The 205,299-nt window shown below is 52.8% G+C and overlaps 10 protein-coding genes and 1 pseudogene across 32 annotated transcripts in view; 5 read left to right on the top strand and 6 right to left on the bottom strand.

The window, feature by feature from the left end:
- The window catches only part of TWF2 (twinfilin actin binding protein 2), a 9,748-nt gene extending 9,055 nt beyond the window's left edge, over nt 1-693 (bottom strand). Inside the window, exon 1 of the mRNA XM_046669868.1 lies at nt 543-693. Within this exon, the coding sequence (XP_046525824.1) occupies nt 543-567 (25 nt within the window). The 5' untranslated portion in view covers nt 568-693. The remainder of the gene's footprint in view (nt 1-542) is intronic.
- Nucleotides 694-851: 158 nt separating this feature from the next.
- On the top strand, nt 852-11,590 carry PPM1M (protein phosphatase, Mg2+/Mn2+ dependent 1M). Of its 8 annotated transcripts, XM_046669820.1 has the most exons (12): nt 852-995; nt 1,104-2,780; nt 4,656-4,799; nt 7,742-7,865; nt 7,998-8,252; nt 8,718-8,830; nt 9,201-9,285; nt 9,382-9,500; nt 9,670-9,784; nt 9,972-10,079; nt 10,178-10,326; nt 10,535-11,590. In XM_046669820.1, the coding sequence occupies exons 3-12, from the start codon at nt 4,729-4,731 to the stop codon at nt 11,034-11,036; spliced, it is 1,641 nt and encodes a 546-aa protein (XP_046525776.1). In that variant the 5' UTR covers nt 852-995; nt 1,104-2,780; nt 4,656-4,728; the 3' UTR covers nt 11,037-11,590. The 8 variants fall into 8 exon arrangements, with proteins under 8 accessions (XP_046525776.1, XP_046525760.1, XP_046525813.1 ...); XM_046669804.1 differs by lacking the exons at nt 852-995; nt 1,104-2,780; nt 4,656-4,799 and adding an exon at nt 6,783-7,087; XM_046669849.1 differs by lacking the exons at nt 852-995; nt 1,104-2,780; nt 4,656-4,799 and adding an exon at nt 6,787-7,087 and having other exon boundaries at nt 10,794-10,956.
- Nucleotides 11,591-13,502: 1,912 nt separating this feature from the next.
- WDR82 (WD repeat domain 82) lies at nt 13,503-33,798 on the bottom strand. Its single transcript, XM_046668033.1, has 9 exons — nt 33,334-33,798; nt 28,243-28,340; nt 25,601-25,667; nt 19,824-19,923; nt 19,213-19,329; nt 18,817-18,972; nt 18,318-18,387; nt 17,584-17,726; nt 13,503-16,352 (listed from the first exon to the last, which is right to left on the bottom strand). The coding sequence occupies exons 1-9, from the start codon at nt 33,492-33,494 to the stop codon at nt 16,323-16,325; spliced, it is 942 nt and encodes a 313-aa protein (XP_046523989.1). The 5' UTR covers nt 33,495-33,798; the 3' UTR covers nt 13,503-16,322.
- Nucleotides 33,799-45,867: 12,069 nt separating this feature from the next.
- GLYCTK (glycerate kinase) lies at nt 45,868-51,144 on the top strand. 3 transcript variants are annotated; one of them, XM_046646566.1, is made up of 6 exons: nt 45,868-46,098; nt 46,802-46,940; nt 47,989-48,400; nt 48,636-48,787; nt 49,400-49,575; nt 49,904-51,144. In XM_046646566.1, the coding sequence occupies exons 3-6, from the start codon at nt 48,024-48,026 to the stop codon at nt 50,768-50,770; spliced, it is 1,572 nt and encodes a 523-aa protein (XP_046502522.1). In that variant the 5' UTR covers nt 45,868-46,098; nt 46,802-46,940; nt 47,989-48,023; the 3' UTR covers nt 50,771-51,144. The 3 variants fall into 3 exon arrangements, with proteins under 3 accessions (XP_046502522.1, XP_046502512.1, XP_046502530.1); XM_046646556.1 differs by having other exon boundaries at nt 47,985-48,400; XM_046646574.1 differs by lacking the exon at nt 45,868-46,098 and adding an exon at nt 46,142-46,431 and having other exon boundaries at nt 47,985-48,400.
- Nucleotides 51,145-72,942: 21,798 nt separating this feature from the next.
- DNAH1 (dynein axonemal heavy chain 1) lies at nt 72,943-151,360 on the top strand. 8 transcript variants are annotated; one of them, XM_046668217.1, is made up of 79 exons: nt 72,943-73,065; nt 77,070-77,258; nt 77,421-77,445; nt 78,474-78,546; nt 80,819-80,993; nt 81,437-81,593; nt 82,497-82,629; nt 85,258-85,419; nt 86,007-86,259; nt 98,579-98,736; nt 99,554-99,765; nt 100,499-100,797; nt 102,236-102,386; nt 103,168-103,361; nt 103,437-103,662; nt 104,205-104,324; nt 104,792-104,874; nt 106,018-106,159; nt 106,642-106,797; nt 107,214-107,412; nt 107,492-107,745; nt 108,332-108,544; nt 110,097-110,261; nt 110,757-110,878; nt 111,037-111,142; nt 111,723-111,902; nt 112,570-112,710; nt 113,328-113,491; nt 113,732-113,845; nt 114,610-114,798; nt 115,084-115,189; nt 115,909-116,022; nt 116,465-116,614; nt 118,236-118,322; nt 118,436-118,622; nt 121,468-121,559; nt 121,757-121,911; nt 123,045-123,222; nt 124,104-124,298; nt 124,388-124,507; nt 124,764-124,922; nt 125,080-125,187; nt 126,298-126,438; nt 126,585-126,745; nt 127,212-127,369; nt 127,679-127,852; nt 128,639-128,677; nt 131,285-131,463; nt 132,582-132,812; nt 133,523-133,719; nt 134,201-134,336; nt 135,309-135,517; nt 135,748-135,919; nt 136,699-136,890; nt 137,267-137,377; nt 138,180-138,365; nt 138,800-138,991; nt 140,301-140,468; nt 140,561-140,752; nt 140,936-141,067; nt 141,578-141,703; nt 142,363-142,482; nt 142,602-142,751; nt 142,871-143,031; nt 143,922-144,147; nt 144,291-144,486; nt 144,771-144,922; nt 145,552-145,748; nt 145,996-146,140; nt 146,384-146,542; nt 146,634-146,765; nt 147,195-147,365; nt 147,450-147,629; nt 147,699-147,875; nt 148,522-148,692; nt 148,851-148,981; nt 149,291-149,696; nt 150,009-150,243; nt 150,777-151,360. In XM_046668217.1, exons 1-79 carry the CDS (start codon nt 72,986-72,988, stop codon nt 150,896-150,898), a joined length of 12,813 nt encoding a protein of 4,270 aa, XP_046524173.1. In that variant the 5' UTR covers nt 72,943-72,985; the 3' UTR covers nt 150,899-151,360. The 8 variants fall into 8 exon arrangements, with proteins under 8 accessions (XP_046524173.1, XP_046524154.1, XP_046524146.1 ...); XM_046668198.1 differs by having other exon boundaries at nt 77,070-77,445; nt 149,345-149,696; XM_046668190.1 differs by having other exon boundaries at nt 77,070-77,445.
- Nucleotides 88,475-88,970, bottom strand: LOC124242877 (peptidyl-prolyl cis-trans isomerase A-like; annotated as a pseudogene).
- Nucleotides 151,361-151,464: 104 nt separating the features above from the next.
- On the bottom strand, nt 151,465-160,820 carry BAP1 (BRCA1 associated protein 1). Of its 2 annotated transcripts, XM_046668261.1 has the most exons (17): nt 160,658-160,819; nt 160,529-160,558; nt 160,365-160,419; nt 158,997-159,129; nt 158,519-158,638; nt 158,004-158,065; nt 157,778-157,920; nt 157,432-157,510; nt 156,858-156,981; nt 156,427-156,574; nt 155,762-155,946; nt 155,131-155,264; nt 154,094-154,572; nt 153,824-153,975; nt 153,281-153,373; nt 153,080-153,152; nt 151,465-152,859 (listed from the first exon to the last, which is right to left on the bottom strand). In XM_046668261.1, exons 1-17 carry the CDS (start codon nt 160,692-160,694, stop codon nt 152,726-152,728), a joined length of 2,181 nt encoding a protein of 726 aa, XP_046524217.1. In that variant the 5' UTR covers nt 160,695-160,819; the 3' UTR covers nt 151,465-152,725. The 2 variants fall into 2 exon arrangements, with proteins under 2 accessions (XP_046524217.1, XP_046524224.1); XM_046668268.1 differs by lacking the exon at nt 153,281-153,373 and having other exon boundaries at nt 153,080-153,229; nt 160,658-160,820.
- Nucleotides 160,821-161,033: 213 nt separating this feature from the next.
- Nucleotides 161,034-176,360, top strand: PHF7 (PHD finger protein 7). Of its 3 annotated transcripts, none has more exons than XM_046646352.1 (10): nt 161,034-161,848; nt 163,830-163,882; nt 164,286-164,377; nt 169,121-169,222; nt 169,597-169,721; nt 170,184-170,343; nt 170,919-171,025; nt 171,500-171,616; nt 172,286-172,410; nt 175,516-176,360. In XM_046646352.1, exons 1-10 carry the CDS (start codon nt 161,748-161,750, stop codon nt 175,578-175,580), a joined length of 1,047 nt encoding a protein of 348 aa, XP_046502308.1. In that variant the 5' UTR covers nt 161,034-161,747; the 3' UTR covers nt 175,581-176,360. The 3 variants fall into 3 exon arrangements, 2 of the variants coding, with proteins under 2 accessions (XP_046502308.1, XP_046502317.1); XM_046646361.1 differs by lacking the exon at nt 175,516-176,360 and adding an exon at nt 172,616-173,179; XR_006886148.1 differs by lacking the exon at nt 170,184-170,343 and having other exon boundaries at nt 161,034-164,377.
- Nucleotides 176,361-181,307: 4,947 nt separating this feature from the next.
- On the bottom strand, nt 181,308-193,122 carry SEMA3G (semaphorin 3G). 3 transcript variants are annotated; one of them, XM_046640337.1, is made up of 17 exons: nt 192,962-193,122; nt 190,966-191,126; nt 190,789-190,851; nt 190,412-190,531; nt 190,052-190,142; nt 189,820-189,936; nt 189,436-189,581; nt 189,119-189,233; nt 188,954-189,023; nt 188,505-188,649; nt 187,975-188,206; nt 187,789-187,880; nt 187,061-187,102; nt 186,114-186,342; nt 185,670-185,809; nt 184,185-184,322; nt 181,308-183,139 (listed from the first exon to the last, which is right to left on the bottom strand). In XM_046640337.1, the coding sequence occupies exons 1-17, from the start codon at nt 193,068-193,070 to the stop codon at nt 183,092-183,094; spliced, it is 2,058 nt and encodes a 685-aa protein (XP_046496293.1). In that variant the 5' UTR covers nt 193,071-193,122; the 3' UTR covers nt 181,308-183,091. The 3 variants fall into 3 exon arrangements, with proteins under 3 accessions (XP_046496293.1, XP_046496275.1, XP_046496283.1); XM_046640319.1 differs by having other exon boundaries at nt 181,308-184,322; XM_046640327.1 differs by lacking the exon at nt 187,061-187,102 and having other exon boundaries at nt 181,308-184,322.
- Nucleotides 193,123-199,555: 6,433 nt separating this feature from the next.
- Nucleotides 199,556-202,579, bottom strand: TNNC1 (troponin C1, slow skeletal and cardiac type). The gene is made up of 6 exons (XM_046680064.1): nt 202,452-202,579; nt 200,987-201,017; nt 200,624-200,770; nt 200,239-200,353; nt 199,854-199,990; nt 199,556-199,768 (listed from the first exon to the last, which is right to left on the bottom strand). Exons 1-6 carry the CDS (start codon nt 202,473-202,475, stop codon nt 199,737-199,739), a joined length of 486 nt encoding a protein of 161 aa, XP_046536020.1. The 5' UTR covers nt 202,476-202,579; the 3' UTR covers nt 199,556-199,736.
- A 1,268-nt stretch (nt 202,580-203,847) lies between these two features.
- The window catches only part of NISCH (nischarin), a 35,217-nt gene continuing 33,765 nt past the window's right edge, over nt 203,848-205,299 (top strand). For both annotated transcript variants that reach the window (XM_046657870.1, XM_046657859.1), the window contains exon 1: nt 203,848-204,062. In XM_046657870.1, coding sequence (XP_046513826.1) covers nt 203,964-204,062 — 99 coding nt within the window. In that variant the 5' untranslated portion in view covers nt 203,848-203,963. The remainder of the gene's footprint in view (nt 204,063-205,299) is intronic.

Raw genomic sequence — 205,299 nt, 5'->3', positions numbered from 1 at the left:
ACACACACACACACACACACACACACACACACACACACACACACACAGAGACACCCACAGACTTATGCACACAGTCACGAAACAGTGATGTCTAAAGAAGGCTCCATGAGACACAGTCCATTCAATCAGCCATTAGTGCATGTGCATGAATGACCCTAGACATACACAAGCAGTCACATCCAGATGTGCACACACAAGACAAGTGCACATGCGTGCACACTCCTCCAGATGTGCACATCCGGGTACAACCACCCCCAGAAAGGAAAAACATATAGATGGGCATACACAGGCACATCCACCCCGAGATGGGCACACAGTTACTTCCACCCCAGCTGTGTACGTACGTGTACACCCACTCCCAACTATGTACAGGAAGTCCGCATCCCCCCAGATGTGCCCACCCCAGGCGACCCGCGGCTGCAAAAGAGAACAGGAAGCTTCCCCCGGCCAGTGCCGGGGAGGAGACGGGCTGAGAGCCGGGGAGGGGGCGCAGCCGCGAGCGGAGACCCTCCGCCCCCTGCCCGCCCGCCATCTGCCCTCACCGTGGATGCCCGTCTGGTGCGCCATGGCTCTGTGCCTCGCTCCGCCCGCACCCTCGGAGCCCTCGGCTCGGCCCTGGCCCTGGCCCCACTCGGCTGGCTTGGACCGGGAGGAGGAGGAAGGGGAGGATGTGGCGGCGGCCGCCCAGCCGCGCGCAGCTTCCCGGGCGGTGCCGCAGGACCCGCCCCCAGTGCGCCCCGCCCCCGACGGGCTAGGCCGGGAGGGGGCCGGGACCCGGGGCCGCGCGTGCGTGCAGTGTGCGCCTTGTTTCGGGTAGGCGTCCGGCTGGGGGTTGTCTGCGCGCCTGCGTGTACCTCTGTTTGTAGCGGAGGACGGATCCTGCGTGTGGCGGAGCGTGCGTGGGCGCATGCGCCCATGTCTGTGAGCCCTGTTCCGAATGGTCTGCGGCTGGGGTGTGTCTGTGCGTGCGCGCGAGTATGTGCGCCTGGGGCCAGGTGAGTTTGCAAGTGTGGGGGGATCCTCGCGTATCCCCATGTGTGGCCTGGAAGAGGGTCTGCGTGTGGATGGGCGCGCGTGTATGTGTGGCATCCCTTTCCCTGCAGATGGTTCCTGAGCGCCTCATGCTGGGCACTGGGCACCTCGAGGCGGCCTTCGTCAGCGGTGGGAGCCCAGACTGACCTACCAGGAAGCCAGCAAATGAAAGGTGTCTGTGGCGGCGAGGGCCTTACGCAGAGACTGAGGGGCCACTAGGAAGAGGAGAAATTTGAGTGGAGACTTGGAGGTCGGCCTGGCAGAGTGCAAGGAATAGTTTTCTAAGAAGAGGGAACTGCATGTGCAAAGGCCCAGAGGTTGAAGGAGGGCCAGAGCTTGGTGTGTCTGAGGAAGTTCCCTACTCCTAATGAACCGGCTCCATACCCAGCAACCTTGCCTTTTCTGGAATCAGACCCTGCTGCTATTACCAGCCAGTCCACATAATGTATCTTCCAGACCACTCCAGTGAGTCCAATCAGAGCCTCTCCTAGGACTTTGGGTGGGAAGATTGGAAAGGAAGCCACCTTTTGGGTTAGGGGTTGTTGAGAGTTGATGGTGGAGTGTGGGCCTGCCTGGTAACTGGCCTCGGCTCAAGCTCTCTGCTCACTGTCCCACTCCCCTACCCTGATTAGGCAGCATTGAGCCCCACTCTGTGGGCCCCAGGCCCTGGGTTTCTCTCCTGAGAGTCCAGCACACACAAAATGGAAGGATTTTCTCGTTTATCTTCCTGTGCGCACCCTGAGTACTGAGCCTGTGCACTGCGCTCACCATGACCGCCCCAGCCTTCACAATGGAACATAAAAACCCTGTGTGGCCCTGCAGCCTGACTTTGGGAGAACAGCTCATAAGCAAAGCCCCCCCCCACTCAGAACCCTGCCGCAGCCCAGATGGGGCCAGCAACACAGAGCCATTGGTTATATCCACTCTCACACCCAGCCACCTCCACGGGCAAGTGGCAATTCCACAGAACCGTGAGGGCCTCAACTTCTTAGAAACAGGAATTAGCCAAGAAAACAGATTAAAGAAAAATAATAAGGTTATAGTCCCATAAAAATGACCATCAGTGCATGAACTGTGACTAGCATAACTGCAAGGTCTCCCTGCCCCCGGACCCTTCCCTGCCTCATTCTCCTTGTTTTTATTGCTCTCTGATACATATATTTACCTGCGTATTTGTTTAGTGTCTTCCCTTCCCTCAAGTTTTTGCCCCTGCTGTATCCCGACACCTAGAGCACTGCCCAGCATTGGTAGGTGTTCAGTAATATAGGCCACATAAACAAACATATGAATGAACCATTAGAGTCTTTCTGTTGCGAAGTGTTACTGCATGCTGGGCACATTGATTTAATCCTCATGACACCCCTACGAGGTAGGTGTTATTGTCTCCTTCTTACGGATGAAGAATCTGACGTTCAGAGGGGTGAAGTGATTTGATCTGGGTCACATGGTAGTGAGTGTCCCCAAGAACCTTAGTTCCCTTTACTCAAGACCTTGACACAGTCAAAAGATGAGAAGTCCTATAGGGCAGTAGCCCTCGTCCCCTCCAGCAGCCTCCCACACCTCAGTGATGAGGGTTTAACCACGAAAGAGAGCCTCCTGGGTGACGGGGATCGGAGCCCAGTCCTGCTCAGCTTCAGAGCCTGGGATGCGGGTGAAGAGCCCAAGGGCCAGCAGAGTACGCAGGCCGACTCAATCTGCCACTGAGATCTTTCACCAGAAGGAGGAGAAAGCTGCACGCAGCCCCTCAGGTGAGTCCAGGGGTGAATGGAGTCTTCAGAAGTAAGTTGATTGTTCCTTTCTGATGTTTCTCAACACAAAGAATCAGCCACTGAAATTATTAGAGCATACCTTTTTTTTCCAGGTTGCTCGAACATTTAAATGTTAAAAAAAAAGCGAACTATAAAAATACTGAAGAGGGGCCGGCCCCATGGCCGAGTGGTTAAGTTCACACACTGCTGCGGCAGCCCAGGGTTTCACTGGTTTGGATACTGGGTGCCGACATGGCACCATTCATCAGGCCACGCTGAGGCGGCATCCCACATGCCACAACCAGAAGGACCCACAACTAAAAATACACAACTATGTACCAGGGGGATTTGGGAGAAAAAGGAAAAAAAAAAATCTAAAAAAAAAAAATACTGGAGAAACAAAAGGAGAAGTTTATAGAATCTCGAAGTGGAGGAGGCCTTCTGAGTATATCACCAAATCCAGAAACCGTAAAAGAAAAAATCGGTAAGTTCATTTACATTAAAATAAAAAGTCTATAAGGAAAAACCCAGCATTAAAGCCAAAACACAAACAACAAACTGTAACTGGCTACAAACAACATACTTGTAACTCATTTCCAAATAAAGAGCTCTCATAAATCAATAAGAAAAAGACCAACAGCCCAGTAGAAAACCAGGCAAAGGATACAAACAGACCATCCACAGAAAAGGAAATACAGGGGCCGGCCCCGTGTCTGAGCAGTTAAGTTCGCATGCTCCACTTCACCATGGAAAACTTGAGAAATAGTTGAACATGGTTAGACTCATAAACTGAAAGTTAGAAATTTCTCCCTAAACAAATTCATTAAATAAGCAATTAAATTTTCACTTATTTTCGTTTTCTCCCCAAAGCCCCAGTACATAGCTGTATATCCCAGTTGTAGGTCATTCTAGTTCTCTGTGTGATGCTGCCGCAGCATGGCTTGATGAGCAGCGTGCGGGTCCATACCTGGCATCCAAACTGGCAAACCCCGGGCCGCTGAAGCTGAGCACACGAACTTAACCACTTGGCCAGGGGACCAGCCCCCACATGTTACCCATTCATCTGTCAGTGGACACTTAGGTTGCTTCTGTGTCTTGGCTGTTGTAAATAATGCTTGAACTTAGGGGTGCAGATATCTTTTCAAGATAATGATTTCATTTTCTTCAGATAATACCCAGAAGTGGAATTGCTGAACCATATGGTAGATCTATGTTTAATTTTTTGAGGAACCTCCGTACTGTTTTCCATAGTGACACCACCAGTTTACATTCCCACCAACAGTACACAAGCGTTCCCTTTTTTCCACATCCTCACCAGCACTTATTTCTTGTCTTATATGTCATTTTTTTGCTTGATTTGCACAGAATACCCCTGACATCTCTGGAAGGATCCACAAGAAAGTAGTGATACTGGATGTCTCCAGGGAAGGGGACTGGGTGGCCCGGGGATGGGGTTGCCGGGGAGACTTGTTGCTAAATACACTTTTACACCTTTTGAACTTTGAGTCCTGTGAAAGTATTACATTTAAAAAATTAAATCTAAAATAAATCTTATTAAGAACAGGTATAGGAGTAAACAAAAGCTATTTTCTTTGTGAGTGAAAAAAATGTAGCATAAAGATCTTTTTCCTTTTTCTAAGTTTACTCCTCCCCCACCCTCCGACCCTCATACGCTGGTGGAGTTAGTTGAGGAGAGGCCTCTGGCCAGGAGGGGGCAGGCTTGGGTTCACTCGAGCAGTTGGGAGAAGGGTGTCACTGGGGGCTGGGTGGGGAGTGAGGGGGGGAGGGGAGGGGAGGATTTACATGTCCTTCAGGGAGGGTTCGGCCCAGGAATGAAGACAGACTCCCTCCAAGGAACCTCACCTACAATTTCAGACACCAGAGACAGAAGAACCTGGAAGCTTCTGGAGAGAAAAAAGAGGTGAACAAGCCAGTCCAAAGATCTGGAATGAGAGGGGCTCTGGATTGTAGCAGCGGCAACAACCAAAAGACAATGAACAGAGCAGTCAGGATTCTGAGGTAAAATATCAATCAAAAGCAGAGGCAGAATACAACCCTTTCAAATTTGTAAGGACCCAAGAAATTATCTTCCAGTCATCCTATCTTGGAAAGCTGTTAGAGGATGTGCTTCAGCAAAATGAGGGAGGAAACCAAGAGAGTCAGACTTGTGATCCAGGCAAGCCAGAGGAGCCTGGGTGGCACTGAAGAAACACAGGCCACCTTGGAACAGGGAGGATGGGATTGCCATAGGACTCCACATGGCTCTGAAAACTCAAAAATAGCTAAGCTGGGCAGTTGTGATATCTGGCTGCCAGGAGCTTCTCTGAATACACCTTAGAGGACAGGACCTTCATCCTACCCCGGGGAGTCCAAGACAGTGGGTTGGGGGAATAGACTGTGTTTGCATCATTTCCTCTAATTTTAGACTTTAAAAGCCTCTGAGCCTTTGGCTGGTGAGGATAAGGAGGTGACCCCACATACTGAATTGAATCTGTCCCACCTTGGGTCTCTGGTCCATTTCTGTCCCAATGACAGATCATAGCTCATCTGTCCTTTGGGAGGCTTTCTCTGACTTTGCTCCCACCCCCTTGCCAGCTGGATCAAGCACCATCCACCAGAACTTCCACCTTCACTGCAGGGGAGCTCATCTCAGTGCTCCTGCACCCAGGTGGGGTCTGGCACACACAGTGGGTTCAGTAAATTAGCCCCGAGGCTGCTCTGGAACTGAGTCATGGGAGGGAGGAGGCATTGGGCACCGCTCCCTGCTCCAAGACCCTTCCTCCTTGAGCCGGGGTTAGTAGTGGGAATGGAACTCCCAATGGGGCAGGGCTGGCCACCAGGAGGAAGTAGGGCCTAGTGAGCATTTGCTGGGCTTGAGAGTGGAGACACAAGAAGGGGGCTCCTCCTGTAGCCCTCCCTGGGGACCCTGGGCTGTGGGCCTCAGGGGCTTTGAGTTGACAAGCCTGCCTTCCCGGAGGAGGAAAGGGGAAGAGAAATCCCCTATGAGGTGTTTTGAGTCAGCTGCACTGTCATAATGGAAACAACACAGCTCTGGACATCAGGACACTTCCCTTCTGTGGGCCACAGAGTCCTAGTTATGAGATTGAAATAAGTCCTGCAAAGGGAGCCGGGCTTAAGTGATGGAAGGGTGACAAAGCCCTGTGTTAACATGCAGATGTGAAGGGGGACACTGCCACTGACCCACAGTGACTGCTAGCCAGGGGTTAAGAGACTCCGACGTCTTGCCTCCAGCCCAGATGAAAGTCTTTCACTTGCCTTAGTCCCAGGTCTGAACTCTGACCAGTTGGAGCCTTTTGGGGACCATGGGTTCCTCTTGTCCATCAGACACTACATTCTAGGTGAGAATCCTGCTGTCTTTCCAGAGAGGACATCTTGATTGGAGGGGCAGTCATTTGGGAGACTGGCCCCAAGGGTGAGAGTGGTGTCTCAGGATGAGGAAGGCCAGGGTGACCACCAAGCCGCATCTGGGCGTGGAGGGTGCCAGGCTGGGTGGGCAAGGAATGGAGGCCACCTGAGGGAACGCTGTGCTCCGAGACTCTTACTCAGTGTGTCAGTCTGACACCTCCAAGAACATCCTGTTCCTATCTTCCCCTTGCGTAAGATCTGGGCCCAGCAGCAGAAGGGGTGGGCTCTGTCATGGACACTGACCCAGTCTGGAGGCCCAGGGGGTGCTCTGAACCGACTCCTACAGCCGCGCTGGGTGAGGAGGAGGGGCTTTTCTCTCTCAAAGACTACTGCCCCACCCGTGTGGTGAGCATTCGGTCGGCTTAGGTTACTGTGTGACGTGGGGCAAGCGACTTCGCCTCTCTAGGCCTCAATTTTCTTGCCTGTAAAGTGGGGTTGATAACATCGTTTGCTTCTTAGGGTTGTTATGAGGACTGACAAGCCCAATGGCACTCAAGCCGCGCCCATACTCCCCGGACAGAGGTGGGGGTTTGGGGGCGTCGCCGCCCCGCCCCGCCCGCTTCTTCCTCCCAGGGACGGGCTGGCGGGTGATGTCCCGCCCACCCACCGCCGCACCCGCCTCCCGGCGTCCGGCGGGCAGCCCCCTGCCGCCGCGCCATGTCCGCCGGCTGGTTCCGGCGCCGCTTCCTGCCTGGGGGTCTGCTCTCCGCGCCCGGGCCGTCCAGGCCGCGCGCTAGCCCCGTGCCCTACCGGCGGCCTCGCTTCCTGCGCGGCTCCGGCTCAGGCCCCGGCCCTGCCGACGCCTCCCGCCGCCCGGACGCCCGGCCCGTGCGCAGCCCAGCACGGGGCCGCGCGCTGCCTTGGAACGCAGGCTACGCCGAGTGAGTGCCCCCACCCCGGAGCGACCCCCATCCGGGATACTCCCCACTCCAGGCGACCCTTACCCCGGGACCTCGAACCCCGGACCTTTGCTGATCCAGCCTGGGGTCCTGTGCTAACCTAGGAAACAGGCTGAGTGGGTGACCCCCCCCAACCTTGTGAATAACTCCTTCTAGTCCTCACCTCGGGACTCTTGACACCCTCCCCCTATCTCACCTCGGCCTTTTCCTTGGGCCTCCACCCTCGCCCAGAGAGGGTTGACGTCAGGAAGGATCTGCGTCCCAGGGGCTTCCAAGATGGAAGCAGGGAGACTGGGTAGAAAGAGAACGCCTCCCTCGCCTGCCCCCTTCCCCGCATCTCACCTGGGTTGTGGCCTGTGCCATAAAGGACAGAGATTCTGGCTGAGGTGGGGCAGGGGATAGGCAAGGAAGACCCAGATGTCCAGGGGCAGCACAGGTCAGGAGGTAGGCTCCAGAGGAGCTGGGCCCTGAGTTTTACTTTAGCCGTGATGTCACTGAACAGTTAGGAAACTTCCACTGTGTTTGTCCATGTGGGTCATAGGGAGGGCCTCTCCTTCTGTGTACCAGCTTTAGTCTCTGTGCCCATGGGGACATGTGTGTGTCCCTGAAGGATCACTGATCACTTCCTGGCTTCAGGATCATCAATGCAGAGAAATCTGAGTTCAATGAGGATCAGGCCTCCTGTGGGAAGCTGTGCATCCGGCGATGTGAGTTTGGGGCTGAAGAGGACCAAGAGTGGCTGACCTTGTGCCCAGAGGAGGTGAGCACAACTGGGCTTGAGCCTGTCTTGCAGGCAGGGGCCAAGACTGCAAGTTCTTGTCCTGCTGCCCCATGCTGGGCCCAGGGACACGGGAGGCCAGGCAGAGCCTGACGCCAAGCTCCTCCTGTACAGTTCCTGACGGGTCATTACTGGGCATTGTTTGATGGGCACGGCGGTCCAGCTGCAGCCATCTTGGCTGCCAACACCCTGCACTCCTGCCTACGCCGGCAGCTGGAGGCCGTGGTAGAGGGAATGGTGGCTGCTCAGCCCCCCATGCACCTCAGCGGCCACTGCATCTGCCCCAGTGACCCCCAGTTTGTGGAGGAAAAAGGCATTAGGGCAGAAGACTTGGTGATCGGGGCTCTGGAGAGCGCCTTCCAGGAGTGTGTGAGTGTGGCCTTTGGCTGGGGAAGGAGGGAGGGTTTTGCCCCCAGGGACCTGAGGGAGCTCTGGGTTGGGAGGCATCCCTACACATGATGGTGGTCACCCTACATCTTTAGATTGGGAGGACAAGATTGGTTGGTTTGTTCATTACTAATGGCCATCATTGTTGTCATAACCCCTTCCATTTATCCAGCGCCTACTATGTGCTATCTGCATCATCTCATTGCACACCCTCTTGGTCCTTAGTGCAAGGACTGGTTTCCCTTCCTCACTGTTTTGAGTAGGACTTCCCTTCCTCCCAACGCTACGTCTAGATCTCCTGACCAAAGGGATCCTGAAGTCATAGCTAGATTTTGGGCTGCAACTGCTGGGCTTGCTGGTGGGGAAATGAACTGTAGGGAGGAGATCGGGGGACAGTGGTAAGGTGGCAGTACAAGCAGCAGCTAAAGTGGCCTTGGTTTACCCCAGGATGAGGTGATCGGGCGGGAGCTGGAGGCCTCAGGCCAGGTGGGCGGCTGCACAGCCCTGGTGGCTGTGTCCCTGCAGGGAAAGCTGTACGTGGCCAATGCCGGGGATAGCAGGTGAGTGAGCCCTGAAGGGTGGGTAGGAGTGGGGCGAACAGGCAGGCACCAGAGGCAGTGGAGACAGTGAAAGTGGGGCTGGAAGTAGAGGGATGGAACTGGGTAGGACTGACCAGCGGAGTTGTGTACCTGGCATGTGTTAAGTGTGAGGGTGGACAGCAGATGCCAGGGAGGGCAGGGACCTCAAATGCCAGCCAAAGGGCTGAGCCTCTACCTTGCAGACCCCAGGCAGTCATGATGGGCTTTGAGCAAAGGATTAGCATGGGCAGAGCTGGCCCCTGGTGGTTGGAGGAGAGGCCAGCAGGAGGGAGGCCATGGGCAAGGGTGGTGGCTGCCCCACAGACCTCTCCTCCTCCCCAACCCCATCCAGGGCCATCTTGGTGCGAAGAGATGAGGTACGACCCCTGAGCTCTGAGTTCACCCCGGAGACAGAGCGGCAGCGGATCCAGCAGCTGGTAGGTGCCCTTGGCCGAGGGAGGCTGTGGAACCCCAACTCCTGGCTCCAGGGCCACCAGGGGGAGCGTAATCTGAGCATGGCTTTCCTACTCTAGGCCTTTGTCTACCCTGAGCTTCTGGCTGGTGAGTTTACCCGACTGGAGTTCCCTCGGCGGCTAAAGGGAGATGACTTGGGACAGAAGGTTTTGTTCAGGGATCACCACATGAGCGGCTGGTGAGTGAGGTGGGGTGGGGGACACAGTGGAGAGAGAGAGCCCTGGGGTCCAGGCCCAGCTGTGTGGACTGGGGCAGTCCCCTTCCACCTGGGCAGGGTGGGCCCTGTGTTGGGAGGAAGATGAGGTGGGGAGTAGGGCCTGAGTTGATGCTGGGTCTGCTCCTGGTAGGGGCTACAAGTGCGTGGAGAAGTCGGATCTCAAGTACCCGCTGATCCACGGACAGGGTAGGCAGGTCAGTGAATGGCCCCTACCAAGAATCCCTCTTAAATTGCCTCCTACAGAGGTGAGAGCTCCTTTGTCCCTTCTTGGGGGCTATGGCAGGGCCCTGGGGGGCAGGGCCCTTGCTCCCAGGTCACAGGATGTTTCTCCCTCAGTCCAAGGCTCCCAGGGGCCGCAGTCTACCTCTGTGTGCTTTACTTGTGCATTTGCCGGGACTGTCTGCTGTCAGCTCACACCTCCCTTGTCCCCAGGCTCGGTTACTGGGAACACTGGCCGTCTCCCGGGGCCTGGGAGACCATCAACTCAGAGTCCTGGACACAGACATTCAGCTCAAGCCCTTCTTGCTCTCTGTCCCACAGGTGAGGGGGCAATAGCTCACTGCAGCTTCCATCTGCCCAGAAAGGCAATGAGTCTGGTGGGAAGGGAGCACTGAAGGATCCTCAGGCTTAACTTGCAGGTGACTGTACTGGATGTGGACCAGCTGGAGCTGCAGGAGGAGGATGTGGTTGTTATGGCAACTGATGGGCTCTGGGATGTCCTGTCCAATGAGCAGGTGGCACGGCTGGTGCGGAGCTTCCTCCCTGGCAACCGAGAGGACCCACACAGGTAGTGTAGCTGCTGGGGACCTGCCTGGGCCTGGGTCGGTGCCAGCAGCAACACTAAGTAGTTATGGCTAAGAAGACAGCACTGATGATGAGCTTGGCTCAGGGCAGGTGGCCAGGACTGGGGCTGTCTCAAGCTTCTGGGGGGTGACTGTGGGTCCCAAAAAATCTCTGGGTTCAGATTCCCGTGATTCAACTTGTTGCCTTCCCAGGCTTCTGGCTTGCCTGGCCTCACAGTTGGACTGCATTGCTTGGGTCCCCAAGTGTCCAACCCTGTGCAGTGAGTTCTCCCTGAGGGCTGGCCTTGCTTCTGTGTTCGGCCACCGAAGTGCATCTGCAGGATGGTCCCCACAGGTTCTCGGAGCTGGCCAAAATGTTGATACACAGCACACAGGGGAAGGACGGCAGTCCCACAGGGGAAGGGCAGGTGTCCTACGACGACGTCTCTGTGTTCGTGATTCCCTTGCACAGCCACGGCCAAGGGAGCAGTGGCCACTGAGGATTCAGACACCACATCCTAGAACCACTCCGGGGCAGTCTGGGCATCCTTCCACCATGATCAACAGCAGGCTTGCCTGCCCTGTCCCCGGACACAGCCCCGGGCTCTCACTCCCCCATCCAACCCATTTCAAGGGGAGCATTTATACCAGCCAGAGAGCCCAACTCTCCAGGTCTCCACATTGGCAGGCAGGGAAAGAGCGCTGTCAATGTTAACATTCCTCCTGGCAGAGGCCCTTTACAACTTAGGAAATCCACAGGAGGCTCCTCAAACAGGATCCTTAACAGCCCAATATAGTATTCCCAGATGGGGACAGCTGGACCAAGGGCATTGGCCAAGGATGCCAGGAAGGGTAGACAGCCTGTGTTTGGGTCCAGGTCTCCAATCCATGAATGTCAGGTATCACTCAACAACCCCCAAAGTACGTGCAGGGTGCCTTATGAGAAGCTGCGGGCAGCCTCCTATCTGCTGAACAGCCATCTTGAAGCAGCGCCTGGGGAGACCAGCTCCAGTCCTGCCCTGCTCTCCTCTGCCAATGGAGGCGAGGCACAGGCCCTAGGGCTAAAGTTGGGGGGAGAACAGAAAGGGACAAGAGGAGCCCCAGAGTTGGCTGAGTGGGGAATGCCTTCCAATTGCTGCTCCTGCCTGTAGCCTGGCCTCCTGATCGCTCCTCCCTGGCCCCAGCCCCACCCTGGGTTGATGCCCAACAATGCCTTTGTTTTGTTGCTCCCCATCACCTCCCTATTATTAAATGTTTTTGTGCACAAGAGCCCTTGTGAATTGTGAATTGCTGTACAGCTTGATATTACAGTATACCTTTTGTGCTTTGTTGTTACCTTCCAAAGAATCAGTCTTAGCTCCATCTTGCAAGTTTGCCTAGAGTCAAGACTGTTTTCTCTGCAGCCTCCCTAGTTCCTAGCTTGAGGTGAGTCCCAGTGAGAGAATTGTTGCCAAGGAACAGAAAGAAGACCTTTTACCACCATCTGTGAGCTCTAGGCTTGAGGTACCAGAAGGGACGCCTTTAACTTGTTTTTGAATGCAAATTTTTATAAACTAGACTTAGCTGGAGACAAAGTCAGTTGGGGTTCCAGGGCTTGCTGTTTGATGAGCAGCTTAGTTCTTGCTCTTCCCAACGACTGCTTTATCATCTAGCACTTGCCAAGGCTCAGATGCTTGGGAAGTACCTCCTGAATTACAAGGCAGCTGCCTTCGTGACCTCAGCCTCAACTGACTCTTCCCCTGACCCACTCCTACTTTAAGTTTACAATTGAGATGAATTCTTACCAGGCAACTCACAGCCCTAGACTGCAGCCAGGAAGGCTAAGGACCAAAAGGCCCTAGAATTGATGGTAAAACGTGTGTATTTAACTCACTGGGGAGACTCTCAGACTCCCCTTTCCTGCCCATTAACTCATTTTAGACTCCATTTCCTCTAAGTTCTCCAAGGAAAAGAGAGGAAAAACTACAAAATTTCTCATTTTTCAGTCACATTCCACAGCCCAGCACTTCTGGGCCTACATCTGCCCACAGCTGGGTCCTGACAAACCGTGGTTGGCTCCAGCAGCCCTGGGCAGCCTCTTAGTTAGACTGGCAAATACAGGAGTGTGCCCTCCCAGCCTGCAGTTTTACTTCCTCTTTCCTCAGCACTCTCCACCCCACCCCCCAGCAACGTGTGGGCAACATCCTGTGCCTGCCTCTCACCCACATCAACTGCTGAGCTAGCTCACCCCCACAGCTTGCTTGCTTTGCTTCCGACCCAGCCCACTGCCTGCTCTTGCTCCTCACACAAGGCTGAAGCCTGCCCAGGGAGTGGGCGCAATGGGTCTCTCAGCTGCAAGCAAGCCAAGCTGATAGGAGTGACTTCTGCAGGGCAGCCATGCCGACCTACTTCATGTCTCTCAGCAGAGCCAAACGCTGCAGCAGCCCTCCCACCAGGCCATGAGGGTTTCTTCTTCCTTGAGCAGTCTGTCAGGAGAGCCTATGCAAGGTCTACCACTTACAAGCTGGGATGTTTCTTCAGAGCCCTTGGCCCAACCTCCAATGACCATGGGCAAAGTGGCAGGCCCAAGACTGTCTTCTCCATTTCAGAGAGGGCCAGGCAAGAGGCAGGCAGCAGATCCTGCAGCTCTGAGATGCTGAGCTAGAGCACAGGCTCTAGGAGTTACCAACTCACCAGCCAAGCAATGCTTTCTGCCACAACTGGTGCAGGAGCTTCAAAGAGGCCCCACTATCCTTGCCCCCCAGAAGCTAGGGTCTAAGAGGATGAAGCTTATTCCAACTAGAGGCTGCCAATCTGATCAAGGGTTGAGGTAACTGTGGGGGATGAAAGGCAGCCTAAGACATGCCAGACACAATCTTTGAAGATCAAGGTTGGCTCAGGATAGTCCTTCTCAGTCACTCATTTCTGGCCCTATGGCTGCTTATTAGAGCCTAGGGTTGAGGAGACCCAGGTTGCTATGCGTTGAGGGCTGGGTCGAGGGGTTCCTCCCATCAGCCCAAAGGCCTTAGGCACCAGGGACAGTCAGAGGCAATCCCAGAGCCCAACAATCCATCCACACAGCGTTACAGTGAGTCCCAGTGTGAGCCAGGACTAACAGGAGACAACCCGCCCCTCCCTCCAACTCTAGGAACCAGGCAAACAATGCTATGGAAACTCAATGGAAGAGGCTACAGCCATAAAATTCTGTTTAAGACAGGTAACATGGAAAAAATGTTTATATGTTAAGTACAAAAGGGACATAAAATTGTATATACAGTAGAATAACAACTATGTAAACACACCAAAAATCTATGCACAGAAATGTGTAGAGGAACATTTAACACCAGAAGATTAACAGTGGTAGCATTTGGGCAGCAAACTGATTCTTCTTAAAATTCCCAAATTTCCCTTAAGCTTTAATTATGATTGCAACAGGGAAGTTTTTTCTAAAAAAACACCCCACTGGCTGGTGGTTGAGCAGTGCGGTGTCAATGTCACATATAAATTGGTGGCTTTGGCCTTGACTCTTGAGTGTAGTGAACAGCCCCTCCCCGCGAGGAGAGCTTGAGTACCTCTGGCTCCCAGTCAGAGTATCCTTGCAGCCCAGCCCTCAGCTCTCTGGCCCACAGCCTCTTTTCCCCCTTTATTCTGCCTTATTCCCACCACCACATCATCTCCAGTCACTTCTAGCTGCATCTTTTCCCTTTCCTTCCCAACTCAGGAGCCAGTTCTGCAGCCACATGTTCCCATAAATAGAGGCCATGCAGTGCGTATTTTCAAAGGACATAGTGCCTCAGCTTTGGAAACGCAGGAACTCAATACAAATCATCTTCCTGCTGACAGGCAAGTCATGTTTGGTGGCTGCTCTGGTTGCAGACCTGTTAAGTAGGCAGCCTTTCTTGTTAATCCACAGTTCCAAGCACTCTCTCTGAACAGTTACTCCTACCATGAATTTTCTATCGTGGAAAGCCAGAAGTGGGCAGTAACAGCTCAGATCGTTTGGTTTCTAAAAGTCCCTCCACTCTGAGAAGGCAGGCTATACAGTGTGTGGCACCACAGAAGCTGCAGATTCCAGTCTACGTTTGGGAAAGATGTATACCCCTTGCCCTTTAAGTTTGAGAAACAAGTCAAAATGTAATTGCTGAAAAAACAAAACAGTTAATTGCTAGCGATTCACAACTATTCCCGCTGTTGAGCAGAGGCAGTAATGGCTTGCTTTCTCCCCTAGCAGCTATGTTCTCTTGGGCAAGGCCTCACCTTGTTGAGCCTGTTTCTGGATCGGCAGGGAATGTGTTGCTTAAATGTTTGGGAACATAATGTGAAATAACATGCCACTTGTCCTTCTCTAAGAAGGCCATGCAGGGGAAGAAAAGGCCATGAGCCAGCTGTAGCTCATTTCAACCCTGATCAGACCCCTCCCTCTCCCAAGAGAAGGCAAGGAAAAGAAGCAAGAAAGCAGACATACCAGGTAAACAGAAGTGACCTGTAATTGGCAAAGAAGCGTCAGACAAACTGAAAATGTTCTAGTTCCAGCATCCTATTCCCAAATGCTGGAAGCCAGACACAAAAGGCATGCAAGTGACTGTCATACATGTACAGGCGCAGACAGAGCATCACTGGGCAAAAAGGGGGCTAATACTGGAGAGAGGGCCCCAAAGTGCGGCTTGAGGAAAACAAGGGAGTCATCCCAAGACCCTCACTTAGCTGCCATGGGAACAGCAAACACTTGAAGCTTTGCTTCGTTTAGTCTCCCGAAGGGAAAAAGGTAATAGGGAAGACTCACTAACACTTGTGGCAAACACTATTAGCAAGGATGCAGTTTTTCTCCTGGGCTGTAGGACTCCATCTCCTTCGGCTGAACTCTGAGAAATGACAGATATTTTGTATATATATATATATGCATACATACATATACATATATATGTATGCACACACACAGATATATTTAAATGAAGGTATACACACTGTGCTAAAATACAAACAACAGAAATCCCAGGTCATATATAAAAAGGCTAAATATAACATATAACACAGGCCTAGAGCCAGCTCTTGGTTGGGAGCTGGGTAAGGGGTGGTATCATCTGGAGACTATGTACACAATTTGTGGTGGGCAGGGAAGGCATCAGTGTAAACAACTCAGACTCATTCCACAATACTGGCCCACAGGAAAGTGTGATGTATCTCACGTACAAAAATAGACTCCCACCTTGCTTTTGTACGCAACCAAGCACGGCAGGCACCCAGAAGGACCGTGGGTTTATCTTGATGACGGGGAACCACACCAGGCTGCTGCTAAACCTCCCAACCCTAGGAACTTATCTGCTACCCAGCCTCCCTTTCAAGCTCTTGGGCCTTTTCCCACCCAACACCCAGAGCCTGAGGCATGCCCAGATCACCCATCCTCACACAACTAACTTGCCAGGCTTTCTGGCAAGCAAGGTCCTTCTATATCTGTCCCTTTCTGACTCCAAGATATATGAAGACTTATCTCTGTAAATGTTTGGCACCTAAGCAACATGATGGTTGTGGAATAATGCCACAATGACACAGGGAGACCCAGTAACAAAACATGCAGGATGAGGGCAAGGGACACTGAGCTGCCCAAGCATCTCAAAACCAAAACTGTGGCTTCCCATGCATTTCTTGGGATGGGAGAACAGATGTGCAGAATTAACAACTTCACCGGCTCCTCAGAAGCAAATACATTCAAAACTGAAGACGTCTTGAGGGCCCCACTATACCCTAATCCTGAATCTGGTCATTCCTCTGGAGGAGCTTGGTGCAGTGACAGCTGGAAAATTTGAGTCCCGATTGAATCTGCCACACCAAAAGTCCTTTTGAAGAAGCTCGGCAAAGTAATTTTTTTTTCTTTTGAGCAGATGTACAGCACATCCATGGGAAGGCCATGTGGAAGGATGCTCTCCAGCCCAGTCAAATGATCCAATCTCACCATTATCTCAGTCTCTTCTGAGTTTTTTCCTGCTGGCCACCCTCGCTGTACAGAAACAGCTGAGCATCAGGGTCAGTCATCAATGGTGGGCAACCAGAAGGCCTGGAAGGAGAACGTAAGTCAACTTTAAAAAGCCAAGCCTCTCTCTTCACTGCTGAGGGTTCTTCTTACCCCTCCCCATAGTATCAGGTGCCCAACCCCAACGTTGGAGTTATGGCTGGTGGCCCTCCCTCCTGACCAACTCTGGCAATCTATGGAGGAAAAAAACACTCCTCCCTTTACATGAAAGTAAGCTGGTTCTGTTTCCCTCCAATACTGTCTACCTTCTACCACAGTGGTCCAGTGGTAAGGCAAAAAAGGAATGCTGTCCGGGAGGTGGGGGTCTGCATAACCTAGCCTCACTGCTAATCCACCAGGTGACCTCAGACAGGCCCTCTCCTTCCTAAGCTGTAAAAAAAAAAGAGAGAGGGATTGGATTGGATGGTTTTGTGCATTTTTTTCTGACATTGTTTTCTTGGTTAAAAAAAAAGAAAGAGGGGGGAACGTGTTCTTGGTAGGCTAGTAGTGAATGCCTCATCCCCAAATAACCAGGTAGGTTTTAGGAGATGCTAAGAGGAAACTGGTGGCTGAGACTCTGACCCTTTGTTCTGCTCGTGTTGTCCAGGAAGAGACAGGAGCCTGGAGGAAATTCTAAGTGATGAGTTATGATCGGCTGTAAGAATTTCTGATGAATTCAGCATAAACTGAAAGGAATGGAAAACTGAAAGGTTGTTGCCACAACAGGTTGGTTCAAAGTATTTTAAGAAGCCAAAAAGCTGGGAGCCAGCCAGGCGGTGCAGCGGTTGAGTTCACCGGTTCAGATCCCAGTGCAGCCCTATGCACTGCTTATCAGGCCATGCTGTGGCAGGCATCCCACATATAAAATAGAGGAAGATGGGCACAGATGTTAGCTCAGGGTCAATCTTCCTCAGCAAAAAGAGGAGGACTGGTGGTGGATGTTAGCTCAGGGCTAATTTTCCTAAAAAAAAAAAGCCAAAAGGCTGTCAAGCACAGCCCCAGGTAGTTTGGGCATAAAACCAGGGGCCAGAGCAGAAACTGGCCTAAGATCTCCCAGGAACTGAGAGGTGATCCCAGATCATGGAGAGTAAAGTAAAAGTGAAAGATCAGCCAGAGATCAGATAATAAGAGGTGAAACAGGGAAGCCATCAGTTGAGAAACATGAACTTGGGTGCTTGCAATGTACCTATTTAGAACATGCTGTGCTCCTTAAAGCACCCACCACACTAACTGGCATGGGCCCCTAGGTTGAGGACATCTCCAGTTGTTCACATACCATGTTGGAACATGCGCTGGCAAAGGTCATGAACTTGGGGTTGAACTGCAAACAGGTAATGGGGCCTGTGTGTTTGCCATCCAACACAGCTACTTTTATACCACTCTCTCCATTCCAGACATGGATCTTGCCGTCCTCTGAACCTAAAGAAAATGATCAAGGAAAATACAATAGCTCAAGGCACAAAACAAAGACAAGTGAGAAAGGGACATGGATTGATATCTGGAGAGAGGCCAAGCTTCAGGACCCAGCCCTCAGGAGAAATTGAGAGGGAGGAGAGGCAGTGAAGAAAGGACATTTTGAGAATTGATCTTGACCCTAGTTATTTGTTCCTGGACAAGTCACTTCCCCTCTGACTTCGGGTTTCTCATTTGACAAGGGGGCTGAATACCACTACACTACCAACATCTAGCCACTAAGACAAGTGAACGCAGGATTATACTAGGAAGTCAGCATTACTAGTAATTACTAGTAAGATAGTGCTTATAGAGTTTAATTCTAATGCTGGTCCAGGGAAGACCAACGTTAATGCCAGTTCGCAGTGAACGACTGCAAAATCAGGATAGTTTAAAGACACTATAACTTTGGCATAATGTGCTACACAGAAATCTGAGAACATCTATCAAAAGGAAAATAAATAATATCTTAACTACTTAAAACTAATACAAATAATATAAATAAGCAAATGCAGAGTACTAGAGAAATAACCCCTAAGGACGATAAAGGAAGCTTACCAATCATAATAAACTGAGAGTCTGGAGTAAATGAGGCCTCCAGTGTGACAGCTTTGCTGTTGGCATAACCCTAAGAAAAGCAGAACAGTTCTCTTGTTACAGTGCCATTAATAAAAAATAATTGCCTAGAAACAGCGATCCAGCACACAAATAACTTTCCTTTCCATGAAACCCTCTCCTCCTCATGTACACTGCCACCAAGGTTCCAAACTCAGCCTTTACAATTCACCCTCTATCCCCAACTCCATATTCAAGGGTGCAAGAAAATGTTTATGGTCAGGGATTATTTTATATCTGAACACCAAACCTGGGTCACTAGGTGAGAAGTGAACGTCTTAGAATCCAAAAGAAATAAGTTCATTTGCAGGAAGAAAACGCAAGTCTATGCCTTGATCAGTGAGTCAAGGATAGCTGCTGGTTTCCGCCAACCAGCTAACACAATTCTCAGCCCAGGAGGTATGAGCATGGAAACAGACATGCTCAAAAGTTGTTAGCTCACCCCAAATGTGTGCATCACCACTCCCTTGAATGCATCGATGAGACGGATGAAGCTGCCATTGGTGGAGATGAGGATGAGTTTGCCATCATTGCTGAACTTAAGTCCTGTCCACTCACAAGTCCGATCATACTGCATCTTAAAGGTCGCAAATGGCCCCTGCAAAAGATACAAATAGCAGCCCCAGGCCCAAGGCACATCAATAATTCCTTCTAACAGAGCCAACTCTCATTCTATTCCTTTAGATTCCTTTTGACTAGGGAAAAGAGAGGATGAACTACTGCTATGACACTGATATCTACCACATACCTCCTCTACCATAAAAAAGGCTCTTAAATGTCCATCTTACCCTTCAAAGCTTCCATAATATCAAGATAGCTCAAAGATCCAAAGATTTACCTTATCAAAAGAGCGAAGGTCATAAAGTTTGACCATTTCAGAATTGACACCTGCAGCAAAAATTAACCCTTCTGGATCAAAAGAACAAACTGGCTTGCCCTGTAGATGCATGAGGCCCTAAGAGAAAGGAAATAAAAAAGTTAATGTACCCAGGATCCTACCCCTATATAATATACTTCTCCCAATGAAAACTAAGAAAGGGACACAAAAAGACACAAGCCTATCTACAGAACAGAAAAAGCAAACATAAACTAAAATGAGCTTTTTAAAAACAAGTCTCCATACAACTGATTTCAGATCAACCCTAACTGTACAATTTTATAGACAGTGAATTCAAATAAAAACAAATTCCTTGAGGCTAAAAGCTATAGCTCCAAGGCTCCAGGAAAGAAGTTTTTAAAGCAATAAGCCACAGAGCATAACGCAAAATGCAATGGATAGGGTATTTACTTAATTACCAGCTACCTACCAAGAAAACAGATTTTCTCCAAAGTTTAAAAAGACACTGGGATCCCAGAATGGAACCACTGCTTTCCCTTCCTTAAGAGGGAGAGTTGATGATAGCGCCTACCACAGAAAATACTCAGAGTGTAATTGTGAGGTACCATTACCTGGCAGTTAGGAGACCGGAGATCCCAGAGTCGAATGGTCTTATCAAGAGACCCAGAAATGAAAGTGTCATCCACAGGTGACATGGACAAGGCTACCACCCTGCAATGCATTAAGATAAATAGGAGTTGAAGCAAAATATTTGCAAAAATCAGATGTGAACTCCAAACCACTCTACCTGCCTTCCTATATATACCTATTCTCCCAAAACTTCCACTTTAAGAAACACACATACACAAGCCATCTGAAATAATCAAAGGCAACAATATAATGAAAAAAGCAACTTAAAACTACAGCATAAAAATGTATGATTCCAATGCAAATCAAACCACAATGAGATACCACTTCACACCCACTAGCATGGCTATAATCAGAAAGAAATAACAAGTATTGGTGAGGACGTGGAAAAACTAGAACCCTCATACACTGCTGGTGGGAATGTAAAATGGCACAGTGCTTTGGAAAAGTTTTACAGTTTCTCAAAAAATTAAGGATAGAGTTACTTCATAACCCAGAAATTCCACTCATAGGTATATATGCAAGAAAAATGAAAACATATGTCTACACCAAAACATACATGTATGTTCACAGCAAAATTATTCACAATAGCCAAACACTGGCAACAACCCAAATGTCCATCAACTAATGAATGGATAAACAAAATGTGATGTATCCATAAAATGGGATTATTTGGCATTAAAAAGGAATGAAGTACTGATTCACGTTACAACATGTATGAACCTTGGAAACATGACAAGTGAAAGAAGTCAAACACAAAATGCCACATATCATCTGATTCCATTTATACAAAATGTTCAGAATAAACAAACTATAGAGACAGAAAGTAGATTAGTGGTTGCTAGGAACTGGGAAGAAGGGGAGTAGGGAGTGACTGTTAATGGATACAGGGTTTTTCTCTGGGGTGATGAAAACGTTCTGGAATCAGATAGTGGCAATGGCTGCCCAATTCTGTGAATATACTAAAAACCAATGAACTGTATACTTTAAAAGGGTGAATTTATGGTACTGAACTATATCTCAATTAAAAAAAAAAAGGCATGATTCCTTAACTAGAGTTTTGTGGACTCTACCAATGTTCTCAAACCTAAGAGGCATCAACAACACCTAGAGGGTGGGTTATAACAGATTGCTGGGATTCACTCCCAGAACTTCCAATCCAGTAGGTCTAGGGTAAGGCCTGAGATTCTGCACTTCAAACAAGCTGCTGGTGATGATGAGACGGCTGGTTTGGTACCACACTTGAGAGCCTCAGGCCTGTCTAACAGCAACCATATTTCTGATTTGAGTTCCTTTTATGGTTAAACCATTAAGAGTCACTCACTGAAAAACATTTCTTCTAAGGGCTCATCCTGAGCTCTCCTGTCCCCTCTGTTCATGTTATCGCTCTGAAGAGACACCCGCCCTCCTCTGATGAGACATCTGCCACCCCACCAGCATTTGAGCCTGGCCTGTGGAGAAGGATGGCACGTGGCTCCACTTTATCTGCCTCTTGGAGCATGTGACAGCCCCGACCAGAGGGTCCTTGAAGGTCACATGCTATGACCTGTAGAGTACCTAGGATTCTAGAGTACATATGGAGAAAACTCTCATGAAAACAGACATTAAGATGGCTCTTCCTTCTGGGTGTTACAGAAGAGTAGTTCCACATTCTGGCTTGGATGCAAAACTCTTCATAGGGGGCCGGCCCCGTAGCCAAGTGGTTAAGTTTGCACGTTCCACTTCGGCAACCCAGGGTTTCGCCAGTTCAGATCCTGGGCGTGGACATGGCACCACTCATCAAGCCATGCTGAGGTGGCATCCCACATGCCACAAATGGAAGGACCAACAACTAAAAATATACAGCTATGTACTGGGGGGCTTTGGGGAGAAAAAGGAAAAATAAAACCTTAAAAAAAAAAAAACAAACTCTTCATAGATACAGGATCTGGCGTCATAGATAAAGATTATAGAGGAAATGTTGATGCCGTATTGTTTCATTTTGACAAAGAAAAATTTGAAGTCAAAAAGGTGATCGGGGCCAGCCCTGTGGCCGAGTGGTTAAGTTCATGTGCTCCGCTTCGGCGGCCCAGGGTTTCGCAGGTTTGGATCCTGGGCGTGGACATGGTATCACTCATCAGGCCATGCTGAGGCAGCGTCCCACATGCCACAACTAGAAGGACCCACCACTAAAAGTATACAACTATGTCCCGGGGTGCTTTGAGGAGAAAAAGGAAAAAATAAAATCTTTAAAAAGAAAAAAAAAGTGATCAAACAGCACAGCTCATTTGTGAATGGATTTTTAATCTAGAAATAGATGAAATTCAAATTCTGGATGACAAGGAAAGGGGTTCAGGAGGTTTTGGTTCTACTACAAAGAATTAAAATTTATGTTATAAATAGAAACTGAGAAAATGTACTTTTTTCCTTAAAGTTTTTACCTACGAAAAAAAATTTTTCCAATATACCTCAATTAACATCTGCACTAGCTCCTCAACTTAAAAATTTAAAGGATACTGTAAGCTTGGGGCCGGCCCGGTGGCACAGCAGTTAAGTGCACACGTTCCACTTTGGTGGCCCGGGGTTCGCTGTTTTGGATCCCGGGTGCAGACATGGCACCACTTGAGAAGCCATGCTGTGGGAGGCATCCCACATATAAAGTAGAGGAAGATGGGCACAGATGTTAGCTCAGGGCCAGTCTTCCTCAGCAAAAAGAGGAGGATTGGTGGCAGTTAGCTCACAGCTAATCTTCCTCAAAGAAAAAAAGATACTGTAAGCCAAAATTTCCTAGGAATACTGAGGTGGTAATAAAATAGAGTGAGCAGAATGCATATGGACATATAATTTTATGTCATGGTATTCAGGTCAAAAGCTCAGAGGAAGTCTATCTTAGCACAAAGCTCTATGCTAAGAGCTACAGGGAATACAAGGAGGAGCAAGACCTCAACTCTAAAGAAGCTTAACTGTCTAGTCCAGACAATTCCAAGAAAGGGTCGGAGAAGGCTTTCTGGAAGAAGTAGCACCTGTGGTGAACAGGGTTTCAATAGGAGATGCCTTTGTGGAAGGTGCTAGATAGGAAGGCATGAGGCCTATATTCAGGAAGCAGCCCAGAGTTCACTTCAACTGGCGTGGTGGGAGCTAACACTGGGAAAATGGATCAGAGCCACAGGGAGGAGAACCTGATTCTAAGGGGAAGGAGCAGGGAGATGCAGAGAACCATTAAGGCTTCCTGAGGGAGGCTGTGAAGTGGTCAGAATTGTATAGGGTGCTGAAGCAGGATGAGGAGGGATGGGGAGATGGGGACATAATGCCTTGACGGGGCATGAGCTAGGACAGAAGCAAAGGAGACGGTATGGGGGAGAGTTACACATGGGGTTAAACCTATATAGAATCAATAGGACTTAACAACTCACTGGATATGAAGGCAGGGGAAAGGTAGTGAACAGACAACAGAAGCTTTGAGTCAGGAGAATTAGAAGGGTCGAAGGCAGACAGAAGGAAGCTGACCCAAGGAATATAACAATGATGGATGGACTGTCAGACCTGTCAGGTGGGGACGTGGAAGAGACATCTGCATAGATGTATATAAAACATGTAAGTGGAAGTTGAGTCTGGAAATCATAACAGATGTAGGCTAAAAATACTGATTTGGGAAGTCATCTGAGTAGAAGTGAATGAAATCAGTGATAAAGATACTTGAGTAACTACCAAGAGGGGAAAATAGTTGGGTAGAACCTTGTTTATTTTAGCGTCAAAGGAGAACGAGAGGCCAAGAATAGCAAGATTAGAACCAAGATGGGAAAAGTCGGCTGCCACAGGAAAAAAGAAGTTGAACAGCAAAAAAAAAAAAGCCCAAGGCAGTGGATTTTAACTGGAGGTAGCAGGAAAAGGGAAAGCTTGGACAAAGGCTCACAGATGATTCTGAGACTGGACCAAGAGTGATTTAAATGGTGAATGAGCGTGAGGTGGAGATGGGAGTATACAGATTATTCTTTCTCATTTTTTTTCAGATTGGCACCTGGGCTAACAACTGTTGCCAATCTTCCTTTTTTTTTTTTTTTTTAAGGATTGGCACCTGGGCTAACAACTGTTGCCAATCGTTGTTTTTTTTTTTCTGCTTTATTTCCCAACCCCCCCGTACATAGTTGTATATCTTAGTTGCAGGTCCTTCTAGTTGTGGGATGTGGGACGCCGCCTCAATGTGGCCTGACAAGCTGTGCCATGTCCGCGCCCAGGACCCGAACCCTGGGCCACTGCAGCAAAGCGTGCGAACTTAACCACTCGGCCACGGAGCCAGCCCCCTATTCTTTCTCATTTGACAGTGAAAAAGAGTGGGTGATAAGCTCAAGAAATAGATTTAACATAAGGAAGACCAAGTAAGTTTGTAGGCAGGAAGGAAAAGTCTTGTGAAAGAGATGGAAGCAAGCAGACAGAGGGAGATTGGTTTTGTCAAGGAAGAAGGTTTTTTCTCAAGGAAAGGGTTCTAAGGAACAGAGGAATTTTAGTGGAAGGGATAAATATTAAAAAGAACTCCTTTTGGATGGCCTTAATTTTCTCAAAAAGGGAGGGACAAACTCACCTAATAAGAGTCAGGAGGTCAAGAGGTCAGATAATTGGGAAGATTGGAAAGAATTTCAAAGAACTGCAATCTACTCAATTATAGACAGTACATCTGTGAACATTAATTCGACTACAAACAAGCAAAAACCTCTACTTGTTGCAAGCCATTCTTTGTCTGGAATGACACACAACCAACAGCTGCCACCTTTTATTTTCAGAAACACAGAAATGCCCTGCCTGATCAGAAGTGTAGCCAAAAACAGGGTGCTCTAGGCCCGTCTCCTGTCAGGGTTCTGTACAACTCCAAGCAGTACTAGGTTACTGCACATTTGCAAATGAAAGCAGGAGGAAATACCTCCAGTGATTAAAATATCATCCAAGAGAAAATGTGTTTAAAACTCAACCAAAACTTGAAAAATTGGAGGAAAAATCCTGGGGGAATTGGCATATGAGACAGAAGCAGTCTGCAATACAAACTAGAATAAGGAAACAAGCTTCTTGACTTCCGAAAGTAACAAAGGACAATTTCATTAATTTTTTTGCATCCTCATTAAGATTTTCACATGGAACATGTTTACGCAGAGCAGCGGCCTGCTAAAATGGGGTCCACCGGGGCCAGCCCCATGGCCAAGTGGTTAAGTTCGCGTGCTCTACTTCGGTGGCCCAGGCTTTTGCCGTTTCGGATCCTGGGCACAGACATGGCACTGCTCATCAAGCCATGCTGAGGCAGCATCCCACATGCCACAACTAGAGGACCCATAACTAAAAATATACAACTATGTACCAGGGAGCTTTGGGGAGAAAAAGGAAAAATAAAATCTTAAAAAGATAAAATAAAATAACACTAAATGTGGGCCACCTATACTAGAAGACTTCATACACGTAAATGGTCCTTTCATCAAAGGACATCTGATATTTGGGGTTCCTAAATGCCAAATGTAATTTTCACTCCGTAGGTTTTCACTCATTGTCTTTAATCCACATTTTTCCTAATTACATTTTAACTGAGATTTTGGTTTATCTATGAAGTCCTACTCCTGCCTCCACAACCTCAGTTAATCAAGCATTGACTCTTTAGGGAGGTTAACAAGAGAAGACTAAGAGGAATGTTCAACAGCAATGAGGAACTAGCTTCAGTTCACTAATAAAATTTCTCCACTTGTCTATTCTCTGGATAACCTCAGGGATAAAAGAACTGTCTACTTCTCTATCTACTTCTTACCTTTTGCTATGTCCAGGAAAGTATCTGATGTATTTGTTGTCATGCAAGGACAGGTAACGAATAGTATCTGTAAGAAGACAAATAAGGCATTATGATATCCTACTGTATTTGAAGGAATTTACTTTGCATTTTCATCTTGAAAAGACAAGGTTAAAGAATTCATTGTTTTCCATAACCCAAGCAAGGTGTGAATAAATAATGCTGAATAATTCCTCTCCACAGCCGAAGAGTAGGCACTACAGATTTCACATAATTCAAAAGCAGAGTTCTTAAGTTGACAGCATATAGACCAATGTTAAAATCACGATTACTACTAATTTTTGGCTTCTGCATAGTTACAATGCAGCTTGTCCTGCAAATATACCCTGGTCACTACCCCCTACAAAAAAATCCCACAATACTTTCAGTGCCCTCAGAATGGCAAGCCTTAAAGAAAAACATCTGGCTGCTGAGGAAATCAGGCTGGACTCTGATGTAATGTTTGTCTAGGGTTCTCCAACAGCTTGTCAGCCCAACCCAGAACTCATATGAATGTTAACTGGATATACAACTTACATTAAAACTAAACAAAATGTGAAGAGAAGTAATGTCCTACTACTTCTTTTCTAATTAACCAATTATCCATTGGTTCCTTGTGCACCAGAGAAGGGAGTTAAAAACAATAGTAATAAAATGGCCAAAAGAAGTAGTGAGGAAATTTGGGTTAAAAAGATCTCCAGACATTTAAAAATCAAACTCATGAACTATACCAACAAGTGATAGCAGCAAGATTTTGACAATATCCAGGAAACGAATAACCATAGAGACTTGTGCTTGGGGAAAATAAGACACTCTTAAAAACCAAATGATTCTATCCAAAAAAGTGAACAAACAAACAAGATGGTGATGGGAAGGGAATCAAGTGCCATAAAGAACAGAACTGGAAAGTACTCTGTCCCTAAAAAGACCAGGAACAAGGAACAATTGTTGAGAAAGAGCTAACAGGAAATGGCGCCAAAAAGTAGAAAGGAAAGCAGAGAAAGAACATTCTGGAGGCAAATAGAACAGAGGAACAAAAAGGCTGAAAGCATCAAGTCATCCCAGTGGTTCACAGGGGTACTTTCTAATAAGAGGGCATTTAACCTCGGAGAGGGAAAAGGACACTCTTTCTATGTTCCAAAATTGAACTCTACATGGTTTTCCTTGAAAACATCTTCAAAGCTTTCGAATGACAACCACAAAGTCTTCCTGGTTGTTGTATTGCTAGGAACTACTCACCTGCCCTAAGCAGAAAAAGACTTCCTCCCCATTACCTGGTTTCCCAGAGATGAGCAGGGCGTCGGCATCCTCTCTGCCCCACTCAGTAGCTGGCGCGCTGTTCCTGGCAAGGCAGTGGCCTGTACAGTTATCTCCTGTACCGGGTGGTATCATAGACCCTCAAACTGTACAAACTACTACCTCAGCCTGGAATCAGGCAAAAGGAAACGGAGCGTTGGAGGAACTCTTCAGGATGCACTCGAGACAGGAAAGGCAACATTCTCATAGCAGAGGCCTGGCAGCAAAGCTGCGAGTGCCCAACATTTGCCCCATCTTGCACCATATTTGGAGAATTCTCATTTAATTACCCAGAAAAATACTCCAACAGAAGAAATATATCAGTCATTCAGATGATCACATAGATATGTTTCCTCAGGATCCTAATGTTTTATATTCTTGTTCAAAAGCATCAATTGCACTGCTTACTTAGAAAACCACTTCTGAAATAGAGGCATGAAAAGTAGAAATGATATACTTACTAAAAAACAAGTACAGGCAGAAAAGTCTCATTAAAAAAAAAAAAATACTTCTGCCCATCTGCTCTTGGATAGGCATAGCCAAAATAGCATAAGCAATCTTTGTTGAATGACATTAGAAAAATCTTACTGCAAAAGTGAAACAATTAATAAATCAGTAAGATAAGCTAAAAAAAAAAGGAATCCTGATATGAAAGTAAGTGTTACAGCTCAATCACCAAGACTACCTTCAACTGAGAATGACTTATCCCAGGAGAAATTCAGATAAAAACAGAGACCATTTATTACAGAAAGAAATTCACAATTTTAATTTCTAAAAATAACTTTACTCTTCAAAGACATTAGCTTTTAAATTCAGATTAAAAGAATGTCTCTGGAATCAAAGATAACTACAGTCACTAGGTTGTCCTTTATGACAGAGACGATAAAACATTGGGCATACACCAAAAACTATTCTAAGGTCCTCTAAACTACCATAGCTCAAGCATTTGTGAAAACTTTTCTCAACCTATATATCTTGAATGGGAAGGTACTGTTGTCTACTACTTGCTGTGTGTCAAGTATTCTTTCTGTTTATTTGCTCTAAAAGTACTCTTTCAAGTTTCAAGAAGTACAACCATAAATACAATTCCTATTGCCATTCTCCACCCTAAACTGGAGACCTTTCATACTCAGTTTCAAGTCCTCAAAAATACTAGTGGCTTGCTTCCAGCATCACTTCAGTCATAACAATGTTACCATTGCTAACATCATTGGAAAATATTTAAATTAAGGTAACTATAACCAAAGCAGAAGTAGTCACAAAGATTCTGTGAACTATTTAACAAAAGAAACCATGACCATAACTTCTTAAAAAGAAAGCTTGCTTACCGTCTATTTTGTTAGAGCTGTAAACGACTGTGTTTGCTGCATGAGTGTATCTGATGAGGTCCACGCCATATTTCTTACTGTACAGGGTTCTCTTTGGTCTGACGAGGAAATGGACAGAGAAAGAAAACCATCAAAATCATCCACCACCAAAATCTGGGATCTTCATATAAAGAGATGCATTTGAATGATGTGGTAAGGATGAGGATTCTTGGTAGGCTCTAACACTGGAAAGAAACAGAATTTCTTCCAAAAGGGAGGAAACAAAACCAATCAATCAAGTGCAACAGCCTTTTACCTCTAAACAGCAAATGCCACCATTAGGACATAGAAGTAAATCTGAGGGCTCAATTCAGTTTTTACTATGATGTCCAAAAGCTTTGAGAAAAAGTACATCTATTGGGGAAGAAAAGCATACAAAATAACACAAGTCATAACTTATAACAAAGGGGGATGTGGAACTACATCAAACCAATGAGACCAGAACTTTTCATAAGCCATTCACTTAGAAAGAAGCTTTCTTCAAGAAGAAATGATTTATCAAAATTGAAACCAGATGCAAAACTGCTTGTCTTTCCTAATATAACCCACTGCTGCAGAAGCTATCCATCCTCCCTATCCTATGGGTCCAAAGCACGTACTGAGCCTTATAGAAGGCAAGCCTAATTCTCTCTAGCAAAACTAGTCATTGGTCCTTTTCTTTTCACTTTAACATAAAATCATATATTTCCAAGGTAGAGGTTACCAATCCATTTGTTCAAGTTCCTTAAATGTTTTCCTCTATAGAACCTTGAAGATGAAGCTGAAACTGATTTCAGCAAAATCTTTAACCAAAAACTTCATAATGTTCTAGAATTAGGTGTAGGAAGATTTCATAAATCCTGTATCAATGTTTACCAAGAGTTTCAATTTATGAAAAAGATGGAGACTGGCCCCATGGCCTAGTAGTTAAGTTCAGCATGCTCCACTTCGGCGGCCCAGGTTCACTGGTTTGCATACCAGGAGCAGACTTACACTACTTGTCAGCCATGCTGTGGCAGGGACCCACATACAAAATAGAGGAAGACTGGCACAGGTTAGCTCAGGGCAAATCTTCCTCAGCAAAAAAAGAAAGAAAGAAAAAGTTGTTTACCCTCTCAATGTAAAATCCTCTTGGAATCTATATGCTAAACAATCAGATAACTCAGGCAGCTTCAGGAAGTCAACAATTTGCACTTTCAACTTGTGTTAATGTCAATGAGGTCAAGGGTTTCCCTACATAAATCCTATCCAAACAAGACTTCTCACTCCAAATGCACTGAATTTTCTACATTCTTACCTTTACTGAAAAATGAGCTAAAGTGATCAGTTCAAAGGCTACCTTGTTGAGTCTACAATCCTGGGTTCTGCCATGAAGCTACTACATGGTAACCAGCGAGTGAGTGAGTGTGAGAGCATGCACGTGTGCTCACTTTCAAAAGATTGTTGACTTTGCCCCTACTAGTGGAAAGAGAAGCTTACTTATCCTAGTATTTCAGTCTACGATAGTGAAGACAGAGCCAGAAGAGGCAACGTTAAAAGGTGTTGTGTAGGGGCCAGCCTGGTGGTGGAGTGGTTAAGTTTGCACATTCTGCTTCAGTGGCCCAGGGTTCACCAGTTCAGATTGCAGGTACAGACCTATGCATAGCTTGTCAAGCCATGCTGTGGCAGACATCCTACGTATAAAGTAGAGGAAGATGGGCATGGATATTAGCTCAGGGCCAGTCTACCTCAGCAAAAAGAGGAGGACTGGTGGCAGATGTTAGTTCAGAGCTAATCTTCCTCAAAAAAAAAAAAGGGGTGGTGTAAGGAAAATTTTTAGTTCCACTTATATATGACCTATTTGTCTCAAATTTATCAATAACACTAACCTGAGAATTATTCCTAATAACGGAAACTTTTTATCTCATATCATTTCGTAGTTTGAAAGCCAGATCCTAATATACTGTATTCATTTCAGAGGATCTTTACAAAGCTCATGAACATTTTTTTACAAATATTTTGGTAAGCTTCTTTTCACAAATCATGATTCTGGTGATCAGGTATGAATAAATAATGTTAAAGCCTTCTCTTTGAATAATTTGCATCACCTAACCACAGATAATATCCTTTATATTCTTTCAAGTTGAAAAATCACTCAATGGATGAACTCTGTTATAAAGAAAGTTAACTGAACAGTTAACTGGTAAATATTAAGCATAAAGAATCTTTTATTTTTATTTTTTAAATTTTTTTCCCCTTTTTCTCCCCAAAGTCCCCTGGTGCATAGCTGTATATTCTTAGTTGTGGGTCCTTCTAGTTGTGGCATGTGGGACACTGCCTCAGCATGGTTTGATGAGCAGTGCCATGTCCACGCCCAGGACTCAAACTGACAAAACACTGGGCCGCCTGCAGCGGAGCGCGCGAACTTAACCACTCGGCCACGGGGCCAGCCCCAGCATAAAGAATCTTGTTTTAGCCATTTTCAAACTCCCAAATTCTAACATTAGTACCATCTAATAAAGATACTACTGGCCAAGTGGCTGGGGTTCCGTGTGCTCGCCTTTGGTGGCCTGGGTTCCCAGGTTCAGATCCCAGGTGCGGACCTACTCCACTCATCAGCCACGCTGGGGAGGCATCCCACATACAAAGTAGAGGAAGACTGGTGCAGATGTTATGTCAGGGCTAACCTTCCTCAAGTTAAAAAAAAAAAAAAAAAAGAGGAGGACTGGCAACAGATGTTAGCTCAGGGTGAATCTTCCTCACACACACACACACACAAAAGATACTATGACTTCCAGGGAACATTACTTTTCTTCTAATGTTGGTTTTACCTACACTGATGGCAAATTTTATCTTTGCATTGCCACTTAGACTCATGGACTCCTAGAGGCTACAGAGGACATCTAATATCCAGAGAAATGATCTGATCAATGTTACATACCTGGTCACAAGGCCAAACTAGAACCTAGGTCTCCTAATTACCAGGTCACCCTTGCCACAGATCACAATGACAAAAGGTCACAATTGCTAACAGAAAATTTAAAAGAGCATGCCCTATACTATTGTATCAATATTAAATTTCCTAATTTGGATAACTTTGCTCCAGTTATGTAAGGGAATGTCCTGTGCTTAGGAAATCCATGTTGAAGGGTTTAGGAATAAAAGGGCTTGATACCTTCAACTTACTCTCTAATGATTCAGAAAAAAATATGCACACATATAAATATTTACATAGAGAATGATAAAGCAAAGGAAGCAAAATGTAACCAATTACTGGATCATATGGGAGTTCTTTGAAACATTGTTATAACTTTTCTGTAAGTTTCTAATTATGTAAAAAAACTGCATTTTTTCCATAAAATGAACGTGTTACTTTTAACAAGACAGGACTTCAAGTCACTGTCATGCCTCCCAACAAGTCAACATTAGCCACATTTGGAGACAAACTATGAAGGAATGCTATTACAACCCTCATTTCCTTTGAATAACGATATGCATCTCCACCCTCAGGTTCCAGGGAGAGGTTCTAATCTGTGCACAAGCACTATTTGAAGCAAACCAGCTTCAAACCACTTCTAACTCCAGGACCCCACAACTCCAACCCCACTCAGCTTTACATGTTACTCTCTCTTCCAAGCTGATTCAAGTAGCTAGACCTGGACAGAAATCCATTTACTAAATGAGTGACATCAATTCAAATAACTCAGCATGGGTCCAGCTAACACCCCTCTTCCCCCAGGACCACAACCACAGGCCAGCTACCCTTCCACATACTGCAGGCAGATACAGAGCCAGTTACATAACACTTCTTCATAGCCCCAGCGGGAAAAAATCGTGGAGAATATTACAGCTCAGACCAAAACAGCATTACTTTAGATAACCAAATTCACAAATGAAGAGGCAAGTTCCAAAACAAAGTTTACAGAAGACATTGGTTTTAAAAAAAAAGGAGAGAAAGAGAGAAAAGGACCAGCTGGAGTAGAGAAAAACCCAAGGATTCAAAAGCAAGATCTGGAACGAAGTAACAAAATGAAGTCTGACAAAACCAGCAGCCACCAAATTAAACCAAACATCAGGCAAGCCTGCTTGGGGAAGGTGGCTGTGGGGAAATTGAATTTAGCCTAACCCTAACGCAGTTTCTGCTCCAAAGGAGCTCACAGTTCAGCAAGGACTTGGAGAAAGCAAGTCTGCAAGGGTGAGGGGAAGCTGACAAGGTGCCCAGGGAAAAAGGCCAAAGGCTGTGCTTACAAGATTTTGCAGAGATGCAGGTGTAGCGGGTCCCCAGAGGACTTGGAGGAACACAAATTTCATGATCAGAACTGGAATTTTAATTCTGAGTGGGCCATAAAGTGCAGTTTTTATCAAAAAGTATAAGAGGAAACAAGAAATTGTTATACGACGCTTTCTTTGTTCTAATGGGAGGTCCACATTCAGGTCCGAACGGGGCGGCCAAGTTCGTTTGTGTCTGGCAAAAGCGGAAAGTTTCAGATGTTGTCAAAAAGTTAACTATAAACGCGTGCCTCGGGTCTGAGGGAGTCAGTGTGATTCGCAACAGAAAGGGAAAGACCTGGGGCCCAAAAAGGCACAACAAATAGATCGTGACAGCTAAGAAGCGCAACCCGCGCGGCTCGCGGGCGGAAAGGCCGCGAGAAGCGGAGGGCAGGGCCGGGCGGAGCCCGAGGCGGAATCGAGGTCACGGAGGAGACGGCAGCGGGAGCGAGCCCACGCCGGGGCCGAGGCGGGAGCGCAGCCCGGGGCCCGCGGCGCGGCCCGCGCCGAGCCCAGCCCAGCCGAGCCGAGCCTGGGCCACAGTCGAGAGCTACCTGCCGGCCGCGGTGGGCGGGCCCGGCGTCTAAAGGTCAAGGTCAAGGTGGGGTTTGGCAAGAGATGCAGACGCGTTCTGTGTGGAGACCGAAGACATACAAAATAGAGATAGTACTATTGCTATCATGATCTGCACCAGAACAGGCCTCCCGGACGGCCTCGGAGTGGAAGCGGCCCCAGCGGGAGCGAGTGCAAAGCAGGCCGGGGCTGGGGCGAGCGCGGGGCCCCGAGAGGGAGGGGGACACGGACCCGGGCCGCCGCCGCACTCACTTGCCCTCCTGGCAGTCATAGAGCACGATGGAGTCATCGTCGCTGCTCGAGATGACCGTCTCGCCGTTGGGGCTGAAGTCGAAGCAGTTAATCTTGTCCGAGTTCTCGCGGAACACCTTGGCGACGCGGAAGCTCCGCAGCACGCTGTCGGTCAGCTTCATGGCGGCGGCTGCTGGAGGCGGCAGCGGCGGCACAGGGCCGGGGCGGGGCCCGGCGGCGAGCTAGCTAGCGAGCGGGCGGGCTGCCGAGGGGCCGACCCGGGCGGGGCGGGCGCCGCGCCGGCGGCGAGCGGGAGGGCGGCCGACAGTGGGGCCACCCCCTCGTCTTCCTGCTCCTGCTCGTGCAACGCTCTTCTGCCCGGACTACGGGCCTCGCCGACCGTTCCTCCTCACAGTCGCCTCAGGGCCAACCGGCGCGGCGCCGGCTCATTGTGTCCGCCATCTTGGGGCGACAGGCAGAAGCCGAGGGCGAGGAGCCTCACCGCCGCGCACGCCGGGAAAGGGGGCGGGGCGGGAACGGCGGCGCGAGGCGGGGAAGCGGGCCGATGACGTCAGCGCGCCCGATGAGGAATGGAGTGGCGGGGGCGACCAGGCGGCGATTCTGGACCCGCTGCGGGGAGGGTGGGCTGGGGAGGCCCACCACCCTCCCAGTTGGGCCCGAGGGCTACTGGTTCCCCGGAACCGTGGACCTGTGTGCGGGATCGCAATTCCTTGAGAGGCTAGGGTGCCCCCTGCAGGCTCCCCGACCGAAAGCCTTGCGGGAGCAGGTACTGCGGGGGTGATCTACGCTCCTGGAGGCCTGTTCTGAGGAGGAATCAGTGAACCTATCGCTGGCGGGCTTTGACCGCTCGTCCACCACTGCGCCAGCATAGAGTTTTAATTTCTGTGTTTTTTTATTGAGGTATAATATACGGTAGACTGCCCAAATTTTAAGTGGATGATTTTTTTTATTTGGATATACTTTTCTTTAAGCCTTCTTTAAAAACTTTTAAATTGATATATACGGTAAAGTGAATGTCAACTAATTTCAAGTGTTCAGCTCCACACGTTTTTATAAATACTTATCTTTAAGTTTTAAAATGTATTTACAGCTCCAAAACTCATAGCATCAATTACAAAGAAATTTTTTTTAAAGATTGGCACCTGAGCTAACAACTGTTGCCAATCTCCTTTTTCTTCTTCTTCACAAAGCCCTCCAGTACATAGTTGTATATTCTAGTTGTGAGTGCCTCTGGTTGTGGTATGTGGGATGCTGCCTTAGCATGGCCTGATGAGTGGTGCCATGTCCGTGCCCAGGATCTGAATTTGCGAAGCTCTGGGTCACCAAAGCTGAGTGTGCAAACCTAATCACTCGGCCAAGGGGCCGGCCGCTACAAAGAAATTTTTAAAAGGGACAATTATATCCTTTTTCAACAAAATACAGTTTTAAATTCTCCTGATTTCCTCCTCATTCATGTATCTACATGAACTTTATAGATGCAACCATTTTTTTTCCTGCATCGGTATTGTATCTTACACATTTTTCCACGTTACTAAATGGGATTATTGGTGTTCTTAATCGAGATATAATTTATGTACAGTAAAAATTAGCCTTTTTAATGAATGGTTTCATTAATTTGACACCCATATACAGTCATGCAAAGACTACTACATTCAAGATATAGAACAGTTGCATTGTCCTCTTATAGTCAACGAGATCATTTCAAAGTTTCATATGAGAGATTCTTATCCTTAAAAGGAAGGAAAGTTGATCCCTAACAAAGGAAAGCAATATCTGATCACAAAATAGGTACCACACTGCATGGCTTTAATTTTCTGTGCAAGGGGTTAAACTCCATGTAACCTATGAGAGTTCATAGATCTCTGACTTGTGCGCAGCTCCCCAAAAGGTTGATTGCCTGGGGTCTCCAACAACAGAGACAGAGGCCTATTTATTTTGCTTTGCTAAACTGCAGTGGCTAAAGAGGAAGAAAAACGAAGACGAAAGACTGTAAAATATTTCAACCACTGATACTAGGAAGACGTGAAATCCAGACATAACCTGGACAATGGTAAAAACAAAACAAACTCAGAGACAGTTGGGGTCCTTTCTGGAAAGTAGTAGGAATTGTGTCCCATCACCTGGGTAAAAGAAGAGCCAAGATCCCTACACATAAAGAGAAGTTGTTCTCTGAGGGAAGAGGGCAAGATCCTGGCTAAGTCTGGGCTGCAATTGCCCCCTGATAAAGAGCAGAGCTTCTGGCTACAATTTGTTCTGGGATCTGGAAAAAGCCTGCTTGAGTGAAATGCGAATGGATGGCAACTTTCCAAACTTTGCAAAGTGATGAAAGAAAAGCCCTCCGTGCCCCACAGCACTCACTTCGCTGCAATTCCTGCTCTTTATTTCACAGGCTGGAGAGGCTGATGTAGAGTCTGCTTTGAATGGTTAGGTGGCATGTCAAGAAGCTGTTGGGAAGTGAATCCATTCAGCGACATACCGTTTTAGGGTCCTTCTTAACCTGCAAAAATAACCACAGAAACAGCCATAATCTACTGAATGTTCTCAGCCAACAGAAATCTTTGCAGGGTATCTTTCAAGTTTTGTACTTCCTGTGCCTTTCCCAGATTTCACTGTTAAGACTAACCGAAGCCTCCCCAAGACTTGACTTCCTGAATTATTTTTGGAATGGAAAAAGTCATTTTTTCATATTTTAAGACCATCCTGAAATGGCTCAGTCTGTTTCGCATTCTCACTGTTTCACATTTCTAGCCTGGCTCCCTGCCCTGTTATAGTGGGGCTCTCCTGGCTTCTGGTCCAAGAGTGCCTTAAAGGCTGGACTTTAAAAAATCCAGAAAGACTGGCTCCTGTGGGAGGTGAATGGAGGGGTAAGCTGCAGTCAGAAGTGAATCAGATTGCCTTAAAGAGCATCAGACTTAATTTTTTATTTTTCCTTTTCTTCTAAATCGTGATTTCATTTATTTACTTAGTTTTCACACAAGTAAATACACATCCATTAAAGAAAAACTAAAAACAAATAAGTAATTAAAAAAATATATATAGCATCCAGTAGTAGCTACTGTTACTTTGTTTTTATTATGGTAAAATATACATAACATAAATTTTACCATTTTGATGTAGAAATTTCAATTTTTTTCTCCTGAAATATATTTTTTATGGGTTCATAATATAATATTATTTATAGTCTACCCTTTTCATATACTATGAACATCTTCCAGGTTAATAAATACAGAACTACACAATCATTTTGAGTAGCTATATACTGTTCCACCATGTGTTTGTAAAGTAATTTTGCTTCCCATTTTATCCAGAGCCCAGCCAGGGTCTGGCTCAATATATATGGTTAATTGAATAAATGAATTTAGCCAAAGGATTCCAGATATTTGATTGGCTCATTTTTTTTTCCACATTTTTTCTCTCTCATTTTAAAGACAATATTTTTTAGAGCAGTTGTAGGTTCACAGCAAAATTAAGAGGAAGGTACAGAGATTTCCCATATACCCCCTGTCCCCAAATGCATAGCCTCCTCCATTATCAACATCCTCTGCCAGAGTGGTACATTTGTTACAATGGATGAACCTACATTGACACATCATAATCACCCTAAGTCCATAGTTTGCATTAGGGTTCATTCTTGGTGGTGTACATTCTGTGAGTTTGGACAAATGTATAATGGCGTGTATCCATCATTATACTATCATACAAAGTATTTCCACAGCCCTGAAAGTCCTCTGTGCTCTACTATTCATCCTTCCCCAGTTCCCAACTCCTGGCAACTGCTGATCTTTTTACAGTCTCCATAGTTTTGCCTTTTTCCAGAATGTCATATAGTTGGAACAATACAGTATAAATATACTTTAAATACTGTACTTGGGCCAGCCCCAGTGGCCTAGTGGTTAAGTTCAGTGTGCTCCACTTCAGCAGCCTGGGTTCAGTTCCCAGGCATGGACCTACACCACTTGTCTGTCAGTAACCATGCTGTTGTGGTGGCTCACATACAAAAAAGAGGAAGATTGGCAGCAGATGTTAGCTCAGAGTGAATCTTCCTCAGCAAAAAAATAAAACAAAATAAATAATAAATCCCTGAACTCATCTGACGCTTGAAAATCAATCACTAGCTGGTGATGTTACATGCGGAGAAAGTAAAGGATGTGTAGCCATAATAACGATTATCACACACAAAACATAATACACATAACATACACATAACATAATAACAATTATATACACGTTTTTATTTACACACATCATCTCACTTAATCCTCACAATGACTATAAGAGGTGCAATTATTATCTCTATTTCACAAATGTGCAAACGGAGGCTACGAGAGGTATTCCAGTAGCAAGTGGCAGAACCTGGACTTATCTGTAGGTAGTTATGTATGTGAAGCTAGACAATAAATATGCATAAATAGAGAGGAATGGGTGGGAATTGATGGGTAAGTAGACATATCTGCACATATGTGGAGACAGATGTGTGGACTGGAAAACAGATGAGGATGTGCCAACCTTTCCCCCATAATCGTGACCTCTTGTTTATAATTTAGGATTTAGGATGTGGCTGTGTTTGAACTTGAGCTCAGAACACTGAATTATGTCTCAGTAAATTTATTTCACTGTTCAGCAGTCAATCAAAACCCATCACCTCCTCTTATCACTTGTCTATTTACCTGCATTCTAGGAAAACCACTCTCAACTCTAGGAATTAGTTCTAGCACTTGGCATCAGTAGTGGATAATGATACGCAAATAACTTTGTATTTTGTATAACTCTCCCCATGTGTCATCTTCAAAATAAAACTGCTCTTGCTGGGGGCTGGCCTGGTGCATAGTGATTAAGTTCACGCACTCCACTTTGGAGGCCTGGGGTTCATGGGTTTGGATCTGGGGCACGGACCTATACACTGCTCATCAAACCATGCTGTGGAGGCATCCCACATGCAAAATAGAGGAAGATTGGCACAGATGTTGGCTCAGGGCCACTCTTCCTCAAGCAAAAAAGAGGAAGATTGGTAACAGGTGTTAGCTTAGGGCCAATCTGCCTCACCGAGAAAAAACAAACAACAAAAAATAAACCCTGCTCCTACTATGATAAACAAACATCTTGTAGTTGCCCAATCCAGTGGTCACTTTTCAGTGCTTACCTTCCTGGCCCTATCTGTGACATTAACAGCATTGACCACTCTCTCCCTGAATCTCTTCTCCATGGCTCCCTTGACATCATTCCATTTTGGCTTTCTTGTCTCCTGTCTGGATACACTCCTTCTAGTCTCTTCCCAACTCTCTAGCTGACACTACTGGTTTCCTACCCGACAGTTTTCTCCTCTGGCTCCTTTCTGATGGAATCCTGATTTTGTTCAGATATCTTTTCTCCTCTGAGTGGCAATGCATTTGCCGAGAGTTGAGCCCAGTCCTCTGAGATTAATCCTGATTAGTCTAAACCACTGGTTCTCATAGTGTGGTCGTAGGACCAGCAGCAGCAGCCTCACCCAGGAACTCATCAAAAATTCAGATTCTCAGACCTCACACCAGACTTACTGAACCCAAAGCTCTGGAGGTGGAGCCCAGCAATCTGTATTTTAACAAGCCCTCCAGGTGATCCTGATGCACATCCAAATTTGAGAACCATTGGTCCAAGCCAATCATCATGAGGGGTCTTGTTCCCCTTCCCCGGTGATGGGATTAGTCACACATATGTGATGAAATTTTTGCTAAGGAAATGAGAGGAAGTCTGCTGGGGGAGGGCATCTTGGAAAAGTTTCTTTGCTTCTGAAAGAGATACAAGGAAGAAACTATCTCTCTTCATCTGATGAACACTGTTGTGCTAGATGTTATGCCTGGGACTGCTGTAGGCAGGTTTGACCATAAGGAGAGCATCTCAAAGGCAAGCCAGCAGGTTGAGAATGGCAGAGCAGAAAGATGGAGAGGGTCTGTTCTGGCTTGAATTGTGTCCCTCCAAAAGATATGTTGAAATCCTCGCCCCCAGAACCCCAGAATGTGACCTTATTTGGAAATAGGGTTGTTGCAGATGTAGGTAGTTAAGATAAGGTCATACTGACGTAGGGCAGGCCCTAAATCCAATATGACCTTCTAAGAGGAGAGAGACACAAAAAAAGAAGACGGCCATGTGGCAACAGAGGCAGAGATTGGAGTCTCTCCCACAGGTTTCAGAGGGAAAGTGGCCCTGCTGACAAGTTGATTTTGGACTACTAGCCTCCAGAACCATAAACAATAAAATTCTATTGTTTTAAGCCACTCGGTTTGTGTGACTTTGTTATGGCAGCCCTAGGAAACTAACACAAGGTCCTGTGATCTATACAGCAACCCTACCACCATCCTATCCTGAGATCACTTGCTACGTGAAATAACAATTTTACCTTACTGTTTAAGCTAGTGGGATAGGGTTTTTTCTCCAGCTTTATTGAGATACAACTGACATATTGTAATTGACGTGGTGTAAGTTTAAGGTAGACAGCATGATGATTTGATAGACTTACATATTGTGAAATGACTACGCAATAGGGTTAGGATTGGTCCATTTATCAAATTTTTACATTTCATGCTGCACAGTTTAACGTGGAACCTGTCCTAAGCAATGTGTCTTCTTTCCAAAACCGATGGCTTGTTACAAATTCCAATTCTTTGAGATAAATTTCTGAATTAGAGTACCCAGTGGGGCTTCCCTAGAGCTTGATTAAGTTTGTTTGGGAGGGAAAATTTTCCTTTCCTCCCTTCCAGGTTTGTTGGCTGATCTAATAATTAAACCAACATAAGACAGATTAACAGGAGAAAAATTTAATTACATACCTACTGGAGACCCACAAAAACAGACTCAAAGGCAGTCAGGCAACTGAGGTTTATATGCCATCCTGAGCCAAGGGCAGGGGTCTGGGGCTTCAAAGAGGAGGAAGACAATTCACAAGATGAGAAGAGCTAACGTTTGGTCAACAAATATTTGCCATGCCATGCAGATAAGTCTTTCTGGTATAAAAAGTTATTGCTGGAAATAGCTGTCTTCCTGGTACATACCCCCATCTAAATTCTTTTAGGCAGTTAAGGGAGAGGCAAAAAGCTTTTCCTTAGTCTGCTGGATCTTATTTGTCTTCACCTTAGAACAGTCTACATGCCACAGTAGCACATTTTGGGGTGTGTATTCTGCTCCCCCTCAACCCTCAACTTCTTACACAAGCCCTCATAATAACTAGAGTCAGGTGACTCTTTTCTTTGGGAAAGCTCTGTGTGCATGTGTGTGTGTGTGTGTGTGAGCTTAATGGCCAAAGAGGAAAAGCAGAATGTTGGAACACAATTGCAACTCCTGGTAATTTTGTATAGCATGTTTCAATTGTCACACACAGTTCACACATAATCACTTCTTACCTGACAAATTGCTTGATTTGCTAAATGGATGCTTCATTTCACTTACCACCAAGAGGAAATAAATGTTCTATGATGGCCATGACCAGAGGTAACATTTTATATCAAATGGAAATTACAAACCTCTTCTGTGGAGTTAAAGACAACGTCAGCAATGGTTTTACTCATTAAAACATATTTTCTATTGGTTTCCTGTTCATTTTTTTCCTTTTGATGATCAAATTAATATATGCTTAAAAGCATTTTAAAAGATTAGAACATGTGATTTTTATTTTTGTTTTGCCAGGACCCTGTGGCTGATTTCCTATAATTCATCCAGTTTGTACCACTCCTAAATTACATGCTGTGCTGTTTCCCCAAGAGATCAGCCTGTGGGAAATCCAAAGAGTGGCCTTCAGCTACTGAGTGAATAGAGCCTAGGGTTTCTTGGCCTCTTGCATAAGGAGCCCTCCTGGACCAAGTGGCCAGGACACGCCTGTCATAGTAGGAAGCTCAGACTTTCTCATTACAGCCTCAGTATTGCCCGGGAACCACAATGTCACCTCTGCCTCCCTCAGTGTGTAACACTGGCACTCCTAATGTGTGGCCACTTACTGGAATTCCTGAGAGAGGTCCTGAGACTCCAGGACCAGTGGGCTTGGGAGAAAGAAGGGCATTTTCCCCTGGTAACAGGAGTGACTACATAATTTGCAGGATCCAGGACAAAATAAAAATATGGGCCCCTCCTCAAAAAATTGCGAAGAATTGCAAGGCGGCAACAGCAGGAATAGTCAGCCAAGTTTGAGACCTTTCTGACCGCGGTTCCCTGTGTGACTGCACAGGTCACAGACCCAAGAAGCTGGCCCAGCCCAGGAACAGTACAGTCACAGCTTTGAGCATTTCTACATGCACTTTAAACACATTGTTTATTAAGTGCTCTTAACCCCAGTTTAATGATGAAGACTCTGAGGTTCTGAGAGGCTAAGTAACTTTCCTAAGGTCACACAGCCAGTAAGCCCTGCAGTCTGGATTCACACTCTGCTTGGGGACTGGAAAGCTCCAGCTCTGTTTCTAGGGCAAAGGGTAGGTAAATAAGTGTTCACATTTAACAAAGTCCATTGTTGGTAAACAATGCCTTCTTGTTCTGGAAGGAAGGGATGGGATCTTCCCTGATAAGCCTAGACTGCCCAGAGCCAGGAAGCACTGCCTAGAGCCCCAGGGCCTCTGTCTCTAAAAGTGCAGAACTATTTCAAAAGGCTTAAAAGCCCTTTCCGGTGATCCAACCTTCAACTGCTTTAGCAGTCCCTCCTCCTCAGCCACAGGTGAGCTGCTTCCTGCTGAGTTGTTTGTATTCTCCCCTCCTTCCAAGAAAAATAGCTTTAAGGTGTTTTACAGCCTTTGCTTAAGACAACTCCTCTCTACCCTGTCTCCAGACTGCCTGAGCGGCTCCCTCCCACCGAGCAACGCTTCACAAAACCGCCCTCGCACTGGAACTCTGGGTCTCCCACACCGTCCCGCCTTGGGCCTGCCCTGGAGCAGTGCCCAGCACCAGCGGAGACAAAGCAGGGTGGTGGGGGGAGTAAGGGAGGTGGCGGGTGGAGAGGGGGCTCCTGAAAGCTCACTGCAGAGCTGACCCTGGAAGCCTCCTAAGGGAGCTCTTCCACCCCTCGGGGCAAACTCTATGAGACATTAGAGGCTGTGAATGCTAAGGAAGAGGCTGAGCCCCAAGATCCATGGTGCCGAGGCCAAGTGGAGGGAGGCCACAGACACCGAGTGTCTCCCTGAGAAGGCAGCTGCCTCCAGATTGGAGCTGGTGACTGACACCCTCTGACCTATCTCAGGTTTTGCATGAATTAAAAAAATCACTGCTTTGTTTTCACGTTGTTGGTTTTTTTAAGGAAGATTGTTCCTGAGCTAACATCAGTGCCAATCTTCCTCTTTTATATGTGGGATGCCACCACAGCATGGCTTGATGAGCAGTGTGTAGGTCCATGCCTGGGATCCGAACCTGTGAACCCCAGGCCACCAAAACAGATCATGTGAACTTAACTACTATGCCACCAGGCTGGCCCCTAGAATTAATATTATTTTTTGCTTCTACCTTTTTTTTTTTTTGAGGAAGATTGGCCCTGAGGTAACATCAGTGCTCATCTTCTTCTATTTTATATATGGGATAGCTACCACAGCACGGCTTGATAAGTGGTGTGTAGGTCCAGGCCCAAGATCCGCACTGGTGAACTCCGGGCCACTGAAGCAGAGTGTACAAACTTAACTGCTATGCCACCAGGCTGGCCCCAGAATTAACATTATTTTTAATGTCTGTTTAGAAGTACTATAACTTATTTGTATAAATTCTTTTATCAGTGGAGATTTAGATTGCTTTACACTCATAAAATCTCTGGGCCGACTATCTCCTCATGTCCATTGAAGGGGATCAGAATATGCCACCTCAAAATATGCTACTTTGGCATCAGGATTATCTTGAGCTGAAGGCATTTGAGAAACAGCAGATGCAGGAAGGGCTCCCTGCCCTCCTCTTTTCTATCTAAAAGCAAGACATAAATTTCCCATGAGAAAGGTGCCCTCCCCATACCAGGAGATAGGGAGCCAACGCTGAGATGAATCTGTACAAACAAATCGTACTACAGCAATCCTTATCTTCCATTAGTTTCCCCCATATATTTACTTTCCCACAATTTACTGCCACTAGAAGCTCAAACTTCTTTTGTCTTGTCACATCTCCAAAATTTATCACTCTTTGTTAAAAATGGTAATATAAGCTCTTAGGTCTAATGGCTTCTTTGGGATTTTCACTTCATTTCTGTGAGGCCCTCCATATGCATGTGAAATAAACCTTTTTCGCTTGTTCATCTGTCTTTGTCAGTTTAATTTGTAGGGCCTCAGCCACTGAACATAAGAGAATAGAGGAAAAAGTTTTTTTCTCCCCTACACCATCTTTGTCCCCATATCCAATCATTTCCTTGGACTGAAATTGCCTGTCACTTTTTTTTTTTTTTGAGGAAGATTAGCCCTGAGCTAACATTTGCTGCCAATCCTCCTCTTTTTGCTGAGGAAGACTGGTCCTGAGCTGACATCTGTGCCCATCTTCCTCTACTTTATATGTGGGATGCCTGCCACAGCATGGCTTGCCAAGCAGTGCCATGTCCGCACCAAGGATCCAAACAGGCGAACCCCAGGCCGCCAAAGCAGAACATGCAAACTTAACTGCTGTGCCACCGGGTCAGCCCCTCCTGTTACACTTTTGACAATAATACTTATTGCCAAAGTGCACTTAAAAAGACTGTAGACCTATTCATGCCTACTATCAAGGTATGTGTAAGCATTCTGATGAGCCTAATAGTTTTCTTAGACCTAAATCCCACTGCTTTAGGAAGACTTCTACTTCCACACACATTCACCTCTTTTCCTTTTGTGGAATCCTTTCCACCTAGGGTCTGCAGCACTGTGCAGCCGAGCACATCACTGTTCTTTTGTTAGAGAAGGAGAGAAGGGTGCGGGGAAGAGAGAGAGAGAGAGGGAGACAGACAGACAGACAGAGGGAAAGAAATTCCAGCTTCTATTTGTGCCTCGTCCTACACAAGACAGTAGAAACACAAATATGAATTAGACCAAGTCACCACCTTCCAAGTGGACATCTAAACCTTGCTGTTGTTACATGCATCTTGTAAGTAGCTGTGGGGTGGCATGGGGGATTAAAAAAATGGGTATAATTAGTCTCCTGCTTACAGTCTGACATAACAGCACTGGCACAGTAAATGGTGTCTGTTTATGAGTCTCTGGCACTAAATAATGAGAGGGGTGCTCAAAGTTACACTCCTCTCAGCAGTTTGGGAATATAATTATAAAAGCAGAGTAAGTTTCCCAACTAAAAGTACCTCTTTTTTTTTTTTTGTGAGGAAGATTGGCTCTGAGCTAACATCTGTTGCCAATCTTTCTCTTTTTTGCTTGAGGAAGATTAGCCCTGAGCTGACTTCTGTGCCAACCTTCCTCTATTTTGTATGTGGGATGCTGCCACAGCATGGCTTGATGAGTGGTGTGTAGGTCTGTGCCTGGGATCTGGGCCCATGAACCCAAGGCCACTGAAGCAGAGCACTTGAGCTTAATCACTACACCACGGGGCCAGCCCCTAAAAGTACCACTTCTTACTCATCCCAGCAGCTACAGTATTTGGCCCACATAGAAGACACTAAGGAAAAGTCTGTTGAGTGATAGAGGAATGAATAAATGCATGAAGACAACTTACTACAAGCAAGGAAAAAATGAAATTTTAAATATTTACAATCTCCCCATATCTAAAGAGGGCAGATCCTCTTGAAGGTGCCTTTGTTTTGATGATGGGGTAGGGAAGTGTTTGGGAGAGGTTGATAGGCAATAAAAGGTCCTCTATTATAAAGAGAAAGAACAATCCAGGGAGACAGCTAGGAATATGCGGGGAGGAGTTCATGACAAGAGCAGAGCATGGTTTGGAGACCTATGGAGAGATGAGGCAGCTGTGTGTGGGCACTCTTCTGTGTCTTCGCAGTTTGGTCAGCCCTCGTCTTTTGAATGTGGGAAGGCATCAAGCCAGACTCGGGGTGGGCACAGGGTAGGCGGGGGGACAGTGAGGGAGACCCAGGGTCATTTGTCTTTGCTCGCAGATTGTGTGTTAGCGGATCACGGAACAGAACCCTCTTGCTGAGTCAGAGCTGTTACTCGGTTGCCCATGGGGGAGAGGGGTGAACACTGATGAGTTGTGGGATTATAGCGGTGGGAAGGGGCAGAGATGACTTAATCTGGCTCCAGAAAGGGTGAGTTGTGGGGAAGTAGTTATTCTCAGCCCGTTTGCTCAGCCCACCGCCTGGCACCTAATAGGAGCTCGGAATGTATTTGCTGACTGATTGGATCGTACAGGATAAAGGAGGGAATGGATTATACCAATTAGTGAGTTGGGGGTTATTTCTCCCACTGTAGGGATAAAGAAACCGAGGCGTGAAGGAGCCTCAATCGTGGTTTCTTGGCGGTCAGGGCAGAGCCGACGCTCCCCTCCGCACTCCGACTACCCCAGATCCCTCCCACAGCGGTTCGCACCTGGCACCCCAACCCCACCCCACCCACTCCACACTTCCGGATTGCGCTCCGCCCATCCGCGGGTACTTCCGGTTCCCTGCGCCGGAAGCCGCAGCACATAGCCGTGGGGCGATAAGTCTTCGCCGCGAGGGCCTGCAGAAGCAATCCTTGGGCCGAGCGACTGCGGGTCCAGGCGATAGCGGGCCCTTATTTCTCGGGTCATTACCGGACATTACACGGCAGCTATTTCCCTCGCAACGGCCTGAGGATGACGTCACTTCCGGGGCTTGTGCGGCCAGCGAAAGCCGGAAATGGCTCTAGTCCCACTTGGTGGCGGGGAGGAGTCGAGGTGGGTCTTCTCCGTGTTTCCGGGTTTGGCGCCGGAGTGTGGGGGAGTTTAAGAGAGATCGTGTCCTGAGTAGAGTTGCTGGATTTAGCAAATAAAAATAAAGGACGTTCAGTTAAATTGGAATTTCAGATAGACAATTTTTTAGTCTATGTCCAAAATGTTTTACGGTACATCCTTATATTAAGAAAACTCCTCTTTTATCTGAAATTCCAATTAAACTGGACGTCCTGTATTTTATCTGGCAACCTTAGCCTTGAGCGCCCCCCTGTCCTGGGCTCTGGTATCCAGTAGCAAGACTGGGATCCTCTAGGTCTGTGTCCGTTTGGGAAACAGGTACAAAGTTCGTCCAGGCTGTCAGAATCAGCCATTGCTAGATCCTGAGCCGTTTTTAGCTCCAAGTCTAGTGGGTCAGCCTCATGGGCCACCTGGCAAAAGCTGGGCCCATTTTAAGAGTTCTCATGGCGGCGCCCTCTGCATTTCCTTTCACGGCTGGAGTTGGGCAACGTTGGTCTTCTGTTAGGGGAAAGCTGAGGATGATACAGGCTAAGTGGCCAAGGGCTAGAAGTTGCCAGGTTATTTGAGTGTGGGATAAAGTGGTGCTTGGGGCCCAGGTTTTTGTGTTAACAGTGGGCAGCTTCAGAGAGTCCCAGGATGTGAAGGGGAGAGCATTAGTCTTAATCTCATCCCACCTCTTGTTTTGCAGTGAGAGAAATGGAGCTGTCCCTGTGGTACAACTGGAGCCTAATTCCCAGTCTCCTTCCCCTGCTCTGTCCACACTCGCTGCTGCAGTCAGCTGGCAGCATTTATGGTGGGCATTTATTAAAGTAGATGCCTTTTCAGAGGTGAGCTTTTTGGTGTTGTCTCTAAAACACCTCTACAGCCTCCTGACCTTCACTCCAAGGCTTCTGTAGCCTTTATGCTGCCCAGTGGGGAAAATGACCGTTTGGCCTCAGCTGTGGGAGCCTGGCCTTTGCCTGCTCCAGCCTTTTGGCTCTCACCCCTCTGGGTGGTGTGACCCAAGATGTATTTTTTTATGTCACAGTCAAAAGTCCTGTTCTTGGCAGGGGTGGGTCTGGCCAGCCATGTAGGTAGAAGGGCATCCTTTTCTGTCCTGCAGATTCAGCCCCATGGTACATGGCCTCATGTGTTGTCTAGGGACTTCTCTAAGGCTCCACTATGAGCCAGACTTTGCTGCCACTTCTGATTTGAACCTGAACCTCTTGCTGGATTGGCCCTGAGTGCTAGGATTCCTCAGGCTGTGTGCCTTGAGGATGTGCTCTGGGCCTGCCTTTCAGTGGCCTGCAAGTCTACAGCCTCTCCACACAGACCTAGCCTCCCCAGGCTCCCCAGCCCAGACCCATGAGCTAATGAAATAGAGCAGGCTGGAGGTCACTGGGCTCAGGGTCAATTGGTGGGACAGCCAGCAGCCTTCTGGCAACAGAAGTGGTAAAGAGGCAAAGAAGGAGTGCCAGAAAGGGGCATTGCTCCTGGGTAGAGCTCAGAAGTGCAGGGGGTGGAAAAGGGTACAGGCGAGAGCCCAGTGATAGGACCCGTTCCCTCTGTGAATGATTAACTCTCAACCAAAGGGAGTGACCTAGGAGGAGGGCTTAGCTAACAGGACCTGTGGACTCAGGGCAGAGTATTCAGAGGGCTGGCGTATGACCTGCAGAAGAGGACGACATGACTGGGTGGCAGTCCTGGGCTCTGAGGACTGGAATGAGATCAGGCTGCTGTGGGCTTCAGGAAGTCTCCTTGGACTGGCAGATGGCCCATTCTTGCAGTAGCAGCTGTGGGGTCCACTGGCTCTGAGCCCTCAGAGGGGTGGCTGTGGGGGGCCTCTTCTCTGTGGCCTTGCAACAGCCTCACTAGTGGTTTCTTCCCCCTAGGCAGCCATGAGTGCCAGGTGGTGCTGAGAGCAGTGGGGCATGGCTGCAGCTCTGCAGATCCTGCCTCGTTTGGCCCGAGCTCCCTTGCGCCCACTGTTCTTGGGGGGCCCAGTGGCCCGGTTGGCCAGTGGCATGGCCCTGGCCGAGCAGGCGCGGCAGCTGTTTGAGAGCACTGTGGGTGCTGTGCTGCCAGGCCCCATGCTGCACCGGGCACTGTCCTTGGACCTTGACAGTGGGCAGCTGAAGGTGCGGGACCGGAGCTTTCAGCTGCGGCAAAACCTCTACCTGGTGGGCTTTGGCAAGGCTGTACTGGGCATGGCAGCTGCAGCCGAGGAGCTACTGGGCCAGCATCTCGTGCAGGGAGTGATCAGCGTTCCCAAGGGGATCCGTGCTGCCATGGAGCATGCTGGCAAGCAGTAAGGAGCCTTGAGGGGCTGCTCCCCCCGTCCATCTAGAGGGCAGTGTGGGCCCATACTTAGGCTAGATTGAGGCCTCCCTCCCTTACCAGCCTCCCTTTTCTTCTGGGTCTGCCCTGGCTCATGGATGGGTGTCAGTGGGTGTCCTTGTGGGCCCCCTTCACCTGTATAGCTGGGAAATCAGGTAGGAGAGGAGCCCACCCCATCTCTTGCTCTCTGTTCTGTCTCTTTTCAGGGAAATGCTGCTGAAGCCACACAGCCGTATTCAAGTATTTGAGGGTGCAGAGGACAACCTGCCTGACCGTGATGCACTGCGGGCTGCACTGGCCATCCGGCAGCTGGCTGAAGGTCTCACAGCTGATGACCTGCTGCTTGTGCTCATCTCAGGTGTGGATGCCAGTCTGGCTCAGGCAGTTTAGGGTGGGGTTTCACATAGCAGGCCTGCAAGAGACTGTTGGTCTGAGCCTCCAGGGTCACAGAGCAAAGGAAGCAGTAAAGAGCCTGGATGGTTAACTCCTTGGTGGCCCTAGGTCGCTTGTCTGCTCTCCCCTGAGCCGTGGGGTCCTCCCCTCGCCTGACCTTGTTGGGTGACCATGAGAGGGCAAATAGGGAGCACCTAACGCAAGACCTCGTGAGGAAAATATCACTGCTGTTGCTGCTGTCTGCACCAGTGTCACCTGGGGCTAGAACCCAGGTCTCCATGGAGCCCCTTCCTTGGTCCTCCATTGTCTCCTCCTGGTCTACCCCTAATCGAAGCTGTTAAGGAATAGTTCTTCCAGTGCCTGCCAGGATCTGGGCTACCTTACGGCTGGGTACAGCTTTAGGTGCCGAGGGTGTGGTGACTGCACACGTTCACTGCATGTCCACACGGGGGCACTCTAACCCCACCTTTCCAGCACCCCCTTCCTTCCCTCTGGGCACTGCCTGCTTGCTTCCCTGGGTGGGAAAGTTCCTTGGCTGCCTCATCCTGTCTGCTCTATGTCTTCACTGTCTCTGTAGGAGGGGGCTCAGCCCTGCTGCCTGCCCCTATCCCACCTGTCACACTGGAGGAGAAGCAGACGCTCACTAAGCTGCTGGCGGCCCGAGGAGCCAACATCCAGGAGCTGAACACCATCCGGAAGGCCTTATCCCAGCTCAAGGGTGGGGGGCTGGCTCAGGCTGCCTACCCTGCCCAGGTACGTGGGTCGCTTTTTTCCCAGGCAGCCCTGGGCTGGGGGAGCTAGGCCCACGTATGCCAGGGAAAGGAAAGCCTAGAAGAGCACATAAAGGTTGGCAGGGACCTGGTATAGGAGTCCACAGGGTCGGCTGGGAGGGACCTCAGAGAGGGTGAAGAGGGGTCCACATGGCCAGGTGTTCTGTGAACCTGCTTAAGAGTGGTTAGAAATGGCTGAGAAAGTGCATTGGGTGGTGTGAGGGTGTGGATGCACGGGGGCAGTTTGTCCTCATGGGCTCTGGGGCGAGGACCAGGTGAAACTGAGCCTTGCCTCTGTGACCCCTCTTCAGGTGGTGAGCCTCATTCTGTCAGATGTGGTGGGGGACCCTATGGAGGTGATTGCCAGCGGTCCCACTGTGGCCAGCGTCCATAGTGTGCAAGATTGCCTGCACATCCTCAATCGCTATGGCCTTCGTGCTGCCCTGCCACGTTCTGTGAAAACTGTGCTAGCTCGGGCTGACTCTGACCCCCATGGGCCACATAGCTGTGGTCACGTCCTCAATGTGATCATTGGCTCCAATGCACTGGCACTGGCTGAGGCCCAGCGGCAGGCTGAGGCACTGGGATACCGGGCCATGGTGCTGAGCACAGCCATGCAGGGTGATGTAAAAAGTGTGGCTCAGTTCTATGCGCTGCTGGTCCGAGTGGTTGGAGCCCACCTCACTCCACCTGGGCCTGGAACCTCTGTGGAGGAGGATGAACAACTCTATGAGCTGGCAGCCAAGCTCCAGCTCCCAGACCTGCAGCTGAAGGAGGCTCTGGAGGCTGTGGCAGGGGCTGGGAGCCCCGTCTGCCTGCTGGCTGGTGGTGAGCCCACAGTGCAATTGCAGGGCTCAGGCAAGGGTGGCCGAAACCAGGAACTGGCCCTGCGTGTTGGAGCAGAGCTTGGACAGTGGCCACTGGGGCCCATTGACGTGCTGTTTTTGAGTGGTGGCACGGATGGACAAGATGGGCCCACAGAGGCAGCTGGGGCCTGGGTCACGCCTGAGCTTGCCAGCCAGGCCACCACTGAGGGCCTGGATGTGGCTACTTTCCTAGCCCACAATGACTCACATACCTTCTTCAGCCGCTTCCAGGGCGGGGCACACCTGCTGCACACAGGGCTGACCGGCACCAATGTCATGGATGCCCACATCCTATTCCTGCGGCCATGGTGACAGCATAGGTCATGTTTTGGGAGTCCAGAGGAGGCCTACAGGGCAGTATCCTGGGGCAGAGCAGGGTTGGTCCCCAGGGCCTCACCAGGCCTTAGGGCTCCTCCTCTGCTTGGCCCTGGCTGCTTTGTTGGCCCTCACACTTCCCACCCAGGGCCTCTTCTCTGTGTCCCTTTCCCCAACCAGACTGGCAGGTGGGGCCTCTCTTCTACCCCTACTTTTCACCATGGCAGCAGGTACCCCTGAGCACCGGGATGAACCTCTTGTTCACTATTGTGGATTGTTTCCCCCAGGCAGCACCTCTGCCGAGCTCCTGAACTTGTTTTTTCTGTTGTGTGAAGCAAGAAGGACTGAAAATAAAAAGGACCACACTGTGGGTTCTCAGTGCACTTTCCCTCAAAGCAAAGCCTCCCGGGAGCTTCTGGGAAGGGGAGAGAGGTTGGGCTATGGCCCCAGCACCAGGACCCTACAGGAGTTCCCCACACCCCTCTCTGCAGGGCACCCTCAGCACTTGTTTCACTTAAACAGGAGCCTGGGAGGGTTGAGCCTGGCTCCCAACATGCTTGATGTGGGCACACGGAGACCCCAGGGAGGACAGGCCTAAAGACTGGTCTGTGGGGTTTGGAGGGACTGGCTCGCCATCCCCCTGTGATTCTTGCCTGTGACATCCCTGCTGTGATCTCTCCAGCCTCAACTGTATGCCTCACTGGGCGCATGCTGACTACCTGCCACCGAGGATGTCCCTCCTTTCTGTCCAAAGAAGACAGCCCTTAGCCTCAGACTGCACATTCTATGGTTGAGCTGCCCTCTGTTTATCCAGGGGCTACCCCCAGCCACACAGGATGCTGGACCTTATTTCCTTGTGGCAGGCCCATTTTCCCAAAATGAACACCCCCCCAGTTCCTACAGCAGCTCCTCTGGGGACCCAGTCCGGTTCCTGGTGCCAGCCTTGCAGTGGGAGTCTCCAGTGCTGTGATGGTGTGTCAGCACAGTGTTGGGGTCCAGGAGCCCCCTGCCTCTCCCCCTGTTAAAGCTGGCCAGGGAAGACGCCAATGGAGAGGAAGGGCTCTTTGTCTAGGCTAGTAGCCTGCTCTGAGAGAGGGAGGGGCTACTGTTCTGGCTCTCCTTGGGCCCCCTTGCTCAGTATCCGAGCCCTCCGCTGGCCACCCCCGCCGTGCGCCACGGCTCCAATCCCTATATGAGTGAGCAGTAGAATCACATAGGAATAAAAAGCCATAGAGAACAGCGAGGCCTGGGGCTGCTCCTGCTGGCCCCTCTTCCACCCCAGCTGCCCCCTCCTCTCCGAGGGTATGAGGGGCTCTGGGCCAGGGCTGGCATGCCCTCCCCCTGGGAAGAGCCTCCCTTCCCCACTTGGGCTCTGGACAGCCCAGCTTGCAGACAGTTCATGCCCTGGGGATATGGCTCACACTCCTTGGGCTGGGGATTGGGAGGGAGGTAAACAAGGTGAGCAGGGCCGGGGAGATTTAGGGAAGAGGGGAGTTTGCACCCCTCTGTGATGCAGGGGCACTACTTCCTTTCCTCTGTCCTGGCATGGAGTTTTCACTGACCAGACGTCATAGTAGGGGATATTGTCCCCACATGGCAGTGCCTGGGTCCTGGTTCTCCTCTGACAACCTTTAGATATTCCTTGAGCCTGCTTCAGGGCTTCCCTTGGGAGCATGAGTATTAACACTAGATGTCAAGTTCCAGGCAAAGCAGGATAGGGCTGTGGCTGTAGTAGAGGACCTGTCTGCCATGTCCCCAGTGTGTGCGTGCGTGTGTGTGGTGGCATGTAAGCACACAGGTGTTGGTGTTGGCATATGAGGAGGAGGAATGCATGTGTGTGTACCTGTAGATGTGCTGCTGCTTGTGTACATGGCTGCTTACAGGCTGTGAGGGGTTTGGGCGTGGATGGGGTCTTGCCAGATGCTCCATGTGCCACCTTGGCCCTGCCCTGTGCCTGTGTCTGTGGGCGCTGGGAGACCAGGGGCTGGATTGGGCCTAACCCATTAGATTTGCTCACTTGGTACCCCGAGATGAGAAAGGATATATTTGGCTGTAATCTAGATGAAAATATGAGATAAACCCTACATGGCGAGTGTTCAATGAGACTTATGATTTGCTCCATAAATGTCAACCATGGGTCATTAAAGCACTGCTCTCCTGTGGCTCTTGGCTCTGTCTTTCCTGGCTCGAGTTCCTGCTGCCCTTGTGCCCACCTCGTCTCCACTCCCTGAAGCTTTCCCTGGCTCGGCTGGAGGCTTTCCCCATGTAGGGTGCCTGGTCCTCCCTAACTGCTGCCACCCTCACGGGCCTCTCTGTTCTTTGCACTTGGCATGAACTGAGAGCAGCTGGGCAGTGGGCCTGGACAGCCCCTAGGTGTCAGCTACTCCAAGCCCCTTTGTTTTATAGCTAGAGAAACAGGGAAGGGTCGCTTGCCTGGGGCTGCAGAGCAAGTCAGCCACAGAATCAGGATGAGGACCTGGTTGGGACATACATGACCACCCTCTGCCCGCCCTTTGGGGCTCAGAGACCCTGGGGCCCAGCGAGGGCTCAGCCAGAGCTGGGGGATCCACTCCTGCCTCCCTGCTCCCTCTGGAAAGCTTGGGGATGGTGACATGACCACACTTGGCCTCTCCGGGGATCTATAAAACAGATTTGTCAGTCCCTTCTTGGCTCAGATTTCACAGCTCCATTGTGTGTGTGATTTGGTAGAAAACCATGTGCAGTTGGGTGGTGGGCTTCTATAGAAAGGTGTGTGCCTGCATCTGTATGCATGTCTGTGTGTGTGCATGGGACGTGTGTGTATGTGTGTGTCCATTCAACCCACAACCAGTCACTGAGTTGGCCTCTGAGCTGTGCTCTGCTCCACCCCAAGGTGCGGAAACACAGTTTGGTGTGGTTATAATGTTGGGGACATGGTGAAGCAAATTGTGCAAAGAGGCCATAATTGCTGGCAGAGACCTGCTGGCAAAGGGCCTTGTGTGCCTGGCCGAGGAGGTCAGACCTCACATGGACCTCAGTGGCAAGCCTCATGAGAATTTTTGACAGGGAGTGATGCCAGGAGGCTGTTTTGAGACTTTGATGCTGAGGCCGTTTTTACTGTAGGGGCAGGGGTTGGGGGAGGCAAGGATGTGGAGCGGGTGTTGCAGATGTGAGAGGTACATCACTGGGCTTGGGAACCCCCTCTCACCTCCTGCTGCCTGCTCCTCAGCAGCCTCATCCCCATAGCCTTCAGCCAGCCCAGGCAACCCTTTAGATGCCCACTTTGGAACCATGGCTGGAAGCCCTGGCTGAAATGCCCCTGGGAGTAACCTAGCTCCTCTCTCCCTGGGAATGCCATCAAGGCCTTGAGGATATGGGGACAGAGAGGCTGGGCAGCTGGAGGGTGCTTTGGTGAGCATAGGCACCCTATGTGGGCTGTCACCAGGGTGGCAGTTAAGAGACCTGAAAGGAGCACTGGAGAGGGAGTTGGGTCCCAGGCCTTTATCCTGGCCTTGCCACCTTCCTTTCTCCAGGCCTCAGTTTTCTCCCCTGTCTAATGGGGACAACATCCTTGTCCTGCTCACTTTCCTGGGGAGGTGTCAGCTGCAGATGGATCTGGGCAGGAAAGCTCTATGGAAGTGGGGGCTCAGGGAGGGAGGGAGAGAAAGGAGAACTGCTGGCCTCTTCCAAGGTGAAGCTTAGGGAGCTCTTGGCTCAGGGAGGCCCTCTTCTTCCAGCCAGGGCCAGGGTTGGAGCCAGCGAGCCCTTGGTGCTCGCTGAGGCCGAGCGAGTGACTGCTGCCCTTTGGCACTGGATTGGTACTAGAAGGGAGTGGTATTTGAGTCTTTAATGGCAGGCAGGGTGCATGGTGCCCTGGGGGGTCACAGAGCCAATGGGGGGTCAGCTGGAGCTAGAGTAAGCTGTCCCAGCCTTGGAGAGAGCCCCCTCATGTTTCAGAAAAATGGGTAGAGTAGCCTGTTCCCTCTGGATCTGGATAATGTGTGAGGGACATGATGAGGCCCAGACTGGGGTTGAGGAGAACCAGCTTGACCCTAGGCCAGGAATCCCTAGCTGGGTGAGAGGATTCAGCGTGTGCTAGGGGAAGACAGGGTTGTGTAGGGGTAGGGGGACACTGACACACTGAATGGTGGGGGCCTTAGGCAGCTGCTGCATGGAAGATAGGGCCACAATACTGTAGGGAGCTGTGCCTATACTGGAAAGCATGGCCTTTCTCCCTGAGACAGGGATGTCTGAGGGTCAGCTCCTCCTGGGGTAACCATTGGGGCCAGTCCTAAGGCTTTTCTCTCCCACTTCCCCTGACTCAGGCTGCCCTTATACCCGTAAAGATTGAATGGGGTGCATTTGGGGTGGACCACCTCAGCCCTTGACACTCAGAGCCTGCAGTTCTGATTCTACCTCTGTACACCTTGCTCCATCTGGGAGGGGTTGCTGCCTGCTCACATGCCAGGGAAGAGGGTAAGGGAGAGTTGGCCCCCAGAAACAAGTGTTCCACCTACCCAGTCCTAGGGGGATAAATGCCCTTATCAGCTCTGCCTCCTGGGATCACTACCCACCATGATCTTATCCTGGCTCCCTGGGGGTTCAGGGAGCTGGAGGCCCTGGCCCTGCCCTGGCCGGATAGCCAGGGGCTGGCCCCCCAAGATACACTACATTGGGAAGTTCCCTCTTGGTCTCCCCATACTTCCAGCCTTTCCTTCCCCTCCTCTGGCAGCCAGCAGAGCCATCCTGCTTGCCTCTCTGGGGGTGTGAGCAGCACACTGTCTCCATCCAGCCCTGCCTCTCCATCGCCAGCTCCAGCTGAGAAGGGGGTGGGGCCCTGGCACTGGCTTCACCTCCCTGCCCAGCTTCAGGGTCTCAGGATCTCCCTGTAGCCTGTAGCCCTGGGTCATCTCCAGTAATCCCACTTGTAGCCTCACTCAAGTGCCAGGGCTCTGTCTTCACCTGTTCTCCCCACTTCTCCCCCCAAATTCCTCCTTGTCCAGCTCAATTCACCCAGGAAGCTGACTGCAGTAACATCTGGGCTCTGGCTTGAATCTGTACTGTTTGCAACTCCGGGTAAAGCTGTCCTGGAGATTCTATCTGGGGGGAGCTGGACAGAGATCCCTAGGGGAGGGAGAAGTGCCCCTCCCCCCATGTGGCTCTGTGGGTCTGGCAGTCAGTAGCTTGGGGTGAAAGCAGCCAGCCAGAGGGCAGGTCTCACCTCCTTTGCCCACACCCCCTGACTGGACAGTGGGCAGCCCAGCACATCTCTGACCAGCAACAAAAACCCCACCAGGGACAGGCACTTGTAGGGGTCACAGCCTCATGGACAGCGCTGCTGCCGCCACCTGGCAACCTCGCAGCCGCAGCCCAGCCAGAGGCAGGGTTCAGAGCCCTGGACTTCAGGAATGGTCATACACTCAAACCTTCAAGGGTGGCTGTTCCGGGCAGCCCAGCCTCCGCCCACCCAGTCGGGTTCCCTGAGGGTCTCCCTCAGCCCAGGGCCACCCACAGAAGCCAGGCACCAGGGCAGGGACAGAACCTGCCAGCGCCCAACCAGCTTTGCCCTCCGCAGCCAACTGCCCTCCCATCCTGCTGACCACTGGGACATCTGAAGCTGGCACTCTGACTGCTGCTCCCACCGCCCCGGGCAGAGAAGAGGTCACAGCCAGACTGCCCACTCTCCCCACCTGCCCGCCCCCCAGAGCTCCGGCTGCCCGTGCCTGGTGTCCCAGCTCTCCCAGCTCACCTCGGTGGCGCTGTCTCCTCACCAGAGGCACTGCAGTGTGAGAACTGTCCCAAGGAGCCGGTTCTCAGCTGAAACAAAGAGGTGGGGGAGAAAGAGGGGGGCAGCGGGAGAGGGAGAGGGTGAGTGAGCGGGCGAAGGAGTGGAGGCTGGAGGGGGAAGAGAGAGGGAGAGGATGAGAGAGAAGAGGGAGGGGAGGAGAACGTGCCCAGAGATAAAGCCTGACTCTCAGCGACTGAAGGGCCAAGAAAGGAGGGGAGAGGAAATGGGGAGGGGGTGGAGGAGGTGAGGGACCAGACCAGGAGAGGAGAGATTGTTAGGGGGCGGACACGGGGCAAGTGAGGGGCGTGGACAGAAGAGGGAGCTGTGTGGGGGGCAGGGCTGCGGGGGGTGGGGGGCAGACAGCCCAGCTTGGCTGGGGGGCGGGGCTGGGGGTGGGCAGAGAGGTTGCACCTCTGCCCCACGCCAGGCTCTGGTGCTTGAGTGGGCAAAGGCCACGAAGGGGAATGGGAGGGAGAGGCGAGCAGCCAGGCAAGGGGTAAGGCGCTGGGCTGGTGGGCTGGCTGGGAGGACAGGGCCCAGGGACAAAGGCAGAGAAGAACAAAGGTGTCCCAATGGAGGAATCAGCCCCTGCTGACCTCTGGGGGCTGCAATCTGGAGTGTCCTGAACAGCGTCTCCTGAATGGAAGGCAGGTCCTCTCTGGGGCGATTCTGGCTCTGAAGTCGCAGCCTGAGGTCAAAGGGAGAGGGGATGGGCTGTGAGAGTGGGTAGGGGTCCCATTCATCCCGCGAGAGTTCAGAACACACCGTAGTTGACCACACATCAGGATGCTGGTGTCCCTGTCTCTTTGTGGGAGGGGATGGTGACAGAGTCCAAAGCCTGGACTGAGAACTGGGTAGGGGAAGTCCCCTTTTAGAGAAGAGCATTTGGGGCCCCCAGGGAGAAGGGGAGGATGGTGGGTGCAGTGAGGAGGGGGAGGAGTGAGGATAAAGGGAGCAGGGAAGCAGGGAATAGGGAGGGTATGAGGTGGGAAGGAGGCTCCAAGGAGGGTCCAGAGCCACAGCCCCTTAGCAGCCCCATCTAAAGCAGAGACCTCCCTCTCCACACCCCACACTTCCTTGGGCTGCCTAACACAGACCTAACGAAGGATGGAATAATGAACCGCTGCCCTGCTGCTGCCCTCCTGCTGCCAGGCGCTGCTGTGATAGAGAAGGGCACCAGGGAAGGCAGCCGGGGTTGCTGGGGCACAGGTCTGTGTTAGTGCTGCCAGGGGGGGCAGGGGTGGTAGGTGGCCTTGACCAAGCTGTCCCATCCCTCTTGGCCCAGCACAGTGCCCTGGGCTGGTCCAGTCTCCTCTCATGCTCAGAGGCACAGGAGGCCCTCCTAAGCCTTCTGACCAAGGGAAGTTCCTCTTCTTGTCCCGCTGGAGACTCCTCATAGAAATTCCAGAGCACGACGATTCTCTGGGGAGCAAGAGAAGTGGAGGAAGCCATGGGCTTGCCTAAAGCTGTGACAGGGAGAGGGGAGAGTCAGCCCCAGTCCCACCCTGTGTGGAAGGCTAAGAGCTAGATGCCCCTTAGATTCTGCCCAGCCCAACTCTTTGCCACCTCCTCAGGGAAGCCCTCCTGGCCCCACCAAGCAGGGCCACATCAACCCAGCTGCCACTGGTCCGGCAGCCTCCTCTAGTAGCCTGGAACCCCACAAAAGAAAAGGACCTTTCTTCCTTCCTTCCTTCTACAGTTTATTTAGAAATAATTTCAAAGTTACAGAAAATTTGTCAGAATAAGAATATAAGATACCCATATACCCTTTAGCCATATTCTACTATTGTTAATATTTTGCCTCATTTGCCTTCTCTCTCTCTCTCTAGATATATATATATTTGCTGTATATGTATGTGTCTGTGTGTGTGGTCATACATAATTTTTTTTCCTGAGCCATTTGAGAGTAAGTTGCAGCCGTCATGGCTGAAAGGACTATTTCTTATCAGTTTCTATTTCCTGGAGCCAGCGTAGGAGAGCCCAGACCATGTTGTGTAACCTAGGACAGGCAGCGAATTAGTGGATGTCACCTATTGGGAGCCTGAGTCCTGGGGACTGGAGGGACTTGGCTAAGGCCACCTTGGGAGCTGGGCTGGTTCAGGGTAGGCGCCATGTCCCTCTTGTTTTCTGTCTCCTCCAGGCTGGGAGGCAGGGAGCTACTGCCCACCAAAGTGAGCATGTGGTGTTTGCCAGGTGTGGCAGCACAGCATATGTCTATGGAAATGGCAGCAGGCGGGTGGGGTGAAGCTGGCGCCCACACCACAGCACCTGAGCACACTCGGGAGACTGGGCACTGCCTGGCCCTGAGTGGGCTTGAGAACACCCAGCTGCTGGCGGCCCCGGCCCCAGTGCCAAGGCCTCGAACTCTTGCCTTTGGGACCCTCCCCACAGCCCCATGAGGGACAGGGCAGGAATGGGGGCCCTGCTTGATGACTGGTCCATATTGATAGGCTTAGAGGGGGCAGGATTGGGGCTCTGGTCATACTGGGGCTTACACGATGGTCCCTGACACAGGGCTGGCATTCCTTCTGAGTCCCCCAGGGTCCCCAAGTGGTTTGGAGTCCCATCTGGAAGCTATCCTTCAGATGGCTGCTCTCTTATCCCTTTCAACCCCCACTCGAAGGTTATGGTTAAGAAGTTTGGCATTTAAAAATCATACTTTGAAAGATGATCTGAGCTCTGAAGCCCTGATTTCCTCTTTCCCTTGTAGATGAAGTCCTCCTCCTCCAGGAAGCCCTCATTACTTCCTCAGATCATCCCACCTAACATGGCTTCTGGAGAATGCCAGCCCCATTTTTTCCTTGCCTGGTTCACACTGGTGCTTTCCCCAGGGCCTAGGGCTTTGCTCGGTCATCAGCCTTTCTCCCTCCTGCTGCCCCTGGCCGGGCATGTAACTGATATCCCATAGATGGATAACAGTGGCTTGGTTAGTAGTCCTGCCTGGACATTGAGTCCCTCTGATGCTCCTCTGCTCAGTATGTCTGAGAGTCCTCAGGCTCTGGGCTGGCAGAGGTTGGGGATGGGCCGAGGGACCCACTGTGGAGAGAGAAAAGGCTTGTTCAAGACCATCAGCCTGTCAGGGTGAACTTGGGTCTCTGACTAGCTGTTCAGCACCTTTTGGGTTCTCCCCTGGAACATGGGCAAGCCTGTCCAGGGCAATGGCCAAGGATCCTCCCTGAACCCTACTTGGGTGATGGTAGGACCTGCTGAACTGAAGGAGGAATGCCCGCCCCCCATCTGTTTACCCCCCCCCATCCATGTGAAAGCCTAGGAGACTCCAGCCTCCTCTCCTCCTGCCCATCCCCCTGAAGAGATTTCAGTCAATTAGCACATACAGTATTTACTTAATTAGAGTAATGACATAATTAGTGTAAGTTGGGCTTCATTGCATGGCTTCAACATGCAATTAGGAGCCGTCAGCGGGAGGCGGGCGACATTGTGAAAATGCTCATTCAATTTTGGTTCCAGCATGGAGGCCTGTAGCAGCTGTCTCTGCTGGGGAGGGAGGCGGGCAGTGGCTGCTGTGTGTGTGTGGGGGGATGGGAGTGGGGCAGGCCAACAGACAGCCTAGGACAGGAGAGTCAGTGGGGACAGAAAGGCAGTTTCCAGGACTGATGGAGTCCCTGACCAAGCCTCTTCCACCACATATGGGCATCACCACCCCCCAACAACCCCAGGGCAGGGCAGGGCCCCTGGCTTGGCTGGGGTCTCTGAGATTGGGGGCCTGAGCGCTCTAGGCCCCTCTGCCCCCAAGTTCTCTGCTGAAATACCACCAATAGCAGGCTGTCTCTTCTCTCTTCAGGGCTTTGCTGCTCAGAAGAGCCACTGGCCTCTTGGCCCCTCATGGTGGCCCTAGGAGGCCACAGACTGGAAAGACTGGGATGACTACTATTTTCCTCATTGGACTAGTGGGGAAACTGAGGCTCAGGGCAAGGAAGGTGGTAGAGCCAATCCAGGTAGTACGGACCCTTAGAGGTAGCTTGCCATGGCCAGAGACTCCTCAAGCCCAGGCACATGGCCCTCAGCTTCAGGGAGGTCTCCTGCCCCATGAGCTCCTTTTTTTTTAGGAGGGGGCAGGGCTGCCTTTGGAATCCCTGGAGGGGGGTCTCCAGACTCCTGCTCCCTAGCCCTCTCTACCCTCCCTCTCCTCGCCTTCCACGAGGCCAGCCAGGAGGCAGGGTCCTCCCTAGACCATCCACGGCCTTCCCCTCAGTGAATCTCACAGCTTTCCTGGGGGGCGAGGGATGCAAGGTGAGGGAAGATGGGAGTCAGTGCCACCATTGTGCAGATGGGGAAACTGAGGCTCCAGGGCCTCCAAGAGGTGCTGTTAGAACTGAAATCAGGCCCAGCAACTTACTCGCTGCCTGGCTGGGTCACCAGGGCTGATCCCTTCCCTCAGGCCTCAGTTTCCTTTTGTGAAAGGAGAGAATCTATGATCCATAGTCTCAGACATCCTGGGATAGTCTGGAGCCCCAGGGAGGTGGGACACAAGGAAGCTGGTATCCATCTCCCCTCCCCCCATAGCTGTCCTTCCCCTTTGTCTCCTACCTATGTCCTGTGTAGGGGTCAGGGCCCCTGGGGAGACAGCTCTGATTGACAATTCCATCGGCCCCAGGGTGGGCCCCTTGCCCTTCTGAACTGGGGAACCCCTGTCTCCTGTCTGGGAGGCTTGGGCTCTGGGGGCCATCCCAGACCTTCCCACTCAGTGGTGTCCCATCCTTATACTTAGCAAAATGCCCAGCTGCCTGGACCCTGCCCTCATCCGAACCCCTCCCTAGGTCTAGGGCCATGTGGTCAGGGTGGGGCTGACCCCTTTGCTAATCACTGACTATGGGCCAGCCACCTTGGGCCTGACTACTAGGGCAGGGATGGGGAGCAATGGGCAGGCAGAGACGAGGTTTACTACCTCCAGGGACTCATGACCTCAGGGTCCAGACAGACCCAGGCCCAAGGAGTCACCACAAGGGTAGGCAGAGATAAGTGCCAGGAAGAGCAAGGCCAAGGGTGAAACCAAGTGCACAAGTTCAAACAGGTAGAGGTCCCAACCCTCTCCCTCTTCAGGGGAAGCAGCACTGCAGGGCCTAGGTCTGGGTGGGCAACGGTTTCAGTCCACTGAGGATGGGGATAGGGGCACTTAAGGTGGTAGGACCAGTGTGAACAGTGGCTGGGAGGCCAGAGCAAGATGTGGGGATGCCATGCTCAGGTGAGGAGGGCTCTGGGGAGCTTGAAGAAGGGGCTTGGAACTCTGGTTGTTTGTGGGAAGGTCAAGGCATTTACTCAACATCCATCCAACAAAAAGTCCCTACTGTGTGCCAGGCATATGGTATTCTAGGCTAGGGATTCAGTAGAGACCCTGAATCAGCTGAAATCCCTGCCCTGGTGGAGCCTATACTCTAGTCGTGGGAGATAGGAAAACAAGAGCAGTGTCATGCAGGTGCCATGCAGGAGATCGTAACAGGGCCATATGCTAGGAGGCTTTAGGCATGTGGGGATTTAAGCCAAGATGTGAGCGATCTAGAGGTCTGGAGGAAGAGCATTCTAGGCAGAAGGAACAGCAAATGCCAAGGCCTTGAGGTCTCTGATACCCTACATGGCAGCCCACACGAGTGGGACAAGGCAGAGAAACGGGGTGGATGAGACCAGAGAGGCAGGCAGGCACCTATTGGTCAGGCGAGGCCCATGGACTTTATCCTGTGTGTGACAGAAAGTCATTGGAGCATTTTGAACTGGGAGTGATTTTTAAGAATCACTGTGGCAGCTGTGTGGAGACTGGATTGTGGAAGCTGGAAGACCAGGAAAGGGCTGTCCAGATGGGATATGATGGTGGCCAGGACTGCGTGCTTACTGGGAGGTAGTGGGAATTTGGCATCTGGAGTGTTGTTTGGAAGCAGGACCAACAGGACTCTTGACAGTTGGCTATAGGGTGTAAGGGAGGGTTGTGTAGGGCAGCTCTTTGGTTCTTGGCTTGAGCACATGAGCAAATGGTGAAGTCATTTTCAGCAAATAGGAATGCTGGGAAGAGCTGGCCGGTAAGATGGAACTCAAGGGCTGGATAAGGCTGGAAGTACCAAGGAAACAGGTGTCAGATTTAAGTCTGGAGTTCCAGAGGGAGTACTGCTCCAAAGAGAAAGTTGACCCATCGTTAGCATAGACACAAGAGCCAAAGTCCCCCTCCAGCCTCAGGAACCTAGAGATTCAAATGAACCAATCATCTTGAGGCACTCAAGGGGGCCAAGGCAGAGGCCACCTGGGAAGGACCCTGCTCTGGATGCCTCCCACATATCTGCCCAGTGGGACAAGGCCACCTCACCCCACCCCAAACCTAGAGAAGTAAGTTATTAGACAAACTTGGCTTTTCTGAGCCAAGCCCAGCTCCGAGTGGAAGGTGTTGTCATGGAAACCCTGGAGGCCAGGTGATCCTCTGCCCATCCTAACCCAGCCTGGTGTGGGAGGGGTTAGACCCTACGCTAACAAGACTGTATCACTGCTTAAAAGTCTTCTTCAGAAGGTCTGGGGGTTGCCTACCTTCATCACCACGAGTTAGCTTGTGTCTTCAGGCAAGCCCTTCACCCCTCTGAGCCTTGGCCTCCCCATTGGAGGCAGTTGCAGGGTAACTCTCTGAGCTCCTGTCCTCCCCTGTCAGAGGTCTGCAAATGCAAAAGCCAGCTAGGTCATGCATGTCTGCCACGCCCACAGCAGAGCCCAGGGTGGCTTCAGCCCCAGCCGAGGCAGGGCAGCCAGAATGACGGGGCTGGAGGGGGATGCTGTTCCCACAGGTATGGCCCGTGGCCCCTGCCTCACCCCCAACTCCCAGACTCTCAGCTCTTTGGGGACGACTCCTGGCAGACAGGCATCACTCCTGGGCGTTCTTTCTGCAGGAGAGGCGGTGGCAATGGCAGCCATACTCCTCCATGCCAAGCACATTAGGGGATAATTAAGTAAAAATAGGCCTTCCGACCAGTGTAGCTTATTAAGGCCTAATTAAGTTAATTAGTTCCAGGTGTGAATGGTGAGGCTCAAGTGAGGCGGCGGCTGTTTGCTGTAATTGCATTTTCGCAGCAGCAGTGGTGGCGACAGTAATGTGGTGGCAAAGGCAGTGGCTTCCTCTGAGGCCTGGCAGCCTGCCAGGGAGTTCAGGAGGCTGCCACTGAGCTGGGAGGGGTATGAAGCAGCCACACAGGCCAGGGACCACCCATAGAGAGAGAGAGCAGTAGCTGGAGGTTCAAGGTCAGCCAGACCCAGAGAAACCTGCTTTCTCAAACTTGCTTCTCTCTGCATGGCTGTTGGGGATGGGGGTGGGTGTATAAAGCCACCAACAGGTATCCTCCCCGCTGGCTGAGGAGGATGGGTGCACCGTGGCTGGTCCTTTGGATTTCCCCACACTACATGGCCGTCCTGTGGAAGACTGTAAAATGGCTTTGCTGAAAGGGAATATGTGACTCAGAGGCAGTGAGTGAGACGTCTAGGAATCCACCTCAATCACCTTCTCCATTTGGCTTGAGTTCCCAATTCCTGTCCCTTTCTGGCAGGTGTGTGGCTCTTAGAGATGCCCCCGCTTTGTGGTTCAGGGCAGGAGTGAGACCACACAAGTCTGGGGCCTCTGCAGAGGACCTGCTGGCCCAGTAAGTCTCCTGCCCCAGACATCTCCCTGAACCAACTTCCTGCCACAGCTTCTACACCCGGCTGACCCGGAGGACTTGCCTGTATAGGACAGCCCTCACAACCTTGGTCACACTTCCGTTCATTCATCCATTCAGCTGTCACTCAATGAGCATCTCCTGTGTGCTAGGCAGCAGGGCAGGGGCTGGGAACACAAGGCTGGAGAGACAGGTTGACCCTGCCCCATGGTGCCTTTGGTCTCTCTGAGGAGGCAGACACACTAATGGCCCCAGCCTCACAGTTTTATGGTGGCTATAGCAGCACAGGGGTGCTTAACCCAGACCTGGGAGGAAAGATGTCTGATTTGCTGTGAATATGATCCAGGTGAGGAGCGGTGTGGGTACCTGGTATGTGCTAGGGACTAAAAGGGCCTCCCCCTGGCCAGAGGGCAGCACAAAGTACCAAGTTGGGAGAATGAGGGGCCAGATCAGGGAGGCCCAAGGGGAGCTTCTGGGGGATCTAAGCAGAGCTGCTGGGTAGAAAAGGAACTGGTGACTGGTGCCTGGTAGCTGGGAGGATTGGGAGGCGGCAGCCAGGGCCACGGCTTGGAAGCAGAGAGGATGGGTGGATTTGTTTAGGGGTGGAACTAATGTGGTGTGGTACTCTGGTTGGCTGTAAGGGATGGGGAAAGAGGAGCTGCCAGGCCCCTAGGGAGAGGCCCTGGGAGTGGGGTTGGGTTCTGAGATGTCCAGCGCTGGGGTGAGGCAAGTGAAGTGCCTGGGATGTAAAACTTAGGATACTTACTCCCAGCCTGTGTTCCCACCTGTGCTCTGTCCGTGGTCCTCTGAAATTTCTCACTAAGAAAGACACATCTCGGAAAGTGGAAGCCATCCCCGGAGACAAGGCAACAGGGGGATAGTTCTGGGCAGGGTGTCCCCTCTCCATCCTTCAACCCCTACCTGGGAGGTGGTGCCTTCTCTGCACCCTCCAGGGCTGGGGTGGGGTCGGGATTGATACCTTGGTGTCTTACACGCTCTGGACTCCATTTCCATTCTGATGCCCGAGTGACAGGTACCCCATCCAGCTTCTTCCTGCATGCATCCCATGACAGGGCGTTCCCTGCCACCAGGGCAGCCCAGTCCCTTGGCTCAGACCATTATAAAACATGGTTTACCCTGAGCCCGAATCTGCCTTGGACTGTCTTCTACCTAACAGTGGCCTTGGCTCTTCCTCCTACCCTTCCCTCACCTCAGGTGTGCCTGCTGATCCCCTTTCCTGAGACAGTCTAACCTCTCTGAGCTTCAGTGTCCCTGCCTGTAAATGGGGAAACAATAGCCGCCATCCTCTAGGCTGGTGCTAGGATTAAATGACGTGATGAACCTTATGAGGCATAAACCTCATGATACATGCTAATTCCTCAATAACGGGTTACTAACCCATACCAACAATGAATAACTACAGAGGTGGACACCGTCCTCCGCCTGGGGTGGGCTGCCCAGTGATGCCGCCTCAACCTGGGCTCTCGCACTGACCTGTGGGCCTCAGGTTGCAGGTCCTGCTGCGCCCCCTCTGGCTTCCAGTGCAGATGCAGAGCTAATCCCCGAGGAAGCTGTTCATGGGGAAGAGGAAGGAACATTTTCTGGAGATGGCCGACCTGTGTTGAGATATGGGGCCTGCCTGCTGGTGTGAATTTGTTCTCTGCTCAGTATTCAGTCCACCTGCAGGGGCAGCCCCAGCCCCTCCCCTCTGGCACCCTGCTGAAGGCTTTCATTCAGGGGGACCAGTGGTGGCTGAGAAGGGGGATGCAGACCCACCCTGACTGAGGTGTGTGCCTCAAGGTATACCTGGGGCATGTCACTAGACCCAGTCATGTCTGTGGGGCTGCCCTGGTGGTGGGGGTCTGTCCTGAGCCTGAGGTGCCTGCAGAGCCCCAGATCCCGTGGAGAGTGGCAGACACACAGAAGCTCACTCCAAACACTTGTGGTTTTGCTGGTCATTGTTGGGGTGCCCAGACTCCTCCCACGAGACTGCAGGGGGTTGAGCCTGGGGCAGGGGGCTCGTAGGAACCCCTGGGTCCCCTCAAAGATCTGAAGAGCCAGCCCAGGAAGGAGGGACAAGGGGCACTGCCACCAGTCTCTGAAGCCATCCTGCTACCCTTCTCTGTGCTGTCCCGGGAGCCATGTCCACCGCTGCAAAGCTGGCTCCTTCCCCAGCACTCTGCTGCTGCTCAGGGCTTCCCTGTTGAAAATCGGAGCTTGTCTCAATGGGACTCCTTTACATTTAAGACAGCAACAATCGTGCTCGCCACCTCCTGGTGACCTGGGACCTCTGGATTCCTGTCTCAGGGAAGAGAATACCACAGAGGAGGGAACCACAGGTGCAAAGGCCCGGAGTGGTGAAGCAGGGTGGCCATGCAGGGATGCCAAGTCCCTGGGTAGGCCAGGGGTGATGCTAGGGGAGAGCAGGGGATGTGAGGTGTTTGTGGGAGTCGACAGGGAGCCAGCTGTGTGTGGAGTAGACCGCACTCCATTCCCACCCCAGCTGTGGGAGGGAGGGTCCAGTGTTACTACAGACCTCCTTGTTTTTACAGACTGGGGTTCCAAGAGGAGAAGGGACTTGCCCAAAGTCACACAACTTGTGGGGCCTGGGCCACCACAGTCTGACCCTACTCCACTAAGAACTAGAGCGAGGCTCCTCCCTATGGGGGTGTGTCAGGAGGAGGGACTACCATGGGGCTCAATTTACAATTTATTGGGGGCCTGATGCCTTGAGGTGCTGGGGCCCCAGTAGCCCTGGCTCTGCCTCTTGCTTACTGTGGCGTGATCCCTGCCAATGCCCAGCTTTGCTCTGTGCCTCAGTTTCCCCAGTTCTACAGGGGAGTTAACAAACTCTGGTTTGGCCCATGCTCTTTTGCCTCCCAGAGCCACAGTGTACCAGGGGAGGGGGTGCTCCACAGCTCCATGCACAGATGGGAAAATGAGGTCCAGAGAGGGGACAGGAGGACCTGGGGCCCAGATCACTCCCAGGCCCACAGACCCAGCTCTGAGGCTGTGGTCAGCAGCCAGGAGAGGAGGCTGTAGGGGTCAATGACCAGCAAAGCCCAGCCTTTTGGTCTCCAGTTTTCTTTAATCTGCCTTCCAGCTCCCTCTGCCTTGCTTTCATGACTCCACCCCAGCTGAGTGCATCCTGAGGCAAGGCCCCCTTCTCCCCACCCCCCAATTATGGCTGGTCACAAAAGCTGGACCTGACCAGACAAAGGGACAAGGATGAAAGTGCTGGTTGTCATGGTAACCTGGAGGGCTGCTGGGACCCAGGGGAGGGGCTTGGCTGTGTGCCTGAGCCCAGGCATCCGGACAACCTCTGAGCACGAGCCAGGGTGGCCCAGGGGCTCACAGGGATGCCCCTCCTGTTCCTAGCCCACCAAAGCTGGGTGTACAATGACAACTTCACTGCCTCCATGGCAACACCTGCTCCCTGGACCTCCCCTGGTGGCCCCATTATCCTGCACCTGCTGCCCCCCAACCACACCTGCTCCCCAGCCCATGTGCCTTCCCTAGGGCACTCCCTGCCCATCCCTAGGCCCAGCTGTCTGCTCTGAGGGCCAGCCAAGAGGGACTAGCAGGGAGGGCCCTGGGCAAGAGCAGAGGGTTCATCTGCCAAGCTAGTTTTGCCTGACCAGCAGTGTGTGTGCCCATGTCAAGGCCTCTACTTCAGGGCCTCAGTCTCTTTACCTGTAAAATGGGAGCAGCCATTCAGCCTCAGGGCCTCCAAGAGTAAGCTTCCTTCTGCTTAGAAGGAGATCTGAGGCCAGGATGTCCCCAGAGCTGGGTCACGATGGACAGCTAGGTTGGGAAGAGAAGAGGGAAAGTCTGTCTTGGGTCATACTCCCAAGACCACCTCTGTTAGACCACGTGGAGAACTGAATGCTCTCCTGCACACTCAAGAGTCACAGCTCGGAGGTGGAAATGACATTTTCCAGAAGCCCGTCAAGGGTACAGAGGAACTGGGCAGGGGGCCCATCAATGCCAGGTTCTTTTTTTTTTTCTTTGAGGAAGATTAGCCCTGAGCTAACATCTACCACCAATCCTCCTCTTTTTGCTGAGGAAGACTGGCCCTGAGCTAACATCCATGCCCATCTTCCTCTACTTTATATGTGGGACACCTGCCACAGCATGGCTTGACAAGCAGTGCATAGGTCCACACCCGGGATCCGAACTGGCAAATCCAAGGCTGCCGAAGTGCAACATGAGAACTTCACTGCTGCGCCACTGGGCCAGCCCAGTGCCAGGTTCTCGAGTGGCCTGTCAGGAGTATTGGTGAAAGAGGAGGACACTGGGGCAGGGACTCCCCAACAGGGAGAGTGAATGCTGCCAGAGGATGGCCTGAGAGGGGCCCTGGTGATCCGACAGTCTACTTCAGGTGGGGAAACTGAGATCCTAGGAATTATCAGTGTCTGACTCTCTGATACCGCACTACCAGGTCGTGGAATGGAGGAGGGACAAGGGAGTGGGAGGAGAGGGAGGCCCCGGAAGATGACCCCCACCTCCTGGGAAGGGGAAGGGATTCCCACGGCAACTGGTCTTTGTCTTTGTGGCCCACATCCTAAGGGCTCCCTACACCCTGCAGGACAGCCCCAGGTTCCCATCCTGCTCTGCTGTGACCTTGGGTGAGGCCCTTCCCTTCTTGCCACCTCAGTTTTCCCACCTGGAGTGTGGGAGCAGATTGCCAAGGAGACTGTCAGCTCTAGCTTCTGCCCTAGCTGTTTGAAATGCCCCCAGGCCATCGCAGGCAGGCCCCTGAGGCTCCCCCACCTCTCTGATAAGGAGGAATTGCCTCCCCTGAACAAACCATCCTTCCTGAGCTGTCTGGAGTTTCTTAAATACTCCCTTCCAGAGGTCCAGCAAGGGCAAAGGTTTTGCCAGGAGCGGAGGTATTTGGAGCAGGGTAACAGTCTTGGCATCCCTCAGACTACTATGTACAGGTGGCCCTGGTGCAGGGCTGGGCAAGGTTTGTGTTTCCCACTGTGCAGATGGAAAAACTGAGGCCTAGCAAGGGAAGAGACTCGCCCAGTGAGTCGGTGGCAGAACCCAAGCCACATAGACCTTTCTAGGGATGGACAAAAGGTCAGAATAGCAGTCTGGTCCCCAGACTCAGTAAACTCAGGCTCCCTGGAGGGCTGTGCGGGCGGGGCAGTTGGTGGTCGCAGCCGAGATGATGAGGCCTCCTGTTCTACCAAGAGATCACTCAGCTGATGCTCACCGGGTTCCTAGCGACAAGGGGAAATCAGAGGCACTCAGAGCCTGATTATGATAAACAGATCTCTGCGCAGCTCTTCAAGGAAATGTCCTGTGGAAGATATCACTGTCTTGGGGCCTGTCACCTGGAGCTTCAGCCCAGGCAAGTAGAGGCCAGTACGGACCCCCTTATGGCTGCTACTCTGGAGAGCAGAGCCTCAGTATCCTGGACCCTATTCCAGGGCCTGCTCTGGAACTGCAGGTCAGAGGGAGGTAGGCTGGGGAAGAGGGTGTGAAGGTCGGGTCATGTGCAGCTGGGCTGCTGTCAGTGGCCACCATCTTCAGGGTGGTGGCCCCAATGTGGGTTGCTCTATCTCCTAGTCATTTCCTAAGGGTCCTTCCAGGACTGATGAACTGGCAGGGTTGCTAGGAAAAGCAGCACCCCTTGGTCCCTGCCATTTAAGCCCTCCCTTCAGTTGGGGGACACAGCAATGGCCATTGTATGGTTGCCTACCAAGTGGTACTGGCCATGGTCCTCTGGGGCCCCTGAGGAGAGTGTAAGTGTGTTCTGTGAGCTGAGGCAATCAGGGAGGGCTTCCCGAGGAGGTGTAGCCTGAGATAGGATGGAAAGTTATAGGAAAACTGAAAGAGGGAGGAAATTCTAGCTGGGACTCTCCATGTGAGTACAGGTGGGAATGGGCTTGGGCTGGGGGCTGGGATGAGGACTGAGCATTCATGGGCCAGTGGTTCTCAATCCGCCAGCCCTCCCAGGATCTCCTTTCCACTCCTCCCTGAGCTCTGGGCTTTCAAGGTCTTGTCTGTCAAGCTGATCATGTGGATCAAAGAAGAATTAATTTGTCTCCATTTTTATTCGTCAAAGAAAATGCTGGTCAGAGCTGCTGAGGCTAGCTGGCCAATGGCAGAGAAGGGGAGGGTCAAGGGAGGCCTGGGGAGAGGGTGAGCCCTTTCTTTGACACCCCCCATGCCTGTGGCTTCGTTTCTCTTGGCAGCAGCTCAGAGCCCTGGACTTAGCCTAGCAGAGGGAGCTCCTGGGGGCCCAAGAGGCCGGCTGGGGGCAGCTGGGGAGTGGGTGGCTCCAGCCACCCCATCTGGGTGCTTGTTGCCCTCCGTTCCAGCTGGCCAGCCACATGAAGGGCCCATTCTGCTGCCCATTCACACAAGGCTTTCATTTCTGCAGCCAGTGAAGCATTGCTCCTGGCCTCAGGGCTGCCAGCAGGAAGGCTTAGGGGAGGGCATAGCCCAGGCCTGCCATGCCTTCAGACCCCTTGCCCAAAAGGCATGGGCCTGGGCCAGGGCACCCTAAGCAGCTTGTTTGCCCAAGCCCTGAGGTCTTGGTCACCAGAGTCATCCTCAGCAGGGGCGGCTCCAGGTGAGAGATGGGTAGAGGCCTCTCCAACTCTTGTGGGAACCCAGTCTCCCCTCATTTCAACAAGAGCAAGGCTGGCCTCCCTTCCAATCCATACATAGCAAAAGACTGCCCTCCTACCACAGGAGGAGCAGGAGCCCAGGGAGGGGTCATGGCTTGGCCCCTTGTTCCTCTCCTAGTGAACAGGTAGGTATGGTGGGCTTCAGGGCAGAGCAGGAAGATCAGAGCCTGAACCCTTGCCCAAGCATTGGAGAAGATGGGGGCATTAGACAGTGGACACCTGAGACCCAGGAGAGCAGGGACTGACCCACAGTCCCCTGCCAGGGAGAGATGGGGGCAGTCACATCTACTGTCCACACTTGTAGAGGGGCAAGGGCAAGGTGGAGCTGGCAAGGCTACTGGGAAAAGCAGCACCTCTGGCCCCCACCCCTGAAGCCCACCCTCCAGTTGAGGGACACAGCAGTGATCATCTCATGATAAGGGGTGGGTGGCCTTGTGGGCTGGACCTCCTGAGAGAGGACCCTTTCTGCAGTGGCCTGTCCATCTGTCCGGCAGCCATGGCCCCTGTGATGTCATCAACCCACTGTGTTGCTTGGCAACTTTCCAGGATTACTGTTCTGCCCCTGTCGTCCCTGACGTCCCATCATGGGCTGATGTTGCCCTGGCAACCGGGATGGGTACTGCAGCTTTTTGGACAGTGGGAAGTGCCAGGCAAAAGCAGGGAAGTGGTCCCTCTCTACAAGCCATGTGGGATACACAGCCCATCCCCAGACCCACAGAGGAGCCAGGCTGCCCTAAATAGGGTTTTGGGGGTCTCTGTCCCCTCAAAGAGCTGTGGCCACACTTATCTCCAATCCCCCTCACACTCCTTCCTTCCTTCCACAGTGGTCTAACTACTGTGTGAATGCCAACAAGACAAGCAAATGAAACCATGGTTTGGGCTCAGGAAAGGTTGCACTAGCATCACATCTTGAAGGATGACTAGGAGTTGGCCAGGAGTAGGAGTGGAGAGAGATGTTCTGGACACAGGGAGCAGAAGCCTGTGCAAAGCTGAACCACTGTCTCCAGTGACAGCTTATACACTGCCTTTGGGCTCTTTGTGGCCTGGTCTCTCTGGCTCTCCCATTCAACAGACATTTCATGGTAGGGACAGGGTCCCATTCAAATCTGGAAACTCAGTGCCCAGCACAGACTTGGCACCAAGCCAGCATTGCTAAAATGTCAAATAGAATTGGATATTTCCATAATGAGCATCAGGTCCTACTACCTCCAACACGAACCTGTCTTCCTGAGCCTCAGTTTTCCCACCTATGAAATGGGACCACTTCTGAGAAGTCTCTGGCCGGGGGTTCTCAGGTTGCCGTGCGGTGATTTTTAAATTTTCTTTTGGTTTGCAACCTACCTCTTTTCCTTAAAGAAAAATGGAAAGACCGGTACATTAGATATCTGTAAACTTTCAGATTCTCTAATTGTTAGTATTGGACCATGTTTGCTTTATCTCCTATCTATACTTATCTATATATAAATTTTGCTGAACCATTTGAAAGGAAGTCGCAGCAACAGACATCCTGACATTTGTCCTGAAATTCTTAGCCCACATCAGCTAAGACAAGGACAGTCTCCTATATAACCACAATACCATCATCACATCTAAGAAAATTAACAATAATTCAATATCAGGGACAGGCAGGAGGATCAAAGCCTGAACCCATGCCAGGGCATTGGAAGAGATGGGCGCCTGAGACCAGCGAAGGGGGCAGGAGCAGCCACTGCCCGCCCTGAGAAGGATGAGGAGCCCGTGGCCGGTAGGTGGGTGTGGCTACGCCGAGCCTCCGGAGGACCAGAAGGGACCATCGGTCTTGCAGCTGTGGCTTGAATATGAATTTCCCATTCATAAATTTCCCCAATTATTCTCCCCCAAACTATTACTATTTTTTTCTTAAACCAGATTTCAATCAAAGTTCTCGCACTATATCTGGCCATTTTGTCTCTTACTCCAGAAGAGTCTGGTAGGGAAGATGGGCAGTGGAGCCTGGATTTTAGAGTCTAGAGGGCGACACTTCCCGTGGCCGGCCTCCATCCCCCGCTCCGGACGCGGCCCAGGCAGGGACGGGAGGGGGAGCCGCAAATCCTGGGTGGGAGAAACCAAGTCCCAGAGAATGTGGGGGAGGCCGGTGCCGACCTGGGGAGGTTCTCGGACGGAAGCTTCGACCCCGCTGTACCGGATGGTCCCGCCCCTTAGCAACGGGCCCAGCGTCCCTCCCTGGAGACGGGCCGCCAGACCCCGCGCTGCGCTGTGGAGCCGGTAGGTTGGTGGAGCCGGTGGGGCCGAGGGATGACGGGGCGAGCATGGGCAGGCGGACCTCGATAAGGCGCAGAGGGCGAGAGGACAGGAAGGAGAACGCCCTCCCGGTCCACATCCCTGCCCACGAGTCTGCGGTCCCAGTTTCCCGAGCCTTGGCCAATGGGAAAGGAGTGGGGTACACTTTTAAACAACGTTGCAGATAAGTCCTGTAGTTACCAGACCGGTTTTTTGGGCCCCACCCCCCATGCTGAGAATGCAGCCCCCTCCCGCTCCCGTGGAAGGCCGTGCAGGGAAGGAGACTAGGTCCTCATCATCCAGCCAGTCCCTCTCCTGATCCAGCTCACTGCCTCCAGTCTCTTAGTCCTCTTAGTCCTCAGCGTCCCCATGTGTAAATTGGCAGAGCGCTGCTGCAGCTAACTCACAAAGTTGTTGCAGAGATCAACTTCTTTTCTTTCCTCACTCCATCCATCCGTTCATTCATTCACACAACCACTTGGGAAACACTGTCTAGGCACCTACTGAGTGCCAAGCCGGTGCCAGTCCTGTGCCAAGTGCCAAGGAGGTTCCAGAGATCAATGATACTCAAAAATTCCTGCATTTGCAGCCCTCATGTGCACATATAACACAGGTAGATGTTCCCTGGAGGGAGGGGCGTCAGACAACTGTGGGAACTCAGAGGCGGTCACATCAGGTGAGTGCTCCAAAAAGGTGGCAAGAACCCCAAGCCTGTGGGGTTATTACCACCCACATGGTTGTTTGCCAGGTAGCCCCATAAAGGACAGAGACTTCCAAAATCTCTTAAGCCGCAGATCCATTTGTCCAATGAGATCTTAGACAGAACCCTGGTGTTTGAAGATAGATGAAGGTGCAGAGTCCTTGTTGAATGGGGGTTGGGTGATCTAGAAGCCCTCCTCTTAGATCCCCGTCCCTACAGGCGCTCACTCTGCAGTGCCTCAGGGCTCCTGGGTGCAGAGTTTGAGAACCACCGTTGTGGTGCTAGGGACATGGACCTTTGGGTCAGCCAGAGGTGAAGACCTCAGTTTCCGTTCTGGTCTGCCGGTTCTTGGCTGTGTGTCCTTTGCAAGTTTCCTGACTTCTCTAGACCTTAGTTTCCTTGTTTGTGGATTGGTGATAGTGGTAGTACCTGTTGTGAGGGTCAGATCCCCTTGTTCATCTGTGTCCATTCAGCCCAGTGCCTGGCAGGTGGTTGGGTCACATGGGGTTGAATGGCAGTGAATCCCTCTGAAGCTTCCTCTAGCTCAAGCTAATAGGGCTCCCGGGTGATCTGATGGGAGAAAGAATAACTTGGGTTCAAACTCCAATTGTGCCTCTTACTGGCTGTGTGACCTTGCTCAGGTCACAACCTTTCTGAGCCCTGTTTTCCCCACCTCTGAGAAATGAGGATAGTCTCAGTTCCCACCTCAGAGATTTAAATGAGATGATGTGTGAACTACATCTAAGCTCCTAATAACATTCACCATTCCCAACAGTGTGCTTACCAGGGCCATCCCTGCCATCTTACTGGTCAGTTCCCTTACACAAATGAAGGAGAGTGCCAGAGTGACCGGCAGAGGGCTTGTTGGGAACCATGTCCTCTTCCCCCTTGCCAGCCATGCTCATTCCCATGCAGAGGCTGCCATCACCCATGGGGCTGCGACAGGAGGCAGAGATCTTTCTGTCAGTCTGTCACAGGTCCTGTGCACACTGGCAATGTACAGGTGCCCAGAGCTGAGGTGGCACCAGAGGGGAGCCATCGATCCTTGTGAAGGACTGTGGGATGGAGGGGAGACAGGGTGCTGGGTTTGCAGCTCACTCTCACTCCTTCCTTCTCGGGACATGCCTGCATTCATTCCTTCACTGCCTACCTGCCCAGAGGGAAAGGGCTCACAGGGGGAGCAAATCCCCCCATCACACACGCCTTTTACCCCCAGCGACACTGGACATTTCTGCATCTGTTATCTCTGCTGAGCCTTATAATACACCAGGAAGCAGCCAAGCATATTCAAACCCATTTGAGAGCTGGAGAAACCAGGGAACGGAATGCCTTTCTGTGGAGCGGGGACCTGCCTCGCCAAGGCCTGCTCTGTTTAGTGATTTTGTTCAAAGACGAGGCAGACGTCTGTGGGTTTGCAGCCATGATGAGGCTGAGCCAAGTGGGTCCGCTGTCCTTTAGGGTGCTCTGGGAACGGCTGGTGACTGTCAGACAGGTGGGCCAGACTCAGCATTGTTTTCAGCACTTGCCCTGGGGGGTGGCTGGCCACCAGAGTGTAGATTCAAGGAGCAGAGTTCTGGAGAGACACACCTGACTGGCTCGAAGCTGGTCAGCCTTCGGTCTCAGAGTCTGAGGCTTTCTGCCAGAGCCCCATCTGCCCTTTATGGTCCCTCAAGTGGTCTTGCCAACTCACCACCCCCTTCTTAGAAATGGACTCAGCAGCTGCAGGCTGAGCTTTGCTCCAGACAGCCCCGGCTGCCCGCCCCGCCTTTCAGATCAGTCCAGGCAAGATTCCCCCGGCGTGATGCAATAGGGGGCCTACACTGGCCAGTCCCACTGGGTGTCTAAAATGGAGATGACAGAGCACAAACCCAGCCAAAAGAGTGGGTTGTACTGCAAGCTCCTGGCTGCTTTGTCCCAGTGTGCTGGGGTGGGAAGCGGGATAGGCCAGGCCCCTATTTCCTTTTGTTAAGATCCCCCCGCCACTGGCCCCACAGGGCCGGCTGGCCGAGTGGTTAAGTTTGCATGCTCTGCTTCAGGGGCCCAGAGTTTCGCTTGTTCGGATCCTGGGTGTGGACATGGCACCACGCCATGCTGAGGCGGCATCCCACATGCCACAACTAGAAGGACCCACAACTAAAATATACAACTATGTACTTGGGGGATTTGGGGAGAAAAAGCAGAAAAAAAAAAGATTTGCAACAGTTGTTAGCTCAGGTGCCAGTCTTTAAAAAAAAAATAAGGTTTCCGGGCACAAGACTGACATAGAAAAAACCCCATAGCATTTTAAAAAAAAAGATGCTCCTCGCTTCTTTTAATTGACATTTTTATTGTGATAATTGGAGACTCACTCCCTTTTTATTTTTCCACTGACATTACATGAGAACCTCTTCTTCCCCATACCCTTGTCCAATTTCTTGTAACTCTCCCCTGACCGAGGAGTTCCCCCGGTGATGCATTTTGAGGTAGCCAAAACCAACAGTGGCTTTGCAAGGGCTTGCTCATTCCACACTGAAAACTCTGCAAACTCTTGTCCTTGGGATGGTAGATGTGCATGCAACCCAGTGGCGCATCTGCTGCTCCCTTTGGGGAGGCAGGAGGGTGTATATTTCCTGAGCTGGGCTGACCCTGAGAACCAGGGTGGGTAAACATCGTTCTGTCACTGACAGTGGGATCTGTGGGCCAATGGAGGGTCAGGGTCCCTCTGGGGAGGTAGTCCTCTGGCTTCTGGACTATGGCGGGAGGGCAGGCATGGGTGGGGACGCAGGCTCCACGCTGGGGAGAGGCAGGGCAGTCCATTAGGACTGGCCTGGGGGGGGCGGGGGCACCAGGGCTGCCTCCAGCTGAAAGTCATTTTGGGGAAAATCAAACAGGGCTCTTCATTGAATGAGTGAGCTCTGGGCTGCCCTCCTTGTCTCCCCTTGTGAGAAGCCAGGGCTTGTTCTCTAACATGGGGGAGAACGGGGTGGGCAAGTGCAGAAGGATGCACTGGGGTGGGGGCATCTGCAGAGCGTCCCAGACTGCTCTCGCTCAGCCCCTGACTCTGGGGGCTCATTTCTCACCTGCAACATCCTAGGAAGGTCCCACTGTCTCCTGGTGGGGACCCTTCTGGCACTGTGCATCTGTCCAGATTAGAAGGAGACGACTTGCTCCCTCCCCACCCCCTCTTCTGATTTCATGCATGGGGCTGGGGCTTGTTGCAAGGTGGCAGACTAGGCATTGCTGTATCCTGGTGCCCCTGGGGCTGAGCAGAGGCTGGCAAGGGCCCAGTGACACCAGTACCTTCTCCTAGGAGCTCTCCCTGGGGCATTGCCCTAAGAAGCAGCATGGAGCCGCCTAACAGAGAAGGCTGCAGCCCAGGAAGGACGCCTGGAGGCCCAGAGTGCAGCGGTACTCGTGCAGGCCCCGAGTGCAGTCTGGGGAGGACTCGTGCAGGCCTAGAGCACAACCCGGGGACGATTCTGCCGGGACCATATTCTGGGTCAGAGAAGCCTCCTCCAAGCCCTCTCCCCAAGCCCCCACCTTTACCCCTGGCCCCACCTATGCTCTCAGACTTGGGGCAGCCCCGGAAGTTGCCCCTGACAGGCACTGATAAGAGGTACCCCCTGATGAAGCAGCGTGGGTTCTACTCTGACATCCTCAGCCCTGGAACATTGGCTCAACTTGGGGTGAGTGTGGCAGCTGTCCCCTACCAAGCCTAAGCCCTCTTTGTGGGTTCCATTCACTCATCCATCCATCCATCAATCCATTTGTTTACTTATCCATCCATCTATCTCTATCCATCTGTCTCTCTAGCAATTTGTCCATCCATTCATTTGCTCCCCCCCTCCATCCATCCTTCTGACCATCCACCCATCTGTCCATTCACTCAATGATCCATTACTGAGCACCTGCTGTGTGACAGACCCTGGACTGAGCACTGGTGACAGCGAGGATGAGACATCCATGTCTCTATTGTCAAGGGGCAATGGCTTTGGTGGGGGAGTCTCCCCCTTCCAGCTCTGGTTGGGAAGGGGGTCCTTGGACAAGGTGGCATCCTGCTGAGATCTAAGAGATAGGTGTGAGTTTGCTGGGTAAGATGGGGGCAAGGGGAGTGTTCCGGGCAGGGGGAACAGTAGGTACAATGGCTTGGGGTCCCTGACAGAGGCTGTGGCCCATGTGGAGGAGGAAGGTAGAATGTGAGAGGAGAGATGGAGGCTGGGGGCAGGGGGAGGCTGGAGAGGGGATCACTAGGGGAGAGTTCATAGAGCCCTGTGGGTCCTGGGCAGCTTTAGCAAGGTTTTAGGCAGGGGAGGGGGCTAAGAGAGAGGATGAGGACTCACTGATACCCACTACGCCAGGGGTGCCAGAGTGGCCCTTGGGAGGGGAGGTACGTGCAGAGACACCTGCTGTCCTCTCAGTACCTCTGTGGCTCAGCCCTTGGACACACATCAGGAGTATTCTCAGAGTGAGGAGGGGAGCTATGCAGGACAAGAATGGGGAGGGGCTGGGGGTGTCCCAGGTAGCCACAGCTTATAGCCCACTGTGGCCTCTGAATGAGGAATTGTGTGAACTCACTGGTTCTTCCCCACCCCCGTGGCCCTGGGGGGCTTCCTGGTGGGCTTGGGAGAGACACCTGGCCTTGGGGGTCCCTCCAAGGTCCTGCCTGGTCCCCTGGATGTTTATGCTCCCTCAGAGCTCTGGGATTTGGTTTTAGGAAGTATGCCGTGGCCCCAGCATGAACCAGGACCTCCTGAGGCAGGCCGACCTTGACAAGTTCACCCCAAAAGGTCAGTGCCCAGGAGGGCTGGGTGAGTGGGTGCATTTGGAAGCAGGGCCTCTGGCCTCAGGGAGATTGTCTCTTCTCAGCTGAGGGTCTTAGTTTCCTCAACTGTAAAATGGGGACAACAAGAGATAAGGTGCTTTGCAAGCTCACAATGAGTGCTCGCTCAGTGAGCCACAGCTGCTTTATCATAGCAGAGCTGTGACAAGGGCACCACGCTGGGTTGGGGCTGCTGAGGGCCAGGGCCCCGGTTCTCTCTGCGCAGTTGGGGACAGTTGGGCATTTACATGTGTGTTTTCTGCCTCCCCTGGAATGTGGACTTGAAGGAGGTGAGGCTGTGTCTGAGTTGTTCCCTGCTGGGGCCCCAGCACCTAGTCAGGTGGGTACCCAGGAGATCTTTGCTGAAAGTGGGAAGGATGACTCTCTTCTCAGGCTCTGGGATGAGTCTTGTAAGGACTGGGGCAGGTCTGCAGGTGTGGGGCCATCTCCAGTGGCAGAGGGAAGAATACAGTGGCTCTAGGAGAGGCAGCAAGCAGGGTGGGGCCCTGAGTGGCGGTGGGGAAATGGGGGAGGGGCCCTCCCACATGGCCAGCAGACAGGACGCCCCCTTTGATTGGGCTCAGATGTCCCATGGTCCCAGCTGTCTGCCTCTCCTCTCTAACCCCAGAAGAGGCCTGGTTCCTTGCTGGCATTGCCCAGATTAGTCCTTTCAGGCCCTATGGGTCTCACGGAGTCTGTGAATCCCCAAAAGTGGCACAGGAACCATCACATGTATGTGCATTTGTACAGTGATCTGAGGATCCAGCCACTTGTGTTCAACAGTCTCTCAAGTATCTGTGGCCTAGAAAATGGTTACCAGCCACAGATCTAAGGGCTGTAGGGGTGCTGGGAATGGTGCTCCTACCATCCATGGCGGGGGTTGGGGTGGGGATGGTCAGCAGCTCTGCAGCCCCACCCACATGAGAAAAAGCAGCCCCAGAACACCACAGAGTGGTGGCAGTTAGGTTCTTGGCAGCCAGCAACAGAAGTACACTCTGCTGCCAGAAGGTGAAGTGAAGAGCCTGAGAAGCCTGCCTAGGGCTCATGAACGCAGCAGGGGCCAGAGGCCAGGCTTTGCTGTTCTCACTCTGGCTCCTTCTACCCCCTGAGATGCAGGGCCAGGCCCAGAAGCCCATGGTCCTGGAAGTGGAGTGGTGCCAGGGACCCACAGGCTCCAGAGCAGATGATTATGGGTCTAAAAACTGCCTTCTTGGCCAGGCATTTTTGGTGCCTTGGGGTTCCCCGAGCACCTGACAGCTCTGGTGAGAGAGTGGACTTCAGCTGAAAGTGGATGGCCTCTGCTGAGCCTCTAGAGGCTTCTGTGGAGCCCCAGAAGGTACCTCCAAGGTGGACTTTCCTGCAGTGTGATTACCTCTTGATCCCAGAGAGGTGGTGAGGCCCTAGGAGGCTCAGGGCCTCCCAGGAGAGTGAACGGGGGCCATCACTGAGCTGTCCTGAGCCTACCCAGCCCCTGGAAAGGTGGTTCATCTCCAGAAGCATATTCCCACACACCCTTTCGCCAGTTCTTTGGTCTTGTTTTGCCTTGGACTTTCCTTTCCACTTAACATCGTGAGTCCTTCAGCCCTGGGCAAACTGGAATGGTCACCCTATCAATGAGTTTCTCTCCACCAACTCCCCTGCCCTCAGACCTAAATGGAAGCTTCTGTCTGCCCTGGTTTTCTAAGTAGAAGTGGCCATTTTGTGACTTGAGGGTCCCACGGGACCAGGGTGATGGTGCCACCCACTCCCTCAGTATCCAGGATGCCTCGAGTCTGAAAATGGTCCCAGGGAGTGAATGGCATTCAGACTTTGATATGCTTAGGAGGACCTCTGGGGTAGGGGTGGCAGGAACCCACACCAGACGTGTAGGGAGCTGCCATTTCGTCTTCCTGTCCAGTTGTAATCCTCGCTGGTAGTTTGATTCACCATCTGGCTTGAGCAAAGGCGGCTGGTTCTGGGCTCGTGGGGGGCGTCGAGGGGAATGGTCCAGCATGCTGGCTCTGAGCAGGGAGAGCAGAACCAAAACAGACCTTCCAGAGGCCCTCGGCCCTCTAGGCTTGCACTCCTTCCAGTACTTGGTGCCATATCTGGCTTCTCCCTGCCACTACCTGGCCACAGGCAAGCTCTGAGCTTCCCATGCCCTAAAGCTGCACACCTGGTTCCTGCCTAGCACTTTGTGTTGGGGGATGTTGGGCCCCTGCCTGAGTCCCTGCAGCTCCTGCCCCTGCCTCCACCTGTAGTCAGAACCTTTGAGATTCCTGAGGACTTCGAGAAGCGCCTGGAGCAGCAGCGCATTGGGTCCACTACACAGTTGCTCACCCAGACTGACTTCCCGCTGCAGGCCTATGAGCCCAAGGTGCAGGTGCCCTTCCTGGTGCTGCCAGGCCAGTGCCCCCGCAAGACTGAGATTGAGAGGTACGGCTCGGGGGCTGTGGGAGGGCCTGTCCTCTGGGAGGCAGCGTCTGCCCACCTCGAGGGGTGAGGGACGGCAAGCCACTAGGTGACCATCCTCAGGACAGAGGTTACTAAAATGGGTCTGTGTGCAAGTGTTCAAATCAAATCTTCTAGCTCTTTGTTTTCTTAATAGGAACAAATTACCCCCCTTGCTGTGGAATTGGGGAGGGTGGCATTTATGTCAATGTAGTGGAATGCCAGGCAGGACTGAAGGACGGTTGGGGCCTGGAACACCAGCCCCAGCCACCACATCACTTCCTGATGAGCCCCAGGGGGTGGAGGGCCCTGGAGAGGTCCTTGGACCACACCCCTACCCCCGTGACCCCCTGGGCCTTTGCTGACACCCGTGGAGCCACCTCATGTGAGCCGAGCTGTTGTGAGATCCCCTCGTCTCCGTTGGCCAGGAGGAAGCGGCTGTACCTGAGCCTGGACATCGAGCAGTTGCTGGCCAATGAGGGCATTGACTCCAACAAGCTCCTGCCCAGGCACCCAGACCCCCACCACCCCCAGACCATTGAGCAGGGCCACGACCCTCTCTTTCCCGTCTATCTCCCACTGAAGGTGAGACCAGCTTCCATGGAGGGCTGATGGTCAGAGATGGCTGTGCAGGACCCCAGCTGAGGGATCAGACCTGAAAGAAGATCCCATGGCAGTCACAAACGCTCACTTGTCAAACAGGGCAACTGCATCATCAGAGCCCTCCTAGGGGTTTTGAGCATCCTAGGCTAGGGCAGGAGGGATCCCAGGCCCCCTGGGATACTGATCCTCTGCTTCTTCCCTGCAAGCCAGGGCCACCTGTATGCATGACCTCTGCCCCCGCCCCACCCACAGGCACCAAGAAGCAGCGCAGTTGGACTGTGAAGTAGTGTACAGGCCTCCTTGACCACCACTTCTGGGCTCACTGAGATGGGGAGATGTAGGGTGGAGGAGGGCATCATTGTAGCCCCTCTGGGGTACTGATATGGGGAAACTGAGTCCAGGGAGGAGTAAGAGGGAGCATAGCCTGCTCTGGCTTTCACCTGTCTGCCTGCCCTTCCTCTCCATGATCCTGCGTGTCTCTTGCCTGGAGGTCCCTCTGGGGAGGCAGAGTGGAATCCAAATGCATATCATCCTACTAAGGTTGGCCTCCTCACACCCTGAATCTCCAGTCTGGGTGGGGTGCTCAGCAAAATCCAAGGGTCACCTCTTCCCTCAGGCCTGAGCTGGATGATCCTGGACAGTGGGAGAGAGAGCCTATAGTCTGCTTTGAGTCCCCAGATACCCTTCTGTCTGAACCTCACAGGGCCAGACCCCACAGACCCCTGTGAGCAGCAGAGGAGGCACTCAGCCCCCTGGTCCCCAATTGGCAGCTCCTGCATCTGGAGAGGAGCCTCCTTAGGCACCCCCATCCTCTGGGATGCCCAGCCCACTCAGGCCCAGCAAGGGGTGAGCCACCTCCTCCCAAAGTCTGCTACTTTCTTCTAGGTGTTTGACAATGAAGAGTTTGACTGCCGGACTCCCACTGAGTGGATCAACATGGGCTTGGAGCCAGGGTCTCAGGACAGGAAACCTGTCCCTGGAAAAGCCCTCCTGCCCACTGATGACTTCCTGGGGCATGGTGAGCAGGGCCAGCATGGGCAGGGGGCAGGACCCTGGTCTGCACCATCCCGTCCTGGCAGCAGCCCAGCCCTGAACTCCTGGGCTGCCCTGGGGACTGGCAGCCATGGGAAGTGAGGGTTCTCACCTTTTGAGGCCTCCCCGCTGGTATACAGGCCAAGGGGCTGGCCACACAGGGGCAAGAGATGCAGGGACCAGGGATTACATTGGTGGGAGGGCTAGAGAAGGGACAACTGGATGGTGTTTAGTGTTAAAAAAAAGTCTTTGATTTATTAGTAATAAAAAATGCAAGCTTATTGAAAATGTTCAAATGTGCATAAGGGGCACAATTCAAGCCCTTCCATTCCACTACCCAGAAATCACCATTGCTCCAGCTGTAACTGTGACCTCTCAGCTTTTACCTCTACATGGACAACACACCTGCTATCATACACACTCACATTCACACACTTGCTTGCAAACACACTCATAAGCACACTCACTGTCACATTCACACACCATCCAGCAAGCTCACACACACATAAGTTGCACTCATATGCACATTTTCATCACACAAACATGAACTCACATGCCTACTGTCTCCCATTCACAACTACTATCACACCCACACTGATGCTGCACAGATTTGCTGCATCTCGGCCTTGGCTGTGTCTGCTCTCCTTTGGCCCCATGTCTGCCCTGGGGCCCGTGGAGGCTCTCTCCAGTTTGCCGCTGTCGGGTACAGTGCCAGGGTGAGCTTCCAGGGCTGCCACCCTGGCCTGCATGGCTGGTCTCTGTGCAGGCATCCCGGGAAGGTCTGGGTCACAAGCTTGGTGGTTGGAGGTGGCCGTCCCCCAGTGCAGGGCTGAGGGCCACTCTGCTCCCTGCCCAGTGGGTGGACACACTGCTGTGGAGCTGGGAGGGGGCCTGGTGGGCCAGCGCCCAGGTGGGAAGGAAGATCGTGAGAACCATGCTGATTTTAAGACTGCTCAACCTCCAGGGGGCCTGCAGTGAGTCTGTTGAGCAGGCTATAAGTTTAAGTTTCGATTTAAAAACATGTTAATGCTGGAATCAATTTCTTTGAACTAGACAAGAAGCCCAGAATGTTCCCTTTACTTTGGACTTAATTACAAAAATAATTTAACTCAATTGTTCCCAGATCTCCAATTCCTGGTGATAACACCAGAAGGTTTGGGGCTGCATTAACCTTAAATGCACCAAATGCCAGCCTCCCTGCAGAGCTTCTGCTTGCAGCCCTTCACAAGGGCCCTGGCCTTGGGCCGTAGCACCAGTGGGAGGAGGGTTGGCAGGGAGCATTTCTGCCTGAGACCCCTGGTTTTCTCCTGGGGGCTTCTTGTGACATCTTTTCCTCTAAGTTGAACCAAGACAAGGTCAGCATTTTTACAAAGGAAACTTACTAGGAAGGGAAGGGAAGAGGAAAACGGAAAAAGGAAAACAGAGAACCAAGCTGGAGAGGTACACCGCGGCAACATCCTGTACACGTCTGTTGGCATCAGCCAGCAGGGAGCATTTCCCCGGAATTGCAGCCCCTCTTTCTTGCCCAGCCTATAGAGCCCATCAGTTTGTTTTAAGCCACTACATGTTGAGGCCTCCTCTTCCGGGCACCATGCCATGTGCATCTTCCTTCTACAAAAGTTTACTGAGCACCTACTATGTACCAGTCTCCGTTCTAGATACAGGGACACAGCTGTGACCAAGACCAGACAAAGTCGCTCCTGCCCTTGGGGAGCTGATGCTAGCATGAGGAAGCCAGCCAGAACCAGGGCAGGGTGCTTACATAGCATGACTTTGGGCTCTGGGGGGGGGGACACAAGCAGGTAACAGGTCAGAGAGTGCTTAGGGCAAAGGTGCTATTTTAGGCAGAGATGCTTCTCCAAAGAGAAGCCACTTGAGCAGGGAACAAACCTGCAACGAGGTGACCTGAGCAAAGGGCACAGGCAATGCAAAGGCCCTGAGGCAGGAGCAAGCTCCAAAGTCATAGGAATAGCTAGACGTCCAGTGTGGCTGGAGAGAAATGAGTCGGGGAGGCAGTGGCAGGAGGCGAGCTGGGGAAGTGGGCGAAGGCTTTCAGCCCAGGCAATGGGTGGGAGGCCCATCCTGACCAAATAGGCCCTGAGGCCACTCTGAACCCATTGCAAGGCAGCAGTCTTCTACCCCGACCTCCCCCCGCCAGCCCTGTCCTGAAATGATGGGCCCAGGGGCTCCACTGCTGCATGTGGCCTATGGGGAGGGCTTCGCCCTGGCCTTGGCCACCTTGAAGGGGTCCAGCTCAGCCATGATGACCTTTACAATTGGATGCTCACCAGGTCTCTGTTTGCTTGGGGCTTTCCTGCCTCCCATCCCAGGCCTGCTGGCCTGTGTCTCTCTCTGCCCCGATGGGGTCATGCAGAGCACAAGGGCAGAGAGGCCTGGTCCTTCGGGCACCTCCTACCACCAGGGGTTCCCCAGAGGCCAGCTTAGCAGGGAGGAAGCAGGGCCCCTACTCTGCTGGAGCCAGAGGGGATCATCCAGGTGGGAAAGAGACCAGCCTAATGATCTCTGTGACCTGTTCGCAGCACCTGCTGCCCACACTCAGAGGCCCCTACCTGCCCCGTGGCAGGGAGCACTGGTGGGTTCCCTTCTGTTTCAGAGGACCCCAAGAGCCGGAAGCTGAAGTACGAATGGTGCAAGGTCGGCGTCCTGGATTATGACAAGGAGAAGCAGCTGTACCTGGTGCACAAGACTGACGAGAATGGCTTGGTGCGAGATGAGATGGGGAAGCCCATCCTGAATGGAGGGGTTACCGCTGAAGGTACAAGCTCTCTGCCCCTGCCCCAGGCAGACCCCCAGCCCAGGCCAGGCCTGGCCTGTGACTGAGGCCAATCCCCACCCAGGGCACAGCCAGCTGAGATCTGAATTCTCCCTTGCTCTGTTTGTCCTGTGGCTGTCTGTCCCCTGACCAGTGAAAACCAGAGGACCCATGACTCAGAGACCCCAGGAAAGGCAAATGGCCATTGTTTGATATGCCAACTCTGAGCAGCTGACAGTGCCGCTCTCCACATGATGTTGAGAAGGAGCCTAAGGCCCTTCAGTTAGTGATGTCTGTCCCAGTTGTGGCAACAAGGAATGGGCACTTGAACAGCCACCTCTGTGTAACTCCTTGTCTGTGCACAGCTCTCGACAGTTTACAAAGCACTTTCACATCCATCCATGGCAACCTGTGATGTGGGCAGGGCAAGGAGTGTCATCATACCCATTTCACAGATGTGACAGGGGTCAGAGAAGGGAAACCACTTACTCAGGGCCACCATGCATCAGCAGCAGAGCCAGGCTAGAACCCGGTGCTCCAGCCCGGAGAGCCAGACAGCATGTTCCCTTCTCCCTCCCACCCAACCCCAGGAAGGCTGCCCCTCCTAGTCTGCCAGTACTGGGTGCCACGGATCCAGCTTCTCTTCTGTGCTGAGGACCCACGCATGTTCACTCAGCGTGTGGTCCAGGCCAATGCCCTGCGCAAGAACACGGAGGCACTGCTGCTGTACAACCTGTACGTGGACTGCATGCCCTCCGAGGGCCAGCGGCTCCTCAATGAGCAGAGCCTGAACAAGATCAAGCAGTGGACCATGAGCACGCCCCGGATGCGCAAAGGGCCCTTGTGAGTCCCCCCAAACCCTTCCCTGTGCCCAAACAACACCTCCTCCAGGGAGCCGCCCTGTGGGGGAAGTAGTGCTCCCTTCATGCTCGTCTGTTGGGGGCTGTCTTACCCACTGCACTATGGACTTCTTGGGCCCCAAACAATTTCTCGTTCTTCTCCAGATCTCTCATTGGCAATATGGACTCATGGATTTTTATTTTATTCAAAGAGTTATAATCTGTTACTACCATTTTTTAATTTTGATGCTCAAATTGTCCCAGCTTTGGCCAGTGGGAGCCTCTTCAAGCTGATACCTGTGTCCTGATATATATCTATTGTTCTTTGAGCATATGCTTACTTTTTGGCGTAGCAAGAAGTTCTGGGCTCATCTTGTACTTTCCCAGCCCCAGTCCTGAAATCAGCTATTTCTCCCAGGAGTCCTGATTCCTTTTGGTGGGAAATGGTATGTAGAAGCCAAGATCTGGGCATTAGATGTGCTCATTGCTGCTGGGAAATCATTGTTTTGAGGCTCTTAGACCAAACAAATCTGAGAAATATCTACACTATTACATTATATTACATTATTATTATATTACATCACATTGCCTTATATTTCATATAACTTCCACACACATCCGTGTCTGTTTCTATATCTTTCTGTTGATCTATCTGTTAAAAACCATGAATTCATGCTGATACCTTCAAATTGACTCTAACACTGCAGTACTCATTCTCACGTATACGTATTTGTTACTTCTCTCTCCAGAAGAAAACTGGCTCCCATTGTTCATAGTATGTTTACTTATTTGCTCAGTCCTAGAATACACAGAAAGTAGTTTCAAATTGCTAATTTATACCCTTTAGAAGAAAAACCCTGCTAAGTAGACTTTATTTGTTTAGTGTTCTTTTTCTCTTTAGCCAAATACCATTTTCAAAAGTTACTTGGTTTAGTTCCTCCCACCCACTTCAGTTGGATATGTTCATTTGGTGAAATACAGCTTGGTCCGTTTATTTTATGTATGTTGAATGTCTATACATATTTTATCTAATATGTATTATTATATACATTGTATATATAATGTATATATATGCTCAGTATGTTTAATATAGATACATATTATATATTTCTCTCTATATAGATAATATATATGTATAAAATATATTACTCAAAAAGGTATACTCAGACATCTGTCTTCTCCACTCCTATTCATTCTGTCCTATTCACATCTCCCACCTTTTCTTGTCTGTTCCCACTGCATGCCCATAGGTAACCAGTATCACTAGCTTCTGATTTATCCTTTCTGTATTTTTTGTGCACAAATGAGCAGACACATGTATATTTTCTTATACCTCTTTCTTTCTTACATGAAGAGTACCACACTATAGATATTCTTTTGCACTTTGCTTTTTTTACTTACAATACATTCTGGAAATCAATCCACATTTTTAAAAGTTGTGGTAAAATATACATAACATAAAATTTATCATTTTAACCACTTTTAAGTGTACAGCTCGCTTAAAATGGCATTAAGTACATTCGCATTGTTGTGCAACCATCACCACCATCCATCCACAGAACTTTGTTAATCTTGCAGAATTGAAACTCTGTGCCCATTAAACACTAACTCACCATTCCCTCTTCCCCAGCCCCTGGAAACCACCTGTCTACTTTCTGTCTCTATGAATTTGACTAATCTGGGTACCTCATATGTGTAGAATCATATACTATTTGTCCTTTTGCAACTGGCCTATTTTACTTAGCATAATATCCTCACGGTTCATCCATGTTGTGGTATGTGTCAAAATCTCCTTCCTTTTTAGGGCTGAATAATTTCCCATTATATGAGTATACCACATTTTGTCTATCCATTCATCCATCAGTGGGCACTTGGCTTGTTTCTATCTTTTGATTATTGTGAATAATGTTGCTGTGACAATGGGTATACAAATCTCCCTTAATGTCCCTCCTTTCTATTCGTTTGGGTATATACCAGAGGTAGAATTGCTAGATAATATGGGAATTCTATTTTTGTTGTATAGTTTTTGTTTCTTAATCACAAACTAAACTCTGCAAGTCAGCTAGACTTGCAGAGGGATAAGGAAAATGTGGAACTCAAAGAACTGCAGTGAGAGCACCAAGTTCATAGGTGATTGAGGGCAGATGGGAGTGAGGGATACTCTCCTGAGCTACAGAAGGAAAGGTCTGCTGGTTACGTTACAGGACAAGTCAAGTTTATTATAGTTGTCCACAGTCAGCAACGGTGAGCTTCTTGCTGGTCTTGTCATTCCTGGACCCAAAGTGCTCCATGGCTTCCCCGGTATTCACACCCTCTTTCCCATTGCCAAAGAACACATGCTTGCCACCCCACCACTTAATCTTGGCCGTGCAGATGAAAAACCGGGAACCATTTGTGTTGGGTCCAGCATTTGCCATGGACAAGATGCCAGGACCCATATGCTTCAGGATGAAATTCTCATCATGAAATTTCTCCCTGTAGATGACTTGCTGCCAGTGCCATTGTGGCATATGAAGTCACCACCCAGGCCCATAAACCCTGGGATAATTCTGTGAAAGCAGAAACCTTTATAACCAAATCCTTTCTCCCCAGTGCTTAGAACATGAAAGTTTTCTGCTGTCTTTGGAATTTTGTCTGCAAACAGCTTGAAGATATACAGCCCAAGGGCTCACAGTCGATGGCAAATGTTGGAAGAACAAGGGTGAGGTTGACCATGGCGGGGTGGTGCCTGGTGCCCGGGGCATCTCCAGGTGGTGCGGGCAACGTATACAAAGCCCTATTTTTAATTTTTTGAGGAACTATCATCCTGTTTTCTATAGTAGCTGCACCATTTTACATTCCCACCAGGAGGGCACCAGTGTTCTAATTTCCCCACATCCTTACCAACACTTGTTATTTTCTGTTTGTTTTTTTTCCTTTATAATAGCCATCCTTATGAATGTGAAGTGGTATCTCATTGTGGTTTTTATGTGCACTTCCCTAATGATTAGTGATTTTGAACATCTTTTCATGTGCTTATTGGCCATTTGTATATCCTTCCTTGGAGAAATGTCTATTCAAGTCCTTTGCCTACATTTGAATCCAGTTGTTTGTTTTTTGTTGTTGAGTTTTAGGAATTCTCTGTATATTTGGATGTTAATCCCTTATCGAATAGGCGATTTGCAAATATTTTCTCCCATTCCGTGGGTTGCCTTTTTATTCTGTCGGATAGTGTCCTTTGTGTCACTAGGACATCAAATTTTTCATTTTGATGAATTTCAATTTGTCTATTTTTCCTTTTGTCGGCCTGTGCCTTTGGTGTTATATACAAGAAATCATTACCAAATGCAATGTCATGAAGCCTCTTCCTATGTGTTCTTCTTAGAGTTTTATAGTTTTAGCTCTTACATTTTGATCTTTGATCCATTTTGAGATAATTTTGTATATGGTATGGTCCCATTTCAGTTTTTGCACGTGGATATCCAGCTTTCCCAGCACAATGTGTTGAAAAGACTGTCTTTTCACCCATTAAGTGGTCTTGGCACCCTTGTTGAAAATCATTTGACCATGTATTTGAGGATTTATTTCTGAACTCTCTATTCCTCTCCATTGGTCCATATGTCTCTCTTTATACCAGTACCACACTGTTTTGATAACTGCAGCTTTGTAGTAAGTTTTGAAATCAGGAAGTGTAAGTCCTTTCAGTTTGTTCTTCAATTTCAAGATTGTTTTGGCTGCTTGGAGTCCCTTGAAATTCCATACGAATTTTAGGATGGATTTTTTTCTATTTCTGTAAAAATGTTGTTGGAATTTTGATAGGGATTTGCATACTTATTTTCCCATGTGAGCTTTAGTATCAACTTGTCTAGCTCTATTTTAAAAATACTTCCTATTTTTATTAGGATTTCATTATATTTTAAAATTATCTTAGGTACAGCCAACGTCGTTAAGATCTTGAATTGTCCTATCCAAGAATAAAAAACATTCATCCATTTGTTCAAGTCTACTTTTGTGTCTTTCAGGAGTGCTTCCAAGCTATTCTCATATAGATTTTGCATATTTCTTAAGTATTTTATCTTCTTTGTTTCTATTATAAATAGGATTTTCTCTCCTATTGTCTATTGGTTTCTTTATCCCAATTTAATATCCTGTTACCTTATTGAAATCATCTAATGTTTGAGTTTGTTTTATCATTGATTCTCTAGGGCTTTTTAAGTACATATTATCTGTGAGTAGAGATAGTTTCCCTTATTCTTTTTCAGTTCTTATTCCCCTAATTACTTTCTCTTGTCTAGTTGCATTTTCTAATCCTTCCAGTGCAATATTAAGTAGTAGTGGAGATGGTAGTCATCCTTACTTTATTCCTAATGTTGGTGGAAATACCTTTAGTGTTTCCCTTCTTAAGAAAATACTAGCTTTAGGATTTTATTTATTTAATAACCTGTCCATTGATTTCTATTTTCTTAAGTGTTTTTTTTTTTTTGTCACAGACTTTTTAAGTACCTATGGAGATAACCATATGATTTGTTTCCTTAGATGTATTAACATAATGTCTTATATTAACTGATTTCCTAATATTGAAACAACCTTGTATTCCTTTAATAAATCCCTCTTGGCCATGGTGTATCATTTTTTTAATGTGGTACTGCATTCTGTTGGTTAATGTGGTCTTTAGAAATTTCACATTGATGTAAGTGATGTTGGTCTGTAGTTTTTTGGCACTGTCTTTATCAAGTTTGAAGCAAAGTTATAGTTGCTTCATAAAAAGAGTTTTGGTATTTTCCTTCATTTTCATTACCCTGGAACAATTTATGTTGCGTTGGGTCTGTCTGGTTATTTCCCAGTGAAACCATTTGGACATGGTGCTTTTTGTGGCATAGTTCCTCTGTAACTTTATCTATTTTTCTACAGAAATTGGTCTATTTAAGCTTTCTTATTTCTAATGGGATCAATTTTGGTATAGCTTGTTTCTCTAGAAAATTATCCATGTTATCTTGATTTTAAAGAATATTTGCAAAGAATTATGCCACGTAGTCTCTTATGATTTTAAAATTTCCTTCTCTTTCAATGTTGACTTCCCCATGTGACTTCTTATTTTGTAGAGTTGTGCTCTCTTCCTTTTTTTGCTTTATTAAATTACTTAATGATTTGTTTGGTTCGTTAATTTAAAAAAAGTAGAATTTAGATTTATTAATTTAACAAACTGTTTTATATCTACCTCATTAATTTCTACTTTTATTTTCATTATTTCCTTCCCCATGCCTTCTTCTGGCTTATGTTATGTTTATAGTTTGTCTGTGGATGTGTGTGTGTGTGTGCATCCATTAGGAATTTAATTCACTTATTTTTATTCTTATTGATAAATGGGTTTAAGCCTATGACCGTTCTTCTAATAACCACTTTAAAAGTAGTCTGCAGATTCTGATATGTAGTATTTCTTCTCCTTCCCTCCTTTTTTTTGGTAAGGAAGATTAGCCCTGAGCTAACATCTGTGCCCATCTTCCTCCACTTTGTTTGTGGGATGCTGCCACAGCATAGCTTGATGAGCAGTGTGTAGGTCTGCAACCAGGATCTGAACCCACAAACCCCAGGCTGCTGAAGCAGAGTGCATGAACTTAACCACTATGCCACTGGGCTGGCCCCAGTATTTCATTTTTTTTCAATTCCAAAAATTGGGTTTGTATTTCCCATTTCGTTAAAGAGTTGTTTAATATAAGATTTAAAAATTTTCCATGTGGAAAGGCCTTGTTAAAATTGTTTCTTAAGAATTTCTGCTTTTATTGCATTGAGATCAGAGTGTTATTTATAATACTTCTACTATATAGAACTTGCTGATGTTTTCTTTGTGACCTAACATGTAACACTTTTTGTGAATGTCCCATTTGCACTTAAGAAGTGGTGTATCCCTATTATTAGGGTATAAATGTTTTATGTACACACATATTCCATAGAATCTACCTTTCTGACTATGTGCTTGAGGTCTTCTCTAACCTCACTTACTTTTGTCCACCCAGAGGAGTGTGTTATATTATCATCATGAATTGCAGCTTTAGCAGTAAAGTGTCCTTGACCAGGTCTAATGCTTTTTGCCCTGAATTTTACTCAGTTTGCTGTCAGAATCATAACCTGGCTTTTTTGTTATTTCCATTTTCCTCATGTATGTTTGCCCGTCCCTCTGTTTTTAGCCTTTTTGCATTAATTTGTGTAGATAGGTCTCTTGTTACCAGCATACAGTGGGATCTTACTTTGTGAGTCAAATTAAAAATCTTTCTCTTGTATTAAATGAGGTAAGCCCATTCATAATTATTGACATAGCTGATGTGTTTGATCTATAACTATTATGAGTATTATAATACAGTGCTGTGTTACTTTCTCTACGTGATGTATTTTCTTTGTTCTTTTACTTTTTTTTTTTTTAAAGATTTTATTTTTTTCCTTTTTCTCCCCAAAGCCCCCCGGTACATAGTTGTATATTCTTCCTTGTGGGTCCTTCTAGTTGTGGCATGTGGGACGCTGCCTCAGCGTGGTCTGATGAGCAGTGCCATGTCCGCGCCCAGGATTTGAACTAACGAAACACTGGGCCGCCTGCAGCGGAGCGCGCGAACTTAACCACTCGGCCACGGGGCCAGCCGCTTGTTCTTTTACTTTTTAAGTTTCTTTTGGTGTTTAGGAAGGTTCATACCTTTGTTTTAGTGGCTGCTTTTGTGCTTCTCCCTCTTACAGTACCTATCATCTGCTGCTCCCCTGTTTAATCTTTTATTATCCCCGTCACCAGTGTTCAGTGGTGTCCTCCAACTGTCTTCTAGTTCCTGTGTAACAATCCTTAATTTGATTCTGCTTTCCTCATTCCTTCCTCCTCCCATTTTCAGTTGCTTTTTTCTACTTAATATTTTAACATAATATTCTTCCATTCTCATCTCTATCTTTGTTTTAGTCTTAAATCTACAGTTAAATATTATTAATCTTTTTTCTGAAGTTTCCCCTATCATCTTGTAGAGGAGGGAAAAAAATCCTTTTTTCTTATATCCTTCTTGGTTCTTGCTGGGGCTCTATAACAAAAGACAGATTAACAAGAGAAAAGCTACAAATTTATCTAATATGTTTTACTTGACATGGAAGCATTCAGAAGGAAATAAAAACCTAAGAGGTTAAACTTGAATGTTTTTGTGCTAGGTTTGATGAAGAGTGGAAGTCATGGAAAAATGTGATAGGACAAAAGAATATGAGCTGAGGGTAGTAACGTGGGGAAAACTTAGCAAGGCCTGTTCGTTCCGATTCCTCTTAGTGTCCCTCTGTCTCGGAGCTAAGGATGTCCCTTTCCTCCAGGTATAGGGAGAGTGCCTCTCTGTGAGGATCTTACGACCTGCTTCAGGGGAAGGGCAAACAGTCGTTCCTGCACCTGCCGTTTCTTGAATTCCTTCAGCTTAAAATGTTACATATGCTGAGGTGCCGTGTTTGGGGGGTAGTGTGTCCTGAACCCCATCAATCTCTTAGTTGGATGAAACTCATCTTCTAGTAGATTCCTCATAAAGGGCTCAAGGCTATAGCGTTCCTAGAGTTCTGGTGTGTTTAAAACTTGGAGGACAACTTGACTAGATATAAAATTGTTGATTCACATTTTTATCCCTTGAGTTTTATTTTTATTTATTTATTTTTTTTGTGGTGTGGGAAATTCACCCTGAGCTCACATCAATGCCAATCTTCCTCTATTTTGTGTGTGAGTCACAGCCACAGCATGGCTGACAAGTGGTGTAGGTCTGCACCCAGGATCTGGGCTGATGCACCCGGGCTGTGGAAGCGGAGTTTGTCAAACTTAACCACTATGCCACCACGGGACCGGCCCCCTCAGTGTCCTTTTAAATGATTTTCTTTTGTTGCTTTGCTTTGCGTGTTGCTTTTGAGAAGTCTGATGCCAGTTAACTTCCCTTCCCTTGTAAGTTGTTTGATTTTTTGCTTGGAGGCCTTGGGGATTTTTTTGTTTTTTAATCTTTAAAGTCTAATCATTTTACTAGGGTGTGTCTCAGAGCCGATCATTCTGGGTCAATAGATTCAGATATTCTTTTATTTCTGAAAATTTCTCTTGAATTATAGTTTTAAATATTAGTTCTGTTCCATTGTTTTGTTTTTCTTCATCAGAGATTCCATTGTATATCTCTATTTCTATCTCTATCAATCAACCTATCTATCTTGCTGCTTCTTTGCCCAGTTCTAATTCAACCACTTTCTGACCCTTTTTATTTCTTTCTTTTTCTCATTTTCATTCTCTTGGTCATTCTGCCTTTCTTCAAAGTACTTTCGTACATTTTTTATTTGACTCTCTTCTTCCCTGGGCACCTTGTAATTTAGCCTTCCTTCCTGAGATAATTTTGTTTCTTCTTTTTCTTCCCTGAGCTCAATAGAATGGCTTTCCTTTTCTTCCTGCTGTTTGCCCATTTCTGTTTTATTCCCCAATTTCTGATTCAAGGTGTTTTTTCCTTTGTTTGAAGTGTTGTGTTACTTTGTTTCTGCTTTGTTTTTGTTTCTTTTTTGAGGGGAAGATGAGAATTTCCATCAGTTAAGGTGTTCTCTCTCTCTTCCTTATAGTAGCCTTATAGAAATGTAGTCTACTTTCACCTATTCATTTCCTGGATTCGGGATGATTTACACGATTCCTTGTTTCAGGGCGCCCTCTTCTGTTAATGTAGCAAACTATTTTTTTTTTTTAACAGATGCTCTCTGTGTGTGTGTGTGTGTGTGCACGCGTGCGTGTTGGGGACAGGGGTTGTGTGTCCTCAAAGTTTTTTGTTCTCTCTTCCCTTGCAGTTTGCACATTTGCTTCTTTCCCCAGCATCCTCCAATCCCCAAAAGACTCCTCTTTCTTCCTTTTCCCTCCCCCTCATAAGCCGTTCCTTTCAAAGAATGCCTCCTTGAATGCGTGCGTGTGAACCCCTTCCTCATAGTACGTGCTCTGATTCACCAGGACTCTTGTGCAGGATTTTTGCATTCGGGTGGACTTTCTCTTTCTGGCAGGATTTTAGATCAGTCTCAGGGCTGCCACCCCTCCCTTCTGCAGTTCTGCTCAGACTGCCCTTGTTCTCCGTGAAGGTTTGCAGCAGGACGGGGAGCGATAGCTCTCTGAGAGTTGGTGTTTATTTTCCAACTTAAAGATATTTTTATTTTTAATAATCTTTATAAAGATAAAGATTATTACTTAAGATAATGTGAAGTTGGGCATTCTCTTTATTCTAGTTATGACAAAGGTGTGGGTTTTGATAGTGTTACTTGTTCTTGCTTTTCTTTTTTTTCTTTTTTTTTTGAGGATGTGCCAGGAGATTTGAATTGACATAGCCACCATCTCCTTGGTTGTGCAGAATTCCATTTCTTGGGGTTTATATCATTTAGATGTTTTTGGCTATGTGCGACAAATATGCTGGACTCAGAGAGGCTTAGACAGCAGGGGAGTGCACTACTTGACCTGTAACAAGAAGTCTGATGCACGACGTCCCCGGCTCGGCTCGTCAGGGCTCTTTCTCCATGGCGTGCTGGCTTCATCTTCAGGCAGGCTGGCAGCAACAGTTTCAGAACCGCAAGGTCCAGACCACTGAGTCCTGTGTAGATTGAATTTTCTAGAAGCAGAGCCTGTTTTGGGGATTCTTGTACAAGTGATTCATTGATGAAGTCCTTTCAGGAGAAATCTATAAAGGAGTGAAGGAAGCAGGATGTGATGGAGGAAGTAGCTAGGCAAAGATGTAGTTTTAGGAGAAGTCTAGCCTCTGATCCTGTGGGAACTCTGGAGCATGAATGACACCATTGAATTTATCCTGAGGGGGACAGGACAAGGGGGCTTGATTTTATATCTCTGCAACAGTCATTGATCGTAACTGGATCACGTTCCCGCTCCTAAGTCAGTTGACAGTCAAGGCAAGGTCCACCATGGTCAGCTTAGACTAGTTGAGACTATACCCCTGGAGCTGGGGGTGTGTCATCTTCCCCTAAGTCAAGTGAGAAAGGAGTGACTTCTGGAACAAAAGTGAGGTACAATTAGGGGGAAATGGATGTCAGGTGGGCAACCAGCCAGGTGCATGGGAAATATCCACGTTGTGCCAGGCAGAGGGGCACAGCAGCAAACTCAACAAAGGGCTTACTTTCCTGTGGCTCTCAGTCTAGCCAGGAAGACAGTGTAGCCAGGAAGACAGTGAAAAAGCTCAGTGATTTGGGGTGCTGAGAGGTACTGTGAAGACAAAGCAGAATAAGGGAATAGAGATGTCTCATGTCTTGGAGGGGCTACTTTACCTAGGTGGTCAGAGAAGGCCTCACTGGGGTGATAACATTTGAGCTGAGGCCTAAAAAGTAAGAGGAGAAGAAGATTCTGGTTGAGGGAACAACAGTAAATGAATGGAGGCAATGCCTTCAAGGGGTCTGCCTCTGTGAGGAGAGTGGAGATGGTGTGCAGGCTCGCCCTGGGCTAGTGGTTCCAGATCTCAGAGCCCAGTCACCTGGGGCCACCCACCCTTGGGCTCAGTCATGATGTCACATCCACCTTGCTCCCCTTGAGTTCTCAGCACCTTCCAGGTGTGGACACGTTATTGGCACCCAGTAAACATTTGCTAAGTGAAAGTGAAGGAGCTCAGTGACAGGTGTCCTCTGTGGGGCCATGAGCTACAGGGCAGTACAGGGGTGCAGGCAGTGAGTGGGCAGGCCCCAGTGCTTCCAGGCCCAGGGCTCCCTGCCCCCTACCTCTGCTGCTCTGGAGCCTGCCCTGGGCTCCCAGGGACGGCATGAACAACGGAAAATGGGTACATTCCCAATCAGGAACAAAGCACTGGTGCAGAGCAGGGGCTGGTGGCCAGGCTCTGGAGAGGCTGAGCTAGATGCTGGACGAAGTGTCTGAATGGCCAGTTTGGAGGACAGAGGCTTCTCTGAGTACTCCACAACTGACTTCTAGTATCTTCACTACCTCACTGTGTTTATCCAGCAGCCCCTCAGTAGGAGTCAACTGGGCACCGGGCCCTGGGCTCAGGGCCTCCCAGGGGCAGCCCCACCACTCTTTCCAGGCAGGTGCTGTCACCTCGCCATTTCCCAAGGAGGAGCCTGAGGTGCGGCGGACTGAGCCACTTGCCCCCACTCACTCTGTTCGTGAATGGCCAGACCACCAAGCGCTGCCCTCATGATCCATGCCGCCTGCTTCCACACCCTAGCTGGGATGTGAGAACCAGGGAGGTGAGGATGTAGAGGGTAATTGAAGCCCAGAGCCAGGAGGTGAAAGTCGGGGATGGCTTCTTGCAGGAGTTGGCACTTGAACTGAGCCTGCTGGCCTGGGGAACAGAGAAGCACAGAAAGAGAGCTGCGGGCCAGGGCCTCAGTAGAGGATGCCCCTGGACAAGAGGGGGGCTCCTAGATGGCATGGTCACCTCCTGCCAAGGCCTTCACTGCTGGTCACATGCAACTCTGAGCCATGGGCATACTTTCCTTCCTCTCTTTGTGTGTGTATCCAACCCCCTTTAGAATGCCAGGCCCTGTGCAAGGCTCTGCAGAAATGACCATGAGATGGACACAGCCCCTCCCAGACACACACACACTGTCCCTCACCCTGTGCTCACTCACCAGCAGGGAGCAGGAGTGTTGAGACAAGGGAAGCACTTTGGGAGCGTAAATGGGGCCCACCCTCATCCAGAGAGGGCAAAATATGCTGGGGAAGGAAACCCCAAGGGAGGAGCCTGGGCTGGTCAGGCAGAAGTAGGGGCTGAATGGATCCAAATGTGGCCACCAGAGGTAACAGTATGTGCAAAGACTCGGAGGTGAGTGAGGGTTCAGTGACTCCAGAACTCAGTGGGGCTGCCTGTGGCTGGAGCTGGCTGGAAACAGGAAAATGGCCTGAGAGGAGGGTAAGGAGGGGCCAGAACCAGTTAGAAGGACCTCTTGGGTCCCAGAAAGAGGTTTGGCTTTATCCTAGGATCCAGGGGACCCAGGAATGGATTTTAAGCAAGAGATGGGTGTGAACAGATTTGAGATTTGTGGAGAGTGGATTGGAATGGGCAGGGGTGGGAGTGAGGGGACCAGGCAGGGATGGTGGGCTGCACTAGGATGACACTGAGAATTGAGAGGCAAAATGAGCAGACTCAGGGACTGATGTGATAGTAGGGGGTGGCATGAAAGAGGCAGGGAACAAGGGGAATGGAGGTTCATGGTTGGGGCCAGGTGGGAGGTGTGCCTGTGAATCCAGAGGGGAGGCTTCAAACTCACTCCAAACTCATGTCCCCAGGCCCATGCCAGAGCAGAGCTTGGGCCCCAGCCAGCCCACAGCGTGGGGGTGACACGGTGTGTGGAGCCCCTCTGACTCCTCCGTCTCCGGTCCACACGGGCAGGGTTCTGGAGCACCTCAGCAGTCTCTCCAGAGAAGTGAACCTGGACTATGAGCGCAGCATGAACAAGATCAACTTTGACCAAATTGTCGCCTCCAAGCCCGACACATTCTCCTACGTGACCCTGCCAAAGAAGGAGGAGGAGAAGGTGCCCAAGCAAGGTGAGGTAGTTAGACAAAGGCAGGCCCATGGCCACCCGTCTGGCCCTCCGATGCTCACCTGCACCTATCCCGTCCCCTGCGTTCATCCCCCTTCTTTTCCCAACCTGGAGAGCTGGGGCAGAGGGGTGGTTGGGTAGAAGAAGGCGTTTTAAAAAAAAATAGCAGTCTGACTGGGGCAGAAGTACAAGGTCACTGTGTATCAGGGATGCGATTGTTTGGAAGTGGATGGAAGGGCTCTGCTCATCTCACGTAGGGACATCTAGCCCTTTCTTCCTCCAGTAGCAAGAATAAGTGGGCACTGCTGCAGCCCCATTTGACAAGAGACAGACTGAGTCTCGGAGTAGGACACTGGGCCCCCTGGAGTCCCCTTTGCTTGGAGCTCCCCCATCTCTGGTAATTTCATTTCCTGGACGCAGGGAGCCAGGCTGGGGCATGGACAGCGGGAGCTCTGAGGGCGCTGTGCCCGCATTTTCCTTTTTTGGTTCTCCAGAGCAGGCCCCAGGTGGGCCTCAGGGGTTGTGTGCAGAGTGGGCGGGAGTGGATGAGGAGAGGGTCTGCGCTTCTCCCCCACTTCAAAGGCGTCTGTGACCCAGAAGGGCCTGGAGGGAATTCGTTCACTAGCTCCAGGGCGAGCACCTCACTGTGGGGGCTTAGGGCCAGTCTGGCAGGCCATGGGAAAAGAGGTTCTGGGGACATGGGTGTCTCTTCTGGGGAGGAGGCAGGAGTTGTGTCCCTCCACCAGTACCCTGTAGATTTGTCCTGACCCTGCTGTGTTGCAGGCTGATTTGACACTGGCCCTTGACACCCATGCACACAGGGCTGGTGAGTGTCCCCAAGTACCCCTTCCGGGAGCAGAAGGAGGACTTCACCTTCGTGTCCCTTCTCACGCGGTCGGAGGTCATCACAGCCCTCAGCAAGGTGCGGGCCGAGTGCAACAAGGTGACTGCCATGTCCCTGTTCCACTCGAACCTCTCCAAGTACAGCCGCCTGGAAGAGTTCGAGCAGATCCAGTCACAGACCTTCTCCCAGGTGCGTGGGCATCAAGGGCACAGAGAAGTGGCACACAGGCCAGGGCCTTGGAGCTGACAGGCACAAACTTGGGTCCCCCAGCGAAGCTGGGGTCGATCAGCTAGCCATGAGGCTGCGAGCCCCTGCTTTCCTTAAAACCAAGCCTCACCTCTTCCTAGACCTGTGGGAAGCTGGGGTGGGCGCCAAGGGGCATGGCTCATCTTACAGAGAAAGGGAGAACCAGGGTAGGCTCCCTTTCTAGTCACTTTTCACCCCAACCCTGGTGGCTGAAGCAGACCCCTTGTCTTGGAAAGGGGAGCAGGAACCGTATGCACCCCCATATCTACCTGAGCATTGGGGTGTGAGGGAGGAGGGGTGCAGCTTCATGGGAGACAGCTGCCAGATGGCCTAGGAGAAAAGCTTCCCCTCTGTCTGCCTCTCTGCTCCAGTCTGCTTCTCCCTCTGCCCCATTCCCTGTGTCTCTGTGTCTCTGTGTCTCTCCCTTGGCTGGAGGGAAAGCCCTGCTTCTGCTGCCCCTCCCTCTCTCCTTCCCCCACAGCAGCCCTGGCCCCCGGGGTCACAGGAAGGTGTTGGTTGGTAGGGCTTGACAGTAAGTTGGGGTTGGGGAAGTCCCTCTGTGATCAGCTGAGCCCTAAGGTCACCCCAGCACCCTGGTGCATAGAGTCCCCGAGCATGGCACCTGTGGTGGTGGGTCCCTGGGGTGGCCATGTGATGCCACTTGTGGCTACTCCAGGTGCAGATGTTCCTCAAGGACACCTGGATCAGCACCCTCAAGGTGGCCATGCGCAGCAGCCTGCGCGACATGAGCAAGGGCTGGTACAACCTCTACGAGAACAACTGGGAGGTGTACCTCATGTCGAAGCTGCGCAAGCTGATGGAGCTGATCAAGTACATGCTGCAGGACACGCTGCGCTTCCTGGTGCAGGACTCACTGGCCAGCTTCTCGCAGTTCATCAGCGATGCCTGCTGCAGCGTGCTTGACTGCACTGATGCCATGGTCTGGGGCGAGGACCTCATAAACAGCCCCTACAGGTGGGGCCCGGCTGGGCAGAGCACCTGTTGTCACCAGAACTATTCCTTGCCAGGCCGCAGTGGCTAGGGTGGTGCAGGAGAGGAGCACCAGGGCAGCCAGGGTCAAGGTGCCCAGCACCGCCAGGTCCCAGACAGCAGGGAGAGCCTCGCTCCCATCCTGGTTGCTGGGGAATGTCCCACCAGCTCTGGCTTGCATTTCTTCTGGTGACCTTCATTCTCACAGTCAGTCATTGAGTTACTCGGTTGAGAAATATTCTTTGAGCACTTGCCGTGAGCCAGGCAGGGTTCTAGGGGAACAATAGAGGCAGGGCACCTGCTCTCACAGGGGAACAGACAGCAAGGAAATAAAAAATAGGCATAGCCATGGCCGATCTTGGCAGGGGCTGTGACAGACCTGGGGCGGGGCTGCTTTGCTAGGGCATCAGGGAGGAGGTGGCATCTGAGCCAAGACCTGAGACTGAGAGGAAACCGGCTGTGAGGAGATGGGGGTGGGGATTAACACGTGCAGAGGCACAGGGTTAGGGGCGCAGCAAGAACTCTGAACAGCCAAGGAAGGAAAGGCCTGCAGGTATGACTGGAGTGGGGCGGCAGGCAGGGCTGGTCACGGGGACATGGAGGGCCAGCAGGGACCAGGCCAGATCACTCAGAGCCTCCTGGGGTTGCGGTCAGGAGCTGGGTTTATTCTTAATGTGGTCAGCAGCCATTAGACGGGAGGGATGATCTGATTCACATTCCAAAATGATGCTCTGGATTTGTGGGGACAAGTGAGGCAGAAGAAAAGTCAGACTCTTGCCATTGTCTAGACAAGGGGTGATAGAGCTGGGACTTGGTGGGGCAGATTTGGAGCAGTGCACGGGCAGCAGTGCTGTGGGCCTGGCTGCAGGAGGATGTGTAAAGGGAGAGGGAGGAGACAAGGCTAACTCCCGGGGTCGCCCCTAGTACCGAGCCCTGGGGGAAACTGGCGGGAGTTAGGGGACATGGAATGTTTAAAATGCCCATTAGAGGTCTGGGTGAGTGGGTGGGTGGCAATCCAGAGCACAGGGAGGAGGCCTCAACTGGCATCCAGGCTTGAGGGTTGTTGGTGTGTAGTAGCAGGCATCCTGAAGCCAAGGATGGTGGGCTCCCAGGGAGAGCATGGGGGCCACAGTGCCAGGGTCTGGCAAACCTGCCCTGATGACCTCAGGACTGCATGGGAGTCCTCCCTCTCCCTGGTGCCCATGGACCTTTGGGCAAGTGGCAGGAAGAGAGGAGCTTGTTTGGCTAGTCTGGGTCTTTCTCTCTAGTAACTTGGAGGTTTCTGGGAGGAGGGAGGAGGCGAGTCTCGTGCATGGAGAAGCTCGAGAGCCATCATGCTGGCCAGAAGGGCAGAGGGCTGGGTCTGCTGCTCAGAGGCCTCCTCAGGCCCCTGCCAACGGACAGCCAAGCCTTCCCCTGACAGGCCCCGGAAGAATCCCCTGTTCATCGTGGACCTAGTGCTGGACAGCTCGGGGGTGCACTACAGCACACCGCTGGAGCAGTTCGAGACATCTCTGCTGAACCTCTTCGACAAGGGCATCCTGGCCACCCACGCGGTGCCCCAGCTGGAGAAGGTATAGCCACAGCTCGAGGCCCGGGGCACCTGCTGACCGGGCCCTAGTGGCTACCCGTGCTGCAGGGTACTGCCACGAGAATTAGAGCAGTTCAGCTTTATCATGGGCCTCCCATCTGGCTGGCAGTGTGCTCAGCCATTTAATTCTTGAATAGCTCATTTAGCCCTTACCACAACATCCCTATTGTGTAGTCAGCCTTGGAGAAGTTTAGCCTAAGGTCACATAGTTTCTAAGTGTCAGGACTGTGACTGGAACCGGGCTTACTAGGCCACTCTAGCTGCAGCCATGTCTGACCCAGGTCCTACCCTCTTGATCCCACCCAGCTCCTGTCCTCTCTCTTCGGCTAAGATGTGGACGCAGACCTACCTCACAGTTGGGACCCCTTGTCAAAAGTCCCCACTCATGACCACAGCTGCACACAGCCCACTCCTCTGGGCCTAGGAGCCTCTGTGACTCCAGTTCTCTCTTGTCTCCCTTGCTGGTCAGTCAGAGCCATCAGGACCTGGTGAACCCGTCTGCTCTTTCTTGGCACTGGACTGAGTCAGGCACAGGCAGAGGAAGACGTTGCCCCTTGGTGGGCCTCACAAGGCTTCTAGCCTTGTTTGAGTTCACAGCCCCGCTCTGAGAGACACCGCAGCAGACCCTCTCCCCTACTCCTACCACGGTCTCTGGGCTTGGCCACACTGCCGTCCACTCAGTCTTCAGATCATGTCTTCAACCCCTCTGCTGGTCTGCTCCGTGGCTCATCCAGCTCTGCGCTTGCCCCTGCTTTGCTCCACAGCTGGTGATGGAGGACATCTTTATCAGCGGCGACCCCCTACTGGAGTCAGTGGGGCTTCATGAACCGCTAGTGGAGGAGCTGAGAGCCGTCATCGCCAATGCTATGCGCAAGGCCATGATCCCACTGCAGGCCTATGCCAAGGAGTATAGAAAGTACCTGGAGCTGAACAACAATGACATTGCCACCTTCCTCAAGTGCGTATGTGCATCTAGGTGTGTCTGTGTGTCTGTGTGACCCACGTCCACCCTCTCATCATCCTCTGTCTGCAGAGCCTACCAGACGCATTGCCCATTGGCTGAGGTGGTGAGGGAGGTGGTGCTCACCCACCTACAGGAGAAAGAGATCCTGGACAGCTCGCTGCCCAGCAGCATCATCATTGGGCCCTTCTACATCAACGTTGACAATGTCAAGCAGAGCTTGTCCAAGAAGCGCAAGGCACTGGCCACTTCCATGCTGGACATCCTGGCCAAGAACTTGCACAAGGAGGTGGACGATGTAAGTGCCCACTCGCCCAGCCCCCGTGATCACAGCCATACACACACCCGTGCATACATGGTGAACGCCCACCAGCAAGATATCCCCAGGCAGGGTTAGGGGTGTCTGCAGATGCCCAGGCCAATGGAAGGATCTGGAAATCACCTTGCCTTGACCCTGCCTGTCTGGGGAGCTGTCTGATATGGGAGGTCCCAGGAAGGGGAGGCTGCTACCTCCTCCTTTAGACTTGTAGAGACCTGGGAACCCCTCACGAAGGATACTCTGAGATGGATCATTTCAGAGAGATGAGGGTGTGCAAGTGCAGGCTTCAGAGGCCCTGGGCGTGTGTTGGCTGGCCACAGGAGGCTGGGGAGGGTGAGGTGTGCTAGGTGACACTCTTACCCCACCATAAGGCCTCAGTGCCCCAGTTAGCCAGCTGCAGGATGTGGTAGGGTGGGGGCAGTTACCTGTTGGGAGACACTGGGGACCAAGAAAGAGGAGCAGGCCCCAGGGAAAGCAAGGGAGGGGCAAACGGCCTCCCCAGGGCCCTCCCCCACCGCCAGATCTGTGAGGAGTTCCGCAGCATCAGTCGCAAGATCTACGAGAAGCCCAACAGCATCGAGGAGCTGGCTGAGCTTCGCGAGTGGATGAAAGGCATCCCCGAGAAGCTGGTGGGGCTGCAGGTAAGGTGGGTGCATGAGGGCCGGGGGCCTGGGGCCGGGGTCCAGGAGCCTGGTGGCTGGAGGTCAGGTGGGCACCTGGGGGGCAGGGGGGTGGGAGGCACAGGGCTGTTATTTGGGGCCTGGGGTCTGGGAGATCAGGAGCCAGGAGGCTGGAAGTGAGGTAGATACATGGAGGACAGGTGGAGCTTGGGGGGTTGGAAGGCTGGATCCATGGTGGAGCTTCAAAGCTGTGCTGTCTAGGAAGTCAGGAGGGTGGAAGCTATGGGTTGGGGGCTGGATGTTGGAGGTATGGTTGCCATGTCCTTTGGAGCCCTGAGCCCGGTGCTGGACTTGACCCTATGCCTCCTCCCCCACCCCAGGTCTCCCCTCTCTGGAAGAGAGCAGCCTCTCCCTAGCACCCAATCACTTTGGGGAGGCTGGTCCACCCCCAGGCACACATGCATTCTCATCACCACCTGTCCATTCAGGAGCGGATTGTGAAGGTCATGGATGACTACCAGGTCATGGATGAATTCCTTTACAACCTCAGTACAGATGACTTCAATGACAAGTGAGTGGGAGCTTGGTCCCCACCCCAGCTGGGTGGTAGATAGGAGAAGGCGGGGGAGGAAGTACCGAGCTGCAGTGGCTCTCAAATATCCCCACGGCCACAGGCTGTGCAGTCACACCAGAAATTCCCTGCCAAAATGCCAGAGGCCATGGCTCCATACGGACCAGGGCCAGGTGGCTAATGGGGCAGAAGGAAATCATTTGGGCCTCTTGGCCTAAGGACCCTGCTCCCCTGACCCTGTCTCCATTCTCTATCTCATCACCAGCCTGACATACACGTATTCACCTGGGCCTAGGATCCTCTTGTTCGTGGTTGAGGCCCTTTGGGGCACTGGGGAGCACTGAGAGAAGGCAAAGCCCAGCCTGGTGGGCAGTCCCTGGGGAGGAGCACTTGTCCCCACCCAGCTCAAGAGCCTTGTGGGAAATGGCCTCAGGATGGGACTGCCTTACTGAGGCCCCCGGAGATCCCTTGCCCACCCTGCCTCACAGACTAGGGGTGCGTTCAGGATGTCAGGGCCTGGGAGAGGTTGGCACCATCTCCTGGGATCCCTGCCCAGGAGCCTTAAGGCACCACCTTTACAGGGCCTTCTAGTGTTCAGGGTGGGCTTCCCCCAGGGTCAGCATCCCTAGGCCAGCTGAATCTCTGAATCCCACAGAGCCCCCATGTCAGCCAGGCAAAGGGAGTTGGTCTGATATGAAAGAAGCTGGCCTAGTAGCCCTGGCTGGTCACCAAGGAAATGCAGGTTAGGGGCTGTCACTTTGCCTCATCTGAAGTGAAGCCCCTTGAGATCCTGGGGTTTAAGAGGAGAACTCAGCATCACTCCTCTCATTTCCCACACCGTTTCCCCTTTGCTCCGTCACTGCCATGGGTGCATTGGATCTGCATCTCCCTGGATGCTGACCACAGCTCCTAGACCACAATCCTAGGGCAGGGACTGGCTCCTCTGCCAGGCAGGCCCATCCTGGCGGTGGCAATGGCTGCCTCACAGCTCGCTTCTACTTCCCAGTTACCCAACCCTGGCTGGCTCCATCTCCCACCTGGATTCCTCCTTTCTCCCCTTCACCCTGGGCACCCCTGCCTGGCCTGCTTACCCCATGATTTCAGCCGTGATGTTCCCCCCGATCCCACCCCTGCTGCATCCAGATGGGCTGCCAGCAACTGGCCTTCTAAGATCCTCGGGCAGATAGAGATGGTGCGGCAGCAGCACCTTGAAGATGAGGAGAAGTTCCACAAAATCCAGACCATGGACCAGAGCAACTTCCAGGAGAAGCTGGAAGGGCTGCAGGTGGGGCTGGGCTGAGGACTCTGCTCTGTGAGGACTCGCCCCATCACGCACACACAGTTCTCCCGGGCTGGGCCTCACTTCTTGCATTCAGGAGGTGCAATCTTTGATAGACTAATTGGTGGATGAGTGAACAAATGGCTGAAAGAATGAACTGAAAGGCCAGAGGGGTACCCGGGCAGCAAGCTCCAGAACAATTCAGGGTAGCAAAGAGCCCCAACTCTTCTGTTGTGTCCTCTGTGCACCAGTGGGCAATGGGCACAGTGCTCAGGGCACTGGGTCTCCCTCTGACCTTACTGTGTTACCATGGGCTGGTCAGCCTGCCTGTGATGGGCCAGGAACCTGCTTACTCTGGGAGAAGAAACTGCCTTCAATACTGGGAGATGTAATGCCCTGGGGGCCCCGGGCTCCCTGGGTGTATGTGGGGATGCATGGGTGCAGCTGGGGCCCCAGAGGTCTCTGAACCCTTGCTCCTTGACCGACAGCTGGTGGTAGCTGGCTTCTCTACCCACGTGGAGATTGCGCGAGCACACGAGATTGCCAACGAGGTCCGGAGGGTCAAGAAGCAGCTGAAGGACTGCCAGCAGCTGGCCGTGCTCTACAACAACCGCGAGCGCATCTTTGGCTTGCCCATTACCAATGTAGGCCTCCTGTGGGCACACTGTCCCCAATCCCAGGGCTTGAGGAGGAGCCATGGCTTTGCAGCCACATCAGAACCCAGCTAACAGGTGGCAGGGCCCTGGCATTTGTGGGGCAGACTGAGCAGGCTGCAGAGAGGAGATAACCCCCCACCCCCACCCCACCATGGCCTTCAGGGCAAGGAGGCTGGCCGGAACCAGGCAGGAGGCCTGAGTGTCAGTGTAGGCTTTGCTCTACCACTCAGAGCCCAGAGCCTGTGGGGGGCAAGAAGAAGGGAGGCCAGGCCCAAGTCCAGGGGAATGGGCTCAGGGACAGCAACCAGGAGCAAGGACAGGGAGAGGACCTGGCCCAAGAAGGAGCAGCATGGAGAGAGACTGGGGAGCACCCCAAGACAGCCCTGGCTCTTCTGCCCTTGTAGTACGAGAAGCTCTCCAGGATGGTGAAGGATTTCCAGCCCTACCTAGACCTCTGGACCACAGCCTCTGACTGGCTGCGCTGGTCTGAGAGCTGGATGAACGACCCCCTGTCAGCCATCGACGCTGAGCAGCTGGAGAAGAATGTCATCGAGTCCTTCAAGACCATGCACAAGTGTGTGAAGCAGTTCAAGGACATCCCAGGTAGGCAGCCAAGCCAGCCCGTACCCTCCTTCCCAGCCTGTGCCAGCTGCCTCTCACACCTTCCTGCCCTGCTCGGCAGCCTGCCAGGACGTGGCCTTAGACATCCGGGCCCGAATCGAGGAGTTCAAGCCGTACATCCCGCTGATCCAGGGGCTGCGCAATCCCGGCATGCGGAACCGGCACTGGGACGTGCTGTCTAATGAGATCAACATTAATGTCAGGCCCAAGGCCAACCTGACCTTCGCCCGCTGTCTCGAGATGAACCTGCAGGACCACATCGAGAGCATCAGCAAGGTGGCCGAGGTGGCCGGCAAGGAGTATGCCATCGAGCAGGTGGGAAGCCACCAGCAAGCTCACCCTGCCCCACCCAGGCCCTGCCCAATGGCATGGGAGGATGATAGTACTGGGCCCCATCCCCAGGGTCATTCACCAGGCCCAGGGGCTGAGGGGCATTCTATTAAGTGAGTTAATAATGGATGTGAAGGGTTTGGCGCAGTGTCCACCATCCCTGTGGCTACCCAGTCTCAAGTTACTTCCTCTCCCAGAAGGAGCTGATAGCGCTACCCTCACTTAACAGCTGAGTAAATTAAGGCTCAGAGAGGTTCAGCAACTGGCCTGGGTGACCTAGCCAGAAAGGGCTAGAACTAGGACCAGAGCTCCTAACCAGCACCTTAGCTGCCTCCCAACCTGCATGTACATGCATGCTGGACATATGCAGCACATGTATGAGAGTGAGTCAGCCTTGAATTCGAACAAGGACTCACGGGGGATTTGTTGAGCAGACCAGCTGAGAGTACTTGCCAGAGGGGCCTGAGTGAAAGTCATGGCTGGGCAAAGCCTGCTTCCCTGCCCAGAGCTGGTCAGATAGCACGTGGGCCAGCCCCTTCCCAGGACCTAGCCTGACTCATCGTCACCCCAGGCACTGGACAAAATGGAGAAGGAGTGGTCGACCATCCTGTTCAACGTGCTGCCCTATAAGGAGACAGACACCTACATCCTCAAGAGCCCAGATGAGGCCTCACAGCTGCTTGACGACCACATCGTCATGACCCAGAGCATGTCCTTCTCACCCTACAAGAAGCCCTTCGAGCAACGCATTAGCTCCTGGGAGAACAAGTTGAAGCTGACCCAGGTGGGCCCTCCATGTCCTTCCTTGCCCCTCCTCCACCATCATGGCACCCTGTCCCACAGGCGGCTCTTTGTGGTGTTTGAGTGGGGCTCAAAGTGGTGGAGTGCCTTGCCCAAGTTTGCACAGCTTCTGGCTCTGACAGGCCCCTCATTCAGAGGAGAGTGACTAGAATGTGACTCTCCATCTCTGAGGTTCAGCTACTGGAGGAGGCAGTTCAGGACGTAGGGTGGGGCCAGTGTTTGGTCTAAGGCTGCGGCTGAGGAGGCACCTGGGAGCTGCCTGCAGACCTCTGCAGACCTGCCTGGGCTTGGAACAACTAGGACCTCCAGTTCTGGAATTTTCTGAACTGGACGCCATGAGGCCCTAAGGCTCCTCAACACCCTCTCCAGCTCTGCCCTGAGACTCCCATTCTCAACTCATTTGGAGCTAGCTCAGGGTGAGGGGGCCAGGGCACTGGGGACTGCCCCTCCTCGGGGCTCTCAAGACCAGGGGTAGAAGTTGTCTTCAGAACCCTGGAGGACTGTCCTGGGGTCAGTCCTACTGGTGTGATTCTCACAGCCCCTTCCCTGGGGCCTTCCTGGGAGCTGTTCAGAAACCTTCAGTGAATGCTGGAAGCCAAGTGAGGAGGGCTTGTCTATATGTTCCTTGGATCACCCAGGGATGCCTGAGCTGGTCGGCATTGTCCCTGAGTCTCCCTCCTGTGCTCACATTGGCCCCTCCACTTGGAGTTCCATTGCCTCCAAGGCTCAGCATCAAGCAGTCCATGCAGACTCTCCCACACCCGCCTGCAAGGTATTCCCATCAAGGCCCTTGGTTGGTGCCTCTTATAGAGTCCATCACACATGCCAGGCCCTTGGTGGTTCACAGGCAGGACTGGCCACTTAGTGGGCTGTGGCTCCTCAAGGGCAGGGACCACATCCTGGTCCCCTCTGTTTCTCCTGCTGCCCACATGGGCCTGGCACGGGCCTGGCACAGCCCTGACACCAAGCGGGCCATAGCACGCATCTCATAAGGAGGAGAATGATGAATGAATGAGTTTGCATTGATAGGAAAAGACAAAAGATAAATCCTGAAAGGAGAATTTGGAGGCAGAAAGGGAAAGTGGCTTGTTTTAAAGATGTCTCACTCTTGGACTGATGTTTCAGAGAGAATTTTAGAGATCTTAAGCTTGATTCCAATAAACCTCAGAGAATCCTGGGGTCATAGACCCAAAAGTCTTCCCAGGCAAGGAGGCTGGTTTGGTTTTCCATGCAGTGGGTTTTTTTTCCTCTGTCACTTCAGCATTAGCTGGTTTGGGTGTGGTTCTCTCGTAGGGAAGAGTGGCTCCCGTGGCTCTATTGGAAAATCAAGTGTCCTATGAGGGACTCGAGATTTCTCTGGAGGGCAGGCATCCAAGCAGCCTCTTTGTTCCCTGGAGCACTATGTCTGACAGTGCCATCATTTCCCCATAGACACTGGCTCTGGTGCCCAGTGTTCTTCCCAGCACTCTGGTGGGGTGAAATGTCTAGGTAGTGGGGGACAGGACCCAACTTGGACAAGTCTATGCCCTTCCCAGGAGGTGCTAGAGGAGTGGCTGAACTGTCAGCGGTCCTGGCTCTACCTGGAGCCCATCTTCAGCTCTGAGGACATCAACCGGCAGCTGCCTGTGGAAAGCAAGCGCTACCAGACAATGGAGCGGATCTGGAGGAAGATCATGAAGAATGCCTATGAGAACCGGGAGGCAAGCTCACACGGGGAGGGGAGGGGGCAACTGGGACCACTGAGGGCACTGGTCACATTGTTGGGAGCCTCCTGGTTTCTTCTCTACCTGAACATGAAAGACTGGAGGACAAGTCCAAGGCTTTGGTCTTAGCCTATGTCCCTCTGAGTGGGCTCCCCAGTCTTAAGACATGTTCCTCAGAAACACAAGCGTTGATGGTTTTCTCCTTGGAGATTTACAGTCCACATTAGCTTTTTAAAGGCCCTGACAGGTCCTGTAGCAAATCTAACTCCTTGGCTTTGTTTAACCCTCATCTTTTTGATCACCAACTTTTTTCTGTGGGACTGACAGGGGTTATGGGTGCAGCCCCTGGCTCAGGGCCATTTTCCTGCCCCTCTTCTTTCCTCAGGCCCCACTGAGGGTCTCTGGTTGGTGTGGGTGCCCTCTGAGCCCATCTCGCTGCTTCCCAGTTGGACCATACTCACTTCCAGTTTCTCTCTGGCCTGGGCCATGCAGGTGATCAATGTGTGTTCTGACCAGAGGCTGCTGGACAGCCTGCGGGACTGTAACAAGCTGCTTGACATGGTGCAGAAGGGCCTCAGCGAGTACTTGGAGACGAAGCGGAGCGCCTTCCCCAGGTGGGCACCACTTGGCCCGTGCCCACTCTGTCAGTGCCTGCCCACAAGGTTGGCGTGTCGAGTGCCCTGCCAGGCCGGGGTGCAGGGATGTCAGTGGTACTGGGGCAGCTGGGACCCAGGCTTCCTGGCCCATTCCCTCAACCCTCTTCCCTGGGCAGATTCTACTTCCTGTCAGACGATGAACTACTCGAGATCTTGTCCCAGACGAAGGACCCCACGGCCGTGCAGCCCCACCTGCGCAAGTGCTTTGAGAACATTGCCCGGGTGGGTAACTGGGCCAGGGGCTCAGGGCCAGGAGCACTGGGGCACCTTCCCAGGGAGAGCAGCTCTTCTGTCACCCCAAGTCCTTTTAGCAGGACATGAGGTGGCAAGTGAGATTCCTGGCCCTCAGAGACACACCTGGGGCCTGCGGGAGGAAGGTCAGCCTCAGAACCCCCAGCTCAGGGGAGCTCATCCAGGGGAACCCTGTCCCTCCAGTACACTGAGGTGCTGGCTTGGTTGAGAAACCCATGAGGCCAGAGGCTCCTGACTCTTCTTGTCCTCATCTTAACCTACAAGGGAGGCCGCAGAGGCCTGTGCAGGAGGGGGACACACAGGGCAGGCTTAGCCTCCTTCTGCAAGTGGGCTGGGCCACAGCAGGTGACAGACAGACCCATCCGCCTGCATGCAGTCAGGGAAGGCCCAGCCAAGACAGATGCTGGGGCGGGGCAAGCCCCCAGGCCCCCTGAGGTAGAGCTCTCTTCTGAAGGTGGAGGACACAGACAGGGCCAGCTCTAGGGCTGTGGGGGGCAGGGCCTCTGGACACACCCTGGGTAACCCCCACTGTGGTTCTGCCCTGTCACAGCTGCTGTTCCAGGAGGACCTGGAGATCACACATATGTACTCAGCAGAGGGTGAGGAGGTACAGCTGTCCTTCTCCATCTACCCGTCTAGCAATGTGGAGGACTGGCTGCGGGAGGTGGAAAACAGCATGAAGGCCAGCGTGCGGGACATCATTGAGAGGGCCATCAAGGCGTACCCCACGGTGAGCTGTACCTCCCAGCATGGCACAGCCTCCACACCTGGTCATCCTTCTGTTTATTCCTTCCTCAGTGCCTCTCCACTCCATCACGGTGGCTGGGCTGCCTGTCTGTCTCATCCTCAGGCTACGGCCTTGACTGCTGCTGCTCTCAATCAGCCGGGGGCTCTGGGAGCAGGGGATCCTTGAGGGCTGCTCAGGGAGGAATCTGAAAATACGCTGCACAAAATGAGACTTGCTCCTAACAATAATCAGTTGCTGTTATTCTGTGTCAAGCACTCACTGTGTGCCAAGCCCTGGGCTGGACCTCACCCACATTACCTCTTTCGCCCCACAGTCAGCAGCTGGCCTACAAAGTCAGATCAGAGATGTTTTCTGCCCAAAGGCATGTGATTCACAGGTAGCAGAGTCAGGATTTGAACCCAGGACCACGTGTTCCCCAATCCTGGGCTGCTACCCCTCTGCTTCAAGGTCTCCTCTGCAAAGGAAGTGATGACTCTGCTCACTCCTGAGAGGCCCAGAGCTTAATGGCTTCTTTCCTTTTGAGGTGGAATTAGCAACTTTAGCCCAGAGTTTAAAAGGCCAAAGCACAGATGACATTTAAGGGAAAAAGAGGGTGCAGGATTGGGGCTGGCAGCTGCCTGGGTCAGCCCTGCCCATGTTATCTTCCCAGATGCTCAGGACCCAGTGGGTGCTGAACTGGCCTGGCCAGGTGACCATCGCTGGGTGCCAGACCTACTGGACCATGGAAGTGGCAGAGGCCCTGGAAGCCAACAATCTCAGTAACCGGCTGTTCCCCCAGCTCACCCAGCAGGTGGGAGTTAAGGGGGTCACCATCTGCTCCCCCCATATACTTTCACCCCAGGAGAGCCCAGTCCCCCCAGGAGCTTTTTCCTGTATTGATCCTGGGAGACACCTGGGGTTGGATCCAAAGAGCAGAAAGTCAGACACCCCTAAAATGAGTGTCTCCCAACCAGCTGCCAGCAGGAGGGACCAGGGGTCTGAGGAGAGCTCTGAGGCCAGGCAAATGCCCTTCTCCTGATGGTCAGTGAGGGAGCCACATAGCTGAGGCCTTCCTGCACTGTCCTACAGGCCATCCTTGCTCTGTGTGCCGCCTCCTCACCACACTCCTTCCTCGAGCTCCTCACTGGGCTCCTCCACCTGTCCTTGAAGGCTCAGATGGCACCATACACTCCATGGAGGCAGATGCCATGCATGTGCCTTCATTTTTAGTTACTTCCTGCCAGATCTCTCATGTGACCAATGCCTTGCCTGGCCTCCCCCTGCCTGGTCTCTGTACGCTTCCCATCCCAGACTGTCAGAAATCCCCAGTATAGACGGGTTGTCCTGGCAGAAGCCCACCCTCTGTGCAAGGGAGGGAGAGGCTATCCACAGAGTGGCTGTGCCCAACAGTGTCCCCCACTCCTACAGCTCAGTGACCTCGTAGCCCTGGTGCGAGGGAAGCTGTCCCGCATGCACCGGGCCGTGCTGTCAGCACTAATCGTCATTGAGGTCCATGCCAAGGATGTGGTGAGCAAGCTGATACAGGAGAACGTGGTCAGTGTGAATGACTTCGAATGGATCTCACAGCTGAGGTGAGGAGGAAGGGGCCCTGGCCCGGCCACCGCCAGGGCCAGAGCAGCCATAGGAGGAACCAGGGGAGGGTGGAGAGTCAGTCAACAACAGGCTGGTCCCTGCCCTCGAGGCTCTAGGACAAGATGGGCAGGAATGCCTGATGGCCTCATTCCCCAAAAGAACTGCCCCTGCTTAACCACATACCCTGCTAGTGGCCTGTGGTCCCCATCGCCCAGGAACACATCTCCCTGCAATGCCAGGTACTACTGGACGAATAACAACCTGTACATCCGGGCCGTGAATGCCGAGTTCATCTATGGCTACGAGTACCTAGGCAACAGCGGCAGGCTGGTGATCACACCCCTCACTGACAGGTGAGGGTCCCCCTCCCACACGCCCTCCCACACTGGGATCCTCCCTCTGGCTCTGACCGGCCCAGGAGTCTGGGTACCACAAGGCGCAGTCAGTCCACAATGAGCCAGGCCATCAAAGCAGTGCAGGGTTAGGAGCTCGGGCTTCGGGTCCAAAACTGGCTCTGCCCATCACAGGCTGAGCAACCTTGGGTAGGTGACTCAACCCCTCTGTGTCTCAGTTTCCTCTGCAGTTTCTCCAGGGTGGTTATGAGAATTCCATGAGCTGACGGATACAGCTCTAAGCACACGTGTGGCACTCAGTAAGCATCTAATGGTGTGAGCTTTACTATTTTTTATCAGTCAGAGCTCCTTTCAACGTGCCAGAGGATCCATCTTGAGAGAAATAATGGACAAGTCCCTCTATAAAGTGAACAATTCTCTTCTAAAGCAATTAATCACTTCCTCTGGCCATTTAGTAGCAGCTGGATTTTCAAATTGGGTTTTGAGTAAGGGAAATGAAGTGTGACCACAGGCCGGCCATCCCAGCGGGTCCCTGAGCAAGGCTCTACAGGACCACGAGGCGGGGTGGGGGAAGCACGGGGCAAGTGGCCAAGGGCTGTAATCCTGACCCCAGCAGCCAAGGCTGGGCACACCTTGGGCCCTGAGAGGAGGGAAAGGCAAGAGCCGCCTGTCCACGGGGCCCAAGAGGGGAGGCTCTCTCTCCGTGTCTGTGGGAATCCCAAGGACAGTGCGTGGTCCATGCCCACCACCTCTCACTCCTACAGGTGCTACCTGACCCTGACCGGGGCCCTGCACCTCAAGTTTGGGGGTGCCCCAGCTGGCCCAGCCGGCACAGGGAAAACTGAGACCACCAAAGACCTGGGCAAAGCCTTGGCCATCCAGACAGTTGTGTTCAACTGCTCTGACCAGCTCGACTTTATGGCTATGGGCAAGTTCTTCAAGGGCCTGGCCAGGTGAGGCTGGGCATGCGGGTGGCACAGGACAGGGCAGGAAGGCTGAACTCTCCAGGGACACTGCCTGAAGCCTCACAGGGTGATGGAGGGGACGGAAGGAGATAACAGGAGTTGAAGGCTTGACCCCTGGTGGGCGCTGGGGTGGAGCGGTGGGCAGTGGGATTGTGGCTGAGCTGATGGAGATCGCCAGTGAGGGCTTCCTCCCCAGCAGAGTCACAGGGGGCCCTTGGAGGTGCCAGGTGGGCTTTGAACTCATATCCCCCCAAACCGTCTCACCTCACTTAGTGCTGGGGCCTGGGCCTGCTTTGATGAGTTCAATCGTATCGATATTGAGGTGCTGTCTGTGGTGGCGCAGCAGATCACCACCATCCAGAAGGCACAGCAACAGCGGGTGAGCCTCCGGGGCTGCCACCCCCTTCACACTGCCCCCAAGTCACCCACTCATCGCTTCAACTATACCCACCACGCCCATGCCGCCAAGCAACTCCCCACACTAGTGGGGTGAGAAGCCAGGCACTCAGGCCTGTCCTGAGCCCAGCCTCTCTCATCTCACAAGGGACTGGGTACTTCCCCCCTCCCTCTTTGCAGAGCTGTTGCTGAGGGGGCTTTTGTAGCCAGTTAGGGAGCCCCACATCTTTACCCTACTCTGAAGCAGCTTGCAGGCCAAGCTGCAGTGGATGAAGTGGTCCCTCTCTACATCCTGACCCTTATGGAAAGCCCCAGCCATTTGTTCTTCCTTTAGCCTTGTTCAGAGAGGCCAGAGGTCTTCTTCTGGGGACCTGCTGGGAGGCCGGCAGGTGACACAATCCCACCCCAGTGGCCTGGGTCCTCATCAGAGCTGAGCTTGCCCAAGTTCAGGGAGAATCAGTGTCAGGAGTTCAGGGTGGAAGGAATGGAAAGCAGGGGCTACATGAAGACCTCAGGGAGCCAGGACCTGGGAGGCCATGAGGAGCCACTGGGATCAGAGGTCTTAGGCCAGATGCTGAGAAAGGAGTCAACCCACGATCAGGGGTCTAGTTGGGCTGACCAGCTATAGCCAGGACAGGGATGTCAACAGGGGATGAGGGGCCCATGCAGGAAGTGGCAGGTGAGTCAGCCCCTTTCCCGCAGGTGGAACGCTTCATGTTTGAGGGGGTCGAGATCCCACTCGTGCCATCCTGCGCTGTGTTTATCACCATGAACCCAGGATACGCCGGCCGCACCGAGCTCCCTGATAACCTGAAGGTGAGTTCAAGCCCAGGGAGACCCAGGAGGCTTCCCAGGGTACTTGGAAGCACTGGAGCTGTGGCCTGGGCTTAGAGATGTTAAAGCACTTGTGCAAGGACACACAGCTGCTAGACATCAGTGACTGTGATTCCTCATGACAGCCCTTCTGCCCAGGGGTCCTGAGGTCCACCCCAGCCACGGAGAGGAGGCCCCAGGCTTGTCCTCAGGGCTTGGGAGAAGTCAGGGGATAGGTTTAGGTCAACACAAAGGACTGGCTTCTAATGAGCAGAGTGGTGCAAGTCACAGCTCTGGCAGGTGTGGTGCAGAGGGGAATCCAAGCAAGCATCAGTTGGGGAAGAGGGCAGTGAAGCTCCCCTCTGAGAACCAGACAATCCAGAGAGCGAGTGGTGCTCTGGGAGTGGAAGTCTGCTTCTCTGTTCACATGTGCACTGTGTGCCAGGCGCTCTTCCGGCCCGTGGCCATGATGGTTCCAGATTACGCCATGATCGCTGAGATCTCCCTCTACTCCTTTGGCTTCAATGAGGCCAATGTGCTGGCCAAGAAGATCACAACCACCTTCAAGCTCTCCTCTGAGCAGCTCAGCTCCCAGGTGAGGTCCTGTCTGACCGGGTGCCAGGGTCTGAGAGCCGCTGCCTGCCCCCAGCCATCCCATGAGATAGGATTACATCCCCATTTCTCAGCTGAGGACACTGAAGTCCTAAGCAGCTATGAGCCTGGCTAGGCTCATGCAGTGCACAGGGAGCTGGAGCAGGAGCCTACCTGGGCTAGTTCAGATGCAAGGGATGGTCAACCATTAGGAGACCAAGAGCCACACAACCCAGGGCTAAGGATCAAGTGAACCTGGGTCTCATGAGACCAGAGCAGGACAGCCAGGGCCCCCACTCAACCCTCCCAACACCATGGGCCCCCGCTCAGTGTACTGAGCCCAGGTTCTGGGGTAGATGCTCTATGCTCTTGGTCCAGGCGCCAGCACTGGTGGGTGAGCTTTTCTGTTGGTCCATTTTCAGGCAAGCTCCCCCTTTGCAGTGGCAGAGATGAGCCCCAGCTCTGGGCTTACATGCTAACAGCTTAGTTTCTCTTTCCTAATAGTTCCTGAAAAAGTCCTTGGTGTCATCCTAACAGCCCCTCTCTGGGTGACCTGCTCATGCATGAACACCAATCACTGTGGCCAGGGGGAACCATGCTGCCTTTGGGCAGATGGGACCCACCGAAACCCATGGGCTAGAGCAGATGCGATCTGTTACTGGGAAAAACCCTGGGTGCCAGCACTTCCACATACCCTTCTTTCTAACCATCCACTATCAAAAATGCTCCCCCGACCAGAGCAACTATCCCCACAAGGTTCTGGAAATGCACTTAACCCTTCCTAAATGGCATGACCTGAAGCCAAGCCCAGTCTCTTCATCCAGTTCCAAGTTCAAGATTTCTGGGAGATGTGCTGGTCTATGGGTCAGGTCCAGATATAGCTCTCATGGTCTGGCACCATGGGGCAAAATGAGAAATTTAACTATTTCCAACACACCTGCTAGATAATGGAGAGAAACAGAACCAGCAGCAAAAGTGGGAAAAGCCACAGTGGTATGGCTGAAAGGTGGTTCTGAAGAGATGTTACAAGACTGTTAGAGGGAAGCTCAAAGGCCATTGAGGCCAACCCGTTTGTGGCACAGATGGGAAACTCCTTCGTTCACTTTTTTTTTTGCTGAGGAAGTTTCACCCAGAGCTAACATCTGTTGCCAATCTTCCTCTATTTTGTATGTGAGCCACCGCCACAGCATGGCCACTGACAGACAAGTGGTGTAGGTCTGCGCCCGGGAACTAAACCCGGGCCGCTAAAGCAGAGCACAGTGAACTTAACCACTAGGCCACTAGGGCTGGCCCCCTTCATTCACTTTTTGAACAAAACTCAAGTGTCTCCCTGCCCTTGGCACCAAGCTAGGACTGTGCCAGGATTTCACTGTGACCCAGGCAGAGTCCTCACCCTCAGCCTCACCACCACTGGGATGGTGAAATGGAGGGTGCCAGAGGAGCCCAAAGGAGGGTATCCGGCCCAGGCTAGGGTGTGTGGGTGGTCGCAGATGGCCTGCAGGGGAAATGACATTTTAGCTGCAAGCTGAGTGATGGGCAGGTACCAGGTGGGAGGCAGAGTGTTCCAGATAGAAGCCCTGAGAGGGACAGTGCCCACCCACCCTCCTTCTGTACGGCGGTGACAGGATCACTATGACTTTGGGATGAGAGCTGTGAAGACTGTGATCTCGGCTGCTGGGAACCTCAAGCGAGAAAACCCAAGCATGAATGAGGTGAGCTCCATCCAGAGGGGTGCCCGGGGAGCAGGACTCCAGGAGGGCCCCGGAGCAGCTAGAGGGGCATCTGGCCAGGGCCACCCTGAAGGCTCCACTGGCCACTGCTGCAGGAGCTGATCTGCCTCCGGGCCATCCGTGATGTGAACGTGCCCAAGTTCCTGCAGGAGGACCTAAAGCTCTTCTCTGGGATTGTATCCGACCTGTTCCCCACCATCAAGGAGGAGGAAACTGACTACGGCATCCTGGACAAGGCCATCCGCAAGGCCTGCGAGAAGAACAACCTCAAGGATGTGGACGGTGAGCTCCTGGCCCCTCCCCCCACAGTCCTGTGAGTATCCAAGGAGGGGCTGGCTCCGGCCGCCCTGGGGTCCAGGGCGGGGGAACAGAGACAGGGCGGTCCAGTCTCAGGCTCCCTCACATCTGGCCAAGTGTGCTATGGGCCGAGGCTCTCTGCCAAGCAGTCCACGGGGTGGGCAGGTGCCCCAGCTCTGTCTCCACTGGAACACTTTGGGTGATGGGTGTCTAGGAAAAACTGTTTCTCTTTCATTCTCACAACCACAGCACTTCTGACATCTGATGTGTTGGTTTTTCCCTCCACTGACCAATTCCCTGACCAGCTGAGTGTCCTAAAATTCGGTTCAATTCTAACACTAATTGGAGTTAGTACAAACCCCACAGGTTAAGAGCTCAGTCCCACAAGACTACCCCCACTTCAGACGCCAGTTGCTAGTAATGGGTCCCCAGGTTACCCATAACTTCTGTCCGACTTGGCTACAGAGGTTCCCATGACCCCCTCCTCAGGTTTGATCATTTGCTAGAACAGCTCACAGAACTCAGGGAAACACTTACTTACATTTTCTTCTTGTTAGTGCCATCAAGTGGATTCTGTCTCCTAGCTCCCCTATGTACAGCAGAGCAGAGCCCTGCCCAGTCTTTCTGTGCCATCCTCTCACCTTCTGGTGCTATATCAGACAATTCTCTGCTGCTATTCATAGTGTTTTCATGGCCAATTTTTTTGGAAGTGAGTGGCCAGGTCCTTCTTCCTAGTCCGTCTTAGTTGGAAGCTGTGCTGAAACCTGCCCACCATGGGTGACCCTGCTCATATCTGAGATACCAGTGCCATAGCTTTCAGCATCACAGCAACACACAGCCACCACAGTATGACAACTGACAGACGGGTGGTGTGGTTCCCTGATTATGGTAGTGAGAGTGTCAAATCTTAACCACTAGACCACCAGGGCTGGCTATACTTCCATTTACTGGTTTATTATATAATAAAGGATATGATAAGGGATACAGATGAACAGCCAGATGAAGAGATACATACGGCCAGGTCTGTCCCCTTGGAGTTGGGGTGCATCACCCTCCCAGCACATGGGTGTCCACAACCTGGAAGCTCCCTAAACCCCGCAGTTTGGGGATTTTTATGGAGGTTTCACCTTGTAGGCATGATGGATTACTAGCTCCACTTGCAGCCCCTCTCCTCTCTCTGGAGAATGGGGGGTGGGCCTGAAAATTCCAAACTTCTAATCATGGCTTGGTCTTTCTGGTGACCAGTCCCTTCCAAGGAGCCCACCATCAAGAGTCACCTCCTTACAACTAACAACACTCCTGGCTCAGGAAACTGCAAAGGTCTAGGAGCTCTGGGTCAGGAGCCAGAGTCAGAGACCAGATATTAGGGAAGAAGAGTCTCCTAGCACCTCTGTTTACAAGTTTGAGGAGCTCTGTATCAGGAACTGGGGGCAGGGAACAATGTATATTTCTTGTTATTTCACAGTGGGAAAGTCGCCTCCCCCAGACCTCTTGCTGTGGCCCCTCCTCCTCCTGTGAGGAGCAGGCACAGCCTTGGGCCTCTCTTGGGCCTTGCTCCTCCCTGACAGAGTCTCTCCTCTGCTTGGGGTGGGAATGGGCCTGGATGCCAGAATTGGGGGAAGATAATAGGCTGTGGCCTGTCTACACCTCCTCCCACCTCACCTCAGCCAATACTCCCCTCTTTTGGAATGAGGGCTCCATCCACAAGCAAAGCTCCTACCCGCAGGCCTTGCTCACACTCTATAGAGCGACAAGCCTGGCGTCACTGTGCTGAGGAATGTTTAGGCTGTTCCCAAACTGGCTTGTCACAAAGGCCACCATGTGGCTGGAAGGGCTCTTGGGGACGCCACCCGCAAATGGTCTCTCTGACCCCAACCGTCTTCCCTGAGAGAAGGTGGAGGTCTCAGCCCTGCTACCACGGGGCCATGCAGCCTGAGCTCTTGTCCCTCCAGTCCCCGCCCAGCTGCCCTCTCTCTCTTCCCAGACTCTCTCAGGGGTCCTTTGTGTGGTAGAGAGATGCTCCTCCAGGAAGTCGCACCAGCCACCCTGGCCATGAGGGGCCCTCTTCAGATATGCTCATGCTGCAAGGCCTGTCCCCCGGCCTCTATTGTTCTTCATTCCAAATGTGGCTCTAACGCCATCTCCTATCCCCTAGGCCCCAGAAGTCCTGTTGAATGAAGCCCCAATCTCTCCCTCATGCCCTTGGGTCAGGTGCGCCATTGCTGAATCATTGGACCTTGTCCCTTTGGCAGGGACCCCCAGACCTGCAGTGCCATAGCCCCACCCCACCACCACCACTCTTGGGCCAAAGTGATGCTGTCATTCCCTGCCCATGTCGGTCTGGCCTTCTGCCTGCAGCTGGCAGCTGGCCCTGCAGCTCTGGTCTTGGTCAGTCAAAACACCTGAGTGACCCTCAGATTTTGTCCCTGGCATTTTGCCTTGTACTGGCCAGCACTTACTTGGGGCAATGCTCTCAGCAGGCTGGGCAGTAGCTTTGCAGCTGAAGTTGATTCTGGGGCCTGTGACGGCTAATATTGTGCAGGCCATGCTGGCCGCCACCTGACCAAGGGATGTAAGGGAGTAATAGTCGTGTGGAAATAGTGGCTGGCATTACAGAGAGTTCCTACTCTGTGCCAGGCTTTGTGCTTAGGGCTTCACTTGCCTCTACCTATGAGGACTGCTGCCGTCCTCATTTCACAGATGAGGAAATGGAGGCTCTGGGAGTGAGGTGACCCACCCGAGGTCATAGCAAGCTAGTGGCAAGCTAGTGGTGAAGGCAGGATCCAAGCCTGTGCTCTGACCCCTGGGCTCCTCTGCCGTGTCCCCCCAGGCTTCCTGACCAAGTGCATCCAGCTCTACGAGACCACAGTGGTGCGGCACGGCCTCATGCTCGTCGGACCCACAGGCTCTGGCAAGAGTAACGTAAGTGGAGCCATGGCGGGCAGCCCAGTGCCCGGACATGGGCCTGAGGGCAGTGCCATCTTAACAGGAGTCTTGGCCCCCATTAGTACCTCCTTGACCTCTAAAATACTCCTCCTGCCCCCTGTGACCTGCTGCCCCCTCAAACCCTACTCTCTGGGGAGCCTGGAGGCTCACTCATGAGCGGCCTGTCTCCCCAGTGTTACAGAGTCCTGGCAGCTGCCATGACCTCGCTGAAAGGGCAGCCATCTATCAGTGGCGGCATGTACGAGGCGGTCAACTACTACGTGCTCAACCCCAAGTCCATAACGATGGGTCAACTGTATGGGGAGTTTGACCTGCTCACCCATGAGTGGTGAGTGGCCCCTGCCTCTCTTTAGTGACCTCCCTGATCCCAGATCCCTGGACGCTGTGGGCCATGCACCCCATCTCCTGCCCCTAGCCCAGTGGAAGGTCGGGAGTCCAGGTTCTGGAGCTCAAATGCTTGGGACTTTACTCACCACCTCTCTTCCTGGGTGAGCTTCCTCACCCTCTGGGCCTTGGTCCCCTCATCCACAAAGCGGGGATAATGATGGCACCATTATTGTGGTCAGGAGAAAATGAGCTTAGTTCATGGAGACGCCTGGACAATGTGGCACACACCAAGTGCTCGGTGCATGTTGACTGCTGTCCTAACCCCAGACAGGCTGGGGGGCCCTCTCAGGGCCTCTGCTCCCAGGCTGAGGCATTCATGTTAGGGGAAGTGCACTGAGCTGGGAGAAGGGCAGCTGGGTGGAGACCCTCCACAAGTCAGCACCTGAGGGGTTTTCTCTGGGGCGATTCTGTTTCTCCAGAGAAGAAGTCTCCGGTCTCTAGTGAGGGTGTCTGCTTGGCTCCAGTGTTCTAGGAACCCAGTGGGGGACAGGCACTGGAGCCAGGGAGTCACCTGTCTTTCTGAATGTGGGCCTGTCCTGCCTCCCCCATTTCTGCTGAAGGGTCCCATCCATACTCACTCTGGGCTCCTGCATCAGTAGGTGGTGGGTCTGGGGATCATATCAGAAAAATGTGCCCTCTCCACCGCCTTCCCTGGCATTTGTGCCTCTGAAGTCTGAGCCTTCCTGGCTTCTGTGGCAGGAACTAGGTGTAGCTCCCGCTTGCTCTGATAGGTCTTTTACCCCTCTCCATCTCTCTCTCCCCAGAACTGGCTGGACCTCCATTTCTCCTGTTGCCTCCTCCCCTACTTCCTTTTTCTTTTTGGAATATTGCCTTTTATCTTCCTTTAATATAACTTTAGTGGAGAATCAGCAGGGAGGGAATATAAGCACACATTTTCATTACACCAAAAAGTCTCATTTTTCCTATTATAATTTTCAAATGAATGAAGATATTGAAGGAGGTTACAAAAAGCAAAGCAGGGCCAGCCTGATGACCAGGTTTCCCTGGGAGCCAGCTGTGCTTGCTGCCTTGCCTCTCTGGCGCCTGCAACCCTCCCCTCCCTGGTGGCTGCAGGACAGATGGAATTTTCTCCTCCCTCATCCGGGCGGGAGCCATTGCCTCTGACACCAACAAGAAGTGGTACATGTTTGATGGGCCAGTGGACGCTGTCTGGATTGAGAACATGAACACAGTGCTGGACGACAATAAGAAGCTGTGCCTCAGCTCTGGGGAGATCATCAAGCTCACAGAGGTGCATCTACCTGGCCATTCACTCCGCTCTCCTCTGCTGCTGGGTGGGCCCAAAGGCCACACCATGCTGGCCAGCCTCATCCCCCTCCACCCCTTCCACTGAGGGCCACAGCTGCATCTCAGTCAGTCACAATGACCCAGGAGCCAGCTCCCAGTGCCCCTCCCTGTCCCTGAGCTCCCACACCTCAGTCACGTCCTGCACAGCTGCTCAGTGCTGCCCTTTCAGTGGACGCAATTTCTGTAATGCTCTGAGCCCAGGGCCAGGATGACCACCCCACTGCTCCCCAGTTGATGCTTCCTTGTATCTCCCAGGCCCACTTGCAGCCATGTGGGCCCAGTCTGGGTCAGGTGTCCTGGCATTGTGCCTGGAGTCTGGGGGACAGGTAGTACAGACCTGGCCACAGGGACACCCGCCTTGTGTGAGGGGCAGCTCTTAGAGAAGGAGGGGTATCTCCTGGGCATTAGAGCAATTCACAGTGTCTACACTGAGCTGATCTCTTGAGTCCTTCTGAGAACACCTGGAGGTCAGTGTGAACCTGTGTCCATGTAGACAGGTGTGGGGCTCTGGAACAGAGCACACGGCTCCCATCAGATTTCCCTAGGGCTCTGGGGACCCCCAAATGCCCTGACCCCAAACTGGCCAGAGAGCTCCCAGAAATCTGATTTTGGCTCCTCCTCAGGCTCCAGGGAGGGCGATATTATCAGTTGAGGGCCAAGGGGTTCCTGGGTTGCCCCCACCCCAGCATTGCTCCTGGCCCACAGCCTGCCCCATAGCCTGCCCCTAGTTCCAGGATGGGCAGCCCCTCCCCATGGCCCTGCAGGCCTTTTCTTGGCCTTGGGGGCTGGCGGCTGGCCCACTCATAGAGTTCATCTTGGCACCAGGCAATGACCATGATGTTCGAGGTGCAGGACCTGGCAGTGGCCTCACCAGCCACAGTGTCCCGTTGTGGCATGGTGTACTTAGAGCCCAGCATCCTGGGGCTTATGCCCTTTGTTGAATGCTGGCTGAGGAGGCTCCCTGCCTTACTCAAGCCCTATGAGGAGAAGTTCAAGGCCCTCTTTGTCAGCTTCCTGGAGGTAAGTGAGGCCACGGTGCGCCCAGCCCAGGTCGAGCAGCAGGATGCTGTGGCCACCAGCCACAAGAGCTGAGTGCCCATCCCGTGCAGGACTCCATCAATTTCATCCGGTCCTCGGTGAAGGAGGTGATCACATCAACCAATAGCAACCTGACCATGAGTCTCCTCAAGCTGCTGGACTGCTTCTTCAAGCCCTTTCTGCCGAAAGAGGTACGGCTCTGAGCAGTGGCCTGGGTGCCTGCTCCCTCCTGCCCACTGCTCTCCTTGCCTGGGCCATCTGAGGGCCCTCAATCCCAAGTCCAGTTCCTGGAAGAGAGAATCAGATTGGCTCACCTGGGTCGCAGGACCACCCCATCCAGTCTACTGCAGACACAAAACTGATGGAGGATGCCCTCCATCCCCTGGCTTCCTCAAGCTGCTCAGTACTGTTCCTGCCTTAGCCTGATGCTGTCTCCTTTGTCCCCAGGGCCTCAAGAAAATACCCTCCGAAAAGCTGAGTCGCATCCCAGAGCTGATCGAGCCCTGGTTCATCTTCTCCCTGATCTGGAGTGTGGGCGCCACGGGGGACAGCGTCAGCCGCATCGGCTTCAGCTACTGGCTCAGGATCAAGATGATGATAGAAAACGTGAGAGGTGGCAGCCTCCGGGCTGGGCTCCCCGGTCTGGGATGTGTGTGCTGAATGCTGGGGTTCTGGGGCCATCCCCTGGGCCCAGGCCCCCATGGACAAGTAGCCACACAAACTACTTGGCCTTCCAGCCTCTTTTCCTCCTGGTCCCTCGCAGGTGACCATGCCCTTCCCAGAGGAGGGGCTGGTGTTCGATTACAGGCTGGAGGATGCTGGCATCAGCAGCACCAATGACGATGAGGACGAGGAGGAGGAGGACAAACAGGTGACTGTAGGCCCGCCCTGAGGAAACAGGATGGGAGGTCCCCACGGGGTGGTGACTGTCCTCCTCGATGAATAATGACTATAGAGAGGGGGCCATATTGATGGCTATAGGTATGGGGCTGGGGTTATTTGCATCTTCTTATGAATCCTCACAGACCCACAGGGTGGTTATTATTAGCCCATTTTTAGACAAGGAGATTGAGGCTCCGAACAGTCACACCCAGCTAGTCAGTGGCAGAGCTGGACTTGAACCTTGGACTTGGAGATGTCAGAGTGCCTTCCTTCCCAACCACATGCACTGCTTCTTCCGTGTTGATGCTGAGCCCAGGGATGAACCAGCTTGTTTCTACTTAAAAGCCCCTTTTACCCAGGGGCTGTGCTCCCCAAGGTCTGGGGAACAGCCCACATGGCCTGCCTCAGTGTCCCCATCCCTCCTATCAGCCAGCGAGGGCTCCACAAGTCTACCCTCATTCAAGGATCAGGACTCTAGCCCAGGAGGAGGAGGGGGCAGAGAGGCCTCCCCAGGGATGGTCACCATGCAGGGTCCTGCTGGGGATCTCACAGGGCACATTTGAGTCTAACGGTCAGAACTGTCCCCAGTGGGACATGTTGGTTTGATCATAGTAAACCCCCCAATCAAGGAAGATCTGTAAGTTGGATTATGGCTGTGGGTGAAGGGATGGTGGGAGAGACAAGGCCAGGTGACCTCTCAGCGTCCGGGTGATGCCAGCACCCATGGTTCTGGCCCCCACACCCTAAACAGCAAAGACCTTTGCATTCTGGCTTGTCCAATTCCCAGAGGACCTCCTTCCTACGGAGACCCAGGGACTAGCAGTCCCTAGGGAGCCCCCACTGGAGGCAGCTGCATGCAGGGAAGCCTCAACCTGGGTAGCGGTGTGCAGAGTCATCCATTTCTGGTGGTTTGTTCTGGAAGTCCCCCACCCTGTGTGGAGAGGGGGCATGGTGCTTCTTATTTCTGTCAGAAGCAGCCCCTCACCTGGGCCCTCTTGCCAAGGCCTGGCAGTGCAGCAACTTTCCCTCCTGGTGCACTTGGCAAGGGTTTGGGTGGCAAGGGGTTCCGGGCCCACCCTTGAGCCACCTATGGTTCCAGGTTGCCTGGGTAAAATGGATGGATTCCTCGGCTTCATTCACCATGGTGCCAGACACCAGCTATTGTAACATTATCGTGCCTACCATGGACACTGTGCAGATGTCCTACCTGTTGGGCATGCTACTCACCAACCACAAACCTGTGAGTGCCTCATCACGTTCTGCCTCACCCCACACCAAGGCCCAGGTCAAGGGGGTAGCTGGTCTCCCACATTGACAGGGTGGCATCTCCTACTGTGCGCCTGGCCCTGTGAGAGCACTCAGCCCACGTGATCTCTCCTCTTCCAGGTGCTATGCATCGGGCCAACGGGCACGGGGAAGACCCTCACCATCTCCGACAAGCTCCTCAAGAACCTGCCACTGGAGTACATTAGCCACTTCCTCTCCTTCTCAGCCCGCACCTCGGCCAACCAAACCCAGGACCTCATCGACAGCAAGCTGGACAAGAGGCAGGCACCCCTCACTCCTTTCCAGGCCCCAGTGTCTCCCTAGTCTGGCTGAACCAACTGCTGTCTCACTTCCCCACCAAATTATGCTCTTGGGTTTGCCAGAAACCTCCTGGGCTCCCTTGCAGACTGCTCTGGAGCCTTCTTCCATCAGGAATTCCTATTGAGCCCTTCCTATTGAGCCCTCTTGAGCCTGGGGCTCATCCCAGGCTGGGCACTCGGATGGTGCCTGTTATCCATTTACCTGGAAGGCAGGACTCATGTTGAGGGAGCCCAGACTGAGAGCAGCCAGGTGTGACATCTCAGGATGCTCAGGATGGGACAAGGGTCTGCTCAAGAGATCCAGCAAATTGGAGGAGGCTGAAGTACATGAGGGTTTCCCAGAGGTGGAGATGCCGTCCTGCCATCCCTGGATTCACATAGGACCTGGTGCCCATGGGTGCTGGGCTCATGCAGTCCCTCTCCATAGGCGGAAGGGTGTGTTCGGGCCTCCTCTGGGGCGCAACTTCATCTTCTTCATCGATGACCTGAACATGCCAGCCTTGGAGACATATGGCGCCCAGCCGCCCATTGAGCTATTGCGCCAGTGGATGGACCATGGTGGCTGGTATGACCGAAAGATCATCGGTGCGTGCCAGCCTGTCTGGGTCAGCGAGACATGGGCGGGGTGTCCATAAGGCATGGTAGGCACAGAGCCCAGGGCTCACAGTACTTTTAGAGGCCGACAGAAATGTTTTAGTTTCTTTTAAAATCAGAAAGAAAATGAATTTTTAGGTCAAAGAAAATTTTTAATGTATAACATTAATATATTTGTCTTTATGCCAATACTGTCGTGAATTATAATTTTTTAATATTTTGTTATGGAGGAGGAGGCCCATGAAATTCATAATGCAGCCCTGGGCAGAGTCCCCTCCTCACTTCCTGCCCCCACTCTAGGAGCCTTCAAGAACCTGGTGGATATTAACTTTATCTGTGCCATGGGCCCCCCGGGGGGAGGCAGAAATGCCATCACCCCGCGGCTGACACGCCACTTCAACTACTTGTCCTTTGCTGAGATGGATGAGGTCAGCAAGAAGCGCATCTTCTCCACCATCCTGGGCAGTTGGGTGGGTGAGTATTGGGTGGGAGCGGGGGAGGCCATGGGCAAAGGCAGAAGCCCAGGCCAGTTAAGCTACGCCAAGGACAGCTGGACAGCTGCTGGAAAAAGCAGAGTGGCTCACCTCAGTCCTGGCTTCACCCCTTACTCATCTATGTTACCTTTGGCAAATTCATGAGCCTCTTTCTGAGCCTCAGTTTCTTCATCTGTAAAGTGGGTGATAATGTTAGTGTCCATCACCCCAAGTTGTGAAGGTTAAATAAGACATTGCATGAAGAGCATCTAGCGTGAAGCTTGGTACATGGTGACTGCTGAATATATGATATGTACACATATGCATTCACCTGCATAAGTACACACGAATATGTTAGTACTTGCTCAGAAACTCTGGTGGAAAGATGTTACTTTTATAAATCAGGAAAAGCCACCAAGATCGAATGGACAACGTGGTGCTGATCTTCCATAGGGCTTGGGGAGAAGTCTGCCCCAAAATGCAGTTTCCCCTTACCACCCTACATCTCACCAAACACACTCTGACCATTAAACTCCATTTGGCACTGTGCCAGCTGATGGGTGGTGGGAGTCAGGCCCTCCCTCCTCTGGCCTGGTTCACCCTGCCCCCAAGGACCACAGGCCAGACCTTGCCTACATGCCCACCTTGGGCTGGGGACCACATTGCTCTGAGGAGGCGGGTGGTTGGTGGCTGCTCTGGGAGCTGCTCACCTGGGCACAGCCGGCCGAGGTGGGCAGCAAGGGGCCTACCTAACTCCGAGCCCTGTGTTTCTCCCTCAACCCTCTAGATGGACTCCTTGGAGAAAGAAGTTACAGGGAGCCCGTGCGTAAGTGCACGCTTGGGCAGGGCCTGGGAGGGCCTGGATGGGCAGGGGATGCTGATTCCAGGGTGAGCCCTGGGGTCTGGGTGGGTGTGGCTAAGGCTGGGGTCTAGGGGCCACAGTGAACCATCCTCAGGCTCATGTGGACCACTGCTAGAGCAAAGGTTAGCACCGGGGCCAACAGCCTCCATAGGCTCATTCACCCATTCTTATAGCCAGTCTGACCCATAGTAGAAGCAAAGTAAATGTGAGCTGAATGAATGAATAAAGGATTCCAACAAACTGCCCCCCATGTGAAGAAGCAGAGGCTCCAAAGAGAGCTGGCATCTCCAAGGAGCAGCATGAGCCAGAGAGCCAGGGGTGATCTGTGGCAGGAGCTGGGCAGCCGTCGTGTGGCGGCCTTAAACAGGGCACATGGGTCAGTCATTGCGGCAGGGCAACTGACCACTCCAGACCTCTATCCCCGCCTCACGTCCCGCCTCTTCCCCCTGCTTCAGCCGAAAGAGGCCATCAGAAGACAGTGCCCTCTTTAGGCCTCCATATCCACTGCTTACCTGCGCCCAGGCCCCCGTGGGCCCAGTCTTCTTTCCCATTATGGTCAGTGAACTTCCCTGCACCCGGGTGAGGCCCAGGCCTCCTCTTAGGCTCGAATCCCATCCCCTGTTCCGTGCTTGAGGACCTGGCTCCACACCCCCAACACCAGTATTCCCTTCCCCACTGGGCTACTCCATCAGCACGCAAACATGTCCCGATTTCTCCCATCTTAACAATAAAACACAAAACAACCTCTCTTGGCCCCTTCCCACTCCCCCCGGGGCCATCACTCCATTTGTCTGCTCACCTTGACAGCAAAACTCCTCAGAAGCATTGTCTCTTCCTGCTGGCACCGGCTTTCTCCTCCCACTTTCCCTTGAGCCCTCCAGTCCTCTCATGTGGCCAGACCAAAACTCAGCTCTCAGTCCTCACCTTCCCAGGCTGTGGCACTGTTGGTGGCAGCGTTGACCTGGCGACAGCCCCTCCTTCCCGCAGCATGATTCTCTCAGCTCTCCCCTCTTCCTAGATTGAGCCCAGATTGACTGGGGCTGTCTCTCCAGTCTCTTCTCCCTCTAACCACACTTTCCCAGGACAATCTCATCCCACTCCTGGCAATAACCGCTATCTTAGTGCTGATGATGCCTGAGTCCATGTCTTCAGTCCAGACTGCTCTCCTGAACCCCCGACCCCACATCTCCTCTCAGTTGTCCACTGGGCATCTCATCTGTCAGGAGGTCCTGCCGCCTCTCTCTCCAGAACCCATCCCAAATGGGCCGCTGCTCACCACCCAGCCACCTCCTCATTCTCACTCACCCAGCCATTGTAGCAGCCCCCTCCCTGGTCCCCCTGCTTCTGCCTTCACCCCGTGTCTGCCCATCCATCCTCCACTTGCAGCCAGAGGGACCCATTCAGACATTAAATCAGATCACATTCCCCCTCCTCTCTCTCTCTCTCTCTCTCACGCAGGTAAGAGCCCAAGTCCTGACAGTGGCAGGCAAAGCTGTCCATTCCCCCTTGGCATCTCTCTCCTCTCACCCCCTCCTTGCTGGTCCTTAACAGCCCAGGTGCGGCCGCCTCAGGGCCTCCACCCTCGCTGTCCCCTCTCTGGAACACTTTCTTCAGTTCTGGCCTGCTTGTACCTCACTTCTTCAGATCTCTGCTTGAGCATCCTCCTCAGTGAGGCCTCCGCCAGCATTTATGTCCAGTCCTCACCCAGGCTTTCCCCTGCTGCCAGTCTCTCCACAGCACTTTCTGTTGTCCGTTTACTGTCCACTTTGCATGTGGGTCTGTTCATTGCCTGTCTCCCCACAAGAACGTCAGCCTGTTGAGGGTGAGGAGTGTGTCTGTTGGGACTGCCCGTGTGCCCAGCACCTAGAACGGTATCTGTGATAATGGATGAGCCCCTTTGTGAGCCCTCCTGCCCCTTCTTTATGTTTTTCCACCTCTAGGGGCTCCCTCTGCCCCAGGCTTCCATTGATAGAATTTTGGTTCCCAGCAAAGAGTTGGATAGTTTTCAAAGAACAAACAAATAGGTTATGTGAGTGGTGAAAGTGCAGGCTGGCGGTTGCAGTGGCTCCACGGCAGTGGTAAGCCCTGAAGGTCACGGCTGAGCTCCAGGCCTCCCATGTCCACCATGAAGTCCTGAAGCCTGTGTTGACCATGTGACTCTCCCCATGTGTGGCTCAAAGCTGGCATGTTTCAGGTCTGGTTCACAGCCCCATAGGGCAAGGCAGCAATGGCCCCGCCCAGCACTGACTCCATTAGTGTCCCTAATTCCATGAGTGTGTCCCAGTGCCCCAATGCATGGACAGCCTACATCAATAATAAGGATGTGAAAGCAGGGAGCTCAGAGCAGATGATTCCTCACTCTGAGGTGGGGGCATCAGGAAGGCCTTATGCATAAGGAGGAGGAGGTATCCGAGAGGGGCTGAAGGGTGAGCGGAATCCAAGGATGTAGGCTGGGGAAGGAGGTCTGGGGGAGAACACAGCACCGGCAAAGGCAAAGGGGGTTAGGATCTGCAGAGACTGTGCAGGGAGCTCCCACCTGTGTGACCCAGGCCCACTCTCCTATTCCCACAGCTGGAGCCCCCAACATCGCCCACTTCACAGATCCCCTCGTGGAAGCCACCATCATGGTGTACTCCACCATCACGTCCCAGCTGCTGCCCACCCCGGCCAAGTCCCACTACACCTTCAACCTGAGGGACCTCTCCAAAGTCTTCCAGGGCATGCTCATGGCCAACCCAGCCAAGATCGAGGTGAGGACCTGGCAGACCCCTTCCCCAGTGTCCATGGAGGAGTGTCCAAGCTGTCCTCATTGTCCTCCCCAGCCCCCAATTTCAGGCGTCCCTGCCCAAACACTCCCCAGCCTTGATCCGAGTAGACCCAGAGTGGAGCTGGGGATATGGCGGGCCAGGCCCCCAAGAGCCCTGCCTTCATGCAGCTGAGCCCCATCTTACAGGTCAAAACCAAACCGACAATGGCAGCTGTGATGGGGGTCACCCAAGAGAGGGAGCCAGGGCAAGGCAAGCGAGAGAGAGGGCTCCTGATGGAAGGCCTGGGTGTGAGAAGATTTGGGGAGCGAGTGGGTGGGATGCCTCTTTGGTTCCAGGAACAAAAGGCACCCAGGTGGAAGGAGCAGGAAGTATAGCAGGGAGCGGGGTGTCAGATGTGCTGGGGAGGCTGGGACAGACTCTGAGGGTCTGCCATGAGGAGGGATGGGTGATGGATTGGCAGTTTGGAATGGGGAATGGACAGGTCAGTGTGTGTGGAGCCTGGGGCCGGGGAGAGAGGGTGAGCAGGGCAGAAGCCAACCCTGGCCTTGCCAAACTATAGCCAAAGGAGCTGAGAAAAAAGCCTGGGCAGTCTTCTGAGGGTGGTCCAGTCACCCAGGAAGAGGTGGGGAGCCAGAATGGAGGTGGCAGCAGAGACATAGAAGGGGGCAGAGTCAGAGGGGATTTGTGGGTCAAGTCAGTGGGGCTTGCTGAGTGGTTAAATGTAGGGTGTTGGGAAGGAGTAGAAGATTTGGGCATTCCTCCCAGGCGTATGGTTTGGGGACCCATAGGAGCCAAAAGAGGGGAGAAGTAATGATCAGCTATTAGAGCTGGGTGCCCACCAGGCACTTGGCCAACTGGGCCTGGACCTGGGGCTGGAGAGACCCAGGCAGCACTGTGTAGTTCACTCCATCCTCAGCCGCTCAGTAGACTCACCTTCCAGCAGCCCCTGCACATGGCCCTGGCTGGGTCTCGGTGGGAGAGCCAGGCCTGGGTCAAGGCTCAGGAGCTGTAGCTCTCCCATACCCCCCTACCCCTGGTGCTTTGAGGGGTGGCTGAGGGCCCAGGGCCGAAGGTGGGCACTGATGCTGGGGCGGCCGCAGGACAAGGTGCAGCTGCTGCGACTGTGGTACCATGAGAGCTGCCGTGTGTTCCGTGACCGCCTGGTGAACCAGGAGGACCGCAACTGGTTTGACAAGCTCTTGGAGAGCCACATGGAGCGGTGGGAGGTGGCCTTCAACGAGGTCTGCCCCTTCCAGCCCATCCTCTACGGGGACTTCATGTCACCAGGCTCTGACGTCAAGTCCTATGAGCTCATCACCAGCGAGAAGAAGGTGAGGGGCCCGGCTGGTGCCCTACCCGCAGCGGGGGCCTCTTCACTCTGTCCCCCTGCAAACCAGGCCCTGGGCAGCCACCGATAACAACCATCATGCTATGACTAGAGGGTCAGGACCCTGGGCTAGAAGGCCAGCTTGGAGACTTCAGGCCAGCGCTTGCCTCTCTGAGTCCCCATTTCCTCGCCTGTCAAATGGGTACAGCAGGCCCTGCTTGGCTCAGCTCTGAGGACAAATCTATGGTTCATCTGAGATGGGCTCTGTAAATAGAGACATACTGTGCCCATTTGAGGAGCTCTCATCCCACCCACAGAGGGGCAGAAGGGCCCCTGGGACCATGGGTCTGCATCAGGACCCCAGGGATGCAGGAAAGAGGGCTCAGTCAGTGGTCTCAGAGCTGCGTGGCTGGAGTGAGACTTCTGATGGTTTCTCTCCACACACATCCTCCCCTAGTTCCCTGGAGGGTCCCAGGTCAGTACATCCTGGTGAGCCACAGAGGGAATAGGCAGGGCTCTGACCCTGACCCTCAGGCCTCAGTGTATCTGATAGGTTAGGCCTCGTTCAGGCAGACCTGGCTTCTTAAGGCCCAAAACCTCCCGACGCACAGAGGAGCAGAGCCGGCTATGGGAGTGGGAGTGCTTCTTGTCAGTGGACCCCAATGTGTGGGGACAGAGGGAGGACCCAGCTCTCCCCATTCCCTGGCCCCCCAGATGAGGCAGGTAATCGAGGAATATGTGGAGGACTACAACCAGATCAACACAGCCAAGCTGAAGCTCGTCCTCTTTGTGGATGCCATGAGCCACATCTGCCGTATCAGCCGCACCCTTCGCCAGGCGCTGGGCAATGCGCTGCTGTTGGGCGTGGGTGGTAGTGGCCGAAGCTCCCTCACACGGCTCGCCTCGCACATGTGAGGGTCCCCAGGCGTGGTGTGGGCAGTGGGTGGCTGGTGTCAGGCTGTTGCTTCCATCCATATTCTTCCACGGTGGGAGCCTGGAGCCCCCCTGAGCCGGACCCATCAAGCCCATGGGCTTCTGGAGGGACTGGGAACGGGACCTGGGCTCAAAGGAGAGCAGCTGCCTTCCCCTTTGGTGCTGTGGGGTGGGGGATGAAGCTGTAGGCATCCGGGAGGGATTCTTAGAGGAGGCAACCGTGGGCCTGCTCTCAGAATCAGAACTGGGAGGATGGAAGGGAATTGCATTCCAGGCCAAGGGAGCAGCTTGAGCATAGATTTGGAGACAAGAGACCATGTTCAGGACCTGGAGAGTCTGAAGATCTGCCCAGGGTGGAAGCAAAAGTCTGGATGGCGAGGGTGGGGCATGGGCACCCACTAGCCCCTCAGCACTTGGCCCCATGCTCTGGCACACCGCCTCCCGAAGTCCTGTTTCCAGGGCCGAGTACGAGTGCTTCCAGATTGAGTTATCCAAGAACTACGGCATGACAGAGTGGCGCGAAGATGTCAAGAAGGTCTTGCTTAAGGCTGGCCTGCACAGCCTGCCCATCACCTTCCTGTTCTCGGACACCCAGGTGCCACCGCCATGGGCAGTGGGCAGGGTCCAGGGTGGGCTGGATATAACCCCATCCCAGTGTGGCATCCTGGAAGGTGGTCAGTTCTTCGTGTCCAGGTCACTTGTCAGTGGGGTGGATCTTGGGAGGAATGGCTGGGACAAGGTGGAGGCCACAGATGGGTGGGTCAGGTGCATGGGACCGAACCCAGCTTCTTAGAGCTAAGGGGGCATAGATCATTACAAGGCCCAAAGGTAAAGAAGGCCTCTGGCACCATGGCTGATCACAAGCAACACCTGACTCACTGGCCAACAGCTTCTCACTCAAGGACCACAGGACCTGTGCCCAAAGTGCTGTGCCCATGGCTTCCTTCTTGGAGGCTGCTCCCTCTGGAGCTCCCTAGGCATGAGGCCTCTCCCCGGTTCTCTGTGAGAAGGAGAGGTTGTGCTCTGGGGCCTCAAGACAAACAGAGCAGTGCTTAAACCTGCTGGAGGTTGGGGTTGGGCTGAGGCTGAAGCCCTGGAATACGCTCTGCCCTGGACAAGGGCCCCTCTACTCCCAGCCCTGCTCCTACCCCCGGGCTCCTTTCATGAAGTCAGGCAAGTGAGGGTGCCCTCTGGCATAGGCCACGTTACCATATGAGATAGGCAAGGACTCATTTCTGCCTGTGGCCTGGTTTCCTCCTGTGAGTACACTGAGGCATAGAGAGGCCTGGAAAGTGAGGAGGAAGGTGCCATATCTCCCACCCAGGACCCAGGGCCCTTCTACAGCCCAGGGGTGATGTTCAGGCTCTCTTCTGTAGGGCAGGCCTGGGAGCAAGTCCCAGACCACAACTTGTGAGGTCACTTGTGTGACCCTGGGCTTCTCTGAGCCTTAGTGGCATGATCTGTAAAATGGGACTGTTGTGAAGTTTCCAGTGAAACTATGATCATGGAGCCCAGCACCTAGGGGCCGTCATCAAGGCTCAGCTCCTCTACCCCCATCTCTCCCCAGATCAAGAATGAGTCCTTCCTGGAGGACGTCAACAACATCCTGAATTCAGGTGACATTCCCAACCTCTATACTTTGGATGAGCAGGACCAGATTGTCAACACCATGCGGCCCTGTATCCAGGAGCAGGGCCTGCAGCCCACCAAGGCCAACCTCATGGCGGCCTACACTGGGCGTGTGCGTAGCAACATCCACATGGTGCTGTGTATGAGGTACAGGTGGCCATCATGGCCACGCAGGAACAGCAGGGCTGGGTGGGGGTGCACCTGGGCTTGCTGTGAAAAGAAGTGGCCCAGGCCTGGCCACCATGCCATTGGGTCCAAGCTGCTGTGCCGTTGCATCCTGGCTGCCATGCCACAGGGCTGTGGAAGGGCCCTGGGTCCAGGGTTTCTGGGGGTATAAGTCTGTGTCTCGTGGCCTCATTTGGACCCCTGACCCCCAGCCCCATCGGAGAGGTCTTCCGAGCTCGCCTGAGGCAGTTCCCCTCCCTGGTCAACTGCTGTACCATCGACTGGTTTAACGAGTGGCCAGCAGAAGCCTTGGAATCTGTGGCCACCAAGTTCCTGAATGAGATCCCAGAACTGGAAGCCACCACTGAAGTAATTGAAGGACTGGTAGGTACCTTGGTGAGGAGCAAGCCCTTGGGGAAAACTGTTTAGGTTTTGACTTGGGGGTCACCTAGGCCTGCGTGAGAGTTCCAGGCCCACCACTGATAGTAAGCCTTTGGGCAGCCAACTTTACCTATCTAAGCCTCAGTTTCCTCATCTGTATAATGGGAGTGCCACAGGGTCATCATGGTGACATAGGAGGTTGGGCACACAGTCACACTGTCACTGTTTCTCTTATTCCCGGAGGGCCTTGTGGTAGCTTTCTTCAGAGAGCCCACTGACACAACCCAGAGGCCATAGATGGGGGGGCTCGATTTTGCTGGTCCAACCCAAGAGAGTGATGGTCACAGGGGGCCCAGAGCAGGGTAGCCCATGTCCTGCCCCACTGTGCTGAGGCCTTGGGCCTTCCCTCCCCTCAAGTCCAACCTCCGAGGGGGATCCCACCTTAGGCCTCTCAGACAGAGGCAGGTCATGGGGCACTGTGACAAGGGCACTGGGCCAAGAGCTGAGAGACACCTGGGTCCATGTGCAAAGCCATCTCTGCCCTTGACAGCTATGTGAACTTGAACAAGCCCTTTGACTTCTCTGGGTTGTGGGATTTTTATCTGCAGAATAGGTGACCTTGACCTGGCGGTCGTGAGAATCATAGGAAAGAATGAATGTGAGGGGCATCGGGGTTCCTACACATGGCTCCCTCCTCGGGACCAGGCTGCAGTAGCTTCAAGGGTGCCTCGTCTTTGCTGGGGGCTCTACAAGGCTGGCATCAGTGGTCTCCCACCCCACAGATTCAGGTTTGCGTGTATGTTCACCAGTCGGTGGCCAGGAAGTGTGTCGAGTACCTGGCCGAGCTGGCCCGCCACAACTATGTGACCCCCAAGAGCTACCTGGAGCTGCTCAATATTTTCTCCATCTTCATTGGGCAGAAGAAACAGGAGCTGAAAACTGCCAAGAACCGCATGAAGAGTGGTCTCGACAAGGTGGGCCGGGGTGGGGCCTTGTGGTCAGCTGCTAGCTGCCCATGGTTCTGCCCACTCCTTCTAAGCCCTGAACCAGCCCAGCCTTTCAACGGGCAGCCTACAGTGTTTAAATGGTGTCTTCCTCCCTCACCAAATGAGCAAAAGCTGCTGGCCAAGGGCAAGGCCAAAGCAGGTCACCCCACAGATTCTCAGAGAACTGCTCCCTTCTTCTGGGGTCCAGTGGGCAACCTAGGGGCTGCTGAAGCTGCCGGGCACAGTCTCTCACTCATGAATGAGGGTGGTGCTGCAGGGTCCTCTTCCCTGCCCCCTCCAGGATCAGCTCTCTCTCTGGTCTCCTGTCACACCTAATTTCCTCTCTGTGCCCCCCACCCCACAGCTGCTGCGTACTTCCGAAGACGTGGCCAAGATGCAGGAGGAGCTAGAGATTATGCGCCCCCTGCTGGAGGAGGCTGCCAAGGACACTACGCTCACCATGGAGCAGATCAAGGTTGGGGTGCTCTCGGGGCTCCCCTCCCTGATGTCTGACTATGTCTGAGGATGCTCAGCATCTGCATGCAACCATAAGATCGCTAGCTGCTCGACCTCTACGGGGTGCATAGCCTCTTGGGGCCCAGTTTCCTCTTTCAGTAGTCATTTTTTATTCAACAAATGCTTGCTCAGAGCCTGTTCTATGCCAGGCACTACAGTGGCCAGGGGGTATGGCGAAGGACAAGACAAACAACACGGACTGAGTGGCAGGGCCACCACAGGCAGCCAAGCAGAATCTGCCTGAATCTGCCTCTGAAATCTTCTGAATCTGCATGAGGGTCCTGTCTGTCCGCCCCCCGCAACAGCTCCCCCGACGGCATTCAAGGGCCCTGCCCTCACAGCAGACATCGCAGATTTGCATATTCCTCTTGACAGCTTCCTGGCAGGAGTAGTCATGTCCTGCTCTACAAAGTCAGTGTATTGAAAAATTTTCCAGCAGATGGAAAGAAAGTGACTTGCAAGCGGAGCACCTTTCTTCATCTTGCATGGAGGTGCCCTGAGGGCTTAGGGGTTCCTGCCCCATGGGGCATTTATGCTCAAGTATGTAAAATCCTGAGCCCCATGCCAGGCCCACAGTGAGCACTCAGTTTTGGAAGGGGCTCCTAGCATTCCCAGATCTCCATGGCCTGTCTTAGCTCAAAGGGACCCTGGAGAATGGGGCATCCCAACTCTCATTTCTTGCAGAGAGGAGAAAGGGGAAGAGGGCACACTTGTCTCTGATGCTGGTCACCAGCTGAGCCTTCCCTGCCTTGGGTCCCCAGGTGGACACGGCCATTGCCGAGGAGACCCGGAATTCAGTGCAGGCAGAGGAGATCAAGGCCAACGAGAAGGCCAGGAAGGCACAAGCTATTGCCGACGATGCTCAGAAGGATCTGGATGAGGCTCTGCCAGCCCTGGATGCAGCCCTGGCCAGCCTGCGCAACCTCAACAAGAATGATGTGACTGAGGTGGGCAGCCAGGCATCTCCTGGGTTCCTTCCCCCTGGCATCCCTCCCTGGTGCCTCTTGAGTTCTGGCCCCTAGGCTCTCCCTCTACACGTTGCTTGGGGGCCATGTACCAAGAGGCGAGGGCAGAACTAGGTCCTGAACCCAACTGCCTGCATTACCTCCTTATACCAGCCCCCAGGGCCTGGGGAGGCACATGAGGAGGGCTTCGGGCCCTGAGAAATGAGTGTTGAGACCTCATGGCCAAGCCTGAGTATGTGGAGAAGCAGTAGGAGCCACAGGCTGAGGCAGACCTCAAGGGATCTCCAGGCATGCCCTTTGTCTGTGGTGGTAGGGACTTGGTTTGCGAGGCCCACCCTGTCAGGCAGCTGTCCCTGCCTAGGGATACCCACTCAGTGATGGACCTCCTCCTTCCCCACGCTTGGCCTGGCCCACAGGTGCGTGCCATGCAGCGGCCACCCCCAGGTGTGAAGCTGGTCATAGAAGCTGTGTGCATCATGAAGGGCATCAAGCCCAAGAAGGTGCCTGGAGAGAAGCCTGGCTCCAAGGTGGATGACTACTGGGAGCCCGGCAAGGGGCTGCTGCAGGACCCTGGCCGCTTCCTCGAGAGCCTCTTCAAGTTCGACAAGGTAAGCGTGCCAGGCACCCAGCCAGCCAGTGAGTGAGGACGGACAGGACTCAGCGGGGCAGGGAAGTGGGGAGAGGAGCCTGCCCCACCACAGTGCTGATGTCTCTGTTCCGTCTCCCTCTGCCTGCAATACACACAGCCTTGTGGCCACAGAACTGACTGGGACCAGATCCTCCCCAAGGAGCTCTCTGACTGGTGGGGGTGACAGACAGACCCACCAGCAGATGGGTATGGAGGAAATCAGGACCCGTGCTGGCTCCTGTGCCCATAGGGCATCACCCACAACAACTGCTAGGCTCTGCAGTCTCGAAATTCTCTCTTGTAGCCTTTCCTCCCTGTGACCCCCGTGACCCAGGTTTAGACCTTCACCATCTGCTCCACCATCACTTCTCCCTCAGCCTCAGCCCATTAGTTTCAGCTTCCCCTGTCTGTCTCTGGGTTTCTATGTCTGCCTGTCCATCTAGGCTCTCTGTGTCCATGGGCATGTGCTCTTTCAGCGGTAGCTTCCTGGTTAAGTCAGCCTGGAAATCACAGCCCTCTTGGAGGGCCCCTCTCCTGCCTAGAAATTAGCAAGGGGGCAACTGCCTGTCCCACATAGGCTACTTCCCTTCTCCCCACCATGTGTCAGTGTTGGGGTCCCGGGAACTTCCCAGGCTGCACTGGGAGGGTGAAGGCTCATCTCAGCAGCAACTGGACCTCGTACGGGCTCCCCATCCCTCCTCTTCCTCTTCCATCAGACCGGAAGCAGCAGCCCTGCAGGCCTGACTAAGCCCAAATCAGGAGTGCTCAGGGTCAGTGCTCAGGCTCCCCTGGTCCCAGGCTCTGACGTCTGGGAGCTCATGAACAATGTAGATTCTTGGGCCTATCATGAATTACAAGATTGGGCCCTCCCAGGGTGAGATAAGAGCCCCGGGGTGTGGAGAGCTCTCGAGGTGAGGATTTGTACCCTTGTACATGAGCCTGGTTGGGCACCAGAACCACTCACTCATCTCCACACCTGTCAGGAAGTGGCCCTTGTGTCTAAATGAGTTTTAAATGGGGCCTGTGTATTATCAGATCTTGATCATCATTATCAGATCAGTCATTTCTCAAGGAAGAAATTTCCAATCATATTATCTGAAATCCTGGAACAGAATTTCCTCTTCTGGCCAGCCCTTCTGGGTTGTGTTTATTTCCTAAGGAGGATACCTGCACGGAGGCTTGCATGGGACATGGGGCACAGAAGCAGGATCAGGGTGTCCCTCAGCAGGCCCCACTGTCCTGTCATCCCTGAGAAGTAGCCCCCTGAGGCTCATGGTTCCCATCCCCAGGACAACATTGGGGAGGCGGTGATCAAAGCCATCCAGCCATACATTGACAATGAAGAGTTCCAGCCAGCCGCCATTGCCAAGGTGTCCAAGGCCTGCACCTCCATCTGCCAGTGGGTGCGCGCCATGCACAAGTACCACTTTGTGGCCAAGGCCGTGGAGCCCAAGCGGGTGAGGGCTAGGTGGAGAAAGAGGGCAGGGGAGGTGGGGTGTGGGCTCCCCTGGGGCACTTGGCAAGCTGGCCCTGCGCCCTCCACCTGCAGCAAGCCCTGAGGGAGGCCCAGGACGACCTGGAGGTGACACAGAGGATCCTGGAGGAGGCGAAGCAGCGCCTACGCGAGGTGGAGGATGGCATTGCCATGATGCAGACCAAGTACCGAGAATGCATCGCCAAGAAGGAGGAGCTGGAGTTGAAGTGTGAGCAGTGTGAGCAGCGGCTGAGCCGTGCAGACAAGGTGCACACACCCCTCCTGGGAGGGCCTGTGGACATAGCCTACCCCAAACAAACACTGGAAGGGCCTGGGTGGTGGGGTCCTGGGGTGGCTGTCCACACCCCCTCCCTGGCAGCCTTAGGGGCAGGGACACCCAGGCCCCCGGCCCAGCCTCCCAGAGCCCACCTCAAGAGGCTTCCTCTGCAGCTCATCAACGGGCTGTCAGATGAGAGGGTGCGCTGGCAGGAGACAGTGGAGAACCTGGAACACATGCTTGACAACATCTTCGGTGATGTGCTGGTGGCTGCTGGCTTTGTGGCCTACCTGGGCCCCTTCACGGTAAGGTGGCCCCAGCCCTGCCTGGGGCAGCCTCATCTCTCAAAAAGGCCCTGCCTTGAGGCCTCACTTCCATGAGGGGCAGCCTGTGGGGCAGCTCTTCCCGCACACACTCATTCAACAAGCACTTATCAGGCACCCCATCTGAGCCAGGTGCTGTTCCAGGCACTAGTGATACAGAAGTGCACAAAACAGCTAGAAAACCCACCCTGGCGGGGTTGGCCTTCTATGAAATATGAGCTCACACTTCTGTGCTTGCTGTGTGCATCTCATTCAGTCCTCACAGCTGCCCTGACAGTGGGCATTGTTGACATTACCCTTGTTTCATAGATGAGGGGCTGAGGCTTATGGAGGCCAAGGAAGTCACTCAAAGTGGGACTAAAGTGCTGGCTTCTGGCTCCCTGGCTGAGCTCTGACCTCTGTGAACAACTGCCGAATTCTGGGGGGCAGAGGGAGTGGGGAGGCCATCACGGGTGTGGTGGTGGGGTGGCCCTGAGTCTGGCATCTCCCCAGGGCCAGTACCGCACAGTGCTCTACGACAGCTGGGTCAAGAAGCTCACAGAGCACCAGGTCCCACACACCTCTGAGCCCACACTAATCGGGACACTGGGGAACCCTGTGAAGATCCGCTCATGGCAGGTGCCTTCCCCGGGGGATGGAGCCACTGGGCCGGGCGTGCGGCATCGTCCAGGTTGGGCCGGGAGCCTCCTGCCTCCCTCCCACCCTCTTTCCTGGGTCTGCTTACTGAACCCACTGGGGGCCAGCTAGTGGGTGGTGGGTAGGAGAGGAGAAAGCAATGTGGAGTGTGGCACAGATTTACCTAACTGTGGGCAGACAGTTCAAGGCGTGCTTGTAAGAGTGGGGTGGGGTGCAGGAGCAGTGTTCAAAGTGACAGTTAGGAAACATTCCCTAAAAGAAGTTGTGTCTGAGCTAGACCCTGAAGGACAGGTAGAGTTGGCACAGGGAGAGAACCAAGAGGCTGTAGGCAGAGGCCAAGGCTGAGCCTAGGTGAGGAGGGCCGATGGGCTGCGGGCTCGTGAAGATGGTTTGACTGAACAAGGACTTGGTAGGCAAGAGGACAGAGAGGCCCACTGAAGGAGGGTGTCAGGAGCCAGCCTAGGAGCAAGAGAGAGACAAGAGTCCTGGGGGCTGAGAACTTGCATGCACTGTCGCCTGCCCCCTCCAAGGCGGCAGAGTAAGGAGAGGGAAGACACAGCCAAAGCTGGGAGTAGCTGGTGCCGCAGCTGACCCTGCTCATGTGAGAGCCCTCCCCTAGTTGGGTGTCTGGTGCCCCACAGATTGCTGGCCTTCCCAACGACACACTGTCAGTGGAGAATGGGGTCATCAACCAGTACTCCCAGCGCTGGACCCACTTCATTGACCCTCAGGGCCAGGCCAACAAATGGATCAAGAACATGGTGAGCCACCTGGCTGAGTGCTGCCACCCGACCCAGCTGGGCTTAGCAGGTGCAGGGAGTAGATGAGCCTCAGGCTGGCTCTCAGCCCCAACAGCCCCGACTTGCCCCTGTGCCCACAGGAGAAGGACAGTGGGCTGGATGTGTTCAAGCTGAGTGACCGTGACTTCCTGCGCAGCATGGAGAACGCCATCCGCTTTGGCAAGCCTTGCCTTCTAGAGAATGTGGGCGAGGAACTGGACCCGGCCCTTGAGCCGGTGCTGCTCAAGCAGGTAGGCCTTCAGTGGTCGGGGAGAGTGGCTCGTTAGTGTGGACAGGGGAAGGGGAAGCCCTGCCCCTGCTGCCCTGATGAAGCCCAGACCACAGTACTTGCCCACCCCACCTGCCACAGACATACAAGCAGCAGGGGAACACTGTGCTGAAGCTGGGGGACACAGTGATCCCCTACCACGAGGACTTCAGGATGTACATTACCACCAAGCTGCCCAACCCACACTACACGCCCGAGATCTCCACCAAACTCACCCTCATCAACTTCACCCTGTCCCCCAGGTAAGCCCCCAGCTCCAGGGCCCCCACATGTCAGTTCTGCCTCAGCCTGCCCAGCTGCCCTTCTCCCACCCACAGGCCAGGACTCAGGGGGTCTTTCCCCGACTCAGAGGCTCCACCAGCTTCCTCCCAGGCACTGTGGCATTCCAGGCCTTTCTATCCCCTCCACTAACTCCCCTTACTTGCCACTGTTTCTACCTAAGGACTCCCACCCCCAACCCATCTGATCCCTGGTCAGGACTCCCCAGCCTCCTTGGCCAGCTAGCCCCACCTCTTTCAGATACCCTTCCCCCATCGCTCAGCCCTTGTTGGGCCTTTATGCACTCACTCCCAGAGCTGTCCTGGAGCCCTGAGTCAGACATGTTCTGGCTCCTTGCACCCAAGACCTGTTTCTGCCTTTGCCGCCATGAACACAGGCATTATGGCTTTTGCTGGCCACCCACACAGAACCCACAGGCCCCAAAGGCCCCACAGGCCCCCAGACTTCACACGTCCACTCCATGATAAGGCCTCTATGCTAGTGACCACCACGAACCTCTCCACAGATCAGGGGGTGAAAATGCCCTTAAGGCCTGTCCCTCCCAGTCACCCACAGCCCCCTCCTGCTGAGAGGGAATTTTTTTGGAGAGCCCAGAAGCTCACACATCCAACTACCTGGCCCCTGCTTGGATTTCAGGCTGCCACCCAAGGCCTTACTGAGAAGTGGTCACTTTGAAGCAGGCTCTGCATTAGCCCTGCAGCCTGAGACAGAGGCTAGGCCTCCTAGGCTGACACCAGCAGGGACTCTGGGCTCTTGGAGTCCCAGGAGCACAAGTAGATAGGTGAGCAGGTTCAAGGCTGGCCCTCCAGGGCCCACTAGGTGTTACAGACATGGTGTCTTCTGCTCGTGGCAGTGGCCTAGAGGACCAGCTGCTGGGCCAGGTAGTGGCTGAGGAGCGGCCTGACCTGGAGGACGCCAAGAACCAGTTGATTGTCAGTAATGCCAAGATGCGCCAGGAGCTGAAGGACATTGAAGACCAGATCCTGTATCGGCTCAGCTCCTCTGAGGGCAACCCCGTGGATGACATGGAGCTCATCAAGGTTCTGGAGGCTTCCAAGATGAAGGCTGCCGAGATCCAGGTCAGCAACTGCTGCCTACACCTACCTGTCTCTTCCTGCCTCTCCCCCTCTGCCCCAGGCCTGACCCTGTCCCCTACCCACCTTTGCCTGCTGCTCTTTGCCAGCCTACCTGGGCCTGACCACCCCTCCTACTGTACCCCCAGGCCAAGGTCAGGATTGCAGAGCAGACAGAGAAGGACATTGACCTCACACGCATGGAGTATATACCCGTGGCTGTCCGCACCCAGATCCTCTTCTTCTGTGTGTCTGACCTGGCCAATGTGGACCCCATGTACCAGTACTCCCTCGAGTGGTTTCTCAACATCTTCCTCTCAGGCATCGCCAACTCAGAGAGGGCAGGTAGCCCTGGCACACACACACACAGTGATACATTTCCACAGGGCACACACATGTAAACTCACACCCATGTTCACTTGCACATACTCTCATATCAGACTCATACCTATGTAAGAATACACACACCCCTCCCTACCCTCCTCAGGGCCCCTTTACTGGGAACTCCAAATGCCCCAAGGGGATGCTCAGACTGCCCCTGTGGCTGCTGGGGAGACTGGCTGGGCTGGACCCCAGGAAACATTTCTCCCCTCCCTCTCCCATTCTGTCATCACCTCTCTGCCCTGTAGACAACCTGAAGAAGCGCATCGCCAACATCAACCGCTACCTGACCTACAACCTCTACAGCAATGTCTGCCGCAGCCTCTTCGAGAAGCACAAGCTGATGTTTGCCTTCCTGCTGTGTGCCCGCATCATGATGAACGAGGACAAGATTAACCAGGTGCATGTGCACAGAGGTGGCCGGGTAGGCCAGTGGCCCAGGGCAGACTACCTGAGCAGTTGCCCTGTTGCAGGGCCTGGGAGAAAGAAGTAGAAGGAAAAGGCCAGACATGAGGACACAGCAAGAGCAAAGGGGCAGAGACCTCAGGAAACAGTTTCTTGCTTAAAAACAGCCAGAAAACCCTGGGTTAATTGTGGCCCAAGTGGTCTTATGAGCACAGGTCTTCTGAGCCTTGAGTGTGCTGGTGAGCACAGAGGCTCTCCTGAGCCTCCCAGCTCACGGTCTCATGAGCCCCAGGTATTTCGTGGTGTGTTGGAAAGCACTGCCTAGGTAGTGAGAGTGACAGCCATCACTGTGTGCCAGGTGCTGGGCTCACGGGAACACTGTCACCTACCCCTACAAAACCCTAGGAACAATTAGAGTTCTGATTCTTCCCACTTTCCAAGTGTGGAAACTGAGGCTCAGAGAAGTCAAATCCTTTGCTAAGGGCACAGAGTCAGGAAAAGATGGAGAGACTAACCTAGACCTGTCCAATTACCATCACCAAGAGGGACTCCATTTCTCCACCTGACAGTGGTAGGGAAGGCCCCACAGAGCCTGGGCACTAGCCTTCCCCCGTCCCTTGCCAGAGTGAGTGGCGCTACCTCCTGTCCGGGGGCTCCATCCAGGTCATGACTGAGAATCCTGCATTGGACTGGCTGTCAGACCGGGCCTGGCGAGACATTCTAGCACTTTCAAACCTACCAGCCTTCTCCACCTTCGCCCTTGACTTTGTGAAGCACCTCTCAGAATTCCAGGCCATCTTCGATAGCCCCGAGCCCCACCGGTGAGCTGGGCCCCAGGGAATGGCAAGGTGGGCACATGGAAGGGTGAGACCCTGGGAACAGTTCTGACCAGGAACCTTCCCTGAGAGGTCCCCCAGGGTTGCCTTGCAGCTGTGGCCACATCTTTTCCATGCCCCCGGCCATGTACCCCCTGAACATCTCACTCTCCTATGCTGCCCAGCTGCATAGTCCCTGCGGCCAGTGCCCTCCCACAGGTCGGCTCTCAGGGAGACGTGGGCACTATTGCAGGGAGCCCTTGCCTGGCATCTGGGACCAGTACCTGGACCAGTTCCAGAAGTTGCTGGTCCTCCGCTGCCTACGCGGGGATAAGGTTACCAACGCCATGCAGGACTTTGTGGCCACCAACCTGGAGCCACGCTTCATTGAGCCCCAGGCAAGTGCTGCCAGCCAGTGCCCAGAGTAATCCCCACTCTGCATGCCAGGGGCCTGGCTGCACCTGGACAGACCACTTTGCAGTCTTGGTCAGGCCAGGACTCCTAGCCGCCCACCAAAGGCTCTGGGAGGTTCCAGGTCCCACCAGGAAGCCCCCCCTGGGACCTCTCTGGGAGTCCCAGGTTTCCCATCCCTTGCCCTGGTCCCTGCCCCTGAAGAGTGGCCCTAGCATCTCTCCCTGCAGACAGCCAACCTGTCAGCAGTATTCAAAGACTCCAACTCCATCACGCCCCTCATCTTTGTACTGTCACCTGGCACTGACCCCGCTGCTGACCTCTACAAGTTTGCTGAAGAGATGAAGTTCTCCAAGAAGCTCTCTGCCATTTCCCTGGGCCAGGGCCAGGTAAGGGCAGGGCAGGGAGCAGGGAGGGGGCTGGGAGGCTGGAGGGTGGGGTCAGCTGTTCCCTTACCGTTCAGCGTTGCCACCACTGCAGGGCCCTCGGGCAGAAGCCATGATGCGCACCTCCATGGAGAGGGGCAAGTGGGTCTTCTTCCAGAACTGCCACCTGGCACCAAGCTGGATGCCAGCCCTAGAGCGCCTCATCGAGCACATCAATCCCGACAAGGTGTGCTGCCCCGCCCGCCACAAACCCACCGGGCCTCCTCTCCTGAGGGACCACTAATACGGCCATCTGGGACTGATGAGGCTAAATGAGATCATCCTGCAGAGTGCTCAGCCCAGCCCCAGGCACTCCCCGGACGCTCAGGAACTGATATGTAACAGGCATCGACTAGATTAATCTTCCCAGTGGCTCCCCGAGTGAATATTACCCACGGTGATGTGACTTGCCCAAGGCCACCCAGCACAGACCAGTGACCCTGGGACTTGCTGAAGCATATTTTCTTAACCAGTGGTCCATGCAACCTGGCCTGGCTCACCCCAGGCTCAGCCACCCAGGAGTCGGGCTGAGACTGGGCCAGGGTCCCTGGGTAGGAGAGTGTTGGGGCAGCTACCAGGCATGGGTCTGAATGCTCACATGAAGCACGGCCACCAGGTGCACCGGGACTTCCGCCTGTGGCTCACTAGCCTGCCCAGCAACAAGTTCCCAGTGTCCATCCTGCAGAATGGCTCCAAGATGACCATTGAGCCACCACGGGGCGTCAAGGCCAACCTGCTCAAGTCCTATAGCAGCCTCAGTGACGACTTCCTCAACTCCTGTCACAAGGTGAGGCATACTTGGCTGGTGCCCTGCCCTACCTGCCCCGCCCCCACCCCTGCCCCTCATTGCCCTGCCCTCCACCTCCCACAGGTGATGGAGTTCAAGTCCCTGCTGCTGTCTCTGTGCCTGTTTCATGGGAATGCTCTGGAACGCCGTAAGTTTGGGCCCCTGGGCTTCAACATCCCCTACGAGTTCACAGACGGGGACCTGCGCATCTGCATCAGCCAGCTCAAGATGTTCCTGGATGAGTATGATGACATCCCCTACAAGGTGGGCCAGGGACAGGCTGGGGGTGGGGAGCTGGGTGCTTGTGGGGGCCCTCACACACCCACCTCGTAGGTCCTCAAGTACACAGCAGGGGAGATCAACTACGGGGGCCGTGTCACCGACGACTGGGACCGCCGCTGTGTCATGAACATCCTGGAGGACTTCTACAGCCCCGAGGTGCTCTTCCCTGAGCACAGCTACAGCGCCTCGGGCGTCTACCACCAGATCCAGCCTACCTACGACCTCAGCGTGAGCACACCCCCAAGGGCCGTGCAGGAGAAGCCTGCCAGGCTGGGGTTCTGGGGTGCTATGAACACCTGGGTGCTGGGCGAAAGGAGACAGGGCCCCTGCCCTCCAGTAGCTCCTTTTCATTGATTAATCCATCGCTCAAAGACAGCCACAGTGAGGGAGGCAGACCCAGTCCCTGCGCCCTGGAGCTTGGGCTGTGTGGGGAGAGGCGAACTCCTGCCTCTCAGCCACTGCCTGAGCACAATTCCTCAGTTGAGGCAGAAACCTGACCCAGACCATGCAGTCAGAGGGGGCTCCCTGAGGAAATCATGCTTCAGCCAAGATGTGTAAGCAGCAGTCAGGGGCTGGGTTGGGCATTCCAGAATGTGGGTCATCAGTGTAAAGGGCCTGCAGCAGCGGGGAGTATGACAGGTTTGAGCAACTGAATGAAGGAGCAGGGAGCTGGATGGCAGTGAGAAGAGGGCTGGGAGGGAAGCAGAGACTACCCACACAGTGCCTCAGAGGCCATGGAGTCCCAAGTACAGGGAGATGTTTAAGGGTTACAACCAGGGGTGACGAGTCGGGGATGTGCTCCATTGGAGGGCCACCCCATAGGCTGGGGGTAGAGCAAAGCAGGGCTTCAGCTGTGGTCCTCCTACCCCCCCAGGGCTACCTCTCCTACATCAAGGGCCTCCCACTCAACGACATGCCTGAAATCTTTGGCCTGCACGACAACGCCAACATCACCTTTGCCCAGAATGAGACTTATGCCCTGCTCAGCACCATCATCCAGCTGCAACCCAAATCATCCTCTGTGGGCAGCCAAGGCCGGGAGGAGGTGGGTGGCAGCAGGTGGAAGGGGCCCAAGGGTTGGGCAGGGCCAGTCTCACCCACCAGCCCGCCTGCTCCCCTGTGAGAAGCAACTCTGTGTGTGTGGAATCTTGCCAGGGTTAACGGGGGCCAGCCCTGACCCCCAGTGTCTCTTTGCCCCTACAGATAGTGGAAGAAGTGGCCCAGAACATTCTGATCCAGGTGCCTGAGCCCATTAACTTGCAGATGGTGATGACCAAGTACCCCGTGCTGTATGAGGAGTCAATGAACACCGTGCTAGTACAGGAGGTCATTCGGTAATCCCCTCCCCAGCCCTGAGTTAGCGGGTCACTGAGCTGAGGAGAAATGTCAGCAAGAACTACTGTGGGCCAGATGCCACACCAAGTGCTATAAATCCATCCTCTAACTTGGCCACACTTTTATTATTTCATCTTACAGATGAGTAAACCAAGGCCTAAAAAGGTTAAGTGACCTGTCTGGGGTCACATATTTACTAAGGGCCAGAGCGGGGCTTGGCACCCAGGCTGCCCAACCCAGCTCTATGCTCTTAGCTCCTATGTTCCACCATTGTTTTTCTGTCCGTGGCCTACAACTGGGGAGTATAGATACTGCCACATGGCTCTGGACCACTGCCTGCTTCCTTGCCACTGGCTCCATAGGTACAACCGGCTGCTGCAGGTGATCACACAGACACTGCGAGACCTGCTCAAGGCACTCAAGGGGCTGGTGGTGATGTCCTCACAGCTAGAGCTGATGGCTGCCAGCTTGTACAACAACACTGTGCCTGAGCTCTGGAATGCCAAGGCCTACCCATCGCTCAAGCCACTGTCCTCATGGGTCATGGACCTGCTGCAGCGCCTGGACTTCCTGCAAGCCTGGATCCAAGGGGGCATCCCAGCTGTCTTCTGGATCAGTGGCTTCTTCTTCCCCCAGGCTTTCCTGACAGGCACGCTGCAGAACTTTGCCCGCAAGTCTATCATCTCCATTGACACCATCTCCTTCGATTTTAAGGTCTGGACACAGCCAAGGCCAGGTCAGGTGACAGTCTGGGGTACAGCCCAGGCAGGAGGGGCACTGAGGCCACAGCTGGCTGTCAATCAGGGGATCCCTGGGCAGGGGTTGGGGGGCAGGGAGAGCCAGGCTAGAAGAGGCGAGCCCCAGGAAAATCCAGAGGCAGGGCAGACTGCAGGCTACCAGCTAAAATAGCAGGTGAGAGATGGGCAGGCAGAGCTTTCAGGAGTGAGTTTGTGCTTCCTGACCCAAATTCTAACCCAGACTCTAGGTGTTTATGTGTATGGGGGCATGTCTGTGTGCCCACCACAGGTGATGCATGAGTCAGTATCAGAGCTCAAGAAAAGGCCCCAAGTGGGGTGCTACATCCATGGACTGTTCCTGGAAGGTGCCCGCTGGGACCCTGTAGCCTTCCAGCTGGCTGAGTCTCGGCCCAAGGAGCTATACACGGAGATGGCCGTCATCTGGCTTCTGCCGATCCCCAACCGCAAGATCCAGGACCAGGACTTCTACCTGTGCCCCATCTACAAGACACTAACTCGAGCTGGTACGGGGCCCAGGGTGGGGAGCCTATGCTACAGGTGGGGGCCTAGGACTGGGCCAGTCCAGGCCAGTTAGGCTGACCCAGGTTAGCTGAACAGGATGGCCAACAGAGGTCAGTCAGCACGCCTGAGACCAACTGGGCCAACAGCAGGCAGGGTAATGCCCAGAGGCTGAGCTAAGTCTAGGGGGACTGACCCCTGAGCTCAGCAGCCTCTTTTCTCCTTCAGCCAACCCACCTTGGGTCCTGGGAGCCCCAGCCTGCCAATGTTGGCTCAGAGTGGGTAACTCCTGGGCCTGGGCTGGGTCCAACAGGGAATAAGCAGTGGCATCAATTCTCCCATTCCCATCCTCAATCATCAGTGCAATAACCCTGGGCAAGCCTGAGCCTTGCTCACCAGGCAGGCTTTCTCCTGGGTCCGGGCCCCTCCTTGTCCCCAACTCAGTCTGTCAAGTCCATTGCCTTTACCCTATCCCTACCCTGTCCCTGCTCTAGTTGTGGCAGACAACTCAACCCTCCCCCATTCTTGCCTGCTCCAGGAACACTCTCAACCACAGGCCACTCGACCAACTACATCATTGCTGTGGAGATCCCCACTGACCAGCCCCAGCGACACTGGATAAAGCGTGGTGTGGCCCTCATCTGTGCCCTGGACTACTAGACTCAGAAGGGCTGGGGCCATTAAAATTGAGTCTTCTGAGCAGACCAGCTGAGCCTTAGCTGCTTACATCAGGCCCCTTGTGTAGTACTCTGCCAGGGAATCAATGGGGTTGAGGGGCTGCAGGAATGTGGTTAGCAGCGGGGAGAGTGGCAGAGGTGGCAGCTCTGTCCAAATGCAACAAGGGAAGAGGGGTCAACCCACCAAAGTCCCAAGGCCCCTCCAGGGACAGTGCACCAGGCAGGACTAGTGGCAGCCCTGCCTCCTTAACCCAGAGCCCCAGCACCTCTCCAGGTTGCAAAGCCATCAGATGTCGTGAAAGCCATGGCATGGCCTTGTCCTTCCGAAGTGCACCTTGCATACAACTCTCCAGGTTCCACAGCCTACCCAAAGCCTCTCCTCAGCTCAGAACCCTCCTAAGGTCCTAAATCCCAGGCTGGGATCCCAAAAATCTGCCCCAGAAGGCTAGATACCCGAGAATGCATACTTTTCACCTCTCTGATCATAGAGCCTTGGGCTGGGGTCTGGTTAGGTCCTCACAAGCCTCAGACCAGCAACCACAGTGGGGGTTCATTTTTTAGGAGAGTTTTATTCTTCCATTGATCCAATATTTACAGGGGCCGGAGGGGTCAGGCTTGCTCAATGCAGAGAGAGGCAGCTGCTATGCCTGCCAGCCATCCCCCATCTGCCCCTCTACCCTCCGGTCACTATGTACAGATAAGGGAACCGCTTGGATCACCTTCAAAGCCGTCATCTGGCAGAGACCACGGGGCTATGTTTAAGGCCCAAGCTCCAGAGGCAGTGCTGGGTCCAGTACCCCTTGGCATCAGGCCCTCTGGGAACACAGGGCCTCCAACTTGTTGTCTTGGTCCTGCTGTCCCCCACCCTGAGTGCCTTGCAGAGGCTGAGGAAGCTGGTGTAGCAGGGAGAGCTGAGTGGTGCCAACTTCCTGCAAGCAACCCTGTCTCTGCTGTCCCTAAGAGGAGGAGAAACATGGTAATACTGAGGGGCTGGGCAGAGGCTCCTCTGAGCCCTAGGCTCCAGGCACAGAGCCCAGGAGCCCAAGGCAGGCCCACTGCTAGGGCCACAACACTGAAGGCAGAGCCCCAGAGCCTTTCCACAGAGCAGAGTCTTGACAAGCCTGGCTGGAGCCATGAAGGGAGTTTACAGGCCACCAAACAGCTGAAACACTTCTCTGTGCTCGTCCCACCCTCACTGGGACACTCCACTCTCAGTCCAGCCCAGCAGCCAGGTCCCTGAGTTTGGAGATCTCCCGGGAGGAATGAAGAGTAGACCTGGCTTCTTTACAACAGGGATGACTAGGGCGGGGCTAGAGCAGCAGGGCCCTGTGCCCACCTAGGCCCGTGCTGTGACCCTGCAGTCGTGACCCAAGCATCATGCAGGGACCTGGGCCCACCAGGATGACAGCTGTTAGGAGAGAATGCAGAGTCAGGAAGCCTGCTATGACAACACAGTGGTGGCAAGATGGGTTAGAGCCCAGAAAAATAGATGTCTCTGTAGGCAAAATATATATTCTGCTGCCCAGGCAGAAAGGCCAGGTCCTGCCACTCCACAGCCGGCTGTGGAGGAAGCTGCAGCACCTTGCTGTGCCCCAGCTCCAGGTGCTGCTTCCTGAGCACTAGGGGGCTGACCTGCCCTGTCAGGCCCCGGGACACAGTGCAGGGAATCCTGGCCTAGCTCCCACTCCCAGGTTTAGGCTCTCTGGCTGGAACTATTCAGTAATACTGGGAAGGGGGGAGTGGGGCAGGGAAGGGGCCCCTGGGAGGGCCATGCGGCAAGAGCGGGCTGCAGAATCAGGGCCAGGAGTCTTCACTGGCGCTTGGCCTTGTAGGGGCGCGAGCGTTTCCGCCGGTCAGGCTTCCGCTGCTTGTGGAGCCGGCCAATGCTGACCCCTTGGCGCCGCCGCACCGAGATGTTCTGCTCCACCAGGTTGGCCAGCATGCCTGTGCAGAGGCAGAGGCCCTTGAATAGGTGGCTGGATGCCCAGCAGCCACCCGCTCAATCGGTCACAAGCTTGGGCCAGAAGGTGAGGCTCTCATGGCCCTCATTAAGCCCCACAGTCTGCTCAAGCTCCAGTTAACACCTAACAGAGGGGGAACCCAAGGGAAGGACAAGGTCCTCAGCAGGGCATGCCAGGTAAGATGCATCAGTGAGTCCCCTCACCTTCCTGAGCCAGCATAGAGATGAAGGTGCAGATGAACTCATCGTAGTTGTGGGTCCTTCTCTGGTCATCAATCTGTGGAAGAGAAGGATGAGGGCACTGCAGCCCATCTCCCCAGAGCAGCCACTAGCTGACGTCAGGAGGCCACACCTCTGTGAAGACAGTCAGGGGCAGAGGACCAGGCAGCTGGAAAGATGACCCACCTTGAACTTCTTCCTCTTCTCTACCTCTTCCTTGAGGCAGGCTTCATAGTTTGCAATCTCAGCCTCCACACACTTCAGCAATGCCAGCAGCTCCTGCCAAAACCCAGCATTGCACCATGAGGGGGGACTGGCCAGCACCAAAGCCCCACTACCAGGAGGCAGCTAGAGGCAAGGATAAGCAGCCAGAGTCCATGGAGTCTACCAAGGCCCCTGCCATGACCCAACCCAGACAGGTTTCCTGGCTTCAGACACGGACCTTTACACCAGAATTTTTTTTTTTTTTTTTTTTTGAGGTTTAAAGTGGAGTAATTTTTTTTTTTTTTTAATGTTATGATAGATTACAACCTTGTGAGATTTCAGTTGTACATTTTTGTTAGTCATGTTGTGGGTACACCACTTGCCCCTTTGTGCCCTCCCCCCACCCCCCCTTTCCCTGGTAAACACCGTACACCAGAATTTTAATCAAGTACCCAGTACCTGGGCAGCAGTGCCCCAGGCCCTACCCCTGCCAGGATAAGAAGAGAAAGCTACAGAAGGGCTCACCTTGGGTGAGTACTTCTCTCCACTCAAGGGCTCGCCGGGCCTGACCAGTCCAGGCTTCTCTCTGCCATCCACGGCTTCCAGCACTTCTTTCTCCTCTGGGCTGCTAGACCCCTGGCTTGGTCTGATGGAAGGTGAGGAACCCTTCCCACCCTCTGGGAAGAGAAGGCATGAGAAGACCCATCAGAATGCAGGACATTTGGTGGTCACTTGGCCACCTCCCTCCTTCCTCCTCGGTACACCAAGTGGCCATTGAGCCAGCCCAAGGCCCACCTGTCAGTGCCAGGGGACTCAGCACACCGTCCTCAGCCAGGTGCAGTAGACCTGTGCTGATAACAGGACCCAGGTCGCGTACAGCACGATTGTAGCGTATGCAGTCAACACGCAACAGGCTGTCTTCCTCTCCAAAAAGCACCTTGGAGATGTGGGAGGTGACAGGGCTGGAGGGCCGCGTTGGGTTCGCCGAGCGGATGGGTGAGCGCAGCGGCGAGTTGAAAGCGCTGCCAATCTCGGAGGCTGTGTCTGTGCTCTCATTGCTGGGGGTAGGCGAAGGCTGTGAGTGCGTGGGCATCGCCACAGCCGGACTCCCGGCCCCACTGCTTGTCTTGATGGACAGAGGAATCGAGAGGTCTTTCTGGGATTCTTTGAGCTTCTCGGCCAAGACATTGATGGTGTTGGGCTGCAGCACTGACAGCTGCCCATCCCCGGAGCTGCTCAATGGCCCTGGCTTCCCTGGCCCCTTTCGCTTGTACCTGTGGGGCCCAAGGAGATGTGAGCCAAGGGAATGGGCCAGGTGACCACACCCAGCAGTGCCCAGAATGGCCTGAACATATCCTGGCCTCCAGGGGCTGACCCTGCAGCTCCTCATACTCAGTCCAGCAGCCTGACTGGCCATACCAAGCTTTGCACTCTGTGCTCTGACAGCTGCAGCTAGGTGTCCTCAAAGGACACCTTCTCTATTCCAGCTGCCTCACTTCTGGTCTTTTGCCAATGCTGTGTCTTCCAGCAAAGCTACTCCCCACCCCATCTCCATCATCTTGCTTCATCCAATCCTTCAAGGCCTAACTGAAAGGCCAGCTCCCAACAGGACATGCCTTGATGTCTGGTTAAATGTGCTCAGCCCTCCCCCAAGCCCTCCACAAACTTCTTGGGACCTGGGGTTAGCTCCTTCATGCCAGCCTCCCCCAGGGCCCTGCATTCAGCAAGTACTCAGCATTATTTGCTGAAAGGCATTCTCAGACACAGGCTGGAACAGTCAAGATAGGTTCTACAGCACTCAGAGCCTCCAGTCTTACAGAACTGGGGCTGACCTGATGGCGGAGTTGGTGTTCTGCACATCGTCGTCCTCGTCATCCTCATAGTCATCCTCATCATCTGAGTACTGCTGGGGTGGGCGGACTGGAACTCGGCTGCGGCCCACACCTGCTGCCAGGTCTTCCTCCTCCTGAGGCAGAGACCCAGGGCAGCCATGAGCAGGGGCCAGTCAGCCCAGGCTGGGCACAGCACTCACAGCCAGAAAGAAAGCCAACATGGCTTCCCAGGTCCAGTCCACTAAACTCCTCCACATGTCCTAGAGCCCACCCTTGGCTCCTGGGGAGACTGCTGCCCACTCATACTACTTGCCTATGCAGGGCTTCTAAGAGAAACAGAGTGCCCTGAAACACATCTTTATTTTGCCAGTAGAACCCAACGCATAGAGTTGTGCCAAGAAATATGCTCTAAATATTAAGCCCCACAGCCGTGTGAGTGAATTTCAAGTCAGAGGAGCTCTGCCTCCCTAAGCCCCTGCCATTGGGGAAGACTTCTGAATATCAGACAGAGGAACCTGGCCACCTAGGCCTGGGTGGAGGCTGAACACCAAGGAACCACCGGAGGAAACTGCCTGTTGCAGCCTCTGAAGAGAATCCCGGAGGGAATCCTGCAAGAGCACTCCGAGCTTACCTGCATAGGAGACTTGGCATAGTTGTGATTGTCCAGAAAGGCCGGCAGTCGCTGGACAATGGGAGTGGGGGTGGGGGGCACCCCATTGAGGCTGCTCCCTGGAGGCTTCACCACCAGCTTGGGTTTGCTGGGAGGGCTGTGGGTTGGGGCTTGTGGGCATGAACCAGCCACCTCTTCCACACCATCTGAGAGGGAAAGGAACACAAGAAGGACCTTAGCCAGATCCTCAGGAAAAGCTATTCCCAGCCCATTGTGTCCTGTGACAGTACAGATCAAGCTCCCTTCCCAGAGGACAGTTGAGCCAGCTGGTGGGATGGGACTCAGCAAGCTCTATGTCATAGGCCCACAGCAAGACCAGAGAAGGACGAGATGGAAAAAGAGAGAGGCAGGAAGAAAAAAGCCTCTAGAGAAAACCAGAAAGGGAGTATACATTACAGACAAGGCTCAGGAGCCTGTGGTAAGGGCAGCCTTTGACAGGTCCCTTTCTTTAGGGAAGGAGTGCTCTCCCTCCATGTTCCAAGGGGAGAGGGCTGCAGGACCAGGCTGCAGATCTCCTGTAGGAGCCTCTGAACCACTGCCCAAAAGACTTGCTCTGCTTGGTCCTCCCAGATCAAGTTATGAAGGGGTGGTTCTGAGGCCATGAGAGGCCCCAAGACCTCCAGTACCTGTGTGGGTGCTCTCAGAGGCTGCTGAGGCCCTGCCTGCCTCCAGTGCCATGGGGGACTTGCCACTGGCTGGTTTGGACTCCTCAGGCAGCTGTGACTCTTGAGACTTGTGGGTCTGAATCAGCTCTGGCTGTGTTACCCTAATCAGCTGAAAACAGAATCCAAGGCTCAGAGGAGTGAAGGCAGACCCCAGCCACTACCTTGAACAGCTACTCACTCACAGGGAAACACAACAGCCAAATCTTTTAGAAGCTATTCTCCCTCCCTACGCCACGTCCCACCTTTCCCACAAAGGAAACAAAGGAAAGGAGTGGTTAGTTGAAGCCCAGATCCACACTAGAGAGTGATCTGGGAATCAGAGACAGATGCCCCAGTGTGGGGAAGGAGGGGATGACTGCGCTGGGCAGGGACCAGGCAGGAGAGGTACTCACCTGCTGCAGGGCCTCCAGTACTGTCTGACGGTTCACCTTCAGCACGTGCAGCCTGGCTTCGTACTTGATCCTGCGGTCGGGCACCACCGCCATCAGGTTGAAGCGGATGTCATGGTAGGGCTCCCTGCAGTCACAGCCGCAGCCGTGAGAGCAGCTCCCGCCTGGGCCCCGCCATCAGGTTGAGGCAGATATCCTGGCAGGGCTCCCCGAAGTCACACCTGCAGCCACAGGTACAGGCCCCACCCCAACAGGCGGGCAGCAGCTGGCCATGCACGCCAGGCACTGGAGCTGGTGCCTTCCAATGAGCTGTGTTGAGGGGCCTGTCAGGATGTGAGCCAGCACACCACCACCCAGGGCTCCACCAAGGCCTTCCCCTCCCCAGCCTATCCCGAAGCAGGCCACAGGCAGCCTAGGTGGCAAACAGGGCAAGGAGTTGGGAGCCCAAGATCAAAGCCTGATCTTGCCTTGTGGCCTTGCACAAATCACCTGGCTTCTCTCCACCTTGGTTCCCTTTCCTGTGTCCCTCCCAATGGGGGCACAGCTCCAGACAGTAGGGCAGACACAGGGCCCTTACCCTGCAGTGGCGAGGCCGATACGCTCCATGATGACCCGCCGGGCCTTGTCTGTCCACTCCTCATCCTCCCCCCAGGGCCCTAGGGAAGACCAAGACGAGGAGTCAGCAAGTGGGAAGCCCTGATCTGGGCAGGCCAGGAGTGGGAAGGAGGATGGAGAGCAGTTGAGCCAGGGAAGGGAGTCAGGGGCTAGTCAGCAATGTAGTGCATAGTACCATCCAGCCAGAGCCAAATGTCCTCAATACCTACCCCCCTGCCACTGGGTCCCAAGCACCTCGGGACCCTGAGCCCCAGCTCCCTAGAAGGTAGGTAGAGAAACCCAATGGGCCCCCAGCTCAGAGTGCCTACCATGGTCAATGGGGTAGACCTTCAGCCCATCCAGCTCAAAAAGTCGGCCTGTGATAGGCACATAGCTGACAAAGTGGAAAGCTTCCATGGTCCGCACTGCACTAAGGCCATTCTGCTTCTCGGGGAGGTGGCGTGGCTCAGGCCTGGGGAAGGACACAGTCAGGGCCCAGAATGGGACAACCCTTCCTCGCCCCCACACCCATCAGCTCCCAGAGCTCCCACACACCTGGCATGGCTATTATGTGCCTTGGCCAACTCCGGGGCATTGCCAATCGCATATCCTTTGCTCTAGAGGGAAGAAAATAAGGCCACATGAGAACAACTTCTCAGATGGGCCTCTGGGTGGGAAATAAAGCTCAAAAGAGCAGGAACCTGAATAAGCACAGGTGAACTCTCCTGAAGGACTAATGGGGGCAGAAGAGAGCTCTGGAGCGCCAAAAATGTGGGTTCTACCGGCCTTGCACAGTAATCAGTGGACACTGAGGAGCACACTGCCTGATAGAAAAAGTCCTGACAAAGAAAGTCCTAACATTAAGGAATGTTCTTTCCCTCTCTAGGTGTGACAATTATGCCTAAAACCAATTGCCTTACACAATTAAAGGGTCAAATGTAATGTAAATGATTATTTGAAAAGGAAAAAGCCTCGTAGTGGTCAGATGCCATGTGGTGGCATTACCAGTGGCCCTGGTGGCTGGATCTGCCCACCCAGCTGTGAGCCAGGCTTAAGGCACTGTGGCCTACCTCAGGGCTGAAGCCTTTGGTGAAGTCCTTCATGCGACTCAGGGTGGGTCCCAGGTCCACATTGCTGCAGTTCAGGAGCACGCTCAGCAGAGCGTGAGTGGCACAAGAGTTGGGGATCAGCTGTGAAACCAAGAACAGTCACCCATACACAGCATCCCTTACCCCAAGCCCACACTCATCTGGGATGGGCACCCAGAGAAGGAGAGTCATATCTGAACAAAAACCCTCATCAGCACCCAACATTTGTTCATTCAAGTAAATACCCACTAAGTGTCTGGGGACACAGAGAGTGGACTCAGCTTTAAAGATACTCCCTTTTCTAATGAATAAGAGTTCAGTTCCTTCTGCTGAGGAGCTTTTATAACCACCACCGGTGGTATCTGCCTATGTCCTCCTCCTGTCTTCCTCCACTTCCACTTCCCAAGCAAAGAAAATGGCAACATCCCACCCTGCCCACAGAACACAGAGCCCAGCAGACCTGATGGGCAAAGAACATGTTATTCACAATATCGTCATCAATCACTGATGTATCATCCACCAAGGTAGAGACCTTGCGACGAGACCGGCGCTCTTCGATCCATTTGAACAGGAAGATGAATCCATACACAGGGCTGGGGAAAGTAAGGGGTAGAGCTAGACCAGTCAAGTGGGGGAAGGCAATCAGCATCCCCTTTCTTACTCCCTCTATTCCCTTGTACTGTGTTACCGCTTAAGTGCCCTTCCCATGATCCCACTTCTCCCTTGGCTTCTTCCCAACACTGTCTAAAGTGGCCCTGAGCCCTCACACCCCAGAAGCCGGCCACAGGCAGCTCAAGCATCAGGTTCTGGCTGTGGTGCTCTAGGAACCCACCCAGTGTCTTTATGAAATCTATGGTTCTAGGACAAGAGAAGAAAAGCTGGAACCGATGGCCCAGAAATGGGTAAGAACAGAAGGTAAGGTGAGAACAAAAACTCTGATGAGGAATTTAAACACCAGTTCTCAGTTGTGAAGCCCAAAGCCTGGGCCCCAGTGCAGCCAGGGAAGCAAATGAACACCCATATCGGTTCCTTCTTTCCTGGGAAATCAAAGTAGACTTCTCAGTTCAGTCACTGACACCTCTATTCTGCAGCACCACCAAGACAAGACCCTAAATGGACCAGCCCCATGGCCAAGTAGTTAAGTTCGCGTGCTCCATTCAGCGGCCCAGGGTTTCACCAGTTCGGATCCTGGGCGTGGACCTAGCACAACTCATCAGGCCATGCTGAGGCAGTGTCCCACATAGCACAACCAGAAGGACCAACAACTAGAATATACAACTATGTTTTTGGGGGCTTTGGGGAGAAGAGGGGAAAAAAAGAAGATTGGCAACAGATGTTAGCTCAGCGCTACTCTTAAAAAAAAAAAAAAAAGACCCTAAAGCCCCAGAGGAGCCTTGTCAGATGCCACACAACAACCAATCAATAAAAGACCCTTGTAGAGGGATTAAAGCCACTGGAACACGAGCACATTAAAGCAATAATTAATAAATTACAGCTGCACAAAAGGCACTGTGTGATCTAGGTCATGAGGAGGGGCTGGTTTCCTGCTCCAAGACCAGAAAAGGCAGCTGAACTGTATTCCAAAGGACGGTGTGGATTGGTACTGGGGGGAAGAAGCTACTACACAAAAGGAAGTGCCGAGGGAAGAGTGGGAGAAACAAAACCATGAGCTTGATCAGGAGGGCACCCAAAGGGGAGGGATGGTTCCTTATATGAGATTTTACATCTTGGGGTTCCTGATACTGCCTCTCTTGAGAGGCACTCTTCCCCGGGCCCCTCCCTAGCCGCTGGAGGTGTTAAGGAGAGGACTTGCCGCCAAGTTACTCACCCCTGACATTTGCTCTGAAGGTCATAGATCTCCTCCACCTGCACCCCTTTGACACCTGCGATCAGGGAAGGAAAGAAGTCGGGAAGGGCCGCCCCTGACCGTGGAGCGAGGGCGCGGGAGTGGGCCCCCACAGCCCGGATCCGGTGGGTAGGAGAGGCTCTTACCGAAATCTTCCACCAGGAGGGTGAAGAGTCCTGTGGGGGGACCACAAGAGGAGCGGGTCGTGGTCAGGCAAGCACGTCCCGGGCTCACCCGGCCTCCCCAGCCCCCAGCCCGCCTCGTCCCCTCCTCACCAGGGTCGCTCTCCAGCTCCAGCCAGCCCTTATTCATCTTCCCGCGGGGCGGCCCCTCAGCGCCATGTCCAGGCCCTCCCGACCCACCGCCGCCCCCGCCGGGAGCCCCCGCTGCCCCCGGGGCCCCTAGGCCCACACACAGACAACGGGCCCCGTGGCGTCACTCGCCCGCGCCAGCGGCACTACGTCAGCACGGCGCGACGGCCTCCGCCCCGCCTCTGGGCCCGTCTTCCGCGAGCTCGACTCCAGATGCCGGTGCGCTCGCGCAGGTGGGCGGAGCAAGAAGGGGCGGGGCGAGAGCGGAGTTGGGCGCTGGTGGCGCGAGAGGGAAGGGCGGGGCGAGAGGAAGGGGCGGGCGAGAGCGTTGTTGGGCCCAGGTGGCGCGAGCGGAAGGGGCGGGCGCGCGGCCGTTAGCGGTCTCGCTCTGTCAACGGTCAGCGTCGCCTTGGTGCCCGCGGCCGCAGTGTCCCTATGTCGCAGTCCGCGTCACCCGGCCCCGGTTTGCGCGCTCGCCCCCTTCGCCGGCGTAGTCACCGCGCGGGGCGGCCGCCCGTGAGGTAGCTCCCACGGCTTGTGACGACGAACAAAGCTCCGGGACAGCGGTGCCCTCGGCGACAGCTGGGCAGACGGCCCCGGCCGGGAGCGGCGGCTGGTGCGCTACCGTGAGGAGCGAGCGGCGGTGGCGACCTCCGGCCCGGCCCCGCAGTAGCCGCCCGGCAAGCGCGACATGAGCCTGGTCTGGCATCCGTGGAATGCTCCTTGAGCCCCTTCTCCTACTGTTACCTCCGAGGGACGGTTGTCGCCACACCGACACGTATTTTCCAGATAAATCACTCCCTATTCTTGCGGCTGCGGGGCCGACCACTCATTTATTTTTAATTTTTTCAGCCAGCTTTTGCCCAGCGCTTATCCAGCGAAACAACTTGGTAACCGTTTCAAGGGAGCGTCCGCTCGGTTAGGGAATCTCGGCCGGAGCAGCCTGTGGAAGCCCGCGTTCGCAGCGCCCCCTGAGCTGCCTTGAAGAGTGTTGCGTCTTCCTGCAACGACCAGTGTGCGCAAAATCCCGCTCAAGGAACGTCTTGGTCCAGCGATGCAAAGAGCTGAAGTCTCAAGGTTTTTCTCTATTGCTAGATGGTCGGGGTTCCCCAACAGCTCGGAACCGCTCGGTAGTCAGCTAAAGTGGATCCTCAGGTGCACGCCCTCCTCTCTCCTCTTCCAGCCTGTCCAAGTGCTTTGGTTGAGTAAGAAGCCATCCAGTGTCATTACTTCTGCAAGTGCAGCTCATGGGTTAGAAGAGGAGACGGAGCAAACACAAAGGAAGGCAGGGCGGTGTCGCCTTAGTTTTCTGAACAGCTGATGGCCTTAATAGTTGTATGCACACAGTAGTTGACAGTCCCTCCAGCTGTGCTCCGAGGACGTGGTTGCTGGAGTGTGTGACCCTGGAGGGACGTGGTTCACTCAGCTCTCCTAAGAAATGCTGTCCTTTCCCCGGGCTAGACTCAGTCGTCCCTTCATAGGAGTGGATCTTCTTTTGTCCCCCTTCACTTTCAGGGAGTTCCTCCTTAACCAGTGGAAAGTGTAAATTTGTAGTCTGCTGACACTGGCAAGGAGTGGCAGGGTGTCTTCTCCGCTTTCGGGCATTTTACTCTTGGCTCAGATCTAGTCCGAGGTTGAGAACAGGCCTAGCCTCAATGGCCATCTGAGCCGGGTGGAAAGAAGTGATAGGAGCCAAGGGGTGATTTGTCAGTGTTATCACTTGTCTCTCACTAGAGGGAGTTCTTGCTTTAGGCAGCCAAAACTCCACAGGCTCCTTGTCCTAGGAAAGAGCTATCTAATCTAGCTTTTCTGGGTAGAATCATGGCACCCATACTTGGGGGCAAAAGGAGCCATTTTTCCTGAGTGCTACCTCATGCATTTAGTAGGCACATAGAAAACAAAGAAGCATCTAGCCAGTTCAAATAATGGTTCCAAGTTCTTATACTGCTGTGTGATAGCAGGAACTCTGACCTTGGGCAAGTGGCTCTGTGACCTCTCTGTGCCTCAGTCTCCTCATCTTGAAAATGGGGATAAAATGATACCTACTGCATGGGGTTTTTGTGAGTTAACACATACAAAATACTTAAAAGAGTTCTTGATCCAATATAAGTTATTAAATATAATTATTATAATTAATAATTATTTAATAATAATCAAATAATTGTTGATACCGAGTGGGCCCCTTTTATTCTGTCACAGGGATCGGAGGTGAAGTGCACTGTTGCTTTGACCCCATGGAACTTGATAACCAAATATAGAATTAAATTGCTGACTTGTTTATATTTATAGCTGGAAGAGCCCGTATTGTCCTCAAAATAGTGCAGAAGAATTCAATTTAGAACAGAAAGGCAGCAACGAATGAAGACTATAAAAGAAAAGAAGAAGGAATGTCAAAGACTGAGGTAGAGTAGGTAACATAAGGGAATTTGGAAGAAATCATCCAATGGCCTGTGGTATATGCTGCACTTTTTGCCCACTTGGCATGGTCTTGGGGGCTAGGGTTGGGTATGGTGGAAGGACACACCAGTGGTCCCTTGGAAGCTGCTCAGTAACCTATCCTCCCAGGGCTGTCCCTAGTAGCAAAGTCCTGGCTCTGGAGCCCTACTGGCTAGATTCATATCCTGGCTCTAACACTTGCTAACTAGGTGACCTGGGACAGGTTACTTCATTTCTTTATGCCTCAGTTTCCTCATCTGAAAAATATGCATGTTAATAGCACCCACTTTTTAGAGCATTCTGTAGACTCATTGAGCTAATACATGTAAAGAGCCAAGAATATTGCCTAGCAATAGGAATTCTTAATCAATTTTAGTATCATTTTGTTATGCTTTGTGAACGTGGTACCCCCGAGATTCAGAGTAGGTGGCAGAAGAAACAGTAAAAGAGTAAAAGGGGGTTTGTTCTTGCATTCATTCACTCAACACAGGCACTAAGGAACAGGAAGGTGGTTGACACAATTCAGTGGGTGTGTTTTGTGGTTTCAAAACACATGAAATAGAAAAGGAAACTGATGTGTTAGCCTTTAGATATTTTGATCCTTCATCAGACCCATGGATGGCATTTTGAGAGAAATGTTACAAGGGGTGTCAACAGGATCCTCAAAGACCACCTTGTACTTCTTCCATCTTTTGTATAGAAAATCTGCCAAGACAAGGAGGGTAACCCAGAGGAAACCGCCTTCAGGGCCTGGTAAGAAAGACTGGAGGTTCTGTTCAGCCATTGCTTCCCAGCCTCAGCAAAGGCCACCTGTGTAGGGCAGCAAACTTGCTCCTCTCCCTGTCAATCCTACTTCCTTCTCAGATTCTCTAAGATCCTAAAGAGCTCAGGCTTCATAATTTTTAAATGTCAACAGCCAAAGTTCAAGAAATAAGTTAATTAAAGCCACTTGAGACAAGGGTATATGAAGTGAGCAGTTGCAGCCAACTCCTTCAAATGTGGCCAAAATTGTATAAAGGCCTAACTGATACCAAATAACACTTCACCCCAACCTCCCTCCTCGTCAAAATTACCCTCTTCCCGATAATCTCCTCCTCCTTGTACTTAGAGAGATGGTTATACTCCCAAAATGAATTTTTAACATTCTCTCTTCCAGTTTGCCTGTTATGCCTTCGAGAACCTGGGGATCCTGAAAAATTGGGGGAATTTCTTCAGAAAGGCGATCTCAGCATGCATTACTTCTGTCTTGTGAGTATGAGACCCCCTTTCCTTTCAGTATCTTAGGGCTTTTGCTATACAGTCTGTTCCCTGTTTTTGCATCCAGCCTTAGATCCATAGCCCTGTTTTTTTGGTTTTCTTAATAGCTACCCATTTCTTTTAAAATATAATTTTTTAGTAGTAGTATATGTACCTAGTATAAAATCCTGACAGTATAAAGTATGTACAATAAAAAGTCTCTTCTCAAAACAGTATTCCGAGTCCTTCTCCTTCTCCCCAGGCTCAAATGCTCTCAGCAGTCCTTGCAGTTACTTTTTCCCCAGTGTTCTTTTTTGTTCGGTATAATTTGCATACTATAGAATGCACCCATTTTAAGTGTACAGTTTGATGAGTTTTGATAAACTCATATCATGAGATACAATGTATAATCCCATGAAATCACTTCCCCAATCAAAATAAATACTTCCATCACCCCAGAAAGTTCCCTCTTGTACTCTTTCAGTCAGTCCCCTCAGAGATAATCATAGTGCTGATCTATAGATTACTCTTGCATGCTTTTTACTTCATATAAATGAAATCATACAGTTTGCACTCTTTTGTATCTGGCTTCTTTCACTCAACACAGTGTTTTGGAGATTCATCTATGTTGTAGCATGTTTTGGTAGCTTGTGCCTTTTTATTGCCTAGTAGTATTCTGTTGTATGAATGTATTATAATTTGCTTATTTATCTACCTGTTACTGGACATTTGAATTGTTTCCATTTTGGGGCTATTCTCAATAAAGCTGCTATCAACATTAATCTATAAGCCTTTTTGTGAACACGTGTTTTCACTTCTCTTGGGCAAATGCCCAAGTGGAATTATTGGTTGTATGCTAACTATATGTTTAACGTTATGTGAAGTTGCCAAATCACTTTCCAAAGTGGTTGTACCAGTTTATACTCCCACTAGCAATTTATGAGAGTTCCAGTTGCACAATATTCTTGCCAAAACTTGATATTGTCAATCTTTTTAATTTCAGCTGTTCTGCTAGGCGTGTATTGGTATCTCATGTGGTTTTAATTTGTATTTCTCTGATGGATTAAAATGTTGAGCTTCTTTCCATGTACTTATTGGCCATTCGCATATTTTCTTTTGTGAAGTCTCTATACGAATATTTTGTCCGTTTTAAAAATTGGGTTGTTTTGTCTTATTGAGTTGTAAGAGTTCTTTATATATTCTAGATACATATCCTTTTTCAGATATGTGTATTGTGACTGTTTTCTCCCAGTCTGTGACTTGCCTTTTCCTTTTTTTAATCATGTCTTTTAAAGAACAAAAGTGTTTAATTTTGATGAAGTCCAGTTTATCAATTTTTTCTTTTATAGTTAAAGCTTGTTTGTGTGTAGGAAATCTTTACCTACCCATTGAATTACCTCTGTGCCTTTGTCAAAATCAGTTGACTATATATCTGTGGATCTAGATGAACTATTTTATGTCAGTGATTTGTGCATTGATCCTTACACAAATACCACACTGTCTTGATTATTGTGACTGTATAGTGTCTTGAAGTTAAGTATTTTAAGTTCTGCAGTCTTTTCCAAGATTGTTTCGTTGTTTTGGTTAACAGGTTCTTTCCTTTTCCATATAAATTTTATATTTAGCTTGTCAATTTTTCTTTAAAAAAAAAGTCTCTTGGGTGGGACCGGCCCGGTGGCGCAGCGGTTAAGTTCGCACATTCCGCTTCTCAGCGGGCTGGGGTTCAAGGGTTCAGATCCTGGGTGCAGACATGGCACCACTTGGCAAAAGCCATGCTGTGGCAGGTGTCCCACGTATAAAGTAGAGGAAGATGGGCATGGATGTTAGCTCAGGGCCAGTCTTCCTCAGCAAAAAGAGGAGGATTGACAGTAGTTAGCTCAGGGCTAATCTTTCTCAAAAAAAAAAAAAATCTGTTGGGATTATGATTGGGACTGCATTGAATTTATAGATCAGTTTGGGAAGAATTGACAAATAATCTTGAATCTTCCCATCCATGAATGTGATATATTTCCCCATTTATTTAGGTCTTTTAAAATTTATCTTAACAATACTTTTTTGGTGAAGGAGTCTTGAACATCTTTTGTTAAATGTATTCCTAAATATTTTGTGGTTTTTATGCTATTATAAATGGTAGTTTAAATTTTTATTTTCAAGTTTGTTGCTGGTATATAGAAATGTAGTTTATTTTTGTACATCGATTTTGTATCCTGCAATCTTGTTAAATTTGCTTATTAATAAAGTTCAGTAGCTGTTTTTATTGTTTTGTAAATGCCTTAGGATTTTTTGTGCATACAATCATGTCATGTGTGAATAAAGACAGTTTTACTTCTTCCCTTCCAATCTTTATGTCATTTAATTCTTCTTGCTTTATTGTACTAACTAGCTAGGCCCTTCTATTCTAGTTGAATAGAAGTTATGTGAGCGAATATCCTTGTCTTGTTTCCAATAGCAGAGGACAGCATCCAATTTTCACCATTAAAATATGATGTTAGCTGTAGGTTTTTCATAGATGCTTTTCATCAGATTGAAGAAGTTCTCTTTTATTTCTGGTTTGCTGAAGGTATCATAAATGTATGTTGTATTCTGTTGGATGCTTTTTCTGCATGTATTGAGATGATTATGATTTTTCTCCTTTATTTTGTTAATCTGCTTTGTTACATCGATTGAATTCTTAAATGTTAAACTAACCTTGCATTTCTAGTGTAAACCCTGCTTGGTCATGATGTATTATCCTTTTTATATGGTGCTGGATTCAATTTGTTAATATTGTGTTTCCTTTTTAAACCTACGCTCGTGAGAGAGATTAGTCTGTGATTTTCCACTCTTATAAGTCCTTTCTGGTTTTGGTGTCAAATCTTGTTTAATTTCAGTGCATTTACAAGCACATACATTTTCAACATAAAAATAAACATACTATACACAGTGTTTTGTATTTTGCTTTTGTTACCTCATATACTTATGGAGATCTTTCCATATAGAACGTGTTGATCTAGTTTTTCTTTTTAGTAGCTAAGTGGTATTCCATGGCATGAGTCTGCCAAAAAGTATTAAACAAACCCCTATTAAAGGACATTTAGATTGTTTCTAATCTTTGTTGATTTTTTTTTTAAGATTCACACCTGAGCTAACAATGTTACCAATCTTTTTTTTTTCTGCTTTTTCTCCCCAAATCCCCCCAGTATATAGTTGTATATTTTTTATTTAGTAGTGAGTCCTTCTAGTTGTGGCATGTAGGACGCTGCCTCAACGTGGCCTGATGAGCGGTGCCATGTCCACACCTAGTATCCGAACTGGTGATACCCTGGGCTGCCAAAGTGGAGCGCGTGAACTTAACCACTCTGCCATGGGGCCGGCCCCTCACTATTGATTTTTCTGTTTATATAAAAAATATATGCTCATTGTAGAAAACATTAGTATTACTTATAAATAAAACAAATCACTCATGTAGTCCTAAATCCCTGAGATATAATTAGTGATAAAATAGATATGTTTAAGCCTAATTGGGAACATACAGCTATAATCCAAGGTCATCTAGCTAATTTAGTCTAACATCTAACATCTAATCAAGTCATCTAACTTTGTAAGGTCACTTTTTCTATAACATTAAAATAAAATAGTCTGAGGGCCAGTCTGGTGGCATAGTGGTTAAGTTTGCACACTCCGCTTTGGCAGCCCAGGGTTCACAGGTTTGGATCCCAGGTGCAGACATAACACACCACTCATCAAACCATGCTGTGGCAGTGTCCCACATCCAAAATAGAGGAAGATTGTCACAGATGTTAGCTCAGGGCCAATCTTCCTCACCAAAAAATAAAGTAAAATAAGCTGAGTCCCCATTACACATTACATGCAATTACTGCAGGAAATCCAGCACCCTCCCCAATATTTTTGGAAGATTCTTGGGGTGGGGCTGGGTGCTGATATTCTTCCAATGTAGTACACACATGTTGTTTATGGGTATGTAACAGTGTAGCTTCTTTTTCCTTGATTTCCCATTCTAGACTCTGCTTTGGGGGTTTTTCAGAAACAAAAAGCCCTTTAAGGTGTGTTTTTAGAGAAAAGTTCAATTCTTCCCCTTCCCCCATGAGGCAGAATGACTGTAGTCAGGAGATAAGCCTTGTTTCCCTTCCTGTAGAGAATACACTCTGAAAAGAGTATTTATTCTGTACTGAAGGGCAGTACAGCGGGAAGGGTAAGAGTATGGGTTCTGTGGGCCTGAATGTGAATGCTGGTTCTGCCGCCTCCTTGCTGTGTGACCCTAGCCATGTCACTTACTGCTCTACACCTCAGTAGCCTGTGTAAGATGAGGATCACAATAGCATCTGTATTACAGGGTTGTGAGCATAAAATGAGTCCATACAGGGAGTGTTTCCCCCAAGTGCTCAGCATCCAAAAGCAGTCCTCAGTAAAGGAGAGACAGTGTAGCATAAAGCCAGGTCAGAACCTAAGGTCTGGAGTTCTGTAGTCGTGAGCAAGTCACATAATCTCTCCTATAAAATGGAGATGTTAATAGTACCTACCCCTTAAGGTTGTTATGTGGATTAAATGAGTAAATATTTGAAAAGCCCCTAGAGCACCCAATACATAGTTAATGCTCTGTAAGCCTTTGTTAAGTAAATTACCCTGTAAATGCATATATATTCCACCACACTATTTCTTAGCTCTCTCACCCTGTCATTCTCCTCACCCCACTGCACTGTTTGACTGATCATCAATGTTGACAGCCTGGTTCTGCTGCCCTCCTCTCACCCCCAGATCCTATCTAGCAAGCTGCCTCAGAGGGCCCAGTCCAACAGAGGTTTCTATGGATTTCTGCCTGAAGACATCAAAAAGGAGGCAGCCCGGGCTTCTATGAAGGTTAGAATCCCCTGAAATGTGGGCCTTGGAGTAGGCCTCTTCTCTTACCTGTCTCATCATCTCTGTTTCTGTTCTTTTCCCCAGTTGGTATTTTAGAAGTCAAAGGACTCTTGGATTTCCCAACTGGTCCTTCTCCTAAGTTCTAGGCTTCTCTGGGGTGTAGCATCCTAAGTGAGAGAGGGAGCAATATCCTGGGAAAACAAAAAAGAATTCAGTGCTGCTTGAAGCTCAGCTTCAGGGTGCCCCAGAGCTATCAGGTTCACTGAGGAAAGGGAATGGCTGTTGCTTCACAGAATTTTCATTCCATAGCCTGATGTGCTGTAGAATGTCCATCTGTCTTTCTTGGGCCCCTGAGCCTGGGATCTCATTTGCAGACCTGCTTTGTGTGCAAGAAAAAGGGAGCTGCCATCAACTGCCAGAAGGATCACTGCATCAGAAACTTCCATCTTCCTTGTGGCCAAGAAAGGGGTTGCCTTTCACAATTTTTTGGAGAGTACAAGTGAGTGATGAAGAGGAAAAGTCGGGCTGCTCTTTTGCAATTTGGTATTAATTAGCCACAAAGGAAAGCAGAGTCCGGTTCTCACGGGCCTGTTTTGATTCACCAGTGAATCTGTCCCTCCATTCAATAATGAAAAACAGTGTCTTGACTTGGAGATTTCATGGGGGTTACTTCTTTCTTCCCATCCCCTTCTTAAATTACAAACAGCTGGGGTTCTTAGCTGCTCAGAACTAAGCGGGGCTTTCACGAAGGGAGGCTGTGGAGCCAGTCTCCAGAGCTTTCCTGAGTAAGAGAGCAGCTGTGAGAAGGCATGTGGCTGTTCTTCACCCTGCTCCCCCTCCTCTCTGTGAGTGTGGAGGTTCACTGGGCGTTGCCTGAGTGGTCGCTGCTCTTCCTAGACCAGGTAGCTGGAAAACTGTGTCAATGAGAAACCAGAAACCAAGTCTGTTTACTCTGACACAGATCATTTTGTGGAAAACATCGCCCAACACAGGACATCCAACGGGGGAATGTAGGGGAGGAAAGCTGCGTCTTGTGCTGTGAAAACTTATCCCAAGCAAGTGTTGAAAATATCCAGAGCCCGTGTTGTAGTCAGACTATCTACCACCGCAAGTGCATACAGGTGGGGCTTTCTCTGCCCTGGGGACCTTCCACAATTGGCCCAGTTCAGAGCACCCTGGGAATACTCAGGCAAGCCCTGGCTTCTGCACTCCATGCTGGAGGCCTGTGTGCAAGGCTGGTTCCAGGCAATCAGAGGAAAGTCAGCCCAGTCTCTGGTCCTTCTTGACCTATAGGACCTCCATGATAATATTTAGACCGAGCAAAATCCTCAGGATGGCCAGAGCAAATGAACTTATCCTAGAATAAGTCAAGTAACCTGAAAATCAGCCTTGCTTCTTGGGGTGGAAGGAAAGGGAAACATGTATCCAGCTACCTGACCCCTACTGGGTCAGCACTGCCGTGCCTCATGGCCAGAGATTACAGCTGAGGCACTCCTGGGAGCTCTCTTAAGCTTTTGGTTCCTGGTCTAACACCTGGATTTGTAGCCCTCACCCTAGCCCACCCAAACTTCTTCTCCTATAACCCCCAGTTAAGCTCTCTTAGCAACATCCTCTTTGTGAGATGAGGGTGGGGGTGGAAAGGTGATCAAAGATAGTGTTTTTACAAACACAAAGCTCTTCCATGTTTCTCTTACAGAAATATGCCCACACGTCAGCAAAGCATTTCTTCAAATGTCCGCAGTGTAACAATCGAGAAGAGTTTCCTCAAGAAATGCTAAGAATGGGAATTCATATTCCAGACAGGTAGTGGAAACGCTAAGACAGGAAGTGAGCCAGGGAGTGGGTCGGCTAGATTTCTAGAGAGGAGGTGAGTGTGAGAATAGGTCAGAGAATGAAGAAGCAGCCCAGGCATTGACATACAGTGAAGAGGGAAGGGGTGGAGGGAGAGTTTTTCAATTATCAAAGAAAGGGAGGGGGGAAAAAAGTGAAGGTGGGGGGATAGGCATGTTTCTGAAAAGGGTGCTTTGGGGATCAGAATTCCCCGGGGGTTGGGTTCTTGAGTTCCAGTGTGGAACTAAGGAACCCCCGCATTCTACTCTCCTACTTCAACCCTCTCCCACTGCCAGGCCGCTCGTCCAGCCTTGTTGAAAGTACTCAGGCAGCCTGTTGACCTCTTGTGCTGTGCTACCTTGAGTTCTTCCTACTTCCTCCCAAGTGAACAAAGGTTTCACCAACCAGTTATGTGTTCCTTACTCACTGTTTCTTCTCCCACTGCAGAGATGCTGCCTGGGAACTCGAGCCAGGGGCTTTCTCGGAGTTGTATCAGCGTTATCAGCATTGTGATGCCCCCATCTGTCTGTATGAACAAGGCAGAGACAGCTTTGAGGATGAAGGGTAGGGAAAGGCTCCTAGCTAGAAAGATCTCTCATCAGTGCCATCTCAGAGTCAGACCTTGGCACAGTTATTAGGAGCAAGAAATTCACTTTTGTCTGCAGACCTCAGGGTGAACACAATTACTAAGTCCCGCTCTTGACCAGCCCAGGACTCATTCATGTGCAAGTGAACAGGTCTCCCTGCAGGGTCTGCTTCTCCTTGTGCCCAGGGGAGAGACACCCCGGGCCAGTTCCTTTCCAAATCTACCTTTCGAGTGTGTACCTGACTGTGGGGTCCTGGGACAGCCACACATCCGTCCTGGGTAAAATGTACAGTAAAAAATGCCTGGGAAGGGCCGGCCTGGCGGCGCAGCAGTTAAGTTCGCACATTCCACTTCTCGGTGGCCCAGGGTTCGCCAGTTCAGATCCTGGGTGCGGACATGGCACAACTTGGCAAAAGCCATCCTGTGGTAGGCGTCTCATGTATAAAATAGAGGAAGATGGGCATGGATGTTAGCTCAGGGCCAGTCTTGCTCAGCAAAAAGAGGAAGATTGGCAGTAGTTAGCTCAGAGCTAATCTTCCTCAAAAAAAAAGCCTGGGAAACCCTCAGCAAAGGCCTGGCCAGTAGCAAACATCCCGAGAGTGGTAGTTATATTTGTCCCCACAACCCTTCCTTGGCTCTTCCTGTAGGAGGTGGTGCCTCATTCTGTGTGCTACGTGCGGATCCCACGGAACTCATAGGGACTGCTCCTCTCTTAGATCCAACAGTAAAAAATGGGAGTGTGAGGAGTGTGCATCTTCTGCTGAAGCCACAGGTGGGACTGGAGGGAACTGGGCAGGGAGGGCCAGGGCGGGGGGGACTTGTGGTTCCTGGAAAAGGAGAAGGGCATGCCCCCAGATGGGGACTTTTAGTTGGTGCCTTTAGTTTGGAAAGGAAAGTGGCTAGGAAGGGGCTTATGGACCCGCACCTGGGAGAGACAGAGGGTTGAGTTGTCCTCTCCCACCTTTCTTCCACTGCAGACTAAACACCTGAAAACTCAGGTGACAGCCTCTGCTGCAGCAGCACCTTGCACTCTGGGGGGCATTTCTGCAGAGACACTAGCCTGGAAGAGAATCTGAGCCCTTCTCGGACTGATTGGCCAGGACCTTCCTTATTAGAAACACCGGAATCCTCTGGTGGCAGGAGGGGCCACTCCTGGCGGTCCAAGGGTGTCAAAATCACTAATTGCTGCAAAAAATCCAAGTAACAGCTTCTGAGTAGCCTTGCCAAGAACATTTGGGTATGAAGCTGTGCTCCTCCATCGGGTCTGGAGGAGGGAGTGCTTTGGGACTGGGAGACAAGGAAAGGGGCCAACAGTGAGACTATGAACCAAAGAAAGAAAAGTCTCAGGGGAGCGTGAGGACAGAGCAGAGTCCAGACGCCAACCACAGAACGTGTTTATGGTATGAGAGCACCTCTGCTCTTTCTGCCTGATTCCCAGAGAGCCCTTTTTTCCTTTCTTCTTTTACCGAGATTCTTCCACCTTAATCTGATTCTCATATGCCTCTTCCTACTTCACTCATGCTTGTCATTATGCAAATAAAGGTTTTCTCTCCATTAGTGTCTCCTTATAAATTCACTCGGGAATTTATCTAGCATACTAAGGAATCTGGAGGGTAGAGTAAGGGCATAGGAAAACTCACCCTTCTAATCTATAAAATTCAGTGAATTAAATGTAGAACTTTCAACTTAGAACATCGACATGTTGCTTTGGAGGGAAGCAGTTTGCAGGGAAACTGACTTTACAGAGACAGAGAGTTCATCATTGTGCAAATAAACACAAAGGTTCTCACCAGGGAGGTGAGCCAGCAAAGGAATCCACACTGGACTGAGAATAGGTCACTGTTACAAAACTTAGGGCCCTGGACTCAAACAGGCCAGGGACTGCCATGCTCACAAGGAGCAGAAAAGCCTCCACTCACTCCAGGCAGTATGGTCTTCAGCTCGAGTAAAGGCACACCTCCACTCAAACCCTCACTGCCTAGTGGCTCGGGTATTTCCATCTCAGGTAAGGGAACCACGCCAGGGCAGTCACGTTAAGAAGGCATCTAGGATGGGAAGCTGGTGGAAGGTCTTGGGAGAAATTGAATAGAACCGATCTCACATTTGTTTGCTTTTAATGGTTATGTGGGATTTGGATTAGTGGGAGAAATTCAAGACCGTTGCCAGATACAGAGTTCTCAGGGTCTCCCTGAGTCATTATCACTAATGGTGGAGGACAGGGTTCTCAGTTCAAATGTTGCTGATCCATGGAGACTTACATCCGAGGTATGCACAGTGATCACCTTCAGATTTCACTAGATTCACTTGGAATCACAGGGGGAGGAGGGGATTTGTGTCTTTTTCTTATTATCAAAGTATATAGGCAAAGTAACATAGACTTTAAGATGTCTTAAGAAGTACTAAAAGGATTATAATGAAAAATATTCTCTTGACTCACCCTTCCCTACCCTGAGTCCTATTCCCTAAAGGCAACTACTTTCTAGTTTTAAAGCTATTTCTTAGTTTATTAATCTTAGACATTGTTGACTTCCTATTGTTACATAAAGATCTACCATCTTTAAAACCTTCCCATTTTCATTCTCTCTGCTTTTCTAATTGCATCACAATTTTTGTTAAATTAACCTTCAGTGTTTACATTATTATGACTATGTAAATGCTGTTTACTACTGAGTCAGGCAGTACACTATGATTATTTTTCCTCTCCTATACATAGTCTTTTTCCTGAAATGAATACCTGCCTCTTTTTTATTTGCTCAATTTGCTATGCAACTATGGCTACATCTTCCAAATGTTCCATATGGTCAATTCCCTCAAAATACAGTTTTCTTCATAGGCCAGACATCAAATCACTACCAGTTGCACTTCTTTTCTGGAAGACCACCCAGAGCCTGCCCCTTCTTATCTGGCTGTTCACTAGGCCTACTGCACAGCTGTCACCCCAGGGCTCCCCACGACTATGCTTTTTTCTTCGTTTCCTCTCCCATAGTTTGATGACTTACTGCTGTCCTTCTTAACCTGGGCATCCAAGGACACTTTGTCAGAGCTCTGCTAGTGACAAGAGAGTTTTTAAATTGTGGATTTTAATTTAATATTTTTCCTATCCTAAAGACTCAACTCTTGCAGTCATGATTCACAACTGAAAGACACTTCCAAGATTAAGACTTTAGTTTCTTAATCTAGGGTTTCTATAACTTGGGTCACCAGGCATATTCTCAGACATGTTGGGTAGTATCTTCTCCTTTAAAAAGAGTCCATTAGTATACTACTCAAAGGTGAGAAACACCATCTTAACTGAAAGTAATGGTCTCTTAATAGTGCCCTCTGGACTCCAGCTGCAGTCAGTGGGAGGTGGAGCTTGTGGTGAGGGTGGGGAATAGGGGGTGCTTTTTGTCACCCAGACATTCATCAGCCCAAGCTCTGTGAGCAGTTGGCCTCATAGATACCTAGCAGAACAGTGCACACATGTGCACACGTGTACACACACACATGCACACCCCTATCAACTATTTCTTAATCTTTGTAACTTTCCTCTCCATTGATGTTAATAGCCAACCCCATTCTTGTAGGCTGGAAAGTCCACCTTTGAAATGTTCTATTCTTCATCTGGGCGTAATCAGTCATTCTCCACTAAATAACTGGGCTTTTTTCTTAAGTAAACTTTTAATTTAGTATAGTTTTAGATTTACAGAAAAATTGTGAAGGTCATACAGGGAGTCCCCATATATCCAAACCCAGTTTCCTCCATTAGTAACATCTTACATTAATATGGTACATTTGTCACAATTAATGAACCAATATGGATACATTATTATTAACTAAAGGCCATACTTTATTCAGACTTCCTTAGTTTTTACCTCATGTCTTTTTTCTATTCTAGGATCGCATCCAGGATACCACATTGCATTGAGTCGTCATGTCTCCTTAGGTTCCTCTTGGCTGTAACAGTTTGTCAGATTTTCCTTGTTTTTGATGACCTTGACAGTTTTGAGGAGTACTGGTCAGGTATTTTGTAGAGTGCCATTCAATTGGGATTTTTCTGATGTTTTTCTCATGATTAGACTAGGGTTATGGGTTTCGGGGAGGAAGACCACATAGATAAAGTGCCATTTTCATTGTATCATATTGAAGTTACATACTATCAGCATGACATCTCTGTTGATGTTGATCTTGATCATCTGGCCAAGGTAGTGTCTGTCAGGTTTTTCCACTGTAAAGTTACTCCTTTCCCCCCTTTCCATACTGTAGCTTTTAGAAGGAGGTTACTCTGTGTATCCCACAATTAATGAGTAGGGATTTAGGCCCCCTCCCTCCTTGAGGACAGAGTATCTACTTAAATTATTTGGAATTCTGTGTGGAAAATTAACCTATTCTCTCCCACTTACTTATTTTTTCAATCATTTATTTATATCAGTATGGACTCATGGATATGTATAGTATACTTTGGGTTATAATCCAATACTACTTTATTTTGTTGCTCAAATTCTTCTGGTTTTGGGCATTGGGAGCTCTTGTGTTCTTTTCACATACCCCTATTATTGTGTGTTTTGTTTCATTTTTTGAACATGTCTTTACTTTTTGGCACTATAAGATGCCCCAGGCTCATCTTGCATATTTAAAATACCTGTTTTCACAAATGACATGTCTATTAGAATTAATTACTGTTTTATAACTTAGGACCTAGAACAGATAGTTCACTTGGGGAGGGTAGAAATAGATCTTAAATAAAAATTACCCAAAGCATCTGCTATTCTTCCTCTAATCCTTACTTTATAGGAGCCGTAAACTAGGGCCAGAAACCTCAGAATCTCCTTCTGCTTCCTTTTATGCTTCTCCACTCTCTTTCTTGTCAATTTTACTGTTTGGCAAATGTTTGCCTTCCACTCCATCCCATTGCCAGTGCTCAGCTCAAACCTCTGTGCCATGTAGGACTGCTGCAAAAGTCCTCTCTCTGCATAAGGTTTCCTATGTCCTTTGCTTTGCTGACACATCCACCCTTTTTCCTTCTGCTAATTACCAGAGAACATCTGCTAGCTCTTTACTTAGGATGGCCCCTGCTGAGATTGGCATCCAAAGCCTTCCACAAATATGGTCCCACACAGCTGCATCTCCCAGGACACCCCACCTGCAAGCACTCTGCCCTGGCTACGCTGGAATACTGGGCCCTGAGCATAGGGTTTGCAGTCTAAAGAGTCCTAACCTCTACCCTCAGCCTGTTGAACCCCACCTAAGGGCCTCTTTTTCATCCCTAGGCACTCTCACTGGGCTCTGCTTATACCCTTATTAGGGCTCGTGTCATTTCTCCATCTGTTCCTATGGTTGTGGATTTGTCTCTCCCACTAGATTGGAAACCCCTTAACGGCAGGGACCATCCGTCTTATTAACCTTTCTTCCCCTCGTGGTATCTGGCTTGGGACCCACATCCAGAGGCAGTTTGATGTCTACTAAATTGATGGATGTGCTCATACCCTGTATTCATAAGCCTATTGTTTTGCCTTCAAACACCAGAGGGCACTGTTAACATGTTGAGGAGGAAGATTATAATCCTTCAGACCTGGAAGGTTGAGAATGGTTTATGAAAGCTTGTTTTGATATTGGGATTGCACAGGACTTACTGATCTTCACTTGTTCTAAAGACATCCGTTCGAGTTTATTCACGAAGTGTGCTCCTGTTGGGTTTAGAGATTAGTATGAGAGTTACTAATGACACTTCCATCATGGGTCAAATCCTCAGACAGAACTGCCTTCATGGTCTCTCCAGACCCAAAATGGCCCTTCTAACCCCAACTGCCCTCCTCTTACCCCCCAAAATGGGGACTGCCAGTCCCAAAGGGAAAGGATGATGTGGTTATGTTCCTTTTCTGCATCTTCCTCCTGCCGTGCACGCACACACAGACACACAGACAGACAGACAGACAGACACACACACACACACACACGCTGACATCAGAGCCTTTGGTTGGTGGTTCAAAGGCTCTAACCTCCTGTGGGCAGGGCAGGAGGTTGCTATGAGAAACAGCACTTCCACTGGCCCTGATGCCAGTGACAATGCGTGTGTGTCCTACACAGTGACAGCTCCCTGTGTGTTCCCAGGCTGGCTGGAGGTGAGTTGTGGCATCATGAGGGCCCCCAAGTGTGAGAAGTCTCCCTAGTAACTAAGCCAGGGAGCGCCATTCCAGAGGGGTCAACTATTTGCGAGAGTGTCATGTCTTTTGCATTTTTCTAAAAAGCAACATGACAATTAGAGGCCATAAACCAAAGAGCTGATGTTTTTCAGAAGACGAAAACCTGTTCTTACTTCTCCCTAGCAAACCCCCTCCAACCCTGGGGTTCCTGAGCAGTGTGACAGTGTGAGGCCCTGATGAAAGGAGTGAGGCCCAGGAGCTCCTCCCCTTTGTCTTTGGTGTAAACTTGTTCCTTGACCCTGCCCCCTGTGCACCTCTGATAAACAGGAAGGCATCCACGCCATCAGTGTCCATCCCTCTCAGAGCATCTGAGACCTGTCTGGGCCATCAAAGCCATCCCCAGCCCCCAGGAGCATTCTAGAGGGGACTCCAGCCTCGCCGAAAACAATTCCCCATTGTGTTCCCCACCTTGGAAATCATGGGTTTGTAAACAACCCCTTACATTTAGACAGGTCCTGCCCTGGCTTTGTGCTGGTGTGTTGTTTTTTCTTCCCTGAACAATGTCCTTTCCAGTAGGGCCAGCCGTTCACACCATTGTCTGAAACCCTTGGACTACAGGAAATAGCACCAGATTCTTATCAGCTGGGGTGGAGATGGGGCAGACCGAACAGATGAGGTCATGTCCATAAAGCAAGCTGCTGGTCTGTCGCGTCATTCTTCTCTACCTTTATCTGTGCAAGCAGAGCCTCCCTTGTCCTCCTAACAGGCCAATCTGGGCTTTGAGTGTCCCTAGTACAGTCACCTCCATTTGACCACAGACACCTGGACTCTGCTCCAGGCGTTGGTTGATTCACTTTGGCATCCTCACCAGCCCACAATTGCCCCTTTGCCCTAGTCTTCCCTCTCTGCCCAATGGGATGCTCATGGTGGTGAAACATACCCCATTGGGATGGATTAGGGCACACTCCAGTCATTTTTCTCCCTGGGAGATAGAGGTCAAGACTGGTCGCCTGAGTACCTCCCTCAGCAGAGCCCCTGAGTGCAAGCTACTATCTGACTGGTAGAGTCCTGGTCTACGGATCAGGGCAGGCATCCCTTTCAAGGCTTCCCTGGAGACTGTGCAGCATTTCCCATCCTCAGTGGAGAATGGTTTTTTTAAAGGCTACCTTGAGGAACCAGGAGTTTCCTTAATGAAAATCCAGCAGGGAAAGTGAAAGGCTTCCTTAGGACGTGGCCTCTAAGGGAGAGGGGCCCAGCAGCGGTACCCATGGTAAAGGCAGGCATGGGCTGGGCAGTAGGAAGTGGGCACAGGGCCACAACTGCCACTGCCTCATCTCCTGTACACCAAGTGGGTGGGCGAGTCCGGAAGGGGAGCCAGGGTGGGGGCCCAACAATCCTTAAGCTCCTTATCAGGTATTGGATCCAAAACTAGCTCCACCCAATCATTCTCTCTCTACACCAGGGCCAAGTTTATAGTCTCAGAAAACCCTGGGGCTTTATCTTGGTGTGTGTTGAAGTTTTCTCCTTTTGGAGCCCCTGCAGACCAGGACTTGGGTGAGGCTAGGGTGGATCCTTTACATGGATGGAAACTGGGCTGTTCTTGAGCAACTGTCTTTTAGTTCTAAGAAGATGATGTGGCTGGCTGGGAAGCTTCAGTTTGTTGGACTGGCAGAGGCATGCGAGTGAGTGCTCTGGGGCCTGCCTAACTCTAGCTGCATGTGGGGCCCCTGCCAGCCCACGGGGAGGACAGCCTGGCACTGGGCAGTCCAGGCTCCTGATGCCTGCTACCTGCCCACTCCTCCAATTAATGGATCTAGGGGTGTCTGGGACCTGACCTGGGCTTAGCTGAGTGAAAGGGAAGCACAGTGGCCATTTAAGACCGTGAAAAGGGCTGTTTTCCTCTCTTTTTCTGCCCCCTCCCTGCCCTTCACCCTTCCTTAGAAACTAGTCTGTTGGACTGCAGGACAGCCACAGGCTTGGGGTGAATCCTAGCCCTCCATGGAGGACCATGCCAGACACAGGAGGAACAGGAAGTGGGCTGGAGAGGCAGGCTGGGTGTGGGAGGACACGAGCCAGAGGCAGGGCAGAGTCCAGGCCCAAGGGTCAGCAAACTGGCAGCTTGGCAGCCCTGGCCCTGGGGTGGCAGGTTCTGCTCTGGTGCTGGCCATGGGAAGTCAAGATGTGGCTATTCCATCTGGGAGGTCAGGACGCTCCAGAGTTTACAAGCTTAGAAGGCAGAGATTAATACATTAATCTCACGTGTTAAGGGAAAGAATTAATCTCTGGGTATTTTCCCAAAGTATACTCTTCAAAACATTAGAAACATGAGATGTTAACTGCTCCATGGGAAAAAAGGGATAGAGGACCACATGTTTTGGAGAATCATGTAGCACATAAGGCACACAAATTAATGACAGATCATTGTGGGCTTCTCAGGGATTTCACAAGGCAAGCAAGCAGGCAGTGCACAGCTCCATGGGGCTCGGGGCAGAAGGCCCCGTATTTATTTGGCCACTGTCATGGAGGATCTCATGGGATAATTGTTCTGCAGGACACCATTTTGGGACATGCTCGACTAGACCCTTTTTTGAAGCCCCTTTTCAACTCAACGTGTTTGGGAAATCATGAAACAGAGGCCCAAAGACCAGCGGAAGTATGAGACTTAGAGGAAAAACCTGGGAGAGGAATATAGAGTGAAATCCCTGAGGCCGGAAATAGGGCTCAAGATGGGAGATGGGAGGGGGCGTGGGGGGCCAGGAAAAAGTCCAGGCTGGAAGAGGGGGTCTTCAGGGCATGGGTGGCAGTGACAGGGGAGCAGAGACTGTGTGCACCCGTGGGGAGAAGGGGGCTGTGGAGGTCTCATTCACACACCCCTCCCAGTCCAGCACTCAGCACCAAGTGGGTGCTCTAGTGATGCTTCTCAGTCAGTGGAGATGATGGCTTGGGGCAGAGCAATGGGGTTTCAGGTTTTCTCAGGCCTGGGCGTTTGTGCAGGGGCCAGAGGCCGCAAGGAGGCCCCCACTCCAGGGCCTGGGCTGCAAGATGGGACTGATGACTAACCTATTCTCTTAAGCCCCCTAGTCTATAGCATGGATTGAGGGGCCCACCCAAACAAGAGGCTAGTCTTCCTAGTGAGGTGGGGTAATGTCCCTCCCATCTTTAAAGCACCCCTGCCTTTTCCCATCTCCCTCCAGCACCAGTGGAGTCTGCTTTTGGGCAGATGCATGATGTCACTGGGGGAGTGGGAACTGTGGTCAGAGGTGCCTTCTGCAGCACACCCAGACTCCCAGGGCCTCCCCTCTTCCCCAGAAGCTGCAGCCCCCACAGCACAGTCCGGCTCCCCAGGCAAGAGCACAGTGCCCTTAATATAGGTTGGTATGTGGCTTGGGATGAAGATAGGCACCAGGCCAAGAGCTGCTGTTACAGATATCAAGTGTTATTGTGGGAAAGGGGCAGGGCTGCCTGTATGCCCATCTGCGCTTTGCCAGCAGGTTTTTTTCTGACTCGGGAGCCTCTTGAAGTTCCAAGAAGGTCAGTCTCAGAAGGCTGCAGGGCAGGACTTTCCTAATTTAATAAGCAATTTCAGCTTCATAGACAAAGCCTTCTGACTCCTTCCTTCCCCTGCTGCCCATTTCCCTCCCTCCTAGAATATACCAGCTAGCGTGGCCTTCTCCCTCCTGGAATGGAGGGGGAAGGCTCTTCATTTTCAGTTCATGCAGATGGCATCAGTCAATTTAGTACAGAAATACACAGATACAATAACAATATAATTATGTGATGTAAATATTAACTTCATCCCTTTCCTTGTAGATTCTGTGTGGTAGATCACTGCACTATCCTCACCAGACTCTGGGCAGTCATGACAATAAAAATAACAATAGTAACTATGAGAAGTGTGCTCTGAAGACAGAGAAACCACAAGGCCCATCTCAACATATGAATACAAAAATAGAATTCACACATAGAAGCATTTCCAGGACTTAATAACACACAGTCCGATAGGGGTAGGGGTGTGGGTAGCTGGGAGAAGCATCCATAATTTTCCAAGTGCAGGTTTTCATTGTTCAGGATTTTGAGTTCCTTCTCCCTCCATTTTTCAGAGTAACTTCCCCAAAGGACTCTGCCTGGAGCCAGTCACACCTGGGCCCAGTGTAAAGGCCACTGAGTGCCTCGTCGTCTCTTTCTGGCTTCCCAGGGACAGAGAAGCAGAGCAAGCTGCAGCTCTGACACCCTTTCCTGGGGCTCTGCACTCTCTCTCCCCCCTCTTCCATCACCTCTCTCTCTACTTCCCCTCTGTTCTCCAGCCCCCATCCCATACTCCTTCTCTCCTCTGCTTTTAGCTGTTGACATCTCAGCCACTGCAGCCCTAGGCCAGGGGCTTCCCAAAGTGTTGTCAGGTGAACCTCAGTGCTTCTGGTTCGCTTACTGTGCAGTCAAAGCGGGGAAGGGCAACTTATTTCAGAAGCCAGTTCTCTGGAGATGGGGGGCTCGGATGAAGTCCAAGGCAGATGCAGCCTGGGTTTGAGTTCAATGGGACAGGAAGCCTTGTCTTGCTTTTTATCTTTTTTTTCCTCCTTTCTTCATCTTGGTTTTTTTAATGGAGGGAATCTTGAACCCGATGCTCTTGTCTCCCTCCTGTTGGTTTTGTGCGTCATTAACTTGTTCATATGCAGGCTGGGAACAACTTTTCATTTAGTCCTCCTCCTCCTCCCCTCTGTGCTCCCCAGCCCAAGAAACACATTACTGCTGATGGCAAAAACACCTCCCTACACGCCCAGACAGAATGTATCCTGGCCACCTGAGCCTCAGCCCCAAGAACCAGCAGGACTTAGCAGCTTTTTTCCCTGCATTCTTTCCCTTAAAAGAAAAAAGCTTTCATAAGTGAATCATCCACGACCAACTCTTATTTAGCAAAAACCAGATTCCAGGGTGAGAAACATCTGGCCTTCCCAGTGGCTCCTGAGCTAACGGTTGCCATCTTGAGTCCTTGAGAATGCCTGCTTATGAATTTCATAGTCCATCCTAGGGTTTCCCACTCACTCTCCATCTCAAAAACCTCTCAGTCCTCTGTGGCCCCCACCAAAGCCCTGCCCCTCATCCTGTCCACCGGCTGCAGCCTGCTCACAGAGCCACCACATTCCCACCCTCCCAGGCTTTGGGTGTGCTTGCATTGCCCTGGGACAGACAGCCCACTCCTCCCACCACACACTTCCTCCACTCCCCTCTTCCCGTTCTCTAGTCTTCAGAGATGGGAGATGACGTTCTCCTAGATCCCTCCCCTCTTCCTGCTCATCAGCATGGAGACTTGGAGGGTGGGGAAGAAAAATCCCATCAGGAAGTGTGGGCATCCCAGGAAAGCTGGCCTGGCAGCTCAGGGACCTGGGGAAGGGAAGACAGGCTGTGAGACCACCCCCCACCCTTGGTTTATGAAGTGAGGCCTGAGGCCCAGACCACCCCAGGTCCCAGGGAGCTCTAGCAGTCTGTGCTTCTGTGATTCTGAGATGGAGAAGAGGTGGTAGACAGTGGCGGGGAGCCACCAAGATATCCAGGCACAAAGTAGGGCAGGGGTCTTGCTGTTCCACCTTCTCAGCACCTCCACTTTCCCTCCCCAACTCAGTCAGGGTAGGTCTCCTTAACAGGTGCTAGCTTAGAGGCCACTTCCACCCTCCTCTGGCTGCCTGAGGTCCCCTGCCCAGACACCTCCTCAGTCACACCCACACACCCTCTCTAAGGGTCACTCAGAATGGCCATTGTTCTGCAGGCTGGGAAAGACCCACCCAGCCCTCTCGCCTCTGGGCACAACCGGAAATGTGCTCTGGGGGCCATCTCTGAGAACAAATAACAGGCCCACTGGGGTTGCCAGCGACCAGAGGGTGCTGGCTCCAGACTGGAACTGAAAGCACAGAGAGGGGCAGGGAACAGGCCTCTGGCACAGGGCCCCTCCATCAGGCCCCAGCCTTTCCTGTGACAGCCTGGTAGGGGTATCGGGGGTAGAGACTCCCATCTCTAAGAGGCAATCAGGCCCACCGGCCCCTTCTGCCCTAGCTGGGTGAGTGGGAGACGCTGGGGGCTGCTGCGGGGCCATCCAGCCCATCCTGACTGCCCCCTTCTCTGCCCTCTTCTATGTGGCCTCCACCTCCCGGGGCGTCCGATTACGCTCTGCCTGCACCCGGCTCTTCACCTTCTTGCCCAGCTCCAGCCCTGCCCAGCTCTTGCCCTTGGCTTGTTTGCCCCGGCTCCGGGAGGAGCACCACACACGCTCACAGTACTCATCCACCCGGGGCAGGTTGGCAAAGCCGATGAGCTGCAGGATGTCCTTGTACCAAGCCTTGGTTGGGGTGGAGGCCAGGCCTCCTCGGGCTGGGGGATCCTCTGGCCGCGGCACCCTAGGGAACAGGCTGTCGAGCTGTGTGGCTATGATCACCTCCAGAGCCAGGCGGACCACCATCTGGGAGAAGCCGTGCTCCAGTGTCGTGCAGGTGTAGGTGCCTGCATCCAAGCGGCTGAGCCTGCGGAACAGCAGCCCCTGCTCTGTCTGTAGGACTCGCTCATCTGTCTTCACCTGCCAGGCACAAGGGAGGGTATGATGAGGGCGTGGAGCAGGGCCCCACACACCATCAACTTCTCTGCCCCTTGCTTTTCCAAATTTGCCATCTCAGGGCCCAGTGCTTGGGCACTTCCCCTCACCCATTCTCCCCTTCCCAGGAGGGGCCCAGCAGCTTGGCAGGCTTGGCCTCCTCCTCGAGACTATGAGCTAATTGCCGGCAGGGCGTCACCTTCCCATAACCCAGGACAGAGCCTGCAAAGGGGGCTTTCCAAAGATTTGACTGACTGATTATCGCTAGTCAGGGGTCTGAGGCACCTATCTTGGCTTTAGGGGGCCCTGGCACACATTCCCAGGGAGCGGAGGGGGTAAGAGGGTATTTTACTCAGGGGGGTCTGTACCCCCAGCCCGAGTACTAGAACTCCTCTCCACTCTCCACACACACAGTCTTCCCTGTCTTGGTCTGCATTATTCACTCCCCCAACAGTGCAGGGCTCACAGCCTCAGCCAGGGGTGGGCTGAGTGCCCATCACAGTGTGGGAGGCCCAAGTGCTGTTCTGATCCGGCCCCATCTCTGGCCCAAACAGTGTCTGCACATCTGTAAGTTGAGGCTGAACTGCTTAGGCGGTTAGTGTGTGCTCCCCCTGCCCCTGGCCCCCTGGGGGAGTCTTCTCAGTGCCCAGCCCAACAGCTGGCTCAAGGCTGGCCTCCTCCAGTTCCCAAGCTGGAAGGAGAGCTCTTCCTTTAATCAACCCACTCCCTCCTTCCCTGCCTGTGGGAGCAGCTGGAGAATGGTTCCTCACCCTGCCCCACCCACACGCATCCTCAGGCCCCAGACTGAAACCGTCTCTGGGGTTGACAGACCTTTCCAGATAGGGGAGGAGAGGGCCTATGCAGACAGCTGGACTCCAGGGAGGAAGTATGAGGCCAGGCAGTATGTGTGGGGTTGAGGGGAGGGTGGTGTGTGCTAGGGCCAGTGGTCAGAGGCCTAGGCCTGGGATAGAGGACTAAGAACCCTTGGGGAAGAGAGCCCCTCAAAGATGAACCATACGTGTAAGCATAGGGGGCTTCCTGAACAGCCCAGATCCCCTTCCCTCTCTTCCATCTCTGCTACCCACGTCTCAGAGCTTAGCTCATTGCCTTGGAAGTTAAGGGCTCCTTACTACTGGAGGAGTTCCAGCCACATCTGGCCTGAGCATTCCCAGATGGCAGGAACAGGGGCACCCCAGGGACCTAATACAAAATTTTCTTTGGTTGATCTTGGCAGGTGCCCCTTAGAGCCCCTTCCTAGAGCTCAGGACTTGGAGTTCAGGGAGGGGTGTGACCTCAGGACACATACAGGCTGGAGGCAGAGTGCTCGCTCACCTGGTCGGACCCTTCGTCCCCTGGCCTCTGCAAGAACCAGCGCACAGCAGCCTGGGGAGACTTGGGCAGGCATTCCAGGAAGGTGCTGTTGTGCTCCGTGCCGTAGACTGTGGTGGTCACCACGAGTCCTGCAGCCTCCGCTGGAAGGAGGCAGAGGTAGGCTCAGCTTAGGAACTATGGGGAACCGGGGGCCAACTGATGCCCACAGCCCAGAAGCCCCCACCAGTGTGACAGGGACCTATGTCCATCAATCTCCAAGCCAGTCACTCTGTCCACAGACTTTATACTATATACTGACAGGAGCTGCAGAGACAGAGAAGCTGAGGACTGTTTGAAACAACAGACCAGTCCAAGGCCCCACTTCACAAGGGTCGAACCCAGGCCATGGGTGAGTAAGGACCTTGTGGGAGCCCAACTGGCACCCCCATGCCAGCCGCCACTCACCTTCCCGGCTCTGGCCCAGGCACTGCAGGGCAGGGTTGCCGTGCCGGATGTCCTGCCTGCGGAACCGGCGCTTGCTGGTGCCCGGCCGGTAGTGGGTGCAGGAGGCACCATCCCAGGCGCAGTATGGGTCCCGGGCCAGGCAGCACTCTGCACAGGCACTGCCATAAGTCTCACACTGGTGCAGCTGCAGCCGGGCCACGCCCAGCCTCGAGCCCACGTACAGCATTTGCTGGGGAGGTACATAGCCAGAGCCCATGGTGAGCCTGGGCTTCCCCAGAAGCAGCTAGGCTCTCAGCCCCCTTGGGTTTCCTGAGACCTCCTGCCATTTGCAAGTGGTCCTCCAGAACCTTTTGGGTGCATTCACAGAAACAAAGAATATTTATCACCCACCTGCTATACACCAGATCCTGTGCTAGGACATGCAGCTGATGGGGCAGACCTGGGGGCTTTTCTCTGAGGGGCTTCTCCAGGCCCTCCCTTCTGCTGACCTTTGCCCTCTAACTTTATCATGACTTGCCTCTGACCTTAGAGGTACACTCTGATTTAATCAATCCCAGTACAAAAGTCAGGATTTACCCAAAGATAAACTTGGGGAGATGGTATTTGCCACTTGCAAAGGACACAGCAGACCTCTAGGAGACTCCCCTGTTTGATTTAGAATCTGGACTTTGTTTTTAAGTAGGTTTGCCTTCCCTGAGGAACCAGCCTTTGTGGATCTCCCCTTATCTGAACACAGCCTCACTTACTTGGGGTCTCCCACTGCCTACTGGTTTCATTCATGGGACTCTCAGCTCCCAGCTGGACTCTCACCCCTCATTGCAAGGCCTAATCAGGCAGCTGCAGGGCGTGCTGTAGTGGGGCTTCCCAGCAGACAACAGCAGCACTCAAGGAGGCTGCGGGCAGGGGTGGAGAGGGTGGAGGGGTAGGGAGGAGGCAGCTGCTCTTACCCTTTTGACAGAGATCTCCATTTCAGTAATGGGTGTGGGCACCTGGGGATGGAGCAGGGTCTCAGCGAGGGTGGGCTTGGGGGAGACTTCCTCTGCCTCCCTGCTTTCAGCCTCCTCCAGCCTCTGGTGTGGGAGCCACCTACCTCCCAGCCTGGGTCAACGCACACCCTGGCAACTAAGGCCAGACAGTCTTTCCCAGACATCGGGTTACAAGAAAGGTCCCCTCACCCTGGCTGGCCTCCAAGCAGGAGGCTTGGCTGAAAGCACAAAGCTCCAGTGTCCCCTCCCACAGCTCTGTTCCCAAGCAATGAAGCAGCTGTCCCAAATCAACCATCCCATGTCAGGAGGCACAACAGTACCCCTGACATAGATGACACCCTGTCTGATTCCATAGATGGGCCAACAGAACCCCTTGGGGACTTGGGGTCTCAGCCACCCCCTCACCGGGACTTGAACCTGGCAGGGCTTTGTCAAAGGGTGCTCACCTTGGCCGTCCCTCCCTGAGCCTCCAACTTTCAGCTCACAGACTGCATCTCCAGGCCCCACAGTCATTCAGAAGCATCAGCAAGGCCTCTGCACCAGTGAGTGTCATCACTTTCATCCCCCCGGCTGCAGGTTCAGTAAAAACAGTCCCATCTCCCTCCTGTCTTTGCTCCTGCCTCCCTGGAGGGAGGCCTAGACCCAGGGACTGGGATTGAGGGGACTCCTCTCATCAATCCCCTGCTCACCTTAAACACCTGAAGCTCCTCCAGAACTACCTCCTCAGGTTCCGCAGAACCCCCAGCCTGGAGAGCAATGACCTTGAGCACGGAACCTGAGTCTAGGGCAGAGGAGAAGGGGTCAGTAAGAGAGGAGGGGCCAGCCTGGGCCCCTGCACACCTCCCCGGCCCAGCCACCTGACTCAGGCCACTCACCAGTCCCCAGGAACATGACATCGTAGGTCCCATCCTCTGCCTCCACTCGGTCCACCACGATCTGGCGCAGCTGCTGGGCTAGGTGGGTTTTGACAAGGACAGGGCGGCCCTGCCGAGGCCGCACAGGCTGGAACATGAGTGGGTGGGCTCGGGCAAAATGTAGCACCTCGTCCGGGTAGTCCTTGGTGCTGCCAAAGGGTCGTCCTGGCTGCGCAGTCATCTTGCTAGGGCACTGTGGGAAGCAGCAAAGGGAGTGCCTGAAGCATCCTGGAATGGCCGGTTCCCCACCCCAATCTGTTTCCATGCCCCACTGCCTGGGCACACCAACCTCAGAGGGACCACTCTCCCTGTACGAGGACTCCTTACATGGTCAGGGCTTCGCTCCCCTCCTCACTCCGCCCAGCACCTCTAGAGCCCCAGCCCAGCCACTGCCATGGTGCTACACACAGCTACAAGGCTGTCCCAAGGCGGAGTCCCTCCTGGCATCTGCTCAGCCCTCTTCCCTGGCCTGGCCCTGGGCAGATACTCACCATGCCAGGGCGAGGGAAGGGCACCTTGCCCCCATAGGGCCCCCACTGGTGCTGGGGACCATCTTGGTGGGCAAAGGGCCCCTTGAAGACCTCCCAGATGTCCACCATGTGATACACGCAGACAGCGAAGCCCTGGAACACAGCACTGCCAAGGGCGGACAGGGACAATCAGGCCAGAGTGGCCATGATAGGCAGGAAGGGGGCAGCCTGGTTCCACAGTCAGGGCAGAGGGTGACAGTGCCTGCAGCCAGCAGAAACCGAAAAACAAGGACATCCAGGCAAAGGCAAAGAGAATGAGGCAGAGAATACAGCCATGGAGTCCCTGTGTCAGGGACAGAGACAGGGACCCATGGCAAGGCCAGGACATGAAGGCAGAGGCTCAACAGAGGAAGCTGAGGGTGCAGAGACCAGGCCAGGGGTGGGAGGTGAAGGGAGGCTGGTGTGCCCACCTGACCGTGCTGAACAGTGCATACACCTCGAGGCTCTTCCCTGCCTTGGGCCACAGCAGAAACACATCCTCTAGGAGACAGAAGGCCACTGCCAGTGACCCCCACTCACTGGCTCTGAGCCCTCCCTGCTGCCGCACCCTGGCCTCCCCCTGGAGATGTCCTTACCCAGCTGATCAAAGTGGGTCTCAGCACCACTGAGGCCAGGCACCGAGCAGACCAGCCTGGCCTTGAGGAAGGTGCTCCATTTGTTCACCAGCACCCGCTGGCCACCAGCGTCATTCTGGGGGTTGGGGGCCAGAGTCAGCCTTGGGCCCATGAGGACAGGCCTTCCTCCTGCTCCTAAACCCTCACCCTTAGGGGGAGAGGCATGGACGGCAGTTTCACACCCCTGCCTCAGTTTCCCTACTACTGCTGGTGAGGACAGGTTGAGGAAGGTGGGTGTGGCAAGGACTTGAACCTTACCACCCCTTCACAGCTCTCACCACACAAACACGGCCCACACGGCTGACGGTGACACGGCCTGGGCCACCATCTGGCGAGGGGACAGTCTCCGAGAAGAAGAAGTACACCTTGTCATCGTCCCGGTCTGAGTTGTCAGGGATCCGGGCCGCCATAACAAACCGGGGATCTGTGAGGTGACATGATGAAGCTGGTGCGGGGGGTGGGCCTCACAGGGGAGGACAGGGGGCTGAACCCTAGGGGAATGGAAGAGGTTCAGGGACCCCACTGGAGGCTGGAGTCCCAGGGAGTAGAGTGGGGATGGTCTGCCCCTCCAGTCCCCACTCTAGCATCAGCTCTCCTGCCTCCCTGCTAATGCGGGGGGCAGACTCCAGCCAGCCTTGCCCTCAGAAGACCCCTGAGCTCACCATGCAGGAGATTCTGGTCAGAGTCAGAACGCAAGGCTGGCCGGGGACCCCCACTCCGGAAGATCATGGCCTCACGCCCAAGGAAGTCGGCAGTGAGGCCTGTGTACAGATCCCCACCTAGGATAGGGGTGGGAGGCAGAGTCAGGGGAGGAGGGCCCAGCTACCATCCATTCCCAATGACATTGGCTAGCTCCATGCTCCCTGTCCCCAGGTGGGCCTGTGGATCACTCACCTACAAAAGTGCTGGCAAAGGGACGGCTGGGCTCATGTGGGCATCGCCCCCGCCCACTTTCTACACTGCCGGGCTCCAGGTGGAGCACATGCTGGGGGAGAGGCAGGGAGGGGTGTCACCTGGGAAAGCAGCACCAGCCCCCACACTGGGGCAGTGCCCATCGCGTGCAGCTAGAGAGTGGGGGTGGGCAGAAGGCGCCCTCATTCAAGACCTTGTCGATGGGGTCAGCTCCCTGGCACAAAGGCGCCTTTCAGGCCCCTGCCCCCTCTGCCCAGACCCAGGCTCAATGGGGAGCGTTCAGGCAGCAAGGAGGAAATGTCACTGCTTCCCAGTCCTTTGTGGGGCCCACCACAAGCTCACCTCTCCACGGTGCCCAACAGTGATGAGGGCACAGGTGGGCTGGAAGGCCCCAGTGCCACACACCAGCAGGTGGGTCCGATTGTGGGGCTGCAGCACCCGCACAAAGTTGGCACACTCCATCTAGCGGGGAGAAGATGGGGGGAGGGGGTGAAGGATGCTCACTGTCTTCTTGGGCCCCGAGGCTCAGTCCTGCCTGGCTGATCAGCTCTGGGGATCTAAGATGAGGGTAACATTCTTCACAGACCTTCAAAGGCCCTAAGGATGTGCTCCAAAGGCCCCCAGCATAGGCACCTGGGGGAGTGGCCACAGGCTATCCTGGGGGTCAGGACCTGGGTATTGGTCGGGGTTGGGGGGCAGTCACTCCCGACAGCACTCACCAAAGGATCTCTTCCCTTGCGAACACACTCTTCCCTCTGTCCTGGCTGCGGAGGCCACAGGACCTGAAACACAGCCTAGCTGACTCCTGACCTTACAGCCTCAGTTTCCCCACCCAGCTTCCCATCCCAAGACGACCAGCTCTCAGACAGACCCTCTCTCCAGTCAGTCCAGCTCACCTCCCGGGGATCCAGCCATGCCTGGTCCAGCTGCAGAGAGTAGAGAGCGTCACGGCCCCCCAGAAAGAGGCAGTCCCGGTACTCATCCAGGTACATGGCCCGAAGGTCCAGGGAGCCCCGGGGACCCAGAAAGATGGCAGAGCGGTTGGCAGACAGGAGGTCTAGGAGGGAGCAAGGGAGGGGGTAAGGGCCTGCTGCTCAGCCCACTTCCCCAGCCAAGGCGTGGAGGTGGAGGGCCTCAGCTGTGCATTCAGCCCCCACACACTCACATCTGGAAAATGTTTCCTTGCACAGGGCTGCTGGAGAGCTTCTGAGAAATGGCTCCTGGGGGTGGGTGGGACAGGAGGCTCTGAGCCTCCCACCCAGCCCAGCCCACCCAGGGGCCTGCCTCCTACTCTTCCATGCCTTAGCCTCTTGATCTGTCATTTAACATCTTCTTCCCGCTGGCCCATCTGTGCCCTACCCAGTCCCCAGGGAAGATAGCCCTGCTGGCAGAAATATGGCAGCAAGCTGGGCAAAGTGCTGGGAGAACCTTGAGGAAGGGTGGGTGAGCATTGTGTAAGCCTGACTTGGGGGGACAGGTGGACAGGCAGGGGAGAGCGCTCCCAGCAGAGGAGCACATGGCAAAGGCCTGGGTGTGGGAGAGGCCAGGTATGGCCAGGTAGAGCTTCAGGCTCTAGACCAGGACTGTGGCTAAAGAGGATTTTCTCCTCCATAGACACTGGTGACCCAGGTCTCAGGGATGGGGGCAGGGGGCGGAGGGGACTGTCTGGGGATCTGGTCCCAGGAGTCAAGGATCCTGATATAGGTGCCAGGGGTTCAGCAAGGGAGGTGGAGGTGATGGGCAGGCAAGGGGGCAGGTAGCAGGATGTGGTGGGAAGGGGTGCTGGCCACCCTTGGGAAGGCCGAGCATCCTATGCCTGCCCAAAGGCTCATCCTTGACCCAGCACCCACTCCATCCCCAGACTCTTCCAGGCCTCTTCCAGGAAGCCCGCTATAGCTGACAGTAATTTGGAAAGAACTCACCCTATTTGGGCTTTTTCTTGTAGCCTGATCACCCCCTGAAACCACAGCTCCCAGGGCAGGACCACATTCTCCCCCCAGACACCTGCTTCAGCCTCTTCCGAGTGGAGTTATGTCTCCCGCCTCAGACTCCCCAGAGCAGGACTGGGTCTCCTCCCTTGGGCTGGGGTTCCCAGGGGAAGGTGATCACCCCTCTGGTTTCCCCAAGAAGAAGAATCTGTGGGTTCTGCCTATCTCAGGGACCTTTTCCCACGGATCATCTCCACAGATTCCCAGGAGGCCTGTGCCAGCTGCAGCACAACATGTCAGGTTAGATCTGCAGGGGAATCTCCTGGACCAGGATGGGCAAAGAGGGGAGGCTGGAACTTCCTAGGCTGCGAAGAGTCTCTGGGAGGGAGAGGGAAGAGGAAAGGCCAGAATTGGGAATTGGGTTGCAAGAAGAAAGTAGGCAGAGAGGCTGTGGGGACAGGGTGAGGAGACCCCACTGCAGGGGGATGAGAGGGAGAGGATGTTGCCCTGCCCCTCCACTGTCTGCCCTGGGCAAGGAGTCCTGGCTGGGTGCAGACAGATCCTCCAGACATGTCTTCTCAGCCCCATCCCCATCTCTCTCTGCCCACCTCTATTGAGGTCTCTCAGAGTCTCCATCCATCTCCTTTTCTCAGCAGCCCCCTCAGGTTCCCCACTATGTGTCCCTGCCTCTCCCACCTCCACCCTGGCCATGTCTCCCAAGGCCTGTCTCTCTCCCATGCCTTCCTCCCAGCTGGCTGCAGCTCCTGCCTCTGGTGACCAACCAGGAGCACCATCCCTGGGACCAACCACGAAGTCCTTCCCACGGGCTGTGCAGGGAGTGACTGCATCCCTCCAGCTGGCAGAACAGACTGCCCAGAGCTGGCTGTGGCCCCACAGCAGGGGGTGTCACAGGGTCCAGGGTTCCCACGGACATGCACACAAGCAGGGCATGCGCTGCCCATACCTTGGTAGGAGAGCCGCAGGCGGGGCACGCTGGGGCCGGGGCTGGGGCTGCCTGCACGGAGAAGGAGGCCCCCCAGGAGGCAGCAGATGGCCCAGGCCGAGGGGACCATGCTGGGGAACCGAGGGCACCACGCTGCCCGCGGAGCCCCCTCTGGTCCCGCTGCTGGCTGTAGTTTGCTCTGTTGCCGCCAGGCCTGCCACTTATAAGGCAGTGGCTCCACCCCATCCAGGGCCAGGAAGGCGGGGAGGAGGAGGGAGGGGGCAAGGGCCCCGCCATCCACCTGCAGCTTCTTCCTCCACCGCGGCCAGCCCCCTGGATGCCTCTGTGTCAGATTGGCTGGTTCCCAATTGGGGAGACTTTCCCAGCTGAGGTGTGGGTGGTTTACATAGAAATGTTCACAAACCCAAGTCCCCAGGTTCCAGGAAAATGTCAAGGGGGGAGATAGCCTGGAAGAGAGTTCAGGGATCAGAGGTCAGAGGTTGGTGGGCTGGGTGGGGTCTGGCTGGGCTCTCCTTTGCTCCCTGCCCCTCCAGTGCTCATGACAGAGACCGCCACAAATTGATTCTGAGCCGTGGTCCCTAACACCATCAGGGTCCAGCCCCCTAAAGCCTTGACATGGCTTCCCAGTTCCCCTGGCAGGGCCCTAGTTGCCTGAGGGGAGTCATTCCAGCCTAAGGGGTTCCATGTTTAGGGTTGGGGCTTGAGGTCTGGCCACACTTCACAGATTGGGGATTGGCAAAAGGTGAATGCCCAGCCTCCTCCACCAGGCCTGTCGCTGTCTGGCCCGTAGGCCCCACCCCAGCTCACCAGGGCAGGGAGCAGGATCCACCCTTATCAGGGAACCTCCCATTGCCCTGCCTGCCTCAGCCATCCTGTTCTTCTGGAGGCCTAAGGCCCAGAGTGCCACTCAGTGAGTGGCAGGTTCCTCCCAGAGTTCCCCTCTGCCCTGTAGGCCCTACACCCATGACCCCTCCAGAAGGAGGGTAGAGGGAGGTGCTAACACCCTCACTCCCTCAGCCCTGAGCTCTGATTCAGGGGGCAGGAGAGCCACAGAAGAGGGACAAGGGGGAGAAGAGGCTGAGGGGCTGAATGGGGGCAAGTGAGGGGGCCTCCACATGCCGCCCATCCCACAGCAGCCCCTGTCCCTGCCCCCCAACAGCTGCCACTCCACTCCACCCCAGACTCCTACACTTAGAATCAGAAGCCCTGGGCCCTAAGAATATTTCAACCTTGAGCCAGAAATGGAGCTGCCAGTATTTGAGAAACTCCTGCAAGTTAGGCCTCCCATATGGACCAGGCCGAGCCCTCAGATCATCATCAGAAAACTTTGGGAGCACCAGAGAGGGAAGGAGCTGGCCCAGCCCGCACAGCAGGCTAAGAACAAGCCTCACTCAGCCCTGCCCATTCCTGGGACTCTCTTTTGTTTTGGGGGCTCCTGAGGGGTACTGGGACCCCACCTCCCCTCCCCGTCTCATCCCTGGAAGGGAAACAGGTCAGCCCCTTGAGTCAGTGTGAGAAGGACCCAGTCCCTCTGACACATACATGCCTCGTCCCTGGGAGCCCTGACCTGGTTGGGCAAGGGGTGTAACCAGCTCTCCAAACTGGTGAGGGGTGCTTATGCAGGGGCTGCTAAGATAGTGATTATATCCTGGGCCCTTGGAGGGGTGGTGGCCCTCTGCCTCTGTCTCCCTGGGAAGACGTTTTGGCCCATAGCCCGGGCCGGGGGCCAATGTCTGTCTGGAGATTGAGCCGGACAGCCCCTCAACCACCATCTGGCCGTCAGTTGTGGGCAGGAGGCCCAACAACTCCTCAGCCTGCCAGCTCACTGTGGGGGTCTCAGCTCAGCCAGGCCCCCAGCTGGGGCTGCAGGGGAGGCCTGGTCTATTGTAGCAGGATTGGGGGCAGCCCGCTCCACCCTGCAGAAAAACACCCTAGGGCAGGGGCTGGGAGGCCCAACTCCACTGTTAACTTGTTGTTTGGCCTCAGGCAGGTCCTCTCCCACTCTGAACCTCAGTTTCCAAGTCTGGGAAGGAGGTGAGGATCTTCTGTAAAGGCCCCTGCTTGCTGGCTGCAGATGGAAAACCAGACCCAAAGGGTGTCTCCCCCCTATCCCATGGTTGGATCAATGAGCCCAGTCACAGGCATCTTGTGCCATCTCGTGGACAAAGTGGGAACTGCAGGCAGTCCCAAAGCTGCAGCTGTGTCAGGCCCTGCAGGGCGGCTGGGCCACCCGGGAAAAACCACCACCTCTTGGGAAGCTAGGCAGTAACCAAACAATCACAATGTGAAGAGGCAGGGCCAGTGGGAGATGCTCCCCTGATTGCTTCTAATGGAGGAAATCAAGGGAGGCTTCATGAAGAAAGCACTATCCAGGCAAAGAACGACACAGCACAGAAGAAATGGAGAGGACTGAACGCAGCAAAACAGAAGTAGGTAATGCATGTAGAGGAGTACAATGCCATGTGCCAGTGGGAGCTGTGAGCCCTTGGCCACATACATGTGTGATGTGCGTGTTCACGCATCAGGTGCCACCAGCTGGCTACGTGGAGGGTCGCAGCCCAGCCTCTCCCAGCTAGAATTCTGGGGTGGACATGCCTGGAAGGAATGGATCCCTAGTCCCTCCCCGACCAACCTCATTTTGGAACAGAGATATTGGTTTGTTTTTTTGTTTTGTTTTGTTTTTTGAGGAAGATTAGCCCTGAGCTAACTGCTGCCAATCTTCCTCTTTTTGCTGAGGAAGACTGGCCCTGAGCTAACATCTGTGCCCATCTTCCTCTACTTTATATGTGGGATGCCTACCACAGCATGGCTTGCCATGCTGTGCCATGTCCGCACCCTGGATTCGAACCAGCAAACCCTGGGCCACCGAAGCGGAACGTGCAAACTTAACTGCTGCACCCCCGGGCCTGCCCCTGGAACAGAGATATTGAGACAATCCCATGGGGCTCCCTCCCTGTGGACCCCTTCTTTAAGGCACCAGTAACCTCCCTCATATACCCTCTTTGTAGCTGGCCCAGCCATCCTCCCATTTTGTTCACAGAGGGCTTAACTCTTAGGATGTCTCTCTTCTCCTCCCCCAAATCCATTAGCATCCCACATCCCCTGGGTGCCCCCCCCCCACCTCTCAGGTCCTTGTCATCCTCTCCACCAATCATGTTCTCCTCCCTCCACCTCAGTTCCCATCCTCCAAGTCGCCACCAAGAAGGACATGACCACTGCCTACACTCAGTATCCCCACTGCCACAATTCTTCCCTCATGGCCTTGAGCCCCCAGAGACCTGTGGCCACTCACCTTCCACCACTCTGCCCCTGAGTGTTGCATTAACCCTTTTCCAGTTTCACTGGATTGTTCCCATAGGCATTCAGGCCATTTTCTGATCCCCCTCCTTAAATGACCTTCCCTGGACTCCACATCTCCTCTTAGCTCCAGTCCATTTCTCTGTTCCCTGACAGTTTGTAAAATGTCACCAGTACTGGGGGCCGGCCCGGTGGCACAGGGGTTAAGTTTGCACATTCCGCTTCAGCGGCCCGGGGTTCGCTAGTTCGGATCCCAGGTGTGGACCTACGCACTGCTTGTCAAGCCATGCTGTGGTAAGCATCCCACATATAAAGTAGAGGAAGATGGGCACAGATGTTAGCTCAGGGCCAGTCTTTCTCAGAAAAGAGAGGAGGATTGGCAGCGGGTGTTAGCTCAGGGTTAATCTTCCTCAAAAAAAAAAAGCAAAAAACAAAAAAAGATATTTAAAAAAAAAAAAGTCACCAGTATTGTCCACACTCGCCATCTCCCCTTTACCTCGCCTCACTCCTTTGGCCCTCTCCAGCCGGGCTCCCATCCCACCACTCCAGTGAAACTCTCCTGTCCAGGTGGCCAAGCTCTTGGGGGCTTCCAAGTTCCCTAAGCCCAGGGCCATCAGCGGTCTTGAATGCCTCATTCCTTTCCTCCTGGTTCCCAGGGCCCCTCACTCAGCCAGGGTTTCCCCCACCCCACTGGCCATGTCTCCTCCCCTGGGCTGCCCAGGTGGGGTGCCCGGTGCCTAGTCCTGGGCTACCTCTCTCTACACATCTTCACTCTGGAGGCCTCATCCAGGATCAGAGCTGGGGAAGCACTTCTTACTCTGACCACACCTGAATTTATAGCTCTCCTTCTGCCCTCTGACTCAGTCTCAGCCTCGCTTTGACATCCCCACCATCCTGTCCCAGAGGATGGGACATGGACAAAGGACTCACCATCTTTCCCGTGATTGTCTCTCCAGAAATGCATAACCTGAATCTAGTCCTGAGGAAACACCAAATAAACTCAAATTGCGAGATTCTACAAAATAACTGGCTTGTACTCTTCAAAAGTGTCGGGTCATTAAAGCTGAGGAAAGACTGAGAAACTGCCACAGATTGGAGGAATGTAAGGGGACAGGATGACAAGATGCAATGTGTAATTCTGGCTGGATCCCAGTCCAGGAAGAGGACTTTAACAGAGCAATTGACTTTTTCTTTGCTGAGGAAGATTGGCCCTGAGCTAACATCTGTGCCCATCTTCCTCTATTTTAGATGTGGGACACCGCCACAGCATGGCCTGATAAGCGGTGCTAGGTCTGCACCCAGGATCCAAACCAGAGAACCCTGGGCCATGGAAGCAGAGTGTGCAAAGTTAACTGCTATGCAAACTGGCTGGTCTCCACAACTGACAAATCTGAGTGAGGTCAGCAGATGAGTTACCTCTGGTATGTCAGTGTTAATTTCCCGGGTTTGAACATTGGCCTGTAGCCATTTAAGATGTTAAAATTTGGGGAAGCTGGGTAAAGTGTAAATGGGAGTTTTTTGTACTATTTTTGCTAGTCTGGAATTTCAAAATGAAAAGTTAAAAATTGCAAAAAAAAAAAAAAATCTAAAGGTAAAAAGGAACCTCCATTTCCTGATATCCCACCAAGAACCTGTGCCTCTCCCAGGCTTCCGTATCTCAGTAAATGGCAGTCTCATCCTTGAAAGGAAAGGTCATCCTTGACTCCCCACTTTCTCACATCTCACATCCAAGGCATCAGTGAGTTGTCGATTCTAGTCCCAAAACATACCCTGAACCTGTGCAATCTTCTCGCCCCACTGTGCTGAGAGCCACCAGGCCTTCTCGCCCTAAGGCTGCCGGGGCTGGGCGCCTGGCCCAACACTGCCTTTCAGCTCCTGAGATGCTCCAGTCTTCCCCCATGCCCTCCCATGACTGGTTCCCTGTGGTTCTTCAGGCCTCGGCTCAGTGCCACTTCCTCCAGGAAGCCTTCCAGGACCACTCTAGCTCATGGCCACCACACCTCCACTGCACTAGTTTCCTCACTGCACACATCTCCCTCCTTGTCTTTCTGAGTTGACTGTAAATCCCACAAAATTAGGGACCAGGCCTCCCTCTGAAGGATCCCAGCATCCAGTCTGTGTGGGGCACATGGTAGGTGTGTGCCCTAGCTGGCGGTGCCACCCACTGTGGCCCTGCCTCCTTGCCTGAGATGTCATAATTCCTGAGTGTATGTGTAGATCCTTGAATTCTCCGCTCCCAAGGGCAGGGCTGAGGGGACCCATCTCCTCTCCCCCCAGGTATCTCCAGGGACCAGGCAGCTCCTGCTGGCTCCAGCCTCCACTGGAGGCATCTCCAGAATTCTAAGACCATCTCTGGAATGCTGGGCTTGTCTGGGGAATGCCAAGGCTGGGGCACAGGTGGGGAGGCTGTGGAGTGGCTGGGTGGAGCGAGGACAGCTGCTGACACTCTGTGGCAGCTGTCCAACTCCACTTCCTTGCAGCACCCTCTCCCCAAGGCCAGTGTCACAGTCCTGGCTGCAGCTCTGGCCTGGGCACCCCAAGTAAGCTGAGAGCCACCGGGCCTCGTGCCTCCATTCTTTGTGAGGGAGGCAGAGGGGGTTCCTCGAGCCTCTAGGGTTCACAGTAACTGCAAATTACTCCCGTCTGGACCTGGTCCATCAGACAGAGCCCTTGGCTGGGAGCCAGTGGCTCGGCTCTCCTCCAGACTCACCAGATGACCTTGACAGGCCCCTGCCCCTCTCTGAGCCCCAGGGTCCTCACTGGTCAAATAGGTGAGGGCAGAACAGTAGACAAGATGCCCCGCGGTCAGTGGGAGTCAATGTTGGCAGCAGGAAATCCAAGTCAGTGAGCAGATGGACTAGAGCCGCAGGCCCTGACGGTGCCCGGCTTCTCCCCAGCCAGCGCTGACAAGGAACAGGGGCTGCTGTGCCAAGTGGCACCCAGGGCCTAGCCAGGCACTGCAGCTGCTGCTCTCCAAGGGCAGGACCCCTTGGCTGCCACCTGGCCAACCAAAGTCATGGCCCCCAGGAACCTGTTAAATGCAGATTCCTGGGCTACCACAGACTCCAGATGCTGAATCGCTGGAGATGGGGCCTGGGCATCAGCAGTCACAGAAAAGGAGCCAATGGGGTGTGGAGTGTGGTAGTCTCTGATCTAATGTGAGCCCTCCTGCCGAAGGTGGTGTGCAAGGGTGGCTGGAGCACGGGCTCTGGGATGGGGAAGGAAACGGTCATGAGGGCAGGGTGGTCCCTGGTGAAGAGGCCACAGCCCCTGGGAATGAGAGCCAGATGCCAGGCCTCCAGGGAGCAGGGCTTTATTTGCATTCCCTGGGACAAGGGCTGGGGGAGACAGTCATGGAGGGCCCACGGTCAAGGACACGCCCAGGCTCACATCCTGGGGACCCCGGCCCCCTGCCCCCACCCCAGGGCCCAGCTGAAGTTGGAAGGTGGCATTGGCAGCTGTGGGCAAGGGTCAACGTCTACTCCACCCCCTTCATGAACTCCAGGAACTCTGTGGAGAGAGGAGCAGGCATAGGTCAGAGGTGGAGGCTGGGCGGGACATGGGCAGCACAAGATCTAGCACACCCATCGCTTACCATCATAGTCGATGCGGCCATCGTTGTTCTTGTCACCATCCTTCATAAGCTCCTCAATGTCGTCCTCCGTGATGGTCTCACCGGTAGCCTGAAGCATTATCTTCAGCTCCTCCAGGTCGATGTAGCCATCAGCGTTTCTGGGGGGGGGGGGGGGGGGGGGGGGGGGGGGGTGGGGGGGGCCGCGGGGCCCCGGGGGGGGGCCGGGGGGGGGGGAAGAGGCAGCCCCATCCACAACCCTGGAAGGCAGAGCAGGGCCACTAGGAGATGGGGCATCCCGCTCCTTCATTGTACAGAACAGGAGACCGAGGCCTTGAGGTCACAAGACTGTCCCTCTTTCCTCAGCTCTGCTAGGGTCAGGGTCAGAGGTCAAGGGTCACACACTCACTTGTCAAACATGCGAAAGAGGTCAGACAGCTCTTCCTCAGACTTCCCTTTGCTGTCATCCTTCATGCACCGAACCATCATGACCAGGAACTCATCGAAGTCCACTGTGCCGCTGCCTGGAGGTAGGTGGTACAGCCATTAGAGAGGGATGGTCAGGCCAGCACTGCCCTTGACGCTAGACCCTGGTGTTCTCACCGCATCCTCACCCCAACTCCGTGAAGTCAGTGTGGTCATTATGCCCATTTTGTAGATGAGCTGACTAAGGCTCAGAGAGACTAAACAGCTCCTTCAAGGGCACAGAGGAATAAGTGGCAGAACCAGGATTCAGGTTCCCAGCAAGCTGCAGGTGCTATGGGTCTGGGGCCTGGGGGAGTAGAGGGGCTCACCGTCCTCATCCACCTCGTCAATCATCTCCTGCAGCTCCTCAGGTGTGGGGTTCTGGCCCAGCATCCTCATCACCTTGCCCAGCTCCTTGGTGCTGATGCAGCCGTCCTCGGCGCCCAGCACGAAGATGTCAAAGGCTGCCTTGAACTCTGTGTCCAACGGGGGAGGAGGCAGAGTGGCCAGGGCTCAGCAGCCAGGACCCCAAAAAGCCAGATTCCTGGGACCACCTGCCAACCTGCCCAATTCCCTCTAAGGCCTCTGAGATCACAGCGAGAGGGACCCCAGCCCCTGACCTCCAGCCTGGGGTGCTCATGCTCCCCTAGCCCAGCCCTGCTGTCCTCCAACATGTGTGTTGGGGCACTCACCATTTTTCTGCTCTTCTGTCAGCTGCTCTACCTAGAGAGGAAAAGAAGTCTCAGGACTCAGACTCAGGCCTTAGTTGCTGTCAAGGAAACCAACCCATTCTACAGGTGGGAAGATGGAAGCCAGGAAGAGGCAAGCCATTTCCAGGTCACAAAACGGAGGCCTCAGTCCTCCCTCCCAGCCCCCAAAGCCCTAAGGTGACCCAGTCGGCCTCACTGAGGCTGGGCGCAGGGCCAGGGTGACAGGTGGGCACCCTCTCCAGGGCTAAGGTGACCCTGAATAACAATAGTCAATGACCACTCCATGCCCTTTTGGCCCCCATGCTGAAACCCAAGCTGGGTGGCCTGAGGGACAGCTGTCCCTCAGGTTGGGACAATGAAACCAATGTGGGGGTGGTCAAAGCCACTCACTGTAACCTGACCGGGGTGGCCACTGGGCTATTTTTAACGGGGGACAAAGTTAAACCTGGTGATTGTTCTGGGGATTCTGGCATGCAGGGGGTGGGGCAGTGTTATCTGGCCCCCTGGCCTGCTGGTGCCTCAGGAGCCAAAATTAGTCCCCAGCCCCGCCAGGCCTTGTATGGGCACAGGGTGGAGGGCTCCCACCCCCGCCCCCAGCTCCGTGGACTCCTACAGGATAGGCAGGGGTGCCCCCAGAGCCAGCTGTAGCCCTTCCCTGCCCAGGAGAGGGGGCGCACTCATGGGGCTGAGGGAGGGGTTCCCTTGAGGACAGTTGTCTATGCTAGATGTCCTTGTCTCTGGGGTGGGGGAAGGTCAGGACCCCCCTCTGGGATGAAATAGCACCTGAAGCCCCTCAGTGATCCCAGGAGGCTGTAGGGACTTGGGGTGACCACCCTCTATCTCTCACCCCCTGCTAAGCCACTGAGCCCTGAGCCTGCCAGGCGGGATGGGGGCTGCAGCCCCCCGTCACTGTTCCTTCTTCCCGGCTCTTCCTCATACCCAGTCTTTCCCTGACTGCCACAGACTTCAAAGCCCCCTCCCCAGCTCAGGACTCCAGCTCTGCAGCTCCTCCTCACAAGCCCGGGCCCACCCCCCACGGCATCCTCAAACAGCCAAGGGGCTGTGAGTGTGTGAGAAGCAGAATGTGAGGGGGAGTTATGAGAGGTGGTGACAGGGAGACAGCAACGGAGACTAAGAGAGACAGCATGGGAGGAACAAAGAGATGGAAAGAGGTTGAGAAAGGCAAAGATCTACAGATCAGAGACACAAATACAGAGAGATGTGGCGCAGACACAGACTACAGGCCCTTGGAGACAGGGGAAAGGCTAAAAGCTGTGAGCTCCTCTCCAGACCCTGGACCCCTCACCCCTTCCACATCCTGGAACACCAGACCCAGCTCCCCCTTGAGGGCCTGGTCCCCACCACATCCCTGGGGTGAATTTATCCTGCACTGAGTGAGTCCCCAGTGGGCCCACCCACCCCAGCCCTTCCCAGGGCCGTCCCTCACCGCAGCCTTGTAGATGTCATCCATGCTGGCAGTTCACAGGGAAGGCTGCTGGGGTTGCCAGCCGGCCCTGGGCTTAAATAGCCCTGCCCCACTGCATTCCCGGCCCAGCCCACCCCTGCATGCAGTATCCTCCACTCCCTCCCCCAGCCCTGGTGATCTCAGGCTGGCCTGAGTCCCTGTGTCCTCTGCCCAGGGCAGGGAGCAGATGAAGGGCTGCAAAGACCAGGTCTCTTTCTCTCTGTCCCCCAAGGCCCCCAGGGAACTCTCTGGAAAGGTTTCTTGAATGAGTGAGAACATGAGCCCAGGACAGGACAGGAGCTGCAAAGTAGTAGGCCCATCCAATCAGGGAGGTGGGCAATATTACTCCCACTTTCCAGATAAGGAAACCGAGGCTCCTGGAGGGGTGGTGACTTGCTCAAAGTCTGGGTGGCTTGGCAGCCCCTGCCTTAAGTTAAACCTCTCTGGAGTCGGGGGCAGCAGTACGCAAGGAGAGGCTGAGAGTGTAGGGACCTGCCAAAAGAAGCCTCGAATGCCAAGCTGAGTACAGTGCTGTGGTCTGGAGCCCTTCAGCCAGGAGTGCCAGAGGAGCCATGCCCCAGACTTCTCATCTCCCCAGGGAGAGCAGCACTAGCTCTGGGCTTGGGTTAGCTGCACTCAGTCAGTCATCCAACAAACACACTTACAGATGCCCCATCTGTGCCAGACTCTCCCCCTCCAGCTACCACCTCCCTCTTCTAGGTCTGGACCTTGCCCTGGATTAGGGCTCCATTTCTGTGCCTGGGCTTTCCCCATTCCAGCACTGTAGTTCCTGCGTCCAGGGCCAGTCTGTCGCCCCCTCCTCTTGTGCCCAATGGCCAGCACATATCCCTTCCTTCCACCTACACCTTTCCCTTCCTACAGGGCCCCCTCTCGATAACCACACGAGCTCACTGCCTTGCATGAGGGCACTGCATGCATTAACCCACTTAATTCTCCAGCAGCCCACGTGACAGGAGATCTCTGAATCTTGGAGAGGTTAAGAAGTGGCCCAGAGTTACTCTGTCCCTGCTCGCGCTCTAAGCACAGCTCACATCTTCTCCTTCGACCCTCTCGGACCCTAGAGGGAATGAGCCCAAGAACCAGGTGAGGCGCGATTACTGCCTCCCTTTTCTGGAGAGGGAAACTGAGGCCAGGCGGAGCAGTGACTTCCTTCGGGCAGCCCAGGAGGCGCGGGACCTTCGGAGCGGCAATGCCCAGAGCTGCCCGCTCCCCGTGCCTCAGTTTCTCCCGGCTGCCAGGAGCGCGGCGGCGCCACAGATTGCGCAAACGAAAAGGCCCACACGGCCTGCGCACGCGCGCCGTCAGCGCCTGCTGTCAACCGCGCGCGAGGGGCGGGGCGAGGGCTCGGGAAGGCGGCGGGGCGAGAGGCCGGCGCGGGCGCGGGCGCGGGCGCGGGCCGGGGGGCGGTGGGACGCTGACCCCGCCCCCTGCTGCTGCTAGTCTGCGCCGGGCGGCGGCGGCGGAGCCCGGAACATGGCGGCGGCGGCGGCGCGCAGCTTCGGGCCGGAGCGGGAGGCAGAGCCGGCCAAGGAGGCGCGCGTTGTGGGCTCTGAGCTGGTGGACACGTATACGGTGTGCCGGGGTCGCGGGCGTCGGAGCCGGGGCTGGCGGCTGGAACCGGAGTCCGGGTCTAGGGGTTGGGGAGGGGGTCTGGGCCCCGCGATCGGGAGGAGGGGGCCTGGGATCGGGGAATCTGGGGAAGGGTCTGGGCTCCGCAGTCCGGGAAGAGGGTCCTGGGGTGGGGTCCAGGGAGGGAGCTCGGAGCAGGGGTACGCGTTCAGGAAAGGAGGCTAGGGTTGGAGGCGAGGATCTGGGGATAAATGGGGTCTGGAGAGGAGGGATGTCCAGATGAGGCGGAGGTTCCTCTACATCCTCTCTAGGCCTGGAGGGGCGCCACCCTCGGAGGACGTGACAGGGGGTCCAGGAGGAGGGGGACTAGGGAGGGGTGTCTCTGATGGATAGAATCGCGGGGAAAGGGTCAGAGCCCTGCAAGCCTTGATCTGGGGGCCTGGGGTCGCCGCTGAAATTTGCTCTAGAAGTGAGAGAGGGATCTGGGGCCCCGAGGTCCTGGGGGTCAAGCGGAGACAAGAATGGGGGAGGGGTGGAGCCCGGCCACGGCGGAATTGAGGCGGTGGCTCAGGGCTGAAAGTGCGAGATCCAGGAACCTTAGGGGCTTGGGCTGTGGGGGCCAGTTGGGGCAGCAGCCGCCCACACACACTTCAAGGCTTCGAGGGAGATGGAGGACAGAAAACGGGGGGAGTTCCAGACTGTGATGTAGGAGGAGGCCCTCCTGGTCTGGATGGGGTTGGACGCCAGGCTCTGGGCCTGGTAGACTGCTTGGCAGGGACTGGCCCTGGGGTGGGGGCGTACTGAGCACCTCCCAGCCTCCTGTCCTTTGTTCCCGGAGGCTGGGGAGTAAGTGGGGGGCTTTGGCCCTATGTTCGCTCCTCCCCCTCCGTGCTCATCCTAACCCTCCTCCTGAGGGTCATTCCTCTGGCTTTCTTCTTTCCTGGGCTGGGGGAGGGGGAGAGAAGCTGCTAGACTGGGAAGAGGGGCTGGGGGCGGATCCTGGAGCAACAGGCCGGCCCTGGAGAAATGGCTGCTCCTCAGTGGAGGCTTCAGCTGGGTTATTTTCTCCTCCCCCTTCCCTGCGTGCTGCAGAGAGGGGCGGGATACTAGGACCAGGGTGCCTCCTCCAGATGAGAGTTGAGGTCTCTGAGCTGAAGCTGACCGTCCCCCCCCCCCACCACCCAGGAAAGGGGGAGGCGAGAATAACCCAGCTGAAGCCTCCACTGAGGAGCAGCCATTT

The sequence above is a fragment of the Equus quagga genome, chromosome 1, assembly GCF_021613505.1.
Source record: "Equus quagga isolate Etosha38 chromosome 1, UCLA_HA_Equagga_1.0, whole genome shotgun sequence".
Lineage (NCBI taxonomy): Eukaryota > Metazoa > Chordata > Mammalia > Perissodactyla > Equidae > Equus > Equus quagga.
Note: the sequence above shows the minus strand (reverse complement) of the source record. Positions and strands in the feature narration are given on the sequence as shown.

Bases quoted from the DNA above. Each gene is read 5' to 3' on its own strand.
- BAP1 (XM_046668268.1), bottom strand. From the start codon at position 160,694: ATGAATAAGGGCTGGCTGGAGCTGGAGAGCGACCCTG. The intron at 160,559-160,657 runs GTGAGGAGGGGA...GTCCCCCCACAG, and splicing joins GGAGCTGGAGAGCGACCCTG to GACTCTTCACCCTCCTGGTG. The intron at 157,511-157,777 runs GTAGGCACTCTG...GGTCTTCCCTAG, and splicing joins GGTCTACCCCATTGACCATG to GGCCCTGGGGGGAGGATGAG.
- SEMA3G (XM_046640319.1), bottom strand. From the start codon at position 193,070: ATGGTCCCCTCGGCCTGGGCCATCTGCTGCCTCCTGGGGGGCCTCCTT. The intron at 191,127-192,961 runs GTATGGGCAGCG...GCTCCCTCCTAG, and splicing joins CCTGCGGCTCTCCTACCAAG to ACCTCCTGTCTGCCAACCGC. The intron at 190,143-190,411 runs GTGAGCTTGTGG...CCTCTCCCCCAG, and splicing joins CTGTTGGGCACCGTGGAGAG to CATGTGCTCCACCTGGAGCC.
- DNAH1 (XM_046668190.1), top strand. From the start codon at position 72,986: ATGGTCCCGCCCCTTAGCAACGGGCCCAGCGTCCCTCCCTGGAGACGG. The intron at 116,615-118,235 runs GTGAGGTCCTGT...CGGCGGTGACAG, and splicing joins CTGAGCAGCTCAGCTCCCAG to GATCACTATGACTTTGGGAT. The intron at 131,464-132,581 runs GTGAGGACCTGG...GGGCGGCCGCAG, and splicing joins CCAACCCAGCCAAGATCGAG to GACAAGGTGCAGCTGCTGCG.
- PHF7 (XM_046646352.1), top strand. From the start codon at position 161,748: ATGCAAAGAGCTGAAGTCTCAAGGTTTTTCTCTATTGCTAGATGGTCG. The intron at 164,378-169,120 runs GTGAGTATGAGA...TCTCACCCCCAG, and splicing joins GCATGCATTACTTCTGTCTT to ATCCTATCTAGCAAGCTGCC. The intron at 169,722-170,183 runs GTGAGTGATGAA...ACTCTGACACAG, and splicing joins CAATTTTTTGGAGAGTACAA to ATCATTTTGTGGAAAACATC.
- PPM1M (XM_046669804.1), top strand. From the start codon at position 6,864: ATGTCCGCCGGCTGGTTCCGGCGCCGCTTCCTGCCTGGGGGTCTGCTC. The intron at 9,286-9,381 runs GTAGGTGCCCTT...TTCCTACTCTAG, and splicing joins GGCAGCGGATCCAGCAGCTG to GCCTTTGTCTACCCTGAGCT. The intron at 10,080-10,177 runs GTGAGGGGGCAA...CTTAACTTGCAG, and splicing joins TCTTGCTCTCTGTCCCACAG to GTGACTGTACTGGATGTGGA.
- TNNC1 (XM_046680064.1), bottom strand. From the start codon at position 202,475: ATGGATGACATCTACAAGGCTGCG. The intron at 201,018-202,451 runs GTGAGGGACGGC...TTTCCTCTCTAG, and splicing joins ATGACATCTACAAGGCTGCG to GTAGAGCAGCTGACAGAAGA. The intron at 200,354-200,623 runs GTGAGCCCCTCT...ACCTACCTCCAG, and splicing joins TGACGAGGTGGATGAGGACG to GCAGCGGCACAGTGGACTTC.
- GLYCTK (XM_046646566.1), top strand. From the start codon at position 48,024: ATGGCTGCAGCTCTGCAGATCCTGCCTCGTTTGGCCCGAGCTCCCTTG. The intron at 48,788-49,399 runs GTGTGGATGCCA...CTGTCTCTGTAG, and splicing joins GCTGCTTGTGCTCATCTCAG to GAGGGGGCTCAGCCCTGCTG. The intron at 49,576-49,903 runs GTACGTGGGTCG...ACCCCTCTTCAG, and splicing joins AGGCTGCCTACCCTGCCCAG to GTGGTGAGCCTCATTCTGTC.
- WDR82 (XM_046668033.1), bottom strand. From the start codon at position 33,494: ATGAAGCTGACCGACAGCGTGCTGCGGAGCTTCCGCGTCGCCAAGGTG. The intron at 19,924-25,600 runs GTAAGAAGTAGA...AATGCATTGCAG, and splicing joins TTTCCTGGACATAGCAAAAG to GGTGGTAGCCTTGTCCATGT. The intron at 18,388-18,816 runs GTGAGCTAACAA...TGCTTTTCTTAG, and splicing joins TGGTGATGCACACATTTGGG to GGTTATGCCAACAGCAAAGC.